General features: G+C 30.6%; 12 protein-coding genes and 1 long non-coding RNA gene across 15 annotated transcripts; 6 read left to right on the top strand and 7 right to left on the bottom strand.

Annotated features, from left to right (window-relative positions):
* Window positions 1–27,925: 27,925 nt before the first annotated feature.
* On the bottom strand, window positions 27,926–33,131 carry LOC129917939 (uncharacterized). Its single transcript, XM_055998187.1, has 5 exons — window positions 33,000–33,131; window positions 32,643–32,914; window positions 32,411–32,576; window positions 28,482–28,787; window positions 27,926–28,409 (listed from the first exon to the last, which is right to left on the bottom strand). Exons 1-5 carry the CDS (start codon window positions 33,099–33,101, stop codon window positions 28,089–28,091), a joined length of 1,167 nt encoding a protein of 388 aa, XP_055854162.1. The 5' UTR covers window positions 33,102–33,131; the 3' UTR covers window positions 27,926–28,088.
* A 4,411-nt stretch (window positions 33,132–37,542) lies between these two features.
* On the bottom strand, window positions 37,543–38,436 carry LOC129910600 (uncharacterized). Its single transcript, XM_055988037.1, has 3 exons — window positions 38,101–38,436; window positions 37,822–38,038; window positions 37,543–37,753 (listed from the first exon to the last, which is right to left on the bottom strand). The coding sequence occupies exons 1-3, from the start codon at window positions 38,434–38,436 to the stop codon at window positions 37,572–37,574; spliced, it is 735 nt and encodes a 244-aa protein (XP_055844012.1). The 3' UTR covers window positions 37,543–37,571.
* LOC129917959 (uncharacterized) lies at window positions 38,419–39,715 on the bottom strand. The gene is made up of 3 exons (XM_055998227.1): window positions 39,557–39,715; window positions 39,232–39,491; window positions 38,419–39,178 (listed from the first exon to the last, which is right to left on the bottom strand). Exons 1-3 carry the CDS (start codon window positions 39,656–39,658, stop codon window positions 38,956–38,958), a joined length of 585 nt encoding a protein of 194 aa, XP_055854202.1. The 5' UTR covers window positions 39,659–39,715; the 3' UTR covers window positions 38,419–38,955.
* Window positions 39,716–41,620: 1,905 nt separating this feature from the next.
* On the bottom strand, window positions 41,621–44,544 carry LOC129917920 (uncharacterized). Its single transcript, XM_055998152.1, has 6 exons — window positions 44,400–44,544; window positions 44,062–44,333; window positions 43,832–43,997; window positions 42,645–42,950; window positions 42,368–42,584; window positions 41,621–42,295 (listed from the first exon to the last, which is right to left on the bottom strand). The coding sequence occupies exons 1-6, from the start codon at window positions 44,499–44,501 to the stop codon at window positions 42,114–42,116; spliced, it is 1,245 nt and encodes a 414-aa protein (XP_055854127.1). The 5' UTR covers window positions 44,502–44,544; the 3' UTR covers window positions 41,621–42,113.
* Window positions 44,545–68,481: 23,937 nt separating this feature from the next.
* LOC129917981 (uncharacterized) lies at window positions 68,482–69,291 on the top strand. Its single transcript, XR_008772907.1, has 2 exons — window positions 68,482–68,692; window positions 68,790–69,291. It is a non-coding gene; the product is annotated as an uncharacterized LOC129917981 (long non-coding RNA).
* Window positions 69,292–69,641: 350 nt separating this feature from the next.
* LOC129917846 (uncharacterized) lies at window positions 69,642–217,967 on the top strand. Of its 2 annotated transcripts, none has more exons than XM_055998040.1 (4): window positions 69,642–69,874; window positions 133,801–134,620; window positions 149,631–151,941; window positions 217,221–217,967. In XM_055998040.1, the coding sequence occupies exons 2-4, from the start codon at window positions 133,845–133,847 to the stop codon at window positions 217,422–217,424; spliced, it is 3,291 nt and encodes a 1,096-aa protein (XP_055854015.1). In that variant the 5' UTR covers window positions 69,642–69,874; window positions 133,801–133,844; the 3' UTR covers window positions 217,425–217,967. The 2 variants fall into 2 exon arrangements, with proteins under 2 accessions (XP_055854015.1, XP_055854008.1); XM_055998033.1 differs by lacking the exon at window positions 69,642–69,874 and adding an exon at window positions 72,786–72,935.
* A 3,329-nt stretch (window positions 217,968–221,296) lies between these two features.
* On the top strand, window positions 221,297–221,946 carry LOC129917969 (cytochrome c oxidase subunit 6A, mitochondrial). Its single transcript, XM_055998237.1, has 2 exons — window positions 221,297–221,462; window positions 221,600–221,946. The coding sequence occupies exons 1-2, from the start codon at window positions 221,369–221,371 to the stop codon at window positions 221,830–221,832; spliced, it is 327 nt and encodes a 108-aa protein (XP_055854212.1). The 5' UTR covers window positions 221,297–221,368; the 3' UTR covers window positions 221,833–221,946.
* Window positions 221,947–226,468: 4,522 nt separating this feature from the next.
* Window positions 226,469–234,828, bottom strand: LOC129917861 (zinc finger protein with KRAB and SCAN domains 8-like). Its single transcript, XM_055998051.1, has 3 exons — window positions 234,441–234,828; window positions 228,845–230,549; window positions 226,469–227,438 (listed from the first exon to the last, which is right to left on the bottom strand). The coding sequence occupies exons 1-3, from the start codon at window positions 234,609–234,611 to the stop codon at window positions 226,555–226,557; spliced, it is 2,760 nt and encodes a 919-aa protein (XP_055854026.1). The 5' UTR covers window positions 234,612–234,828; the 3' UTR covers window positions 226,469–226,554.
* A 6,255-nt stretch (window positions 234,829–241,083) lies between these two features.
* Window positions 241,084–242,408, top strand: LOC129917947 (queuosine salvage protein). Its single transcript, XM_055998200.1, has 3 exons — window positions 241,084–241,264; window positions 241,324–241,570; window positions 241,633–242,408. Exons 1-3 carry the CDS (start codon window positions 241,160–241,162, stop codon window positions 242,406–242,408), a joined length of 1,128 nt encoding a protein of 375 aa, XP_055854175.1. The 5' UTR covers window positions 241,084–241,159.
* Window positions 242,409–243,002: 594 nt separating this feature from the next.
* LOC129917975 (60S ribosomal protein L29) lies at window positions 243,003–243,649 on the bottom strand. The gene is made up of 3 exons (XM_055998247.1): window positions 243,538–243,649; window positions 243,249–243,372; window positions 243,003–243,185 (listed from the first exon to the last, which is right to left on the bottom strand). The coding sequence occupies exons 2-3, from the start codon at window positions 243,348–243,350 to the stop codon at window positions 243,057–243,059; spliced, it is 231 nt and encodes a 76-aa protein (XP_055854222.1). The 5' UTR covers window positions 243,351–243,372; window positions 243,538–243,649; the 3' UTR covers window positions 243,003–243,056.
* Window positions 243,650–245,520: 1,871 nt separating this feature from the next.
* On the top strand, window positions 245,521–251,260 carry LOC129917912 (E3 ubiquitin-protein ligase TRAIP). The gene is made up of 9 exons (XM_055998142.1): window positions 245,521–245,758; window positions 245,813–246,028; window positions 246,087–246,156; window positions 246,210–246,400; window positions 246,460–246,552; window positions 246,608–246,665; window positions 249,690–249,845; window positions 249,910–250,068; window positions 250,706–251,260. Exons 1-9 carry the CDS (start codon window positions 245,643–245,645, stop codon window positions 250,949–250,951), a joined length of 1,305 nt encoding a protein of 434 aa, XP_055854117.1. The 5' UTR covers window positions 245,521–245,642; the 3' UTR covers window positions 250,952–251,260.
* On the bottom strand, window positions 251,010–255,198 carry LOC129917910 (armadillo repeat-containing protein 6 homolog). The gene is made up of 8 exons (XM_055998128.1): window positions 254,887–255,198; window positions 254,693–254,820; window positions 254,462–254,629; window positions 253,897–254,374; window positions 253,693–253,814; window positions 251,776–251,916; window positions 251,556–251,705; window positions 251,010–251,492 (listed from the first exon to the last, which is right to left on the bottom strand). Exons 2-8 carry the CDS (start codon window positions 254,807–254,809, stop codon window positions 251,274–251,276), a joined length of 1,395 nt encoding a protein of 464 aa, XP_055854103.1. The 5' UTR covers window positions 254,810–254,820; window positions 254,887–255,198; the 3' UTR covers window positions 251,010–251,273.
* Window positions 255,199–260,636: 5,438 nt separating this feature from the next.
* LOC129905123 (E3 ubiquitin-protein ligase LRSAM1-like) lies at window positions 260,637–267,204 on the top strand. Of its 2 annotated transcripts, none has more exons than XM_055980513.1 (9): window positions 260,637–261,118; window positions 261,222–261,479; window positions 264,614–264,970; window positions 265,152–265,253; window positions 265,318–265,365; window positions 265,430–265,538; window positions 265,605–265,714; window positions 265,775–266,728; window positions 266,790–267,204. In XM_055980513.1, the coding sequence occupies exons 1-9, from the start codon at window positions 260,981–260,983 to the stop codon at window positions 266,910–266,912; spliced, it is 2,199 nt and encodes a 732-aa protein (XP_055836488.1). In that variant the 5' UTR covers window positions 260,637–260,980; the 3' UTR covers window positions 266,913–267,204. The 2 variants fall into 2 exon arrangements, with proteins under 2 accessions (XP_055836488.1, XP_055836489.1); XM_055980514.1 differs by lacking the exons at window positions 260,637–261,118; window positions 261,222–261,479 and adding exons at window positions 263,463–263,478; window positions 263,554–263,666.
* Window positions 267,205–288,358: the final 21,154 nt, after the last annotated feature.

Consider the following 288,358-nt stretch of genomic DNA (forward strand, 5'->3'; position numbering starts at 1 on the left):
ATATCCGGACTAAATAGCTATAGCCAAAGTTGAAAATTAAATGCTTCACGACTAACCGGCTGTTCTAAACTGAATTGGATTCTCCACGGGGAAACGTTTTTATTCAAAAAGATAAAAATGTATCTCATGCGTTGGCAGGCATTCAGAGTAGATCTTTTTTATCGAGTTTTCCTGTCTCAGAGTGGTGCTCTCTAAGTGAGAGTTGAGAATAATTTTAGGGGTCGAAATACCTACCCATATTGAAGGTAAAACGTGGAAAACTATGACGTCATATAAGACTGGAGAAATCAGATTTTGAGGGAAAGCATTATTATAGGCCAAGAACATCACTTTTGGTCCAAATTGAGAATTCTTTACTAAATGCGCATAATCGAGTTGTTTTGGTGAATATCTCACTAAAAAGGTGAATCCTTGTTGTCTCTAAGATCCTATACGAAGCTTTGACCTACATTATTATGCTCTCATATAAATGGTGGATTTGATGTTGTTTTTGTTATGATTTTCACTCAGAATTTGGTGTGTGTTAGAATGATGACGACATGTTTCGCATTATGAAAGTCTGTTTTGGTAAAAAAAATGTCTGAATTATTGTGAATAATTGATTAGATACACACGATGTCCGAAACACTTGTTGTTGGTTCACTCTGCTGTTTTGAGCACAAAAAAGGTGACACGAAAAATGTGTGACATAAATTGTGTTGAATAATGGTTTGGAGCTTGTAATTAGTTGCATGGAATTAAAACAAATAAAATTAACGACTGTTATGGGAATAGGCTATAAATATGTTATAAGGACTGAATATAAGGTGTATTGGAGTAATTAAGGAGAAGAAAAAATTAGAAAAGTATATGCACAGATGTGTTGCATGTAGTTGTTTTTATATGGGTCGATTAGAAATTAGATATTAGGCTTACAAAATCGATCCACACAATCATACTATGATTATACGAACGAAATTGAGTTCCAAACTGAAATTAAACATCTTTACGAAAACTGGGACTCAATTTCATCTTCATTATGCATTATTATGTGTTTATTCATCACCAAACCGTTATACTCTTTTTGAAAAAAATCACATAAATTGTTTTGTCTATAGGTCACTGTGGCGTATGCGTAACATTTTATTTTTCAAAAGTATCATTGTTTTGAAAAGATCACAGAGAAGGTCTTCCCTTCACTCTATATTTTGTAGCCATTTGGAAAGTATTCGAAAAAGGCATTTTAAAATGCTAATAGCCTAGTAATCTCGTTGATTCAGTGGAGTTTAATCCTATAGATTAGATTTTTGGAAAAGTTATTGGTAGTTGTTTGTTGAAACCAATTATTTTTCAATGTATAGTTACACCTCCTGTCCTCAGAAATTACATTTTACAAAATAGAATGGATTCTTGTTCGAAACATGAGTTTTTAAAGTTTTTTATTTGATTGTTCAATAAAACAGATATAAAATTTCGGAATTGAGTGGTCGCGATTCAAAGTATTTTATTGGGTTTCAGAATGTGTAAATCCTTGAGTAACATCAATCGAAAACGAAATTATAGAGGTACATATTAGGAAAGTTTTCAAAAATATTACTTGCTTATTTATTCAGCATTCAGGTGCCAGTTCTCTTGTTCAGATTTGTCATTTATTTCTTACTTAAATGATGCATGAAAAAAACGACATATAAGAAATCATATCTCCAAAACATATTTAAAAAAATTGGTTCGATATGATTTCGACTTTCGAGGAGTTCTACATATATACTTAAAAAAAACATGTGAAAAATTTATTATAGTTGAATTGAATCGTTAGTTGTGAGAATGGAATAAGTCCATTTTGCAAAAGTGTTGGGAAAACGCAAAAAACTGAATAGAGTCTATTTTACTTTTTTGAGATGCAATAAAATTTTGTTTGTAGCCGGTTCTGGTAGCCAGGTGTTATAAAACGTTGGACTTATTCCGTTCTTGCAACTTATGGTTTGAAATTTCACCCAAAAGCTAAATTTTGAGTGAAATAAACATATAATTTATTTAAAACAAAAGTTTTAATGATAGCAATCGATTAACTATTGATAGAGTTTGAGTAATCAAAGTAAAAAAGTGTTATACATAGTAAAACAAAAATTTTTGTTGTGGTCTATTTTTTATTTGAGTAAAAAAAAAATGGGAAAATAAAGAAAGGTTCGAATGGTCATTCTTCTGTTAATTTTAAATAAAAAAACTTTTTCAGCCCAGAATTTTGAATTCTGTATTTATTAAGAGCAATATACATATATGTGTGGATCAGAATCAAAACCCATTATATCCACTTTTGTTTCTATTATTCAAATACATACGTTGCGCCCAAGTTTCAGTCTCTAATTACATTTTTTGGCATAGAAATCAGACCACAAAGTTAGAGGTTAATTTCAAAACCCATTTTATCCACTTGAGTTTTTGTTTCAAAACCCATTATATCCAAACAATTTTATCCATTATATCCACTCAAAATATTATTTCTAAAATAAATTTGAAATTCAAAAACCATTTTATCCATGGGATGAGATTAGATGGGAATATCGGAAAATTTATATGGATTTTTGAAAAAAAAATTTTCGGCATTTGGGATTGAATTTATTTGTTCAAGAAAGTAGGCGTAGTTAAAAAAAAGGATATAAGGTTTTCTCGTTTTAAATTGAGTTTTTTTTAATGCCATATTTTCTTATTTTGGTCTGAAATTCAGAGGTGATTTTCATAATCCATTCTATCCAAATTTGTTTTGGGTATAACTCTAAAACTAAAACCATCAGATCACGATTTCTGGACTTAAACTGTAGGGAATCTTAATTGAATCAATCCTGCATTTAAAAAAGTACAAAAAAATGTTTCGTTTACGAGATACAAGTTTATCTCGATTTACTCGAAATCAAAAAAAGTGGATAAAATGGGTTTTGATTCTGATTCACACATATGACTATAGCAGCCTGAAAAAAAAAATACCGTTAAAAAAGTAAAAAAACTCTAAAAATCGCTTTTCTTGACTTTTTTTGCCTGTTTTGGTATGGAATTTTAGTTTTCAATTTTTTAAAAACATTTTTCCAATATTAAATTTGATTCTCTACAACAAGTTTTAAAATCAATTTATAAAAATTATGCTTTGTTTACGAGATATATTGAAAAAAAAAAACAAAAAGGGGTCTTTTGCACCCCTATCTTCAATTTCCACCCTCTAATTTAATAGCACTCCGCTGTATTATCTTCTCTTATAAACCATTCAACGTTTTTTGCAATTAAAACCCGTGAACGTCTTAGTTAAGACATAATTAATAGTCTGTAATTCTGGATTTATTCTGTTCTTCAAACTCATACAATTTTTCAGCCCCTGTAACTTCATCAAAAAGTCAATTTCGAAAAATAAGTGGACTTATTCCGTTCTCACAACTGACGATTCAATTTAGCTAAATGTTTTTTGAAATATATGTTTGTAGACGATAAATTTTTCGCAAACCTCAAAGTTTTCAATTTTGAACGGAGAAAATTTTCAATTACATTTTAAACTTGAAAAACCTAGTGCAAGAACCTTAAGTAAATCAACCTCCCCCCCCCCCCCCGCCCCGTACTTATTAGAACTGTGTAAAATTGGTAGCGTTTTTTTTTTTTTCATTTTTTATCATCTTACAGAATGACTGAACTAATAAAAAAAAAGGTTACGCATACACCCCAGTGATCCAATTTAGTAAATAAGACGAAATATAAAACTAGATTATAAAAATATCATATTTGAAGGTGTATAAATTCAGAAACTTTCTTATTCTAGTAGTCCGTGATCTTAAAAAGATAGAATAGAGCAGATTATTGAAAAATAAGCGCACCTGCTATTCAAGAATTTGACAAGTAATTTTATCGTGATTGGTTCCCTGATTAGAATCGATTGGTTGTGCCCAAAAAGTAATTTTTAAATTTGAATACAAACTTGACAAAATTTTGATAAATGAAAAAAAAAATTTTTATTTGACTTTTTTTGGGAAAAATTCCAATCACTTTGAATATTACGAGCCGTTTCTCGAGATATTTGGTTTAAATTGAAAAATTTGTATGGGAGGTACAGTTTCTATAAAAAAAAAAACAAATTTCAGAATTCCTTAAAAATCATCTGTAAAAAATTTGAAGAAAATCCGTCCACCGTTTAGGCTGTGGAAATGTGTACAGATGGACGCACAGACGGACAGACGGAATTGCGAGACCCACTTTTTTAGACAAGGTCTACCTTTAACCCTCTACTGCATATGAAGCCAAATATGGTTTTGTCTGTTTGTATGCACTTTTCTCTTCTCTGTCACAAAAAAATGGTTAAGATTAAATACAATCCTCTTCTTTGTGTTTCTGAGAACCCATACAGATAGTTTTTTCGTGTGTCCGATACAAAATAAAGGTGTATTTTATGATCACAGGTGAGCCGATCAGTCTTGTGCATTGAAATCGAAAGTGTAGAATATATTCATACTTTAAATGTTAATTACTGCCTTGTTTGTAAAGTATAGTGGAATTAAAAATTTATTTTTGATCGATTGTCTAATTGTGTATGCTATGAACCAATTTTTATTGAAAAAAAATTATTGGCCTGGTCTTGGGAGGGCAAAAAGTACGGAAGCCATATTTGGCCTTGTATGCATTAAGGGGTTGTAAATCTACACAATTTGTAAAATTTTTTAGTTGGAAAATTTTGTTTCTTAACATTGTTAATTTGCTTGGAAGCTATGTTTTACTTCAGAAATGGAGCCCCTTTGCTTTTAGAAACATTTTTCTCATGTTAACCCCATTTCCAGCGGCGTAACCACAAAAATTTTAGGGGGAGGGGGGCTCATCTATAATATTTTTCAATCATTTAATTACTTTTTAGTTATTGTAAGATCTGGGAGTGGGTAAAAATGTTGGAGCAAGACATACTTCGACAGTGGAAAAAAAGTGAACCAGAAAAAATATATATAACGGACAAAAACAAATTGCTTTTCTCGGTTCCATGTCTTAAAATGAGCCAAATTTGAATTAATTCTTAACCTTTTGTAATGCAATCTATTTATTTTACTTTGCTTTGTTTTTAAATGATAAATATTTATCTTTTGATATTTTTAATTTTATTTTTTACATAATCTGAATAAACAAAATTAGTAAAATTTCTTACCCCTTAATGCATACGAAGCCAAATTTGGCTTATAAACAAATTTTTTAAACAAATTAATTCAAACAATTTTTTTTATGTAAACCGTTTTGAAACAACCCAAAGAACCCATGTAAAGCATTTTTTAATTTTTTCGTCCGCTAATATTAATTCATGCAGTAGAGGGTTAAGTAAAAAAAAGTTTGTTTTTTATTATTTCCAATGCAACCTTTTATTTTTATGATTTTGGACAATCTTAAGCGATTTTGAAAATGGAAATGTGTAAATAAGATCATTTTAAACAAATAAATAAATTTTGTGTCACAACATGTTACCTACCTTTTTCTATAATAAAATATTTTCTTTAGGTATCATCTAAGAACTCTGATGAATGATTTTTTTTCTGTTGCAAATTCTAATTAATATTTAATAATAAAGCAATGGTTTGCTCTGATTATATTGTCGTTATTAATAACACATCATATCCTTAAATAAATATTTCCTTGAACCTCGAATTCATTTTCACCTCATTTCAATAAAAAAACAAAACCCAACACAGATGTACTATTTATTAAAAGATTCACACCTGTGCTACCAATATGATTTGAATATTAATGCATTTTTATCGATTCTGTGAATCCAAGTTTACTCAAAAGATCCCCTTTTCTAATATTCCTTAGAGATACAAATACGATTTCTAAGTATCTATTCTATATGTGTGTGAAAACGTATTCCATATCTTCAAAAACTTTCCTTTTGCAACTAAAGTAATATACTCCCATCGTAATATCATTTTAACTACAAATGAAAAATCATACATCCTGAGTAGTAGTACCTACTATACACACAACAGGAAAGAACATTAAAAAAACCATAATACCAATATACACAAGATAGGTACACCTTTAGCTCTAAGCAGCAGCAGAAATCTTCGTTGCCGGAATTCCTAAGTGAAATCCAATAAGTACGTAACAAAATCAAATTTCAGGCTTATATCGATAGAGGATATACTCGAGATACCGTAATGTGGAAGAGAGGAGTTTCAAAACTTTCATCAGATATCAATCAGCTTATTTTTAGCGAATCGTTTATACGATTTCCGTTTCGATGACTTTGAGCATCCGAAAGTGCACACACAAAACTGCACACAACACTACTATTGAACTTTCTCTTTTTCCTGTTTGGCAAGAAGAGTTCTCTCAAAGTGAAGATAATAATAAAGAAAAGGATAACGAGTTCAAAATGGATACACCTTTTTGTGTAGAGCAACGAATATCCAGTTTCGACGACGACTTACTCGGGGTTCAAGAATCGAGATATGTCGAAACTTCTTCCACCTACTCAATATGAATGAGATTTTATGTACGTGAACAAAATTGATATCCCGATATCATAATATTCTTCGTTTTTTTTTTTTGTAGTTTCTCATCTAGATTGTGTCCATTCTTCGACGAGTCGGTTTAATCTGAACTTATACTATGAAGGAAAAAAAAAAAACGTTTTACATACGTTTGCGATGACATTTTGCTTCTATAAATCATTCACATGCGGATAAGCACGTGTTTTTCTTTTTCTTTTTTTTTTTTTTGTTGAATTGAAGAATTGGGGGGGGGGGGGGGGAACATTTAGGTATATCATTTCTGGTAGGGAGGCTTTGTTTTGCGACAACCCTTTTCAATTTTCTGTCATGTATCCCTGTGGTATTTCAATGACGTCACAGAGTGTTACTCTACTTCAGTAGATTCAGAGTATAAACGATTTCAGTGATTTACATTCAAAGTTAATATGTGGGGGGTGGTGGTTCGGATTTCCTTTTTTGTTTTTTTTTTCCTTCAGATTGCTAGTCAGTGTGATGGCATAACACAGTTGTGCGTTCACGGTTGTGGAAATTGGTTGAAAAATTACCTCGGATATGGTTGAATATAAATAAGCTTCGTATTATGTATGTGTATTGGCAGCTGAAGCAAAAGGTCACCAACCTTGTCGCAAAGAAGCATCAGCAAAAAAATGTATCGTGTTTTGAATTTATTGCGCAGCCAACTGTATGAAGAGCAATCTCAGTTAAAAGGATGCTATTTGTCTGGATTGGATTGAAAAAAAAAGAACTTAAACTAATTGATAGTTCAGGAAATCCATTATAAAATTGATTTTATTTTTCTACCTTAAATAAGCTATTCGTTTTTGAATGGATAATAAAACACAAATTTAGGGTTGTTTCGAAAAAAATATTATATTATAAAATCAATAACTGCTTAAAGTACTAAGTAAGGGGCTTTTAAGGTACTACGCAGAAGAACAGAACATTTGAAAAAAAAACTCTTTTAATAAATCAATGACCAGAAACTATTTTCAGAATATCCAATAACGAAGACGGATTTGACGTTTTCGCAAGCATTGAAGCCATTTAACTGCTTAGTAAGCCAGAACTTCGTGGAGCAAAGACCAAGGACTAAAAAAAGCCTTGTTCAATGTGAAATTTCATGTCGCTGTTTTATGTGCAAGAGGATTCTGATAACAGTTCAATATTTAGGTTTTGTAATATAGTTTTAAAAAAAAATAAAATGCACGACTGGGTCGCACGAACTTGCTCTTAGAGTTAAAGTTGCTCAAATTTTTAAGACTTTTTATATAGAAATTTAAAAAAAAAAAATTAAATAAAATCTGAAATTAAATTGCCCTCCAAAACAAGTATGCAGTTTTGATTTTTATGTTAACATGCATTTTTAGAAAAAAAATTTTCAAAATCGTTAGAGCCGTTTTTTTTTAAAACTAATTTTTTATAAATAATTTTTTGGAAAAAAAGTTTTAAAATAAAATTGGTATGCCATTTTGTAGAAATCAATAAACAACATCTAAAAACTAAATTTCAAAAAAATTCATTGTCCCGTTTTCCAAAATTTGATTTTTCAAAAAAGAATTTTCAAAATTTTTTTAAAAATCCAAAAATCATTTTTTTTTTTAATTTTATTTTTGGCTTGTATTTAAATTATACAAATGCTTCTTCACAAAAAGTTTCGTTGAAATTGAACAAGCCTTTTCGAAGATAATCGGATTTGAAAAAAAACGGTTCTTTGGCAGGTACCGTTAATAATGGTTTTCAAAAAAAAATTTTTTTCATTGAAAGATAGACCTTAGCTTAAAACTAACACTTGAATTTTTTAAACAAAATCGTTGGATCCGTTTTTGAGATATTTCAATTTTACTAAAATCGTTATATGACAAGTACCGTTATTTTTGGTCCAAAAAAATTAATTCCAAAAACCCCTCTGGAGAGTCGCCAAATAACGCTACATACCAAGTTTGACATTAATCGGTCCATCCGTTTAGGCTGTAGCTCCTTACACAAACAGACAAACAGACAGACTGACAGACAGACAGACAGACAGACAGACGGACTTCCGGGACCCACTTTTTTGGCATTGTCTACCATCGTAATGTCATGGAAAAATGTTATCTCAACTTTTTTTTTTGTACGAATGCATAACTTGATATATAGTACCTATATCGCAAGTAAAAATATATTTTATTTAAGTTTTAATTGTCTTTATAAAACATATTAAATATTTTTTCTTTTCCAAAAATGTGAGTAAATTAATAACACTGGTTTACAAGGGTTTTGTTGCCGAAACAAATATATACTTTTCTGAAGGTTTTTGGTGCGCGGAATCCGAAGTCAGAAACAACTAATCAGCTCCTTTAGAGATATTACCGTTAGAAAATGCTAAAAACGTTTTTTTTTTTTAGTTCTTCGGACCTTTTTCTTTTGTATAAGGAAAATTGTTAGAGCACATTTAGTAACGGTTTCTATAAGAACTAAATCTTTCGATACCTTTTTAAATCTTTTCAATATCGTTTGTATTGCCCGAGATATCTTAAAACGAAGTAAGTGGGTGTGACTTCATATATCATAAAGGAGATAATGACGTTATAAAATTTATAAAATATGCCAAACAACTGAGGATATCTCGGGCAGTAAAAGAGATATCGGAAAGTTTTAAACAGATTTAAAAAGTTGGAAAATAGTTGTTATAAAAACCGTTACTAAATATGCTCCTTATATTAAAGAATAAGGCCCGAAAAACGGGGGCTGATTAATTTTTTTTTTACTTCAGATTCGAGTTTAGCACACCGAAAACCTTCAGAAAAGTATATTTTTGTTTCGGCAACAAAAAAAAAGTTCAATTTTGTTAACCAGTGTAATAAATTGATAAGCAAAAAGTGGAAATCTGTGTACTTCAACTAACAATTTTTCAATATCGATCAGCTACCCCTTCTATAAAAGATAGAAAACTGATAATTCAGCAAAATGATACTAATAGGATGTACTTTTCCCATACAAGCGTGAACTACCTAAGTGCGTGTGCTTGGAAAAAAGTGTAAACGAAAGTGAATGCAGTATCAAACGTAGCAATACTAGATAGACCCAATACCTAAAAGGAATTAAAACTCCCACAGGCTCCAAACTAAGCGGAATTTTTTGTACATGTCCTTCAATCAATTTCATAATAAGTAAGTATCATCCATACCTCTCCATAATCCACGTGCCGGACTTTTTAAGGAATTTGAGCCTTATAATCTTATACCGTCTAAAACTCGAAATGTGTCTCGAAGATCACACCTCTTCTTGAGAGTCCCCGTACTGGCAGGCTAGACTCCTCGTTTTGCCGATTCTGTGGAGAAAGGCGTGAGTTACTGAGTGATGTAATTTCAGTTCTTCAGGTCGACCATTTTCCTGATCACCCCGCTGTCCATCGTTCTGCTGCTTAGCCTCCTCAGATACCGCTTCCATTCCAATATTCGCCTTTTTGTCGAGGACGTACTTCCTTTCCGTGCGTCGTCGCTAGGTGATCGATAGGGGTCAATCCAGCGACTACAACGACGACAGGTTCCGACACTTTTCGGTAAGAACACGTAAAGCTCCACATTTTTGCACTGCCACCATCTGCTTGCGGTTCGTGCTCTTCCATCCAAGAGTTTGCTCGTCGCATGACCTGTTTCAAAGTTCTTTGCGTGATGTTCATGTCTGGTGTCGTAGTCATCGTGTTGATGTCATCAGTGTCGTAGGAGATTTGCTAGAGGTCTTGTTCTTTTCATGAGTCAATAATTATTCCCGTACGGCAAAAGTTGACCTAGAATTTACAATTGCGATTTATTCTTTACTTACCTGCGGTTTACATTACCAAGTACTGATTTACACCGAAAAACTTCGCAACAATGCGAAAATTGACTCGTTTTAAAAGTTAAATTCTTGGGTTATGATTTTTCATCGAAATTTTTAATGGGGCTTCTATCAACACGCTGTCAAATGCCTTCTCAACATCTATATACGATTTGATGTTTGATGTCCTGATGAATCTTCATGAGTAGATAGCATTGTGGAGTATTTGTTCCAAAAGCCGGACAGGATGTCTGGGATGATGTTCTTATTGCTGCAAAAATTCTTGAGCTTCCTGAGTGTTAGCTCTTCCATATAGTCTAAGAGCCGGGAGCAGATTTTTTGCGTGAGAGGTAACCGATTCATATTAATATTAGAATAAGTCCCAGTCATGGTGATGACGAAATTGAACGCTCAAGTAGCACACTGGTGCATAAATTGGTGTAAATTCATTAATTTTGGTGTAAAATTGAGAAATTTGAATAAAATGGTGTATTTATCAAAAAAGATAGTATAAAAATTATACCATCATCTTTTCTGTGCAAAATTTCAACATTCCTTTTAAGATTCCGTTCAAAAAATACGCCGATATTCAATTGTTTTTATAATACACCATTAATGGTGCATAAAATGATTCGATCCTCAAATCAACCGAAACTGTATATATTTTGTACACTCTCTTTGGTGTAGGAAGTACACCCTGTGGACATAAAATTCACCAGACTGCATAAGTGGGAGACGTCATATTTTTCCATGGCCGCCATTTAAATAATGAAGACAGCGATTAATTATTTTACTATCATAGTACTATATCGGCCTAATTATCCCGCATTCTAATTTTTTTTCGATTCGTTTATATTATAATAAGAGAACGCTTCTAAAAAAATGTAAAAACAACAAAAAAATTATTATTTTTGAAAAATTGATTTTTAAAATCGAAAAAAAAAATCATTAATTCATTGAAATTTTTGAGGCGCTCGATTTTTAGACGGGGTAGTGTCTAAAATAAGTAGATGGAATTTGTTTCGTTCTTAAATTAGGCACTCAAATTCATATTTAATCATTAGTTAATTGTATTGTGATAGAGAATAATTTATTTTCATTTATTTCATAAGAAAAAGTGTACATTTTAATTCATCAAACTATTTAAGGTTAAAAAATAAACTTTGGTTCAAATTATAAATCAGAATAATTTAAATGGTGTATTTTATCCATAGATTTATTGTGTATTTTTCAATTTCAAAGGAATAATTTTTCACCAAAAACCAATTCATTTTTTATACCACTAGATCTATTTATATACCAAAATCGGTTTAATTTTTTAACCAGCGTAGTTTATTATATACGAGAAAATGGTATATTTTTTATATTCAAAATGCATATCACGAAAGTGCAAAAAATACCCCAAATATTTTGGTGTATTTTCGACTTTTGTGCTACTTGAGCGTCTGCCAGCATGTTTCTGCGCCTTTGCTGAGAAAAAGTGCATCAAAAGTACATTTTTTCTGAAAATTGATTTGGTGACGGTAACCACCTAGAAATAATTAGATCCTGACGCCCTCGTCGCCCTGATTACAAAAACACCCATGACAGACGTTTTAACCGCGCCCAAACACCCGACAGACGAGACCGAAAACGCGGTTTTTACGCGTTTTTAGGGATTGGGGTAACCACCTGGAAATAATTGGATCCTGACGCCCTCGTCGCCCTGATTACAAAAACACCCATGACAGACGTTTTAACCGCACCCAAACACCCGACAGACGAGACCGAAAACGCGGTTTTTACGCGTTTTTAGGGATTGGGGTAACCACCTGGAAATAATTGGATCCTGACGCCCTCGTCGCCCTGTTTACAAAAATACCCATGACAGACGTTTTAACCGCGCCCAAACACCCGACAGACGAGCCCAAAAACGCTCTGTATGATAGTTGGCGTTTGATTTACTCAGGTCCCGCTGGTGAATCAATTTGAGCTATTTCCGTTACCAATGTCTGTGTGCGTTTAAATTTTTCACGTTTTCTGGAAGATGCTGGTAGCGGTCTTTTGATGTCTTGTTCAGTGCACTTGTGATCGTCATTTCTTAAGCATTCTGCATTATTTTTCCGCTTGATTACCTAATATCTTCCGAAAAATCCCTGAAAGAAAGCGGTTTTACGTGAAACATAGATGTGGTGAAAAAAAAAACACAGGGATTTTCGAGAATTTTGGACCGACTGATGAAAGTGAAATTCTGCATCCAATGAACCTCTCTCATCGTTATTTTTTCACTTTTCACAACATTTTTGCGTAAAGCCTAGTATACAGTTCTTTTCGATAAAAAAAAAATGAGTGGTGAAGAAAAAAAATTTTTCCTGGAAAAAAAATATCTGTGGTGGACAGATGACAGCTGTAAGTTTTTTTCCGCAAAAACAATGAGCTGCACATTGTTTTGCGGGAAAAAAAAAATTGTGGTGAGTATAATTTTTATTTCGACTTTGGTTACAGCTGTGGTGAGTTAAACAATATTTTTTTTCGGAAAAAATCTAAAAAAATTTCTCCCATAAGAAATACATTGGTTTTTTGTTTGCTGGAAGAACTGTATACTAAGCTTAAAAATAAATTTCTGCTCTACTTTAAAAATTTTTCGCAAATGGGCACACAAAAACTATAATAAACTCACATTACCAATATTTAAGGATTTTTTTTGGTAAATCTAAGTAAAAAGTTCTTTTACAAAAAAAAAACAATGCATTTTTATGGGAGAGATATTTTTAGGTTTTTTTCGAAAAAAAATATTTTTTAACTCACCGCAGCTGTTAACCAAAATCGAAAAAAAAAATTTAAACTCACCACGATTATTTTTCTCGCAAAACAATGTGCATCCCATTGTTTTTGCGGAAAAAACTTACGATTGTCATCTGTTCACCACAGACATTTTTGTATTCAAGAAAAAAAAAAATTTTTTTCACCACCTTATTTTTTTTAACAAAAAGAACTGTATACTAGGCTTAACTGAAAACAAATGAAACATTAAAATCAAACAAAAGAACCAAAAATGACTGTTTGCAAAACTGCTTCATGAAGTTCTGTGCTCTTTTTAATGCAAAAAATTGTGCTGCCTTAATAAGTTTGAAAGTGTTCCCTTTAAATACACCTTTTTTCTTAATGAATGCGATTAAATTACAAATTAAATGAAAACGATACATTACGAATATTATTGTTAGCCATTATGACGTATATTTTTTGCACTTTGTCAACTCACTGACCTCATCTTTGTTTCAATATAGATTTCTTTATGTCATCGATAATTGACATTATTTCTCGTATCTGGTTTCTTTTCTTTTTCCAAAAAAAAAAAAAAAAAAAAACACAAAATAATTTTTGTTATTGTTTATGACATTGATATAATATCTCAAATTACCAACAAAGGTCAAGACAAAAAGCCAAAAGGTCATTAAAGAAATTGTGGGTGGTCGGCGGCTGAGGGATCCATAAATTTGGCGCCATCACAAAAATCTTTACACACAATAAACAGCAATAAGGAAATCAAATACAAGTTCACTTATCATTTTTGGCTCTTCCGCTATATTTGTTTTCTGTTGTCGGACAAAAAAAAAAAGGCTCTGCAGAGGAAATCATAGCGCAACAAAAGTATCTCTAATAAGAAGATTAAAATCAGTTCATATGGTTTTGTTGTTTGTTATATATACAAGAAAAAAGAGTTTGCACATACATTTGTTGGAAAGCTTATTGAATTGAAAGAAAAACAAGGAATAGGGAATTTCCATGTAACCACAGCCACATGCAAGCATAAATGGAGCACTGTTTTGTTAAAATTGTCAATATTGGTGATTGTTTTTTTTTTTTATTTAACATCACTCTTGCTTCTGCTTTCAGTACAGCAATTTTAAGAATTGTGAGGCAAAAATTTTAACCGATATTGATGGATTAAAATAAGATGTTAAAACAGTTTATAAAGTTGCCAAACCCAGACCAGATAACTTCAAAAAGAGGAAAAAATCAATTTTCAGTGCCAAAAGTTAGTAAAACCAATAAAATTAAAAAAAAAGAGGTTGTCTGTATAGCCGGTTTACAGACAATGATTTTACGTGATAACGTCGTAAAACAGGTTGTGTGCTTTTGTTTAAAATGAGTCAAATGAAAAGTTTATTTATTTCAAACAATCATAATTTACAAGAAAAAGCTAAAAAATATTACCTTTTTTTCTTTTCTCATTATATTAATTTTTTTTATTTTAAAAGCTTACAAAAAAAATTATGCAATTTAAAAGCCAAGTATTTCTTCTTTAAAATAAAACCATTTTTAAATTTTTACAATGCGCAAAAAATATAAAAATAATTTATTGAAAACAATCATTTTCATCAAAAACAAGCAAAAAAAACATCTATTTTTATCTTCTCACGTCATTAATTCCATTTTTTCAATAACAACCTATACAAAATTTTATACCATCTTAGCTTAAAACATATATATCGATCAGGTCTATGAGACATCTACAAAAAGAGCTAGAATTTTTTGAACTCGATAAAATTTCATTAAAAAAAGCAAAAAAAACATTTATTTTTATGTCCTCACTATTTTATCAATTTTTACTTGCGATATAGGTACTATAGGGCAAGTTTAGGATTCGTAAAAAAAATCGAACTCGAGATAACAATTTTACATGACATTACGATGATGGAGAATGCCAAAAAAGTGGGTCCGGCAATTCTGTCTGTCTGTCTGTCTGTCTGTCTGTCTGTCTGTCTGTCTGTCTGTCTGTCTGTCTGTCTGTCTGTCTGTCTGTCTGTCTGTCTGTCTGTCTGTCTGTCTGTCTGTCTGTCTGTCTGTCTGTCTGTCTGTCTGTCTGTCTGTCTGTCTGTCTGTCTGTCTGTCTGTCTGTCTGTCTGTCTGTCTGTCTGTCTGTCTGTCTGTCTGTCTGTCTGTCTGTCTGTCTGTCTGTCTGTCTGTCTGTCTGTCTGTCTGTCTGTCTGTCTGTCTGTCTGTCTGTCTGTCTGTCTGTCTGTCTGTCTGTCTGTCTGTCTGTCTGTCTGTCTGTCTGTCTGTCTGTCTGTCTGTCTGTCTGTCTGTCTGTCTGTCTGTCTGTCTGTCTGTCTGTCTGTCTGTCTGTCTGTCTGTCTGTCTGTCTGTCTGTCTGTCTGTCTGTCTGTCTGTCTGTCTGTCTGTCTGTCTGTCTGTCTGTCTGTCTGTCTGTCTGTCTGTCTGTCTGTCTGTCTGTCTGTCTGTCTGTCTGTCTGTCTGTCTGTCTGTCTGTCTGTCTGTCTGTCTGTCTGTCTGTCTGTGTGTCTGTCTCTATCTGGAGCTGCAGCCTAAACGAGTGAAGTGATTTTCTTCAAACTTGGTAGTTAGCAGTTTTTGGTGATTCCCTAGAGGGGAAATTGAAATTTTTTTTTATGACCAAAACTAACGGTACCTGCCATATAACGGAAATAGAAAAGGTAATTTTTTTCAAAAACGGCTCTAACGATTTTGATTAAAATTTTTGTGTGTAGTATTACACATAAGGGCCAACTTTTTAAATAAAAAAAATATTTTTTGTACCGTTATTAACGGTACCTGTCATAGAACGTTTTTTTTCGTTTCTGAATATCTCGTACAAAATTAACCCGATTTAAATGAAAATTTTTATACAAACGTGTGTAAGTAAAGATAATATTAAAAATTTAGAAAATTTTCAAAAAACGCATTTTTGGATTTTTAAAAAATATTTCAAAATTTTTTTTTGAAAAATCAATTTTTTGAAAACTTATCAATGAAAAATTTTGAAATTTAGTTTTTATGTGTAAATTAATTATTTCTTCAAAATGGCACACCAACTTTTTTTTTGAAAAATGTTAAAAAAATTTTATATATAAAAAATTATTTTTTTAAAAAACGGCTCCTACAATTTTCAAAATTTTTTTTCTAAAAATACCTTTTTATACGAGAAATAAAATGGCATATTTGTTTTTTTTTTAAGATATTTTAAAACGGTGTTTTATTAATTATAAAAACAGATTTAATTTTTTTATACTACTTATGAAATTTCTTCAAAATATCAAATTTTAAATTTCTTGAATAAAAAGCTTTAACATTATAGTTACTTTAAGCATAAGAGCAAGTACGTGCGACCCCAGTCGTGCAATTTATTTTTAATGACAACCTATACAAAAACTATATCATGTGAAAGCTTATTGTTTATTATTTATTTCACCTTTCATATGACGCTTCAATCATATTCCTGAGATGCCTACAAGAGGAGTAAGAGTTTTTTAAAGTCAACCATGTCGAAATTCTAGATTGAGATTACGGTACTTCCCACACTGGTGACTGTTCATGATCAACAGATCTCCACTGGTGTTTTGAGGTTTTTTGCAAGTTTCTTGTAGTTAGTGTACCGTTATGTGTGATATACCAAATGAAAGGTAATTGTATCAAGATGCTCATAAAAGTTTAATCAAATTTCTATCTACTCTAGATCAAAATTTATAACCTGTTGAATTTGAAATATTTATTTAACCGTTATCTCAAAATTATGTTTACAAAAATGATTGAAATTTTGTACACATATAGTCCTGGTTAATGATAGATCTCATTGCTCCATATACTTTATTTCTCTAACTGTTGAATAAAAAAAAAAATAAAAATCAAAAACGATGAAAACCGGTTAAAAACGGTAAAAAAAACTGTTTTTTAAAAACTTATTTCTTCCGTTATTCAGTCAAAAATCAATCAATCACTTCAATTGCACACCAAGCCAAGCCCTACATGCCCTATAAGTTTGACAACGCTCCGAAAAAATGGTTAAAATCAAAAACTACCCAAAAATACCCCTAAAAAACAAGGTGTTTTTCAAAAATTCATATTTCGAAACGCAGAGTGTTGGAAAAAAATCCGTACTAGACACCTAATTTGTTTTCCCTCATCTTTCACCTGGAACCTTTAGAATTGTCAAAAAAAATTTTCCCTACCCAAAATCATCATTTTGTCATAGCGCCAAAACGTGTACAACGTTGAAACAAAACGTTAAAGCTTAGTTTCAAAAATTTTTAGAATTTTTTCTTAAATGCAGTTATTCTCATCTATCTATAGCAAAAAAAAAATCAACTCTCTACAACTTCGCGTTTGGATTTTAGCCCAAATTTCATCTCTCTGTTTTACCCCTGTTTACCCTATTAAATGACGGAGTTTTTAAAAATCTTTCATTAGGATAGGGCTTTAGGTTATTATCTTTCAAATAAGCTATAGAAGATTTTTGTATCTCTAATAGTTTATTTTAAATTTTTAGTTGAAATTTTTGCCGCACTGGGAAAATGCGAGAGTGTAACGTTAGAAAATGGCGTCACTTTTTTGTGATGGCTGCCATGGTTCATCGATTTATAAGACGTTATCACGTCAAAAGTTAAAAAAATTGATTACTGACCATGCCTTGCAGATATGATTTGCGAATCACTAGACAATTTTGACGAATAAAAGTTATGAAGCCTTTTAGCATTTCGGGACGCAATTCAAGTGATGAGCTTCCAATTTCTTTCTCATTAGAATTGCTTAAGGACATTTCAAGAAATGAAAATCATAAAAAAATAATTGAGAGACACATTTCACATTTTTTGACTTTTGATGGTACGCATAAACCGTGCAAGAGTTAATAAGAGTTTTAAAAATAATATTGGCAAATGATGCTTTATTTTGACTGCATCACGGGGTGAACATTGTAGATTTCTAATCGGAATACCACGACATGAGTGCTTCCCAAATCGCTCAAGTTGAGTCAAACGTTCGACTCGCAAGTCATAATAGGGCTCTTAAGTTTTTACCAAAAAAGATCAGCTTAGCTAATAGAAGCTCAAAGTGTCATAGAAAGGTATAACATTTTAAATAGTTGATTCCTTTCATTATTTTTATTTACAATTTTCGGTGGCATTTTTCGTTCAGCATCATAACTTCTTAATTCATAAATTCGGAAATTAATCTTTATTTTAGAAAAAAAAATGGATTGTTTAACAATTCAAAAAAAAAATTCAGCAGCTAGGAAGATAAGACAAGTCTTTTAAAGAAAGTGAATTGAATACTAGTGATACTAAATTTTGTTCTTCGCTAAAAATAAATGCTAACTTTTTTCCTAAAAGTATTATTAAAAAGTCATATAATTATAAACAAATATTTAAAACAAAACCACTTCTATGGTTCGACACTAGGGTCCAATTTTATGGGTTTCACATTTTCGTTGTTCCCCACTTAAAATCTTGTTATATATGTATTTTGTACAAGCTCAACAAGCTCAAAGGTTTTGCTTGAATGTTGTTCTAGGCTGGTGTCCAAACTTAAAAAAAATTATCTTTTTCAAATTTACTGGTAAAATTAGTTGGGATTTAGTATAATTTTTCATGATATGCCTTTCGTTTTTATAAAAACCGGTAGGTACTTGATATTTCTGACATATTAGTTTTATTTATTTTAACTCGTCTGTTAATTTATTTTTTGCACAAAATAAAAAAAAATAATAAATACAAAATGAGGAACTCGACACGAAAGATAATCTTTTTTATCAAAAAACAAAACCGACTTCCATGGATCAAAACTGGGTTTTATGGTTTTTATAATAGTTCCTATGTCTATAACTGAACGAAATTGAAATTGGACCACATTGCAGCCACCAGCTTTCTAATACAAAAAGAATTATCAAAATTGGTTCACTCAGTCCAAAGTTATGAGGTAACAAACATAAAAATAAAAAACAAAAAAAAAAATACAGGCGAATTGAATACCTCCTCCTTTTTGGAAGTCGGTAAAAAATGAAATTTGTTTCCTGTGTTGTGGAGAACTTGTGAATTAATTATTTTTTACCGAGATTCCAACTCCAAGACATGTCCAATTACGATACCGTCAGATAATAAGAGTTACAAAATCTGATACTTCAAAGCTGATGAGCGCTCTCTTCCCAAGACTTAGGCTAGGCGCACACATGCGATTTTGATCGCGCGATTATTCAGTCGCAAATTAGATGACAAGAATTTCAATGACTGTAGACACAATTTTTAATTTTTTAATCGCGGGAAGCATGTGAAATCCTTGTGATCCATTTTTGCGACTGAATAATCGCGCGACTAAAATCGCATTTGTGCGCCTAGCCTTAAGAGGGCTAAAACTTTCAGCATATGTTGGTATTGATGTGTCTTACAAAATAATAGGTGGGGGAACTAATGATTTATATGGTTTTTTTTTTGCCTTGTAAGGTAAACCACACTAATCGACACCTATAATATTACGGTTTACTCATGGATACCCTAGTCAGAACGCCACCAAATTAAAATGGGATCACACTGCAAATACCAAAGCTATCAAAATCGGTTCACCCAGTCGTTATGAGGTGACAAACATAAAAAAAAAAATAAACAAAATGCAGAGCTCCTCCTTTGTGTAAGTCGAATAAAAATAGTATTTAGTGCCTAAAAAGTTGTCCCTTTTTACAGTGAATTTTGAAAAAAAAAAATCGAAATTTTTAACAATATATTTTCATATATTTTAGTTGACGGTTATAATTTAATCTATTGTAAAATAACATTTGCACCAATGTTTTGAATGATATTTTTATATTTATGACAGCTTAAACACAAAGTGATCAAAACCAAACAACTGTGTTACTTTACTGCAAATCTCACTTTGATTTGTAAAATCATATAATTCAGCTCTCTGATATTTCTATTTGTAACTATAGGAACAACGTAAGTCTCCTACGGAGATAAATCACAGAAAAATTAATTTCAATTAAATATTCTTAATAGTTTATTACCAAAAATCATCTTTAAAACTTTAAATACCACTGCGTTACCAAGATAAACCTTAATGTTACCGTGATTTGTAAGCAATTCGATCCATATTTGGATTTAAAACTTGTAAATAATGTAAATAATGTTAATTTATAACTCAACATAGTTTTTTTGTACTAATTTGTACTTTTTCTTCAAGAAAAATGAAACTCAACCAAAGGGACATTTTTTTAGGCACTAAATAGTATTTTGGCCCACATATTTGTTTTAGATTTGTTCAACAGTCAAAAATTGTTAACTGTCTCTTACTAATTTTAAGTTGCTGATGGCAAATTTACGCTGACTCTTAATATTATTGTCTGTTAAGCAAAATTGTTATAATTCCAAATTTTTAAGGACTTACAACACTTTTGATGTCCGACGATGTCAGCTTGAGTTGAAAATAACTTAAAGTACTGTTGAGCAGAACCTTGATTTGAAAGCAACACCACATTACAGAAATGTCAGAAAAGACATCACATTAGATTTCTATGATCTCCTGAATGAAAGTTTTCCTAAAACAATTTAATGCTTTTTGACAATATTTAAGAGAGAATATATGTGTGGATCAGAATCAAAACCCATTTTATCCACTTTTTTTGATTTCGAGTAAATCGAGAAAAACTTGTATCTCGTAAACGAAACATTTTTTAGTACTTTTTTAAATGCAGGATTGATCCAATTAGGATTCCCTACAGTTTAAGTCCAGAAATCGTGATCTGAGGGTTTTAGTTTTAGAGTTATACCCAAAACAAATATGGATAGAATGGATTTTGAGAATCACTTCTGAATTTCAGACCAAAATAAGAAAATATGGCATTAAAAAAACTCAATTAAAAACGAGAAAACTTGATTTCCTTTTTTTTTTAACTACGCCTACTTTCTTGAACAAATAAATTCAATCCTAAATGCCGAAATTTTTTTTTTTCAAAAATCAGTATAAATTTTCGGATATTCCCATCTAATCTCATCCCATGGATAAAATGGTTTTTGAATTTCAAATTTATTTTAGAAATAATATTTTGAATGGATATAATGGATTTTGATGCGAATAAAATTGTTTGGATATAATGGGTTTTGAAACAAAAACTCAAGTGGATAAAATGGGTTTTGAAATTAACCTCTAACTTTGTGGTCTGATTTCTATGCCAAAAAATGTAATTAGAGACTCAAACTTGGGCGCAACGTATGTATTTGAATAATAGAAACAAAACCTCATACCTAAGTCATTTTTTTTTTTTAAAGTGGATATAATGGGTTTTGATTCTGATCCACAAAATTATTATGTAGGTGAATACTTAGATTCATATAATGAATTTAAAATTGTTATAGACACTTTCTTTCAAAAAATAAGAAACGGTGTAAATTTTAAACTATTTCCGATTGAAAAAATAAACTTGGGTTTAAATTAAAAATAGAAAAAATCTAAGTTTCGGATTTTAATACACCTATGGAGTATATTATATCCCAGTAACCAGACAAATTTGTATACCACTAGCACAACTTATATACCGAAAATCGGTACAAGTTTTGTTCAAGCGGTGTTTATTACATACAAGAACATGGGTTTTATTTACACTGAAACAGAATTAAATGTCTAAAAACTGCACTAAAAAGTAGTGTATTTTTTATATTCAAAATGCATATCACGAAAGTGTAAAATATACACTAAATATTTTTGTGAATTTTTGACTTTTGTGCTACTTGAGTTTGTGACATATGCGGTATTATCTACTAACAATTTTGCTTCTATAATGCTTTACAGAAGCAGCAATTGCATCTGTAAAGCTTTATAGAACCAAAATTGTTTGTCGGGTATAAGAGGCTTTTACAAATGAAGAACAGGAAAAAATGCTTTTAGTTGGACTTGTAGGAAATGAGGACGATACCAAGTGCATACTATATCAACAAACGCATCTATCCGCAGCCTGAGACAGAACCTTCATGGAGGCTCTTATATGATTCGCAGAAGTATGACTTATAATACCTAAGTTAACTGCGTTTGCTAGCAAGTTTTTTTCAACAATAAAATTATAAATTGAAAAGCCAATTTGAGATTCAAAAATATTCATTAACAATAAAATGAGTGGTAGAATAAATTGCTGAATACGGAATTGATACAAAATTATCAATTCCATTCGGCATTTTATTCTCTATTTTACTTTGATCAATATTTTTTGTTTTAATCTCACAAACGTAGTTTAAATGGTAGGTAGGTACTGCTTTCCGCGAAAACTGACCAAAATCAAATTAACCTTTTCAAATCCCGCTAAAGGTACAAAACTAACCCTACTGCATAACTCCTACCTTTATACTACCATACGTCATGCAAAAGTAACCAATTACCACTTTCTGAACAATTAAATTTAATTGTGTTTCTATAACATTATACATATAATATAAACATACATCGTTGAATAGTTGATGAGTAGGTAGGAGTACCAGTGGCGTACGTTGAGTCGCCGGGGCCCCGGGGCAAGGCTAAATTTTGGGGCCCCTTAGATACAAGGAAAAAGTACGTATACGCCATATAGTTTTTTTTGTATGGCTTATTTATTTTAATGTTTTAATATGTTGGTAATGCACTTTGCTATACTAACTAAAAATGTCTACCATAAAAGTAGTATATACTTGTACTAGGGGCCCCCAAAATTAAATATTTAGAGACCCCTAAAATAATTTTTTTTTAGCTTGGAATTGATAGTTCTTGGGGCCTCTGTTCTGAAGTAATATGTACACATTTGATTTTCTATCATGAAACATAGTTTGTTTCGTTTGGGATCCCTGAAAAATTATTTTTGGGACCTCAAAATTAAGTGCTTAGAGGCCCCTAAAATATAATATAATTTTTTTGGAGCCATGAATTAATAGGTATTGGGGCCTCTGTTCTGAAGTAATATTCGAAATGCCACCAATAACAATGTTTTTATCTTGTGCCCTGATGTATTTATGTTGGGGCCCCTGAATTGATATTTAATTTTCCATTTGATTGTTTTGAACCACTGAAGTAATAGCTTAAATAAAATTATAATTTTTCTTTTAAAAAAGCAGTTTATTTTTTTGGGGCCCCTGGGGTAACCTTTTTTTAAATCAATATATATGGTGTGGCTACCAATGCATTATACATTACACTGAATAACATAATTTGTCTCCCTTGTATCCGAGGTGATTCAAATACATTTTAATTTACTTTGTAACTTAATTTATGCTAACAGTTTCCTTCTCCGCATTGTCTCCAGTGGGGGCCCTCGGGTCGGTCGGGGGCCCCAGGGCGCCGCCCCGCTTGCCCCAAGGAAGTGTACGCCCCTGAGGAGTACATATACATATTCCTGAAAAGTATTTCACCGCCGCCGCCGGCTGTGGTTGCGTCGCCTACATTTGCTCCCTTCAGCAAAATGAAAAACCACTTCCGTCCACACAAAAAAATAAAATATATACAAAACTCAAGTAAATACGAATTCCAATGACACGTAGCACGTTTTATAGAAGGTTCACATAGATAGTCATAGTAGGTGTTTAACATTTTTCTGTGGTATTGGTAGAGAAGCAGGACGTGCAATCGTTTGTTCTGTTTCGCTTTACTATTCACTATGTTTATTAGGGTGCTTCTTAAAAATCAATTTTCGAAATTTTAATGGGACACCCTTTCATTTTGTTCTTCCTGCCTTAAATATAAATTGGGTAAAATTTGGTCCAGTTTAAACACATTCTAGGGGTCGCTACCACAATTCAAAGTTTTGAAAAATACACCAAATGTTGTTTTTTTTTCTCAGACAATGTTTAAATTTGTAATCAGAATTAAGTACTTTATATTAAATCTTTAACTGTTTTGAAAGAAATTTTGATAAAAATACAGCGGAATAAAAATGAAGTTTAATTTTGAATATTTTTGAATTTGACATTTTTTTTTTTGTGTTGTTCTGTAGAATAGCTAACTGAGTGATCTTTCTTAATTGAAAAATTCAATGATTTTATCTGATTGTTTTTGAGCCTAATATCTTTATTCGACAGACAGTTAACTGACTGTTTATTAGAAGATTGAAAAATCGGGTCTTAAGCGTACTTTGTATTGTAACAAAAAATTTTTGTTGAAATTGATCTTTTTGTTTTTTACTTAAATCTTTAGTGAATGGTAGCGACCCCTAAATTTGAATATTAAAATCTGAAAAAAATACCATTTACTATGCTTATATGGTAGATCATAATGCAGGGGTGTCTCATTAAAAAATCAAAAAAAAGATTTTTTCGACCATATAAGAAGCACCCTAATGTTTATATTGGAAACATTCAGTTGGTTTATTTGTTATCCTTTTTGTCTGAATTCAGGACAATAGGTACCTTTTTACTGTTTGCTGTTCATGGGGGCAATTATTGTTTTTTTTTTTTTCTTTGCATTTTGTTTGTAAATTCAATATTTTTAATTGGAGGGGGCTATTACTTTTAGCTCAATTATGGGTAATAATAGTAGTAATAATTGTCCTTTGGGATTTTGCGAGCCAAACACGGTGTAATAGCAACATTTGTCCTTTCAATGTTGGTTGGTATTTTTGTTCCATCAGGTCAGGAACGTTATGGTTGAATATTTTTAAATTTTCATTAAACTGTTTAAGAACTTGAGAGGCAGAAAAATAGATGAGAATTAGAAATTGACGTCATCGTTGAGAGAGCGCATGTACGTTTTATTATCCCCTTCAAAGTATGACGCAACATACAATTTTCAATTTGTATTAATGCTATCCTCGTGTAAATATCGATAGAAGGAGAGAGAGAGAGATAGTTCCTACTGAACTTAATGGCTCATCATTAGATTAGAGTAAGGATAAGAGTAATATGTGACGTCATGAAATGAGATTTTTTTTTAATTAATTCAAGTAGGTATTTGAGCTTTAATCTTCTAAATTTATTAAAAAAATATGTTTCGGCTTCATTACTTTGTCTTGTTATGAGAAAGTAGGTACCATATGAGTTGAGATTTTTTTTTATATTTAGCAAGGGCTGAAGTAATTAGGTTATACTTACACTTTTGGTTTATTAAAAAGTTCTTGCATACTCACAGGCTGTAAGGCTAAACAAGGCGAGGTTATTGGGAAATTTTATATTTCACAGCGGGTCATATTACATACATATTTCAAAAAATTATGTGTTGCCCTTCTGTACAGTATAGTTTGGCTGCGCGGCTTAAATTAAGTTAATAAATATTCGAGGAAGTAGGTATGTTTTAATAAGAAATCATCACTCGCAGGCATATAAAAAATATATTAAAACTTCAGGAGGCAAGAAGTGTATAGCTGTCAATCTTCATGAAAATTATTCAAAATAATGAAAAATAATGTACAGTCTTGTTTATAAGTGTCCACAAGTTGTAAGTAACAAGCGCAACAGGTGTGTTCTATTTGTATTAACAAAACGCACAAAATAAGAAGGTGCATACAATTAGGCGTATTTCCTTAGATATTGTGACGTACTTTTGAATAGATGTTTTAAATGAAATGCAATTTCTACCTTCTTGGACACCCCAAGAGGGTTAAAGCTTTTTATCATTTGAAATAGGTATGTATGTATTGAATTATGAGGCCATTTTTTTAGATATTGACTTCAATCAACATTTTTTGATGAGTTTCTTTCAAAAAGGTGTATTCCATTTTACTAGGACCAGGGGTTTACTCGGGACATGCATGTTTTTTTTTTTTTTTTGGTTGTATTTTATTTTTCATGCTATTTCATTATGCTTGTTTTAATAAATCTATCCCGAAAATTGGTTCAAAATACCAATTAATTTCTTCGAAAGCTTGAAGAGTCGTCCGCGTTGCCAATTGAAGTAAGGACAATTCCAGAGAATTTTCTATTTATGCAATAGTTTTGATTATTCTTCTTCTTCTTCTCCATTATCGACGATAGTCATGATCTCGGATGGGGTCACAACTCTCCCACTTTACTGCTTCACACTACGGCTCCGCATGTGGGGTTCGCCGGGTTGACCTCAGAAAACGTCGGCAGGCTTCTCGATTTTGAATTGTTCCATGTCTAAGGCCAACTGAATGCAGTTGTCGTTGCATTTGTCTTCTCCATGAGTTTTTTGGCCTGCCTCTTCTTCGCGATTGCGATATAGTTTTGATTATTATTGATCAAATTTTGATCTTTTTACTTTTTAAATTTCTTCTTTAGACCTATGATTTATTTACACTCCATTAAATTTAAAGTCGGCATTTAAAATGGGAAATTTTAAAATTTGTATGTGATTTGGCAGTTTTTAAATTTTTTATCGCTACTTTATTTATAATAGAGGGAGAATATATTAGGCCTTAATGACCCTTTAAGAATTGCCTACGATAGAATTGCCACGCTTTCTGAATTAAAATCCCGAATTTTAAGTTTGTTCCTATGTAAAAATCATCATCTCTATCATATAACAAAGTTTCAAAATTCAATTGTACCTAATCAGAAGTGATTCATAATGTTTATATTAATTTAAATAAAATGGACCAATACCTACCACTCCTCTCCTGGGTATAAGATCTTAATTTTTCAAATTTTTCTTCTTAAAAAAATTTTCATTCTAGCAAATTTGAAGACCTAGATAAAATTAAATGTCTCCATAATGTTTGATTAAACACGTCTCCTATACGAAAAATTTTAAAAAGTCCAATCACTGTGATACATTTAAAGTTTTTACGATAGCGGGAAGTGCTTAGGGTAATGGTTTTTGTGATTTTTGAAGCTCAATTACACCTAAGAAACTTCTAAGTAGCGGAAGAAGTAGCTCTTCAAATGATATGAATTTACCAAGAAAAAACATTTCTGATATTTTGATATAAAAAACTAATACGATTTTGATAAAAGCGGATTATTAATACTGAGACCTTGAGAAACAAAACCGCATTTTTCTTTTTTTTGTCTTCAAATTAGGTTAACCCCAAAGTGAATGAATGTCATCAAGAATTGTATCTCAATGCAGCAGGTTGAAACGAGCTGTAAATTGCGGGATACTTTCATTCTTCTAAATGTTTCAGATTTGAGTTCTTCGTGGGTTCGTCACCCCAAAAAAACACCTGAAACACTAAAATCCTATTTTCAAAGCAACAAGATTAGGTAATTTTTCAGGCAGTCATTTTGAAAGTAAGTTAGCAACCTTTGGTCTATGGCAACCCTAGTCGACAATGGTTTTATTACTTAATACTAGTCTCATATTAATTTTATATAAATTGGTAGCTACAGCTTTCCATTTTCCAAGATCCTCTTATTTGTATTTCTTGGACCACCCAGAAGCTTTTTTATGTTTTATCGTAAATATGAATTACATATATTCCAATCAAAATCACAAAAAATATCTGTTGAACTTAGAACACTCTTCTTTTTTATTTTCTTTATTAATTTAATGAGCATGTTTATAACTCATCGATAAACAAAACACAAAAAAATGATTTATTATTATCGCAATCGCAAATAATAATGTTTCAGATCGTGAATGAAATTCATAGATACTATAGTTTGCTAACACGTTTTGGAGAGATAAAAGCTTCTGTCTCACTAATTTTAATTTGGTTGGAGAATAAACGTTGCATAACTACAACTAAACTTAAAAGATTTAAGAGTATTTATACACATTTCATCACAATGTTTGGACTGATGTTCTCTTTCACTAGTTTGGTATCAAAAACAGGGTTGGTATAAATGATATTACGTAGTAAATTCAACTTTTAATTTTTTTTTAAACCAAAATCTTTAGGGAGATTAGAAGAACAAAAAGATCTCCTAATAATTCTGAATTTGGTGAGTTTAATTCCATTTTGAGATTTATAGCAAGGTACTGCAAAAAAAAACAGCTTTTCGACTGAATTTTTGATTTAAATCCAAAAAAAAGATATTTGTCTATTTAAATAACAAAAAATCACTTTATTCCAAAAATCCTCTGCATAACATTTTTGGCAAAAGAATTCGTACTTCATTCATATACTCTTCATTATCGTAGGCTCTTCTGCGTGGTTCATTATCGGTCATTAATTCATCGGGATTCATTTCGCCACTATCCATTGCATACCAAATTGGTAAGAATGAGGTAAATAAAAGCATTTCTGAAAAAACCATTAATTTTTACTATGAAATATAAAAAAGTTAAATATAATTTACCCCAATGCCGATGATGCAATATTTCAATAAAGAAATCAGAAATTTTAGGAATATTCCCTTGAAATTTTAATTTTTTCAAAGTTTCAATAAAATTCGAACTATAAAAATGAATTAATTCATCGTAGTGATTTAAACGAACATCTCTGTCAGCTAGCACGTACATTCCATACAATACATCCAATATCGCTGGTCCAAAATATGATATTTGGAAATCAAGCTTTTTTTTAAGTAAAAAAAAAAAAAATTCAAAATAATTATTAAAAAAAATATGGAATTTCAAGAACCTTACCAACATAACATCTTCAAATTTACCAGAAGAACTTTTTTTAAACATCATGTTTTTTCTATGAAAATCTCCATGACATAAAACAAATATACCTTCAGATCCTTTTTGGCGATAGGATTTGCCAGAACTTATACAGCTTTTGATGAGGTCTTTTTTAATTCCTTGCAGTTTTGGAACATACTGCTTAAGATCTTCAACAGTTTGTAATTTATCAATGAAATTTTCTAATCCTGAAGACAAAAATGGCATTTGTTCGACATCTTTAAAATTAAGGAAACTCTCTTCGTAGTTAGTTATTGATGTGTCACCCTTGAAATAAAATTAAAAAAAGAAATTGATTTGAAATTTAATGCAGAGTATGATATTGAATTGAAATATTACAAAAAAGTGCTAAGCAAATGTTCGGGATTTTATAAAACACTAACATATTGGTGATAAGAAGTCAGTGTGCGTATTAATACGGACAGATCCATCCATCATGGTTGAAAGTTCAAATAGGGGTGACAGTATAGAGCCATAACTTACAGATGATTTCAAAAATTGATTAAAAATACAAAATGCTTTAAAATCTTATAAATTTTTTAACAAGTGCAGAGTATAAGTACAAGTCCAAATAAAGAATAATTTTGTATTGATTTGGATCTATTCGAACATTTAGAATTTTTTTAATATTTTTGTCTGAAGCGTGAAAGTGGTGTTAGCCTTTTTTTCATTCTTAGCTGAAAAATTGACTGGAAATTGATTTTTAATCTTTTTCGTACATTTTGATGATAATAATTAATTAGGCATTCTTATCAGTTTTGTTTATTTGCTTACATTGAGAAGTTAATTGAAGTCGAAATTCAAAAGCTTTTTGCCATTTATTTTCTTCAATCTCTTGCTGAAATTTTTTCTTATTATAATCTTCGAATTAAAATATTGAAAACTTCTAATACAAATAAAGTTTTTATTCTATTAAATATCTATTTTAAACCATACATAGTTTTTGCTTCGTTTTGATTTTAAAAAGCATTTTGGCATTTTGTCAAAGATTGTTTCATTTATTTATTAGTACAGTCACCTTGTATATCAGACCGTGCGTTGAAACTGTTAGTTCTGATTTTAACAACAACAAAAAGAGCCCAATTTTTCAATCCTTAGTTATGTTAGCGCTTAAGGAAGTTATTGACAGAAACGATGTATCATATTATTTTAAAGCTTTAAGGCTTGGCCACACCGGAGGGTACGCGGTAGAGGTACAGGTAACGGTACGGGTATTTGTATGGAAAAAATTCCAAACTGACACATCAACGTTCGGGTGTGGAATTTTTTTAATACAAATATCGTTGCCGCTACCCGTACCGCTACCGCGTACCCTCCGGTGTGGCCAAACCTTTAAGCTACACACAAAAGTTGTTGTTTTTTATTCAAAACCTTCAAATTTATATAGTAATTGGATATTTACTCTTATGAAAAACTATAGCTGACGCTTATATCTACTTAAGATAAATCGAGTATGCTGACAACAATGGCGTCCTATCTTGGCTAAGTTAAGAAAGATTTTGGCCTTTGAAGTTTTATAGTTTAAGGGCCAATTTATTGAGCCTCCATTAAATTTTGAAATTTATCGCTTTAGTTAACGGCCTCGTTAAACTATTGTAGCCTTTAAGTATACCTACATCATTAAAAATTCATTTAATTCACTCTTCTTTAGTTAAAGTCCTTACTTTTAATGGAAACTTTAAATTTAAAACTCTGTTAAAAACATCCCAGGGATTTTTTATTTTGTTTGAAAAATAATCTGTCAAAAGCTACAATTTTGTCAAATCAAATAGATTTGAATTGGAAGAAAAACCAAAAAACTATGACCCGTAAGTATTTTGCAGCTGAAAACGCCAGAAAATGCAAGAGATTAACGATATACCAGTGGTAACCAAAGAATGCTACAACCTACAATTGAAACTATGAGAAGAAGAAGGAGTTAAGTGAAATTTTTAATTTTTTCCATCGGTGTCAAATAACAACTTAAATTTAAGTGTTATCGGCATTCATCTCGTGTCATTGGTTTAGAAGTAAGCTTTATATCTCTTCTTCTCATGGCTTCAATTGCAATGTTATGTATGTTATTTATGTATTATGCAGCATCTCAAAAATGATTAGTTTTGAAGTGGAGAATATAATCTAGTAGATCTAGTATTATCTGTGCGAAGTAAATAAGAAATGCATTAATTTCTTTGAATTTTGTTGTGTTTTATGGTACAAATGCATGTGTGTATACCTACAAAAAATTCTAGTCTGGACTTTTTTCATAATTGTGATGTTTTTTTAATAATTCTTTAGCTATTTGACATTTTTCAAATAAAATAATAATTCAAATAAAAAAAATAAATGAAATGACATTTGACACTAATGGAGAGTGAATAAATAGAAATTCTGTTTAAAACCTCCATTAGCTCTAAAAATCCCTCTTAAAAGGTCGAATTTGGTGTTTTAACTAAAACTACTTTTAAATTTAATGCTCAATTAGTTAATGATGCCAGACTTCAAAAAAATCCTTAAAAGAGACTGAAATAAACGAAATTGGTTTTTAATTTTAAAATTCCCTTTTTTAATGGCGATTTAAGTTTAATGGAGAGTCAATAAATTGGGCCTAAGTCAGAAATCAGAAATAAGCCTCATCTCCTCATCATATATTTGGTATTTTTTATTTTTTGTTGAATACATGTTCTAATAGTTCCTTAGAACAGTTCTTCCAAACAAAAACCTATATTTTAAAGTATCTACATATTTCGTTTTATGTATTGCATTTTCAAGCACCGTGAAGGAATTTAAAATGCGCATAATTGCATCCTTAGTTGAGAATCGAATGAGAAAAATTTTTAAACAATTCCTAGCCAATACAAAAACGATTTATTTAGTTATTTATTTATTTATTTAATCCGTTAATTGCCTAACGTTAGAACTTAAAACTATTTATGCACATACAATTTTAATAATAAAATTTTACCTAAAAAATAAATAATAACTATGATATGTTAAAAAAGTTTTCTCTAAATGTTTTGCTTTTGACATTGTCGTTTACAGATGAGATCAAAAAGTAATATTTATTGAAGACTGAAATCAATTGATTTAATGGGCTATTCACACCATAGTTTGTTCTGCTGAAGATCGGACATAAAGGCAATTGTCTTCTTATTCTAGTTTGACTATAGCTGAAATTTAGACGACACAGAGTTGATGGACATATTATTGAACCATTGATTAATTTGAAACGATGATATTTCATAAAAAATGCCTACCTATTTATTTTCGAATTTTCGTTGGGGTAAAATCTTTTAGGTCGTAGGCTCATACGAATCATATATTAGAATCTTAGCTAAAACAAAAATAGTTTTTATGTCCTTCTTAATTTATTTATAGAAGTAAAAACTTAAAATTCAAATGTCAAATCGATACAAAAGTCATTTGTTTTTAATGAGTGTTAAAAAGTTTTAACTGTAAAATACCGAAATCTTGTTAGAAAGTTTTTTGTCTTTGATTTGCTGGAATCTGGAAATAAGTGGCTGACTATATAAATTTGCGCCAATATTAACAACCAAAATACGCTTTTTTTACTATTCCAGAAAAGGTATGACCACCCTAATGTAGCTATACATCTTAATCTATAGATTCATTTCTTATAATTACAAGCATACCATATCTGGCAATTGTAGTGATTTTTTGTTTAATTAACTTAAAAAAAACTTGCTGACACATCCACTCAAACGAGTTTTAGTGGCAAAAATGTAGATATTAATATCAATATTTTTATATCTGCATTTGCATAATAATAATTCGCTTTTTTCAAAGCAAAATTATTTTCAGCTTAAATATAAGGCCAATAATAATTTGAATCATTCATATTCAACATAAGTTGGTTAAATGCACTAATTCAATGTCTAACATAAACTCACCTCTGCAGCTAGTTTATAGCTCACAGCATGCCATTTGGCCAGCTTTAGATATGCCGCTTTAGTTTCTTCCATAGTAATCTTTCTATTTCGTAAGACTTCATATCCTTTTGGACATATATCTTCAAAAACAATTATTTTCCTAGGTTCCAGTGAATGGTACAGTGGTCTATACAAAAACACAAATTAAATTTAATTCATTTTTGTACACAAAATCAATAACCATATAATTTACTCTAATCCCAGTACTGTATCATCATCGATTTTTTTCAATTCAGCATGAAATTTGGGAATTGTCTCCGCATACATTGGTATTTCTGTTTCAAAAATGTGTGACTCTGCTAAGAAATCCTTTTTGAAACCATCAATTTCTGGCATTGTTTTGATGATCAATGATTTTGTATTGCCTTTGGATTTATTTGTGTCATAAGTGACAGCACATCTAAACATAATGCTAGCATAGTGATCACCTTGAGCTGATGCTGGTGACAATTTTATTTCTGTCACCTATTGAAAAAATAACACAGAATAAGTTATTATTTTTTTTTTAATATGTAATAACAAAAATTAATAGTAAAATCTTTATAGTTACAGAAATGTTATCAGTTTTTTCATATTTTTTCAAAACATCTTCAAAGAATTTCTCATCCATCCATTTCGGTGCGTTTAATTCGTCTGCGTTAAATTTTGCCATTTTGATTTTCTATTGTGATCTCACCAAGCACATGCGTCTAAGCAACTGAGAATTTACCCACTGACCAATGAAATTATATAGATAGTTTATTTTATTTGAATTTATTTCAACTATTTTTACCAGGGTTGGTAATATGCTACACTACCAATCTACTTAGAGCCGTTTGCTGAATCGAAACTTTAGCATTTAAGTTCAACATAAATCCTTATATTTATGCACAAGAAAAAGTAGAGAATACATAAAAAACATAAAGGAGAATGGGCATTTTGGACGTTGAGCGGCCATCAATAAAATTGGTATCAAATGAAAGAATTATAACACAGGAAAAACTTTTACTATGGACGTTTCGCTGTATTGCGTTAAGAATGCAAGATAATGCAGTATTAGTATTGTTAATGCATTGTTCAATGTATGAAGGAAAAACTGATTTATATTTTTATATGGAACATAAAATATGATGCTCTGTCATTTTCCCTGAACATGAAGACATTAATCTTGAAAATCCGACCAATAGAACTCATAATATAAGATTTTTAAGACAACCACTTCAGGTTCGAAAAATTTCAAACAATTCAAAGTAACACAAAATTGAACAACGTAACTCTAAAAATAGGCTGGAAATTGTTGTTTTAAAATGCTTATAGTTTGGGTTCTAGTGGTTGGATATTCAAGATAAAGGTCTTCAGACTCTGGGAAAATGACAGAGAATAATATTTTCACTTAAAATACACATTTGAGTTATAAAATTGAGACATATATAAAGTGTTTAATGCAAAAATGCATTTTATCCGTTATTGAAATACGTCACAGGGATAAAACTTCTGCACAATATATGTAAACCTTAATTACATCAAAAAATAGCAATTTCATTCCTGGCCGCGTAACGTCCACGTTTCATACAAACTTGCCCATTCTCCTTTATTAAGTAAGTTTCATTTCAGAAAATGGCTTATGGATTAAATTTATTTTTGTATCGGATATTTTTTTTTGACTTGATAACGTCTTATAAATCGATAAACCATGGCAGCATCTACGAAAAAGTGACGCCATTTTCTCCCGTTGCACCTGAAATTCTTAGCAGTGCACAGTGGGTCACCTCCCATACAAAGTGCGGTCAAAAATATAATGACCATTTTTTTTTTTAATGGAAACACCTGTATTATCATTTTATATGATTTATTATTGCAAAAAAATACATCAAGTCAGTTTTTTAAAATTTTGGTTATTTTCAAGAAAAATAAAAAAAAGGTAAAAATTTTTTTTTTTTTGAAAATATAAAAAAAAAATGGTTAATGCCGGAAATGGACCTGCCTGTCAGTCGAGCACTTTACCCTTACCCTCTAGTTCAGTCTTTTATAAAAATAATAGTGCCAAAAAGGAATTTTTTTAGTTTTACGTTGTAATTTTTTTTTCTCTGTGTATCGTCATTTAAACTCGTATTACTCGAAAAGGGGAAAAAAGGGGAAAAAACGGCGCTATTATTTCGAAAGGTAGGACGGTGTTCTTCATTTGAGAACTTAAATTGTAGAGGGCACTCGAAGGCAAACTAACTAAATCTCTAATTTAATGAAAATTGAGCTAAATAAAAATGGTTAAAATTGCTTCGCTAACGAGCCTCATTACAATTAGCCTTAATGTTATTTAACAATATAATTTATGTTTTTAGAAAGTATTAACCTTCTCGTTTAATATCCATAACAATTTAATACTGTTCACAATTTTTAACACCCGCTATCACTATCGCAAGTTCACACCTTATAACTGCAGCGATTAAAAAACTGTACCTTTTTTTATATACCGACTTTGAATATCTATTAAGAAATGAAAAAAAGGGTAACCGTCAAATTTTTTTAGTTTTGGTTCGATGGGAGATTGTAGAACGTTGTTTAACATTGGATTTTAAAAAATTGACATTTACTTTTTTATTTTTGACCTATGGCGGGACCCACTGTGCAGTGTGGCAAAAATTTCAATTCAAAATTAAAAATAAACTATTGGAGATAAAAAAATTTTCTGTAGCTCATTTGAAAAATAATAATAACCTAAAGTTGAATATTAACGAAGGATTTTTAAAAAACAAAATTACAAAAAAGTAATTATTTTCTAAACGCGACGTTGTAGAAAGTTTGAATTTTTTTGTAATCGATAGATAAATTTATTTAAAAAATAAATTTTTTAATTCTTAAAAATTATAAAACGAAGTTTTAAGTTTTTTTTTTTTTTTTGTAAGAATCGTAAAAATATGACTGAAGTGTCATATAAAAGGTGATATAATAAGATTTGAGATGATATAAAATTTATTTTAGTTTGTCATTTAAAAAAATGGACTTTAAGGTAATTAAAAAAAAAAAAGAAGATTGATTTTCTTCCTTTTTTTGATGAAAACTGATTGTGCTCAAAAAATTTTAGCTCTTTTTGTAGAAGTAGTGCAGACATGGTTGATATGAATATTTTGAGTTGAAACAATAGGCTTTTAGATGGTATAAAATTTATGATAGGTTGTTAGATAAAAAATGGATTTTTGGGTGATTTAATTATTTTTTCACTTTTTTCACAAATTAGTAAATTATTTTAATATTTTAAAAACAAATTATTATAATGAGGAAAGAAACAAAATGGGTAGTTTTTGAGCGTTTTCTTGTTGTTACCTAAATTATGATTGGATTCAAAAAGTTATTCCGTTTTTCTACAAAACATACATAAATAATATGTAAGGTCTTAATCTTAAGCTAAAGTACTTTACTATAAGATATTATCTTACAAATTTTTTTAACAAGAAAGTTGACAAAAAATACTTTTTAAATCATTATTTTTTACACAGAGCACAGAGCCTTTTTTCTTATGACGTTATCACCTAAAATGATAGTCTTTAAAACGACTTTACAGACAACAACTTTAAAGGGGTAATCAATCATACTGGCAAGCCCACATTTTTTTTATTTTTGTCACTATTTAAGCTTTTGTTTGCCATTTTATATGTCGGTGCCAATTATTCTTCAGACAAAATTTAATATAAGATCAATATTTTTCTCCTCAATAAACCTAATCTACACAATGAAGCTATAAGACTTTTTAAGACTTTTAACTGGTTTAAACTTTAGTTTGAATGCGTTTACGGTCGAAAAGAATTTAATAATATCACCAGAATCAGAAATACGTCTACTCAGTAGCTCATATTCGGTTTTGGTATTAAGATGTTAGAACAACAAATTTTTAATATGTTTTTCGGTTTATCTTCCTACGATCCTTTTTGGGGTAGTGTTTTATACTTACGCTTGTATCGTTATTGTATTTCTCTGCTATTTATCAAACGATTTTTATGATCATATCTTTATTAAAATATATGTTAAAAGTTCTAATTTTAATAACTTTAAGGGCCAATTTATTGAGCCTCCATTAAATTTTGAAATTTATCGCTTTAGTTAACGGCCTCGTTAAACTATTGTCGCCTTTAAGTATACATCATTAAAAATTCATTTAATTCACTCTTCTTTAGTTAAAGTCCTTACTTTTAATGGAAACTTTAAATTTAAAACTTTGTTAAAAATATCCTAGGGATTTTTTATTTTGTTTGAAAAATAATCTGTCAAAAGCTACAATTTTGTCAAATCAAATAGATTTGAATTGGAAGAAAAACCAAAAAACTATGACCCGTAAGTATTTTGCAGCTGAAAACGCCAGAAAATGCAAGAGATTAACGATATACCAGTGGTAACCAAAGAATGCTACAACCTACAATTGAAACTATGAGAAGAAGAAGGAGTTAAGTGAAATTTTTAATTTTTTCCATCGGTGTCAAATAACAACTTAAATTTAAGTGTTATCGGCATTCATCTCGTGTCATTGGTTTAGAAGTAAGCTTTATATCTCTTCTTCTCATGGCTTCAATTGCAATGTTATGTATGTTATGTATGTATTATGCAGCATCTCAAAAATGATAAGTTTTGAAGTGGAGAATATAATCTAGTAGATCTTGTATTATCTGTGCGAAGTAGACAAGAAATGCATTAATTTCTTTGAATTTTGTTCTTTTTTATGGTACAAATGCATGTGTGTATACCTACAAAAAATTCTAGTCTGGACTTTTTTCATAATTGTGATGTTTTTTTAATAATTCTTTAGATCATTTGACATTTTTCAAATAAAATAATAATTCAAATAAAAAAAAATAAATGAAATGACATTTGACACTAATGGAGAGCGAATAAATAGAAATTCTGTTTAAAACCTCCATTTGCTCTAAAAATCCCTCTTAAAAGGTCGAATTTGGTGTTTTAACTAAAACTACTTTTAAATTTAATGCTCAATTAGTTAATGATGCCAAACTTCAAAAAAATCCTTAAAAGAGACTGAATTAAACGAAATTGGTTTTTAATTTTAAAATTCCCTTTTTTAATGGCGATTTAAGTTTAATGGAGAGTCAATAAATTGGGCCTAAAACATATTCATCTATTGTTACAATTAAAAAATTTATTCTAAATATCCTCTGTAGAACATGCTTTGCAAGATCGGTTTGAGATCCCTCAAATAATTCAAATTACCATACATTTTCTTTCGTTCTTCATCGGAATCGATAACATCATTCATATTTTCAATTTGTTTATCAAAAAGCGCATACCACATTGGCGCAAAGGAAGCTATTAAAAATAATGCTGAAATATAAATTAAAGACATACAATTACATACATTATAATATAGATGAATTTGTCAATATTCTTACCAAAATGACGATGACGATACAATTCAATATAGAAATCAGAAATGTTTGGTATTTCACCTTCAAATTTTAATTCTTTCAAAGTATCAATAAAATTCGAAGAGTAAAAATACATAATCTCGTCAAAATTATTTATGCATATGGATGGATCACAGAGCATATAAATTCCATACATAACATCCAATATTGCTGGTCCAAATGAACACATTTGAAAATCAAACTGAAATAAAGATTTAAATTTTGGTGATAAAAATAAAAAAAATTAAAAAATTCAATCCTTACAAGCATAACATCTTCAAGTTCTTCATTTTTATTTCGTTTTGTCATAATATTTTTCACATGAAAATCTCCATGATTTAGAACGAATATACCTTTTGGTGATTCGCTTCTATACGATTTGGCTGAAGCAATGCATTTTTTCAAATTATCTTTTTCAACATTTTTAAGATGTGGCACGAATTTCTTGAATTCATCGAGTTTTTCAAGTTTTTCTATAAGAAACTCAATTCCTGTTGTCATAAATGGAGTAGATTCAGCGTCTTTTTTACTAAAAATGTCTTCGCAGTAAGAAGTCAAATCTTTATCACCCTGAAAAAGGAAAAAATACATTTGTCTCATATTACAGTTTATACGAAATCGGTCACTGTGGCGTATACGTATTTTTAAAAATTTTTTTTTTTTATTTAAGGAAATGCTAATTTGATTGCTTAGTAGCGTGTGTTTTTAAGTATCTAAAATCAAATCTTTGAAGTTAAGTCAAACAAATTTCCATAAAATGCGACTGAAGTTTGAGAAGTGTATGAAAATCGATGAGTTTTTGAGCTTTGATCAGTTTAGTTCTTATGAGAAAGAGTTGCAATTGATGTATGTGTACAAATTAATTAATTATGTAAAATTTTGGATTACATATTTTTTTTTTTACATTTTTTCTTATAAAAATGCCTTAACGGATGAGATAGACTTCCCTTCCATAGTTAAAATGTTTTTTTGAACTTTCTATAAACAAAAATTTATCAATTTTTAATGCCAAAGTTATCGTACTCGTGCCGAGTATTGTAAGATTCGACATCAATTATGAAATAATTATCCTAAAAGATTAGCAAATAACAAAATCATCAATAAACTCTATTGTTTTAATTATCTCACCTTCATTAAAATATCGAAAGATAAGATATTTAAATCTAATTTACCTACCTCATTACTAAGCTTATAGCTCACAGCATGCCACTTAGCTAATTTAAGAAAAGCAATTTTCGATTCTTCCATTGTAGCCATTCTATCTTTTATCACTTTATAGCCTTTTAGACAAATGTCTTCTAAAATTAGAATTTTTTGAGGCTCTAATGACCAATATAGGGCTCTATAGAGAAAAATTATTTAATCATTTCCACTCAATATATCTTATTCACTTACTTTGGTCCCAATACAGTATTATCACCAACTTTTCTTAATTCTTCCTCAAATTTGGGTATAGTTTTTGAATACATTCCAATTTCGGTTTCAAAAACAAAACTTTCTTTAAGGAAATCTTGTTTACAACCTTCTTCTTGTGGCATTATTTTGATAATCATGGATTTTGATTGATTTAAATTAAATGCCACCACAGCACGAAACATAACACTTGCAAAATGATCTCCTTTAACAGTTGCTGGTGTTATTTCTACATTTTCTATCTAAAAAAACAAAAACACTTTCAAATTAAACAAAGATTTTCTTTCAAAAATTTAATTGATTTAACCGATATTTTATCTGTGCGTTCACATTTCCTTAAAACATCTTCGAAAAATTGATCATCCATCCAACTGGGAGGATTTAACTCATCACTACTAAATTCTTCCATTTTTAGTACTCGCAACCGACTTAATGAACTAAACGTCAAATAATCACTAAAAGAACTTTGAAACAGAAACTAGTTTATAAGTAAAGAATGACTTATTATCTGTTAAGAGATAAGAGAGATCTCATATTTGAATTAAAGAGAAAAAAGAATGTATAAATTGATGATTATTATTCTTCGCTGAGATAATTTTATTCATTATTTGTGGGGGAATTGTGATTTTATCATAAAACGAAATTGAGGAGTTGCCCCTAAATTCTTTTTTTCCTTGTCTATATTTGTCTATACATACCTCGAGCAATGCACTTTTTCAAACTTAATAATGAAGAGTTTCCGGTGATTCCCTAGAGGGGCAATTAATGTTTTATTTCTGTAAAACCTGTCATAAGAGTGTATCCAAAGTATGAAAAGTCATTTTTTCAAAAATTATTATTTATTGAACTATAGGAATCGATACAAATATTAAGTATAAATAATCAAAAAGTTCAGCAAGACAAATTTTGAATTTTAATTAGTTCACACATTTAAACAAAACTTAAAGCAAATTATTTATTAAAACATTTTGAAAAAATTGAAAAAAAAAATTGGAAATAAGTAGTATAAAAAAATTAAATCTGTTTTTATAATTAATTAAACTCCATTTTAAATTATCTTAAAAAAAAAAACAAATATGCCATTTTATTTCTTGTATAAAAAGACATTTTTAGAAAAAAATTTTCGAAAATTGTAGGAGCCGTTTTTTAAAAAATAATTTTTTATGTATACAAATTTTTTAACATTTTTCAAAAAAAAAGTTGGTATGCCATTTTGAAGAAATAATTAATTTACACATAAAAACTAAATTTCAAAATTTTTCATTGATCCGTTTTCAAAAAATTGATTTTTCAAAAAAAAATTTTGAAATATTTTTTTAAAATCCAAAAATGCGTTTTTTGAAAATTTTCTAAATTCTTAATATTATCTTTACTTACACACGTTTGTATAAAAATTTTCATTTAAATCGGGTTAATGTTGTACGAGATATTCAGAAATGAAAAAAACCGTTCTATGAAAGGTACCATAAATAACGGTACAAAAAATATTTTTTTTATTTTAAAAGTTGGCTCTTATGTGTAGTACTACACACAAAAATTTAAATCAAAATCGTTAGAGCCGTTTTTGAAAAAAATTAACTTTTCTATTTCCGTTATATGGCAAGTACCGTTAGTTTTGGTCATAAAAAAAAAATTTCAATTTCCCCTCTAGGGAATCACCAAAAACTGCTAACTACCAAGTTTGAAGAAAATCACTTCACTCGTTTAGGCTGCAGCTCCAGATAGAGACAGACACACAGACAGACAGACAGACAGACAGACAGACAGACAGAATTGCCGGACCCACTTTTTTGGCATTCTCCATCATCTTAATGTCATGTAAAATTGTTATCTCGAGTTCGATTTTTTTTACGAATCCTAAACTTGCCCTATAGTACCTATATCGCAAGTAATAAAAAAAAAAAATATATGACAGGTAAGGTACCCAGCGTTGTAAAAAATCATTTTTTTAATGCATTTATTTTAAATTAAAAATTCGAAAAAAAAAATATTTATTGCAACTAAAAATATTTTGCATTGAAAAAAAAAAAGATTTTATTGCAAATAAAAAATGTTCCGTATTAAAAAAAAATTTTTTATTTGACATCAATTTTTTTCAAGCAAAATATTTTAATTTGAGATAAAAATTTTATTTACAATGCATATATTTTTCAGTTACAATAAAATTTGTTTTAATGTTAAATATTTTGAGTAGCAATACATTTTTTTCTATGCACATATTTTCAGTTTCAATAAACATTTTTTAATGCAATGTTTTCAGTTGGATAAATATATTTTTTTTAATGCAATTTTTTTATTTGCAATATATTTTTTTTTTTTTAATTTCAAATGCATTTTTTTTTTTGTAATTGATATTTGTTCAACCCTGCAAATAATAAGGCTTTAAAATATACTATTTTTTTTTATTTCAAAAACAGGATCGGTGCGTCCATCTGTACAAGTAGCTACAGCCTAAACGGGTGAACGGATTTTCTTGAAATTCGGTATAGATGTTTTAATCGCAATTTCCAAGGTTGTTTTTTTATTTTTTCGAGTTATTGCAATTTTCTCGAAAACAGCTCTAACGATTTTTATAAAATTTTAGTTTTTAGTTTTTCTCTAAAAATACGGATAATGGAAATATGGTATTTCCTTTTTTTTAAGCTTTTGTTATTAGCACTTTATTAATGGAAACATCCCTAAATATCATACAATTACAACTTAAGGTCATGGATTAATCATAATCCGGAATCTGATTGAAAGCTTGCTTCTTTTCCTTTTCTGTTTTTAAAGATTCTTATGATTTCATCGTAAATAAAAAGTACGCAGTTCATGTTTTATTCTAAATTGTTTCATATATTCATCTCTTGCATTAACTATTGAACTTATTCTAAATATCCTCTGTAAAACATGCTTTGCAAGATTGGTTTGAGATCCCTCAAATAATTTGAATTTCCATACATTTTTTTTCTTTCTTCATCTGAAGCAAGAAGCACATCCATATTTTCTACATGTTTTTCCAAAATTGAATACCACAATGGCATAAAGGAAGATATTAAAAATAGTGCTGAAATATAAAAGAAAAATATATTTGCATTGATTCAGATTTAAGATTCAAGTTTAAATTCAATATTCTTACCAAAATGACGATGACGATACAATTCAATATAAAAATCGGAAATTTTTGGAATTTCACCTTCAAATTTCAATTGTTTAAGAGTATCAATAAAATTCGAACAATAAAAATACATAACTTCGTCAAAGTTATTTATGCATATAGATGGATTACAAAGCATATAAATTCCATACATAAAATCCAATATTGCTGGTGCATATGAAGACATTTGAAAATCAAGCTGAAAAAAAAAACGATATAATTTAAAAGAACAATTAAAAAAAAAATCTTCAATCCTTACAAGCATAACATCTTCAAGTTCTCCATTTTCATTTCGTTTTGTCATAATATTTTTCACATGGAAATCTCCATGATTTAGAACGAATATTCCTTTTGGTGATTCATTTCTGTACGATTTGGCAGAAGCAATGGATTTTTTCAAATTATCCTTTTGAACGTTTTTAAGATCTGGTATAAATTTCTTGAATTCATCAATTGTTTCAAGTTTTTCTCTAAGATACTCAATTCCTGTTAGCATAAATGGAGTTGTATCAGCGTCTTTTTTACTGAAAATGTTTTCACTGTAGGATGTCACATTTTTATCACCCTAAAATAAAAAAAAAAAAATAAATAAACCTGTGTTGCATCACGCAGTTTATATAAACTAGGTCACTGTGGTGTATACGTAACATATTTTCCTAAAATAATGAAAAAAATAATAAAATCTATAAGAACGTAAGTGGCGAACTTTTTTAAATTAAATTTAATTGTATAATCTTAAGTGTTTTCACATTGCTTTTTTTTAATTGAGACGAATTTCTTTTCGAGGTTTGTTAAGTGGCTTTGTTTTCTGAAGTTTAGGGTTTTCAAATGTTAAGTACCTAATATAACCCTTTTTACTATCGTCAAACTATATTTTCCACCGGTTTTTAGTTGTATTTTTAGCGCGGAATCATGCGAGTTGGAAGCCCATTGATGATTCCCTAGACATTCTGATGTTGCGTGTGTAAGTGTGATGATTTTGCAGAACCTTATTCATTTTGAGACTCATTTCAAGCACAAAACTGATAATCAGCAACTTGTTAAACTCCTGCACTTAACTTTTTTTTATTTCCCTATTCTAACGCAACAACTCCACACTTATCTATTCATTTTGTTTTAGAATGAGTGCTTGATTATAGAAATTTTCATACACAGTTGAAGTGGAGTTTTATTGTGTATATATCGTCAATTGAACGCCAGTCACTTAAAAGCACATGGTTTCTCAAGCACTAAGATTACCTTGGCGTATCACCTATCACCGACAATATTTAGTCGCAAACCTTAAAAACTGACTCTGACCAAAAAACCAGTTTGAATTCACTAAAATGAAATTCTTTAATTTAAAGAAACTGTTTTATTGTTTTATTGGGTCAAGTTTTTGAAATAAACGAAAAATAAAGTATTAAAATATCGAAAGATAAGATATTTAAATCCAGTTTTACATACCTCATAACTAAGTTTATAACTCACAGCATGCCACTTAGCTAATTTAAGAAAAGCAATTTTCGATTCTTCCATTGTAGCCATTCTATCTTTTAACACTTTATAGCCTTTTAGACAAATATCTTCTAAAATAAGAATTTTTTGAGGCTCTAATGACCAATATAGGGCTCTATAATGGAAAATAAACAAAACTTAACTCATAATTTAGCTCAATCAATCATTTATGTACTTACTTGGCTGCCAAAACTGTATTGTCACCAACTTTTCTTAATTCTTCCTCCAATTTGGGTATAGTTTTTGAATACATTCCAATTTCGGTTTCAAAAGCAAAACTTTCTTTAAGAAAATCTTGCTTGCATCCTTCTTCTTGTGGCATTATTTTAATAATCATAGATTTAGATTGTGTTTTTGATTGAATTGAATTGAATATCACCACAGCACGAAACATAATACTTGCAAAATGATCACCTTTAGCTGTAGCTGGTGATATTTCAATATTTTCTATCTAAAAACAACAGGAACACTTTTAAATTAAACATATATTTTGTTAGAAAAATTCAATTGAACTAACCGATATTTTATCTGTGCGTTCACATTTCCTTAAAACTTCTTTAAAAAATTGATCATTCATCCAACTGGGAGGATTCAACTCATCACTACTAAATTCTTCCATTTTTAGTACTCCAAACCGACTTAATAAACTAAACGTCAAATAATCACTAAAAAAAACTTTGAAATAGAAAATAATTTATAAGTTAACATTGACTTGTTATCTGTGTTAGAATGATAAGAGAGGTCTCACTTTGGTAATAAAGAGAACTAAAGATAGTCACAATAATTATTTTTATTGTTCTCTGAGAAACATTGTTACTTTATTTGTAAGGGAATTTTAATTTCATCATATTCGTTAACCGGAAAAGTAGAGTAGAGGTAGAAAACAGAATTAATTTCGTTGAAGTCTCAGCTCAAAACCTAACCTGGAGACTTCTCGCATCGGCTAGCAGCACTATCATCTATTTGTAAAAAGTTTTACCAAATATTCATTTAGGTATACAAATTACAAATCTATTTTTTTTTTGTCTAAAGAAAATGCATTTAAAAAAAAATTCCTCTAAATCCATCCTCTGTGACAAAGGTTGCTTAAAGCCTTACAAAATAATAAATGGCATATCCTAAATATTGTGGTTATTTAATCAGTTGAATTTTCCAAAGATGTATGAAAGGTTTTATTTTGTGTCCAACATTACAAACATTTTAACCAGAACTGTACTGAAACTTTTTATATTTGTTGCCTTCTTTTAGGCATATGTACATACATACTTAAAAAGCTTTCAATTTGAAAAGCTTCGTTTTTGTTTGAAACAAAAATTAACCGTTCGAGGTTAAGATATTTTCATCTTCTCATAAATTAATTTATTATATTGGTGGGATTTGCCGATTTGAAAATTTCGAGTTTCGACACATCCAATCCAGTCAAAATAATCTTTAAAAAACGCTGAAACTTGATAAAAACACTTTTATCTTGTATCAGAACAAGAACACAACAGTTGTGTGAAGTGCCCATAAATCTCATACGCGCGTCACAAGTTATTCAAAATACACGAGAACGTCATTTCCGGGAACGCTTTGGCTTTAGGACTTTGAATACAAAATTTGGTTTTAACGACATAGTTCTGTTTTTGTTTTTCGTATTTTTGATCAGAATCCTATCCAAGTATTGCTGAAATATAAACTTTTATCAAAAAAATAACCAAGTAAATAAAAAATAAAAATAATATTTATATTAAAATTTTATGAGAAATTTAATAAAAACTTAAAATATAATTATGTTTTACTTTTTTATTTTTTTAATTTTAGAAATGTTTTGAACTCGAAAATAAGTATATTTTATATTCTAAAATTTCTTTGTTATACAAGAAATTTTAGAAATTTTTGTCAAAAATTAAGAAAATTGTTCTATAGTAGGTACCATTAATAACGGTTCAAAAAATATTGCTTGTACATATTTCAAAAGTACACAGAGAGAAAAAGGACACCTTGAAATAAGATGATGCCCACATCAAATCTCACCCTCTTAAAACAGTAAGATTTCCGTTTAAAATAAGTGAAATCCGCTTAAAATCTTTTAAATTAAAAATAAACTTCAATTCGTTTTTATAAGAATTTTCATCTAAAAAAAGTGACTAAAAATAAAGAGATTCCATATTAATTCAATGTACATACGTCGTAATATTAAAACATTTTCTTAAAAAATATATAGTTTAAAAAAATTAAAAACACGCTTTTATCACGCACTAAAAACTAAAAAACTTTATAAAAGTAAAAGCAACAAAAATGCGCTTTACGCTTTTTGATCTTGTCATTCCCTATAAGTCAATGAAAGTGTTTTAAAGTTTTAAGTGCGTGATAAAAGCGTATTTTTAGTTTTTTTAAACTACATATTTTATTTTTTACTTTTTAGTCTTATTATGATTGAAGGTTGGTTAAATTTGACTTGGGTTGTATTACCCTAAAAAATCTCTCTCTTTCGCTCGTACCTGCAAGGCTAAAATTGATTTGGGATGTTTCGATCCCCCCAATGCCCCTCACTAGGGTCCGGACCACCAAAATATTGTGTTGTCACCCAAACTACATAAAGTTTCAGTTCGATACGATAATTGGAAGTATGTCAAAATTTAGTTCCAAGATTTTATTACATTATCTATTCTTAGTTAGTTAGTTAATTACAAGTGAAGCTAATAAAAGCAAATTAAATAAATTGCACGACTGGGATCGCACGTACTTGCTCTCATGCTTAAAGTAACTATAATGTTAAAGCTTTTTATTCAAGAAATTTAAAATTTGATATTTTGAAGAAATTTCTAGTAGTATAAAAAAATTAAATCGGTTTTTATAATTAATTAAACTCCGTCATACATTATCTTAAAAAAAAAAAACAAATATGCCATTTTATTTCTTGTATAAAAAGATATTTTTAGAAAAAAATTTTCGAAAATTGTAGGAGCCGTTTTTTAAAAAAATAATTTTTTGTATATAAAAATGTTTTAACATTTTTCAAAAAAAAATTGGTATGCCATTTTAAAGAAATAATTAATTTACACATAAAAACTAAATTTCAAAATTTTTCATTGATCCGTTTTCAAAAAATTGATTTTTCAAAAAAAAATTTTGAAATATTTTTTAAAAAACCAAAAATGCGTTTTTTGAAAATTTTCTAAATTCTTAATATTATCTTTACTTACACACTTTTGTATAAAAATTTTCATTTAAATCGGTTTAATTTTGTACGAGATATTCAGAAACGAAAAAAACCGTTCTATGACAGGTACCGTTAATAACGGTACAAAAAATATTTTTTTTATTTAATAAGTTGGCTCTTATGTGCAGTACTACACACAAAAATTTTAATCAAAATCGTTAGAGCCGTTTTTGAAAAAAATTAACTTTTCTATTTCCGTTATATGGCAGGTACCGTTAGTTTTGGTCATAAAAAAAAAAATTTCAATTTCCCCTGTAGGGAATCACCAAAAACTGCTAACTACCAAGTTTGAAGAAAATCACTTCACTCGTTTAGGCTGCAGCTCCAGATAGAGACAGACACACAGACAGACAGACAGAATTGCCGGACCCACTTTTTTTGGCATTCTCCATCATCGTAATGTCATGTAAAATTGTTATCTCGAGTTCGATTTTTTTTACGAATCCTAAACTTGCCCTATAGTACCTATATCGCAAGTAAAAAGGAAACAACTTATTTAAATTAAAAAAATAATCATCAGACCTCAGATTTAATTGCAGTTCACCATACTAATTTCCAACGGTGAGATTGCCTGATAGTTAAGGACTCGTCTAGTGACCAAACAGTTGTAGGAAGAATCCACAGTGGCGTCCAGTTTTTTATTATTTTTTCTATTAAAATGTCTCCACGTAGCAGGTAGCTATCTGGCACAGAGTAATAGGTAGATGATTGCAGAGCCGGCTGATTTCTTTTCAAGAAATTAAGAAGATTTGTACGCTTAAATAAAGACAGAAGTCTTCTTGGAAAAAACAAACATGCGTAAATCCGCTTAGTTTAATACAAAATCCGCTTGTTTTTTAGACGGTCTTTTTTTTTGAGAAAAAAAAAAACAAGTTTTCCATTTTTGTCTATTGCAAGTAGGTACCGTTATTTTTTGCCCTAAAAAATTTCAATTTCTTTTCTAGTAAATTACCCAAAACCTTAAACTGTTCGTTTTAAAGTAAGTCGCTTCAGACAGTAGTTTGGTTTCAGTCAGGGGCGGATCCAGGATTTTTTTCTGGGGGGGGCACAATGGCCGGATTGGCAAAAAAAACAGCAATAACAGTTAGAAATAAAGTGAAGTGCCATACGACTGACTAACAAGCAGAAAATTTTAACGACCCACAGTGGTCTTAAACCTGGCCAAAAATATTAGGCACATTTCCCACATCAAATAGGTACCAAATGACCAAAAAGTTATTCGGAAGGCAAAATTTTCATTTTCTTGTTACAGTAGTAAGCCACTTTAGTGCTAACCCTCTTACTCCTGGATTAGCCGGAAGAAAAAAAAATATAAAAAATCAGAAAATGAACGTACAATTCGGTGCTATATTAAAGTTAGTAATCTATTCTTTATTTCATTTTTTGACTTAAGTTGTTTCACCAAATAGTTTTTGAGAAATTAAGTTTTAAAGATGAAATTTTGAAAAAAAAAATGTTTACGTTTTTTAATTGATTTTGTATAAAATTTTGCAATATTATGGACATAATTATACCATTAGTTAATGACCTAGTAGTTTTTAGTCAAATACTAAAGACTTCATTCTAATAAATATTAAAGTTCCTAAGAATAACAAAAAAAACTGAATCATACTTTTTTTGCCGGGAAACCCAGTTTTGTTTTTTTTTATTTGCATTAACCTTTTGTAACCCAAGGTCGTAAATTTAAAAATTAATAAGTCAATCGATTGGCCTTAATCTTTAATAAAACACGTATTTTTTTAAAATTCAATAAAGTCATTATTTACTTAGTTATTTCGATATTTTTTGAGTAAAAAAAGTTTAATTTATTTTTATATAAAAATGCAAAAATTCAAGCAAAAAACTATCTAATATTAATTTTTAGGCACTTTTCTAAAATCCAAAAATAAAACCCCGTGGGGTTTACTAACAAAAACTATTTTTTTTTTTCTGAATTTCGTAGTTTTTACACAAATTTGCTTATTTTCAAAAAAAGCCCAACTTTCAACATTAACTGTCAATTAAAAACTATTGGTGCTATTTATTAGAAATTTGAAGTATTATTTCGATAAAGCAATACTTAAAGATTATAATATTAGAAGCTTCAAAAGAAAAAAAAAAATTGTTTGTAGAGCTTTTATGCAATCTTTTTCGGTTTGTTACAGAAATGTCACATGGAGCTACAAGGGGTTAAATTGTTTTATATCTCAAGAATATTGTGTTCAAATTGTAGGTCTCTTGGAGCCAAACTGACCAAGTTATGAGTATTTTAATACTTCCCTTAGGAACGTTTTAGTCTTTTAGTCCAGAGTTCAAAACTTTAAATTGTTATCCCCACAACTAATGTTTTCAACGCCGGTACTCCTCATAACTTCAAAACTACTGCACCGATTCTTTTGAAATTTGGAACACTATTTTTTTTTAAATATTTTTAAAGGTATCCCTGGAGAAATTTTCTAAATAAAATAATATTTATAAAAATCTATAAGTAAGGGTCGCTTTTGAGGAGTTTTTTTTTTCAAGGGGTCTTTATTTTCGGGGTGGAAACTTGGGTAAACTTCTGAAATGCAAGTTTGTTCTACATATCCAGCAGTTCTATAATATATAGTTTATGCAATTTTGTGACGTGTTCCGCTATTTTAAAAACACTAATGTTAAAAAAAAAACAACGAAAAAAGTGCAAATTTTTTAACCCCTCTGTATGAAAAAATAGAGTTGCATATACAATTATTTTAATTATATCATTCAATCTCATTCGATGTCCATATCAAAATTTTTCACCAAAATCACTTTGAAAATTCACTTTTTTTTAAATCGAAAAAAAAAATTTGTGTGTACCCAACAAATAGCCGTTTATTTATTTGTGAGGTGGAGCTTTTCATGGGAAAGGGATGCAACAATCAAAAAAATTCGCATTTTCAGCCAGAAATAGACAAGAGTTTCACTCAAGTTCTTTCTGTTAATATTCATATATTTTTAAAACTCTTATAGTTTGATTTCCTTTAAGTATGAACTTTAAGTTCTGGGGGGGGCACGTGCCCCCGTGCCCCCCCCCTGGATCCGCCTATGGTTTCAGTGGACGTGCATTTTTGTCTAAAATTAAAATAAGTTACTTAAAAAAATTTCGAGTCACTTATTCTGATGTTTACCTACTCAAATATTGGGTAAGTACCGAAGTATTTGAAGGTATTGATTTTTTTTTTAATGTTAATATATTGTAAGAATACATTTATAATACCGCCCGTTCCAAAAACTTAGTCACACCTGTTACATTTTGTATTTATTATACATACAAACACAGCTTTCTATAAATTTATATTTATATTAAATCCTTTTAAAAAAAAAAATTACGATATGACTTCAAAAAAAGCACCGAAGTCACACCCGTTACAAAGACGTTACAGGATAGGTTAACAAAATTTAGTATTGAAAATATATAAACAACTAAATACGTTGGGTGGAATAGTACACAAATCAGGAACAAAAAATTTGTCACACCCGTTACAATGGTAATATCCAAATGTGTTTTATCACGAGAAAAAAATAATAACTTCTTAACAACCAAGTTATTTGCTTATTCATAGCAATTTTGAATCTGAAAATTAAAAAAAAAATAAGAAACCATAAAACTACCCATTTACCGTTTTCTATTTAATGTTTTTGTTTCAAAATAATTCTTCACTCAAGGTCGCTCTAAACTATCATAATCGTCTTCAAGGAACTTAATAACTTCAAAACAAAGGTGTTTTATAATTTGTTGTTCGTCTTGTTTTATTGTTTTACACTTTTTATTTTGGATGAGCCCACTAACCTTATGCAGCAGTTAATAACTCCTCGCCTCGACTTCTTTATTGTCCATTGAACATTATTGCAATAGAGGTAGGCTTATACATACTTAATCATCGTGTATACAACCTCCCACCTTGAAGGCCGCTGCTAGTTAATTAATTTAATCGTGTTCTGCCAACCGTCTTTAGATAGTGGTCAGCGCCAAATCTTAGATTGGCCACTTGATATAATAATATTGTATGAGTTGTTAAGCAATAATTTTGATTAAAATCAAAGTTAATTTATTTAAATTTAGCGATTAATTGAAATGTGCAGGTAATAATCATCACTTACTCAAATTCCATTGTCAAAATCAATTGTTATAGACAACAGCAAATATTACTCATTAAATAAAATTGATTTCAATATATTATTGCCATCACTTTAAATAAATCCAAATTGTTCGATAAAAAGTATCTTTTGTTGAAAGTTAAGTATCTTTCCATCCAATTAGTGGTCATATAGATTTAATTTTTATTTTATTCAATAGATTTATGAATAAACTTCATCTTCTCATCGCCTTTTAAATTTGAACTTTTAAAAGGCAGTCGCTAAATTCTTATATAACAAAAGCCATTTGTGTGATATTGTAGTTCCTGCTTCCCTTTCGATTTCACTTATAAAAATGTTTGCGCCTTTCAGTATGGCAACTGACCGAGTTCAAAATTTGCACTTTTTCTTCTTTGCTTTATTTTTAACCATCGCTACCGCCGCCAGCCTTAACTGCCATCGGCTAATTGGGTGTGTCAGAGTGTGCTAGCCAAAATCAATAAAATGGTATTCATGAGAATAAAGCTAATAACATATATCTTTGGGGCGTTGAAGAAATGAAGTGCAAAAAAAAAAATAACATTGTAATTCAAAAATGCCGTATGGATTACAACTTAACAAAAGCCAAAGCTAAATAAAAACATCAACCATCCCAATTTATGGCATAAGCCAAATTGATATGGCAATTTGAAATAAAAGCAAATATTTTACTAAAAAAAAAAAAAAAAAAAAACACAGAATGCTTTAGGAATGGCAATAATTTTCGCCCCCATACTTTTGAATTATAGTTGCATCATTTGTTTTTGTAGGTTTTTATGGTTAAGTAATGGTTGACACAAATAAACAAAATTTTAAGAAATAAATCTAGTTGTTACTATTTTAGTTTTTTTTTTTTGCAAAATTGTATGTTTATAGTAATTCCATCAGTTCTTTAAGGGTACTATCATACAAATTCAACGATTGTGTTATAAATGGAACCGGTTTTGTAGGAATTTTTAATGTGACATTTTTCTTTGCACATGGCATAGTTATGCTGACACACTAACGTAACGTCAGCCGGGGCAGTGCCCCGGACCCCCCAACGTTTAAAATTGTCAACTCAAGTAGCACACTGGTGTATAAATTGGTGTAAATTCATTAATTTTGGTGTAAAATTGAGAAATTTGAATAAAATGGTGTATTTATCAAAAAAGATGGTATAAAAATTATACCATCATCTTTTTTGTGCAAAATTTCAACTTACTTTTAAGATTCCGTGCAAAAAATACGCCGATATTCAATTGTTTTTATAATACACCATTATTGGTGCATACAATTATTCGATTCTCAAATGAACCGAAACGGTATATTTTGTACACTCTCTTTGGTGTAGGAAGTACACCCTGTGGACATAAAATTCACCAGACTGCATAAGTGGGAGACGTCATATTTTTCTATGACCGCCATTTAAATAATGAAAACAGCGATTAATTATTTTACTATAATAGTACTATATCGGCCTAATATCCCGCATTCTTAATTTTTTTCGATTCGTTTATATTAAAATAAGAGAACGCTTCTAAAAAAATGTAAAAACAACAAAAAAAATTATTATTTTTGAAAACCTAATTTTTAAAATCGAAAAAAAAAAAAATCATTAATTCATTGAAATTTTTGAGGCGCTCGATTTTTAGACGGGGTACTGTCTAAAATAAGTAGATGGAATTTGTTTCGTTCTTAAATTAGGCACTCAAATTCATATTTAATCATTAGTTAATTGTATTGTGATAGAGAATAATTTATTTTCATTTTTTCATAAGAAATAGTGTACATTTTAATTCATCTTCTTCTTCCTTTTTCTCGGCGCTGTTATGATCTCGATGTCGAGGGGATCATAACTATCCCACGTAACTGATTCACACTAGTGATCCGCCTGTGGGGTTCGCCGGGTTGACCTCAGAAATCGGCGGCAAGCCTCCCGGTTTTGTATTGTTCCATTTCTAGGGCCAACTGAATGCTGGTGGTTTTGCATTTGCTTGTACCAGGAGTTTTTAGGCCTACCTTTCTTTCTATTTCGTACATTTTAATTCATCAAACTATTTAAGGTTAAAAAATAAACTTTGGTTTAAATTATAAATCAGAATAATTTAAATGGTGTATTTTATCCATAGATTTATTGTGTAGGTATTTTTCAATTTCAAAGGAATAATTTTTCACCAAAAACCAGTTTATTTTTTATACCACTAGCTCTATTTATATACCAAAATAGGTTTAATTTTTTAACCAGCGGAGTTTATTATATACGAGAAAATGGTATATTTTTTATATTCAAAATGCATATCACGAAAGTGCAAAAAATACCCCAAATATTTTGGTGTATTTTAGACTTTTGTGCTAGTTGAGAAGGTTAGAGTATTTGCAATTCTTGAAGCCCTAAAGAACCGTTTTTTATCTCTAAATCCAGATTATAGAGCAATCAACCAAAAAGGTATATTAAACTAATGCAAAAATTCATGACAAATGAGCCAAGATACAAATTCATTAAATTTAAGAATCTTTTTATGAACAAATTCATAAGGGATTGAATGTTTCTTAAAAATAAAGAATTCTATTCATAAACGAATTCGAAGATTTTTGAACAAGATTTAAGAAAAGTTTCTTAAATTTTAAGAAAAATTCATCCAATTTAAGAATAATTTTTTTTTTCTTCTATAATTTAGAACAAAGTTTAAGAAAAGTTTCTTACATTTTAAGATTATTTCTTAAATTTAATGATTTTTTCCATAAATAAACACGTATTAGGTCACGAGAAAATTTGTTTTAATTTCGTTTTTTTTTCTGTTTAACAATACACATTGAAATGTAAAAATAATTTTTCTAAAAACAAAGAAGCCAAAAACTAAGTTAAATCAAAAATTTTGCAAATACGTCTGAAGTTATTTTGTGCTTGCTCTCTAATAGCATAAACATTATTCCAAATATATTATGTGTTGACTTTTGGTGAATTATTTCTCAAACGTCCATATCTCGAGTTGCAGATTTTTACTTTTTTTTTCTTGTATGCGTCACTTAAGGAAATAGCTTTTTGGCCTTTTTTTAAATTCACCTCAGATTTTACCCTACTAAAGTTCCAAATTTCTAAAAATGCTGAATATTAAAAATTTTAAATTTAATTTTCTCAGACCTAATATTTTTTTTTTATCTTTAAGACTTACCATAAATAAGAAGGGTGGTATTGGCGAAAAACTCAAAAACTGAACTTTAAATCGTGGCAATCCTATGCCTTGACAGAATGTTGCCATGGCAACCCATGTGCAAGCTTTTTCTTTAGACACTACCTTTAAAAAAATATAACTCTCAACTGGTTTAACGTTGGGGGTAAATCTTCCTATCGTGAGATCTTCTACTATTAGTACCTGTAAACCTGTAATTCAAAATTTGTCACCATTTATTTTTATATTACCATTCATTTCTGATCTGGCCATAAAATAAACTAAACAGTACTACATTTAATATTATGCTAAGAAATAGAACAACACCAACATGGTTAAATAAATAAATAGTGCAAAAGTACTCTCCCGCATATAATCCAAAAAAGTTTAATTTGAGGTTATTTTAAATTAATCATCGGTCAACCACCAACAGTGACAATTTCAAAATTATCATTTCGAGTATCAAACATCATGAAGTTCCGAGATATACGAGTACAACCGGTGACAAGATTATGCAACTCGCTGTATCTAATTTATTGTTAGCACATGAATTCATATATCTTCACTTTTACAGTGCTGATACAAAAAATGATTAAACTAAAAACACAACAAAACCGCATATTTCATTTAAGAACAACTTGAGTATGAAATCCTGAAAACACACAAAATCCCGAAAACAGAAAAACCCAGAATCCCGAAAACCCAGAATCCCGAAAACCCAGAATCCCAAAAACCCTGAAAACCCAAAGTACCGAAAACTCAGAATCCCGTTTCTGGATTTTGGTTTTTCGGGATTCTGGGTTCTTGATTGACACCTATTCCTAATAAGTTTACAAACAAATAATTTTTGTTTAAGATAAAATTTTTTGCACAGCACCTGTTTAACTCAACAATTATATTAAAGTATACAAATACACAATTAAATAAATGCATTTGGTGTATGATTTCAATAAAATTCTGTGTGTTTAACAAAAATTTTTAATCGATAGCAAACTTATTGGTAAAATGCCACTCTTTTTTTAATTTACTAGAGGATAAAATTATATAATTTTTTTTTTATTATTTTCACCTATCATTTAAGAGAGTTATAATTCAATAAAAATAAATTTAAAAAATATCGCAGAAAAAGAAACAAAAGTAAAGGCGCTAGATTTCGGATTAAACTTGTCGAACCAGAAGATTTGCATACCAATTAAACTGTAAAAGGGAATTCTGCAGCAACAAAATACAGAAAGGTACAACAAAGAAATTCAAAAAATAAATAAATCCTCTTGATATTATTCCTACACCAACTCCAGCAGTAGGTTGTAGGTATATAAAAAACACAAATACAATGTTAGTACTTCTGCATATATGTTAAGAGTTGGATTTTATGAATACCAATGTTATGTATGGATTTAAAATAAAAAACAACGAATGAATTTAAATTCGAATCAATCGAATCGATAATTGGTTTTATTTTATTCTGGATGATACAATGGATGGTTGGTTTATATTGTTGTATGGAATTTTTTTTCGTTTTTTAATTTTATCACACATTGTTGCTGGGATCCGATATTAATGCCTTGAACTCTAGATACAATGTAGGTGGACATTTGGTTTTTAAGTGATTTTTTCCAATCTATATACTTTCATATACCTACTTTCAAACTGTAAGATAAAAATTCATACAAAATTCAAAACACTCCACTAGTATCATTCTATTTATACATAATGATATAATGTAGGTTAGGGTGGGTCAAAAAAATCGAAATTCTTTTTTTTTTGAATTGGTACTCCGAAAAATCGATTGCTAGACCCCTCTAGAATATACACACCAAATATGAGCTCTTTATATTAATGGGAAGGTCCTCCGCTTTGCAATTTTCCATTTTTACATCAAGCTTCTACTAAAAAAAAATAATTTTTTTATTAATTGACTTTTTAGCTAATTTCTTTTCATATTCTTGTAGGAAATTGAACGCTCTACAAAAAAGGCCTTGTACACTTTTTTCGTTTATCTAACCGTTGAATAGATATTTGAGGTCCAAAAATCGAGAAAATCTTTAAAAATTCGTTTTTTGTTCTTAATTTTGTAACAAATTGAAAAATTATAATGATCAAACGCGCAAGACATATTCTTGTTGAAAATTGATTGCTCCACAAAAAAGGTCTTATTAACTTTTTTCATTAATCTAACCATTCTAAAGATATTCGAGGTCAAAGTTAAAAAAAAATATAAAAACATTTTATATTTTTAAAAAATTTCTAATTCACTGAAACTTCATTATTTTCAAATTAACAAGATATATTCTTGTAGGGGCTTAAACGTCCTACAAAAAATTCCTTGGAATGAAATTGATTGCTTTAACCGTTTAGAAGATAATCGTATTCAAATCGCAATGCATACGGGTCATAAGAAAACTATTGAAATCAGTGAGCATTGGTTTGGATACGAATATCTTTTAAACGGTTAAAGCAATCAATTTTATTCCAAGTAATTTTTTGTAGGACGTTTAAGCCCCTACAAGAATATATCTTGTTAATTTGAAAATAATGAAGTTTCAGTGAATTAGAAATTTTTTAAAAATATAAAATGTTTTTATATTTTTTTTTAACTTTGACCTCGAATATCTTTAGAATGGTTAGATTAATGAAAAAAGTTAATAAGACCTTTTTTGTGGAGCGTTCAATTTCCTACAAGAATATGAAAAGAAATTTGCTAAAAAGTCAATTAGTAAAAAATTTTTTTTTTTTTAGTAGAAGCTTGATGTAAAAATGGAAAATTGCAAAGCGGAGGACCTTCCCATTAATATAAAGAGCTCATATTTGGTGTGTATATTCTAGAGGGGTCTAGCAATCGATTTTTCGGAGTACCAAATCAAAAAAAAAATTTTCGATTTTTTTGACCCACCCTAATGTAGGTACTATCGTACTATGAGAATTTTGAATTTTTGAATTTCCTTGTATTATATTTACATATATGAATTTCTTTAAACGATTAGGCCTCTTAGATTTAATTATCTGACCGACCACCTAACAAGATTTTCAAAAAAGAATATTTTTGGATTTAAATACACCTAGTAAACCAAACTATCTAATTCAAAATTGAAAACTCAATTTTTTTTTTGAAAACTGATTGATGATTTATATTAATCTGAAAATTTTTTAATATTTTCAAAATTCCAAAATTGAAAGTTTTGCATAAATATTTTCGTTTAAATCAGCTCAGTTAGTTAGGAAAAATTCAGAAATTAAGAAACCTATTCTTTTACCTATTCTATTATTTCTATTTACTGTCCAAAAAAAATTTTTTTTTTTTAAAGTAAGGCATTTTTTTGCTTTAGCGAATGTGTTTTTCTTTTTAATCAAAATCGTTAGAGCTGTTTTTTAGAAAATCAACTTTTTCCATTTGTTTTGTATCGTTAATTTTAGTCATAAGAAAAAATTTATAGGGAATCTTCCAAATCACATGACTACCAAGATTGAACTTAATTGCTTCAGTGGTTTGACAGGCAGACATAAATTGGGGACTCACTTTTTTCTCATTCCCCACTATATAGTAATGTCATGTCCGATTGTTATCTTTAGTGTCAACGCGTTGACTCGCAAAATTTTGTTGATCACACTGTTTGACACAAAAAGAAAATGAGATTTGAAAAAAGCTCTCATAGAAAAATGAATCGAAATTTTTTTTGACATGGTTGCATTGAAATGTAAATATTTCGAGATATACGCAATGCACTTTTAAGATAAAAGTCTTTAATGAATTTTGATAAGATTGTTGACGAATATAAATGTAAAATTATTAAAGTTTTGTCAAAAATTAGAAAAAAAAAATAAAAAAGTTTCGACATTTGATTTTTTAAAAAATCGAAAAAAATCAATATTGGCACCTTCAAACGCTTATAGCATAGGAATGCCGCAACCAATGTTAACGGTTATGGTCTTTAACGGCCATATTATTCACTAGTTTAAAAAATACATCTGGATGTAAAACTGACATGTGTCAAAAATAAATCCAAATCCAAAATAGTTATCCCAATGAAAATAGTTAAAAAATAGTTAAAAATTACTATTTTTTTCTCTGTGATATAGTGAAAATCATGGATTTGGATTTATTTTTGACATTTCAATTACTTTATATCCAGATGTATTTTTTAAACTAGTGAATAATATGGCCGTAAATGTAGCTTAGAATATACAAATGGTTTTGGTTTTATGTAAAAAAAAAAATTGTACATCCAACATGGATGCAATGGCCATACAGAATTTTTTTTTAAAGAAAACAAAAACGTGAAATGAGAACCCCCCTACCTCCAAATCGATACACCATTAAAAAAATCGACCTACAAGAATTTTTCCGAATCAAACTTTCATCACATTTCAATACAAAAAACAATGCATTTTTTTTCAGCTGCAATAAATATCAGGGGTATTCACGATCCGGTGCAACGAAATGGTGTAAAATTGCTAAATTTTATTTTTCTACTACTACAACTACAAGAAACAAATTTTGCACCATTGTATTTTATTTTTGCAATAGGGTTAGGGTATTGAAAAAGTGTAAAAGTGTAAAAAAAAATTGTAGTCTGTATATTTGGTTATTTTAGTTTAAGAGAATGTTACACTTTTGCACTTTTACAACGATACAAGACCATTTGCATCGAATAGTGAATACCCCTATTATTTCTAATGCAACTTTTTTTATTGGAAATAAATATTTTTTTTAATTTCAAATGCATTTTTTTCATTGATTTTTGTACAACCTTATTGAGGATAGTAACTTTTCAAAAGGGGATAAAATAACTTTTCATTTTTCTCAAATTAAGTATGTATATGCAGTTCTGTTCTCCGCATTCCAAAGCTTATTATTAAGTAAAAAAATTATCCCATAACTCGGGCTGTGAAAACCGGTGAAAACTGAAAATCGTATTCAAAATTACAATTTTGTTTTTGGTTTTTTTTTTTGATTTTCTGAGAAATGACAAAATGTATTTTTATCACCTTTTGAAAAATCACTTATCATTAAATTTTGTCAAGGAGTCAAATAATAATACCTTTTTAAAAGACAGTATAGAAGCCATAGAAATATTCTCAATACAAAATTGGTTTCAGACCATGATGAACCATTCCTAAATGTTTTGTATATCATTTTTTTTCTGACCCCACAAATTTTCACTTTTAAAATTGGTGTTAAACGAAGTTAAGGTAATAACAAACAAAACACATTGAACTTACTTCATTCATTCATAAAACCCGGAACAATCACATATAAAAAAAATTAAATGTACCCACAGTCACTTTAACCTGATAGCTATCATTTTTGTGAACCGCCTTAACCCACAACCTACACGCAAATTTAATAGTTCACTTTATCTCATAAAAAACTTAACGTATTTTTATTCGATTTCACGTAACAACAAAAAAAAGTTTAGTAAACAATAAGAGGTATTAAATTGATTTATAAAAAAATGCATAGTTGAGAAAGTAAAAACGCTGGGTACATTATTTTCTTCCGTTAAAAGTTTATTGTTTGCAATGTATTATAACATACAGATAAATTGAGATTGACATAACAATGTTTTCAAATACTTCATGATTTTATGATTCACTTTACTCTGATGTCAGCGAGATGAAGAAATAAATTCGTTACTTTTTTTAAGGAATGCAGTTTTATAAGATATGTACTTAAAAATATCTTTTCAATTATTGCCCTGCCTTTTAAGCTTTCGTGTATTATTTGCTTCAAAATAGGTTTTCTTAAATCCTATTCCTATTAGGATCTTCAGAATAAAAACATTTAATTGACTTCATTCAGTCTTGAAAGTGTGCTTTATAAAAGTATTTTTTGAAAATTAATTTTTTCCTTTTAAATTTTTCAAGCCCCTTTTTACAATTTGGTTTTTGACTACAGAATAACTAACGTTTTATATTTTTTACCTAAGATAAAAAAAATATCTAGCCAAATCTTTCTGCTTTTATCATCTAAACTTTCAAACAAAGCGTAAAGTGTGTTTACCCAGTTTTAATTTTGTGTCGCGAGCGCTTTATGTTCAGTAATTAAAAACTAATAAAACAACTTTTGTTTTAGTTACATTGGCAACAAAATAAAGAAGTTATATATATCTTGTTTACCAAACAACACAATAGACTACTTTTTCTTCAGTCAGACACAATTTATCTTTAACTGGTAATAAACAAAGAAAAAAAAAATAATTCAAGACAAATACTCAAGTAACACACAAAGCATCTGACCTCTTTTTGCTTCAAAAGATCTAGTATAAGAGCAAAAAAAAAAAAAAAATTATAAATACTCGTATGTCTTATAGTTAAAAAAAAAAATAAATAAACGCACCAACAACAACAAAATACAGATGGTCAAATCCAGATGCAGATTCCAATTCCGAACGTATTACAAAAAATGAAAAAAAAAAAAAAACAAGAAGACTAAAATGTTTACCAAGTTTGCAACTTGCAACCATTAGCGATACTCTTGACTTGGGCGCTTAAGGGGTCCAAACGGGGGATAAGCTCTCAAGAAAGTTGAGGTAGGATTTTTGTTTGTGTTTTTTAGTGTACCTGTTCTGCTCTCTGCGAAAAATGCATACAATACAAAATGCAAAAAAATAAATCAAAAATCGAAAATGAGAATGAATGAAAATGAAAACGAAAATGAAAACGAAAATTTGTCTGCATAAAAGAGTTGCGACCGAAATTTGCAGTATAACTATGTGGTAACTAGTAATACTACCATTTGTCAGCTGCACGTAGCACCTTAATATGTATACAGCTGTTTTGTTTACATGTTCAAAAGATCGCGTGTATTAGCAGTGTAACCGTTGAAAACTTTTAATAGTTGGTGGTGTTTATACAAAAAAGTTTGAGTTTACGAAATGTATAGACAAAAATGTATTCCTTAAGTAAGAGATCAAATATGAAATATCACAGATATTTCAACAACATAGATTTTTCTTTTTAAACATTTGTCAAAAACGGCGCAAGGATATTCATATGAAGACCTTAAAATGCTGCTCATAGAAAAGTGGTATTCTGAGGCACAGCTCATTGTGTACATTCTTTTATTAAACATTTATACCTAATTTAATTACCTTGGTGTCAATATTATTTTATTATATTTCGATTATTTAGTTTTAAAGATCAATTAATAGCCAATAAAAGACAACTTTTCTGATAAGTTTTTTAGTGATAAAACAAATTTATTTTATATCAATAAGAAAAATAGTACGTATACGCCACAGTGGCCATTCCAAATTTTACAAAATAGACACCAACAGCCACCACCAAGGGCATCTTGAAATAAAATCACAAAGAAGAAGATAACCTCAACTATAAATTGGTTCGAATTTTTTTTTTCTATTTGGACCCACTTTTTTGTTTATAGTTGGTTTTTTTCTAAAAATAAACATGATTTTATAAATCAAATAACTGACCCGGCGGACTTCGTTCCGCCATTTCTTGTGTTTATTTCTAACTTTCGACTCTGTAATGAGTCATAATTTCCAATAAAAAAGGGAATCAAAACTTGAAAAAATCCTAAAATGACTTTTAAAATATTCACTTTTAAACTTTTAGCAAAAGTGGCCTATGTTAAAAACGGCAAAAAAATTGGGTCAAAAAAACTTGTTTTTCAAGTTACTCGGTCAAAAATCATTTTAAAAATTAAATTGTACAAGCAAGCGCATGACTAAAGCCTATATTTCCTATAAGTTTGAGATTTTTTGCAGACTTTTAAAAATTCCAAAAAAATAAAAGACTACTGAAAAATGTCTCAAAAATTAGGTTGAAAAAAATCGGTTTTAGACCCCTAATTTTTTTTTAATATCTTTCTCATGGTGTAACTCAAATTTCTGTGCAAAATGTTGCGTACCTTTAATTAGTCTTTTGTCGAACGTCTATGACTGCAAAAAAACCTTCACAACTTGGTTTTGAAATTTGTTTGAATTTTTTCAATACCGTTTTTAACTATTGAATAAATTTGTCTATCATTTAAAAAAAAAAGTCAACTCTTTACGACTTACCGTTTAGCCTCTTTTTTCAATGTCGTGTTACCCCTATTTACCCTAAAAATCTTAAATTTTGTTTGCCTTAAACCTTCTCCTCTTTGATTAAAAAAAAAATTAAGGAAATAAGTCAGTCGGTGTGGCCGGTTAGTGAACGTACACAAAACCAAACTTTAATATATATAATAGATAATATTCATGTATTTCAAGTAAGTTTACACGTGATCAATTTTTTTACTTTAGTACAAGTCTTTGATAGTTATAAAAAAAATCAATCAAAAAAGACATGTAACATTTTAGGGTTCGTAGTGAGCGGCTGATTGCCAGAATCTTAGGAGGCAATTTGGAGCGATGTGGTGGCCTATTACTGAGCGTCATTTGTTTAACCCCTACAAATCCTTAAAATTCGATGAATACCTATCGACTCATACAATGGAGACCTTGGTTCGATTCCTACTGGCATATTTTTTTTTTTATTATTATTCTTATTGAATACTAAATACCGATCGAAATTATATTCTTAATTTACACGAAAGTTTAAATTCATGGTGTAAATCATAGTTTAATATTTTCATTTTTTTTATTTCAAGATAGTTTTTATGTTTATGCTCTAAGCCTTTAACTCGGCTCACCTTTCATGATCTGCAAAAATACACCAAAATATTAGAAATTCGATGCCCTTAAACTTAAACAAATAACTTTCCTAGGAACAGGAAAAAAATAAAAGTATACTATTATATTTGATTTAAAAGTCTGATCAAACATTCAAGGCCGTTTTAACCGTTTTTTTTTTTTCACATACATTTTTCTATATACCTATCTATTCTTTTAATTTTCGTTTGCAATTTAGAATTATTTTCCAAAATATTAACTAAACCTTTCCAAATAAATTCGATCATTTTATATTTTGAATACTATTTCTTAACATAACTTACGCTGGAGAGTTTTTTTAAAGCTTATAATTTTATTTTGAAGGGTATTAAAAATTAATTTTTTTGACCTAGTTTTGACTTAGTTTTTTCAAAAACGGCTTCAACGATTTTGCTAAAAAAAATTCATATCTAGCACAGGAAAGATTGACTTTTTCGTGGAACGAAATATATAGTAGGGGAGCCCGAGATGCTAAATTTGAAGTTACTCGAGCGCCATGGGGACCTATTGGATTGCGAAGATTAGGTTCTAAAACGAAAAAAAGTATATGAAAGTTTTAAATTTAAGTGGGGATAAGAGCTTATAAACACGTTAAGAAAATGTAAAAAAAAACTGCCACATTGAAATACTCGAGCGCGTCAGATATTAATAGGGTATACTCGCATTGACTTTGTGATAACCGATAAATATTAATCTGACGATAAGACAGTGGTGGGTGGCTACAAAAAGCGGTAGAACAAATTTAAAAAAAAAAGTTATTCGAGCGTGTCAGATTTTGAGAGGGTACGTTCAGTGAACTCCTAATAGTGTTCAATTTGAATAACTGACGATTTGGACGTGGTCTACACTTATAAATCATTTTTGAAAATGTAAAAAAATATTGTTAACGTAAGTTACTCGAGCGCGTCTGATTTTTCTACTGTAGGTTTAGCTCGATGTTGGAGTCACCCTAAATTATAATCTGACAATTATGTTAAGGTGTATTGCTAATCTGACAATTTAAAAAAAAATTAGACAGTTTTTGAATAAAACAATATTGTTCGTTTCTTCTGGTTATTACCTACTGGATGTAATACAAAATTTACATTATATACATATTATATACAAAGGTCAATCAATAATAATTTAATATTCATAATAACTGGATTCGTCTTCCAGGTTGGTTTCCACTTGTTCAACTTTGTCGTCATCTCGTGTTTCTGTAAGCAAAAATGGTTATGATACTTACTTGATAATCTTTCTTTCGTATGATATTATATTATTAAAAAGTAAACGTACCTAAAGTCATAAGTTTTGCTCGTCTGGTCTTTAACGAAAGAAAAAATACCCCAAATCTAAGAACATCACGTAATGACCAGACGATCAGAGCTTCTATATTTATTAAAGATGGGGCTTTTGCTATAAAGTTAAGAATGTCACGTTATACCTCGATACAAAAATTTGAGTACCGGACTGGATATTCTCCTATAGTAAATTCCATATAAAACGTCTTTTGGGGCTTTGACACGTTATTTTTTATCCAATTTAATGAATTCTTTAGATTTTTTTAAGTCAATCCGTATCCACATAATAAGTGTAAGTAAATAAGACAAAAAAAATAAAGATATTTCGACAAAAACGTTAAAAACTCAGCAACACGAACCAAAAAATTGTATTTTTTTTTACTGTACGTTCATGCTTTATCGATAATTTTGGCTATATTGCCCCATGAAAACCGTCAGATTATATGTTTTTCGTGTTCCTGATAAAATTCCCTTCAGAATAAAAAAAAAGTTAATCGCGCTCGAGTATTTCGAGGTGACGTTTTTTTTTACAACTTTGTGCCTCTCCCATTTTCTTATGCCACGCTCAAATTGTCAGATTATTGAAATATACACTTTTCTAGATGTGTAGGTTAAGCTACCGTTTCTTAATCTGACGCGCTCGAGTATTTCCGAGGATCGATTTTTTTTTACTAATCTGACGGGCTGCCCACAACGCAGACCACTGTATCAAGCTTTTATATTTGGTAGGAGTACATTACTGAGTACAAGCTTTCTCCCCATATGATTTTCTGACGCGCTCGAGTAACGCGCGAAATCCCTTCCTGGGCTCCCCTACTAATAGGAAGGCTGAATTTTTCAAATCTGAGAGGGGTATTAGAAAAGTCCTGGTTTTCGGGATGCCACCCCCCTGGCGAAATCCACCATTTTGGAAAACGCGAAATGGTTATCAGACCAAAGTTCTTTGAAATTAAATTATCTTTTGAGGTCATGTTGTTTTAATTAATTTGATTTCGTTTTTTTTAAAGATTTTATCATTCCCGACATTAGTTTCATAATTTTTTAAACAGTTAAAGTTATAGACTATCAATTCTCCAATAATTTGTTATTTTGAAAGTCATACGATGTATGAATTGAAAGTTATTGATCTGAAAACTATAGTCTAAGGGCCAATTTATTGAGCCTCCATTAAATTTTGAAATTTATCGTTTTAGTTAACAGCGTTGTTAACTATTGACGCCTTTAAGTATACATCATTAAAAAATTCATTTAATTCACTCTACTTTAGTTAAAGTCTTTACTTTTAATGGAAACTTTAAATTTAAAACTCCATTAAAAATATCCTAGGGATTTTTTAGTTTTTGAAAAATAAAACTGTCAAAAGCAGAAATTTGTCAAATCAAATTTTTTTTAATTTGAAGATATGAAGGAATAAATACCTACTGAATTTGGAGAAGGAAAGAATTATTTACGCAAGATTTCATTTTTTAACAACTGTCAAAAGCAATGATTTTGTCAAATTGAATTTGAAGATTTTAATTATAAACAATATGAAAAAACATAAAAACTAAGGCGCGTAATTATTTTGTAGCTGAAAACGCAAGACGAAATCCCACAGATGAGAGTTGCGATATACAAAAGTGTTCTGAAATGTTTTGAGATGATTATATTATAATGCAGCACCTCAACCCGGATTTGTTTTACTAGTAGTTTTTTTTTTTAAGTGGAGAAGATAAATCTAGTAGATCTAGTTCTATGTATGTATATGTGCCTTTCTGAGCTAAGAAATGCATTTTCTTTGAATCTTGTGTCTATTAAAAATCTAAAATGAAGTGTTGTCTCTCCCCTCTTAATAAAAATTAAAGAATTTCTGGTGAGTTGCAGTCATTTTATATATGCATAACTTATTTATGGAATAAATACATTTACATATGTATGTACGTACAAAAAAAATTCGCTCCTGGACTTTATTCATAATTGTTTTGTTGTTTTAATAATTCTTTAGCTCATTTGACGTTTTTCAAATAAATTAATAAAATTAAACAATAAAGAAATGACATTTGACTCTAATGGAGAGTGAATAAAAAGAAATCCTGTTTAAAACCTCAATTTGCTCTAAAAATCCCTCTTAAAAGGTCGAATTTGGCATTTTAACTAAAAGGGCTTTAAAATTTAATGCTCAATTAATTAATGATGTGAAACTTCAAAAAAATCCTTAAAAGAGACTGAATTAAACGAATTTTGTTTTTTAATTTAAAATTCCCATTTTTAATGGAGATTTAAGTTTAATGGAGAGTCAATAAATTGGGCCTAAGTACAGGAAAGTTAGTAAAAAAAAACAGGCATTTTGTGAAACTACATTAATTTTTTTTTTTTTTTTGTAAAATCAAAATTTCGAAATTTCATTGAATATTTTTTACTTAGGTAATGATAATTTAATAATTACTACAGTTGATATGCCATCTAATATTATTTCACTAAATTTAACCAATATTAATTCAATCTCTTTTTTTCAAAAAATTATTCATAAAAAATTATTTTTTTTAAACTGCTCTAACGATTAAAAAAAAATAATTCAAAAAATGCATCTTATTAAAAGAAATTAAGTTGTATACTTTGGAGAACGAATTTTATGTTTTTCTTAAAAATTTTATCACCATTAAATCAAGAGCAAGTTTGTGCGACCCAGTCCACACTCATGCATTTTATTAAATATTTCTTCGTGAAAATATTGCATAATATTCTTTGAGGTTCATTAGGGTGGGTAAAAAAAAAATAAAAATTCTTTTTTTTTTGATTTTGTAGAATATACACACCAAATATGAGCTCTTTAATGGGAACGTCCTCCGCTTCGCAATTTTCCATTTTTACATCAAGCTTCTACTAAAAAAAATCATTTTTTTATTCATTGACTTTTTAGCAAATTTCTTTACATATTCTTGTAGGAAACCAATTCCCACTGATTTCAATAGTTTTCTTATGACCCGTATGCATTACGATTTGGATACGAATATCTTCTAAACCGCTAAAGCAATCAATTTGATGCCAAGGAATTTTTTGTAGAACGTTTAAGTTCCTACAAAAATATATTTTGCTAATTTGAAAATAATGAATTTTCAGTGTATGGGCAAATTTTGAAAAGTAAAAAATGTTTTTATAATTTTGACCTCGAATATCTTTAGAATGGTTAGATAAATGAAAAAAGTTAACAAGACCTTTTTTGTGGAGCAATTTATTTCCTATAAGAATATGTCTTGCGCGTTTGATTTATTATAATTTGTTCAATTTTTTACCAAATTAAGAACAAAAAACGAATTTTTAAAGATTTTCTCGATTTTTGGTCCTCAAATATCTAACAAACGGTTAGATAAACGAAAAAAGTCTATAGGGCCTTTTTTGTAGAGCGTTCAATTTCCTACAAGAATATGTAAAGAAATTTGCTAAAAAGTCAAATGAATAAAAAAATGATTGTTTTTTTTTAGCTTTTCCCATTAATATAAAGAGCTCATATTTGGTGTGTATATTCTACAGGTGTCTAGTAATCGATTTTTAGGAGTACAAAATAAAAAAAAAAAAAAGAATTTCGATTTTTTTGACCCACCCCCCTTCATTTAGACAAAGTAAATATTTTTAAGAACAAAGTTAACCAAAATTTGTGACGTTATTTAAGAATTTTGTAAATAAAAAGAAATTGTTTTGTGACAAAAAAATTGTTTTTTTTTTATTAGATCTTGAATATGTTGTTATCAAAATCATAAAAGCATTTTTCGGAAAGTATTTGTATTTTTAGAAGTGATATTATATATTATACGTACCAACCGTTATTTTCTGCCTCTAAAAAAGTACAATTGACTGTACTCTTAGTACCAACTCAGATTTGGCAATATCTATAGATTAATTATATTATTTTCCTCGGATTTAAAAAAAAATATTTTTCACACACAAACAAAAATAAATTTGTGTCCACACAACGGCAACACTATCCCATCTTCTCTTTGTTTTATGTCAAAAAGTTTGCAAACTTTTCTGGCTTCTTCGCCTTTGCAGCGAGCAGAACCTGTAAGCCATTTCGAAATAGCTTTTTTTGTTTTTGTTGTTGTTGTTGTTGGTGTAACTTGTGTAAGTTGTCTTCCCAATTTTGACTTGGAAATGCAGACCAAAACAAACTGAGAAAAACCAAACATAAAACCAAAAAAAAAAACAGACAAAACAAAATTTTTTGTTTTCTCTAGATGGGTAGGGGAGTGGGTCGCAAGAGTGGCAGGCAAGCCTCAACACCTCGCACTACGAGTTTCCATGCAGGGGAATCGCAGTTCTTTTTCGTCGGTCGTGTCGGTTAGATCAATTGGTGCGCGCACTCGCGAACGGTTTTAATTTTGTTTGAACAATTTTTCCCATGCAGATGTTCGCAAGAGTGTTAGGTTGTTTTATTTAATTTTTATTTTTCTAATTTTAGGTTTTTTTTTCTCTAGAAATAAAAATCATTCTTTTTTTTAATAATTTTTGGATATTTTCCAGGGCATTGTATAAATTAAACAAACCGATCTCGATCGGCGATCGCTTACGTTATCTCGTTTTTGGGGCCCAAACAAGACGCCTGCAGTGCAAACAAACAAACATCGTGTTCGATAACTTGTTGCAAAAAAATGAACAACAACAAAAATATACAAACACGAAAAAGAGTTAAATTATCGTTTTAAAGAGATAAACAAGAAAAGTGGAGAAAGAAGGAGCGAGAAAAACGGTTCCTTTCAATTTCTTTTGCCCACAAACAAAAGTGAAATTTTTTTTGAACTTGAAAGGGGAACCGAGACGAAAGTGAACGGTGAATACTGAACAAACTCACCATATGGGTGATTTACAGCGATACTATTCCGATTGTATGATTTTATTTCATAATACTTTAATATTTTTTTTTTATTCCAAAAAAATGATAATGTATTTTAATCATTTTGAATATAATTAAAAATTTTAATTAATTCGTGAATAAATTTTTTAATGATGCACAATACTGGCTGATGGTTTTGTCTATTTTTTTGTTATTAAATTGCGAATTTGATTTTTTATGGTAAAAAAGTTAAATTATATATTTTTTGTGTGAACAACAGCAACATTCATATAGATTGGCTTATAAAACCAAACATACAGTGTAATTGGCTGGTTTTTTATTTAATAAAAGACGTGGATTTTTAAATTTATTCCATTATTTTTGTACCGGAAGATAAATCAGTGGAGAATTTGTTATTAAATTAATATATTGTTTGGTTTTTTTTTATTGGCTTAATGTTGCATAATAAATAAAAAAAAAGCAAAAGAAAAGAAAGACTTCTTTAACGAAGTTTACTGGAAAAAAAAATTAAAAAAAAAAAAAAAAACAATTTGTGTGCGGACGGATAGTGTTTGTGTTCAAGTGACAGACCTGTAATTAATTTGGCGGCAAAAGCTAAGAAAGTGCTTACTCACTTAAAGTGATTGAGTGTGATTGATTTTGGGATACATTAGTGTTTGACGACTTTATTTTTTCTTCTATCGACAAATTATTTTATTGGCTGGTTAGTTAACAATCTTTAAAGTTCAACTTGCGGAAAACTCAAATTAATTGGGTAAGTATTATTTTAGATTATGTGAGGTCTCATTTTAATTATTGTGATGTTGGAAGGTAGTTTAAGAGAGCTCATCATTTATTTTTCAATAAATCACCTGCTGGAAAAATGTTGAAATGTCAAGAGATTATGTGGTAATGTGTCTCGGTGATGAGATCTTAGTTTGTACTTGTGCATACCTTTTTTGGAACATTAACTATAGAGTTTCAGATTGGCAATTATTTAACGGAATGGCACAGTTTTTTATTTTATTTTTATAATATAACCCTAGATAGATAACCTTTTTTTCGTTAAAGAAAAAAGAAGTGTGGAAAGTTGGAACCTCATGATGTGTAACTATGGAAATTCATTCAACAAATTTTTGTTTACTACTTTTTTCTTTAATCTTAAGAAGGGATAACCTTTTCAAATTAACTACAATCATATCTTTTGAAATGGTTGGTTTACATAAAATAATATGTGACTCAAACATAACAAAAATCGAATAACAAAAATTAAAAAAAAAAAAACTTATACAAATTAAACCGTAAAACTTGTACAATAAAACTTGATGCCTTTTCTGACCAAAATTGACAACCAAAGATATTTTCTCTATCAAATAGACGTATTAAAAAAGCAAAAGAAAAATAATTAAAATTAATTCAATTAAAAATTAGCATTTCTCATTATGGCAATTTTTTTGTATGCAAAAGTATGCAAAAAAAAAAATTATACCTTCAATAAGCCTTATATTTCTTCTTAACTAAAGTCTAAATGTTTTGTAAAAAGTATAAAAATGATTTCTTGAAATCACAAATTTGTTCACGTAAAAAGCGAATCATACTGTCAATTTTATACATTTAAAAGCTTATTATTTAAGCTTTCAATATTCACCTCAATTATGTTTGTACTACATTTAGAAAAAAACCTGGAATTTTTTGAATGCAATCAATTTTTATCAGAAAAAAATGTTTTTCTTCCATCTCGATTTGGTCAACTTTATTATTTGACAACTTATAATTAATTTTATACCATTGAAAAGCTTATCATTTCACCTTTAAAAATATGCCTCAACCATATCTGTACGACCCTACAAAAAACGTTTTTTTTATATCTTGATTGAATGGAATAAAAAAAACTCTCAACGATGTTAGTTTTATTTACATTAACCTGTAAAATAAAAAAATATAAAAAAATTAACAAAAAATATAGTAAATAAATTAATATATTGATAAGCCAATAAATAAGTAAATCTAACAAACGATTGCAATTATTGACTTAACATCCATTTTATTCTTCAGTTTTAGTTCGATTTTCCAAAATTTAGTTTATACCCACTGTAAAAAAAGATTAAATTTCTAAAAATAAAAAATAAAAACAAAGCAATCAATTGTCAAATAATAATTAATTAAAAATATTATTATAAAAATTAAATATCAAAATCCTATGTATCCTGACCACCCTCCCCAACAAACAATATCCTTCTATAAAGCTTTACATGAGCTACATACATTACCACCTGTAAAGCTTAATACATAGAAGCAAATTTGTTAGTCGGGTCCTCCTGGTCACAATGATATTTTCCTGCGGAAATATATGACCCTTATGTTTGGCTAAAAAAAAAGAAGAAAATATAAGAAAAAATGTGAAGATTTTTAAGAAGCAAGGTTTGACAAATATCTAAGGGCTTATCAGGGCATGTGGCCCATCCCCGATTTGTTCGATGGGCTGCAATGGTTGCGGCATAGTAATTTGTCTCTAAATATTAACAATTTCATAATTTTTAACAATATACATACCATACAAACATACATATTTAAATTAATATTCAGCTTACCAAATTATTGGGCCTCCCAAACCATATCCTTGGACAAGTTTCGCGGCAGGCAATGGTGCCTGTCGCGAAACTTGTTTAAATATTTAATATTATTAAAAACCAATGGTCCATAAGATTTTCCATTTTTCTTTCAATTTTTCATTTTTTTCTATTTGTTAATTTTATTTTTATTTTTTTTATTCTCTTTTTTCTGTCAATGACTTTGAAAATATTCATCAATTTTTAACGTACAACTTTTGACAACAAGTGGATGTGAATTGTAAAATTTTTTCCAAACAAATCAATATACAAAAATTAGTCTTGGGTCTTTTCTAAACAAAATAACGATACATTTTTTTGGTAATCGATTTCGTATGGATGTTTTGATTAAAGAATGGTTGAACTGCCTTAAAGTCAACTGTACAAGAAATATTGGCAACTTGTTAAGAGACATCAAATGCACTTATTGCATTTTACTAGACTTTCGTTGAGTTAAGAGCAAAAGTGCAATGGCGTTGCACCAGAAATGGTAAAAATGCATTTGATTCCCTTTTTTTTTAATGTTCAAAACAGTTGAACGGTAGATCTTTCGTTGAATTAAGAGCAAAAGTGCAATTTTTGGTTCCAATCAAATTTTTTTATTGATAAACAATACATATTTTTTAATTTGTTTTGGGAAGCAAATGCATTGAAATGAAAATGATTTGTTATTTCATTTTCATTTGTAATGATAATGAGATTTGACTTATTCCACTACAAGAATTATATTTGAACAAGTTCTAGATAGTCAAGGAAAGATAGGAATACTTTTGTTTAAATTCCTGAATTTTTATGAGAATGGAATATTAACGAAAAACTGATAAAAATAATGGTATGAAGTAAAACTGGACAGATTTATTTCAGTTCAATTTTTCTTCATTAATAACAATTTCAAGTTTAGCTGCAGCAAAACAAAAATTACTTTAACAAAAAAAAAACTCTAAAAAAAATAAAAACAAATCTAATGTTATAGAGAAGTCTGTCAAATTTAAAACAAAAATAAATTCAAAGCGAAAAATTAAAACAAAAATCCTCGGAAATTATTTTTCAATAATTTATTTTTTTTTCTATTGTACATTTGCGATTACAATAAGAACTGTGCAATTATCAAATTTCGTTTAACAACATACGAACTGGAAAATAAATAGAATATTTATGTTAATTAAAGATTCAAGAATTGCCAGAGAGTTCATTATCAACCCGATGCCAATACTAGTGATTTATAAGGTAAGCTCAGAAAGATTTATTTCCATTGTTAAGATTTTCATAATACATCTTAGGCTTTTGGCTTTCTATTTTTTTTTCCATTTTGTACAAGATATCTTTTCAAAATTTTAACACTTGGATCAATAAATGCCAGGGTTGTATTCCAAATGAATAAAAGTTCTTATCAAATTAGTTTAAATACGTTTAAGGCTAGCTCAAATTTACATTGCAGGGTAATTTCCAATTATGTTTTAAAATCCTTTCTGCATTCAAAGCAACAAGTTGTTTTAAAACAAGTTCAGAATAAATTTTTAAAGACTGCCAGTGTGGTGAGTTTTTTTAATTTTTCTTAAGCTGCTAGTAGGTAAGGCAAGGTTAGGTTAACGTGACTTTCAGCTAATGCACTTAAACTACAAGCTGTTGGAAAGAGCATTATCATTTATTACTACTTGTATAGTCCAACCATAAATTTTCCGTATAATATTTAATTTCTTATTTATTTTTTTTTTTTGTTTTCTTTAATCTTGCTTTAAATTTGCTGCACGAACTCTTGAAGAAAATTAAAGCTCTCTTTAATATATTGAATCCTTTTTAACAGAAAACCTGAAGGTAATTTTGTATTCGATATTGCAAGAAAAAAGTGTACACTATGGCGTATACGTACTTTTTTTTATTTAAACATGGCAATTTCTTATTGAAATATATTTTGATATAGAGTACAGCATATAAAATTACCGATAGTGCATATTACTAAGCCGATCTTCCGGTGAATTTAACATCTTAAATGTAGTCTAACCTGGATAGCACCATCTTTAAGTAAGAAAAAACGTTCGTTTTTGGTAAAAAAGCAGATGAGGGTAATTTATTTAAGAAATGCTATTATAAAATGTATTATTAATATTTTGCTTTAACTGTTTATTATCACCAACTTTCTCTTTCATTATAATTTTGGTCATTTTCAAATAAGTAACTGATAAAGGTACATATTTTTCCTACGAATTGTACACTTCATTTTTCCGTTATTTTTGAACTTTTATTTTAATTTCTGCTCTTCTTGTACTTCACCTTCTTTTATTTTGTTCTTTCAATAAAGAAACAAAAATTATCCAATTTTATTGATTAAAAATTAAAAATAATCAAAAGTAGTTAACAAAACTTATTAACTTTAACGGCTGTTCAACTTGATTTAAGATAAATATTAAGAACCTGATGCTATTACGAGTATTTCTTGGAAAGAATACAAGTTTTTATTTCACATATAAATATTTTGACAAATGAACGATCTTCATTGTTCACCTTGCTCTGCCTTTCACGGTTGTTCTATCTACTAAATAGAATTCATCACACTATTTTTATAATATTTTTTGGATTTTCTATAATTAGAAAATTCTTTTGACTGGTTTTTGTTTGTTTGTTAGTTTTTTTTTTTTTTCATTTTTTTTGACAGTGATGAATTTGTTAAGGCGGATTTCCATTATCATTTTTTAATTAAATAATTTTTTTCGGCATTAAGCTTATAAATATTTAAGCAAATAGTAACAAATTAGTTTTTAAATAAATATATTCTGGTTAGACTGCCCTTTCACTTTTATTTTATAGAATCAAGCCATTTGGAAGAAGACAATTATTAATTTTATGCAAAGCAGTGTAACACGTTTGATTTGTTCTTTTTCATTGTTAAAACCAATTTAAATTATCGAATAAATTAGTTAATTCTTAATATGTCTTAGATTAAACGATTATATTGCTTTAGGTAGTCCGGAAGTCTTCTACAACTGTAATCTTTTTTATATGAGAGGTCGAATTTGGTGTGGTCCACATGCTAGATATGGACATGAACATGGTGGAGCACTTAATTAGCACCTTATTATTAAAATTACTATAAGCTTAAATTTAACTTGTATTTTGCTTATCGATTTTGGTATTTTCCGGCATTAATTCTGCTTATTTTAAATGAGTATGTATATTTACAAAAAATACAAGAATATTCAAAAAGATTAATAAAATTGATAGATTAATAAATTAGAGATTAATAATAATAATGTTTCTCTTGGCACTTGGTCATAATCAAATAGATGAATCTTTTAACTATCCATAACATGTTTTTTGTTTAAACTGTGTTAAGAAGAAAAACTACCGTCGAATTGAAAATAAAAAAAAGTCAGGTGTGCAATTCACACGTAGTAGAAGTGAAACCTTAATGCAAAAAATTTTCTTGCAAAAAAAAAAAATAAAAAATCTACCTATTTTTTATTCTATATCCTTTAAATACATGTTTTTTATATGACAACCTATATTAATATTATATCATCTGAAAGCTTATTGTTTCAGCTCAAAATATTTATATCGTCCATGTCTAAAAAACATCTACAAAAAGAGCTTATTTTTTTTCAAACCTAATCATCAAAAAAGCAAAAAAAAATCAATCTTTTTTCTCTTTTAACACCATTAAATATATTTTTTTAAATGACAACATATACACCGAAAAATAAAATGCACGACTGGGGTCGCACGTACTTGCTCTTGCAGTTCAAAGCACTTTTATGTTAGTCTACTTGTAGATTTTAAAAGCTGGTTCTAAAAAAAAAATTGATATTGAGGAAGAGCCGACATTTAGGGCATGAAAAAAAATTTTTTTTTGTTATTTGACTTTTTTGAGAAAAATAAAAATGCAGTTTTATTGCCACTGCTTTAAATATTACGTATACAAAGTTTAATCAAAATCGTTAGAGCCGTTTTCGAGAAATTCGCAATATCGTATTTTTTTGTATGGGAGGTATACGTTCTAAACGAGATATAAAAAAACAAAAAAAAACCAACTTTCAGAATTCTATAAAAATCATCTGTACCAAATTTGAAGAAAATCCGTCCACCCGTTTAGGCTGTGGAAATGTGTACAGATGGACGCACAACCGCACAGACGCACAGACGCACAGACGCACAGACGCACAGACGTACAGACGCACGGACGGAATTGCGAGACCCACTTTTTTGAAATTCTCCATCATCGTAATGTTGGTTTTGATTAAAACCTCAAATTTTTTTTTCGACACGAAACCAATACTTGCCCTATAGAGCAAGTAAAAAATTTGATAATAACAGCTATCAAATTAACATTTTTCAGTGACAAAAGTCGTCCAACAATTAAAATATCAATTTTGATATTTTATCATATCATTTTGACATTTTTTAATTTCAGGTGGGATAGTGAAAATTTCACATTGACAATTAAAATATCAATGTTGACTAGATTTTACGTTTTAGTTTATTATAATGAAACCTATTTCTTTCCTTTTCATTTTTATTATTTTTATTATTTTAAGAATTTTCTTTCTTTTTTCAAAACATTACTGAAAGGGAATATTCTTTACAAAATAATGGTGATATTATTTTTTCTATTATAGGTGATATAATTGTTTTGTTATTTTCTCCCAAACTATGTGAAGTAAAATCTTAGTGCCGATCAAATTTTCTCAGTAAATCATACATTTTACTTCGAAAAAACACAAAGCGCCTTTAAATTAGTACACATTAAGAATTTTTTATTTAATATTTTTCAATAATTTTAAATGAGAAATTGATATGAAAAAATGATAATAAAATATCAAAAAAAATTTCCAAAATGTGAGATTTAAATATCATCCTGATAATAAAAATGTTGTTTTAACATTTTAAATATCATAAAACACATTTTATAGAGCATTTTTGGCTGATATTTAAAAAATGTTAATATGATATTTAAAAAATGTTAAATTGATATTGGTTTTTTTTTTCGGTGTAGTAAATTTTATATCATCTGAAAGGTTATTTCACCTTTTATATGACGTATAAATCATATTTCTACCATGCCTAGAAAAAAAATAAGAATTTTTTAAAGCCAACTACATATGTCGAAATTTCAAGCTGAGATTACGGTACTTCCTACACTGGTCATAGTCAACAGATCTCCACAGGTGTTTTGAGGTATTTTTCAAGTTTTTCAATTTAAGATTGTGTAACTTGTAGAGCTCGTACAGTTAATTGTGATATATCAAATGAAATGTTATGATCAGCATGCGTATTAAAGTTAAATCAAATTTGTATGTGCACTAGATCAAAAGATATAACGTGTGTAGAAAAAGAACATCTTTTTACCGTTATCTCAGAATTTTGAATATAAAATTAATTGAAATTGTGTACATTTATAAATTACCTATCTACAGTACAAATTTTATTCATCTATCTATATCTTCATCTATAAAACAAAAAAGTTATAACAAGTTGAATGTTCGTGTCGCGTTTTCGTTTCATCTTGTTTCAAATCACTACGATACTAAAGAAGTTTTCAATTCAAAAAAAAAAAAAAAAACAGCAATATAAAGCTGCAACTTACAAGTTATTAATTTCTTTAATAACCCCTGTTTTGTTTTGTAACTTTGGGAATATTTATACTTTTTTGAAAACTGCAATTTTAGTGCATGTTTTTAAATAAAAAACTAGTTTCACACCATACAAATTTTTTTTGGGGTACTGCTCCCAAATACATGTAAGAAATTGAGTTTTTATAAAACTTGGAGCTGTTAATTCATTTGTGGCGAAATGGCGTATAAAATAAAAAATATTTTAATTAACACTGGTGAACAAGGTTTTTGCCACAAGAGCCAAAATATACTTTTCTGAAGGTTTTTGGGGTGCTGAACTCGAATCCGAACTCAGAAAAATGCTATTAGCCTTCGTTCTTGAAATATAACCGTTATAAAATTAAAAATAAAGGTTTTTTTTATAACGGTAATATTTCAAGAACGGAGGCTAATAGAATTTTTCTGATTGCGGATTCAAGTTTATCACCCCAAAAACCTTCAGAAAAATATATTTTGGTTCTTGTGGCAAAAATCTTGTTAATTCATTTGTGACTTAAACTTTAGATAAAGTAAAGTTTGTTTTTGGGTTATTAACTTAAACAATAAAAAAGATATCGGGAAAATTTAAACAGTTTTTGGAAGAAGAAAATAAATTCTCATAGGAACCATTACAAATTTGTTTGTAATACAAATTATCTCACATAAAAATATAGCCTCGAAACCAGTGTAATTAATCATTTCTAATTATATTAGGCAATCTTTTAGTGAAAGAATTGTAAAAAAATAAAAATCACTCATGGGCGGAGGAAGCACAATACTGTTGCAAGATAGGGATTTTTTGAAATTTCACCTAACTGCATTTAATCGAAAACCGTAATGATTTGTGATGAACAAGTTACCAAATTATGAGAGCCTTTAAGTTGGCCTATCAGTATACATATTTCGTTTGAACAATTACTTTTGGGACACCTTGTATGTATCAAGTTATAAATTAAAAACAAAATTTAACTTTTTCCAAATTTGTATATAAAATATTTTAATTTATAAGCAACTTTACCCAGCCGTGCATTTTTATTTGAGATGAATTTTTTCGCAAGTTTTTGAATATATTTAAAATACAATATACTACTAGCTCTTATGGTAAAAAAAATGTTCACAATGTTTTAATTTTTGTATCTAAAAATTGATTAAAGAATAATTCCCTTTGATTTTATTATAAGAAAAATTGAAAAAAACGTGTAAATTTGCTTTTAAAATTAAGAAAACACCATTTTAATTGATTTTGAGCACGAAATGAAGTTATGATTCTTTGTTCTATATTTTATTATATGGGTATCATAACTTCAAAAACCGTTTTTCAATAAAATTAATTTTTTGTATTAGTCTAAGAGCCGGGAGCAGATTTTTTGCGTGAGAGGTAACCGATTCATATTAATATTAGAATAACTCCCAGCCATGGTGATGACGAAAACGAACGTCTGCCAGCATGTGTCTGCGCCTTTGCTGAGAAAAAGTGCATCAAAAGTACATTTTTTCTGAAAATTGATTTAGTGAGGGTAACCACCTGGAAACAATTGGAACCTGACGCCCTCGTCGCCCTGATTACAAAAATACCCATGACAGACGTTTTAACCGCGCCCAAACACCCGACAGACGAGCCCGAAAACGCGTTTTTTTACGCGTTTTTAGGGATTGGGGTAACCACCTAAAAACAATTGGAACCTGACACCCTCGTCGCCCTGATTACAAAAATACCCATGACAGACGTTTTAACCGCGCCCAAACACCCGACAGACGAGCCCAAAAACGCGCATTTTTACGCGTTTTTAGGGATTAGGGTAACCACCTAAAAACAATTGGATCCTGTAGCCCTTGACTCCCTGAATGCAAAAATACCCACGACAGACATTTTATCCGCGCCCAAACACCCGACAGACGAACTCGAAAACGCGATCTTTTACGCGAACGCAAGGGCTTGGGGCAACAACCTTTCCTTTAATTGCCTAGCCAATCTTTTGGCATTAGTAAATGTATGAAATTTAAGCAACATTTTTGAAAAAAATTTTTTGTTCACAAAAATCTTCAATTAAAAAATTTAATCGCGTTTTTGGGTTCGTCTGTCGGGTGTTTGGGCGCGGATAAAACGTCTGTCATAGGTATTTTTGCAATCAGGGAGTCAAGGGCTACAGGATGAGACTAATTTCAAGTGGTTACCCCAAGTCCTTGCTTTTTTATTTCGCGAAAAAGATCGCGATTTATGACTCGTCTGTTGGGGGTTTGGGTGGAGGTAAAACGTCTGTCATGGGTATTTTTGCAATCAGGGAGTCAAGACCAACAGAATGAGACTAATTTCAAATGGTGACCTCAAGTCCTTGGTTTTTTATTTCGCGAAAAAGATCGCGATTTAGAACTCGTCTGTTGGGGGTTTGGGCGCAGCTAAAACGTCTGTCATGGGTATTTTTGTAATCAGAGAGTCAAGACCAACAGAATGAGACTAATTTCAAGTTGTTGCCCCAAGCCCTTGCGTTCGCGTAAAAGATCGCGTTTTCGAGTTCGTCTGTCGGGTGTTTGGGCGCGGATAAAATGTCTGTCGTGGGTATTTTTGCATTCAGGGAGTCAAGGGCTACAGGATCCAATTGTTTTTAGGTGGTTACCCTAATCCCTAAAAACGCGTAAAAATGCGCGTTTTTGGGCTCGTCTGTCGGGTGTTTGGGCGCGGTTAAAACGTCTGTCATGGGTATTTTTGTAATCAGGGCGACGAGGGCGTCAGGTTCCAATTGTTTTTAGGTGGTTACCCCAATCCCTAAAAACTCGTAAAAAAACGCGTTTTCGGGCTCGTCTGTCGGGTGTTTGGGCGCGGTTAAAACGTCTGTCATGGGTATTTTTGTAATCAGGGCGACGAGGGCGTCAGGTTCCAATTGTTTCCAGGTGGTTACCCTCACTAAATCAATTTTCAGAAAAAATGTACTTTTGATGCACTTTTTCTCAGCAAAGGCGCAGACACATGCTGGCAGACGTTCGTTTTCGTCATCACCATGGCTGGGAGTTATTCTAATATTAATATGAATCGGTTACCTCTCACGCAAAAAATCTGCTCCCAGCTCTCGGTCTATACAGGGTGTCCCACAGTCACCGCCCCAAATGAAAACCATGGATTCCTGAGGTCATTTGAAGTCGAAAAACTTAAGAGGTAATTTTCTCGTTTTCGTCCCGTTTTCGAGTTACCACGGTTTTTATGATTTTTGCTCTCTCGTCCTTTAACTGGCCTTATCTTTGCCAAACTAAGTTTGATTTGAAAGATTTTTTTAACAACCAATCAAGAATTTGTTACAGTTTAAGTTTGCCTCAAAACTTTTTTTTCTGCGGACAACCGTTTTTCCACAATTTTGCATCAAACACAATTTTCTTCGTTTTTTAAGTTGTTTTTTACACTTTCATATCATTTAAGTCAAAAAAACACGTTAATGAGTATTAATTTTTTGTCCTTTTTCTTAAAGCCCAGTTTATTTTCATAAAAAAAATAAGTTTTATTTCATAAAAAAGGCTACTGAAAGTAATTAAAAAAAAAAATAAACAAACTGAGTGAATTAAAAAAAAAATAATTTTTAAATAAAAAATTGATTTAAATGAATTAAAAACTTTTCTGAGCTATTGTGATTAAGAAAAGAACAAATAGATAAAGCTCAGAAAAAAATTTAATTTATTTAAATCAATTTTTTATTTAAAAATTATTTTTTTTTTTAATTCACTCAGTTTGTTTATTTTTTTTAATTACTTTCAGTAGCCTTTTTTATGAAATAAAACTTATTTTTTTTTATGAAAATAAACTGGGCTTTAAGAAAAAGGACACAAAATTAATACTCATTAACGTGTTTTTTTGACTTAAATGATATGAAAGTGTAAAAAACAACTTAAAAAACGAAGAAAATTGTGTTTGATGCAAAATTGTGGAAAAACAGTTGTCCTCAGAAAAAAAAGTTTTGAGACAAACTTAAACTGTAATAAATTCTTGATTGGTTGTTAAAAAAATCTTTCAAATCAAACTTAGTTTGGCAAAGATAAGGCCAGTTAAAGGACAAGAGAGCAAAAATCATAAAAACCGTGGTAACTCGAAAACGGGACGAAAACGAGAAAATTACCTCTTAAGTTTTTCGACTTCAAATGACCTCAGGAATCCATGGTTTTCATTTGGGGCGGTGACTGTGGGACACCCTGTATATAAACATTTTGATTTAAAATAAGTAGATACATATGTATGTCGCTCTAAAGAAATTTGTATTCGATACAAAAAATTTTAAGAAAATTCACCGTTTTTTTAAATGATTTTTCCAAAAAAAAATTGAATTTATTAAAAAAAAGCCCAAAAATATTTTTTTTACAAGCTTTGCAAAGTTTTAATATTGCAACTTATATATTACTTCTGTACAATATCATTGATAATTTTTTCCATTTTGCTTATACATATATGGCAGGTACAGTTATTTTTGTCCCAAAAAAACAAATTCAATTTCCTTTCTAATTAATCACCTGAAACCTTTAATAGCAATTTTGAAGAAAATCTTGTAACTTCTTACAATTACTAATACGAAGGTATGAGGCAGCATAGAAAAAACTAGAATCGATTAAAAAAGGATATTGTTTAAAAGGACATTAATTTTAGATAAGAAATATAATTTTTTGTTCTCCCAAATCCATCATAAAGCAAATTTTTTATCAGTCTATACGTTGTTTACGAAATATTTCCACAAATCTTTTTAATACATTTTAGTTTTCCTAAGAATACATATTCCTTATGTGAATTTCAAACACATGAACATTCAATTTTTATGAAACCTATTCAAAATCTATAAGAGAAAAGCGCAACAGCACAAACTTGGCACTTTTTAACTCTATCTCCAAGTGAATTTTTGAAAGTTGGTTTTATTTCATAGCACCAACAAAAAAAGACAAAACTTTTGTAAATTTTCGGGGATAATGCACATACCAGACTAAGGATCCACAGCGAATATGTGAATGTGGGTTATAGCATAATATGATTGCTATCAATTGAATATTTGAAATGTGAAAATTTTTTACTAATGCCTATTTTAGAAAATGTCGCCTATTCAGTTATAAAACTATGAATTTGAAATTCACTTCCCTAGTCTTTATAAGCTTTACGCTGCAATTAATAAATTTGCTTTCTTATGCCTGGAATTTTACGAAACCATTGATTTCAAATAATAAAGAAATACTAACTTAAAAAAGAAATGGTTTCAAAACTAGCATTTTAGATAAAATAATAATTAGATATTTATCTCTGAAAATTTCAAAAATATTTCATCAATCGCTCTGCTCCTTTTGGAAGGCCTCTCTATAAGGGCATTGCAGCAAAATTGCATTTCATCTATAAACGCTCCATCACGACTAAAATTACATACTGGTACCTACCTATCATTCAATGAATTCTGCAGACAAATTGTTATAGTTGTTATATCTTTGCGCAACTCAACAACACTCTGCTTCACTATACAATTTAACAAATTTCAACATTCAAATCCATACAATGCCCTGCAATCTTGCCATCGCAATTGCACTTAACAAAGTGCAATCATGACATATTGGATGGGGTAATGATTATTTTCCGTTTTTTTTTTACATCCAAATGACATTTTGCCTTTCGAAAAGAGTTTTATATCCAACATTATGACCGCTCAAGCTCATACCTTAAACTCATATGTGTGTTTATTTTCATTTTCATTTCTTCGTGTGTCCACTCCTCTCTCTATAATTTTTTTTTTTTTTTTGCCAAATACAAGTTCTCAAGACCGTGCCTCCAAACCAGTATTAGCTATACGCAGCTCGCAGTAATCTAACTCATGTGGACGTCTTTGCGATTGCGATTTTTGTTTTTGTGTCAGCTAAATTAGTTAACGTAATAAAATATATACGACCAAGTTAACCGCTCTTGCGCGAATCATATCAGCGGATACAGATTGAGATCAATCTTAATTTGCCTAAAGCTGTTCTCACTATTTTCAATCAATCACGCATTAATAATCGAGCAGAGATTGTAATTTTGATGCTCAGGGGCTTCTAGATAAATATTTAGATCTTTATTTTACTGATGTGTATTATGATTGTGGACTTTCACTTACATATCCTTGGGCAATTTTATTATGTAGCCAGCCATACAAACAATTGAACTAATTAAACTTCATGAAAGAGAATCTTTAAATAGTTTTGTATTCAATAATGAATAATTTATATCAATTGGAATTTCTTATTGTTGTTGTCTACCTGAGATTCAACAAAGTAATGTACTTGTAATTAATTACGTAAGTTGGATGGTAAATGTCAAATGCCTCACGCAATTGAATTTTGTTCCAATAGCTAAAATGTGTTTTTTTTTTTTAGTAAAACCAAACTAAAATTAATAAAGCGAATGTCATCTTTAATATGTAACTCTTAATCTTACTATACAGCTATCAAAACAAACAGTCTCCATTTTGCAAAAGTAATAAATTTTCAAACTTATTTTGAGATAGCTTTTTCCTATTTGAGAAAAATATCAGTACACCCAAAACAAATTGCTGTAGAAAAGTCAGTGAAATCGACCCGACAACAATATTGTCAGTTTGAGCAAGAAGGGATTGTTAATTTCATTACCAAATCATAAATCAATCAAATTATTGGTTAAAAGTTAATACATAACTGTCTTTTTAATATAAAAATTTGGGTGTAAGTCTACTTTTAATAATCATTTTTAGCAAAAAAACAAAACCGACTTCCATGGATAAAAACTGGATTTTTTTGTTTTTAAAATAGTTCCTATGGCTAATAGTGAACGAAATTGAAACCAATTGACCACACTGCAGCCAGCAGCTTTCCAATACAAAAAGAATTATCAAAATTGGTTCACTCAGTCCAAAGTTATGCGGTAACAAACATAAAAAAAAAAAAAAAAATACAGACGAATTGAATACCTCCTCCTTTTTGGAAGTCGGTAAAAAACTAGAAATATTTTGAATCAATGTTTGGAAGTCTTGTCAACCAACCATAATACTGGGTTAGACGAGATCATCGATTTTAACATTTACTTATGTACATATAATTTGTCACAAATTTCAAAACTTTGATACGGAAAGCCTCTTAATTTTTAGAGAACACGCTATTACCCTTGATTAAACAAAATACATCCTTTAAATCGATAAATACTGAGGAGCAAAATATTTTGTATCAAATTTTTATTCAATTGCTATCGGGATTTTTGACATTTTTGAAGATACTCGCTATATCCTTTACATATTTTATATACTTAAAAAAAATATCTTATCCTTGAATTTATTGCAAAAACACTCACTAACCCTAACACTAATACTATGAAAAAGGAGAACTGAGCAAAAATAATAAAATGCCCGACTGAGTAGTACGAACTTGCTCTTAAAGTTCAAGTTGCTAAAATTTTGTACACTTTTTATATAGTAATTTGGTAAATGTATATATATAAAAACAATTAAAAGGAATAAAACAATATCTGAAAGCCAATTGAGCTCCAAAACAAGTAGATATATAGTTTGATTTGTTTTATAAAGATGCACATATTTAGAAAAAAAAATTAAATCGTTAGATCCGTTTTTTAAAAAAATAATTTTTTATAGATAATTATTTTGGAAAAAAGTCTTAAAATAAAATTGGTATGCCATTTTGTTGAAATCACTTAAAACCGAGATTTCAAAATAATTCATTTTCCCGTTTTCGAAAAATTATTTTTTTCAAAATTTTATTTCTGCTTAATATTAAAATATATTAAAATTATATATGCTTGGGTATAAGAAATTTCGTTGAAATAAAATAAAAAGTTATATGGCAGGTACCGTTACCATTAATAGGTTTTCGAAAAAATACAATTTTTCATCAAAAACTAACATTTCGTCGGTGAAACCAGAAAAGTGTGTAACTCCATTTTAGCTAATTTTATAGGAGAGCAAAAAAACCTCATCGTTTTGCAAGCATTGTTATTAGTTTCCATTTTCTAATTTGTTAATAAAATAAAAACCATTAACTTTAAGGGGATTCCCAGTTTGAGGAACGGTAGATATCAGGTTTAGCTAACAGATGGCATTCAAATCTAATTTTCAGAAAATTTGGAGTTACACACTTTTCTGGTTTCTTCGACGATTTGAATTTTTTTAACAAGATCGTTGGAGCCCTTTGCAAGAAAATTGAGCTTTTCCAAAATTAGTATATGACAGGCAGTGGCGTATTGAGGGGGGGGCTCAGGGGGCTCAAGCCCCCCCCAAGCCTCCAAGACAATATTATTATTTAGCTGATTTCTTCATAATGTACATGATTAACTGAAACTTGTTCGTAAATCTTAGAGATTTAGAGGCAGCTCAGATGTTTGAGCCCCCTCCAAATTCTGAAAGGGCTGTTTGTGTTTGTTTGAGTAAGGGCCTTAGCTGCCGTTGAGGGTTGGGATACATTTTTTTCTGATTTTATTCCAATTCGGAATTCTTCAAATCTTTTTTTTTCGGTATTTTGGCGTCGAATTACATCACCGTTAAATTTTGTAAAACTTCTTATGCAAACTCTAAACACCGTATTTTATCGTCTTCAGTATATTTACTTTTTTTTTAAATAATATTTTTCTCAAAGATAATAGAAATTTTTGGTATCTTAAAATCTTAGTGGTCAACATAACTAATGGGTTCTTTAAGGAAATTCCAGTTTGCGCTTCTTAAAAATAGTTTTCACACTTTCACGTTCTGCATTTCACTTTTTGCGCATTCACTTGCCGATAGTGAAATTAAATGTTCTGCATTTTTTCACTCATTTTGGATTTTATGATCGAAATCAGCTCACTTGGTTTCTGTAAGTGAATTTGGTGCCTTTTTCAATGAATCTGCAATCCTTGGACAAAATTTGTTGTTCATTTATTTATATAATAATAATTTATCACTGCCTCTATGTTTGCACCTCATTCGCTTTACACTTTACCTAATTAATTTTTATTTGAGTATTTACAAATTGCAATAATATCGCCCATGTTCTGCATTTCACTTAGATACATATTTGATATGTCTCGAAAAATGTGTCTACTTATTTTTTCTTTTAAATTCTGCTTTTTTTCATTAAAAATGTAAATAAAATTGCATCCATGCAACAAAATAAAAATAGATGATACTTCAGTTTTGACAGTTCAAAGCATTTACGAAGTGAAATTGAAAAGTGATTTCAATTCACTTTCGGTCGAATTGCGGAAAATAGTAATGAGTATAGCTCAAAAACAAGACGTGATACACTGAACCAAATCCTTACGTAAATACAACGAAAAAATTCGTTGAGCCAACGAAAATTTAATTAATTTTCAGCCGGTGAAAAATTTAATTGGCTCAACGAAATGGCTTTCATACGTTAATGAAGAACTTCATCAATTAACGAAAACTTTCGTATTTTAATGAAATTTTTCATAAAAAATTTTGATCGAGAATTAATGAATTTTTACATCACTTTACGAAATGTTTTCATCAATTAACGTAAAATTTAATTAAAACTTTCGTAAACTAACGAAGTTTTTCATAAATTTTATGAATATTTTAATTAAATTACGAAAAAATATTCGTTAGCTAACGAAACTTTTCGTTATATTAATTATTTTTTTAGTAGATTATTTTTACATTCTTTTCGTAGAATTACGAATTTTTTCGTTAACCTACGAATTTTTTCATTCATTTTTATTTTTATAAATATTTAATTGGACCTGTTAAATCATTGATTCAATAGTCCAAACCAAAAATTGGCGTTTCGACCCGGTGGAGCTCACTTAAGTCAACTGATGAGTCCGACTTATCGTGAGACACCTTGTCAATACGCAAATATTTTTTATGTTCAGCTCAGCTTACATAGATTTTTAAACAAAAACCTAATGTGAACTATATAAAGCAAGATTCAATTTTTAATCATTAAAACAGAAATGCACCCAAGTCTACGTTTTTTTTTTGTAAGGCAACGATTTTTTTCGTTAACTGATGTATTTTTTCATAAGCCAATGTAATATTTCATTAGTAGGTATATGAAGAATTTTCATAAGCTTATGAAGATTTTCGTTAGTTAATGTTGAATTTCATAGGTTAATGAATTTTTTCGTTACTTAATTAAAACTTTAATAAAGTAAGGAAAAAATTCTTATTTTTATTCTTTAAAATGAGTATGAAATTTTTCGTTAATTGATGAATCTTTTCATTGAATTGGATTTTTTGGCACTAAAAAGGGAGAAAAAGTGTATGAAACGTTTTCATTAATTGATGAAGGTTTTCATATTATGAAAAATTACATATTTTCGTTGAGCCAACGAAAGTTTCGTTGGGCCAACGAAAATGTAGTGTATGAAACGATTTTCGTAATTTTACGAAATTTATTATTTTCAGTGTAGGAATAAATACGTAAACAGCTTTGAATTCAGCATATGACAAAGTTCAAACGATATAAAGTGTTTTTTTTTTTTTTAAGATTACTCAACACCTTGCTGTTTGTATAAAATGATTGAGATACAAGAACTTTGAAAAAACACTACTTTGACTGTGAAAGGAAGAGACAGTAGTACGAAGCTGTCGAGAGCAGTAAAATCTAAAATGTAACTTTCAGTACTGCAGCACAGCGCTTTTCTCTCGATCAAAGACGAATAAAAAAAAGAAAAAAAAAATGTTCCTACATTTAGGTACCTTATACAAAATTTTTGAAAAATTTTCCAGCCCCCTCCAAATTTTTTTCTGCATACGCCACTGATGACAGGTACCGTTGTTTTTGGTGCAAAAAAAAATGATTACAAAAATATTCTTTAAAAAAGGCTACATACCAAGTTTGATGTCTTGGCTGCAGATCCTTATACAGACAGACAGACGGACGGACTTCTGGGACCCACTTTTTTGCATTCTCTATCATCGTAATGTCATTGTTTTCTCAACTTTTTTTTTGTACGAGTTGAGTTGAGCCCTGGTTCCGCAAGGGAGATCTTCCTTTGCCACAACCACAAGTTTTGCATCAAGGCATACATAGCCCCTTTAGGACCATTTTATTCACTATTCCTGAACTTTGGAAAAACTCTGAAGTTGGCAAGCTTGGGAGTCAACTCCAACTCGAGATTAGAATACAAATTTGAAAATTTGTTTTATTCACTAATTTTTTTCTTAGATCCTTAGTTTCAAACTAAAAGTTACCCAACTTGCAGTTTTAAAAATATCCTTGGGATATTTGTGACAGGCAATAAAAAAGTTGTCAATTTCGAATATTATTTTGAATGATGTGTCATTCCAATTGAAGTTTGATGTGTTTTTTTTTTAATTAATAGTTTTATATCGTCGTCGGCCCAAAGCCAAAACCGCGAATTTGTTTTTCTCAAAACTACAATTTTGCAGATTCATGGTTTTGGCTTTGCACTGACGATACATAATGTACATATGAAATTTCGAATATGGTGCTATATATGTTTTGTTTAAACCAATTTAATTTCGGAAGAAACACATCAAAGCAATTCAAACTAAATAAATTGCACGACTGGGGTCGCACGTACTTGCTCTTATGCTTAAAGTAACTATAATGTTAAAGCTTTTCATTCAAGAAATTTAAAATTTGATATTTTGAAGAAATTTCATAAGTAGTATAAAAAAATTAAATCTGTTTTTATAATTAATTAAACTCCGTTTTGAATTATCTTAAAAAAAATAAAAAATATGCCATTTTATTTCTTGTATAAAAAGGTATTTTTAGAAAAAAATTTTCGAAAATTGTAGGAGCCGTTTTTTAAAAAAATAATTTTTTATATATAAAAATTTTTTAACATTTTTCAAAAAAAAAGTTGGTATGCCATTTTGAAGAAATAATTAATTTACACATAAAAACTAAATTTCAAAATTTTTCATTGACCCGTTTTCAAAAAATTGATTTTTCAAAAAAAAATTTTGAAATATTTTTAAAAAAAAACAAAAATGCGTTTTTTGAAAATTTTCTAAAATTTTAATATTATCTTTACTTACACACTTTTGTATAAAAATTTTCATTTAAATCGGGTTAATGTTGTACGAGATATTCAGAAACGAAAAAAACCGTTCTATGGCAGGTACCGTTAATAACGGTACAAAAAATATTTTTTTTATTTAAAAAGTTGGCTATTATGTGTAGTACTACACACAAAAATTTTAATCAAAATCGTTAGAGCCGTTTTTGAAAAAAATTAACTTTTCTATTTCTGTTATATGGCAGGTACCGTTAGTTTTGGTCATAAAAAAAAAAATTCAATTTCCCCTCTAGGGAATCACCAAAAACTGCTAACCACCAAGTTTGAAGAAAATCACTTCACTCGTTTAGGCTGCAGCTCCAGATAGAGACAGACAGACAGACAGACAGACAGACAGACAGACAGACAGACAGACAGACAGACAGACAGACAGACAGACAGACAGACAGACAGACAGAATTGCCGGACCCACTTTTTTGGCATTCTCCATCATCGTAATGTCATGTAAAATTGTTATCTCGAGTTCGATTTTTTTTACGAATCCTAAACTTGCCCTATAGTACATATATCGCAAGTAAAAAAAGGAGAATTTCCAAGATCACAAGTAGAAACTTCAAAACAAAAATGTGTGTTTTAAGGAGAAAACAAAAATTTAACATAAAAAACTATTTTTATCACACACATCACTTTTGTATTTATTATAAATTTTTCAAAAAAATATACATATACACAATATATGCGATACAAAGACAAAGACCTTTTTCAACAGAGAAGATGATGGAACTCATGCATCTTCTCTGTTGAAAAAAGTAGATCCATCATGGCTAATTTTTTATCAATTTTTTTGGTAAAAAGTATTTTTTCTTTGACATTTAATAGTCTAAGATCCGGCCATAGGACGACCTACCCTCATCGTTATACCAGTTGAGAGTTATATTTTCTGAAAGCTAGTGTCTTAGGAAATAAATTGCACATGGGTTGCCAAGCGATATCCTGTCAAGGCATAGGGTTGCCAGGCCTTAAAGTTCATTTTTGCAAATTTTTGAAAATGCGACCCTGCTTAAATGGCAAGCCTAAGAGTTATAAAAAAAATATAATGTCATAGGAAATTTAATTTAAAAATTTTAATTTTCAGGATTTTTTAAAATTTGAAGTTTGAGTAGGGTAAACAAAGGTAAATTTAGAAAAAAGGCAAAAATCTATTTTCTAAACAAAACGTGATAGAAATAAAATTGAAATTGGAATCGATAGATATTATAAATATATGAAAGCCACACATACAAATAAAAAATGTAAAAAATCTACAACGCGAGATATAGTCTTTTTAGAGTCATGATACTCCAATTCGATATTTGAGAAATAATTCACCAAAAATCAGAATGAACGATTTTTTAAATAATTTTTATGTGATAAGTTAGGAAAAATAAAATAACTTGACACGTGTCTGTCAAATTTTTAATTTAACTTACCGTTTTTGCGAGGGGATTTTTTGAAAAGGTGCTTATTTTCATATTTCAACATATTAAAGGGAAAAATCCCGTCATGGGACGACCAATCCACCTCATTATACCAGTTGAAAGCTATATTTTCCGAAGGGTAGTGTCTAAAGAAACAGTTTGCACATGGGTTGCCTAGCGATATCCTGTCAAGGCATAGGGTTGCCAGGCCTTAAAGTTTATTTTTGCAAATTTTTCAAAATGCGACCCTGCTTATATGGCAAGCCTAAGAGTTATGAAAAAAATATAATGTCATAGGAAATTTAATTTAAAAATTTTAATTTTCAGGATTTTTAGAAATTTGACATTTTAGAAGGGGAAACTGAGGTAAATTTAAAAAAAGGTCAAAAAGCTATATCCTTAACAAAGAGTGGTAGAAAAAAGATTGATACTGGAATCGATAGATATTGTTAAATTATATAAGTCACACATACAAACCAAAAATGTAAAAAATCTGCTACTCGAGATATTGACGTTTAAAAGTCAAAACCGTGAAATTCGATGTTTGAGAAATAATTCACCAAAAATCAGCGCGAAAGGTATTTGAAATAATGTTTATGTTATTAGAGAGCATAAATAAAATAACTTGACACGTATCTGCCAAATTTTTGATTTGACTTAGTTTTTGGTTCCTGTGTATTTTTGAAGAATTACAGATTTTTAAAATTCAATTCACTGTTTCGGTGTTATTCTTCAAAAATACACAGGAACCAAAAACTAAGTCAAATCAAAAATTTGGCAGATACGTGTCAAGTTATTTTATTTATGCTCTCTAATAACATAAACATTATTTCAAATACCTTTCGCGCTGATTTTTGGTGAATTATTTCTCAAACATCGAATTTCACGGTTTTGACTTTTAAACGTCAATATCTCGAGTAGCAGATTTTTTACATTTTTGGTTTGTATGTGTGACTTATATAATTTAACAATATCTATCGATTCCAGTATCAATCTTTTTTCTACCACTCTTTGTTAAGGATATAGCTTTTTGACCTTTTTTTAAATTTACCTCAGTTTCCCCTTCTAAAATGTCAAATTTCTAAAAATCCTGAAAATTAAAATTTTTAAATTAAATTTCCTATGACATTATATTTTTTTCATAACTCTTAGGCTTGCCATATAAGCAGGGTCGCATTTTGAAAAATTTGCAAAAATAAACTTTAAGGCCTGGCAACCCTATGCCTTGACAGGATATCGCTAGGCAACCCATGTGCAAACTGTTTCTTTAGACACTACCCTTCGGAAAATATAGCTTTCAACTGGTATAATGAGGTGGATTGGTCGTCCCATGACGGGATTTTTCCCTTTAATATGTTGAAATATGAAAATAAGCACCTTTTCAAAAAATCCCCTCGCAAAAACGGTAAGTTAAATTAAAAATTTGACAGACACGTGTCAAGTTATTTTATTTTTCCTAACTTATCACATAAAAATTATTTAAAAAATCGTTCATTCTGATTTTTGGTGAATTTTTTCTCAAATATCGAATTGGAGTATCATGACTTTAAAAAGACTATATCTCGAGTTGTAGATTTTTTACATTTTTTTGTTGTATGTGTGGCTTTTATATTTTTATAATATCTATCGAATCCAATTTCAATTTTATTTCTATCACGTTTTGTTTAGAAAATTGATTTTTGCCCTTTTTCTAAATTCGCCTTTGTTTACCCTACTCAAACTTCAAGTTTTAAAAAATCCTGAAAATTAAAATTTTCAAATTAAATTTCCTGTGACATAATATTTTTTTTACAACTCTTTGGCTTTGGGTATAAGCAGGGTGGCGTATTCAAAAATAATGAAAAATAAACTTTAAGGCCTGGCAACCCTATGCCTTGACAGGATATCGCTAGGCAACCCATGTGCAAACTGTTTCTTTAGACACTACCCTTAGGAAAATATAGCTTTCAACTGGTATAATGAGGTGGATAGGTCGTCCCATGACGGGATTTTTTCCTTTAATATGTTGAAATACGAAAATAAGCTCCTTTTCAAAAAATCCCCTTGCAAAAACGGAAAGTTAAATTAAAAATTTGACAGACACGTGTCAAGTTATTTTATTTTTCCTAACTTATCACATAAAAATTATTTAAAAAATCGTTCATTCTGATTTTTGGTGAATTATTTCTCAAATATCGAATTGGAGTATCATGACTCTAAAAAGACTATATCTCGCGTTGTAGATTTTTTACATTTTTTATTTGTGTGTGTGGCTTTCATATATTTATAATATCTATCGATTCCAATTTCAATTTTATTTCTATCACGTTTTGTTTAGAAAATAGATTTTTGCCTTTTTTCTAAATTTACCTTTGTTTACCCTACTCAAACTTCAAATTTTAAAAAATCCTGAAAATTAAAATTTTTAAATTAAATATCCTATGACATTATATTTTTTTTATAACTCTTAGGCTTGCCATTTAAGCAGGGTCGCATTTTCAAAAATTTGCAAAAATGAACTTTAAGGCCTGGCAACCCTATGCCTTGACAGGATATCGCTTGGCAACCCATGTGCAATTTATTTCCTTAGACACTAGCTTTCAGAAAATATAACTCTCAACTGGTATAACGATGAGGGTAGGTCGTCCTATGGCGGGATCTCCTACTATAAACAAACTTTTGAAAAGAAAACAAAAATAAAAAAAGACATTTAAAGTAAAATCTCAAGTTTGCTCGAAAACTTCTGATATTTTCAGGAGTTGAAAAAAATTAAAGTTGTTAAACTCTAGGTTTGAAAATTGAAAGTTAAAAACTTCAACTTTTAATGAATGAAACCGATTTCTCAAGTTGAAAATAAAAATCCTCGAGTTGTGCTCAACTTCGATTGAATAAAATCGCCCTTAACCTGCTTATAGCAAGCTTGTAAACATCACATGATCTCTGATTACCGAATGCGAAAAGTTTCAGTATAAAGTTTGGTGCCATCCTGCGTCCTCAATAATTGTAGGCCGTTTTTCGCACTCTCATGTCTAATCTCTTATTCGATTTTTCTAACAAATCCTAAACTTGCCCTGAAGTATCTACCATCGCAAGTAAAAAATTTAAGAGTATTAATTTTGTCATACAACATATTTTGTATAGAGCTGCTTTTTTAAAATATCTCAAGGACGACTGATTTCTATGACTTTTAACAATTTGGTCTCAAGAAGGCTCTTCAAACAAGGTTCTGACGTGATTGGAAAAGTAAAATTTTTACCTGTGTAGAACCCACATCTATGGAGTACCACAAGAACAAAACACGGATATAAATGTAGACCTCATTGTATGTTGGTTGTGGATTTATTAAAAAATGGCGTTGTGTACATTATTCCAGGATAATAACCACAATGCAAGTGTAAATTGCAAAATCAAATGTTGGTTCATTGCAAATTAAAATGCAACAACGATACACTTACGAGTACGTAAATTGGCCAGGAATACTATTTTTTCATGGTTGTTTGTAAGATAAACCTAGTGTTTCTTTTTTTCGAAATGCTATTTATAAATTGAATCATTAATAAATAATAAGAATCATGAATAACTATTTCAAGGTCTATATCTGAAACTTTACGTTGCTTATCGTTGTGAAATATTAAAAAAAAAAAAAAAACTCTAATACCCACCCATCCATTGACCGTAACTTAACACATTAATATCTTCCAAATGTGACTCTAAAGTTAATTTTCTTTTAAAACATAAATCCCCCCTAAACAAGAAACATGAACCTCTCATAAAAAATTCAATTGAAATTTGTAATTTACTTCATAAACAAAAAATTATAAATTCCAAAGCGAATAAGAAGCTTAAATTAATATTTGGTGTCCAAGTTGATGACACTGAAAAAATGTCCCTTTTCGTCTGATGTGACTTCTTAAATCATAATTAATCATTTTGACTTGTAATCTCTTCAAGCTATATTATACTCAAAAAGACTAGAAGTAAAATACTTTAATCAATCTCCTCTGGTGTCTTACAATTTTTATGCAAATAATTTTAAGCTAATGACAAGATGAGCGACCAAGAAGCACCAAGATTTCCATACTTCTTCAGGAAGTTAAATGCATGTGGCGCGGCATGCGGCAACATGTAAATGAATTTTTAATATTTTTTTTTTGTATTCATGTTTCCGACTAATGGCAAGTCAGTCAGAGAAGAAGAAGAAGAGTATTCAAATTCAACAAGCCTTGGAATATGATTCTTTTGTCTGTCTTAGATGATGATGATTTCGCATAGTACAAGTTTGTGTCTATGTTTTGTAGTCAGAAATTTTCTTATGATACCGTAATTTCGTAATATTTTTGAATTGGTTCGTCTTCAAGACCCCAAGTGAAAAAAATCACAATTTTTCATTATGATGAGAATACAAATTTCCATATACGAAACTTTGAAGTGGAAGAAGAAAAATCAGAAACAGCCAGCTAAAAAGACGTGGTTCGTTAACCTGAGGGTCAACTCAATGTTGTGTTGACATGAATTTAAAATTCAGTGGCAGGCTTGTGAAACTGAGGGAAATTCATAAGGTGATGATGGTCATGATGATAATTTTTTTTTTCTTTTTTTTTTTCGTTTTTAATTTGCAACTTTTTATGGGTTACCTTTGACATGATATTAATTAGGAATACAACGTGAAAATGCTTTTGCTTTTTGGTTATAATTAAGGTCACTGCGCGTGGTGAGGTTTGATAGGAAAGTCAGATTGATTACTGTCGTCGTTGGAGCTAATGGGTGTTTTTTTTTTCTCGAGGTTGATTTTTACTTTTGATAAAGCTAATTATTATGTATGTGTGTGGATTAATACTGCAATGTAGATTGTATTTAATTCAAAATTAATATAGGTCAAACATAGCCGTAGCTAGGATTTCATTTCGGGGGGGGGGGTAGCTCAGACCAAATAAAAAAAACCTAACTGCAGTCGATTCTTAATCCCACTAAAGCAAATGGTCATTAGAACTGTGTCAAAGCGAAAAACTTTCCAATATATATCCTTTTTAAGTATTTTTTAGGAGAGGAATTCGTAGTTAAAAGTTTTAAATAGCTCTGCTAAATTATAAAAGAAAATTCTTTTGAAGAAACAAATTTTAAACATTGTTAGGCTATATACAAAAAATTATTTCGTACAATTTTATATATAAAACATTGAAAAATGGACTTTTTCTCGCACTGAAATTTTGTAGCAGAAAATTGATAGGTACATTCTATCTACTGAGTTCTAAATGAAATTGACAATACAAAAATTTTTAATAATCCAAGTTATTTGACATGAGCTAATTATACTTCACTTTGAAATTTAACAATAAACTGAAATTGTTTAATCTTATAATTTGAAACAAAAAAAATAACGAAATGTTGTACATGTTGTACTGCACTCTGAATAAATGGATACATTTATTTTCGCTTATATACAGGATTTAAGCTTAACATAGAACAAAAGTGGGTAACAATAGGTCTGTTTAATGAAAAAATCTAGGACAGAACAAAACAGAGCAGCACAAATTTGTAAATACTGTCAGAACAAGAAAGAACAGAAAAGTTCAAATTCGTATTTAGCAAGATTGACATGTTGTTTATATCAGTTGCAAAATTTGTAATTCAAAATAATTTATTGAAATGATTTTTTACTAAAATAAATGATTTACTAGCACTTTTAACATTCCCATTATCTTTTTGTTTTTTTTTTTGTTATTTTTCAAAATCGTTAAGAAATTCGCTTTTAAAAATCTTATTTTCTTTTATTTTTATCACAATCAAACAAACAGCTGACAATTGACACTTTTAACTCACTTGCTCTACCCCAACAATAGGAGCAGAAAAACTTGAACTTTTCTGTGCTGAAAAACTTCATGGAACATAAAATGACAGAATATAGAACAAGTTGGGGTGTGCTTTTTTTCATGAAACACAAAAAATTGTACTTTTTGGATCTTTTCTGTACTTTTCTTTACTTTTCTGTGCGGATCAGATTCATTTAACAGATCTAATAGTTGTGTTCACCGAGGATTTTTCTAAATCAGAACAGGATAGGACAGCACAGTTTCGTGAGAAACGTCAGAACAGTCATTCAAACATCAGTTGTCAAAATAAAAAAATCATATGAATTTTTTGTTTATCGGTTTTCCTTTTTTTTTATATTTTTTTGTGTTTTTACTGCGAAAAAAATAATTAAAAATTGTTTTTATTTATAAAAACCACGAGCACCCGAGAATAATTCGCACAATTAAATCAAAACAAAAAGAAATAAAATGCACGACTGGGGTCGCACGTACTTGCTCTTATGCTTAAAGTTACTCTAATGTTAAAGCTTTTTATTCAAGAAAATTAAGAAAAATTAAGAAATTAAAAAAAAAAATCTGTTTTTATAATTAATTAAATACCGTTTTAAATGATCTTTCACAAAAAACCAAGTATGCCAGTTTACTTCTTGTATAAAAAGGAATTTTTAGAAAAAAAATTTCGAAAATCGTTAGAGCCGTTTTGTAAAAAAATAATTTTTTATATATAAAAATTTTCTAACATTTTTCAAAAAAACAGTTGGTATGCCATTTTGAATAAATAATTTATTTACGCATAAAAACGAATTTTCAAAATTTTTCATAAACCCGTTTTCAAAAAATTGATTTTTCAAAAAAAAATTTTGAAATATTTTTTAAAAATCCAAAAATGAGTTTTTTGAAAATTTTCTAAGATTTTAATATTACCTTTACCTAAATGCTTTTGTATAAAAATTTTCGTTGAAATCGGGTTGGTCTTGAACGAGATATTCATAAATCAAAGAAACCGTTCTATGACATGTACCGTTAATAACGGTAAAAAAAAAATATTTTTTTTATTTCGAAAGTTGGCTGTTATGTCTAATACTATACTCAAAAATTTTAATCAAAATCGTTAGAGCCGTTTTTGAAAAAAATTAACTTTTCTATTTTCGTTATATGACAGGTACCGTTAGTTTTGGTCCTACAAAAAAAATTTCAATTTGTCCTCTAGGGAATCACCCAAAACTGTTAACTACCAAGTTTGAACAAAATCGCTCAAATAGTTTAGGCTGTAGCTCGAGGTACATACAGACAGACAGACAGACAGACAGACAGACAGACAGACAGACAGACAGACAGACAGACAGACAGACAGACAGACTTCTTTTTTGAAAGATCCCTTTCCAAACGGTCCATTAACCAACAAATTTTTGTTTTCGTTTATAAAAACTTCATCGACAGCTTCTTTAACGATACAAAATTGGTAGAGACTTTAAGGGAGATTTTCAGATATTAAATCAAATCACTAAAATACAAAAACAATCCATTTAGTGCTACACATATTAGACTTGTATTTGTTTATTATATATCTTTTGATTTTCTGAAAAAAAAAATTCGGGGGGGGGGGGTTAAACCCCATAACCCCCCCCCCCCCCCCCCCTTAATACGGCTATGAGGTCAAAATAAATATGAAATGATTTTATCCATAATATTCATGACTTTTTAAGAGATTCCAAAGTTCCACCAATTCCATTATATTGGGACCATTTTTTGTTCCTTTCTAAAGAATCAATGAATTGAAAATTACCATTTGACGGATATGGCGAAACAAAAATTCATTTGTTGATAGTATTTATTTTGTTCTTACCTACACATCAGATCTGTATATTTAGATTGAGAGGAATAGAAAAGACATAAGAAACCAAATTTTTGTTCAAATAAGATTATGCACCTACGTTGTTAGAATCAAATGATTGTCAGGTGATGTACCTTTTTTACATGAAAAATGTATCCGTGATTAAAATTTTAACCAAATATGCAAAATAATCGCATCCATGGCTGCATATTGCATCTTGAGCACGTACCTATTCTATCCACTCTGTTTTACCTTTTTGCAATAGGTACACAAATGTTCTAGCTCTAGCTCTTATGTACGTAGGTGGATATTTTTATTTAGGAATACACAAAAGAACAAAAAGAATTGTGTTGCTTAGAATACATTAACTGAATAAGAGTTGTCACACATTGTCAAGATGGCTTACACGCTTGAATTCCTTGCAACTAATAAATGAGCAGACTTTTCCAAACGGATTAAACTTTTCACTTTTTTTTTCAAAAAAAAGCAGTCCCGTTTCCACATTCAAGCGCTTATTTAACAAGCTTAAGTAAAATGAAAACAGAAAATTAATACCGCAAAGCGGGCTCCGAAAACCGGAGAAAACTCAAAATCGTATTACAATTTTGATTTAATTTTTTTTTTTCAATTTCCACAAATGCAAGTGACCTATTCGATTTCAATATAAATTAATAGCAGTGTTTTTTGGTAACTCAGTAAAAAATTTATGCTGTAAACAATACAAAACGAATACTTCTATTTACTATTAATAAACACTTTGTTGTTAATGGAACAAAAATGTATAAGTTTAGAAGAAACATTCTCTTTAAAACAACAAATAAAAAAACTTTTGTTTATCCTAAACAATCATTTTCTGTTTCTGTTAACCGTGCAAAATTTTACCAAGCTAAGTACTAAACTGCGTTACCAAAAAACAACTATAATTTAAGGAAAAAAATTAAATGGGAATAACCTTGATTTAAGGGATAATTTTTCACCGTTTAAACGTCAAAAGCAATTTTCTCACGAATTGACTCCATACATTAAAAAATATTTGAACAGAATGGCAACTCCTAAAATATTAAGATATGCATTTTTAAAAAATTGGAAGCGCATTCTCATCTTTAAAATTCGTATCAAGCAAATTGAATTAAATGTTTTTGAAAAACGTGTCCACAAACTCAGAATTTGAAAAAAAAAGTTTCGACTGAATGAACCCATTTTTAAACAATATTACACAATGGTGTCCCTGAATGAATGTCTGAAAGCGCCTTGTAGTTCTACGGCCCTTAGCAGTGGTCAAGCAATTTTGAGTTTGCTGATTTTAAATCACCGTTTTAGGCTCGCATTTAAAGTTACTGACAATAAGTAATGTTATTTACTTATGAATTTTGTTTGTGCGTTTTCCTATGCGGAATATTTCTTTAAAGATTTGTACCAAATTTTATGTGAGAATATTCAAAACTGCTTGATTATACTGTGTGTCGTTTCTTACAATGCAAGTAGATTTGCTGTAGAGACGACATTTTGTGATATTTTTTTATAAATTCTTTGTCGCAAATTTTCAGTCAGCACTCGTTTAAACGATAAAGCCTACTCTAGTTAGAGCACTCGTTTAGGTTTAAATCCTTGTCTAACTTTTTCTCATTTTTAAACAGTTTAAACTGCTCTTCTAACTAGTGAAGACATGTAACGTAACGTGAGCAAGTTTGTCGTTGAACACACCTAACTTTGACAGAAAAGTAATTCAAAGAAACCCTTATAAAATGAATACAAACAAAATTTAAAAATTTGTAAAATTATTTAAAAGAAAGTTCAAGTGATTTTTATTTCGTGTTTTTATGAAGTATTACTTAAATAAAATTAAAACTAAAAAAAAAAACACTGGCATTGGCTTCAAATGACCAATCGCATATTGGATAAATTATGTGAAGTTTATTTGAAGCATAATTTTTCTTGTATCGTTCCGGACATATTATGTTCATTAATGTGTTCAAATATGAGAAGAATTTATTTAAAAGAATATTTTTTTATTTACTTTTTTTGCTTTTCATTGACGGACATCAACCAAAAAAAAAGCATGCTTACTTTAAACCTAGAAAGCTAACCTTCGTCGATTTGACGAACACCAATTTTATTTTTTCTGTTTTCTCGGAAAAAGGAGCTTTCGATTGCATTCTCAATTCGTGTAATCCGTGTGTAAAAAAGTCCTTTTTTTGCTTTTTCTGTTTAAAAAAAATAACTACTAAACAGGATTTATTTAACTTCGCAGAAATTAGTTATAACTCTTTCTTAATAGCACCGTTAAAAATCACTTCGTCGTTTAAACGATTCGTCGTTTAGACAAATGGTTAGCTTAAACGTCCTACAAAAAAGGTAAGCTTTTTAGGGTTAAAGAGATAAACAAACGCTTTGCTGCTTTTAAAGTTAGCCGACCTGTTTAACGATGAAGTATATACTTTAAGTCGTTCGAAAATATCAAAAACTCGACGATTTACGGTTCTTTATTTTATATTCCAATAGAATTTTGCTATTGGGCTAAGAAGTGATTTGCAATTATCATTAATTTTAAGGTTAACAAAGAAAGAAACTTATATAACAAGAAGAAGTTTCAGCATTTCAATTTCAAAATTTGACAAAAATGTCATAATGAGCTGAAAACCATGCATTTTCTGTGTAATGAATTTACCTTAAAACAAAATACTGATATTATACGTGCACTAAAGCACCTATTGTAATATTACGTAATGAAAAATGTTGCCATTATCTAAAATTACCCATCGCCCTTTTTTTCCTTGCGACTCATTTTCAGACCTTTTTTTGAACTTGTTCAACATTTTGTATGGGAATTTCCCAAAATAAAATTAAAAACAAAACAAAAAAAACTTCCAAATTCTTATTCACTTTCTTCCACCTGTATCTGAATATTTTATGTAGGTACCTACAACAGGTAGACAATGAACTTGATTTACTTTTGTTACTATCACGTCATCGATGGCATTTTTCCGTCATTTTTATTAAACAAAAAATTAAAAAAAAAAAAAAAAACACACCAACACAGAATGCGCTTACGTAACTTAGCGAACAACAACGACAACATCCGTGTCCTATAAAAGTCGGTGCTTCGTCAAAAAAGAAAAGATACAAATCACCTGTAACATTAAAACGAACAAAAAAAATGCAACATAATGCTCTCTCGACTCGACTCACATATACACTCATTTTGTACAGAGTTCAATCGTTTAACTACACAAAAACATACATATACTTTACTTGGCCTGGCTAAATGTGCCAGTGTCAGTGTTGCCATAAAAAGCTACGAAGAAAATAATTTTTTTCTTAAATTTTTTATTTTTAGTTAAAAAAAAAACTTAATTTGAACTTATGGCTTTAAAAAAAATATAAAAAAAGACACACATTTTTTAGCTCAAAATAATGTAGAGAAAAATGTTCAAAAATGGTCTTATGTCACCAAGTCTTGTGAAAGAAAAAAAAAACATTAAACGGAAAATACCTACTACAATGAAAAAAGTATCATGCTACACAGGGAAGGAAATGCTTAATTTAGTAAATTCCTCGGAATTCATTGCATCTGAAATATGCCCTACTTTACCGCTTGGGAAAGACAATGATTCAGTGAAACGATTAACAATTTCTTTCTGACCAAAAAGCTCAAGTAGTCTATAAGCACGTAAACCTTTAAGTACAACAGGTAACGATTCATTTTGTCAGAATGGCAAAATTTATTTCTCACGTTCAGTCGTTTGAATCGAAATACCATAAAACACTCGTAATTACAAGATATACAAAAAAACAAAAAACAACAAAAACTTTCTTCTAATGACAAAAATATGTCAATAAGTCTATATTCCGCCTTCCGTCACTTTTGTACTGCTAGCCTACACCTAATTAGTTTTCTCATATACAAAAATGTAAATCATATCGTAGTCGCATAATTTACATTTTTTGTGCAATAACTTTTAAACAAATATTTGCACGGAACATTTGTTTATCATTGATGAAACCAGGTCAGACCATGCAAACCGCAGAAAGCCGGCTTGAAATATAGCTAGTTGAAGACTGTGATTGACACAAAAGATGCAGTCATTCAAACAAATAGGTAACAAAAAAAATGAGATAATCTGAAACTTGAAGAAGGGAATTTTTGTATCAAGACGAGTTACCTACTTCATTATCATTAACTTCGGAGACGGTAGTGACTCGGTGACTTGTTGTTGTTGATATTTTTTTTTTGCTAATTTATTCACATTCCTGGTTTATTTTTCTCGTTGGAGCATGGTAAGGTGTCTCCGGGGGCCATGAAGTGAAAGCGAAAGTTGCGAAATTGCAAAAAAAAAAACTTAAAGTGATTAGGTTAAAAAAAAAAAATATTTTAAATATTACATAGTGATGCTTGCTTGTTTGATATTGGCCGTTGGACGACTATGGATTCGTTTGATCTTTTAAATAAAATTTACCATGCGATGACCGCGGGAAATATTATTTTTGTTTTTTTTTTTTTTTTTAATAATATTAAGGAAGTAATGTTCGTATTCAATGTTAAGGAAGGTGCGCAGGCTGAAAACTTGAGGCAATTCATCGACACTTGTTTGATTGAAAATTATTTAAATAAATTTATTAATTACCTTAGGTCTGGAATCACCCAGTGCAACTACCGCATTTATTAATGTTATTTTTAACAATCATGAGAAACCACACCTATGTTATGTAGTTCAATGGGTAATATTTGCATTGCAAAACAAATGTAGACTATAAGGGAAAAGTATTTCCTTAAAGTAATTATAGGAGGGTTATATGTGCATCCGCATGAAAGAGAATCCATTCTTCTACAAAAGTTGCACAGAATTACTTAAAAAAGGAGTTAAGAATTCTTAAGCGCTTCTGAAATTTATTTTAAGAGTCATACCAAAAAATTGTACTAATTTGTGCTAGTTGCTACTCTTCTGCAGAAAAATTTGTCGGGAAGAAATTAAACGAAACTTCATACATAGTTCGAGTAAGGATGAGCTTTGACGAATTTCTTTAGGAATATCTCATATTGGATATTTTTTTTGACGTGAAACGTCTTATAAATCGATGAACCATGGCAGCCACCACAAAAAAGTGACGCCATTTTCTAGCGTTACACTCTCGCACTTTCGCAGTGCGGCAAAAAATTTTAATTCAAAATTAAAAATAAAATATTAGAGATACAAAAATCTCCTAAAGCTTATTTGAAAGATAATAATCGAAAGCCTAATCCAAATGAAGGATTTTTAAAAATTCCGTCATTCAATAGGGTAAACAGGGGTAAAACGGAAAGATCAAATTGGGGCTAAAATCTAAACGCGTGGTTGTAGAGAGTTGATTTTTTTTTTGTTATAGATAGAGGAGACTGATTTAAGGATAACTGCATTTAAGAAAAAATTCTAAAAATTCTGGAACTCCGCTATAACGTTTTGTTTGAACGTTGATCAGGTGTTGTGGGTATGACAAAATGTTGATTATGGGTAGGGGAAATTTTTTTTGATAATTCTAAAGGTGCCAGGTGAAAGATGAAGGAAAAAAAAATTACGCGTCTCATACGGATTTTTTTTCCAACACTCTGCGTTTCGAAATATGAATTTTTGAAAAATACCTACTTTTTTAGGGGTATTTTTTGGGTAGTTTTTGATTATTAGGTTTTTTTTTTGAGCGTTCAAATCTCAAATTATATGGGACATGTAGGGCTGATAAATGCGCATACATGTGCAAAAAATTGGAATCGTTAAAAGAGTTTTGACTGAATACGGAGAAAAATAAGTTTTAAAAAAACAGGTTTTTTGGCCGTTTTTAACCGATTTTCATCGTTTTTTATTTTTACCTTTTTTTCTTTAATAGATAGAGGAATATTATATATGGAGTAATGATAGACCATGACTACGACTATATGTGTGCGAAATTTCAATCATCTTCGTGAACACAATTTTGAGATAACGGTAAAATAAAATTTTAGAAGTCAACAGGTTATAACTTTTTACCAAGAGCAGATAGAAATTTGATTAAACATTTATGAGCATCCTGATACAATTACCTTTCAATTGGTATATCACACATAACGCTAGACTAACTACAAGCCAAACAATGTTAAATCAAGAAACTTGCGAAAAACATCATACCACCAGTGGAGATCTGTTGCGCCATGAACAGCCACCAGTGTGGGAAGTACCGTAATCTCAGTCTGGAAATTCCACATGGTTGACTTTAAAACATTCTAACTTCTCTTGTAGGCATCTTTGAAATGAGATTGATACGTCATTTGAAAGGTGAAACAATAAGCTTTCACATGGTATAACATTTTTTATAGGTTGTTAGGGAAAAAATTCATTTAATAGCATGAGAACATAAAAATAAATGTTTTTTTTGCTTTTTTTGATGAAATTTCATCGAGTTTAAAAAATTCTAGCTCTTTTTGTAGATTTCTCATAGACTTGATAGCTAAGACAATAAGCTTTCAGATGGTGTAAAAATTTTTATAGATTGTCAAAAAAAATGGATTTAATAGCGTGAGAAGATAAATTTACATGCTTTCTTTGCTTTTTTTGATGAAAATGATTGTTTTAAATAAATTATTTTAATACTTTTTGCTCATTGTAAAAATTTAAAAATGGTTTTATTATTTAGAAGAAATATTTGGCTTTTTAATATTATAATTTTTTTTGTGAGCTTTTAAAATAAAAAAATTAATATAATGAGAAATGAAAAAAAGTATTTTTTTAGCTTTTTCTTGTAAATTATGATTGTTTGAAATAAATAAACCCTTCAAATGGCTTATTTTAAAAGCACACAACCTGCTTTCTTACGACGCGACGTTATCACGTAATCATCGTCCGTAAACTGGCTTTACAGACAACCTCTTTTTTTAGCTATCACTGTAAAGGGTTTCAATCTTTTGGGGCATTTTGTATACCACAACAGAACAAACAACCAGCAAAAATTAAACGTGATTCTATAATAACTTGAAGTAACTTCATTCCTGGTTCCTTGTGGGAGAGGAGATAATTCATTCCAAGACCAGCGTTACGAGATATTTGTGCGATGTGTATTCATTGACTGATCGTTTTCTTATTTTTAAGGTGCACTTTTAAGAAGTTTTAAGCTTAGTAATATCACGTTGGTCTCAAATCCAGCTTTAACAGAATTGAATTTTTTCAGTGTACTTCAAGATTATCACTGTGAATAAAAAGTACAGCCCTTCGAGCTCAGAAAATAGTATCTGTTGTAAAAGTAATCCATTTTTTTTTTCTATTTACAAACAAATACACATGTTAAGAAGTTGTTAGTTATAGTATAAGTCCGTTTTCTTCCTGAGCTCGTCGATGCACAAATTTTTACCACTTTTGTAACTATTCCAAAAAATATTCTAGTAAATCAGTGTAGTCTTTTTTGTATTAACTCTTCAAAGTAAAAAAAAATAACATTTTAAGGCTCTTATATATGAAGATTTTAATGTTTATGATTCATGAATGACCTCCACTGTTTGCAATATACTAGACCCAGAGCACACAGCAGATTTTGGGAGTTGAGATATAACCGAAAAATGGGTTACATGTATTTGTAGGTATTAGCATCCTGATAAAGAATTCAAAAGTCTAGCAGGTTTATTTAACGGCATGATGAGTTGAAAAATGCATTTTTTCCTATTTTTGTGTCGAGTATATAGCCACTTTAATTCATATAGGGCCAATGGAGGGCGTTACCTTGACTTCAAAAATTTGGTCCCAGACATTTTATTCGCGGCATTCCCCTTGCCGCAGTTTTTGATGTCGAAAGTATAACCAAAAGTATGGTATACCAAAAAATCAGGAAAAATACCACGATTTCAAAAATCTGGGCCCAAGACGTTTTATTCGCAGCATTAACCCTACCAGATGTCATTGAAAACTTGAAATGCATTTTCAGAAAAAAGTTAAGCAAATTTTGTTCCCCTTAAATACAACCATCTAGTGGTAACTCTTAAAAAATCTCTACCTCTTGATAGTAAAAATAATTCCCAGACGTTTTAACCATGGCCTTACCTCCACCAGATATCCTTGAAAAGTCCCGTAATAGCGACTTTTCATACCTGGCTCCAGTAGTCAAATTTTTGAAAATAGCTAATACTAACTAGATATCATAATAAAAAAACACATTAATAATATTTTTGACTGTGAAAAATTTTATTCGATATAAGAAATCTGTCAGAATTTAATTTGTTTGGCATATCATCTATTAAATATTTCCTTAAATATTTAGATTCAAATAAATAGCCTACACAAAATCAAACTTTTGAGTAAAATGTAGTAAAAAGTATTAATGTAATGAGTACACTGAGGGAAAAAATAAATTGAAGTTGAAACGTCGTTGTTTCAAAGTTTTACTACTTCGATTTATGCAACTTTTAGATACGAAACCATCAAAAATTAACCTATTTTCCACGTTGATTTTAAAATGTCCATCTTCAACGCAAAATCATTCCGAATAATAGTTAAATCAATGTGGTATTCATTGATTTCACGTTGTTTTATGGTGGCTTTTCCCTCAGTGTATTTTAATTGATTTGAATTATAAAATTAAATTAAAAAATTAGTTTTGACTTTGTAACTTAAATTCTTTGTTTTTATTATTTTTTTAGACTGGATTAAAGTATTTTAAAAAATTAACTAAATCTGAAAATTTAGTAACATTCCAGCATGAATATTAAATTTCAGTTAAACACAGTATTTCTCTCTTAATTTTATGCGCAGTCAACTATTAAATCATGCTAATTATGATAATTTTAAAATATTATACCAAAACTGATGTTTCAATTTACAAACTCCATGGATGCTGATTTTAAATGAGCTAAAATATCTCAACGATTCAATTAAAAAATAGGTACCTATCCCTTTATTTAATAAGTAGATTTTATTTAATTTCTTGAATGCATTATTTAACTGAATTAAAGACTCGCATGTTCATTTAATTATTTTTCAACTTAATAATGAATGACCAGTGAAAAAACCGACAACTGCAGGATAACGAAAAACACAACCGATCAATCTGGTAGTTAAAAGTATTCTCCTTTATTCAAAATAAATCTACTCTACTCTATAACTATATCTTATCTCTATTTTACAAATACATTTACATCTACTTAAATTATCTTATCACTAGTTTTCTTAGGATTCTAAACTAAAAATAAGTGTACAAATAGATAACGACGCAAGATACGATACATCCCTTTATAACAGCCATATTGCTCACAGATGTGTGTCATAAAACACAATCTCTGAGTAATTACGGTTATGTTTGCAAGGGATCAAAGTTACCTAGAGTCGCTATTTATTTGTTCTTCCAAATTATCTAAAGATAATTGAACATACTCCCGCCATTGGCATCATTGAAAATGTGGCAATTTAATGGTGTTAGGGTTATGCTGATCTTCAGAAACGTCGTCGTTGGAAATTGGTAGAATTATTGTGGTAGGATTCGCTTTTATGACGATGCTGTATGCCGCAAGTGGTGCTTCTGCAAGATATATCAACTGGATACAACGATTTGAGATTGTTCACCAGTATCTTCAAGAGTTGTTTCATCCTATTTTAATTTTACTTCAAGGAGGCACCGTGATGTCTTCATATGCCGTTTTTGCGAGAGTCCTTGACTCCATATGCTAAAAACGGTGTCAGCATTTTCTTCTTTCAGAACTCAATCCGATTGCTAGGATATGCAAGTGCTAACATCTGGTTGCCAATGGTACATCGATCGGGATTTGAATAGTCGATAAATAAGACCCTTGTCATTATTTATATCCAACATTCTTCATCGTCGTTTATTTACCATTTAAACTTGTCATAATATCGATCAAGGGTGATTAAGTCTTTTAAGCAAGTGTGGTATTACTGGAAAATTGGGAGCAAACCAAGGTCATCATCTCTTGAACATTCGTCTTTACTGGATTCGAATTTTATCAGTATGTAAATCCTAGATGATTCTATCAAATACTCCACTGCACTCACTGGTGATATCACATCAGCATACAATTTCACTGAATCAACCATTCAACTCTTGTAGTTATACCAATTCCATAGTCCATAGTAGTTGTTTTTTGGTCCGTCCAATGCTTCCTTCGGTTCGACGGTAAATTTAGGTGTAATTCTAAGATAATGTTATTATATTTCTTCTTATTATAAAACTTAATAAATAATGCCAGTTTACAATTTTTACAATATTTTAATTCAAACAATTTTTTAGTAAAGTCTATAAATTCTTCAATTATTCAAGATATTACAATGAATTAGACCGATTTTTTTTACATTTTGAACCTGTTTGGAACATGAACTTAGGAAACCAAAATACTTATAAATTTTTATAAAAACACGAAATACCTACATGAATTTATTGTTCTTAACATGTACTACATCAATGAAATCATAAACAAGATATTTTTCTTAAACATTATAATATGTTATACAAATTTAAATGTTTTGTTTGACATATTTTAATTTCTTTTTCAAATAACTATACAACTTTTTATAATTAAATTGAATATTATATTGTTCAGTTAATTTATGCTAACAATATTGACTACAATTTATTTCAATTCATAAATGCGAGATATATTTTTCAGTTATAAATATATAACTTGTTTTGTAACCTTCCTAGGAAAAGGACGAGCAATGTACTTGAATTTGTCGAAGTCCCATTGCTTGTCCTTGCGTCTAGTGTGGGATAGAGGCCAATTTAGCCAAAGATATTCTTTGATTCCCTGCCACTTTCCCAGGGCATAGGTATAAATAATTTTTTGAAATGAATTAGTTTCATTTAAATAAAACAACAAAGTGTCATTAATTTTATTAAAATTAAAGATTCCTTTTAAATCTTTTGGAATCAGACTTAACCATCTTGATTTGTGATGGTTCATATTTAAATAATTGCCTTGAGGATGCAAGGTAACTATGAACTTTCCTGTTTCATGTTCAATGCTTCTACACTGCGCTTGGGATCCTGAAAAGTGGAAATGTATATTAATACATGATTTAAAATAAACAATGAACATTCTCTGGAAGCCTGAAATTAAAATAAGTATTTTGAAAGTTAGAAAAACACCTTTAATAAAATTATTAAAACTATTTTGAGGACATACTCGTATTCCTACTTTATTGTTCGATTTATTAGTACAATATTTTCCACGTATAGTAAGCCATCTTATAATTTTAAGATAAAGGAAAGATTTCTTATTTAAAATCACAACAAGCAAATAACGATTATCGTACAACAATAATTTCCATTCCATAATGATTTCCTTGGACATACCAAAATATTGTTTAGAAATCTTGACAGAATACGTAGGAAGATCTTCATTTATTTTCGAATAAAAAAGGTTAGTGTAAGAAAGACCTTTTAAGCAGTATTTCAAAACACCAACTCTTGTAAAATTGGAGATTTCAATGTTTATTTTATGTTTTAAATTTATTTTAAATAAAAATTGAAGGTTTTGATCAATATTATCAAAAAAATACTCTTTAAAAACATCATATTTTGTTTTCAGCATTTTACTGTGTTTATTTTTAAATAATCCCTTGCGTACATTTACTTTTGAAATTGGAACACTTACGATTTTCTTCACTTTTTGTTCCTCGGAATCCTTGAATTCCTTGATCGTACAATTACTCAGGGAATTAATAAATGTTCCTATTAATTTTAGAGTTTGAGTTTCCATTGGAACATTAACTATAAAATCTTGTTCATCAGAACTTAAGCAACTAGAACCTATTTCTACTGCTGATGGGTAAGCAATCCCATCAAGTTCGTTTTCATTATATATCAGATTTAATTCTGAAATTTGTAGATCTTGAGTCTCACTTGGATTACCAAAGATCATACTTTGTTTTGTTTTAGAACAAATCAATAGGGAATCTACCCTTTCGACCTTTTCAATTTCTTCCTTATCGGAATCTTCATAGTTCGAAATCGGTAGAACTTTAATTTCGATTGGATCACTAAGGATCCTGTTTACTTCATTACTGAAAATTGGCGTTTCATTCACCAAAGGACCATCAAGGGTCACATCATGTTCCTCCGCTTTGGAAGATACAAGTTTTTTATTAGTTTGAAGATTCACGTCATGTTGTTCTTCGTAAGAACATGCTTCGCTCGAAAAAAAGTGCTCTGCTTCAAATGACGAATCACTAAGGATAATCTCAGTTTCCGTACTAGGAACCTTTTTTTCTGCATGAAGCAAAGTATTGTGATTGCCATTGCAAATATCACAAGAACCTTCGCCACAACTTTTGCTTAAATGTTTGCCTTTCAAACATTTAAAACAAAGTTTATTTGCGATTAACTTCTTCAACTTTTTCTTGTAGCTCAATTTAATAAATTTGGCACATTGATGAGTGAAATGAAAGGAGTCACATCCCATAGCGCAATTATCGATTGAAGGTAAAGATGCCTTTAAAATAGGCTTTTTTTCTTGATGGGCTTTTAAAACTTGAGATAAGCTATCCTCCAAAGGAACCTTTTTCCTTTGAACTTCTGCAATATTTGAGAGCTTGGTTTGGCGGGTTTCGAAAACAAAACGCTTTTCTTCTGTAGCTTTTTCAGGATTTCTCAAGTCAAAATCATTTTCTACTGACTCTTGAGAAGAACACTCTACAAGGGGTTTCCACAACATACACTCTTCTCGAACATTCGAGAGTTGCGTTTTGGAACCAAACGTAAAGTTTGTATTTTCACACTCTTCATTTGAAGCTGTGTCTGAAGTTTCTATAGAAAGGCAATTGGATGCAAAATTCCCGCTTCTTTTACCAAAGGTACAGTTTCTCAGTAATGGCCCTTGAGGTGCAATTTCCTCTAAAGGAACTAGTTTCCTTTTTTCTTCTCGCATATATGAGAGATATGTATCTGAAATACTTAGGATGTTTCTAAAAGAAGAATAATCCCCAACTGAATTAGTAAGAATTCTTTCGGATTTTTTAATTAAAAATTTGAGGTGTTCTGTTGTCTCATCCTCCGATCCAGTTTCTGACACATATTCATCAGATAACTGTTCGGCGCAATCTCTTGCCCTAAGAAGAGAACTTAAGCCTTCAGTGCCTGTTAGGAAGTCCTCCAAAACTTCCTCAAAGTTTTTAATGGCTCGTTTGAACCTACTAATCACTTTGCTCGACACCTTACTTATTTTTGAAGCCTCATTTAATTTACTCCAAAGGTTCTTACCCGATTGTATATTGTTTCTTACCTTTGCAGCGCAGTTCGTCCTAAGGTATTGCATGTTACCACTGGCTCGTAAGTCTGAGTCGGTTTCCTCAAACAGCCAATCCCAGTGGTCCAGTTGTAGTTTCCATTCAGTTAATTGCTTCCTTCTCTCCTCAAGGCTGGCCTCAAGCATTTCCCTTTTTAAGCTTAAAATATGTTGCCCGATAATATATTGGATTTTTACAAGAGACATATTTTTAATTTATACGCGGAACACTTGGAGAAGAAAGAAACAAAACACAAACTTATAAGGACTTGTTCCTTATTAAACTTCGACTACACGCACTTTAGAACATTTTTTTTTTTTTATTAATATTGTGTGCTCGATAAAACACTAGGGGTCACCATGAAAAAACCGACAACTGCAGGATAACGAAAAACACAACCGATCAATCTGGTGGTAATAAGTATTCTCCTTTATTCAAAATAAATCTACTCTACTCTATAACTATATCTTATCTCTATTTTACAAATACATTTACATCTACTTAAATTATCTTATCACTAGTTTTCTTAGGATTCTAAACTAAAAATAAGTGTACAAATAGATAACGACGCAAGATACGATACATCCCTTTATAACAGCCATATTGCTCACAGATGTGTGTCATAAAACACAATCTCTGAGTAATTACGGTTATGTTTGCAAGGGATCAAAGTTACCTAGCGTCGCTATTTATTTGTTCTTCCAAATTATCTAAAGATAATTGAACAACCAGACTGCAACTTGGATTTGCTTAGTATCACAAATATGTTTTTTTTAAGAAAATTGAGGGTTTGTTGATCCATCCTCGATAATAATATCAAAATTAATTTATTTTTTAGTTGCTATGTTACCAAAAAAGTATGCATTATAACATTTCTGCTCGCAAATAAAAATTATATAATTTGTTTATTTATTATTTATTTAAAACTCAACTCGAGTTCTAAAGACCAACCCGGAACTTCATGAACTTCCAAAATGCATTACTCAGCTTTGACCTGCTGAGTTGCATTCTGGAAGTTGGCTTGACCCACTGAGCGTTGCGTCACATTAAGTGTGACACAAAGTTGCTGTAATTATTTAAGTAGAGCGGGTCAGCTCTGAGTGCAATATGGGGCATAACATTCCTCCCCCTTCCGAAGTTCAGGCCAGGTCTCCAGAACTGGTTAGTTTTTCTTTATTAAGTAAGTACTTAAATCTAACATTTTTTTTTTTTTTTCTAATAATAATAGTTTTCAATTGTTTCATTTTATATTTAAATTATTTTTCAATTATTCAAATTTAAAAAAATGAATGAATACAATAATAAAATTTCTTCTGTTGGTACAAAATATTATATATAATAAAATTTTAAAAAAATGAATGAATACAATAATAAAATTTCTTTTGTTTGGTACAAAATATTATTATGTTATTTTTTACGTATTTATAAAAAGAAGTTAACTATTATTATTATTTTTTAAATAAAAATATTTTTAAATCAAGAAATTAATATTTTTTTTTTTAACAAAATATTAAATAAAGATAAATTTTTTTTTTTTTTTTACAAAATATAATTAGATAAAGAAATTACTACAATTTTTTATACATTTCTTTTTTATTTTTATACTTTTTATATTTCTTGTACATTTTTTTTTATTTTTTAATTATTAGTATATTATTTATTTATTTTTTTTCACAAAATATAATTAATTTATTTATTTTATTTTTTTTTTTATTATTATTAGTTAATTATTATTTATTTATTTCATTTATTTTAACACAAAATATTATTTTTAAATGATAGAGAAATTGATACTTAATTAGTACCTATTTTGTTTGTTGATTTTAATTTTTTTTTTTTTTTTTTTTTTTAATTTGTTTAAGCTCTTACACCCGGGCAGAGGTGATGCTGAAGACTGCTGTACTGTTGTTTGTTTCGGCCAACGGTGTTGCAGGAGCACGTCTCTTTGGTGTTTGGTAAAAATTCACCTCACGGAGTGGTAGACTTGTTAGTGATGGTGTTTTTGTTCAGTTTATACTCCCCTACCGGCTGCGCCAATATGTTGTATCAAATTATAAAGAAAAAGAACCGTCGCGGTTGGTGGTTTAATTAAAACTCAACTCGAGTTCTAAAGACCAACCCGGAACTTCATGAACTTCCAAAATGCATTACTCAGCTTTGACCTGCTGAGTTGCATTCTGGAAGTTGGCTTGACCCACTGAGCGTTGCGTCACATTAAGTGTGACACAAAGTTGCTGTAATTATTTAAGTAGAGCGGGTCAGCTCTGAGTGCAATATGGGGCATAACACATGTTTTCGATTCTTCAATTTCCTTCAAACTGCAAAATACAATGAAAAAAAAATAGTAATCATTTCATCATTTTTTGTTTTGCCAATTTGACAATGATTTATCAAATGAATAATTCATTAAGATTTCTTTGTTTACATAAAACAAAACCAAGAAGAAAAAAATTAAAAATAAAATAATATAATACACAACCTTGCCCTTGATTTAGTCGAATTTATTTATCCAACACTAGACTTCCACTTTTTTAAGCTGTCTCGCTTCACAGTTACATTCAAAAATTCAAAATGCAAAATGCCTCTTTATTTTTTCATCCAAAAACCAGATGATCAGATAGTCTACGATATAGCCGTTAAAAATATGTTAAATTAGGCATCAGTTAGAGGTCATCATAGTTGTTATCGGACATTTCGACTGACACACCAGACGCTGCTGCATGTAATTGACCTTGAGATCGTGTTTTAATGGAAGACGTCATAGTTCATTAGTTTTAAATTGAGATCTTAGTTATATTAGACAATTTCAACTTGAAGAGATTCTAAATCTGCTCAAACTTTCATCTCGTCTTATTTGATAACTTTGATATAATGATGCAGTTATGTTTGTGTGATGCTTTATGTCATGACTGCAGAGCAAATCAATCGTGATTGCTGAGACATGACATAGCTGTGCCAAATTATATAGTTGAATGCATTATTTCCTGAAACTTGAGAATTGGTTGATTCCAATAATTTTCGAAGTCATTTGATTGTTACCGTCACTATTTTACCGTCACCCCTTTCCTCACCATTTCCACAAATCTATGAAATGCAAGTAATGACAAATGCTGCCATAACATGTCATTTCGGTGCATATTTCAATATATAAAAGACTGCCAGACACGGATCACCAGGCACATGAACATAAATCAAAAATGATGTTTCGTTGGAAAATCGTGGGAATAGCAATTAGAAATTCCCTAATGGAGTCTTGTAATTTGATTGTTATTGCATTTTGTTTGCTAAGATTATAAGTAATGCGAAGATAGGGTTGAGGTGAGTCTGAGTGAGTAGGAGTAGGCGTGCAAAAGATGCACGTTTTAAGATATCTCGCTGAAAATCATAAAAAACTACTTCGAATATCAAATTGTATTGCAAAACTTTTAAAAAAGGGAAAACTATGCTGATAAAAAAGAATCATAGCTATTTTCCGGGCTTGATGCTTGGTGATGTTTGTTTTGTTTAAATTCATAGAAAATAATTCTTAGAAACATTCGGAATAGATCAAGATCCTCGGGTCTAAAAATATGTATACATTTAATCGATGCTTAGTAAACTCAAGTTGCAGTTGTTAGTATTCATTACCATGTTGATAAACAATAAAGGTGAATCTTTGTTACAATTGAGTTATAGATAATGCATCCACGAAATATAATAAAGTCTACAATTTGATAATTTCTATTTATTGAATTAAAGTTCAAATGAAAACAAAAATATTTTTCGTTAATAGCCCAGGGTCGATAAATTTTTGAAACCAAAAAAAAATCATAGTAGCATGAAACCCATTGGAAAAGGAGGTGAATATGATAAAAATGAAAGGAAAAATAAATTACGGGTGAGCCGAGTTCGGGAAGTGGGTGGGTTGAGTTTTTAAATGGTAAAAAATTGTATATCTCGATTTCCGGCAAAACTACAAGTCCTATGGAAAAAAGTTTTATGGCAAAGTTGTAGGTTATAAAAAGATCTATAACTTTTGAATCAACAATTTTTTCACATAACCTCAAATTTTAGGTGAAAAATTAAAAAAACCGAGTTATTGATTTTTTATTTTTATCTTTTTCAAAAAAAAAAAAGTTTTTTTCTACGAAATTTGGTGACAACTTACCTTATTACGTCTCAAATACAGTGTAATTTATTTGATTTAAAATATTTATTTTTTCACCCTATTTTGACTAAATATCAAAAAAACACCCTAATTTTCAATCGAAAATTCATGTGTCAAAATATCAACTTTTTTCAAAAAGTCGGTGGGCATTTTACTTCGTTGAAATATCTACTTTCAGATGGTGAAAGAAAAAATTTACATTTGTAGACTATAGTTAATAAACGCAATATGAAATCTTACGTGTTTTCAGTAATTAAAGTGTAAATTTTAATAAATAGGCCAAAATTTTAAATAATGATAAAACATTTTCGAATTCAAGCTTTTTTCATTTTTTGCATTTTCCGAGAAAATGTACTAAGTGTACAAATGTAAATTTTTTCTTTCACCATCTGAAAGTAGATATTTCAACGAACGCTTACCGACTTTTTGAAAAAAGTTGATTTTTTGACACGTGAATTTTGGATTGAAAATTAGCGTGTTTTTTTTTTATATTTAGTCAAAATAAGGTGAAAAAAACAAATATTTCAAATCAAATAAATTACAGTGTATTTGAGACGTAATAAGGTAAGTTGTCACCAAATTTCGTAGAAAAAAACATTTTTTTTTTCAAGTAAATATTGAGGTTATGTGAAAAAATTGTTATAGATCTTTTTATTACCTACAACTTTGCCTTACAACTTTTTTCCATAGGACTTGTAGTTTTGCCGGAAATCGAGATATACAATTTTTTACCATTAAAAACTCAACCCACCCACTTCCCGAACTCGGCTCGCCCGTAATTTATTTTTCCTTTCATTTTTATCATATTCACCTCCTTTTCCAATGGGTTTCATTCTAACATGATTTTTTTTTTACTTTTTAATATTTCTGAAGGCTTCGGCACTGGTCTATAAAGGCTTCATCTGCTTAGAATTTTAACTCATTTAAAAGCTGCATGCATGGGGCTTGTTAAATAAAATATTTTCTGGTTTGGTATATAACTTAAACATTACCATAATTTAGGATGACTTAATATTTTATTTATGCATAAAATTAAGAAAGAAACACTTTGTTTTACGAAAATTCCATATTAATGTTTATTGTTACTAAATTATCTAATTTATTATGAATGTAGTGCACAATTTTATGAAATGTTTATTTCAAAATGCTTGCAGTAAAAAGTAAGATGTTACTGAAAAGAAACTATTTTTAGCTTCAATTTTATATTTCAAAGTAGTTAATTCATTCTCCTTAATATGGAAAGACTATAATTTCACTTTTGTTTTGTAATATCTATTTATCTTAATCAAAAATATTTGCTGTATGTATAAAGAAAAAAACTGCCAAACAGCTCAATAAAAATATCTAATAGATGAATGTCAAACAAATTAATTTCTGACAGATTTTTGTATCTAATAATTTTTAGGAGTCAAAATATTATTAATTTGGCATTATTAAATAAAATATTAATTGTGATATTCGTGATTAATTGCTATTAGCGTTTGTTCGCAAACATTTTTTTTTTTTTAATTAGTAATTATGATTTGAGTACTGGTAATAGGTAAAACAAAATTCCAAAAACGAATGAAAAATTATAAAATATATTTCCATAATTCATTAATCACAGAAATAAATAACTTTATAAAAAATTCTTTAAAACTGTTTAGTAAAATCTATAAGTTTTTTAAAATGATAATAAAATACAATGCATTAAGTCTTAAATCTCTTTCTTGTTTGACATTTTTGTTAAAGAAATATTTAAGCTTATATCCAGAAGATTAAAGACGTAAATGGGCATTTGGATAAAAGGAATAAAGGCTCCTTTGTCCTTATTGATTCTTAAATCTGACAGGGTTCAAAGCACTTGTCTTCAGCACAAGCTAGACAAATTTATTTACATTTTTGGTTTAAAAATTTGTATTTGTGAAATTAAAAAGCATTTGGTGTTCGCTTTTTTGAATGATTGCCTTTCTAGAAATATTTATTACAGTCCAGTTATTTTAGGTTTTATCTGCGGAAAAATTCCTACTGGGCTGAATGTTGATGTTACAGAAAAATGCATAAGGCAATATTTGTAGATAATTTTATGACGAACAATTTTTCTGTAGACCTTTATTGACCTCCGACCAACAGGTCGCAAGATATATCCGAAAAACTTATTTAAGTGGACTTTTGACCTCTATAACTTCTAACGCCGCACAGTGTGACAAATCGCTCATCTAACGGAATTTAATTAAAAAAATCACTTGCAAGAATCTATGCAAAAGTCGGTTTTATGTGAAGCTAATACCTTGTACTAAGTAAGTGTGATTAAATTTTTGGGTGGAGATAATGCAAACAAAAAATAACTGATCTTAAAGTTGGAATTTTAAGTGTTTTTTAAATGTTTTTTTTTTAATTCGTTATTGAAAATTTTGTGCGATTTTTATTAAATATAATACAGGAGCATATCAATTTAAGTAAAACCTCATTTCATATGATGTTCAATACTTTGCCATTTTGCTTAAAATGTGAAAAATCGTGTTTTTTGGGTTAATTTTTACATTAAATGGAGATAATTTAAAATTATTCCGCATTATTCCATTGGGAATCCATATTAATTTTAAAGCTTGATATATAAGCTTTCCTTTTGCATTTTAAGTGGCTGCGCATAGCTGCGACACCCATACATTTTTTTTTTTTTTTTTTTTTTCATTTTTGAACTAGCCTTCCAGAAAAATAACTACTATGGCAAGAATCAAAACAAAATTATAAGGATTGTAATGTTAATTTGAAACTTTGTGTGGATTTTTTTGAAACTAACAGGTGTATTAAATGGTCTTTATTCTTGTTTTCTAAAAATAATTTTCGAAATTTTAAGAAGCAAATTCTTGATGTTTGGGTGTCTTAATCTAAATTTAAATTCCCTGCACCACCAGTGCTAACTTAATACTTACAGGGGTATGGAATTTTTGTTTTTCAGGCACCTAAAGCTTCCAACTAACTCTATGTGTTATATTTCAAAGATCTTTTTTGTGGCACTGTTACTGTCAAAGTTATCGAAAATACCCAAAAAATCTGATAAAAAAGTTGTTCCGTTATGTTTCAATTTTCTCAAAAACTAGAAGGCATAGAAACATATAGTTTTTAGTGATGGAAAAAGAATCAATTGAGACAGTTGGATTTATCAATCAATTTTGTATTGACATCCACAGTCTTTAAAAAAATAGTATTCTATGTGTTTTTTTCCCCAAAATTTTGACTTTGAAATCGATTATTTCAACTAAAATTACTGGGCTATTAGGGAACTATTAATAATCGCTTAAACAGTCTTGCGGAAAATATTTTTTTCCAAATACATAGTTAAATACATATACAATACATACATAGTTGTAAGTTCGTATTTTTAGTAGCTTTTAGAAAACCATTAACACTTAAATAAAATGCACAACTGGGTCGCACAAACTTGCTTTTGTAGTTCCAAGTTTAAAAATATTTTTAAACATGGTAAAAAATAATTTTTTTTTCCAAAATTTGTTTTTGAAATTTTTTTAAATTATAAGCTTCGAAATGAAAAGAAATATATGTCTGTAAATTTCGAATGAATTTGGCTTAGTCTTTGATGAAATGTACGATGTTTACTAAAAAAATACGTCAATTTTTGCAAACAACGGCAACCCTATTTTCCGTCTTATGGCTAGAGTTATAACTATTGAATTTTTTTTAATTTAAAAAATTAACTGTTCCAAAAAATGAAAACCCATTTTTGTAGGAAATATAAGATGCATTAAATTTCGTTAGAGCCATTTTCCAGAAAATTGCAATAACTTTTAAAACCAAAAAACAACCTACCTTGGAAATTAAAAAAAAATAATGTGTTAAGATTCTTAATTATAAAATTTTTTGAAATAAGACTTACTGAACTGAAACAAAATTCCACTTTTGATATTTTATTCTTTTTGTTTTCTTTCGAAATCAATACTTCTAATTTAGTACAAGTCAAAATTGCCACAAAATAGATTTATTTTATTTTCACGCCTCATCGTGAGCCCATAATGTCCTCATCTTTAAACTAATATGTTAATATTAACTAATAAGCAATTTATCTTTTGAAACATAAAAACCAAACAGCTTTTATATACTTTTTCTACCAAAAATTTATACAAATCTATCAAAACAAAGGAAAACAAATATATTGTTTTCGAAATCCTCCTAAATTGCACATGATCATCAATCACCACCTACCAATGAATTCCGTCGCGACGATATGCTAAGGTTGCAGAATTGTGGTATTAAATGGAATGCTTTATGCGCGAGTGTATATGAGAAAAATCTTTGCAATATATTACTTCTTCACCACGACATCATCCAAAAGCAAACTCTATTAAAAGTATAAATATTCAAAAAACAGAAAAAGATAGATTCATCTTTCTATGTGATTATTATATTTCTCATTTATATTAATACTTGACGTTTGCCGCCATTGTCGGATGAGGAAGTATCTGTCTGCTTTTATAGAGAAATCTATACCACGGAAGGGCGGCTATAGTAGATAAATGTATCATATAATAACAATATCTATGGAATTTGAATATCCAACCAAATCATAACATGAAGTTTGTGTGTGAATAAAACAAAGTTTCAGTTCCGTCATATGTCTGAAATTATATTGAATTATATATGAACATACACTTCACATATAGATACTTCTTTCAAAAATCTTAATGACTATATGGAAGTGAATGGCATTTAAAATTTAAAAAAATATTTAGCGTGTTCCATCTAATGGAAAACATTTTTCAACTAAATAAAAATTAAATGTTTATAATTCGTTCGTTTTGAGATTCTTAATAGTCGTGCTAATTTATTCGCTTGTCTGTCGAAGCGATGGGAACCAATTATGTAAAATTCTTTATTTTATTACTTTGTATTAGAATCACAGATTCTTGCATAATTGATAGTAAAATTAGAATGGAACTTAATGATTTTTATTTTTTGTTGAATAAACATTCATGTTAATTTATTTAGTAAAATATACAATAATGTTGTAAATTTTAGTATCATGGATATGACGAAGGTTCAGAAGCACAATTTATAGCTTTTATGATTGGGAATTCCCCATATAAAGGTTTCAATTGAGTTTTTTTGTTATATATTTTGGAGTCGTAAATCTACGAACATATTTACATCAATATTGGTTACATGTGCTGATGTTTAATGACAAAAACCAATTTAATTTGATTTTCACGAGACTTTCAAAAATCGAACAGATTTATTATGGCGACAATTTTGTTCAATATGGTGATCCCACGATTTTTTTTCCTTGTTTCAACTTTCGAATATCAGTGATAACTGATAAGTAATACATTTATTTGAATCATTATGTAAATTCTCTGATATAAACGCAGCTTTGAACATCACGATTTCTTTCTAGATTCATAATATTAATTTAAACAATCTATGTGGTTTTTCTATTCCCAAGCCCAACAATTTTTTTTTTTTTTTTTTCAGAAGGCACAAAAAAAAACAATTCTTTTTTACATTTTTTCTTAATTAACCATTCCAATAAATTTTATAACTTTTTTTCGTAAGTCCACTTTTTTTTTATTACCAACCTCTTAAAAATCAAAAGTTGGAATAACCATAAGCAAATTGAGAAAAAGTGTAAAAAAGACTATTCTTGCACTGAAAAAGAAATCACCACGGTTTTAAAATAACGAATTTTTCTGTTGTGAAAAAAAAATTCTGTATTCTAAAAAATACTGAGCTAAATGGTGATCTATTCTTGCCTCGGCATATCTTGGATAAACGAAGCACAGAGTAAAATCAATGATTTTTACACTCAACAAAAAATATATTTTTTTGTCGTTTTATAGGTGAACAAAATGATTTCCTTAATGCTAGCGAAAAAAAAATATTAGGCTATCGTGGGCAAACTTTAAGCAAAAGAACTACCCAAAAAAAATGTGCATCTATGTTACAAGTTTATTTTCATATAAATTTTTTTTTTTTTCAAAAAATGAATTTTTGGCAGCAAAAAAAAACAAATTTTTATATACAAAATTAATTGAGTAATTCTTAGGCGAGTGCAACTGTGTATTGAGCAGAAGGGAGGATTATTTTTGTTAATATCTTTCAGTATTCTTTTTTATGAAAAGAATATATATATTTTAAGAAAATATACTGGGATTTTATAATAAAAAAAAAGAAAGCAACAATCATAAAAAAAGTTATAACTCGAAAACGGGACGAAAACGAGAAAATAACCGTCTTAGTTTTTCGACTTAAAAGGACCTCAGGAATAAATGATTTTTATTTGGGGCGGTGACTGTGGGACACCCTGTACATCTCAATATAAATTTCCCCGATATGAACAAGCTGGAGAATTTATTAGATTAACGTTTAAGTCAATCATCCGAAAAGTTCAAGGTCTTTTTTAAAACTGAATACAAATTTTATTTCACATGCAGCGTAAGCAGTTAATCGGTAATGTAGGCAAAATAGTCATACTAAACAGACTCAACTTTTGATTGCAAATGAATGGTGGACCAAATAGAAATACTTAAACTCCAAAATTAGCTGTCAGCAATTAGAGCTGCCGAATAGTTCATAAATAATTTTAAATCATTTATGTTTCAAAGAAAATTTTTTCAATATGGTGTGTACAATTATTACTAGCAAAATATTCAAATCTGTAAGTTTTAAGAAAAAAGAATCAATATTTTTAAGCAAACTATAAAGTCATAAGATATTTGTTGAATTGGTTGCAAAAAAAAATCATATTTAACCCTCTGTAGGCACACTTCTTTTTTGTGACGTGATAGCCACACGGGTGCGAATTTGGTTAATACTTTTTCAAGTCGCTAGAACTTTTTTCGGTCACAATATTTTATAGAGAATCAAGTATGAAATTGATGTAGAATATTCCGAGGAATTCGAATATTGTATTCACAATTCCGAACAAAAATATTTTCACCCTTTTAAATAGACTTTTTTGTGACCACTTTTTTGAAAAATCGTAATTTTTTTATTTTTGTTGTTAATCTAAAAAGGTGTATAACAACTGTCTGTTTGTATTCATATAAAAGGCGCCATATAATCAACTTTACTAGAAATGTTTCCACTAAAGTATGTCCTTCATAAAATTAAATTTATTGCAACCATTTACTTTAAAAACATTAACAATTTGAATACATTTTTATTTCTTCCTATACAATAAAAAAAAAAAAAGATTTTACTACATTTGGGTTGGAACTTTTTATTGCTCTTTGAACATATGTTTTGAATTACTATTCAATTAGTTTAAAGGCACTTAAAAGACCTTAGCAGTTTGTATGGAATATTTATCACTTTCAATTATTTTACAGCTAAGTACTGTGTTATAAAAAATGTTAGTAATACCAAAATAAAGTTCGCACAACAGCTCTTTCGTTTATTATTCAATTCAAATTGTTAATTAAGAAAAGGAATAAATTGTGTGATTTATTTTTATATAAATTTGTTAAAAAGTATAAAAATTATCAACCAATGATTTTAACATTTTGGTTATTAGGTAAAAAACCATTCAGGTTCCAATTTAACCATCGACTTTAGTTTTTCTAAACAACAAAGTTCATATCACTAAAACAGAAAGGAAAACAAGGAAATTTATCGAAAAAATATACAAAACCTAAATTTTGCAACATAAAATTGTATTTCTAAAATAAACTTTGCATACCCACATTGTAAAACCATGTTAGAGAATTAAACGTTAAGTAAATAGTAGATTTAATTGTTTGAGTTTACAAGCATCTCGGAAATTGTTTTCAACTAAAAAACCGAAACTTATAAAATATTATTGTATTTCAAAGTTCGTTAACTTCAATTTCATTCATTTATAAAATTACAGACAATCAACATGGTGCCATCCATGTTGACGCCTTCGGATATAAATATTTTAATAACCTTTTCATAAACCTAAACGGAACTTCAAATGCTCTATACCAAAAATCCATTTATCTATTATGCAAACATTTTTTGTTGTTGTTGTAAACAAACATGGAACATCTTCAAATACAAGATAAACTCCCATACATAAGATCTTAGATCATATATCCGTCAAAATATGCCACTTAACAAAAAAAAAAAAGATACTTATCCAATTGAGGATAATCACTTTTGTCTGGCAACAATAATAATTATAATTACCCACGGCTAGTTTAAAATAGAAAAAAAAAAAATCTTCTCCAAAAATCACAGATCTCATCAATTGAGTTGCTCTTACTCGTTAAGTTAAACATCTGTTGAGTTTTTCTTTATTATTTTATGTTTTATTTTTTTTTGTAGATATGTTCGATTTTGTATCTTATTGTTCAATCTCATTTATTTTTAGACATTTCGCAATATAGAGTGTTGTGTATTTGTTAATGGTAGCCCACATTGTGTGCCATGGTCGTTCGTGTCTCTCTAGAATTTCGCATTAGAAACAAACATACAAAACAATGTTAACAAAAATAAAAAAAATCTTACAAAAAAGTATCTATCCACTTAGTGGTGCTGCTGGCAGATGATTAACTTATATCTTTTTTTTTTATTTTATTATTTGTCTTTGATTTTTTTCCGCTGCAATGGTTTCCGCTCAAAAAAAAAATATAAGTAAACATAAATTATAAGTTGCTGCACTTAAATCGTTTGTTTGAGTACCTTCGGTAGCTCATCGTATTATATACAGCTATTGTGTATATCTATTAGGACTGTAAAGCAAGGTTTGCCTAAATAGCAATGTTTGTTAGATGTGGCAATCAATCATTATGCAAAGTTTCATTGTTTAATATTATAAACAAAAAAAAAACAACAAAAATGCACTTGAGTTCTTAAAAAGCAGAAGATTTTTTTTTAAATATTGACATAATTTCCTAATCACCTTCAATGACAAATTCATACTTGTAAGTATATTTAGTAACTGCAACCAACCATAGCTAATTTTAGTGACGAAAAACATTTATTGCAAATGATATTGTTAACATTTGTGTGAAGGTTTCAAGAACTTTTAAGTAATAAAGAGTTTAATGTAAGCTTATTATTTGTTTGTTCTTACAAAATCATAATCATCGTCGTGACTTTTATTCATTCAGACAGTGAAAGGTGAAAAAAAAAACATTTTATGTGTGGTTTTATTATTTGTTAAAAAATAAACTGATTTAAATCTTATTGATATAATTATTTAAATAAACTTAAGTATTTAATGTTTTAGAATTTTGTTTACAAAACATGACACTAATAGCTTTCAATCAAGCTATTATAAAAACAATGAACATTGATTTTAGCAATTACAAAAAAGTAGGTATAATTTGAACTTAAACTTTTATATAGCGAATGGAATCAAGAACAAATGAAATTTAATGTATTTCTAAAGCAAATTTTAGTTATATCGAAATCTTGAAGTTATTTTGAATCCACTTAGACTATCATTTCGTGTATTATAGTACATAAGAATAAACTTTGGACTTTGGGATTGGATTTGGTCTGATTGACACCGCATGCTGCATTTATGGAAATTCAAAGCAGGCCTAGGCCAAGCTCATTACTTCCGTGTATTATAAGTAAAATTTCACCCCACGAAAATCTCTGAACTTCTGCTAAAAGGTGTGTGGTTTGGCAGGAAAACTTCTACCCACATATTGCATTAATCCTTCGTATCGTTTATAAGGATTCAAAAAATATAATTTTTATTTGAAAAGTAGAACCTTATGTTCCACAGTCCTAGTTTTTTTAATCAAAATAGAGCCGTTTTTGAGAAAAAAAAGTTTTCCACTTTGGTCATATGGCAGGTTTTTGATTTTTTTTTTTGCGGTTACTAATCTTTAATTATTAAAAAAAAATAATAATAATTTAAGTATCGCAAATAAAAATCAGAATTTTCATAATAGGTAAATTATTAGGGATCGGATTTCCATTCAAATGCATATTTTTAAGGAACACCTTGGAAGCAGATTTCCTTTAAAATGGCATTCAATCGTAAGTGCATAATATTTAACTTTAAATGCATATTTGCATTTATTTAAATATTTTGGCATTTTTTAAAAACAAGTATACATGTTTTTCGTGCATATTTTCCCAAAAATTTGCAAAAATAAAGAAATTACACACTTTCATTATTTGACCAAAAGTGACTGAACGTCAATTGGAAGAAAGTCAAAAATGTAAACAAAAACAACCAACAGTGTCCAAACTCATAAAAAACTAACTCCAACACGATCAAATGATAAATTGGATTATTTAATCGTTAATTTTCTGCAATTTTATTTATTTTTTAAATTTTTAACTCCGGATTGGTTTCGTGTATAAATTTTCATAAAAGTAACGTAAAATGTTTTTGTAATTTCAAAAAATTCATATTTTATACATAACTTTATGTGGTTTTAAATGCATATTTTCTTTTTTTTCAAGCATATTTTTCTTGTTTAAGTGCAAGAAAATCTTATTCCTCATTTTAAAGACTTGGCTCTTCCCGATTTGAACAGCAAAATATCTATATTTCATATGCAAAATTGACTGCACTTCTTAACATTTTGATGGTTTCCAATTTTATTTTGTTCATTTTTAAATTTTTCTCTGCTTAATGTTTGGAGTAAAATTACACTTTGTATGCACGTACATACTTCATCTGAATTCAATAAAGCTTTTAAGACATTGAATCCTCCGACCAGAATTTGTTACAGAATTATGATGTAATATTTTTTTTGTCTCTATAGCCGTGAAGACATGTTCGATATAAAAACCTTGAACTCTAATTTATTTTTCAGTGCATAACATAGGTAACTAACAGTGATTAGCAAAATATTAAGATAAAAAGAAATACAATCGAAGCTTAATAAGTCTAAGGCTTACTCCTTTCGTTTTTAAGAACAAATTGTCATTCCACTTTCAGCAAAAAAAAATAAATCAACCAAAATATTCATTCCTCTTGAAATAAATTAGAATGGAAGTATCACGTGAATGATTTCAGGGCTAAGCCTATAAAACCATAAACTGATTGCTTCGGTACCTATTATTTTGATTATCACGATCACGATCACGATCTATGTATAACGCACACCGTCTAAGAACTTTGCGTCTGTTGCTACTGTTGCTTCCTTAAACCTATCTAGGAGCGAAATTTTTAGTTAATAATATTTATTATATTGTAGGCACCTTTTTCCCTTATTTTCAATCAAATTTCAGTTTATAAACATACATACATAGGTACAAAAAGGAGTGAAACAAATCATCGACTAATCCTTTAAAGAACAAATTTAGTTTATTGGATATATATACCTTATCTATTTACCTAATCATTAATTCTTGCCTTTCTTTCAGCATAAATGCAATGATATTTTTAAACTCACTTTAATTAGCAACTGTCAATAAATAATGAGCCATTACTCAATTCATATAACAAATTTTTATTTTTATCTTAGAATTTCTATTTCCATTTCTATCAAATACCTAACATGTTTGTAGTTCTACTTCTATTCATATAGCCACAACGTCAATTAATTCAAACCTCTTTGAATAAAACCCATACTTTCAATCGTTCATTGAAACACCTGGATGAATTCATCTTAATTGAGATGCAACATTCATCACACATCTTCCCACGTATGTGTTTATATGCGCCTATGTGCCTGATATAAGCCGATATATCATTCATGAATTCAAATGAATATCAAAATAATCACACAAACACTGCACCACCCCATCTCACCTTTTTTTTTTTGTTGATATACCTACTCGTAATGTTATTCAACCAAACGAATCTATAAAATTTTGTTTTGATAACCTTCTGCAAAACTACCACCTATGCTTTTATAGAAGTATCATGCGTTTGGGTTCTCTAAATATATACAATTTCGCATAATCAAGCATTAGCAAAGCTCAATTAAAATAATATATTGTGAGAATTACACACTCTCGCATCGCACTGAACACCTCAGGCTAGTTCTGTTGTTAATACCCCCCCCCCCCCCCATATTAATTAAGTCTTTTAAGTTGACATACAAAACACAATACGAACGACAAATAACTGTTGTAGGTATATGAACTGGGTACCGACAGGGTTACCTCGCAGAGTTTTCAAAAAGTTTATAATATAAACAAGTGAAGAGAATCCACTGAGAAACAGAGTCCTCTTTAATATACATATGTAATAATATAATCGTTGAATTCCTCCACTTATGAAAGAAATTTTACGTGAGCGAGTCATAATTCTGCTTGTCAAAATTCTTTACGAAAAAATTCTGTAGGGTCAAAATACCACAATTCAAAGACCATAATTCTGTACGTCATTATACTGTAAACACAAAATTATGTACGTCAAAATACTGTATGAACAAAATACTGACTTGCAAAATTCTGTTTGGTAAAGTTCTGTACGGCAAAATACTGTATTTTCAATACAGTATTTTTAAAGAAATTTCCTTTGATAAAAAAACACTAAATATGTCAAAATCAATATACATTTAATTTTTTTTTCAATCCGTTTTAGGTATGCAACGTATTTTAATTCAGATTGTTTTTTAATTAAGTGTAGTTTTGTTTTCTCTCTCTTTTTTTCAGTAGCTCCTAATAAAGTACCTAGATTAATCAGCATTAGAAGCTTGCCTCTTTATTAAGTTGATCTCTTAGAAATTCAAAGTAAACCCTCTTTTAAATATATCTGTATTTCAAAATTCTGTAAAAATGCTGTAAAAAATATCATTTTTATAAAAGTGCGCTCGCACTTTTTTACATTACCAAAACGATATTTCAGTATTTTGGCATACAGTATTTTGAATACAGAATTTTGCAACATACAGAATTTCGACCCCAACCCAAATTTTACATAATAGTTCTATTTGTGGTTGAGTTATCATGAGGGTTGGGGTCGAAATTCTGTATGGGCCAAAATTCGGTTTCCAAAATTCTGTATTCCAAAATTCTGTATTTTAAAATTCTGTAAATTCAAAATTCTGTATTCTAAAATTCTGTAAACACAAAATTCTGGATTTCAAAATTCTGTATTTCCAAAATTCTGTACTCCAAAATTCTGTAAATGATTTACAAAATTTTGGAGTACAGATTTTTGATATTTTCTATGCAGAACCTTGAAGCAGTTTGCGTTCGACAGCTTAAGTTAAGTGTTATGCGTTAATCGTAATATAAAATTAATTCAGAAAAATTGAAAATATTAAATCATTAAAACCTAATAAAGAAAAGGATAAATTGTGTGTCAATGGTTTTATGTTTAATAACGAAGAAAGATCAACTTAAAAAAAAAAACATGGAAAATGAAAATATTTTTTTTAATGAAAAATCTCGGAAAACTTTTCGGAAAATAGGGAACTTAACTCAAATTAGACATACACTTAATAACTCCATTCGAATTTTGTCGAAAAAAATTGAATTTTTTGAGAAAAATGAAGTTCAAGCCAGCAGAACATGAAAATCTCGGAAAATTCATCGGAAAATGGAGCTCTTAATTCAAATTAGTCGAACATTCAATTATTTATGTCCAATTATTTCGAAAAATTGGAATTTTTTGAAAAAAAAACAAATTCAAGTTAATAGAACATGAATTTGTATGGAAATGAAAATATTTTTTTTTAATTGGAAAATCTCGGAATTTTTTTTCAAAAGTTGGGTACTTAACTCAAATTAGTTAAGCACTTAATTATTCAAGATAATTTGAAAAAAAAAATTTTTTTTTCGAAAATCACAGAAAAAAAATTATTTTTGTAAAAAAAATTTTTTGTTTGAATTTTTGTTTGGCACCTAAATATTATAACCCGAATTTTTTACTAACAGTTTAAGGCATTTTCTGCTAATTGCTCTGCTAACTATAAATCGAGTTAGCAGAACATTAAGTTTTTCCAAAAGTAGGGGAGCACTTGATTTAATTTTGGGGTACTTGCTCTGCTTACTTGAGGGACATGTTTTAATGTAGAGATTTAGAATTACAGAATTTTTAAAAGCAGAATATTGGATTTGCAGAATTTTGAAAAACAAAATTTTGGATTTACAGAATTTTGAAATACAGAATAATAGAAAAGCAGAATAATGGCATACAGAACTATGTTCATACAGAATTTTTTCTTCAGATACAGAATTTTGGTCATACAGAATTTTGGAATACAGAATAACGACCCGTTCCCTTATCATGAAATATGATACCTATAACGAAAGTTAATGTTTTTCGGAAGCTGACTTCAATATTCGGGTTTTAAAAATTCTGATTTGTAAACGAAAATTCTGTTATTCAAAAACTCTGCTTTTTTCTATTCTGTCTTTCAAATGCTTTTTGAAATTTAGTTTTTCAAAATCCTGCCAGAATAGGTATATTTGAACAAAAAAAATCAGCTAATTCAGTTTTTTTTCATAGCACATGCGCTTACTATTTTTCTTATTTAATTTTTTCAATATGTATTCTTATTTTTATTTTTTCTTATTTCAAAAAAGAATAAATTTTCTTAAATTTATAATTTATTTATTTCAAAAACTTATCCATTTTAACTACATACTTTTGGAAAATACTTAACAAAAAAAATTTTAGTCTAACTAAGAAACAAACCGACATCTTTCAGGTCGTTCTAAAACAACGAAAATGTTATCATGTTTTGTTGTCTCTTAATTATAAATGCACAAATTTGGAAATTGTAGGGATGAAGATATTTAGCCTTGTTTATTATCTAAATAATAAAATTTATTTCATTCAATTATCTTTAAAAATGTGAAAGTTATACACCGATTTGTAAACGATAACCCGATTTATACTTGGTCCACTTAGCCTCAAAATCTTTTCCTAATATTTTGAAATTGATTTAAACAAAAAAAAATAAATTGCATGACTGGGGTCGCACGTACTTGCTCTTATACTTAAAGTAACTATAATGTTAAAGCTTGTTATACAAGAAATTTAAAATTTGATATTTTGAAGAAATTTCATAAGTAGTATAAAAAAATTAAATCTGTTTTATTAATTAATAAAACTCAGTTTTAAATTATCTTAGCCGTTTTTTAAAAAAATAATTTTTTATGTATAAAATTTTTTTAACATTTTTCAAAAAAAAATTGGTATGCCATTTTGAAGAAATAATTAATTCACACATAAAAACTAAATTCCAAAATTTTTCATTGATCCGTTTAAAAAAAATTGATTTTTCAAAAAAAAAATTTGAAATATTTTTTAAAAAACCAAAAATGCGTTTTTTGAAAATTTTCTAAAATTTTAATATTATCTTTACTTACACACTTTTGTATAAAAATTTTCATTTAAATCGGGTAAATGTTGTACGAGATATTCAGAAACGAAAAAAACCGTTCTATGACAGGTACCGTTAATAACGGTACAAAAAATATTTTTTTTATTTAAAAAGTTGGCTCTTATGTGTAGTACTACACACAAAAATTTTAATCAAAATCGTTAGAGCCGTTTTTGAAAAAAATTAACTTTTCTATTTCCGTTATATGGCAGGTACCGTTAGTTTTGGTCATAAAAAAAAAAATTTCAATTTCATCTCTAGGGAATCACCAAAAACTGCTAACTACCAAGTTTGAAGAAAATCACTTCACTCGTTTAGGCTGCAGCTCCAGATAGAGACAGACAGACAGACAGACAGACAGAATTGCCGGACCCACTTTTTTGGCATTCTCTATCATCGTAATGTCATGTAAAATTGTTATCTCAAGTTCGATTTTTTTTACGAATCCTAAACTTGCCCTATAGTACCTATATCGCAAGTAAAAATGACAAAGTAATTTAGAAATCAAATACGCAGAACATTTTACGAGATGATGATTTTAAAAAATTCTGCAAAAAATTAGAAAAGGATTTGGAAAATGGATTTTGTAAAACAGAATTATGAAAAGCAGGATTTTGAATTCGGCAGGGTTTTGACCCCTTCCTATTTTTGTTTTGTCACTAATTAAATAAAGTTTAATTTTTACTCTCTCATATGAGTTTCCTGAAAAAATCAGAGAACTAAATCAAACAAAAACTTAATGAGACTCGATCTCAATCCTTTATTAATGAATTAAATTAAAGAAATTTGTACATAACTTTGCAGATGGCGGAGTATATGTCAGTCAAAAAGAAAAAAAATATCATCTTATAGGTCTCAAGAAATTGCACATACCAGATTGAGAAAAAAAATGCACTATCAAACAAATGAAAATTAATTAAGTTTTTTTTAAGAAAAAGAATACAAAGTGTACATAAGATAAAGATATGATTTCATAATTCTAACGAGCTAGAACCCCAATATAACGTTCTAACGCAAAAAGTTCTAAATTCGAATTCTAAGGCGTTAGAACTTGTAAAAATGTGAAATTGGAATAAATTTATTTTGCGCTCTACCAAGTTGGTAAAATTCAAAATGGCGGATCGAGCAAAGCACCCTCAGGTTTAAAAATTACAGCTTTCATGTATGACTTAATACACAAGCAATCTTTATAAAGCAAAATAATTGATTGGACACTTTATTATACATACTATCCTTTTTAAAAAGTTTACAACAAGGCAAGAATTTTGAATTCGAAAAAGTGAAAAAGTGGACAGTTCAAATGGGTGAACGTTGCTTGAAATTTACATATTAAAGGTTTGGAAAATCATCTAATACGAAATTTCAACTTTTGAATTTTGAATTTTTTTTTGCGACTAATGAATTTTAAGTTTTAGTTCAGCCAAAAGCTAAAATTTAAAAAGATTGTTAAAAATTTCACTCGACTTTGACAACTTATGGGTTAGGTTAGGTTAAATGGGCTGACAGTTGATGTTGTTACCGTCACACTTAGATCCCTTGTGATACCCTGAAGTATTTATAACCTCATTAAAAAAGTGTAATCCTATGAATCCTATGGTTATGTCTAGCCACTTGGTAGACTTGACAAAGTTTAGTAGGCTGTTGCCTGACAGTTCTGATAGTTCTTCTAATTCATTAAAGAAGTAGTTCCCTAAAAATGTTTTTCTAGTGCGGCAGAGTGCTGTTCGTCCTCATTGCCGCAGCCTCTAGATAGATCATCTGTGCTAAGCCCTATTTTCTTTTTATGGTAGCAAAGTAGGTTATGTCCCGCTAAGACACTGTGTTTACTGTGTAGTAAACCGCAGGTATCACTCTTTTTTGAAAAATATTGTTGAAGATATTTCGTTTTATTTCACATTGTGGGATTCTGATGTTATGGTCTATGAAAGAGGGATCAAGTACTGAGCCTTCCCTTGCAAGCTCATCCGCTTTTTCGTTGCCAAACACATTACTGTGGCCGGGAACCCAGCAGGGTGCAAAGCAAAGAAAACATTTTTTTTTTAATTTGGAAAAAAACTTGACAGGGAGCAAAGAAAACATTTTTTTTTTTAATTTGGAAAAAAACTTGACAGGGAGCAAAGAAAACATTTTTTTTTTAATTTGGAATTTTTTAAGAAAACAGATAAAGTATAGTTTTAGGGTCTTAAAAACATGTTATTACGTTAACACAACTCTGGATCATCGTGTTTTGATGTTGAATCATTAATTAAAATCATTCAGTGAATATAGATATTACGATGTTTCTTCACAAAAGCTTACATTATATTAAAATTTCAAAAATCTTTTTCTGTAAAAGATGGACTCCAAAGCAAAATATTTACCATAGACGTATAATTAAAACAGAGCTAACACATATTGAGTAGTGACAGTATAGCAATTGGTCGAAAAAAAAATCAGAACTAGTTTAACGCAAAAAGTCCTAAAACACAAAGAAAACACAAACGTTAACCCTGACACTTTTCCATTTGAAAACAGTCTCTTTTTAGTTAAAATTGATATGTTTTTATGCACCTCAAGAGTATAAGATTAGTGAAACCCAGCAAAAAAGGAAATATTTTGTTCAAATATTAAAAGTCAGACGTTAAGTCAAAAAGCCTGTATATAATTCCAATGGTAACCCTGACGGGGCGTGTATAGACAAACGTCACACTTCATTGTAACGACTCATGTTAATTATTATGTCACCGGTCTTTATGTTTAACATTTACTTTCATTTTCAGTTTAATAAATCTTAACGCACAAAAGTAACATTATATCCCACCACGTGCCCAGTACATACTAAATAAGTAAGATACAAAATTCGACAACAATTGTAATAATTTTTCTTGTCTTCTTTCATTCCAGATTCCATTGATGCCAATGAATAATTTCTCTTGACAACTAATACAATGCCAACATGCGATAATAAATCTAAGCTGACATCGTCGGGAAATCCCTCAGCAGCCGAACCCGATCATCATGCCTCTGAGGCGGCCAAAGTCAAACGCACCAAAGAGCAAGCCTATTTCAATTCTTATGACTTTGATGCAATAGAAGTGCTTCCATATGATGAAGATGAAGTGGAATGCCCTAAAAAGCAACATCAACACCCTCATGGATGTCATTCAACACATCATCACTACCCCAAGTATTCTGTGGGTGGTGGTTGCGAAGTCTGCCATCATTTATCACAATCGCCTACAGCAGCATCATCATCAGCACTTGGTTCAACACAATCAGGTGTAAGCCATAATTTAAAAAGTCCATCTCATCACCAACAGCCGCAGTCACAGCAGCAATTGAAGTCAAAGAAAAAGAAAGAATCTACATCCAGTCATAGCTCCAGTACTAGCAGTAGTTCCTTTTCGCATCCCAGTAATCCATCGGATGCAAAGAGAACGTATCTGAAGCGAATCGGTGCGTTCTTGACGTCACATTCGATGGGAAAACGATCTTCGATTGAGACCTTGGCGGATATCGAGAAGCAGGCCAAGTGTTGTTCATCATCAAGTCAAGTATCGTTAAATAACAGATCTACAGTGGCAAAGCTGTTTGAAGGCAAAACTATTGTCGACGATGTTGCTGCCGCCGCCACCGCCAGCGGAAGTATCAAGCGAGATCATGTCATAGATGAAGCTGGCAATGGTAATTTTCTCCTCCCGAGGGCCATGCTGAAGTATCAGAAGTAAGTGTTGAATGTAATAAATATCTCTTTTTAAGTTAATAATGCGGGTTGAAGTGAGTGGGAAAAAGGTTATATTTACATGGAAAGACAAAGCCCCATTGGGAATGGGTTTTTGTTAAAGATAGATAGTTGATACAGTTTTTTTTTTTTTTTTGTTTTTGAAAGAGAGCGAAATTTATTGCAAATGATAGAGTTTTGGATTTGAATGCAAATTTTGTTTTAGGGTGAGGCTTGAATTGCATCCTACGGATATTATGAATAATTCATTGACTCTTACAAAGGAATTCACATTGACGACGACACGGTTTCCTGTTTTGGTTGGATTTTTTTAGTTGAGCTCAAATCAACCTACAAAAGATATTAGAGGCACCTCATTTGTATGGTTGAAAAGTTGAATACAAAAAAAAAGATGAATCTGAATTTTTTTGTATTCGAAAAAGGAATTTCATTTACAAACCCGTATATGCTAGTGAATACGCGAAAAAAAATCCTTCTTTAAATTGGAGATTTACCCCATTTGGGAAATTATTGTGCAAAATTGGAGGATTATTTTAGGGTAGCTATGAAATAAGATTTTTAAATGGTCGTTTTAATGAATAGATAAAGAGTTATTAGATTTTGTTTAACAATAGCGAAAAATTTTTTTTTTTTTTTCCTTTAGAATCTTTGATAGCGTTAGATACTAGAAATTTGGTGAATTTTATTTGTATTTTATTCATTAATTTTGTACCATTCGAAGTGTACAAACAAAACTAGCAAATTCACTATGTTTCAAAGTTAAAAACATTATTTAAATTTATTAATCAAGCCATAGTTAAAAATTATTCAAGAAAGAAGTAAAAAATCAGGTAATAAAAAAAAAAAACTAAAAAAGTACTCATACGCCCGAGTGTACCAATTTTATTCTGTTAAACACAAGACTCCAAAAAATAAAAGCGAAACTGATTGAAAATGGTGAGTGGAACGTTTTATTTCAAAATGTTCTATTTTTCAGTTTTTATAAACTGTTCTAGACAAATTATGAAAATTAGTGTGCTCTAGATTGAAAGGTCACCAATTTTGGTTCATGTTTAAGAGTACACATTTGAATAGTGAACATCGATACTTCAGCGTCAGTTTTTAGTTATTTTTTTTTAATTTTTAATTTTGATAAAAAAAATGAATTGATCTACAAAGCTTTTTTACGAATTTTGTGTAAATTTTCCACGTAACATCTTTTTGTTACGCACACCGTATTTTGAATTAGCCCACGTTAATAATTGTTTTAAATGAAGGCACAAATTTAAGCCGACTTGATAAATGTAATCTAGTTTAAATCAAAAATAAGAATTGAGATTTCTATGAACTTCTGATGAATCCACAATGCAACAACGCTTTAAAAATTGGGACACCGTGTTACTCCAGTCAAAGCGTCGGAAAAACGGCCTAACCTTGCGCACAGAGGCACTGTCAGTAGGGGTATATTTGAAAGGCTTAACCCCAATTTCTCACCACCTGATCATTCTTTTTAGCGGAGTTATTGACAAAAATGCATTTTTTGGAATATTTTACTTCGAAGCTAATATCTTTGCTCCAGATTATTGTAGACCAAAAAATAAACATAAATTCTCTTTCTTATAATATTTTCTATCGTTGTATGTAATTTCATCGTATTTGAGTGAGTAAATACAAAATGGCAGCCATTTAAAGTCAAATTCTTGTTGTTAAAAAACACATTTTTGTCATTATTTCGGAAAAAGCTTTTATCATGATTGAAATTTTTCTAACCTATTTTGTAGCCCTATTTATGTCCATAACTCGGCTCCCGTGGGTCTTAGAGAGCTAATTTTTTTTATATGTAGATAATTTAAAGGACTACAACAGTATTTTATTTTATTAGCCAATACTTGCACCGTTTACAAAATAATAAGGCAAGAGTTTGCTAAACAAAAAAACGTCTTTGACTTAATATTAATTATTTTTTATTTGTTTCAACAAAAATAATGTGCACAAAATCGATAGAAAATGTTGTAACGAACAATCAATAGCTTTATTTTTTGTCGTAGGACATTCTGAAGCCGAGTTATTCGACAAAAACGATACTTTTGGGTGTTTTCGCACCGGTTTTGCATGCGTTCATTTATCAATTGCTCTGCCATTTCTTTGGTGATAATGAGCTGATTTTTTTTAGAACTAGAATTTTTGTAAGATTGACAGTAAAACTTCCATTTATTTGTACTTAAAAATCAATGGTTTTGCGAGAAAAAATAAACAGTTTTTAATGATAAAATGCTACATAGAGAAAAAAAGACCCGAATAAAATAGAACAAAAACAATAGGATTTCTCTATGGTTTTCATTCAAAAAGGAAACCTTTATTAAACAATAAGGTATTCTTTATTGTTTTAAAATCTGCATTTGTAGGATTTTGCCAATCGAGCATGCCGGGGATCGAACTGAAGACTTTAAATCATTAGACGCACACCTTATCACCTGAACCAGCCTGCTATACAAATATTGATCGCGATTTTTTGTTTTAGTGCCAAGTTGAGAAAAAAATGAACTTTTCAGTCGAATTTTAAGAAGATTTTATCTCTAAAATAATATGAAATCTATATTGGAAAACCTTCTTAATCGTTTAATTTAATAAGATTTTCTTATAAAGCAGTTTAATAACTCAATCTGTTATTTTTAAGGTGATAATATTTTTATCTGTGTATAAAATGGTTTTTGCGTATAAAACGTCTCACTTTGCTAAAGCGAGAAACCAACAATTTATGGAAGAGATTTAAAATCAATTAAAGAAAAAAAAAGAAAAAAGAACGTATACACCCGGGTGTACCAATTTAATGCTGCAAGATTCCATTAAACCTTGTTGAATTATTTTATAACAGTCGTTCAGAACTAGCAAGCCTTCATCCAGTTCATATAATTGGTATTGATTAAAAGGGTGTTATTTAAAGTTGCCAAATTTTAGAAAGCCAGTAATCCCTTTTCTATAAACCACTACTTACGACCATTGTTTTTTTATTGATTCAAAGCAAATTTAAAACAGTGAATAGTTAACTTATTAATCCACATGCAAATCTCCGACTTTAATTTTACTTTTTCGTACAAGGTTTATTTTTTAATGAACCTATTAAATACCTACTCGTAGCAGTTTGTTAGTGTAAAGACCTCTCATCGCCAATCATCAGCACAATTTATCAAGTCGTCAATAATTTTAGTATTACTATCTACCAAAATAAACTTCTCAAATCACCAATAACAAAGTAGCTTATCCTTCAAAGTTTATCAATTAAACTTTCAAAAGAGATTGCAACTTATCTTCATCTGCAGTTGCAGTTGCAGTATTTTTAATAAGTCTTTATCGATAAACACTCACTTCGTTCGACTAAAAAATTCAAAATTAAAAAAAACAAAACTATTTCATTACGCACTTTTCGCATCGAACAAAAATAATAACAACAAAACAAAATACCAGTTACTCCACTTTTATGACCACAATTACAACAGTTTCCTCTAAATTGCCTTGCAGCAGCTTCTCTTTGCAATTACAATCCTCGCCAACAGTAATTGAGAGGCTATTTCATCACCCGATAAATAAATTGGCCATCTGACATCAGATTACCCGCTGGCAACGATTCTAATACGAATACTACCCATCAAGATGGCTGGCCCAGTAAATAAAGGTGCTCAAGCGCAGTAGCACATAGTGCAGCCGTAGTGTTTTACTATCCGGCCGGTGTGCGGCGTGCGCGATGTGGAGCGGTGGCGACGACGCCGACGACGTACGCAACCAGTCCCTGCGTCTGGTCAACCTTGCATTCTTTTGCAATGCAATGGTGAAATTAATACCATTGCCGGTGTTGTGGACCGCAAAACTGAGCTAAAGGGGCATCGTAGTGCACCAACTGCCAAGTGTGAGAAGGTAGTTTATTCTTCTTCTTTTGCTTTAACTAGTTTGCAGAGCTGTCAACCCCCAATATACATTGTTGCTATTGAGTGTTTGCGTTCATCCACTGTCTTTGTCGTCGTTTTATATCCACATGAAGAAGAGTTTGTTTTTTTTTTCTAGCTTCTAGGTGAAGAATTCCATCTTCAAATATCAAGCCACATAAACTCAGTCAGCAGTGGCTCAAACATTCCCGCTCTACCATAGATTACCATTCCGATGCGAACCGAAATTAACTAAATTTATATGCACGCGTGTTTTTACTTGCCGACTGCATTTCTATAAGGAGGTTAAGGCTTTAGTCGGGCGCCAAACCGGCGTGCATCCGTTGCACTAGTGTCATGAAGGCAGCCATATGCAATACATTCTTTCATATCGGTGCGGTGGCGTCCATCGCCAATGCTATGTTTTTTATTGAAGGTGTTTGTGCGTGTTTTTCGTTTTCGAATCGAATTCGAATGAAATATCTTCATTTTGTGGGAACATGTCAAATGAACACGAAGAAGCCGGTAATCAGTCTGACATTCAACTTTTGGGGGCTCTTTGTTTCTTTTTTGCAAAACTACAACACGAGTATAACCTCTCCAGATCCAACTCTATTGCAATGATTTTGAAACTTTAAACTACACCACCATGTGCTGTCAATAATTTGTCAATTACCATAGTCAATATCAATATCATCATGATGGGTGGTAATGACACAAATCGTGACATTTAACCGGACAGAGTTGTTTAGTGTTTGAAGTTGATGTTCCTACATACATACATTTAAACATCATATCTTGACTGGGGTAAAGTTGATTGTAGCTGAGGCTTCTTGAATCATCTGACAGAGCAATCATTTTCTTGTAATGAGTGTACTTTTGGTGTTGGTGTTGCAAATGCATTCTTCAGATTGCAATTGAGGTCGACTGGTTACCAAAATTTAAGCTGTCAGTTTGATTGAGGTTAATTTGACATTTGGTTAAAAGGTGACTTAAGGTTTTGTATATACGATTTCAAGAGGTTGAGGACGTTTAGGTATTTTACAGAAATAATTAAAGGTAGGTACTTCAAAATCAGATTGTGTTGATAACATTTCTTAAGCGAGGTCTTACTGTTTGTTGTGAAAATGTTTGGTATTTGGTGGGTCAAAAGTTTTATTTCATAACCATCTGTCAGAGGCAAGCTGACTTCTTTTTAGCAAAAAAAACTTTGTACTTCGTTTTCCTTTGGGACTAGATGATTATGAAAGATATATACCACAGTCCCCGGAGGAATGATTCGGTCTCAAGAATTTCGTTCAAAGGTTTAAAAGCTACTTCATGCTGCTATTTGCCGCAGTCGTGTATGAATAAATTAGCTTCAGGACCAAATTTTCTAAAGTTCGCTGCGAATCGACTTTTACAAAAGGTTTGCAAATGCGAAATGCAAGTCTTTGCTTACTGAACTGCTTTCACTGGCAATATGGATGAGCAGAGCATACTTGGGACAGTTGTCCATTCAACTGTCACACTCTTCCAGGTTGGTTATACGTCATCAATGTCAAGATTTGAGCCTTGAATAATTCCTGGCTTTTCAACGGAGGTGTAATATTCGGCCAGAAAGAATGGAAACAATAATTTGATTAATGGTAAAGAGTGTATACCTCTGCCATGTATGTAGTCCACATGTATTAAACAAAAATACATAAAATGTTATAAAATGTTTGATACTTATTATAGTCTAAGAGCCAGCCAGGTAATTGCTTACAGCCCTATTTATAAACTCGTCATAGAGAGTGCATAGCATTATGTACTCTTTATAATGTCTTTAAACAAAAAATTGTGATTTATAATATTTATGCAACGTTTAATAGAGGTTGTATAACCTAAACGCGTTTTCAGGTTGTTTAGAGCCTGAATAAGAATATATTTTGCTCAAATGTCAGTTGAACATCACATCATTGTCACAAAAAAAAAACACAACAATGATTTGTATAATTTTTATTGACGAATTTAGTTTTCCTCTTTCTTTCTTTATTTCATAATCGAAGTGAACAATTTGTAATGAACTAAAATAATAAATAATAAATTGTGTTTTTTAGAGATTTTTCCCTGATATGAATTCTTTACGAGAACTTTTGCCCGCAGTAGCCAAATGTGTGTTTTCATTTTTCATCTTTCTCTTTTTAAGCCTTTTGTTTTTTTTACACAGAAATGATTAATGTATAATATTTTTTAATTGTCAACAAAAAACAAATGAGAAATCGTATTTTCTTTTAGAATTTTTCTTCCTTCAATATGACGAGAACTTTACCTCTACCCGTACCGCTACCGCATACCCTCCAGTGTGGCCAAGCCTTTATTTTGCTTTTTTAGTACTTATTTGGACACAAACCTAGCATAATTATAATGGCTAAGAAAATGTTTTAATAAATAGAAATATATGTAACGTCGCATAGAGGCTACGTAAAACTTTATGCATTGTATAACTATGCAGCCCTTTAGAGCTGTTTAGCGAAATCTAATAAATAAGGCTGTTAGTATTTAGCAATTTATAATCTTCAATGAATTATATGAGAAACCGCTGGTCTTCCTGTCCGTAAGTGTGGCGAACATTTGTAAAATTTGTCATAAAGGTGTACAAAATTACAATTAACTATTGTCATATGCCATATGTTTAAGGACATTCCCAAGTATGTTACTGCAAAAAAAAAATCTAGCCAGCCGCGGCAAAAAGTGTCTGCCAAGCACTTGAATGTGAACAAAACTTAAAATTAAGAAATCGACTTTAATTCAAAAAAAAAATTTCAAGACAACGGCAATACTTACAAAACCAAAAGCTAGCTTTTTTTAAAGGTTAAGAGTTATACTAGTTTTTGATTTTTAAATAAATGTATTTTAATTCATATAATTTTTGAAAAAAAAATTTCAAACACAAAGTTTTGAAAAAAAAAAATTAAAAAAAGTTCAAATAGTTTTTATTTCAAAAAATTTACCTAATTAAGTACTAATTTTGTTTCCAATTCTTAATCTATTATATATATTAAAGTTTGGTTTTGTGTACGTTCGCTAACCGGCCACACCGACTGACTTATTTTCTTAATTGTTTTTTTAAATCAAAGAGGCATAAGAGGAGAAGGTTTAAGGCAAAAAAAAATTTAAGATTTTATAGGGTAAATAGGGGTAACAACACATTGAAACAAGAGGCTATTTCCTAAACGGTAAGTCATAAAGAGTTGACTTTTTTTTAAATGATAGACAAATTTATTCAATAGCTAAAAAAAACCAAGTTGTGAAGGTTTTTTTGCAGTCATAGACCTTCGACAAAAGACTAATTACAGGTACGCAAAATTTTGCACAGAAATTTACACCATGAGAAAGATATTAAAAAAAAATTAGGGGTCGAAAACGGATTTTTTTCATAGGCCCTGTATTTTGAAATAAAAATTTTTGAAAAACAACCTAATTTTTAGGGACATTTTTGAGTAGTCTTTTTTTTTTGAATTTTTTAAAGTCTGCAAAAAATCTCAAACTTATAGGAAATATAGGCTTTAGTCATGCGCAAGCATTTACAAATTTTTAAATTTAAAAATGATTTTTGACTGAATAACGGGAAAAACAAGTTTTTTTGTCCCAAGTTTTTTGGGGGTTTTTAACATAGGCCATAATTTACATGCGCCACTTTTGCTAAAAGTTTAAAAGTGAATATTTTTTAACTTTTCAAGTTTTGATTCCCTTTTTCATTTAAAATGTTAACTAATTATATAGAGTCGAAAATTAAAAATAAAAACAAAAAATGGCGGAACGAAGTCCGCCGGGTCAGCTAGTTCTGTTATATAATTTTAGTCAAACACAGAAAACTAGAAGTCAAAATCTCGTTTAGATATTGAGAAAACTGAAAATTACGAAATCTACTTTTTTCCCCAAAACCAACATTACAGTGTTTTATTTTCAAATTTTCTTCAGGAAACTATCTAAATCTATGAGCTATGTGGAAATTAATTTTCATATCAAAATTAATGTGATATAAAATTTTCTTTCTGTATTAGATTTGAGATAAACTTCACTGACGACTTTAACAATTTCACCGGCACACAAAATAAAAAAAGTGTCATGTACAAGAAACCAGACCTACATATCTTTCTATATGTTTTTGGGCACGCTGAATCCGAATTTCAAGTCCGTTTGGCCCTGTCACCCTCCAGTTTTGAGCTGTGACTGCATTTCGTTTGAATTTGTATGACTTTTATGGAGTTTTTTTGCATTTTTCTCGAAACTGAAAGGTGTTCGGGCAAAACGGACTTGAAATTCGAATTCAGCGGGTCCAAAAACATATGTAAAGTAAAGTAAAAGTAGATATTTCTAGGAATAAGCTCTGAGTTAAACTACGGTGACCATCCATCCCGGTTTACCCGGGACTGTCCCGTATTTGTACAGCTTGTCCCGGGTTTTTATTTAAGAAACCAGAGGCGCCTCTAGGCAAGCTTTAGTTTTTTTAAATGTTCGTCAATTTTATTTAGTTCCAGCTTCTGTTTGTCAGGTTGCTACACTAGGAAAAATGTTTTCGAATAAAGAACAAATATGCAAGAGTAAAGAACCCAGATTAGTTTCAAAACTTTTACGGACATGTAAAAAGCTGTGTTAAAGATCATACAATTTTTAAAATCATTTAAAATAAAATTAAAATGTTAAAAAACAGCTCTCTTGATTTTGATTAAAAAATATTTTTTTAGAAGTTTTTAACAGACATTATTATAAAAACATTTTCTTGATTTCTGATTTCGTAAACGACTTAAATGATTTCAACAAAAACGCTCCCATAAAATCGTTTAGGAAATCTTGATGTATTATAAAAATACGGAAAAATTATGAAAACTCATTTAAAAAAAATTTAAATTTTTTTTGAAAAATCAATTTTTTTCAAAACAGTCCAATGAATTCTTTATCTGTCCCGGGTTTCGCTTCCTGAAATATGGTCACCGTAGGTATATCCGATTATTGAAAAATTGGGCCTTAGAAGAATGTTTTATTTATTTTTAAAAGAAATTTTATAGTTTTTTTACATATCATATAAAATTAAATTATGAGTTAACATTCTTAGCAACTTTAACCATAAGATTTTTTTTTATTTGGAGTATGTATATTATATATAGAATATACACACCAAATATGAGCTCTTAATAATAATTGGAAGGTCCTCCGCTTTGCAATTTTCCATTTTTACCTCAAGCTTCTACTCAAAAAAAAATCATTTTTTTTTAAAATCGACTTTTTAACAAATTTCTTTACATATTCTTGTAGAAAATTGAACGCTCTACAATAAAGGCCTTGTAAACTTTTTTCGTTTATCTAACCGTTTAATAGATATTTGCGGTCCAAAAATCGAGAAAATCTTTAAAAATTCGTTTTTTGTTCTTAATTTTGTAACAAATTGAAAAATTATAATAATCAAACGCGACAGACATATTCTTGTAGGAAATAGATTGTTCCACCAAAAAGGTCTTATTAACTTTTTTCATTAATCTAACCATTCTAAAGATATTCGATGTCAAATTTAAAAAAAAATTATAAAAACATTTTTTACTTTTAAAAATTTTCCAATTCACTGAAAATTCATTATTTTCAAATTAGCACGATATATTCTTGTAGGGGTTTAAACGTTTTGCAAATAATTCCTTCACATCATATTGATTGTTTTAACCGTTTAGAAGATATTGGTATACAAACTAATGCTAACTGATTTCAATAGTTTTCTTATGAGCCGTATGCATTGTGATTTGGATACGAATATCTTCTATACGGTTAAAGCAATCAATTTCATGTCAAGCAATTTTTTGTAGAACGTTTAAGCCCCTTAAAGAATATATCTTGCTAATTTGAACATAATTAATTTTCAGATAAAGGCCTCTTATTTTGATTATTCACTCCTCAAATAATAACTTTTAATATACTCTTAATAGAAAGTAATCGACGAACCGCACTTTCAATTCTTCTTCTTTTATCTAACCTAAAGGTATATTAGACTTTGTAGACTTTATTTTTTTTTTATAAATGTTACATTTTAGGGAATACATACCTGATTCATAATTTAAACTTTTTTTTACATTCTAATCAAGTCAATTTGTTCGCTAGCCAAAGTTGAAGCAATTTGTGTGTTATTTCTAACGCGCGCCACCTTCGTTATAGGCTAGACTTTTAAATTGATTTACTGTCATATGCAGCTGCAATGAGTTGCATCATTATGGAAAACCACCGAAACCACATATTTTTAACGCAACCAAGAAAATAAATTGGTTCTGGTGGTTAACCCACCATAGCAACCAAAACTAAAAAAAATATTTTGTCCCTCTATACAGGGTGTCCCAAAAGTAATGGATCAAACGAAATATGCTGATAGGCCAACTTTAGGGCTCTCAGAATTTGGTAACTTGTTCATCCCAAATCCTTACGGTTTTCGATTTAATGCAGTTTTTGTGAAATTTCGAAAAATCCCGACTTTGCAACAGTATTTTGCTTCCTCCGCTCATAATTGATTTTTCTTTTTTACAATTCTTTCACTTAAACATTGCCTAATAAATAAGAAATAATTAATTAATCAAAATATTTTTCATTTCATACACCATTTTGCTGCAAATTAATTAACAGTTCCATGTTTTATAAAAACTCAATTTCTTTCTTTTATTTCAGAGCAACACCCTGAAAAAAATTTGTATGGTGTAACACTGGTTTATTATTTTGAAAACTTGCCGTGTTATTGCAGTTTTCAAAAATGTATAAAAGTTTCCAAAGTTGAAGTTAGAACTGAAGATATTACAATTTAAAAGCAACAAAACAGGGCTTTTGAGAGAAAAATAACAAAGAAAAATAAACACATTTTCTCGACTGTTGTTTGTTTATTTCTTTTTGAACAAAAGCCTCGAATTTTGTTTGTTATTTTGCTCTGAAAACGTCTGTTTTTTTGCATTCAAATTGTAATATCTTTCGTTATAATTTCAACTTTGGAAATTTTTATTCATTTTTGAAAACTGCAATAACACGGCAAGTTTTCAAAATAATAAACCAGTGTTACACCATACAAATTTTTTTCAGGGTGTTGCTCTGAAATAAAAGAAAGAAATTGAGTTTTTATAAAACATGGAACTGTTAATTAATTTGCAGCAAAATGGCGTATGAAATGAAAAATATTTTGATTAATTAATTATTTCTTATTATTAGGCAATGTTTAAGTGAAAGAATTGTAAAAAACAAAAATCAATTATGAGCGGAGGAAGCAAAATACTGTTTCAAAGTCGGGATTTTTCGAAATTTCACAAAAACTGCATTTAATCGAAAACCGTAAAGATTTGGGATGAACAAGTTACCAAATTCTGAGAGCCCTTAAGTTGGCCTATCAGCATATTTCGTTTGATCCATTACTTTTGGGACACCCTGTATAAAAAAAAATTCAACAACATTTTATATCAGATTTTGCTCCGAATTTATTCATTTGAATTTGACGGAACCGCCATTTTGTTATATAGCCTCATATTCAAAACAAACCATCCAGTTTCAATTTGCCTTATTCCTAGAGACTGCTGCAAAAACCCTGCGGCGGCTGGGCTCTCAGTCTGCACCCACGCTTATTTGTGTGTTTTCCATCCTTGATAAAAATGGAAAATGAAAAATCAAAATAATAAATTGTATATATACTTGTACTTAAAACTAAAAAAAAAAAGAAACAAAAACACAACAAAAATTGAGGTAGGTATCAATTCCGCATGTAAAGAATAAAAAATTATACTTACCATTCAACTATTCTCTGCGGCGGGTTGTGTTTCCAAGCGAAGCTGACTTTCAATTTCAAATATTTACCCAAGCTTGGAGCTTAACGCATGCCTTGCCTTCTTGTCGTTTGCCTCTATTGCCAGTCACTCTATATGCTATAATGTGGCAACTTCTTTAGTCTTGTAGTATGTGGAGCAAAGTAAATTTATCTCTAGAGAAGCAATGATTAAGGTATGTTGAAATGCTTAAGCACCATGCAACCAGTTTTGAAGTGTTGCGCCGATCCTCCGAGCACCACCGCACCAAGCGCCTTAAACTATTCCAAGAGATTTCTGCTTAGAATGGAATATTTTGGCTTTTTTTTTATTGCACTTATATAGTTGCGCCAGGTAAAAATGAATGCAATAAAATCGGAAGGCATAAATAGGAAATGTGCTCGTAAATTGTTGCTGGAGACTGGAGAGTAGGTATATGTGAATTGCAACGATAAAAATAGAAATATAAGATGAATTTATTGGGCGGAGAGGAAGGGAACAAAAATGTTTGTTTTTATAATCGACTGAGTCATTTTGAATGTTTTATAGAAATGCAATTGACATTTAGTTTTTTTTAATTTTTTACATGAGAAATATCAATCAAGTAGGTACAAATTATATCAATGGAAAGTGTTGAATTTATACAAAAAGTCGACCTTGATAATTTGCCTGTATGAGATGATTTCATGGCATTGCTTTACCATGTGATTTACGGTTTGGAAAGAAACGATATTGGTTTGAAATGGTAACTGAGTGTTCTTTCTACCTTTCTGCATCTTCTAAAACCCCAATATGTTATTATGATAATTTCCTTAATTTTCTGATAATATATTTGGATCACACCCTGTTTTATTTTTTTGGTTACGGAGTTGAACGGCGCGAATAGTACTAGTATTTTTTATTCCAAGAAAGCAAGTCAAAGATTGACCAGATCCACCTAGTGCCCAGATCCATCTATGCGCTGAACCCGAATCCGAGGTCCGTTTCGAAATCAAAACTTATCTTTTTGTTCGGTACCTTACCTAAACGTTCAAATTTCTGTATCTGGGTTGAGATTAATTATTTTTGTTCTTACCAATTTCCAAATCGTTTTTCATTAAAAGTACCGTGTTTTGTTTAAAATACATGCTTTCTTAGAATATATTTTTAAAACAGTTTCTAGTTCTTAAAACATGTTGAATTTGGGTTAATGGCGAACAAAATTGAATTTTTTCTACTTAAGGTGTTTAACAAAACCACATGTTTTATACATTGTTGAAAAGGTCTAAAGGATGTTTAGTAAACGTCTTCTTTCCATAAACGAATAAAAAGCTTGTATTTTTTTTTGTAAATGTTTATAAAAAAAATTATAAAATTCATTCTTCAAAGGCTAAAAACAGCATCTTAAATGAATTTGGAGCTCCAAAATAAAAATGCAATTTGTTTTTTTATTAAGATGCATTTCTAAGAAAAAAAAATCAAAATCGTTACAGCGGTTTTTTTTTTACAATTTTTTACTTGTTACATATATACCTACATAAAAACATATTTTCATATATCAATTTCTGCACTCGTAAGAAAAATTTGGTAACATATAAAAATTACTTTACGATGAAACAAAAATGCAAAAAAAGTTCATCCCGCAAATCCGTCTGTCTTTCTGTCTGTATACGAAGCAACAGGCTAAATGAATGGTCTGATAAGGCTGTGAAAAACAGACCGGTTTAAACCGGTTTCAATTTTTTGATTCGGTCAACCGGTTTTTAGGGTTTTTTTGTCCTCGCGGTTTAAACCGGTTTTTCTAAAAAAAAACAGCTGAAAAAAACGTCAACCAAACAAAAAACCAAGTGAGACAAAAAACTGAAAACTTTTATTCCCTCTCTCAACTTACAACACAATTATAAATTTTCATTCATATTCAGCTAAGAAAATTCCTCAAAGCTTCTACTTAGGGTGAGTTAAGAACTCTTCAAACTAAAATCAAACAAATCCAACAACAAAAAAGCTTAGCTTAGGGATTTTCATCGAAAAGTTTTTTTTTGCTGTCAAATTCAAATTTGTTTTTTTTTCATTCCAAAACCAAAACCGGTTTTTTGGCCCGTTTTAACCAAAAGGAAAAAACCGAAAACCAGTTTTTGTACTAACAACCGCCACCCCCATGGTCTGATTAACATCAAATTTGGCAAGTGGCTAACCCCTCAGAGGGGTTTTTGGAATTTTTGGACTAAAAATAACGGTACACCAATTTAGGAAAGCTTTAATTTTATCGAAATCCAACGATTTTGTTAAAAAAATTCAAGTGCTACCTAATATGTATTTAAACAAGATCTATCTTTTTGTTTTTTTTGGTTTTAGGTTTTGATTAGTAATTGCTACAAAATAGTACCTATACCAAGTTTATTTAAAATTTTTGACAAAAAAATATTTTTTTTAAATGGCTCTAACGATTTTGATTGTTTTTTATTGAAGAACGTTTTTTTTATTATTCATATATGTATATTTTCCAATTTTTTTAATAAAAAGTCCTAAAAAGTTTGCGAACTTGAATTCTAAGAGCAAGTTCGTGCGATCCAGTTCTACATTGTATTTATAAATATGTCATTACTTGAAACATTTTTTTTTAAATATAGTTTATTGAATTTGTTATAGTTTATAATGCCATTTTGTAGTATTATCATTATAAATTAATATCTAAAAACGAGATTTTTTAAAAAATCATAAAATTTAAATTCCAAATTTTCATAAAATGCATCTTTATATAATTGCATACATTTTTAGAGATCAAATTAATTGATGAAACAGTTTATTTTTTCTTAGATCAACCAATTTTAAGTTATTTTAAAAATTTTCAACATACATTTTGGTGTATAATTATAGTTAAAGAACTTTTTCTAAAAAATTTCTTTGCTTCGAATTTGTTTGAATTCAATCAAAATGACTTAGGAAATCTGAAGTGGATGGAAATTGCCTGTTTTCTTTTTAAACATCTATTCACACTTACACGCATACTTCAATAATGGCTTAAACTGGTAGTTGAAGTAAATCAAAATACCAAATCAGTTTTTAATTATTTTTTCCTTAACCTTAAAAACTAGTTCTTGGCATCCTAAATACCTAACAACTTCCAACATTCTTGTCAATTTAATCAAGTTTCATTTTTCAAATTTATTCATACCTACATTAAATCCTAATACAACATCTTCGCAACAAGAAGATACTTTCTTTCATTCTGTCGCCAAAAACCACTTTCACACTCGTTTTCAGTTTTTTTTTTTTTTTCTTGCAGCACTACATCTAACAAATATTAAACATTATTTTCTTTTTTTTTATTTTCAGTGTTGCCTTTGGCAATTCAATGCCACTCGCGGTCATCTCTAATCTGGGAGGCTCGTCGACAAGCCTTATGGGTAGTAGTTCTATTAGCGGCCAACCAAACCAAGTCACTAACAGTAGCATAAAATCCAAGTCCAAACCAATTCCCGTGGAATCTTCTATCAGTGCCACAGATACAGCTGTTTCTATTAACAACAACAACAACAACAAACAAAAGCCACAATTAAATCTCATAGCTAGCAAAAGTGCAGCGGAGAATTCCGGTTTCGTTTCATCATCTTCATCAGCGTCGGCATCCTCCTCATCGTTTGCCAAGTCTACATTGACTACCAGCTCATTGTCTGCTGCTGAATCATCGATTATTATTGGCGAAACGAGTGCAAATGTTGATGTCAGTGGAACTGGTATAGCTTCAACTGCAACTGCAGCTTTAGCTTGTGCCCCAGTAGCAGTCGCCTCGAAATCAATCACGAATCCAAATGTTGTTAGTTCAATTACCAGTGATCTTCAGCAAAGCTACAATGAAAAATTAGTTTCATCGTCGTCTTCGTCGTCCACCTCAGCGAATGTTGCTATAATTGGTGTTGGTTCACCCAATGGCAGCAATAGAAGCATCATGACCAAAACGAATACTGGCAGTGGAGATGCTACCATTTCTGCCGGACGCAGCAGTAGTGGAAGAGGCGCTCGTGAGCGAACAAGTTCTCAATCGCATTATTCGACCGACAAAAGCGGTTCATCGGGATACTACAGTTCGAACGTGTGTTCCACGTATTCCGTGGAGGATCACATTTATTGTGAACCAACCATTGATATCCTGGAGGTTAATAAACCTGCCATCACAAAGTCTTCACAATTGGGCCATACAAGCAATCACAGCCATCGGCAAATCATGATCGTTCACAATAGCGATGATGACGACGAGGATCACCATCATCATCACCATCGAAGCCACCTGCAGCAGGATCATCAACGCCACCAGAAGACCATTAATCAGAATCTTCGAATCCTTGAAACTAGTATTGAGAATTTGGATAGGCATCTCAAGAGCTATCCGAAGCTCAGCAACCACGATCGATTGGCTGTTTTCGCCCGAACAAATAATCAACAATTACCAACGCATTTGTATCAGGTTCACAATGGCAATAGTATTGGTTGCGAAGCAGCGAAAACTCGTTATGGACACCTGCCAACTATTATGGAAGGTGGGGGAAATGATTTGGCAGCTTGCTTACAAAAGTCTTGGCAGGATGAAATCGCCGAGGATTCTCTTCTTGATATTGATCTCGATTCGTTTCTTCTGACAAATGAAAGAAACAAAGAAAAGTCAGCTGTCAATGGTATTGACAATCCGACTTTTGACAAATCTGTGATCCTTCACGACGAAGACATGGAAAACCATTACAAATGTGCAAAGTACATAAATTCATGTCCTGAAGACGCATATAGACTAGAGAGTGAAGTTGGTAATTCACTCGATCATTTTTTGAAAAAGTATGATGATCAAATACATTTTCAAAATACCCGGGAACTTCTTGAAGATGTACGTGATAAGATACGTCTTCTATCCGAATCATCAGAGGCGACAATAACAGCAAGAACTGGAGGCAACAACAACAAGAAGAACCTTCCTCATGAACTGGACACCATGATAAAGGCTCTCAAAGGCGAACTTGAATCCTACCTCGAACGAATGAACCACCACAGCGAAATGGAGATACGGCAACTTTGTACCGGTTTGGTTAAGAATCAAAACATTGTTCGGATGAAAAAAGCCTTCGAAAGGCGAAAATCGAACGCTAGCGATTCGGAATTCGACTTTGCCTATGAGGCTATTCGCGACGGTACGGTAATAACGGTGCAGCATACGCAGCAGCACATCGAAACGACTTCGATTCGGTGCTCTAGTGATCCCAATTTCAAAATGAAACGTAGATCGTTGTGCGATGTTTTTCCAAAAACAGACGCCGATTGTTATGCGGGTACATCCACTGCCACTATGATGGCGGGTGGTGGTGTCAATAATAATTGTGGACCGAGTGTTTTGAGTCAATTGAGTTCGGTAATGAATGATAATTCGCCGTCGTCGGTCGGAGCAAGAACGCAATTGCAAAGAAATCTTTCGTTTCACAAGCCGGTCTTGAATAAACTTGACGGAGAAGCCAATGATGATGGAGAGAAGGATTCTGCAGGTGATTGGCATCAAAAGAAACCTAGCAATTGGGAGATGTATTATGGAACAAATAGATTGAATCAAACACTTTTGGGCAAGAGAGGTGTCATAACGAATGGAAATCAAGCGATAATGTCATATGTAAGTCAAAGATTTTATTCAAATTTTATGGCTTTGTAATTGTACTTCCACAAACCCTTTTATTTCATAATGTAAGTTGACTTCCCATCTTTGCAGAAACTACGTCTGATTCGAAACATTTTTTTTTACAACTAATCAAGAATTTATTACAGTTTCAGTTTGCCCAAAACTTTTATTTCTGCGGACAACCATTTCTCCGAATTTTGCATCAAAGCCAATTTTCTTGGTTTTTCAAGTTGTTTTTTTTTACTTTCATATCATTTTATTCAAAAAAAAAAACACGTAAATAAGTATTTTTTTTTTTTGTCACTTATTATTAAAGCCCAGTTTATTTTCTTAACCTTGATTTTTTCTCGAAAATCTGAAAAAAAATAAATTTGTAATACTTTCACCTTAAATAATAACCCTGTTCAATGTGAACTCATATCTGTAAACCAAACTTTATTTCGAGACTTTGGTCAAAAATTATTGGCTTCAGAATGTAAGAAAAAGAAGGAAAAACAAATGTTTGGTTGGAAATATCTCAGCAACCAGACCTCAAAGAAACTTTTGGTTTTCAGTTATGAATAGAGCTTAAGAAGACATCTCTTTTGATGTCTCACTCGATTAATTTGGAGGAAATTTTTAAAAATGCATTTTTTCGGCAAGGGGTTAACCTTGACTTTTTCTCCAAAATCTGAAAAAAATAAATTTGAAATACTTTCACCTTAAATCATAACCCTGTTCAATGTGAACTCATATCTGTAAACCAAACCTTATTTCGAGACTTTGGTCAAAAGTTATCGGCTTCGGAATGTAAGAAAAAGAAGGAAAAACATATATGTTTGCTTGGAAATATCTTAGCAACCCGACTCAGAGGCGTACGTTGAGTTGCCAGGACCCCAGGGCAAGACTAAATTTTCGTGTCCTTAGATATTTGGGGCCTCTTTAATATAGAAAATAGGAAAAAAATAGAAAGCGGTTGTCTGTAAAGTCGGTTTACGTTGATGCTGCAATGGTTCATCGATTTATAAGACGTTATCACGTAAAAAAAGTACGTATACACCCTACTACTTCTTTTTTGGGGGCCCCGATTGTATCATTTTTTGGTGGCTAAGATTATTCAAGTAACATTTTTTGTGGGTCCCTGAGGTACTATTTTTTTTTTTTTTAGATGAAATATTATGTGGTTGGCTACCAATTCACTATGCATTACACTGAAGAATAAAATTTGTCTCTCTTGTGTCCGAACTCCGAACTGATTCATGCCAAATATCTTATCAACTATCATTAAGCTTGATGATTACTCTAAGAATTTTTGCTTTAAATGGAAAATTGTAATTTACCTTTGAATATCCATCTCCGCATATTAAATTTAAATGATATTGGTCATTTAAATGCTTCATTTCTATGCTTCTTAAAACCAACAAAATTTCAACGATATTATAATTTCATCCAACCATCTCGTATGAAAAAGCTTCCATATAATTTAAAAATAGAGTTAAGCTATTTCAAATACCTGTGCAGTAAACTAGACTGTAATAATTCTTCATATCACATTGCTTCATTACCAACAGTTTTCGCTTAAAATAATTCTTCGTTTAATATTCTAAGAAATTTGTAATAGCCCAGTAATTTTAGACATTTTTTAACCCAATCTGCGGAAAAATTCCTACTGGGCTCGATTTTGGTATAGACCTTCGTTACGGCGTTGTTATGAAGATGTGAAAAATCGACATTGATATCGTGTCCGCGTTAAGAGTTATAGGGGTCAAAAGGTCACAAAAACTGGTTTTTCACGATTTTCAGCAAAACGGTAAGTCTTATCAAAAAATTTTCAATGCAAGAATTGTAGACCAGATTATTATATATAAAAAGTGTCATGACACTTTTTTTCCTAAGACCCACCGTTTCTTAGGTATAACGATTCAAAAAGTTGAAGTTTAGTTGTAATCGTCATAATCCTATTCCTGAAAAAAAAACTCCTAACTGAAAAGTTCCTGAAATTTCATTATTTTTTTAGCTTGAATTTCGTTCCTCAACTGTTAAGAATATGGGGAAACCAAAAAAAAAATGGAAATTTTCGCCATTTTTCCGATTGGGGCCCTTCTCCCGAAACCATTTCCCTGGGAATTTTTGTTTAGAATATGTCTAAAAATATACAGGGTGTGCAATAGAGAATGGACAACCCTAAAACGGCTTATAGCTACACTTATGATTGTTCTAAAAACAGATAGAAAAAAGTTCTATCGCAACCAGTTCATAAAATATGGACTTTTTTTCGTTCAGTGTATTTTAAATTTTATCATCTTATGTTTTCGTTCACTACAACCACGAATGAATGAATTTTATTTATTTCTTTTTTTTATAATTTTCTACAATAATTGGATGAGTACATAAACACTTTAAAAATTTCATAGCTATTGCACATTTTCGTAAAAAAAATTTTGAAATCTGTTTTTTGATGCAAAATGTAAAAAAAGTATTTTATGAAAAATTTTAAACACCTGTGGTATTAAATAAATCTATAGAAACCTAGGTGGCCAACTTTCTTAAAAATATTCTCCTTATACCAGAATATTTTTAAGAAAGTTGGCCACCTAGGTTTCTATAGATTTATTTTATACCACAGGTGTTTAAAATTTTTCATAAAATACTTTTTTTACATTTTGCATCAAAAAACAGATTTCAAAATTTTTTTTACGAAAATGTGCAATAGCTATGAAATTTTTAAAGTGTTTATGTACTCATCCAATTATTGTAGAAAATTATAAAAAAAAGAAATAAATAAAATTCATTCATTCGTGGTTGTAGTGAACGAAAACATAAGATGATAAAATTTAAAATACACTGAACGAAAAAAAGTCCATATTTTATGAACTGGTTGCGATAGAACTTTTTTCTATCTGTTTTTAGAACAATCATAAGTGTAGCTATAAGCCGTTTTAGGGTTGTCCATTCTCTATTGCACACCCTGTATATTTTTAGACATATTCTAAACAAAAATTCCCAGGGAAATGGTTTCGGGAGAAGGGCCCCAATCGGAAAAATGGCGAAAATTTCCATTTTTTTTTTTTGGTTTCCCCATATTCTTAACAGTTGAGGAACGAAATTCAAGCTAAAAAAATAATGAAATTTCAGGAACTTTTCAGTTAGGAGTTTTTTTTTCAGGAATAGGATTATGACGATTACAACTAAACTTCAACTTTTTGAATCGTTATACCTAAGAAACGGTGGGTCTTAGGAAAAAAAGTGTCATGACACTTTTTATATATAATAATCTGGTCTACAATTCTTGCATTGAAAATTTTTTGATAAGACTTACCGTTTTGCTGAAAATCGTGAAAAACCAGTTTTTGTGACCTTTTGACCCCTATAACTCTTAACGCGGACACGATATCAATGTCGATTTTTCACATCTTCATAACAACGCCGTAACGAAGGTCTATACCAAAATCGAGCCCAGTAGGAATTTTTCCGCAGATAAAACCTAAAATTACTGGACTATAAGCTCATATTGATAATGAGCTAAAAATAAATCAATAGTTCCATTATTATAGTTCCCATTATATTAAATATTCAGTGGAAATATTCAACTAGAAATAGAACAAAGTTCAGCAACGATTGAACAATTTCAATTAAGTATAGTAAAGTATCTTATTTTCTTTTTTTAATTTTAATTGGCGAATGCATCGATATGGTGTAATGATTTGAATTAGAGTTAAATCAAATACAAAACCAAAAGATATTTGATCAATTTCTTAGTAGGTACCTACTATAAATTGATTTTGGTTTATTTAAGATAAGTTCTAGGTCAGTAATTGATTGCGTTACTAAGTTTGGTTTCTAACTAATTTATATAAAGTAATTTGTGTATGCATTTTAAATAAATATGTAAATCTTATGGCAAGGCCTCTCTTTTTTGAAAATGGAGCCCTAATGTTGGAATTTGTTCATAAGAGATACGCCATTTTAACGTCCCATCTCATTCATTACATCATATTTGTTTATGGCTTGAGAGTCGAGAGTGCTTGTTTACTTGCCGTAAAGGTTTTATAGCCAATTAGAATAGTATTTTAGGATTTTAAAGCCGATGTTAAAAAGACTGATTTCTCTGTAGTTGACGCAGATCAGAGGATCTCTTTTCTTAAAGATCAGGCAGACAATGCTGAACATAGAACCCTATTCGGCAGATGAGTTGGTAATTCGACTTCCTTCACTTGCCCAGTGCAGGAGGACGGAAATGTTGGCCTTCATCATCGATATTATATGTGCAGTGTGCCTTTGGGGCAGAGTTCTCTTCGTCATCAAACTTCAGTTCTAGCTTTACTATGAGAAGCCGGCTAAGGTGGTCCACGCTAGAATGGGAAAAATACAATTTTCCACATCCTATTGGTATCATACTGTTGAATTTTCAGCCTCCTATCTTATATAGAAGGAGGTGCTGATCGATATTGAAGAATTGTATTTTTTTGGAAAAAAGTAAAAAAAATATTTTTTTTTTTTTTCTTTTTTTAAGTTAATATAAGTTATGTTATTGTACAAATTCTGAAAAAAATATCGAAATAATAACACTGGTCGGCAAAAAACAAAAAAAAGTCGATAGCAAGAAGGGGAGAAGGGGGTACATTTGACACTTACAGCCTTATTTATTAGATTTCACTAAACAATAAATTTCTATTTTTAAAACATTTTCTTAGCCATTATAATTATGCTAGGTTTGTGTCCAAATAAGTACTAAAAATGGAAAATTAGTTCGACAAACAACTCCATCTGTCGATAAAATAACTCCATTTGATTCAAAAATAAACAAAAAAAAAATAAACAAAAACGTGAGCGAAAGTTCTCAATGTCATATGTAGAAGAAAATCTCTAAAAAAAACACATTTCATTTGATAACAAATTGTTCACATGTATGAAAATGTAGGCACATAGGAAAAAGATGACTACACTACACACATGAATTTATGTCTCGTAAATTATATCAGGAACAAATCTCCAAATTTCTTATTTTTTGATTTAGTTGACTTCATAGCTCAGGGCAATTAGTCAAAATATGGGCATGAAATCGCATTTTTCGCGGGACAAAATTTTTTTCATGGAATGTGTTCGGGTGGTTGTCCTTATCATAAAAGTCAATTTGTTGGGAAAATTGGAGGTTGGGAACAGCCGCCATCTTGGAAAAGAGATTGGTAGCGTTTTTATTGAATAGCTCCATTGTTATTCATTTTAACAGAAAATGACAAAGGTAGGACTTATTAACAATAAAATTATCTAAACAATGATATACAAAACAATTCCGTGAGTTGATTAAATAAAATTTTATAGTTAGTCAAAGTGCGGGTTTGTATCGCAAGGTTGGGACAAAATGACATTTTTTCATATATCTGACGAACTTTTGATTTGTTTGGATAATTCTTCAAGAATGAATTATAGTACTTATAATTACCTATAAAATGAGCCCACAATCGTTATTGTCACCATCGTATTGTAGAAGTAATCTAACTCCGAAACTCTCCATGTACTAGTCAAAAGTGAGAAAAAAGCTAGTTTTTTGCTAGTAGGCCGAGAAAATTTTGGGAGTAGAGGTATAACCAAAATATAAGTACGCAGTTTTGCTGCCATACTCGTGTTAATGTCGATTTCAAAGGTCTGACAACTCTAATTTTGGGCTTTATACGGGTTTTGGGGGGTTAAATAACGTAAGTTTTCCAGTTAACGTGAATGGGCTAAATTTATACTATTTGAAATTATAAATATACAAGCTGATTCCCTATTATTTTTCCTAAATCTAGACACCCCAATCTTGAGGATGTGACCAATAGAACTCAAGATATAAGCCGTTTATACGATTATGTTTTAGAGGCTTTTTTGTTTCGATTTTTGTTTGTTTATTTGAATTGAAAAGCCTGATATGGTTAGTTAAAAAAGCTTATATCGTGAGTTCTATTAACCCCATAGCCGAGATTAAGGTGTCCAGATTTAGGAAAAATAATAGAGCATCAGCTTGTATATTTATAATTTCAAATAGTACAAATTTAGCCCATTCACGTTAACTGGAAAATTTAAGTTATTTAACCCCCCAAAAACCGTATAAAGCCCAAAATTAGAGTTGTCAGACCTTTGAAATCGACATTAACACGAGTATGGCAGCAAAACTGCGTACTTATATTTTGGTTATACCTCTACTCCCAAAATTTTCTCGGCCTACTAGCAAAAAACTAGCTTTTTTCTCACTTTTGACTAGTACATGGAGAGTTTCGGAGTTAGATTACTTCTACAATACGATGGTTACAATAACGATTGTGGGCTCATTTTATAGGTAATTATAAGTACTATAATTCATTCTTGAAGAATTATCCAAACAAATCAAAAGTTCGTCAGATATATGAAAAAATGTCATTTTGTCCCAACCTTGCGATACAAACCCGCACTTTGACCAACTATAAAATTTTATTTAATCAACTCACGGAATTGTTTTGTATATCATTGTTTAGATAATTTTATTGTTAATAAGTCCTACCTTTGTCATTTTCTGTTAAAATGAATAACAATGGAGCTATTCAATAAAAACGCTACCAATCTCTTTTCCAAGATGGCGGCTGTTCCCAACCTCCAATTTTCCCAACAAATTGACTTTTATGATAAGGACAACCACCCGAACACATTCCATGAAAAAAATTTTGTCCCGCGAAAAATGCGATTTAAATTACTAATTTCCCTGGGCTATCAAGTCAATCAAAAAAATAAATTCTTCAATGAAAAAAAAAAAATATACAGGGTGTCCCACAGTCACCGCCCCAAACGAAAACCATGGATTCCTGAGGTCATTTTAAGTCGAAAAACTTAAGAGGTAATTTTCTCGTTTTCGTCCCATTTTCGAGTTACCACGGTTTTTATGATTTTTGTTCTCTTTTCCCTTATCTAGCTTTATCTTTGCCAAACTACGTTTGATTTGAAAAATTTTTTTTACAACCAATCAAGAATTTATTACAGTTTTAGTTTGTCTCAAAACTTTTTTTTCTGCAGACAACCGTTTTACCACAATTTTGCATCAAACACAATTTTCCTCGTTTTTTAAGTTGTTTTTTACACTTTCATATCATTTAAGTCAAAAAAACACGTTAATGAGTATTAACTTTTTGTGCTTTTTATTAAAGCCCATTTTATTTTCATAAAAAAAAAATAAGTTTTATTTCATAAAAAAGGCTACTGAAAGTAATTAAAAAAAAAATTAACAAACTGAGTGAATTAAAAAAAAAACAATTTTTAAATACAAAACTTATTTAAATGAATTAAAACTTTTTCTGAGCTTTATTTATTTGTTCTTTTCTTAACCACAATAGCTCAGAAAAAGTTTTTAATTCATTTAAATTAATTTTTTATTTAAAAATTATTTTTTTTTAATTCACTCAGATTGTTTATTTTTTTTTTAATTAATTTCAGTAGCCTTTTTTATGAAAAAAAACTAATTTTTTTTTATGAAAATAAACTGGGCTTTAATAAAAAGCACAAAAAGTTAATACTCATTAACGTGCTTTTTTGACTTAAATGATATGAAAGTGTAAAAAACAACTTAAAAAACGAGGAAAATTGTGTTTGATGCAAAATTGTGGAGAAACGGTTGTCCGCAGAAAAAAAAGTTTTGAGACAAACTAAAACTGTAATAAATTCTTGTTTGGTTGTAAAAAAATTTTTCAAATCAAACGTAGTTTGGCAAAGATAAAGCTAGATAAGGGAAAAGAGAACAAAAATCATAAAAACCGTGGTAACTCGAAAACGGGACGAAAACGAGAAAATTACCTCTTGAGTTTTTCGACTTAAAATGACCTCAGGAATCCATGGTTTTCGTTTGGGGCGGTGACTGTGGGACACCCTGTATACAAATATTGATATTTTTTTCTTTCTCTGAAAATTATTTGATGTTCAAATGACATTTAAGCTAAATAAATTCTTATTCAGGCTCTAAACAACCTAAAAACTCGTTTAGCTTATACAACCTTTATTAAACGTTGCATAAATATTATAAATCACAATTTTTTGTTTAAATACATTATAAAGAGTACATAATGCTATCGCTATGTACTCTCTATGATGAATTTATAAATAGGGCTGTTAGTTTTTAAAGGTCTGTATTTTCGAAAACTGTAAATTTTTTCCAATGTTTTGTTTTGTATTCGATTTATTGACTATTCAAGATTATACTAACAGTTAATTTTTTTGTTTTACCATATCGCTGGCTGAGAATTATAGGGTTGTATGTCAACTCACCTTAGTTTTGAGAAAATCGATCTCAAAGTTTTTTAAGGCTGGTTTTTGGATAAAATAGTTGCATAGCAGTAAAGTATTGATGCAATCTTATAAAGGACCCTAAAAAAATCATAAAACCATGAAAAAAAACATTAATTTCACCACAAAAAAGGATTCTATGAGCATTTTTAAAAAATGACATAGAACCTTTTTATGAAAAAATTTGTAAAAAAATTTGAAAAAGGTTCTATGTTCAACATAGAACCTTATAGTTATAAAGAGCTTACATGTAATAAATTCATTTTATATGAAAAAAGTGACTTCATCGTGAAATATGCTTTGATTTAATTTAATTTTATTCAAGTTTTGCACAAAACAGTCAAAATCTATTTTAAATAACAGAACAAAATACCACAAATCACGTTGTTCCATTTATAGAAAACAACAATTCCTACTTTTGTTGAATTAGGTACACAGAAAAAAGACATGCTAAAATCATTTAGAATTTGTATTAAATCAATCGGATTTTTGCATGCTTTTTTGTCAGAAAGACAGTCGTCTTAAAACAATCATCTACGGTACAAAATGTATGCCAAAAAGTTTGTTTAATCTTTTTATTTTAATAAGTACATAAAATTAATGAAAAATCATTTCAATCTTAGCAGGTATCTACACTTAAATTTTCTTAAGAAGAAAATTTTTATTAAAATGAAGTTCACTTTGATTTTAAAAATGTTTAAACAAATTTTACTTATTTTTATTAGAAATCTTATTAATTTAAGAGGATTGGATTTTAGAGGAGTATCATCTTGATTCTAAGTTGCTTATTTGTCTCCATGTATAACGTAAGTAAATTTGCTTCAAGTTAGAAAAAAGTTTAATTCGATGAAACTTTTAATAGAAATAAACTAATATAATTGTAAAGATGAATAACGAAGAGTTCACTACGGTTAGTAGAGTAAAATCTTGACCTTTGAAAAAAAAAATACTGAATTTTCCAAATACCACTAAAAATTAGTTAATTTTTTGTTTTTTACTTGCTCTATAGGGCAAGTATTGGTTTCGTGTCGAAAAAAAAATTTGAGGTTTTAATCAAAACCAACATTGCGATGATGAAGAATTTCAAAAAAGTGGGTCTCGCAATTCCGTCCGTGCGTCTGTACGTCTGTGCGTCTGTGCGTCTGTGCGGTTGTGCGTCCATCTGTACACATTTCCACAGCCTAAACGGGTGGACGGATTTTCTTCAAATTTGGTACAGATGATTTTTATAGAATTCTGAAAGTTGGTTTTTTTTTGTTTTTTTATATCTCGTTTAGAACGTATACCTCCCATACAAAAAAATACTATATTGCGAATTTCTCGAAAACGGCTCTAACGATTTTGATTAAACTTTGTATACCTACGTAATATTTAAAGCAGTGGCAATAAAACAGCATTTTTATTTTTTCATGCCCTAAATGTCGGCTCTTCCTCAATATCAATTTTTTTTTTTAATTTAGAGCCAGCTTTCAAAATCTACAAGTAGACTAACATAAAAGTGCTTTGAACTGCAAGAGCAAGTACGTGCGACCCCAGTCGTGCATTTTATTTTTTTGGGTACTAAGGTGACTTCTTTTATTTAAAGTTAAGGAATCTAAGTGTTTTTCTTTAACTTTTGGTTTATTAATACGAACTATGAAATTCCCAACCTCGATTATGAAAAAAAAGTTTTCAAAAAATCACTTCCAATTCTTGGCACACAAAGAACATTATTTTAATTTAAGTATGATGTAAGAATATCTAGGTTATGAATTATTGCAAAAGTTAAGGTTGGATAGTACAATTTTTTTGGTTTAAAGAATACAGAACGAGATACAAAAATTCTTTGTTGCTAAGCAAAAGCCCGTCCGCTAACTTGATAAACGATGGATTATGGAGCAAAAACGTCGTTTTTGACTGTCGTTTATTGACTATCAAGTTAGCCGACTCCATCCCTGTTGTTCAATACCAGCAAAAACATCAAAAGATCTTTTATTTTTACTTTAGTTAGAAAAAAGATCATTTCCATAAGATTTCAATTTGAAAAATTTGCGTAAAAAAGTTCTATGTAACTTAAATCAATGTATTTTTTCGTTTGAAAAAATCAGTAAAAAGGTTCTATGTTGCAATTTGAATAACATAGAACCTTATTATATTAATACATGTATGTGAAATCATGAAAGTTGTATGTCTTTTTTACCTGTGCCGTCGCCATTAATTTTTTTCTAATTTTTTTTTAAATTTTATCTAAAAGCCGTTGAAATTACGAAAATTTTGGTGTATGAAACTCATTTTTTTTATTTTGTATGAAATACACCCTTATAATTCTCAGCCAGCGATATAACAACATTTAAAAAAATAATGTTTTCTAAAAAAAGTCATTTTGTCAAAAGTGCCCCGGGACCATTTGACTTTAAAAGGGGTACATTTGACAATGGTGGATTAAACCCCACATCGCACAGTGTGGCCAATCACGAATCTAGCTGGACAAAATTAATAACTCGCGTTAAATCGACTTTTTTTCTAAACAGTTTTAAACAAATGAATGTGAATAGATAAAATTCTATAAAAAGAAAGATTTTTTAAAAAGAAATCTATAATTTCTGCAAAAAGTGGGTCAAAATAGTGATGAAGAAAATGCATTTTTATAGTATTTGAACTTATGTTTCCATAAACATATTCTATGATTGGATATACTTAATTATTTTAAAAAACGCTTGAAAAATCTCAATAAATAAAAACTCTATTGCTATTCACGAAAAAAGAGAGGCAGAATAATTAGTTTTTATTAAGAAATAGAACTTTTACACACGTTTTTGACAGGTGACATACATGATTTATTTTCTCAATATCATGCTTTAAATTAAAATTTTAGCAATGATTTTAATTAAATGTTTCACAATCATACAAAATGGCATCACCTTTAAAAATATCTGCAGATAATTTAAAAAGGTAACTCCTTTTTGTGCAATGCAAACTTGAAACATAACAGCCTATTAAAAACAGCTGTGTTTATAATTTCGATGTTTTTCAAGCTAATAATTCTCTGAATTTCTTCGTGACCTTTTTCTGGCCTTTTACACTTGCTTGCTTTTTGCATTGAACTTGTTTAAGATGTTCCGACAGAAAAGCATCATTCATCAATGATAATGCCTCATAAGTTGAAAATTCCAGTGGTTTAGTGGTTCCATAGGATCAGAACTTAATCTTTTATACATTTTGATCCTTCACTCAAAGAAAATTTCGATAAATCCTTATCGGTTTTATTGGAATATGCTTTTTCATTTTTGCGGAGAGCGATTCTACTGATTTTAACTATTTCCTTATGGATAGGTGCACTTAGGAGACTTTTAACCTTCCGTTTGTTATATTTTTCCCGTTTTTTAATTTTTAAAAATTCTTTTCTACTTTTGTTTCTCTATCTACTGTTTTTGTTTATTTAGTTACCACATAATATTGGTCAAGTAAAATGAAATTCGTGTTTAAAGAGCGGTCCAATGTGTCTTCCACCTTTTTTGTCTTTTTTTCGCTTAACTTGAAGCACAAAACTTTTATATATGTTTTTAATTTTTGTTTATCGTCAAAAATGTTCCAAAGATGATACCTGCTCATTAAAAGTTCAAAAAAACTGTCTTTTCGATCTTATTTGGCAGTTTTGACAAATTTTTCGAAAATTTGTTTTTTTGAAAATCATGACTTCATTTTGAAAAGTGAAAAAAGTTGTATGGCGGTCGAGAAAACGCGAGACATGTAACTAGCTAATCTTAATGACAACACTCCACAAAACATTAATTAATTAATTTCAGACCGGAAAAATGCGGAAAAATTAACTTTACCTCTATTTGAAAAACAAAGATATTTTTTTTTTGCACTTCCTAGCCTTCTTACAGAATTTATTTTTTTTTAAATAGTTGCAATGGTAATTAATAAATAAAAATTATAATACTTTACCTCCAAATGTAGATTGACAATAAAAAAAAACAATTACAACAAAAAAAGTACCACAGCGTTTTTAATCGGCAACCAAACTCAAGCGAAAAATAGAATACTTTGTATTATCTCCATCCAACTGTTGACAAGAACCAACTTTCAAGCTTAGCTTACGCTAATCCAAGATGAAAACAAAAAAACAAAACATGAATTACAGTTTCACATTGTATTGAGAAGCTCAACTCATGATTTAAAATCATGTGGCTAAACTTTTTTTTTTCTATTTTGTCCAGTCAGATTGGCGAATTACCACACTGTGCATCGTGTGCATTATATTTTTAAAACTATCAGCGGATCTTGCTCGTCTATTGTTTTATTAGAAAAAAAAAATTTGATTTTAAACAATCTACTAAACAATATAACGAAACAAATAAATCAAAAAATTCATTTTCTAAAAAGAAGAAGAAAAAACAAAAAACCATAAAATATTTCAAAAAATCCCTCCATTTAAATCTTAATCAAAATTTATCGATGTCGATTTATTTTTTAATAATTTATTTAATTTATAGGTAATTCCTCAAAATCAACGTTAAACTGTGCCCCCATTGCAAAAGTCAAAGGTGCCCCGAAGGAGCCTCATAAGTGTTTTTCTTTTTTTTTTTAATAACTAATACTATTTTTTTACAAAGCTGGTTTTAATTTTCTAAACTTTAAGCATAGTGCTATCAAAATATTTGATCACCATTAAAAAAAAACTTTTTTATTAGGTTAAGAAATCGCTTACTTACCGGTGGTCAAAAATTAGATCAGAAATACAGAAAACATGCAAACACGTGGTACTCCGCGAAAAGTTAACGAAATACTGCGAAACTTCACAAAGTTTCTTTAAATCAAACTAAGCTTCTTTCTTCATCCAAACTATTCTTTATAAACGGCGCGATCATACCGAAAAACGCAAAGTCAAATGTGCCCGGGTGTCAAATGTACCCCCGCTTACCCTCCACAGACTTTTTAACTAAAATAAAATATTTGCTGTTCAAACAAATGAAAAAAAAAAAAACTCAAGATTACCTACAAAATCTAAAAATTGAACTAGCAGCCTCGCTTGCGCTTAAGTTAGCGAATTGAAATTACACTATGTTAATGTTATAGATAAATGAAACAAATTTAGCTGGTGGCCCAACCGAAAATCGAAAAAAATATTTTTTGGACCACACTAAATTGCCGACTCTATCATAACAACTTAAAATGCTTTTACCTTCGATCTCCCTGTCAAATTTGGGAAGGATGATTTTGGTATCCTACTTTTGACACTTATTGTACAGTTTTTAAAGCAGTTTATTAATTTTAAGTTTAAATAAATTTTACGAAACTCACCGCGTATTTATAAGAAATATTTAATTTTATTTTTTCACCCGGGCGTTTCGAAGAACTTTCAAACTTCGTAGTCACGTCACGGGACCAGAAGTTGCAAACGATCGCTATGTGAGTAAGTAGTTATAAATTTAGAATGGCCATTTTTGCAAAGTAAAATTTCAAACCTAAAAGACTCAGAATTGACACAACCTAAGGTTCATATTGCTTAAAATTTTCATCACTACAAAGTGTCATGTGAGTCATTCTGTGTTAACCGCCAAAAACTACTACATTATCATTTTTCCTACCACAAAATTGCTTGCAATTTATTATTAAGACCTTTTTCATTTTGGTTGAAAAAATCAATTTCCATCAAGAACTATTATTAAAAAATTTCGATTGTCGAAATTTTCCAAGTGTATAATTTAATTATACTTTATTTTACAAGACCAACAACAACACAAACTTTGACTGGTGATTGGCCTTCTCTTGCAAATTACACAATATACCTACGTGTAAGGTATAGATAGTATGTATATTCGGGACGAGACACTCCTTATCCTCGAGAGTGCAATTATGTTGCAATGGGTTTTTGAGCTTTTAACCATTGCATTTCATTAGTAAACAGCGCTGAAACCGAAATTGTTTTGGTCACTTTGTGCTAAATTCAACAAAACCTATAGCCAACATCACATTGTCGTTTTGTTTCATTTTGACCAAATTGCCAACAGAGTGGGTCATGTGGTTGGTGCTGGCTCTATAGCTAACTGACAATAGTGTGGTTTGATGGTTTTCGCTGGCCCAACCCTTTACAAATCTATTCAATATGTACTTGTACCAGTATACACTAAATGGGGAATGGTTCTTTATCTTTATGACCACATTGCATCGAATAATTGGACCCGATTCGTTGCCAGGGAATATATGGGGTTTCAATTCTGTTATTTAATTCGAATTGATTCCATTTGTTTTTATTCTTTTTGGTTTATTTTATTTTTGTTTGAAATCTTGTGCGGACAATGATTGTAAATTTTGCGACAAGTTGTGTGCCCAGTTTCGCGCTGTCTTGTGGTCATGGTTGATATTCTCTTGAAGCATGAGTTCGACTATTTAGCTTGTTCACTTGGGGTGTTGTGTGGAAAACCGGCTTCTGCGGCTTGCAGTGTTTGTTTGTGTGTGATTTCTTGTCGGTGCGGCACTATACAAGACTGAGTGATCTTGTTACACGATCTAGTTTCAGCTGTTTTAGCATTTTCCAATTCTTCGACCGCTTTTTTTTCTTTTCTTTTGAGGTTATATTAGTGGACCTGCTTAAAGGCTTATACATAGATTGTCTTTGTTGTGGTATTGATGTTGCAGACTCATAGAAACAACTTCTTTTTGACCAAGTTACCATTAGAGTATGAACGGGTTTTATTATTTTGCAACGCTCTTTAAAGGCCTTTAAAGGCTTTATGGAAATGAAAAGGGGCGTAATAAGGTGGTATCTATATTGACCCTATGTTCTTTAAACGTGAGTCAATATGCGCTTGGATGGTTTTATTCTTTTTTTTTGTAACTTTAAAGTGTTACTTGAACTCAGATACCGTTAAATTACATTGGATTATGGTATTGTTTTGAAATTTTCGGTGCCTCCGGTGGTGGTGGTCGGTGGCTTGAATTTAATTTAGTTTGAGGTTAGGTATAACGTAAATAAGTCTTGTATTATAGTGAGCTGTAGGTTTTAATTAAATTTATTAGTGAAGCCTATTGATGTAATAACTTAAAATTGGTGAATATGAGGCTTGACAAAAGTATAGACATTTGTGAGACGGTTAACCTACATTTGTATGGTTTTGTTGTTGTTTTTTTTTTTTTTTTTTGTTACTTCAAGCGTCACGTGAATTTCAGTTAGTTTGGGCTCCAAAAAATCAAAAGAGGTCTTGTGACGACTTACGCACTAACCTGAAGGAAAAAAAAAAAAGAGTTTTTTTTAGGAGACTTCTTACTGCTGGGATATGGTATATGGATATTTTTTTACAGAGTGACTCACGAGAAATGTGCCAAAAGCTAGAGCGTGTAGGTATGGTGGTCTTTTCTACCGCTTCTTCCCGCAAACGGGCGATTATCTAAAATGGAAACAAATCACACTTCGAAATCGATAAAATTCGAACTAATTAATTTTCAAAATTTTATGTAATTTTGTGCTTATTTAGTTTTCAAAATTTAATTCTTATTTATTTTTAAACATTAACTGAAAACAAATGCAAAAAAATCTTGTCGTTTTCGAAAAATTAAAAAAATGATAATAACTTTTTTATGAAGCCCCTTTTGTTGGTAATCTATTTTTTAAATTTTTCGAGTTTTTCAATTGATAACGCCTGAATATGGCGAATGCTTTGATCATCAGACTATCTCACTTTGAAAATAAGTCCTACAAACTGCATAATTAAAGCTTAAGTCGGTCAACTTTAATTTAAAGATGATTACATGTTAATTTTTTTTTCAAAATTGAATACATTGCCCATATTAGGTACATTGTACGTTGCGTTTTTTCACTCAGTGTACCCAAAAACTGTAAAATTCAAGTCATTTTTGACAATGTTCTTTCTTCACTAGATATCTTCTTGATTTGATCAACGATGGAATATGTTTTTATAATTCAAGCGTTGAGAATGAAAAGGGGTTAAGTGGCAATTTCGATTTTTTTTTCAGCAAATAAAGGGGTCAAAATCTAGACAAATTAAATTTTTGGTGGTATTGCCAATTATTTATTATTTAGTGTCTTTAGTTTAGAAGTTAGCGTTAGATAATTTTCCAAATCTCTCTCATTTTCATACAAAACGATCACTATGGCGTATGTGAAACATTTTCTTCTATATGTTTTCCTCATTAAATTGCAAATTAAGTTCACTGTTTTGTAAAATTAAATCTAATTTTACCTTTTGAGAGTCAAGCTCATCTCCTGAAAAAATATGTCTCAAAATTATCAAAAAAAAATATATGTCTCTATGACAGAAGAAGGTTTAATTTTTTTACCTTAATTTTTTACTTGCGATATAGGTACTATATATCAAGTTATGCATTCGTACAAAAAAAAAAAGTTGAGATAACATTTTTCCATAACATTACGATGATAGACAATGCCAAAAAAGTGGGTCCCGGAAGTCCGTCTGTCCGTCTGTCTGTCAGTCTGTCAGTCTGTCAGTCTGTCTGTCTGTCTGTATAAGGAACTAGAGCCTAAACGGATGGACCGATTGACTCCAAACTTGCTATGTAGCAGTTTTTGGAGGCTCTCCAGAGGGGTTTTTGGAATTAATTTTTTTGGACCAAGAATAACGGTACCTGTCATACAAAAATTTCGGAAAAGTTTAATTTCACAAAAACGGCTCCAACGATTTTGTTAAAAAAATTCAAGTGTTAGTTTTTTAACAAGGTCTATCTTTTGAAGAAAAAATTTTTTTTTGAAAATCATTATTAACGGTACCTGCCATAGGACCGCTTTTTTCAAATCGAATTTTCTGCAAAACTACTTATTGTATTTCAACGAAATTTTTTATACAAAAGCATTTATATAATTTAAACATAAGCCAAAAATAAAATTTTGAAAAAAATAATTTTTGGATTTTTAAAAAAATTTTGAAAATTTTTTTTTGAAAAATCAATTTTTTGAAAACGGGACATTGAATTTTTTGAAATTTTGTTTTTAGATGTTGATTAGTGATTTCTACAAAATGGCATACCAATTTTATTTTTAAACTTTTTTTTTAAAAAATTATTTATAAAAAATTAGTTTTTTAAAAAACGGCTCTAACGATTTTGAAAATTTTTTTTCTAAAAATGCACCTTTATATATCAAATAAAACTGCATACTTGTTTTGTGGGGCGATTTGATTTCAGATATTGTTTTATTTTTTTGAAAAATTAATTTTATTTTTTTTTTATTTTTTATTTTTTATATACCAACATTTCCCAAGTTTCTATATAAAAAGTCTTAAAAATTTAAGCAACTTGAACTCTAAGAGCAAGTTCGTGCGACCCAGTCGTGCATTTTATTTAATTTTCTATTTGAATTAAAAACTCTTACAAGTTACAACATTATCTCTTTTAACTTTTTTTAACGTCGGATATTGAAAATAAAGTAGGAGGCCCCAAAAAACGCAGGATCGATTAAAATTAGGTTTGAAATGTATATAAAATTTTTTTCTCGAAAAACCATTCCTCGAACCAGCTATCACAATTCTTAACTTCTAAACATAAAGTGTATGAACAATGCATTTTTTAACTGAGAATGATACCATACAATTGATTTTTCTTTCACGGTACGTTAAGTTAAGGACAGTTTAAACGTTACCTTATGATAGCAAAATGCTTAGTTTAAGTGCATTTTGTGATTAAATGGATCCATTGAAACTTTCATTAATTATAAATTTTGACATACGCTATAGTATAGCAGATCTTTCTATTGTGTTGGGGTCGAAATTCTGTATGGGTTAAAATTCGGATTTCAAAATTCTGTATTCCAAAATTCTGTAAATGATCTTTTATCATTTACAGAATTTTGAAATACAGATCTTTGGTATTTTCTTTGCAGAAAATACTTTGAAGTAAAGTATCTCCCCAATTAATTTGCATATGGCAATGACATACCTTGAATACAAAAATACGAGTAATATTTAGCCAAGAATCTTCATTATGTACATATTTCATCAAATTGTTTTTTTTTTTTGTATTTGTTTTTTTGTAAGGTAAGGGTTTATTTCTATTTTTTTGTAAGGTCTTTTATTGCCATTTGCTGACACAAAATTGTAATATTTAAGTAGAACATAAACTCATATCCCCTAATTTTTCCTCTACGTACACTGTCTTGTGTCACATAAGGTCACATAACAAACGGCTCTTACCTATACACTGTTATACTAAATTTGTTAATTGAATATAAATTGTTCAACAGGCAAGATAAAAATGTATAAGTTTGTAATATACAGAATTCCAAAAAGCAGAATAATGGATTTGTAGAATTTTGAAAACAGAATTCTGAAATACAGAATAAAAGAAAAGTAGAATAATGGAATACAGAATTATGTTCATACAGAATTTTATATTCAAATACAGAATTTTGGTCATACAGAATTTTGGAATGCAGAATAACGACCCGTTCCCCTATCAATTTGCTACTATTTTTAGTTGTCATCCTCACTTAAAAAACTTTGTGAAATTATGAAAAAAAAAAAATTCTAAAAAAATTTGGGATGTTAAAAATCCAAAAATTATTTTTTTTTTTTAATTTATCTTAATTTCAACATCAAAGTTACTGAATAGTTTTTTTACAGAAATTTTCATTCAAATCAGTTGTGTCGATTACAAGAAAGTAAGACATCAAAAAAAAACGGTTCGAGGACTTGAAATAATATCAAATGAAAGAGCACCAAATTTCAAATTTGGCCTTATTTCGTTTTCCAAAACAAAATAGGACCAATTTGGATTTATTTGATATAAAATTTTAAATAAATTTGGGAATATTTTATTTTCAAAATGGAAATCAAGGCGAATTGTTATCCGATTTGACGATCAGATATGGAGACTGAAAAAAATTTTAAGCCATTCCGAAGGGGTCAATTTTGGGGTATCAAAAAATTCGCTCAAATTAATGTTTATCCTTCCGATCATCAGATATGTACACTTATTATACTACTAACATACTACGGAATCACATAATGATGAAGTCGAAATCACTGGTTGCAATTCTTTAAGTGACACATCAACTTTAAAGCGAAAAATTGACAAAACTGATACCGAATCATGTGAAATAAATCCCTCGCCGAAAAAGCCTGCTACTTCGAGTTCTAACTCCGCTACCTTACCACCACCTACTCAATCGATTACGACGCCACTACCTCCATCTACCTTAGCAACATTAATAGAATCAACTATAGTATCTGAAACCTCAGCATCGAAAACAGATCCCATACAAACACCATCAACATCATCTTTACCTAATATAAAACCTTCTTCATCTCATAATACGCGAAAACCAAGTCTTGTCAATCATTCAATTTCACCCATTACTAGTGGATTGAAAGTAGTAGAAGGCCATCGCACATTATTTATATCTAAACTTGACCCAACTACAAATGCCCTCGATATAAAAAATTTTATTTCAAACAAGACAGGTACATCTTCGCTATTCAAAGTTGAGAAGATGATTCATCGAAATTACTCGAAATATGCATCATTTAAGATAAGAGTCCCAGATTCAATTTTCCATCTTCTCAATTCAACATCGCTTTGGCCAACAGGGATAATAATACATGAATTTGAAAACAAACAACATAATACGAAAATCTCATCCCATAACCCTTTTCCAATGAACCGGACAATGCAATATCTTCGAAGAAGCAGCTCCAACAAGTTCTGATTTACTATCAAAACGTCAATGGGCTAAGGACAAAGATCAACACGGTCTACAAAAATATAAACAATCTCCAACACGACATAATTATATTAACAGAAACTTGGCTTAATAACTCTTTCTTGGATACTGAACTCTTCGACTCATCCTACCAAGTTTTTAGACGAGATAGACACCACTTGAATGACTCACTGACAGTTGGTGGTGGAATTCTAGTTGCGGTCAAAAACTGTCTAATAAGTACTTTAGTTGATGCTTTTGATCTCTCTGACGTCGAAATACTATGTATTAAAATCAAAATGGAAATTGGTTACCTTTATATTATCTCTATATACATACCTCCACGATCTACAAGCTGTATCTACGAGAACTGCGTTAATTTAATTGAAAACATTCATGACCAAATGGAACCAAATGACGAGCTCCTAATCGTAGGCGATTTCAATCTTCCGAACCTGAACTGGACAAGATCAACAGATTTCAATAGCTTTTCGCCTATTAACCCAACTTGTACTAACGAGCTCTTTATCATTGATGGTCTAGCTTCTTGTGGTCTTATTCAATTTAATGGGGTTGTTAACCGCTTTAACAAATTACTAGACTTAATATTTTTCTCGGACACAATAAATGCTGACGTAGCTGTAACTCCAGCCGATGTTATACTATTACAAGAAGACCGTCACCATCCAGCCTTAAATATATTACTGAATATAAACATATGCAATATTCCCATCAGTTTAAACGAAAAACTTGAATTCAATTTTAAAAAATGTAATTTTAACGAACTTATTAATTTGCTGTGTAATGTTGACTGGAATCAAATGCTCTCAAATCGAAATATTGATCATATGTGTTTTGAATTTTATAGTTTTTTATTTACTTGTTTTTACGAAACTACACCATTACGAAAGTCTTGCTATTATTCTAAAATTCCACCATGGTTTGACACTAATTTGAAAAACTTGAAAAATAAAAGAAATAAGGCTTGGCTAAAGTTTAGTAAAACCAGAGCGGATGTTGATTACAGAATTTACTCCGAACTTAAATGTATGTTTGCTGACTACTTCAACACCCTTTATTCAGACTATATTTGTAAAATTGAGGAAGAGTTAAAACAGAGCCCAAAAAACTTTTGGAACTTCGTGAAAAGCAAAAGAAATTCTGACGACTACCCTAACTCTATGTCATATAACAACACATCAAGTCATGACTCCAAATTTATTTCGAACATGTTTGCTAGTTTCTTCAAAGATGCTTTTGATGTTCCTTCTTCTTGTCAAACTACCCCTCCATTCTTTCCTTCCCAAAATTTTCCACACCTTAGCTCACTTAATTTTACCATATGTGAAGAATTAATTGTTCGAAATGTCTCAGAACTTGACGACTGTTTTAGCCCTGGCCCTGATGGTGTACCATCATGTGTGTTAAAAAAATGCGTATCGTATTTATCCTATCCTCTTTATGTTTTATTCAACGAATCTCTGAGGTGCTCAATCTTTCCAGTACTATGGAAAAATGCTTTTATAAGTCCAATTCACAAAAAAGGGTCAAAGAACGAAATCACGAATTACAGACCCATTGCCAAACTTTCTGTTATTCCTAAACTATTTGAGTCCATTATCTGTAGCATGTTATCTTTTAACTGCAAGTCAATTATTTGCGACAATCAACATGGCTTCGTCCAAAATAAGTCAACTATTACTAATCTGCTCCATTTTACTTCTTTTTGCCTTGATTCCTTTGAAAACCGGAAGCAAGTAGACTGTGTGTTCACAGACTTTAGTAAAGCCTTCGACAAATTGTGCCACAAGACTTTAGTCCACAAACTAAAGGCCTTAGGATTTAATGACAAATTTTTACTGTGGATTTCGTCATATTTAAAGAATAGAAGTTATACTGTTACTTTCAGAAATGAGCAATCGGACCAATTTCATGTCAACTCTGGTGTTCCACAAGGTAGCCATTTAGGTCCCCTTTTATTTATTTTGTACATAAATGACATAACATCAATTATAAAAAACTCGTCTGTTTTAATTTACGCTGATGACATTAAAATTTTCAAAATTATAAACTCAATTAATGACTGCTCACAGCTTCAAGAAGATCTACATAGATTTAGGGAATGGTGCAATATTAACCGACTTTATTTGAATATAGACAAATGTAAAACTATGTGTTTTTCACGCAAAAAAACAATTATAACTTATAATTATATTTTAGATTCTTCTTCTCTCTGTAAACTTTCCGAGTTCTCTGATTTAGGAGTTATTCTTGACACTAAGTTGACGTTTACTGACCATTATAACTTTATAGTAAAAAAAGCTAATAAGATTCTTGGTTTTATCAAACGATTTTCTCGTGATTTCTGTGATCCCTATGTCCTCAAGCTTCTTTATATTTCTTTTGTTAGACCTGTACTTGAATACGGCTGCGTAATATGGGCTCCTTACTATTCTGTTCATATAAATAGACTTGAAGGTATACAGAGGAGGTTTTTGCGTTTTTGCCTTCGTTTTCTTCCATGGTCCCAAAGATCCATACACCCACCCTATTCTCACAGACTCTTACTTATAAATCTCCCTTCACTTTTACAACATAGAAAATATATTCAGCTTTGTTTTATTGTCAAATTAATCAATGGTTCAATAATATGTCCATCAACTCTGTGTCGTCTAAATTTCAGCTATAGTCAAACTAGCATAAGAAGACAATTGCCTTTATGTCCGATTTTCAGCAGAACAAACTATGGTGTGAATAGCCCATTAAATCAATTGATTTCAGTCTTCAATAAATATTACTTTTTGATCTCATCTGTAAACGACAATGTCAAAAGCAAAACATTTAAAGAAAACTTTTTTAACATATTATAGTTATTATTTATTTTTTAGGTAAAATTTTATTATTAAAATTGTATGTACATAAATAGTTTTAAATTCTAACGTTAGGCTATTAACGGATTAAATAAATAAATAAAAATAAATAAAGAATTATTTGCGTTATTTTATGTCACCAAACGGTTTTATGGCAAGTATCGTTAATAAGGGTCGAATGTTTTGAAAATTCCTTTGCTTCGCAGAAAGTGCTCAATTGCATCAAATACAAGAAATTTTGTTTTTTTTTTTTTATTTTTCTACGAATTAGCAACACTAACAACACTCAAATTTCACATACATAAGATAAATTTCATCAGGGGCTAAATCATAAAGAGAAGAGGAAATACAGCTCATTAATTCTTCCTTTCATTAGGCTTATCTACCATAATCAATGGACCATAAATTCCATAATATAGATAAGTACCAGGAACTCATTTCCTAATATCTACTTTCTGTACAAGATAGTGTTAGATCAAAGCTATAGTAGCCACCACTGCTGTTGTCTATCGTTATCTCTGCATTGCTTCAGGCATCATGATGGTTAGGGTAACACCACCGATCTAAACCATCTAAATAGGTATTTTAAACATAAGCCCTCGATGTATATAGTCGACATCTGAAACACTCGACACGACCATTTGGCACGCTCAGCGTTTTTGTTTGTATATATATATTTTGCCGCATAGCAAAACACGAATGTTGCACAGATCTATCGTGACATAGTAAAACGACATAACAGGCTTGAAGTTGAAGATGTGCATGCAAAAACTTCATTATAACATATTTGTAATTATTATTAAGTTTTACTTGTTGAAGTTGAAAATAAAAAAAATATTCAACATCACCGCAGAAAACTATTTAGTGTTACAATGAGAGATATTGTGCAATATGTTCATGTTGATCGGTCAAGGAAGTCATTTGAAACTATTTGTTTTTTGCTTTTTTTATTTTTGTTATGTGCATATGCCGATGATTACCATATTTGGTTTGGTTCTAAATGTTGGACCATCAAGGGGATTAATTGTTGGCGCACAGCATATGACTTAAAGTATTTGGCATTCACAATCATCGACAATGACGCAGGCATCATCACAAGAGAGTCTCTGCAGTTGGATTAACCTTGGTTGAGATTCGTTGCAAAAGAAAAAAAAAAAGTAATAAACAGAAAAGAAAAACATCTTGACTAACTTGATAGTCATGTCATTCAGAGCGCAGCGATGCAGTTGTTGCATCCTTGACCGCATATCTCTTTTTTCTTATAATGTATAGTCTTCTTGGTTAATACCTTAAAGTTACACCTGATGGTTTTAACTTGTGGTGCCAAAACAAAAATATGTAATACCTATTTGTTTTATTGAAATGAAAATTCACATACTTAACCAAGCTTCGAGTGACTGGCTAGTATAGCTTCATAAGCTGTCTTAAAATTTTGGGGAATTGGTAAAAAAAAATATACTAACAGAAATATCTCTATTGCTTTTCAAAATACATATTTGCTAATTCAACTATGTATTTATGTACTTGTGAATTCGCTTAAATCATTTGTCGAAAAACTACGAAGTCCGAAACGTTAGTTTTGAAAGCATCAACTGCTTTTTCGGGTGGTCAAGTAATGACGACTTTGAGCTGATGTTTGAATATTTGGTTTTGGTTTCTCTTAATTTTTTAAAAGCTTTTCGTAAGCAAATGGTCGTATACCAATCAGAATTTACAGTCTTTTGGCTTTTAAGGGCTACAGTAGCCAAATGACTAGTTTTCTTAAAAAAAAAAACAGACCATCATTTGCTTTGAAGAGCTCTGGAACTTGGATTTTCTTTGAATTGAATTATCCAAACCAAACCGAGGACTGAGTTTTTCTTTCAAATTCAGGGGCATATATTCACGTTTCTTCATATGCTACAGTATTGTACACCGGTTTCGGAAACATCTTCCATGATTTTTTTCCAGCATTTGCCGGAAACATTCAACATGGTTCTTTTTTAAGCATTTCTGTTCAATTTATTCTGGAATCTAAAGCGCATAGCTTTCGAACGAATAAATTTTCGTGACGATTTTCTTCAATCACGTTTCGCACAGCATCCACTTTTTCTGTCACAAAAGCTGTTAAGACCTTCACGGATCTCGTTTTTGATTAGATAACCCAACTCTGAGATTGTAAAAAAAAGTTATAGCACAGAAATTTTTGCGAGATAATCCATTTTTTTTATTGAAATTTTCAAGTTAATTGAAAACAATATTTCCACTTGAACTGAGAGATAAGGTCTTACAAAAATTATATTTAAAAATGTCAAACTTTTCAAGTGATCCCAATATTTATCACTATAAACACTACTTGTTTACTTGAATCCCGAAGCCTACTTCATATCAAAATTTGTGATTTTTTGGGATAGATGATAAAGGTACTGTGTACTGAAAAAGCTTCTGTCACGCTTAAAAAAAAAAAAAGTGAAATTGTTAATAACATAAAAATTATTTGCTCCAATATAAAGAAGTTCCATCAAGTAAAAGCCAACAAAATAAATGAACAAAAAACAGCGTTTTCTTCTGTTTTTCGATCTTTCAACCTTGATGAACACTGGGTTGGACCTTCATGGTTTTAATTAAATATTGTAATTTTTCTTGGGATGGAGTTTGATTTTTCATCGCCATTGTAAAATTTACAGAAATGATTTTTTCAAATCTTCAACATCGTCTGTTACTCCACTACGATGTTCCCTTGTTCGTCTTTGCTGAATTCAGTTACCTCTTGTTAAATCTTTCAAACTTCTTTCTTGCATTCCTCTATACTTTCTTTCTCGTGTTTCTTTTTTCACTGGATCTCTTGGCTATCAACTTCGACGCAGGTCGAAGCGTATGTCCAACAAATTCCTAAACCGTTCTCCTAAGAATATTTTCGTTGGATATTCAAGAACTTTTGCACTGCTTTTGAACTGCTTTTTGACGCTATCAAAAGCTTTCTCGAAGTCAATGAACATTGAAAGCATTGATTATGATACTCAGGGTGTTGAGTTTTTAATACAGGAAACCTCAGCTCGGAATCCTGTTTGCTCACTTTCATGTGTGGCTACCAGGTGTTCTTTTAAGCGTTCCAGAACTATTTTTGCCATTATTTCAGCTATTTATTCAAATCAATTCGAAAAGGTCAAGTGGCATTTTCTCCAAAATGCATTTTAGCCTGGTGTGACTTTGCTGCCATGTTGGATGGTTTATGCGTTATAAGTTATAACAATTTCATATCTAACTAAGTGCTCATTCAAACTTTGTAACTTCATTTACAAATATAAACAATGATAACCACTTCAAAGAAGATCTACCGACATAAAAGATGTTTTATTTGTTACCTAAAACACTTAAAACTATTGATTTCATAAAACGATTTCCATTAAGCAATATAATCGGAATGAAGTATTTTACTATGAAAGACCTACTTGTGTATGTAGACAAATTGTTTTAAATTCCTTATAGAAAATTTGATTCAAATCAAACCAATTATCCCTGTATGCTCGTCGTCTTCTATCTCAGTATAGCAATTTTCGACTGATGATTGTTGAAATGATGAAAATCCAAACGAAAGCATTTATAAACCTATACTTTCAATTCTTCCATTCCACATAAAATATCTTCGGTATGAGCTTCATAAGCTTAATTTTCTTAAAGACATTGCGTGCGTTTAATGTTGCTGAGAGCTGCTGCAGTAGGTAATGTGTGTGCGGATTGAATATTATAGAGTCGACTCTTGGGTAATACTCGTAATTCATCAAGTTTATGTTGTGCGACTAACGTATAACAAGTGGATATATTGCGTAGTGCAAACATAAAGTATTTTTTGAACAATTTTATTTTTTTTAAAAAGCATTTTGCACAATATTTAGTATTAAAATACATTCTTGAAGAAGTTTCTTACAATAATTTAATTAATTTAATGTAGCAATTTTGTATGCTTTGATTTTTATACCAAATGTTCAAAATCTCAATCTGAACATCATAGCGTTGCAGGGTGTGTCACTTTTGTATGGCCGAAAAAAAGTACTCTAATTTTGCAATGTAATAGTGGTCAAAAGTTTTATTAGGGTCTAACGTTTCATAATATGTAAAAAAAATTATAATATCGTTCGTCTTTGGCTCGCTCAAATCGGCTGAAGTTGTTAAGAAAAAAACGATTTTATATGAAAAAATGATTTTTTTTCCTTCGCTTATTTTTCGCAGCTTCTTTGCTAAGTGTTCAATTCCAACATATATAAGCTTAAAAGTTTTTTCTTGGAGTAATCTTTTACGTGAAAGACTACAAATATTTGATATATTTGTTTTTGTATTCAAGCATTTATTTCAAAAATTTCTAAAATTCCAAATTTCTTCGATTTCTTCCTATATTTTGAGCGAGCCAAAGATATTAATTAAAATTACATTACATTACATTTTAAAATTACATTTTAAAATTCCATACTTTAGCATTTTGACACACCCTAGTGCACAGTACACACATACTGGTTAAGTCTTTACTTTACGTTGCACCGACTTTTCAGGCTCTTAGAAAAGCTTAAGTCCTGGGTTTCGGGACGCCCGCAAAATGAAAAACTTAAACTAACTTTCCTGTACTACAGAGACCTGCTATTGCTGGTGTATTTCCTTCGCATCCTGTTGTTGGATATTGGAGAGAAACAGGCCTAAAATACAGACTCATCATTGTGGTTGTCGTTCTTCAGAATAGCGATAATTTTTGCAGGCTGTTGTGGAAACATCATCCCCGACTACAATAGTCTTTTCAGTACGAATTTGCAAATCTTATCACGTCTCACAGATTTCTTGGGAAAGCAAATTTGAAATATGCCTTGAATTTCCTCATCAGGGGCGGTAAATCTTGATTTTTTACTTTCTCTGTAGGGCAAGTATTGGTTTCGTGTACCAAAAAAAATTTGGGGTATTAATCAAGACCAATATTACGATGATGGAAAAGTTTCAAAATTTGGTTTTCTACATGCCGTCCGTGCGTTAGTCTATTCGTCGCATCGGTTTTGATGTTCGTCGATTTGTATGTGCGTCCTTCTCTACAACAAGCTACAACCCCAACGGGTTTTTGAAATTTTGGTAGATCTCATTTTTTTGCTAATTTCCAAGGATCGTTTGCTTTTTTGTTTTTTAATATTTCGCTTAGAACTTGTACCTCCCATACAATTTTGTCGAGTTATTGCATTTTTCTCAGAAACGGCTAATTTTGGTATGAGTTAAGGTGAAGGCTGTTCTAACAATATACCTAAGTCCAGAAAAATGTAAAAAGCAGTTTTCCGTTCCTTTCAATGTCCAATTTGTTTTTCTTCCGAGAAAATATTAAAGACTGTCTTTTTCCCAGAGCTTACAGAGAGTCGACCTTGTAAGACATTATGAGTAGTTTTTGCATAAAAGTGAAGTTTGGTGTTGTTTGACAGCACGAGTCGTTGCGGACTCTCTGCATAATTGAGGAAAGATCGGATAAAAAAAGCATTCAACTTCGGTTCTCAATGAGTTCCTGCATTAGATGATATAATTGGCCTTAAATCGCTGAAAACATTGTTACTTTGACTTTTGTCAGTCCTTAGCTAATCTTCATCTTCAATAGCAATGGTGGACCGGTGATTTTTCTGTCCTTTCTTCGGGATAAAAAAAAAGGTTATGCAATCCTCTGGTCATCAGGTAGGTCCCGATTTCACCACTGTTCTTTCTTGTTGATGTATCTATTTATTGATGTTTGAGTTCTGGTTGCATGCTTCACTTGTAGCATTGAATAATTACAAATAGAAGTGACACCGCAGATTACTCATGCGACTATAAGAGTACCGGAAGATAGATGAACTACAGGTTTGCGCCTCAACTATCATGTATTTTCGAGTTGAGTCTTAACTAATAATTTTTTAAACCTTCATAAAAAATTAATAATTATTATTATACATTTCAAAGAGCTTATATTGATATAAGTTTTCGTATTTTGAAAAGTCATATTAGTCTAGAGAACAAGGACGATGCCTTTTACTCCTACTGGCCTAGGTTCGAATACCGGTAAAATTTGAAATTTTTTTTTTCTTGCGGAGATTTTTTTTTGAGAAATTTATTTAATTTTTATTCTAGTAATGTAAAAAAAAAAAAAAACAATCTCAATTTCCCGTCAGATTCGAACCTGGGCAGGTAAACTTAACAGACATTCACCTTATCCTCTAGGCTATCTCCACTTTTTGAAATAGGAAAACTTTTATCTATATGTATAAGCTGTTTAGGATTTGCTTTTGGATTGTTGGCTTTGCTTTTGGATTGTTGGATTTGCTTTTTTAATTCAACTCACGATACTAGCGACGACAATTTTACAGCGGAAGTTTCCCTGGGTGTCCACTTCTATTTGTAATTATTCAATGCTTGTAGTTCTTCTTTAACATGGTTGGTTTTCCAGGTCCCAGGTTACCGCATTTTCAGCGGCGAAGGCAGTTTTCGATGTCAACCGATTACCGTGAAAAAAAAATATATTTTTTAATTTTTTTTTCGTTGAATAGAACAATTTTGAGTTATCAATTTCGAAGTCCTTCACTGGGTCGACTCGGAAAAAAATCCTGATGATGTCTCGGAATCTCCGTTCAAATAGCTGCAAGGTAGTCAGAGATGTTAGGAATGATTCATCAAATCCAGTTGAACGAAAATTGACTTTTTAGTTTGAGTTTTCAATAGTCTTCTTATTCATTTTCGCTAGAAACCACAAACAACCCAAAGTTATGAAACTCAGCATGGAATTTTGGCTATTTCTCAGTAATTCTTTTGATAACCCTAGAAGGTGCCAATTTGACTATCTTTGAAAATAAAAAGTTGTGGCTTTTTCAACCATTTAATACACTACTGGAAAAAATTAAGGGATCAAAAAAAATTCCAAATTTTTGGGCAAATTTCAACAGGGCGTAACTTCGAAAGAAATATTCGTACAAGAAATCGATAAAGAAGGAAATTGTAGCTCCAAGTGTCTAGTTTTTGGATTAGAACTTTAAAAATTTTTAACCTCTGCGGTTTTTGAGTAATCGTAGAAAAACCAGCAACAAAAAAATTTTCAAAATTTTTTTATTTTTTTTTTTTTTGGTCTACGGGCGTGGAAAAAATTTTTTTAGCTTAACCACTATAAGGATCGGATACTTTGTTCATTTAGCTTTAATTTGGTTTTTTGAAAACCTCGATACGTCCACTTCTCGCCAAAATATCGGTCTTCAAATGGAAAAGGATCCTTTTGTGTTTGATTATCGATATCTCAGCAACCAATGATCGCACAGAAAGTTAAAGGTGGGTTTCAAGAATTTGAATGAATTCTCCTTAACGGCTTTTCCAAAAAAAAAATTTTTTCTAATTTTCACATGAATTTAAAAATGCAACAAAAAAAGGGCTTTTGGTGGTTTTTTGGAAAATCGAGCGCTAGATCGAAAATATTGAGGAAACCACTAATGTCCAGCCAGCCGTTTTTTTGTTTCACTCGATCGAATTTTTGAAAAAATTAAATGAGAAAAAGAAATTGTTTTTCCTAGCTTTTTCACATTCCATATTTTTGCTCCAGAAAAAGCTTAAATTTAAAACAAATAAAAAAATTAAAAAAAAAAAAATAATTTCAAAAAATAAAATTTTTTGAATTTTTTTCTCTTGAAAAGTTTAGAGAAAAAAAAATTTTTTTTTTTTAATTTTTTTTTTTGTTTTAAATTTAAGCTTTTTCTGGAGCAAAAATGTGGAATGTGAAAAAGCTAGGAAAAACAATTTCTTTTTCTCATTAAAAAATGAGAAAAAAATTGAGCTTTTCAGAGCAAAAAACGTGATCCTTTGGCTGGATTAATTTGATTTTTTGTAGGGTTTTTGTGGACATATTGAACTGTAAAAGGCACACTTAACATTAGTGGTTTCCTCAATATTTTCGATCTAGCGCTCGATTTTCCAAAAAACCACCAAAAGCCCTTTTTTTGTTGCATTTTTAAATTCATGTGAAAATAAGAAAAATTTTTTTTTTGGAAAAGCCGTTAAGGAGAATTCATTCAAATTCTTGAAACCCACCTTTAACTTTCTGTGCGATCATTGGTTGCTGAGATATCGATAATCAAACACAAAAGGATCCTTTTCCATTTGAAGACCGATATTTTGGCGAGAAGTGGACGTATCGAGGTGTTCAAAAAACCAAATTAAAGCTAAATGAACAAAGTATCCGATCCTTATAGTGGTTAAGCTAAAAAAATTTTTTCCACGCCCGTAGACCAAAAAAAAAAAAAAAAAAAAATTTTGAAAATTTTTTTGTTGCTGGTTTTTCTACGATTACTCAAAAACCGCAGAGGTTAAAAATTTTTAAAGTTCTAATCCAAAAACTAGACACTTGAAGCTACAATTTCCTTTTTTATCGATTTCTTGTACGACCATTTCTTTCGAAGTTACGGCCTGTTGAAATTTGCCCAAAAATTTGAAATTTTTGAAGTGATAACTTCTTTAGTATCGTAGTGATTTGAAACAAGATGAAACGAAAACGCGACACGACTTCAACTTGTTATAACTTTTTTGTTTTAATAGATAGATGAATGAAATTGGTACTGTAGATAGGTTATTAAATAAATTATAATTGTACAAAATTTCAAATAATTTCATATTCAAAATTCGGAGATAACGGTAAAAAGATGTTCTTTTCCAACACACGTTATATGTTTTGATCTAGAGCACATACAAATTTGATTTAACTTTAATACGCATGCTGATAACATAACCTTTTATTTGATATATCACACATAACGTTAAGTGCTCTACAAGTTACACAATCTTAAATTGAAAAAAAATTTAAAAATAACTCAAAACACCTGTGGAGATCTGTTGGCGATGACCAGCTACTAGTGTAGGAAGTACCGTAATCTCAGTCTGGAAATTCGACATGGTTGACTTTAAAAAATTTAACTTCTCTTGTAGACATCTTTGAAGTAAGATTTATACATCATTATACAAGGTGAAACAATAAGCTTTCACATGGTATACAATTTTTTATAGGTTGTCAAACAAAAAAATTGATTTAATAGCATGAGGACATAAAAATAAATGTTTTTTTGCTTTTTGGATGACACCTGATCGATATATATATTTTGAGCTAAGACAATAAGCTTTCAGATGGTATAACATTTTTTATAGGTTGTTAGGGAAAAAATGCATTTAATAGCGTGAGAAGATAAAATTACGTGTTTTTTCGCTTTTTTTGATGAAAATGATTGTTTTTATTAAATTATTTTTATACTTTTGCGCATTGTAAAAATTTTAGTATGGCTTTATTCTTTAGGAAAATTTTGTAAACTTTTTAATGGTTTAATTTTTTTTTTAATGATTTTTTAAGGTTTCACTTCTACCACGTGTGAATTGCACACATGATTTTTTTTTTTGATCCCTTAATTTTTTCCAGTAGTGTATTTTCATTGGCATGTACATACCTGGAGAAGAAACCTGCCTCAACAATTTTAATTTTGCAAATATTCAATGATTTTTAAAAATGAGTTATCAAATTTATTCAGAATTCAATATTTTATTTATTTAACACCGATTCAATTAGGCGCCTCATTATTTGCATTATTATTAAAAATAAGCTAAATAACTAAATAAAATTCAAAGATTATTTTTTTAATTTATCATATTTCGAAACTTCTAATTCTAAACATGCATAGAAAGGTCAACAAATAAAAAAAAAAAATCTTCTCATAGTCTTGTGCCCCATCAATGATCAAATAATATAGTCAAAAATTTGTGACTGGATCCTATACAACATTCCAAAAATCAAAACATGCTCCACTACAACTATTGTATACCTATCTTAACCAGCTCGTCAGCTGCAAACCAAAAAAAAAAAAAACTGTGAGTAATTTTTATTTTTTTTTTTCGTTCAACTTATAACGAATTTGAACGTCCTTAAAGGTCATTGCTTACACCGGTTTTCATTAATCGACTTTTCTTGTTGTTTTGTTTTGATATTAAAAAGCTGCGAATACTATATACTTTTTTTTGTACGCATGTATGTTATAGGTACCTGCCTTAAACTTATTGCGAAAATATTCGCAATTCGCACTGAAGATGTAAGTAGGTTTTCGTTTGTAGATATAACAGCAGTTTAGTGACACTATACGCAGTGGGCTTACATTGGAATATTTTAAAATAAAAATGAGCTGAAAATTAATTATTTTTTTATAAATGTCGTGAAGAATGGGTTGGGGTCAAAATTCTGCTTTTTAAAATTCTGTTTTTCAAAATTCTGCTTTTCATCTTCTAGCAATATTTGCTGCCTATTTGAGATTACTTACTTACAGTACTTTGTCAATTTTTTGTAATATTCATATTTTTTTGATAAATCAATAAATTTAAAAATATTGAGAAAAGGTTTTTAAAGATCAATATCTTCGAAAAATAATAATTGAACATTATTTAAATAGTCAAATAAAAATTTTATTATTCAAAACATTAAATAAGAAAAGGAATATATACTTTATCACACAACATCGTTTCTATAATAGTTTTCAACGGTATACTCGTATAGATGTGTGTTATAAGAAAGTCAGTACTCTAAGCAGTTTGAAAATTATTTGTGATTGTTAAACAGCAAGCAATTAAGAAAATACCAAGCTAAAAAAGCATTAATGAGGTGTATTCTGGTAAAGTAAACGCATATGCTATGAAAAAAAGCAGAATTAGCAGAATTTTTTTGTTTAAAAAAAATGCTGTCAGAGTTTTGAAAAGCAGGATTTTGAAAGACAGAAAGAAAAAATAACAGAATTTAGAAAAACAGAATTTTCTTGAAAAAAGCAGAATTTTGTAAATACGAATTTTGACCCGCTTCGTGAGGAACACTTTGGAATCAAAATAATTTGTGATCGTTAATACACTTTTAACCCTTTGTTTTTGAAAGTTTTTCACTATTAGTTCTGAATTTCTATCCACTAAAAAACAAATAGAAATAAGATTTTTGCCACGTTTTTGTGTGAAATGTTCCCATGTATGTATGGCTTCAATTGCTAGATAGCAAGCGTGCTTAATGCTGTTGCATGGAAATGGAAACATATGTGTGAAACAACAACAGAAAATATCAATATACCCCTATAGACTATGACTAGGTTTACTTTTTCGCATGGAATTTATTGGGCTAACGTGTTTTTGAACTTTTTTTTTTGTTTGTTTTTGGTTTCTTCAGATACACAGTTCAAGTTATCTTCTTCTTTCAGAAGCTTGAAGTTGCTTTATCTGTAACGGAATTTTAAGGTCATATTGTGGTTTGTTTTCGAAGTTTTAAATTTTTTTTGTATATTTTTTTTTGCATTACAGAAAAATCAAACCGGTCGAAGGGAAAAGGTGTTAACATTTTTCTGGTAGTTAATGGCATAGTTTTGACTTGTTGTTTTTTTTTTTTATTATTATTATTATGCTGGAGTATTGCAAAAAAGGACTTTTAAGGAAAACAGCAATTGCACTGTGGAATGTTGATGGGTTTATTCTCAAAAAAAAAAAAAAAACTGGTACATAACTTGAATTTAAGGCAGAAATTTTCGTGGTGACAGTTGTAATGAAGTTTACCTACTTTTTTTGTTGCTCTTTAAAATATTTTCGATTGACCTTTAAAAGTATAAAAACAAATCTTGATTTTGAAGGCGTTGAATTTTCTTTTTTTTTTTTTGTATGTTGTATGCTTATTTGCATATTTTTTTTTAGAAGAAAGCTTACGCTCATAACCACAGCGAACACAAGGTATTTACCTTTACTGACTACCCTTAAGATTTTTAAACAATGTGTAAACATTAGAAAATTTGGACAGGATTTGAAAAATATACCAATACATACTAATTTTGAATGTCTGTATGTTTGAATAATTGAGAGAACAACATTCTTGAAGTTCGGCTAAGGAATCACGGGTCGTTTGAACGCGACACTACTCGAAGTGTCTTGCACTCCATATGTTTTAATGCAGAAATGTTCCTTGGGGTCTAAATAGTAAGAAAAAAGCTTTTTTAAAATTTTCTATCGAGCTATTCGTTTTTTATGAGCTTAATAAGTTATGAAAAAACGTACTTTTACGTACTTTTTCACACGTTTTTGTTAATAACTCTGTTAATAATAATGGTAGAAACTCAAATAATGACTCTATTTTTAGAAAAAAATCTTATGTTCGTTTGGGTTTCATGGCAAATCGCAAAAAATTTTTGCATTCCTTTAAGTTTTTTGTTTAGTCAAAAATTTTCTTACCCATAAACTTACCAAAAAACTTAAAGGAATGCAAAATTTTTTTGCGATTTGCCATGAAACCCAAACGAACATAAGATTTTTTTTCATAGAGAATATTCACCAAACATGTTGAATTGATTTTAAGATTTCTCGGAGAAGAAAAGCGATATCGAAATGATTTAAACGGATTTTAAAAGAAAAAAATTTAGTTCTTTAAGAAACCGCTACAAATGTAATTATAAAAAATTATCACGCAAGATGACATAACCTCAAAAACTATTAAAAAAGGGTATTTTTGATTTTCTAACGGTAATATCTCAAAAACTTGATGTGATGGAATTTTTTTGACTTTGGATTCGAGTTCAGCATACGAAAAACCATTAGAAAAGTATACCCTGACTTCTATAAAAAAAAACTTTTTGATTAGAGAAATCGAATTGGGCAGAAAAAATGAACGGACTTAGATTCGAATATCTGAAGATCTAAAAATGCCACTAATTTGATTGAAATGCCGTTAAAAAAAGGATATATTTTCTAAAAATAGAGCCATTATTATTATTATTATTATTAATATTATTATTATTCCACGACCCGTGGAATAAGAGTTTCTGTACTGTGCTCCATTAAACTCAAGATTAAATAGAAGTTTAAGAACTATGGATGATTTTTTAAAAGTAAGAAAGTAATTCTCTTCTTAATTGAAAAATTAACACGTATATTGTTAATCTTAAAAGTTTTGATAATTCCTCGAAAAAAGCAGTTCCCCTGAAAAAATGGCACTAAACATTTCAGACTATTCCATGTACATAACAGGCTAAGCCAATGATCAATCAAAACGGTGCAACCGAAAAAATTAACAATCCTTATTGTTTTGTGTTTGTAATAATTAACAGTAAACTGCCAACGAAGCCCCAAACTGGTCTGGTCAGTAGTTCAACTTTTAACGACTTTGATTTGATGCTCTATCCGACTCCATTCAATGAATTTATTGTTTCCTTTATCCTCAAGTGAAATCGTACGGGTGAATTGAATGTACAACACAATTCTTCGTGGCTTTGTTATTCTAATCAGACAACTCCCGAAGGAAGGTGTGTTGAGATCTTGACTAGTTTGAAGCATCGACAAACTATACCATGACTCATGATAAACAGAAAAAAAATTATGCTCTATAGATTTTTGACAGCACGCTGTGACGTCATCGCCATCTTGCTCAGAATCAAGGTCTAACTACAAGGAACAAAAGTACAAATTTTCAAATGTACTTTTTTATAGTTTTTCCTATCATGCAAAAAACTTTGTTTGTGGTCTAAAAAACTATTTGTATTCTATTTTTCTCAAAAAGTGAGAAAAAAATATTTACATCACGTCATCACGTTTTCAAAATGGCGGTTTAGTGTTTACTATAAGCATACCTTGTTTTCATGTGGAAACCGAGCTGTGAAATCACTTTTGCCAGTTTCATGGGAAGAATCTTTTTTCGCACTCGCACAGTGGCAAGTATCCTGAATGATCTTCACATTCACAAATCCGCTGGCTCGGAAAGTATTGCTTCCATCGTTCTCAAGAGGTATTCTCCCACCCTATCGCGCAGCTGTTCCGTTCTACTGGTCTCTTTAGGAGTGGATAGAAAACAGAATTTGTCCAGCTTATTCCTAAAAATGGCAACTTCCAACTATCCAACATTCTTGACAAGGTCATACAAATGTTCATCAAGCTCTCTTCTTTGATGGATTAAAAATTACCGTTCGGACCTCACAATACAAGTCGTAGTAGATATATTCATCTCTCAAACCAACAAATATGATATAAAATCAGTGCTTTTGGAAATAAAATTGTCTCTGACTTTTTCATTTAATTTGAAATAATGACAAAACCACATCATTAACTTTTCGATTTAATTAGCAAGGAAACACATAAAGCAATCCTTGAGATCGTAAATCACAGCCTACGTGTTTTCGTTTTAGGAGCGTGTACAGTACAATCAGCGCCATAGATTGCAATTGACCTGCATTCAACTTTTAATATCCAAACAAACGCAACAGAATCAATTTGTTCTTTTGTATATAGACCCAATGCGGCGCGCTGTTTCTTGCGTGAAACAATGGCCAGATGGATTGAAAATATATTCATTGGCCATCTGCACGTAGGTTTTTTGGTGAAGCCTTTGATGTATTGAATGGAAAAAAGTGTCATTGCCTTTGGCTGGAATTGGTAACAAAACTACGTGACAATGTTAAACAAACAGCAAAACCGCCATCAAGCCGCCAGCAATAAGCCCGAGTCCATCACTAGGAGTTCATTGCATTCAATGTGATGTGATTTGGAAATTTTCCGCCAAGAATGACATCGAGAGGTGAGCCTGAGCAATGTGAGCATTCAAAGAGTGCATGCAAACCTGCTGCGTTGCGTCGTTAATCAATAAGCACCACACTGACTATTATACGTTAGCTTGTTTATAGGAGTACCTACCTTGTAAGTATTGTTACTGATTTTAATCAAAAATGTCTGCATGAATAGTCGTCTCGTAAAGCGTATAATGTAATGTTTGGTTCCACTGTTGAGCTGTTTACATTTTTTTTTTTTTCAAAGACAGGTGGAAATATTTTTTGAGTGACGTAAGATAAGGAGTACATACATATTTGTATTTATCTTGATAAAATAATAATAATAAATATTTATGAAATATGTGTTAGTAAATAAATGGCAAATTTTTTGTTATTTTGATTTCAAACATTTTGGGAAAAAATTATAAAAATCCGTGTTTTCAAAAAAAAAAAAAACTAATTTTTTGGGTAACAAATTTTAAAACATAAAAATAATTGTTTTTTATTCTAAACAAATAATTAATTCACACATTAACACACAAGCCATTTTGAAAAAATTGATTTTTTGTAGATTTGTTTTGGAAAATTTTAATACTACGGCAAGACAAACGCTTCTGAACAAAAATGTTTGTGTAAATAATTAAATAAAAAATTAAATTAAAAAAAAAATAAATCTTTAAGAGTGGCTTCTGAATTAACATTTCAACAAAACACTGACAAATCGTCAGAAGTTTTCGAATCCAGGTAAATCTTCAAAAACAAAATTGACAACATTTACGACTTCTCACACTCCATTGTCTTCCACCTTGATGTCTGATATTTAGTGTGTTCCTCTTTTATGTACTCTTGGCCAACTCTATTAACTCTCCAAATATTCTAACACAGTTAAGAATTTGTTTGGTTAAGTTGCGTAAATGCGCAAAAACAAGCTAAATTTTCGTATATCCTTGTGCTGGTTTTATATGAAAATTTTCATTTCACCTCAAGACTAGGATTTAGTTTTTAAAATTTTGTGTCAATTATTTAGATCCAGCTTGTATTTGTACCTACAGTTGAAAATCTATATGAGGAAAAGTTTTTTTTCAAATAAATTTCAAAACTTTTAAGCACATGTTAAAAGTTTAATAAAGATGATACAATTTCAAAATCTTTAAAAAATAAAATGGCAAAAAAAAACAGCTCTCCCGATTTTGATTAAAAAAAAATTTTTTTCGAAGTTATTAACAGTATCTATTATAAATCCGCTTTCTTGATTTCAAAAACAGCTTAAATGATTTCAACGAAAATCGTTTAAGAAATCATGATATCAAAATAAGGAAAAAATATGAAAACTCATTTTAAAAAAATTAAATTTTTATTATTTTTTTTTTTTTTGTTTTTTTTTTTTTTAATCAATATTTTCAAAACGATCCAAAAGAAATTTGTACCTGTCCTGGGTTTCGCTTCTAGAAATATGGTCATCGTAGCTATAGTCGAAAAATGTTTCAAAAAAAAATACCTTCCAAATTCAAATTCCAAATTCGAACTTTACTCTTAGACTGCGAATCTTTTCATCTTAGTTTTAGTATAATACCATACAAAATATTTTCGAAGAAAGCTAAACACATAGTTAGAATCTAGCAAACCAGAAATTCCCGTTTGAAAAAACAGATTTTGAGGATACTATTTTCCAAGCTTAATTTTACCTGATGTACAATATCCCTGTAATTGTTTTCCAACCCGGGTTCACCTGGAGGATTTCTGTATAATGTATGTATCCCAAAATACCATGACAGTAGTCACAGGAATTGCTAAGAACACAGAAACCCTCTTCCTTTGTCTAAATTGCAAGGATGATATGCTTATATTGTTTTTAACTTTTTATGTATGTATTTTGTAGTGGAAATCTTAAACGATTCTGTTTTGGTAAAATCTCCAATATTTCTTGTCTTTCATCAGTCATCGCTTTGTATTTGAATATTTTCACTATGCCTCGAATTCCACAACGTACTTATTATTTCAAGCTGATCTAGATCATAGAATGACGTCAAACGTTTTATCAAGTTTTCGATAATGGCGTGGCTTTTGTTTCAGATGCTTGAACTTCTTTTCTCTACTCCAGCTGGTATTTCTCCAATAACGTTGGGTCCATGCTTGAGGAAATAGATTCAGATACATTTCAGTCAATGAGGAGTCAAATGCATGGGATATGAAAAAAATTGTGACGTCAGCTAAGTTTCAACGCAGCATTGAAAAGGAGTTTGTTCTGAGATCTGAGTATATGTCTTACTTTTGTATTAATTCGTATGGTGGGTTATCCGCCATTTTGAAAAACGCGTAGGTCCCAATGTCTGGAGAGCGACTTATCGCACAGAAAATTTGCGAACACCTTTCTGATTGGAAATATAATTATCTTTTGTCTCTAGTGCATTAATTTTTTTAATAGGTAATCATTAGATGTGGAAAATAACGGAAATTTTCTGTGCGACAAATCGTTCTCGAGATTAATACGCAAATGCAAAGTGAGGTTTATACTCAGAACAAATCCCTCTTTAATATTTAAATTTCCAAAAATTTCACCGGTAGAAATTCTGAAGTCCACCTAATGGGAAGCGTATTCCAATTTATATCGTAATATTAATAGGTAATAAATATAGAACTTTTGATTTCCATATCCCATAGCAATAATACAACTCAATGTCAACACTTTTGTTCAACTATTTTTCCCTAAATAAATGAAAATTCAGAGTTTGTTTAAAAACAAATAAAAAAAACACCGAACGTTTTAAATAATAAATTTGCATTAATAATTGAATAAGTGTCTCCATGAACTATGTACATGTACAATGGACATAAAAACCCATACCCCTGACACATTTGTTTGCATTCATATTATAGCTTGTAGTTTTAACCCATTCACGTTTTCATATCCCAAAAAAAAATGACTAACAAACCATTTTTAATGAGCCACCTCCTGAAGTTTTTTTTTTTTTTTTTCTATAAATTATGCACATTGAACATTGTACATAATCATCATCATTGCGGCATAATGATTGTTTTGTTTTGCCAAAACTAAATACAAAATTAAATTCGTTCAAATAGAATCACGTATTGACATTGAACTGATTTTTCAATTTCTATATAAATCGAAAACAGAAGCGTTCATTGAAGTATGCCTATATAGTTTTTGCATTGCGAGTTAAATAATAAATTCAAAAAGCGTCTATAGGTAATATACTCTGGTGTATATCGGAGGCGGTATGAGCCACCTTCAATGTGTCAAAAACACTTTGCATTTTATTTTATTGTATTTAAAACGCGCACTGCCAGCAATTGACATTAACCAGATGTCAAGTTAGCGCCTCTATTTAAATATTAATTGCATTCCTAACAACTGAATAATAATTTCTGTTCAATTTTAAATATAGTAAGTAATAAAAATCATATAATATTGAGATAATAATTAATTATAAATGTCAGAGAACTCCCGATTGGGTCTATGACTTAACATAACTTTGTGTCAGTTAAATGTCAATAGACAGTAGTTGTGCACGAGTAGGTAGGTTATTTAAAGTGGATGCAAATTATTTACTCTTGAAAAAAAATGCACAAAGGGTAAGAGACTTTATTGTGTAATATGCAAAAGCACACATCTCAACCATACTTGGGTACCGAAAAAGCTTTACTTTGTCAACATTTTGATTAAATTTCTCCAGAGCATGTGGGCGAAGCGAAGAGCCGAAATCTGTTTGTTATTCAATGGATGAACTTAGGAGTGATTCGCACTATGTAAGCGTGATTCAGATTTATTTATTTTTACTACACCGAGTGCGAAAAACATACTTGCGAAATACATCTAGCTATACTTATATTATGTTTACAGTATAATGCCATTAATCTCGCCTGAAGAGCAACGAATGTTTTTTTTCTGTTGAAGTTTTATTCAATAATGTTGGCAGAGTTAGACTGATGATTTTGTTTACCTTGTGCCGGAACTGGTCAAAATCACGTAATTTTGTCTATTTTTGGCAATTTTTTGTAGCAAATATTATACACATATAGAATATATACCACCTTTTGAGTTTGTTTTAATAGTTTTGGTTGCGGCAGTGATCACTACGATAATTCAACTTCGGACAAATCATTACTGCCAAACAATTAGAGCGGGCGGCCACTGCAGAAACGCTCAACTCATCGAGCTAAAGAAAATTTCAAATGGGAAGTGAAAGAGGGCTATTAGTAGTTACGAAAACCACAGGTCTTCCCGTTCGCATCCTGGCACGATTGGCGTGGTAAAGTGCATTGTGCATCTCATAGAGGTCTAAATTGTAAGTGGAGCAGAACAGAACCGTCTTAATTTTTGACCAAGTGTTACTTTGAGCTTTGTACACCTTGAGGTCAAACTTCAAAACTTCTCTTGGGCTTATGCGCTATGTAGACTCTTACTCCTAGCATATGTAGCTCAAAGATCTTTTTTAATAACGCATACCTATTGTATTTTTGTATTTTTTTTTTTTGTTTATATTTATTAAATTAAAATATAACTTAATATTAAGATTATACATCTTTTAGTTAATTCAGCCTTGTGAATTGGAAAATTATTATACAATTAAATTGACATTATTTTTAAAAAATCAAAATGTAGAAAAAAAAGCAATAATAAAAAGAGAAAGAGAGAGAGAGAGAGAAAATAGAAATGAGAAGAAAGAAGCAATTTTAATTATAATAATCGTTAAGTTAAAACATTGCCAGCGCGAGTAGCAAACAACCATAAGATAGTTTGAACCTTATATTATGTTTCCACCTACGGTAAATCCGAGATTTAGCTAAGTAGATTTAAAATAAATCTCGAGATTTATTTTAAATCTACTTCGCTAAATCTCAGATTCGGGTTTAGCTACCCTTAATCTAAGAATTTTCACCTACTTTTAATCCGAGATTTAGAATAAAACTCGAGATTTATGCTAAATCTACTTAGCTAAATCTCGGATTTAGGGTAGGTGGAAACGTAGTATTAAATCGTAAGGAACTTCATTTAACTACACATATCAATTTTAATGATTTGAGAACATAAAAAAGGTACAATTTTAATGATTTGCAACATAAACTGGTTGAACTTAATAAGTCGTTGAGTACTTATTTAACTTCGTCTGAAATATTTTCAGATTTTCTGTTCTTCTTAATTCGCGTGGAAGCAAATTCCAAACACGAGCCGCGCAAATGAAGAACTGTCGCTCAGATGTAAGACAGATAAATCGAGGAATAGAGATAAGGTTGGTTCTATTTGACAAAAACTGAATATTGGTGAAGAGCCCAGGTGGTTGCTTGTAATGAATGATTTTAAACAACATGGTCAGTGTTTTAAATTTTAAAAGATCGGTGAAATTCATGCCATACAAGCTTTTAATGTAGTTGGAAACATGATCATATCTTTGCAGTCCAAAGACGTAACCAGCAATATTGTTAAACACCAACGTTAAAGTCCGATTAAAACAAACTCCAAAGTTTTTCGCCTTATGAACAAACTTCACGGCAATATTATTCAAGAGCACTGTAGGAAAGTATGTTAAATCAAGAGTCTTCTTAGAGATAACAAAGCACTTCGTTTTCAAGGGGCTAAGGACAAGACCGCACCTATTGGACCATTCCAGAATTGCATTCAAATCTTCGTTAATATTGTATACACAATTTTCAATAAGACCTAGCTCAGTACTTTGGAGATACTGGACATCGTCAGCGAACATATGCACATCTCCATGCCTTATAAGATTAGGAATATCATTTACCTACATAAGCAGAGAATAAAAGTGGTCCTAAAATAGATCCTTGAGGAACGCCTCGAGACAAGGAAAGGAATTCAGAAGCCGTAGTTCCTGATACCACTGCTTGGACCTAAATTCTTTTTCTCATTTGTGGTTAACCTTTTTACAAACATTCTCAAGAAATACTTCTCTTTTATTCTAGAAACCAAATCTTATCCCTTATCCGATAAGATTGCTAATATAAAAAAAAATCTAAGATTTTTCAAATTCAGCTCCTTGTCTCTAAAATTTTTCTACAACACTGCACTGAAGTACTTTCATGGCAAGGAGTTATCGCTGATTGTAAAAATCATTAAAGTAAGATACTTGAGGTTTGGAATTTTGAATAATTTACACCAGATAAAAATCTGAATTGTTTTTATAGACTCTTACTTTTTGTTTTTAGGATCTGCTGAAATGAGTAGGTACTTGGCATTGTTTGGAAACTCTGCGGTTAATCTATGGGTACATTGGATATGAAATAACTGAATAAATATATTCTTGGTGTTAATGATGAAAGTACTCGTTAGTTACTGGGATAAGTGTTTTCTAACCAAATGATTCTGTTGATAACCTTCAAGGTATCAGATCTAGCTTACTATCTTTTTTGAAACTGGATATAGTTTTGGATGATTGATAGAGTTATCGAACATAATGTTGTCATATTGAATCTAAAAACTGCACAAACTGTTGAATTTAAATCAAATACATACATATGTTAATAAATTTGACTATTGACTTACAACTCTCCTTTGTGTTGGTCACTCTCATTAGTTTGCAAGAACAGAAGGGACTTTCAATTTTCTGACGAATATAAACTTCTAAGATGAATGATATGCACTTATTTATGAGCCACGAATGATACACTTGGTGACTTTGTCAATTCCTCTTAAAGGGCAGTACCCCTACCCAAACCATTAAAAAAATGTCAATAAACAAACAGTGCAGTACACAAACCATTGGTAGAATAAAATTTCCAAAAACCAAATTTTAACTCATTTTTGTTTACATACAACATAACCTGATATTTTTACAAAAGCAAAATTTCAACAGAGTTTATATTGATAAAAAGTGGATCGAAAAATCAGTGTCAATAATAGCTAGATCTCCTCAATCTTAATCTCGTAACTTCGATTTTCCTATTAGTGAAAATAATTGTTAATTTGCATGCCTTCATTTAAATATCATTTTCTGCATTAATATTTTTGTTTTTTTTTATTCTGAGCTAGTGTTCAGACTCTAGACTAGAGTAAGTCAAGAACATGAACTTTTTAGTACCTATCTTCTTAACCTCTAACATATCTTACTCTAATAAAACTTTTTAAGTTAAAAAAAAAAGATTATACACAAGTACAAAATATTCTTGAGAAAATGTACTTTGCAGTTATTTAAATCTAATTAAATTTGTTAATTAACTTCCCCCCTTGAGAGGTGACCATTTAAAAATTTGTGTCAAAACAGCTTATAACATTTAAGTGCTAATTTCATACGAGTGTTTGCATTTAAAACAGCTTTAAACCCAATTATGATGGTTTTCATAATTAAGTGTTATTTCGTAGCTTGCTTACGATAAAGTTGTTAGTTCCATTTTTGAAATCCAAAAAAAGTGTCACATAACTTTATTTCATTATTAGCAATGATAAATTAATTATATTGCTTAATAAAGAAGATTGTTTGCTTTGTTTAACACAAACAATTTGAACAACTTTTAGTAGAATTTTCTGAACTTATGACAAACTATTTACAAATCTCAGATATGTGTACATATTTTGTCAATAAATATTTAAGATTAAATTAAGGCTAGGAGCACACATGCGATTTTAGTCGCGCGATTATTCAGTAGCAAAAATGGATCACAAGGATTTCAATGACTGTGAACACACATGCTTCTCGCGATTAAAAATTTGAAAATTGTGTCTACAGTCATTGAAATCCTTGTCATCTAATTTGCGACTGAATAATCGCGCGATCGAAATCGCATGTGTGCGCCTAGCCTTAACAAGTTTAACTTGTTTGAATTTCTAGAATCTCAATTTGCGAAAGAATCTATTATTCTGATTTATGTACAGGGTGTTCGGCTAAGAGGTTTGCTATTTTCATTTTTAGATTACAATTTTAAATACTTTTTTTTGTCAGTTTGATTTAATTTGGCAACATAGAGCCTAAGTGCTCCAACAAAACTCGAAGCCTTTTGCTTTGTAAACATTTTTTAAATATCTTTGTTTTAAACACTCTATGTAACTAACCTCAAAAGTCTAAAAGTGCATCATAGACAAATTATTTAGAAGTGGGTCTTAATTGTCTATGAATAAGATAAGCCTCAGTTTATCTTAGAAGCAAGAAAGTTAAGGCTTATGGAACTATGAAAACTGATGGATTCAAGCCATTTTTTTACTAACAAAATACAAAAATGTATGTTTATTGTTTCACTAACAATAATCAGCTTTGCAGTATTTTTTTGCTTTACGAAGAATAAAGCGATTTTATACAAAAAAGAATGCGATATTAGATATTACGTAGATGTATGCGAGAAATCAAGATACATATAGTTAATAGTTTTATTTCACAAATTCTTTGTGCGACATGTCGCTCTCGAGATATTGAAATTTATACTCAGAAGAAGCCCCTCTTGAATGCTGCATTCAAACTAAGCTGACGTCACAGCTTTTTTCAGATTTTTTCCCATTGACTGAACTACTTTACGAAGCATATTCGCTGCAGCTATGGAAATTTCTTATATGATGGAATTGCAATTGGTTGTACACTAGAGTGGAGCGTTTTTGGACTTTTCTTTCAGATCACAGCGTGCAACTCATGGTTTATGCCTTGTGGTCTTCTGAACATATTCTGAGACTTTTGTTTATGAGCGTTTCGCTGTGAGTTTTATATAGTGTCAGTAAACATCGACCAAAATAAGGCGTCTTAGTAAGGGTACGACAGATCTAACTGATGAGCCCACTGTCGTACCTGGGCGAAACGCTTTATAAATTTGGAGTTGAGGTCACTTGAACTTTAAAATTGAGGTATAATTATTACGCCATTTTGACTTCGAAATAAAAATTTAGCATGGGCAAGAATTTAGCATGGGCAAGAATTATGGAAACACCTAAATGTCAAATATCTAAGATATCGACATAAATTAAATGCAGTTACAAAGGTTAGTGTTTTATATAAAAATTAAATTATTAACGAAGTTTTTAAGTGTAGTATTAGAATTTGAATTTCAATTGAAATGGGTCAGGGGATGTCAAAGTATCATTTTCTTCCATAAGCGACGTTATTATTACAGAAAAGTTCTCAGTTTGAGTGCTCCATAGCTTTTAAAGTTAAAATAGGTTCTTACAAATATAGCAAATACAAACAAGTTGTAAAAGAAATTTGTTCTGGGCGGGATTTTATACAATTTAAAAAATCTGAATTTTTGCGAAAATATGCATTTTTCGGAGCCTTCCCGATTTCGTTTTTTTCCATTGACAACTCAAAATAGGGGATCAGATCTGGTTCTAGAGACCACTCAGCATAAGTTATGAGCAGTAGGTAGTGAAATGAAAAAGATTAAGTCAATTCAGATGGGTTCTAACGCCTTATAAAATATCGATTTTCGTGAAATACGAGCAATCTTCAGAGGCTTCCCGAATTTTATTTTTCCATTGTCGAATAAAAAAAAAATATCAGAATAAGTTCAGAAGACCACAAGGCATAAACCATGAGTTGCACGCAGTGATCTGAAAGAATAGTCCAAAAACGCTCCACTCAATTGTACACACAATATCGCCAAATAGGGGAATCAAGACAACTATGAAGGTGGTTCGCAAGAGTATTTTCGTCGGTCGGTCTATGTTCCGTTTTTTACAGTTAAAAATTTACAAAGCTTAGTTTGTTCGTTGAATCATTCTGGTGGTTGAGTCCAATGTCAACTACCCCACTACATTAAGGGCCCGCTCGCACTAGTTCCGAATTAAGTCACTTTGCATTTCAAGCGACGATACGTTCCCCGAAAAACATATTCAGCCCTATTGTGAGTTTCACGTGAACAAGATTCCACCCGGAAAAATTAAATTTCACTTTTCCTCTATTGTAAGTTTGGGCGACAAGTTGTTCGCGTCCCGAAAACTCCTCGTATCTTGAACTTTTTTTCAGCTTATATTAACTTAGGTTTGGGTGAAAAACAAAAACAGTTTAGTGGAAAATACTAATTTTCTTCCGATGAAACTTGCTAAACTTTTTAAATTCCCAGTGAACAAAAATATTTCGGGCGAAAAGTTGTCCACGTGAAACTCACAACAGGGCTGATTAATAATACAAAAGAATGGTTAGTTAATTTTTTGTAAAAATTTCACTGGCACTTCACGTTTTTGAAATATTTTTTTTTGGGTACAATTGTCGTCGAATTACATCACAGTTAAATTTTTTCTTGAAAAATGCCATATTAAAATGTTCCTAAGGTATTTTTTTTTCTTCAAAATTATTTTTTTTCTCAAAGATACCTATTGAAAGAAGGAATTTATGATACCTATCTCAAAATCTTGACTATTTTTTTTTTTTTTTTAAGTAATGAATGGTTTTTGGAATCGAATTACAGTTTGCGACTTCAGATTTGGATATAAAAAAATATTTTTGACTAAACGCCAAAAAGGCCTCAATTGAAAACTAGTTTTTAAGAATCTATAGCGAAAATAGTGATGCTGATGAGTATAGCTCAAAAACTAGACGTGATACAATAAATCTGTAAACAGTTCAATTCAGCACACTGTAGTCAATTAAAATCACCCACCATGGTTATTGCTACAGACTGTTTTTGTTTTTTTGCAGACCAGTGTAATTTGGCGGGAAAGGGTCGATGTTTGGTTAAAACACGTTGGATAAGGCTTTTAGGTAATCCCTTGATTACCATAGTCATAAAAAAGTGAATCTCTGCTAAGCCATTCGGACCGTGCAGAATTTAAGGATGCTTCTGCACTGGAGTGTTCAGAAGTGTGCTACAGTTCAGGGTAGAGTAAGTATTGGATTATAGTAAAAATTTTGTGAATAAAATAGCACTGATAAAGTTTTAACATATCGTCGACTTCAAGCTATTCAGCGTAGTCAAGACATCTTTTATTTCGGCCTCGATTTGGATTTTGGTTGAGGTTTTTTAAGGAAGATCAAAACCAACAATTAAGCCGTTCCCACTTTTTTCCGACTTTTATATTCAAAAAAGCCCGAAGCACTTTTTGAAAAAAAGTGATATATTTTTTTCATAGAAAATATAGTGCTGAATTTTATGGACTTTTTCGAATGAAGTAGCAAAGCAACAGTTCAAGTAAAACTTTGTATTCATGTAATTCAGTCATGCTCTTAGATTCCAACCAATATTTTTTGGTAAAAAGATATAAATCAATCAAAAATATATAAAACCTTATTAAAAATATCATCGTTTTGATAACACTTCCAACTTTATTTCCATCAATTTCTTTCTTGCTATCAATTTTTTTGTTCGACACACTTTTTCCATTTAATTTACAAATCAATTGCCAAAGTTGTATTTCCTCTAACACAAAACATACAAGTCTTGATAAGGGCACAAAACATTCAACCTACTGCACTCAACAAACAATAACGTCAGTTTCCAAAAGAACCTCCCTAAGGTCTAACATAAATAAATTAACATTCATTTGCACTATTTAATGACAGCGACAAAAACTTTTAAATCAAATACCCAAGGTCATGGCTTGGACAAGTTTTGTGTGGGTCTTTTATATTTCAGGCCAAATTTCATAAGTCTACGTCATCACGAAGACACACCGATACCACTCATAATTATTGAAAGCAAAATGTAAATTTCTTGGGAAACCCATAATCAAAGTTTGGTTGGTTTTGTCAAAGCATACGGTGGTCGGTCCTACGTAAGCTCTACGCGTGCGATATTTTGAGTTTGCCGATCTCGATCGGTGGGCAATGTCATAATCGTGAACCAAGCAAAACTTCGCACCTTTTGTCACAATAATTCCAGTTTTTGCAAATTTTTATTCAAATAAAATCACTGAATTTCTTGATGTTAAAAATTTTGTTTTTCCAAAAATTTGTGAAAAAAAAAATTCAATAGTAGTGTGGTGCACTTTGAGTCCGGTATCGGTTTGTCACGTTCGTATAGCAGCAGTGATGAGTTCAAGTTCAATACCAGTGAGTGATAAATAGAGAAAATTTAATTGCCCCTTTTTTTACGAACGTTATCTAAACAAAGTTGCATAGATAAATTAAATGTGGAAATATTTTGATATAAGATCAATTGATTTGCATAAAAACTGATACAGATAAACTCAGAAATTATATCCATAAGGCAATTGAAAATAAATTAAATAACACTATTTTGTATGAAGAAATGGAATTAATGGTCTGAAGTCTTGCTAATTTTGTTCATTAATTATGCAGTGGTGATGTATTTAAAACCACTTTAAAAGTCAAAGTGTAGTGTTTAGGGTAGAAATACCTATATATAATTAGTTTTCAAATCGGGTTATTTTTTTGAAAAAAATAAATGAATAGTAAATTAAATTTTTAAGTTTTGTCTGATGTTATATGTATGTATGTAGTATACTTCGCGTCACTTGAATAGAAACAACATTTTTTCTTTAGAAAATAGCGATTGGCGCTTTGGTGAGGTAACTTAGTAGATTTTTGGTTTTGCATTTTCAAAGAGGAACTTTTAACAAACAATGTTGTAAAAACAAAAAACCCAAAACAGAAACCGTATGGCTTCTAGTTGCGTTTTTTCGCATTACCTCACAAAAAACAGTGTTTTTTTTGCGTCACTTGAATAGAAACAAGCTCTTAAATTAGATAAAAATGATGAAAAATCCTGGAAAACACTAATTATAGTAAAGCAATATTAAGCTTTGACATTATTTGCACATTATAACCAATTATGGGCTACGAGCTACCAATAGGCACCACAGAAAATGCATAAATAGCAGCTAACATTGGAAATGCACCTGCACTATGCAAAATCGAGAAAGATATTGGAAAATTTGCCAAATTTGGATGAGATAATTTTTAAAATATCGTAAACTAGTGATCAAATCAAAAAATAAGACAGGTGAGACCCAAGTCACGAGCAGAGAAAAAAATAACTTAAAAACTAGCTGCAATTTTCTTCACTTTGCCGCTAAAATCGGTCAAAAACGTGGTGTTAGTGCGAATGAAACGTGTTGGTTTGTTCCATCACGGAAGTTATAAAATGAGCGCATCATTTAAAAAGCCTCAAAATGCAAAATAACAGCATTTTAAGTTCCTCTAAGATAACAAAAAAGTTAACTATTTTATAGTTGCATTCGAACTAAAAAGAAGTGGGGTAAAGAGTGGTTTTTTAAAGGAAAAACATACCAACTCAGATGGACAACTTTAATATTAGTCCTATTTCATTAGTTTATGAAAGAATCTTTTATCGCATCGCCACCAAAGGGCACTAAAATGTGTTACAGTAATACGCTTTGTTTTTATGATGTGCAATAGCAAAATTGAAGCTTCACGCTTCGAAAAAAGATGCAAACTTTTACAAAGAAATAATGGTAGAAGCTCTTGGCAAGTTTAGGAACGTGGAAGAACAACCGTCATAGAGATTGCGCAAGGGTAGTTCCAGAAAAAAACAACGCAATAGAAACAAAACAGATGCATTCCGGATGAAAACGAAAGTTTATTTCACTTATAGAAAATGTCATTTTCTTAATTTGTAAGAAGTTACCAAACACTTTTTTCACTTTCTCCAATTAGGTCCACGATTGTGTACAGTAGAAGTGCATTTTCAATGTTAAGTTCTATTTATGCATTTTCTGTGGTGCCTATTGGTAGCTCGTAGCCCATAATTGGTTATAATGTGCAAATAATGTCAAAGCTTAATGTTGCTTTGCTATAATTAGTGTTTTCCAGGATTTTTCATCATTTTTATCTAATTTAAGAGCTTGTTTCTATTCAAGTGACGCAAAAAAAAACACTTATTTTTGTGAGCTAATGCGAAAAAACGCAACTAGAAGCCATACGGTTTCTGTTTTGGGTTTTTTGTTTTTACAACATTGTTTGTTAAAAGTTCCTCTTTGAAAATGCAAAACCAAAAATCTACTAAGTTACCTCACCAAAGCGCCAATCGCTATTTTCTAAAGAAAAAATGTTGTTTCTATTCAAGTGACGCGAAGTGTATGTACGTATAGTATTCAAATTTTTGTTTAAGTTTACGACATAAATATGCGAAATTGTACTCAAGAATTTGGGAGCAGCAGTATTGACCGGTGGAAAATAAAAAATATAATTTCGTGTTAAGGAAATTAAGAGCGTACCTACGTTAGATATCCTGCAAATATTAGGTCTATTTGAGGTCTTTTTGGACAAAAATATGAAATCTGTCAAATAAGTGTAACCAAATAACACCTTGACAATTGTTTTGTAAACAAATGGTTTCACTGCTTTGTTTTTGAGCTCACATTTTTGCCCGAAAAATTATCTGAAATTTGCAAGAAGTAGAAATTGTTTCTCTATCTCAAAAATACTCTCTTTTGAGTAAAATTAAACACTTTTGAGTACCCAAAGAGGAACTGGGTTACAAATTTTGAAAAAAATTAATAACATTTTTTTTTGGCAGTCGGTACAACAAACTTCGTACTGCTCGCATAAAGTTTTTACAATTTATTTGCTATGGAATGTAGATGGTATGAGCAACGAAAATTTGTGTTTCTCTTATACAATCAGTCCTTAAATTTATACAAAATGACATAAATCTTTAACAAGGTTGTAAGTTAAACCTTTATATTTTTCATGCAAAAAATTCTTTATTCGCATAACTCGTTTTTTAATAAAAATTTTTGAAGTTATACTTCTTACTTCTTTCCCGTCATTTTGATCAGATTACAAAATTTACTTTTCGTGCATCTGCACATCAGTCAAGGTAGGGCCTAAATAAATATATGGATTTGGTAGGAACTTGACAACGATTAGTTTTACGTAATTTTTTAATATCTCCTTTTTAACGCGATGCCTCCCTTATAACGTTTTCCAGGTACTGTAGTTCTCTCGAAAGCGACAATACAAATTCTAATAACGTAAATATGGTAGTGCCGTTTCTTGCGAAAAACTCTAAATGTATCTTTTATTTAATCTAGTATATTTCGTTAAAGACGAAATACAGGCAGATATTTCATATCATTTTGAGCAATAAAATGTATTCAAATTTTCAAAATAATTTTTTTTTACGAGCTATAGCCTAATATTTTCTTTTAGGACCAAAATTAACGGTATTTGGCATTTGACCAAAATGGAAAAGCTTGTTTTTTTTCAAAAACGGCTCTAACGATTTTAATAAAAAAAAAAACTTGTGTGTCTTAGCAAAACAGCTCCGATTTTTTAAACATACAAAATTATTTTTGAACCATTTATTAACGGGCACCGTTAAATGTCATAGGTTAGGTTAGGTTGAACGGGGTGATAATCCGACAAGTCAAATCATCCCACTCAGATCTCGAGTTAGCGTGGGAATTGATCTGGATGGGTAAGGAAAGGATTTATTGGGAATTAGGTGTTGGAATTATCGCGTAAGCGTAGGGTGGTTTGAAGTGGCGGGAAAATTCTGCTATCTTCTGTGATAGAAAAATGCACCCTAAGCTGAAAGGAAGGCTCTACACCGCAGTTGTGCGTCCAGCACTCACATACGGTTCACAATACTGGAAAATGTACAAAAAGTATGAGAGTAAGTTAACGGCAGCTGAGATAAAGATGCTTCGCATGATAGCAGAAGTAACAAAGCTTGATAGAGTTAGAAGTACGAAGATCAGAGGAAGCCTTCATGTTAAAAATACCATCTCCCAAAAAATTGAACACGACCGACTCAGTTGGTATATTGCCATGTTCAAAGGAGAGATCCTGAGAACCCCGTTTAAAAAGCATCGAGATCATAACAGCGCCGAGCAAAGGAAGAAGAAGGTGTTGGAATTGGAAGTTGCCTGTCATAGTCCCGTTTTCTTAATTTCTGACTTTCTCCAAAATGACTTAAACGGTTCAAAAAAAAATTACACAAAAGCGTCGGAGTCCATAAAATTTAAATGTCTTGAAAAATTCAAAACCCTTGAAAAAAGTTGAAAAGTTAATGGTTCCTACAATTTTCAAAAAATAAATAAAAAATCTTTATCATGCTAGAAGTTTAATGGCATACTAAGATTGGAGTTAAAGACCATTTATAAATGTTCTCGTTATTTTAAAAACAATTTTTATTCCGTTTTTAACATTTCTTATTAAATTAATTAGGTCTTAAATAAAATCAATTTTTTCGTTTCATGAATACACAGAGAAAAAATAAGGCAGGGATGACTATGCTTCTGGTATATTTAACTTTATTTCTGGTATATTCAACTTTATTCTGATTAAATATACTAGAAGTAAAGTTATCCCTGGCGTTATGTTTTCTCCGTGTACCTACTATAAAATCATACATACATCCCGACAAACAATTTTGGTTCTATAAAGCTTTACAGATGCAACAGTTGTTTCTGTGAAGCATTATAGAATTGCCATAAGAGCAAGTACATGCTACCCAGACATGCATTCTATTGTGTTTGTAATAACATGTTCTCTTCAATCCAATAAATGCTCGAACTACATTAATATTTTATTTAATGCAAAAAAAAAAGGTTTTTGCAATCGACCGACCTTTAGTCTTTGTACTTTCATCGTGAACGTTAATTGAATTCTTCTGCCTAACATTGGATAGTTGCAATGTCTTTGTGATATAATAGTTTGTAAAATGATCCTTGGAACGAACAGCGTATACGACTGCTGCGCCAGGTACTCTTCATTAAACAGAGTTTTCGTGTTGATTATTTGTGCCCTTGATTATGAAAGTGGACTAAGTCACTTTTTGCATTGTTTAAAGAAAAACTTACATAATAATTTTCTTATAACGATTTAATTATATTTTTTTTATGAAATCACTAGAGGAGTAATAAAGAATTTTATTTACTGCAATTTCCATATTTTTAGGAGTGACTTAGTCCACTTTCATTATTAAGGGCACATTTGGGAAACCCAATCCCAGCATTGGCAGTATTTCTTCTCCCCTGTACACTGGATACTTTACTTATGTTGCAATTTCAAAAATATTGATAGAAGTTAGCAAAAGTTCTCGCAGTTTTTTTGAAACAAAGTTACCCACATCATTTGTTTTAATGATGTTAAAAATTGTATTTTCATAAATAAAATAATACGTATACGCCATAGTGAACACTTTTCAATAAAAATTAAAAAAGACGGCATACAGAAGAAAACATATTAGAAATTTAAATTATATTAATCGTAGATAAGTTTTCTCTGTCCCCTATAAATTGAACACTAAAAAGCTGCACAATATCTCACAACTTAAGAAAAAACTTAAATAATCAGATTTAAAACAACCCCACCATCAAATTAACTTGCATATATTATGCAATGTTACATAATTAATTTCTTTTCACTCTACCTCTCTAGACGCACTCTGCAACCAAGTTAACTAAAGAATGAATATAAAAAAAAAACAACAACAAAGCCTACAATAAAAGCAAATAATAGCAAACTTAAATACACATAATTTCTTCCTTATTACTCTGAGTCTGGTGTGTAATACAGTCATTATGTTATATGAAGAGGTATTTATTTTTTCTTAATTTTGTAAAATATATTCAACACCTCGATGATAATGTTTACTTCAAATATTGCACTTTACTATTATGTCTGAAGCTATAGTAAACGCCCAGACTTAAATAATTATATTGATGTATTCACTTTTTTGTGTTTTTGTTTATATTTCCCTTAATGCCGGTCAGTGGTTTATATAAAAAAATAAAGATATAAAAAAGTTCACTATCAACATTTGTCTTAAAAACAAACATAAAAGTAAAACACATAATGTATACGCAAGAGAGATTATTTGCGCTGAGCAGGCCACTTTAAAGTAAGTAAACAAACACAAAAATGTTGTCTAATGATCTTACCGTCGAATAACACTTTCGGATGAAAAAGAAAAATAGCACAACAATATGAAAAAACGGATAGGTTTATAATGATGGATTAATGAACGTCTTGCAGACAAACCTATATAGATATCCAAAGAAAAGTAGGTAATATAATGTCAGTGAAAAGGAAAGTAAGTTAAAGTTTCAAGGTTGGTTATCTGAGTGTCAAACTAATTACTTATGTTAGTTGCCTTTGGCCTCATGTCTTGTCATATCGATGGAGTTTTACATTCGACATTTGAAACAAAATAAACAGATTAGATAACAACATTTTTTCTTCTCAAATAAAACAAACTTAAATCCTTTTTACTAAATTGTTCTTAATATTTTATTTAAGACATAAGAAACTTTTCTCAGTTTTCAGTTAAGAGCAAGAAGTTGAATTAATTTCATTCTTAAAATTAATAAGAATTATCTGAATACAATTGGTTCAGCCTTTAAGAAAACAAACTCCATTTCCCAAAAAAAAATTTTTATTTTCTCAGAAAAAAGGTAACGCATTATTTGCTTTTTTTGAGAAAAAATAAAAAAGCAGTTTTGATAGAATCACAAACAAAATACTGTACGTAAATTTAATCGGAATCGTTAGACCTGTTTTCAAGAAAATTACAATAGATTTCCTAATGATCCAGTTCAGATCATTGTATTTATTTGCGAAACAATAACAAAACGAAACCCTGCTTTTGTTGAAAATAAATCTAATAAAAACAATGATCTGATCTGGATCACGAGGAAAATAAAACAAAGCTAATATCTCATAAACGTTATATGGGAAGTGTGATGTTTTCTTAGGAGGTATTAAAAGAAAACTAGAAACGGGTCTTAGAAACTACTTAAAAATTATCTGTCCCCAGTTACAAGCAAATCCATCCATGCTCAGACGCACAGCGGCAAATTAGCATTTGCTAATTTTTCTTTCAAACCTACCTGGTTTGGCTGCCCAATATAGGGTATGCTAAAGTATGGAATTTTTAAATGTAATAGCTTTTAAAAGTTGCATTACTTATCAAATTTGTTTGTTAATTGCGCCCTTTGAATACAAAAACAAATATATTAAATATATATCTTTATAAGAAAGAACTTATAAGCTTATATTTGTTTGAATTGAACACTTAGCAAAGAAGCTGAGAAATAATACATATGCGAAGAAAAAAAATCATTTTTTCATATAAAATAGTTTTTTTCCTAACAACTTCAACCGATTTGAGCGAGCCAAAGACGAACTATATTATAATTTTTTTACATATTATTAAACCTTAGACCCTAATAAAACTTTTGACCACTATTACATTGCAAAATTAGGGTATACTTTTTTTCGGCCATACAAAAGTGACACTGCCTACTGCCCAAGGTTAGCCCAAGATTTTTTTTCGCTAGCTCACCCTTAGTTCTAAAATTATAACGGAATTATTTTTTTTTTTTTTTATTTATCAAAAATCACAAAAAATAATTTTTTTTATTCAGTGTAAAAATTTTTGGTTTTGCACTATGGTTCGTTTGCCCAACATTAGCCCAGGATAGTCCAAGTTTTTTTTTTCTTTATTTCACTATTTATACAACAAAACTCTTTTTTTTCATATCAGAAACCGAAAAAATTATGATTTTTTTCCTGTGAAAAAATTGTTAGTTTAAAACCTTGGTTTTTGTTAAGCCAAGGTTAGCCCAGAATAGTCCAACTTTTATTTTCGCTATCCTACGCTTAGTTTAAAACTTATAGAAGAATTAGTTTTTATTCACCACACAAAAAAAAGTACGCATACACCACAGTGACCTTTTTTTAATTTATAATTAGGTAAGAAAATTTAAATCTTATTTTTGCCTCTAATGTTATTTATTTGACTTAAAATTTTTACTTGATTGAATGTAGTCCATATAACATTCCTGTTAAGAAGCTTAAGTTGATTAAAAAGAGAAACCACAACCACAATATAAAAATATTTTTTCAAGTGTAAAAATAATTGTTTTTTTGGTTTGCCATACAAGCACCTAAGAAATCTACATGCTTAGTAAAATCTATCCAAAAATTTTTCAAAAGTAAAAATAAATATAAAGTGGTGTGAAGTGTTTTTTTTTAAGTGAAAACTTCTTTAGTATCGTAGTGATTTGAAACAAGATGAAACGAAAACCCGACACGAACATTTAACTTGTTGTAACTTTTTTGTTTTAATAGATAGATAAATGAAATTTGTACTGATAGGTAATTAAATAAATTATAATTGTACAAAATTTCAATTAATTTCATATTCAAAATTCTGAGATAACGGTACAAAGATGTTCTTTTTCTACACACGTTATATCTTTTGATCTAGTGCACATACAAATTTGATTTAACTTTGATACGCATGCCGATAACATAACCCTTTATTTGATACATCACACATAACGGTACGTGCTCTACAAGTAACACAATCTTAAATTGAAACAATTGAAAAATACCTCAAAACACATGTGGAAATCTGTTGCCGATGACCAGCCACCAGTGTAGGAAGTACCGTAATCTCAGTTTCAAATTTCGACATAGTTGGCTTTAAAAAATTCTTAATTTTTTTTGTAGGCATGGTAGAAATATGATTGATACGTCATATAAAAAGTGAAATAAGCTTTCAGATGATATAAAATTTATCATTGGTTGTAATTTAAAAAAAAAAAATATTTAATGAGAGAAAAAAGATTGATTTTTGTACTTTTTTGATGAAAAAATTGATTGGGTTCAAAAAATTCTAGCTCTTTTTGTAGATGTTGTATAGACATGGTCGATATAACTATTTTAAGCTGAAACAATAAGCTTTCGGGTGATATAAAATTTATTATAGGTGGGTGGATTTAAAGGTGATAGAATAGAAAAGGTAGACTTTTTCGATTTTTCTTTGCAAGAAAAATGATTTTTTAATGTTTCACTTCTACCACGTGTGAATTGCACACATGATTTTTTTTCAGTACACCATTAGAACTTTTTAGACCTTTCTGAACTAACCTTGATAATTCCAACAAATTACATCCCTTTTTTTCGTCAGCCCAGCCTTAGTTCAAAAATTATGACAAAAAAACTTTTTTTAAATTACCGACAAAAGTTATTGTCATAAAAAAAAAAAAAAAATGATATATTTCATTATATATTTTTAATTATTTCATTTATTACCATATTTGTTTTGCTTCTTTTAAATTCAGTTTAAATTAATTTTTGTCCTAGGTATACAAAAAAAAATGATGTAAATTGTTGGAATTTGTTATGATTTCATATTTTTTTTTTAATCATAATACATATAAAGCTTAAATAGTTTTTGTTTTTAGAGAATAAATAGGAAACTTTTCAAAATGTTTTGCTACCTAGTTGAAAAATTCCAAGAAATAGCATAGTAAAAGGTTTAAAAATATGTGTTACTAGTTTGGCATTTTTTTTGAAATAATTGAATTTTGTTCATTAAATATGAGCAGAGCAGTTATACTAAATCCAAGGTTGAACAACTTTTTGAATATAATGCAATTTATTTAATTTTTGATGGACAGTTTTGCCAAGTTTTAACAGTTCATAGCTGAAAAAAAACTTACTAAAGTCGAATCGCGGCTTCCATGCGATTCGGCAGCCTATTTCTCAAAATTGAAACATAATTTCGATGTTGTGAGCAATGGGCAGTATTTCCTTCAAATCTGAAAGATATCTAGCTCATAGTAGATTCATGCGTTCAATACCGCCACTTATATTAAGCAACCAGCGGGTGTAAGAAGTGTATAAACTCTGGATAACCTTTCAAGTTCAAAGTATATAAACAAATTTATGAACTATCGAAGTGTAAACTAAATTCATTTAACAAGTCCTCAATTCTAGCAGTTCAAACACTTTATAAGCAATGAATAATTACTTCACCAGTATAAAAACTCTTTCGCTTGTAATCAGATACGCTATTGTCTTATGACAAATGCAGTCGAGAGATGGGGCAGTGGTTGAGACATTGTACCACTTTAAACTTCATCCTCTCAATTAGTGTTGCTTTAATGCGCCCACCTGTCTAGCTTCATTGTAAAGTTGCATAATACAATCTGCAAGGTAACTTCAGAAATCAATGTGCAGAACCACCAAGAAACGAGAGTGCAAAACTAGAGCCTCAACCCCCATTTTTTGTTTTCATGCATACTCGCTGCTGCCACTATATGTATGTCTCTATTTCAAATTTTGAATGTTTCACTGAATTTAGGCTGGCATACTACTACAATTGTAGTAGTAAGCCCCGCATTACTATCTTCATCCACTGACAACAAGCTGACTAACTATTGTGGGGCATAAATATTTACCACACATTTATACCAGACAATGTGAAAAGTCGAATGACAGACTGTATGGATATATTATGCAACACGATATGGCGGGACTTTGAGTGGTGGTTTTGGTACATTGGATAAGCTAGTATGAATGAGTTTCCTTCTACTCTACACCCGCTGTTGTTGAAGCATTGAAGCAGAACATACCGATAAAAGAAACACACACATGCAATACCAAAAGCCAAAAACTTTACTTTTCTCCTTATCATGGTCCGGAAAAACTCAAATAACTTCTCAAAAGTCATTGATATGCGAAGCAATAATTTTTCGAATTAAAACAAAAAGTTACGTTGTGGAATGCAAGAATTTAAAAAATGATAATTTAGTTAAATGGGGAACGGCTCTCGAAAACAATGCACCAGCATGTGATTTTCGTTAGCCAATAAAATTTAATTTTAAGATTTTGGTCTCGATTTTCGACTTTATAACTATGAGCCGCTTTACAGATGTTAACTAAAACACGTTATTCAAATTATGGCCTTTAAAAGTGAGCATACTTTTTTGTTGCCTACAACTTAATACCTTTTCTCTCTGACTAACAGAAATCGAAATTATTTCAAAGAAGGTACAAATTGGGAAAACGTTTAAGCTCCGTAAAGCCAGAACTGCGACCTTAAAATTTTTGAATCAAACTAATCTAATTTGTTTGTCCACTTTTTGTCCATGTTTGTCAAATCAAAATTTTCGATTGTCTACAAAGAGCAAATTTTGTTCGATAGGAAGTCTGAAAAATGAAATTTGAGCATCGCCAATTATTGCAATCGTTTGTCCACCTCGAGTTCTATGTACATTGTACAGTACATTATACAGTACATTGTACATACCAAATATTATCGTTTTTCCACCTTCCGTTTAGGAAAAATTAATAAAAATAATTTTTTATAGAGACTCTCATACAAAATATGTTTTCTTCAAAAATCCCCAAAATTTTTTTTTTTCAAAAATCAAATGGCCATCGTTTTAGATTTTAGGCATTTTCTCTTCGCGGTTATTAGACATTTTTTTAAGAATTTTAATTTTTCCTTTTGTTTTTTTAAACAAATTTAATCGTTTGTCCAACACCTTGAGAAATGGAAACAAACCAAAAATCATCGTTTGCCCTTTGCCCACCTTATGTTAAGGAGATAATTCCCCACAATAGTTACGCATAGGTACACCAAAATGTACATATGTATGTACTAAAAATTTCAAAGTCCCCTAAAATCTTTAAACATTTTTTTTTTTTTTTTTCAAAAACTCAAACTTCTGCCATTTGTCCACCGGGAGTGGGTCAAAATTCTGACTTCAAAATTCTGGTTTTAAAAATTCTGATTTTTTTTTTATATTCTGTCTTTCAAAATTCTGCTTTTCAAAATTCTGACAGCATTTTTTTAAGAAAAAAATTCTGCTAATTCTGTTTTTTTTTACATAGTGTATGCGTTTACAAAATAAAAATGGGTTGGGGTCGAAATTCTGTATGGGCCAAAATTCGGATTCCAAAATTCTGTATTTCAAAATTCTGTATTTTAAAATTCTGTGAATTCAAAATTCTGTATTTTAAAATTCTGTAAATTCAAAATTCTGTGTTCCAAAATTCTGTAAACAAAAAATTCTGGATTTCAAAATTCTGTATTCCAAAATTCTGTACTCCAAGATTCTGTAAATGATAAAAGAAAAATTGTTTTGATAATGAAAAAAGTGCGCACTTTTTTCATTATCAAAACAATTTTTCTTTTATCATTTACAGAATTTTGGAGTAAAGATTTTTGATATTTTCTATGCAGAACCTTGAAGCAGCTTGCGTTCGACAGCTTAAGTTAAGTGTTATGAGTTAATCGTAATATAAAGTGAATTCAGAAAAAATGGAAAATATTACATTACACCTAATAAAGGAAAGGAAAAATTGTGTGTGGATGGTTATATGTTTAATAGCGAAGAAAGAACAACTTTAAAAAAAAATGGAAAATAGGATACTTAACTCAGATTAGTTATACACTTAATTACTCTATTCGAATTTCGTCAAAAAAAAGTAAATTTTTTGAGAAAAATGTTATTCAAGCCAGCAGAACACGATTTTTTTTGTATGCAAAATAAGATTTTTTTTATGAAAATTTCGGAAAATTCATCGGAAAATGGAGCGCATAATTCAAATTAGTCGAACATTCAATTATTTATGTCCAATTTTTTCGAAAAAGTGGAAATTAAAAAAAAAAAAAACTAATTCAAGTTAGTAGAACATGAATTTAAATGGAAAATATTTTTTTAATGGAAAATCTCGGAAAATTCTTCCGAAAATTGGATACTTAACTCAAATTAGTTAAGCACTTAATTATTCAAGATAATTTGAAAAAAAAATTTTTTTCGAAAATCACAGAAAGAAAATTGTTTTTGTAAAATTTTTTTACTAACAGTTTAAGGCATTTTTCTAGTAATTGCTCTGCTAACTTTAAATCAAGTTAGTAGAACAGTAAGTTTTTCCAAAAGTAGGGGAGCACTTGATTTAATTTTGGGGTACTCAATTAGCACTTAATTAGCACTAAAAGATCCAACAAAACTTATATTCTGCTGACCTTGCTCTGCTTATTTGAGGGACATGTTTTAATGTAGAGACTTAGAATTACAGAACTTCTAAAAGCAGAATAATGGATTTGCAGAATTTTGAAAAACAGAATTTTGGATTTACAGAATTTTGAAATACAGAATAATAGAAAAGAAGAATAATGGAATACAGAATTATGTTCATACAGAATTTTTTCTTCAGATACAGAATTTTGGTCATACAGAATTTTGGAATACAGAATAACGACCCGTTCCCAGTAAAAATCCTTGTCCAATTTTTTGAAAATTAATTTTTATTTGATTAATTAAAAATAATTTCAATTATTACTTTATCGAATATATTTATCATAGAAGAACTTTTCTCAACTGATTTATCAAAAACAAATGAATATTACAAAAATTGACATAGTACTAGTAAGTAAGCAAATTTAGCGAGATGATGATTTTACAAAATTCTGCAAAAAATTAAAAAATTCTACAATTGAATCGGTTATTTCAAAAACTACTAAAGTCCAACAATTTGAATGTTTCAGGAACCAATAAAAATTGTCTCATCCTCAAGAAAACGAAACTCGAATGACTTTTTTAAGCTTAAGCAGAATACGCACCTAGCTTTGAGGAACGATTTTCAGCAAAAAAAAAGTCGATTTAGAAAAAAATGTGACTTAAGTGGTTTTTGCAATGACCGATTCAATTGTAAATATTTAAGTTGTCTAACGTTTAAGTTACTAATTCCTATAAATTGCTCACATTGTATTTGTATCCATATAATACAGTCAAATAAGGTAAAAAAAAGGGGTTTTGATTCTTAATGACAATGGATATAAAAACCTTCATGCAAAATTTTGTTCCGCTACCATAACTTTTAAGGGTTTTTGGGTAGTAAGTTAGCTACTGTTATAATAATATAGGTTGACAGATGAAAAATAGGTATAACTTTTTTCAGAGACGTCAGATTGCTTTGATTTTAGATTGGAATCAGCATTAAAAAATATCTTGAAATCATGTATCAACGGTATGTGTATATAATATCATCGTCTATTTTTGCTAATTATGAAAATCTCCATTTCGCGCTTTGTCCTTCAAAATAGCGACTTGCGGCCATGAGATTTTTCTAGAGTTATGTTATAGAATGCCAAAACAGGCGCAGGGACATACATAAGTCCCCGGGACACAAGTCCCGAATTTTTTTTCGGGACTAGTGTCCCACTTTACTGGGTCATAAGTCCCGAATCCAATTCGGGAATTATGTCCCACCCTACTGAGACAGAAGTCCTGAATTTTTTAGTCGAAAATGGGACATAAGTCCGGAATAAAGTAAAAACTATTTTATATACATATTTTTACTATAAATGTTCATATAGGTACTAAGTAATCCATAAGATTATTTTTTGGTGCCATGAAATACCGCCCAAGTGAAATAAGAAGTCTTTCGAAAATTGGCATAATTTTAATTTTCAAAAGAGAAATAAAGCCATTTTTCAACATTTGACTTTATTTCTCTTTCACGTCAATTTATTTTCAGAAAAAAAAATGTGCCTCGTTTCGGTTTATTAAAGCCAAATAATACCAATATGATTTTTATATCATTCCAACTTTTCAAAGAATAAGTTTTATTTTAAATTTGTCTTACTTCAGTTTGCGAAGGAAAAAAAATAAAGCTCAAACTTCAAAGAGAATATTTTGCCAGTTTAATGTTCGTTCCAAAGATATACTTGTGTTATAACTCGATAAACGCGAAGCGGAAAATTTTTTTCCGATATCGGTTCTATTATTTTGTCAGCTGTAGTCTCTAATTGTCTCTATAGATATATGTATTTACTCAAAAAAAAAATAAGTGGGACATAAGTCCCGAAAAAAATTTTCGGTCTCAGTAAGGTGGGACATAATTCCCGAATTCGATTTGGGACTTATGACCGAGTAAAGTGGGACATTAGTCCCGAAAAAGAAATTCGGGACTTATGTCCCTGCGCCGCCAAAACAAAGGTATTGAGCAGAAAATATTTCTATTAGCACTCACTTCGAGGTTAAACCCTTATTTGACTGGATTAATAGCTTAGGTTCAAATACTTCGCCTTTAAAACTTCAAAATACTTTGATATTGATACCCATCATTACAAATGTCATAGACGCCTAACATATTTTTTTTTTTTGCACCAGTAATCCAATGACCAATTGACTTCTGCAACTAAGTGAAAGTAGTTTAAATGGTTTGAATAAGATAACCAAACATATTAATGACCTTGAAACATGTAAACACAAAATTTTGTTCGATGATCTGATCATAGCCATGCAAAATGAAACTATAAAATTTTGCGTAGGCACACATGGTAAATATCATACAAAATCAGAGCAAAAATGTTGTTTTCCAGAAGAAACACAAAAACAAACCTCAAAGCTGATGATGGTTTATATTCAGGTTCATAAACATGATGTGAGGTGTTTTTGCAGATCGGTAGTAAATGTACATGAGTGGGCTTGTAGGTCATGAAAATCTGAAAATAAGAGAGCTTGAAAGTGATCTTCAGTTGGGAGTTTAAATTGATTTATGGTGTGGGAGCAGGGGCGTACACACCATTGGGGCAAGCGGGGCAGTGCCCCGGGGCCCCCGACACGCCTTAGGGCCCCGAATGGAGATAATGCAGAGAAGGCAACTTTTTATACATGTGTATGTATATTGAAGCAAAAAGATCAGATGTTTTACATGAATCACTTCGAACACAAGAGAGACAAAATATTTCCTTCAGTGTAATGCATAATGAATCGGGGGCCAGCTATATATTTATTTCATCTCAAAAAAATATTACCTCAGGGGCCCCAAACAAATAAATAGCTTTTTTGAGAGAAAAATTATATACCTTAGAGCTTCAAAAAATATTACTTGAATAATCTAAGCGACCAACGAATGTTACATCAGTGACCCAAAAAAAAGAGTAGAGGGTTAACGTACTTTTTTATTTTTTCTTATTTTCTATATCAAATGGGACCCAAATATCAAATGAATGGGCCCCAAAATTTAGTCCTGTCCCGGGGCCCCAGCAAATCAACGTACGCCACTGTGTGGGAGATTACGTTGAGATTTGTGTTGAACTTATAATTTATCGGAAGCAAATTAAGGAAAACCCATTAAATATTTCAAGATGCAAAGTGCATCACCATTTTTGAGATTTAGCCAAGAATATTAATATAAGAAAAAACATCAATAAATTCTTATTTTTTAAATATCCCCTTAATTAATTAAAAAAAAAAACTTAACAAAAAAAAGATTTTTTTATAATTTGTATCTGATAAATTTCTTTCTTTTATTTCAGCCATCATCACGTCCTGAGTCGGATTTCACTCTAGATCTTCCTAGAGCAGAACAATTACGGATTAAAATGGAAAAGGAAAAGAAATTCCGACGAAGATGTCGTTATTTAACGACATTTTTGAGCTTAGTTTTCTTCCTATTAACAGTAATGGTTGTTAGTCTGGTACTAACACGAGGAAAACGAATGTTTGGAAGTATGATCTAAGAAAATCTTAAGAATTATTTGCAATTAAGAATAAAAAGCCTTTAATGTATAATAAAATCCTACATACGAATAATTTTAAATTTTTATTGATATCCATTCTTGGATTATCCTATCTAAACATAAATTAATAATAATTATAAATTGCTTTAGTAAAATTATAATAATTATGTACAACGAATCAGTGCCGTAATAATAATAAAGGGTGTACAGTATAAAGCTGAAAAATTATAGAACAAAAAAAAATCCTGGGATTTCTAGGTTATTGGGGGAAATATTGACACATAAAAGAAAATATAAAAAACATTAACGCACATTTTTTTAGTTAAAAGTTCTTGATTGTAGTTTGCTTTTTTATTAATTTTTTTTTTTTGTTTAGTCGTTTAGTCTTTTCATGTTGCATAATTAATGTGAATATATAAAAAAAACAGTATTGTTAATAAATTATTTTGTGATCTTAGTTTTTAAGTGAATATTCTTTAATTGTATTAGTTATTATTGTAAAATCATTTAAAATATTTGTTTAAGTAAATTGACCGTAACAAATTTGAGAAAATATATACTTTGTAATCAAAAATTTGGTGTGTTTTAATTTAATAATACTTTTTTATTTTATTTGAAGCTATAAAAACGGACAATTGGAACAAAAAGTAAAAATTTCTGTTATCATTTGTCTGTTTTATTTTCATCGTGATGCAGATAAGATCATTGTATTTATTTGCTTTACAACAAAAGCACGATTTCGCTTTGATATTGTTAAACAAATAAATAGAATAGTCTGATCTGGATCACAAGGAAAATAAAACTTGGCTAATATTTTATACTTTCAAAATTACAATACATAAAACAAAGATTATATAATATCTTTTTGACTTAGGTACATCGTACATGTCAAGTTGATTTAAAAAGAATCAAGAATGGATTTAGTTTTGCTATATGGAAGATGTTTCATAAATATATGGAATAAATTCATGTGCGGCCCAAATAATAATCTATCTTCGCCATGTCGCCATGTCGCTTTGTCGCCTTATCGATATGTCGTCCTGCCGCCTTGTCGCCATGTCACCATGTCGCCTTGTACCCATGTCGCCTTGTCGCCATGTCGCACAGTGCGGCGACTAGTGCAAAAAAATCAACAAAAAAAAGAATTTGCCAAAAAATGTGAAGCAAGTATGCCAAATTCAAGGTAATAAGTCTGAATGAATAAATCGACAGTTAATTTATGATAAAGTTCAATTTTCTGTTGTCAGAGATCCTCAGAAGATCAATAAAAAAAAAACAAACAATTAGAGTAAGATTTGTAGTTACCGGTTAAAAGACCATTTATCTACTGAAGAAAAAAGGAACATATAATATTTTTTTTAGCTAGGTTCACATTCAGGAGAGAAAATATAATTATTCTTACTGCATATTTTTTTTCTACATGTAAATTTAAATTTTTTTGAGAGTCCAAATCAAAGCTTCTTTGTTCGTGGTAAGTACTAACTTTGATAAGTCATATATTTTGAGAGGGGTCAGATGGGAAAAAAGCGTTTTTATTTAAAGAAAGAAAACAATTATATCTTTTTAAAAAAGTAAGTTTTGTCTGCAGAAACTTGCGCTTTCTCTTGCAACAAGTGTTTGTTTACGAGTATTTTTTACATAATGTGTTCAGCTAGGGAGCTTTTTGATGTTTGTTTTTCCAACTCAACAGCCCGATTGCGTGGTGTTTTGCAGTTAATGAAGTCAAAACTACATAAATATACAATCAAATTTAGAGCCTGAAAATCAAGAAATCTTAGCAAAACACTTGTTTTTTTATTTTTTTCCCAAATTCCCATACATACTCAACTTTTTTTTTTAAATTTGATTTTTTTCCAACATCTCCATACAATCAACGCACTGTGTGTCGCCTTGTCGCCATGTCGCCCTGTTGCCTTGTCGCCATGAAGCCTCCCAAGGTCCCAAGTAACAATTTAGCTTTCATAAGGGTCAATGCAAGCTATTTTTTGGCTTTCATAACAAGAAGGACAGGTCTTATGCAAATAATTTTGGCGCATTTTACGGAAATTGCGTAGGGCTTTCCTTCACAGGTAATCCACAAGCTAATAGCTTGTGACAAGCAGCTATAAATGGCCTTACGGAGGTCTTCCGGCAGAGGGTTTATCTAATGCACAAACCGTTATATAATAAGGCCTTATAGAGGTTGTTGTAAGTGTTCTAGAAGATGTTGAATTTATGCATAAAAAAAAAGAATTAATTGAATTTTATTCCATTTTTTTTTATTCTCTTTTGATTTTTTCTGTTTTGCATTTTCTACATATTATTTTATTTATTTTAATTTTTTCCTATTATGTTTCTTTTCCTTTTTTGGAAATTCCACTGCTTTTTCTGTTGTTCTGAAATGATGAGAATATTATTTTAATTGAAAAAGAACACATTTTTTTTTATTTTCATCAAGAATCGATCCCACATACCTCTGCATACCAAGCCAGCACCTTACCAGTAGACCATGCTCGAATATTAAAGATGAGTGGAAAATTAGGAGATAATTGAAACCACAAATTTAAATGCAATGTTTTTTTCTAATGCGTTACAAACATTGCATATCTGCAGGATAAAAACTTTGCATACTTACGAGATGAAAACATTGCATACTTACAAGAACCTCTTGGAACAGGTCTTATGAAAGCCTTCTGTCACTTTAAAATAAAAGGCTTCTTTAGAACGTTTTAAACAGGTCTTCCCACTAACAATTTTGCTTCTATAATGCTTTACAGAAGCAACAATTGCATCTGTAAAGCTTTATAGAACCAAAATTGTTTGTCGGGTTATAAAGGTCCTCTTTAACTTATATTTACAAGGCTTCTTCTTAACACTTCTAGATAGCCTTAAGGAGACCTCCTTTCTTTCCAAAATGGTAATACAAACTATAGCTTGTCGAATCGAAAAAAATGGACCTTATGCAAGTAAAATTATTACTTGGGCTTATCGCCATGTCACCTTGTCGCCATGTCACCTTATTGCCTTGTCGCCATGTCCCCTACTAGCAATTTTGCTTCTATAATGCTTTACAGAAGCAACTGTTGCATCTGTAAAGTTTTATAGAACCAAAATTGTTTGTCGGGTCGCCTTGTCGCCGAAACTCGATTTTAATGAGTCTCACATACAAGAGTACACGCACTTTCACACACACTCCTCTGTTTGACATTATATTTTGTCTGACATAAAAACAGATTTAGAAAAAATTTCGTGCACAATTAAGGCTTAACTAGATACACCACTTTTTGAAAAAGTACAAAAGTGAAAATATTTTTTTTCTGGCTAGCGCAATTTTTTTGTGAAAAAGAGTATACAAATTGTTTTTTAGACCAAAAAATAAGCTTTCTGCATCATTAGTTTTAATTTTCCACCCCGAAAAACTACACAAAAATGCATTTGGAAATTTTCACTTTTGTACTTTTTCACTTTTTGAGCCAATGTAGTTATACCTTTACAAAAATAGATTTCATCTTTTATTTGCCAGGAAAAATTTGAGACTTTTACACAAAAATCTTAAAAGCAAAAAAACGACGTAATAAAGGCTTGGCCACACCGGAGGGTATGCGGTAGCGGTACGGGTAGAGGTAACGGTACTTGTATGAAAAAAATTCCAAACTGACATATCAACGTTCAGATGTGGAGTTTTTTTCATACAAATATCGTTACCGCTACCCGTACCTCTACCGCATACCCTCCGGTGTGGCCAAGCCTTTAAGTTTTGCTCATTCACTAAAAGGTATCGTGCTAGTAGATTGATAAAAATTGAGTTTCTCAATTTCACAACATGAGAAAAAACTAGCGCTGCATGTCTTCGTAATTTGACATCCGAGAACTGTCAATTATTTTTTTTTCCGTGACAAGAAAATCAAAATTTTATTTCAGAAAAACTTGTGCCAGGTGAAGATAAAAACACAATTTTCCTGAAAATGGCAGCAGCTCTTATGCACTCAATTCGTCGTCATATTGCTACAACAGCAATTAAGCAACAAGGAACAGCAGCAACCGCTGGAGAACATTCAGGTAATTCTAACAAAAATCTTTTGATTAATTTTCTTCTCCAAAGAAAAAAAAAATCTTTAGGTTAAGAGGTTATGTAATCTAATAAGCTTGCTATTGATTTGAGTAATGATTCTACTAATTTTTTTTTTCATTTTCAGGTGGCTACAAACTATGGAAGCGATTGACCATCTTTGTTGCAATGCCAGCTGTTGGCTTGTGCATGTTGAACGCTTATCTTAAGCACCAGGAACACGCACACCACCCACGTCCAGCATTCGTCAAGTACGAATACTTGGGTATCCGAAACAAGCGTTTCCCATGGGGTGAAGGCAACAAGAGTCTTTTCCACAATCCAAAGGTCAATGCCTTGCCCGATGGTTATGAGACATAGAAAGTTGGGAGCCGTTTGAAAAGTCGATGAGGATAATTTCCAGAAAAAAACACATTTAAGCTAGAGCCATGTAATTATTATCGAAAAGTAAAATACATATGTGTTCTCAGTAAATTTCTGAACTTTTATTTTGTTTATTATTACTTGTTTTGTTTTTCCATTAAATAACTATAAAGAACCAACCTTTAAAACTCTTGATTCTAATCTTGGACCTGTTATGCAAACGGAGTCATTCGTTATCATAATTGCTCATTTCTTTGCGAACTTTTCTTATCGATTTTTCTCCATGTAACAGTATACAAAAACAAAATTATTGCTGGTTTCTACTTTTTTAGTTCAGCGTATTCTGAAGTCATCATAGCGTTGAACAAAAAACAACCTGACGAGCCATCGCTGCCTGCATGGGTTGCAAAAGTCGATACGACTGTACTTTATTAAGTACACAAAAATACACTAACTAAATTTTTATACAGTTTTGCGTTTCCGCTTATATTAATACACAACAACCAAAATTAGCTTTATTTTATAAAAGACCGGGCCAAATATGTTTTATGCATCATAGTCTAAGAGCCGGCAGCATATTTTGGCAGTTTTGATATAACCGAAATTCGAGTGTGCACATATCTAGATAAGCACCACAGTATGTCAACGGAAAAAGTCTGGCAGTGATCTTTTTCAGCTTTTCCTTGCCAGACGCATCCAAAGTGCAGTCAAAAATCAACTTTTGCCGTTTTGCTAGGTATTAACCGAATAAATAATACACCAAAAAATCATAAAAAATCCCCTGATTTCAAAAATGTGGGTACCAGAAGTTTTTTTCAGCTTTCGGCCCGCCAGACCGCTTTGAAGCATTTTGAAATGCATTTTTCTAATAAAAAACCTAATAGCTTATTTTCTGTTGGGTATAACCGTATGATGGTAACAAATTAAAATTCTATGTCTATTCCTGGTTTAGAAAATATAAGTTTAAGCCAGATATTTTTCAGCCTTCCCTCTGCCAGACGCCCTTAAAGGTTTCCCAAACAGGTTTTTCCATACAAAAACACCTAGTTTCTGTTTTTTTTCTTATAAAATTGAAATAATATTTTTTTGTTTAGAGTAACCATATGATGGCCAAATATTAACTTTCTCTGCCTTTTCCTGATTTAGAAAATGTAAGTTTAAGCCAGTTTTGTTTCAGCCTACCCTCTGCCAGACGCCCTAAAAGGTATCTCAATAGTACGGGAAAGTTAGATTTTGCTATATGGGGGTCTGGGAAAAAATCCGAAATGCATTTTGACTTAAGGGATCGAAAGAGTCTAAAACCACATTTTGTACAACCGCACCAAGAGTCATTTTGTTTGTCCCTAAACAAAAAATTGCAATTTTTTGAAGTTTTTTGCCTACAGATCGAAAACGGTCTGTCAAATCGAAAAACCAATATTGTAACAAATGAAGGTAATAAAAAGATCTACAACTTTTACTACGAACAAATTTTTTTAAAAACGCTCAAGTAAAAGAGATATGACAAAAATAAGAAAATCACTTTTTGACGTGTTAAAAAAAACACACTAATGTCGTTTTCGATTGGACGTCCAGAAGCGTCCGGAAACGTTTGGAAGTCTTCTGAAACCGTTTTATTGAATTAAAAATGACAGCAAGAACGCTTCTCAGAAGAGAAATTCTCTTCTCGATTTAAAATCAGAATCAAATCCAGAAGCACTAATACATGAATATTTAAAAGTCAAAATAATCACTCAATCACTAATTTTTTTGGTTTTTCATTCAAAATGTTATTTTTTCTGTAATTAAACAAATAAACGCATTATATACTTACTTAAAATATTCTGCAAATCAACTGTCCCATTTATTAGCTGAATATTACCGTTTTTGAAAATTAATTTGTAATATTTCATTTCAAAGAAAAAAAAATTAATTTATATTTGACATTCAAAATTTTACAGAATAACTAACACAAACACAAAAAACAGAATTGAGTGGAAGTGATACAAACTGTTTTATTGGATTTCAGAATGAGTGAATCCTTGAGTGATTCCAATCGAAAACGACATAACTATTACCTAACTATTATTATAGGTCGTTTCAAATCAAAAGTCCCATGGAAAATTGAGCAAAAATAAAAAAAACTCATTCGCTTAGTGGAAGGAAGCATTTATGAGGCAGCTGAACTTTTTCTAAAATTACGATAAAATAATGAAGAACAGTTCTTGATATCCCTATTTTAATTAATTTATCCGTCTGTGCGGTTCACTGGGTTAGCCTCAGAAAGCAGAGGCAAGTCTCCCGGGCTTGCATCACTCCATATCCGCGAACAATACAAAAAAACATACAACTATTTAGTTATTTATCATTTGAAGGCATTTGGGATAACTTTGCCGAAGATATTATTATAGGACTAGGTGAATATGGACCAGAAATGTCCAGTTTATATGATAGCAATTCATAACTTAAAATTCTATTCACATCTTTTCATTTGTATAATTGGGCAGTAAATATCTTATTTTTATTTTTCAATTATTTTGGAGTCGTAACCATAGAAATCATAAATAAACAAATTCAGATTTTTCGTTTGCTTATTTTTTTCTCTAGCATTTCTTTCATTCAAACAAGCATGATTTGTTGTTATTTTTGAGTTGATTTGTCGCAATGTTCTCAATTTTATTGGAAGGGAGAAAATAAACTCTGAGTCAGGACTTTTGATTTGAAACGACCTATACCATTAGAATGAAAAAAAAAAAATATTTTTGGCATTTAAGGTAGCAAATTTGGCGTTAAATGCGCTCCTGATGATTCGAAGTATTTCTCGAATTGAACGACATGAATACAGAAATGCATTTAAAAATTATTTTTATCTTGAAGCAAATGGTTGCACTCAAGGGTTAAAAACCCAAATACGATACAACTCAAATTTATAATTGGCCTGTATAGTCCAGAATCAATTAATTTTAATAATTTTTATTATTTTAGTTATTTTTTTTTTTCTTCGTTATTATGCCTGGCCAAGGGCATACATTTTCTAGGTGTCTGAATTTAAACAAATTCCCTTAGCCCTGATTTTTCAATGGTCAGTTAGACTATCAGAAGAATAAATGTCAATATAAAAAAAACTTTTATTCCTAGGAATAAGCTCTATCTGAGGTTTATCTGACTATTGAAAAATTGGCCCTTAGAATATTAAAATTCACAGTATATAGTGTCGGTAAACATCGACCAAAATAAGGCGTCTTAGTAAGGGTACGACAGATCTAACTGATGAGCCCACTGTCGTACCTGGGCGAAACGCTTTATAAATTTTTGGAGTTGAGGTCACTTGAACTTATAAATTGAAGTTTAGTTATTCGTTCAGAAAATATTAATCTCTTTATTCATTGTTCTTCAATCAAAGTGGCAAGAATCAAAACGTACAATTCTATACACTTTTTATTTCAATTTCGATACAATGCTGGATTACGATTTTTTATCCCTGCTGCATGGCTAAAAAGGTAAACACCGAATCTAGCTGGATACTGTAGTTTAACTTAAACTGGAAATTGAACTGAATTCATGGTAAAAACGAAACTGTGAAGCTGAAAAAATGTTTTGGAAATGGATTTGGGAAACCATAATAGACGTTTTACCCTAGGTGTGGTTACCCGAATCCCAAATCTCGTCTGTCGGGGGTTCAGGCGTCGATAGAACGGCTTTCATGGCTCTTTTTGTATTCAAGGGGAGAAGAGCGTAAGGATCCAACTTTTTTTAAGTGGTTGCCACTTTTCACAAAAAAAATTTTACTTTTGATGCACTTTAACACCAAAATGGTGAGTTGGGGGACAAGAATTTTAAGTTATTTACATCAATTTCTAATTTTTATAAATAAATAGTTATTTAAAAAAACAGAAGGGGTATTCATGCGGCCGACGGTGTAAGCTCTGGGTAAAACGGTAAAATGATAAACGAACTGAACCATACAAAATGTTGATACATTTACCACCTTCATGAATACCCCTAGTAATTAACCATCCATGTGAGCCGTTTCGTTTATTTTCTAAGAAAAGGACAAGATTAGCTATTTATTTCTTTTTGTTTGGTTTAAAATAAATTTGGATAAACGTGGACGCTCTTTTGTTACCCGGATTCAATGAAGACTACCAGAACTTTAATTCTGAATTTTATAATTGGTGCTTTGATTGGTCAGATGTCGTAAAAGTTTAGGTGGCATTTGATTCTGGTCAATCAGACCCCCTTAAAAATATTTAAGTTCAGGCGCCCTGCGTTGAACTCGGCCCTTATAATTAAATGTTAACAGAAAACCTAGGTAATGGAATACTCTACCTAATGCCAAATTAAAACGATCAGGACGTCTACGCTAAATATTTTTGTTCGTTACTTAAAATGGTGGCTTTTAACTTCCTGATCGTTATCATGTTATTACTTTAAAACTTTATTATCGATTTCCATTTGAAACAAGGATTTTTGTAGAGATCCTAGTGAAAAACAAAAGCGAGTACACACAGCATCAACGCAACATACAATCTACTTTAGTTTTGATCCAAAATTAAATATTTTCTTTGATTTTAACTTACATACATATATAATAAAAATTTCAAAAACAAACTTCTTAAAATAAGTACCTTATCTTTATTTAACTGATTATATAATTTGTTTTGTGTACAATTCTTACACAGATAAAATAGATATATTTTTTAAGTCTGCATTTGGACTTTAAACATCATTTAAAGATGCTCATGCTGAATTCTTTTTAAGAATCATAGTTCCTCCTTTCATTTGAATACGGCCATCGCGTGTCATCTCAGCTACTTGCGCTTTAGACATTGTAATTTTTTTAACTTTTACTTTCTTATCATCAATAACCATTTCAACAAGCTTTTTGTCCTCTTGAGATGCATCAATTTTCTTCACAGCCACTAATGCGGCTGGCTTTTGTGGAGATTTTTTAATTTCCTTAGAGACGGGGCTAGCTTTAACTTGTTGCACTCTAACTTCCGGAGTTGTTTCACTACGTTGACGTAACATTCGTTGATTTGTATTAGGCGACGGCTTAGATACCTTGTTCTGTTGCGATGGATCCTGCTTCACTGCTGCTACTCGTGGAGATGTTTTTCTTGTTGGTGTTTCGGTTTCGACTGGTTTTGGTATCGAACCAGTTACCAATGTTTTGTTTGGTGTTTCTATTTTTTTTACCGAAACCGATTTCGATATGGCTTTTAGAGCTGCTTGAATGGTTGGCTGACGAGTTTTTGGTGTCGTTGAAACTGGCGGCTTAACAACAGCCTTTGGTACTGAAATTATTTTTGCTGCTGGAGTTGCTTGTTGTGGCTTCTTATTTTCCTTTGGCGACGATGAACTAGAACTGGCTGGTGATATTGCATTACCAGACTTTATCGGTACTTTTCGACGAAGTGGTTGTGTTTGTTTCACTGAAACAACTTTTGCTACTTCAGCTGGTTTTCCATAGATTTTCTTTATTTTTGCAGGAGGTTCGCTGTCTTGTTCGCTCATTTCAATTATATTCATAAGTTCTAATGTTTCTTCATCTATAGTTTCGTTTTCTGTGGAAACTAAAGAAGTGTCGATTGATGCTTGGTTATGATTATCAAGTTGATTTTCTGCAAATAAACAAAAAATACATTAAAATTTGTAAATCAATGAAGTTGAACGTTTGAAAAACATTGTTTTTTTTTTTTTTTGATACGGGAATATTTTTCTAAATGTTCCTTAAATGTTTACATAGATGTATTTAGATTTCTTGCTGTTAGTATATATTCATAGATTTCAAGGCTTTTCTGGGTTTTCATTTTATATTGAACATCTTGCTCGAAATCATTACACATTAGTGAGAACATTGAGTAAACTTATTAACTTCCAAAATGTGATTTATCCATAAAAGGCCATCTGAAGCTGAACCATGACAAGTATAGAAGAAATGGTATTCTGAAGACCTCTGAAAGATTTTCTTTGTTGGGTTGGGCGAACAGTAAAATGCGTTTGTTGATGAGCTAAAGTCTTTTAACATTTAGGATAAATCAAATCTGGTTGACAATGGAATATAAACTAGTTTGCAATCTATTTGTCATATTTTAAACTACTGAATTAAAACCAATTTTTTCACTTCGTTAAGGACGAAATACACTTAAAAATTTATGTTAATCGATAAGTAAAAAATATATTTATTATTTATGTATTGCATTCAACCCATTCGTGTCGTAGGAAAAGCATTTGAGGTTTAACTTATTCCCACATGATTTATGATTCACTGAGAAGAATATGTAAATATTATTTTTTTTTAGCACTTGACAAGATGGGGGCCAAAAAATCGATGTACATTGTATATATTCTCAAAATTCTATAGATTTTCCAAAAACTTCATAAAACACTCATGGATTTTAAAAGGAAGGCTTAATAGGTATGACAAATTCAAGTAAAGGCAGAGCTGAATGATTTATTATCATCCATTTACTGTAACAAGAGAGGACAGAACATTTTCTGGAATAATGTATAAACATGTATTTTGTGTATTGAACAAACAATAAATACTTAAGCGGTAGTACGCTTACAAACTTAGTTTAAAAACTTGCCTTCACCACGGGAATTACGAATTAAATATGTCTATATACATTTTTTTAGTAAAAAAATGTGTTTATTGAAGCGAAGACATAATGTGGGATTGCAACATCATCTGATTAGGAAATTACCTTCAAGCATTCTCCCTCTAGATCTAATAGCAGTTCGTTGACTAATAAGTTTCAGAAAATGGAGAGTGGTCTCCACCTTTGTTTAGGCATTGCCGTATTGACCAGACAAGATTTTATTTCCTGTCCTAAATAAATATCATTTTTTCCAAAGTTTTAAGTAGGAATAATGGATAGATAATATTTAATAGGTTTTACATCGTTTGTAGCAAGGAGTTGGAGTGATTTATAGTATCACAGAAGAATTGAGATTGATATGCTTAATATTTCAGAAACAGAAAAGTTAGCAATGAAGCTAACTTCTATTCAAACAATTTACTTACCCCATTCAGCTTCGTCCTTGACAATGACATTTTCCTCAGTTTCTTCTTTTTTCAAAGTATCATCTGGAAATTCTTCATACAGAAACTCTTCAATTACCTCGTCCATTTCTTTAGTTGAGGTTTCGTTTGAATTTGTATCTTGATTTTTTGCATTTTTTTCAGCCAAAGCATTTCTTCTAGTATCCTCATCGTAGGCAACCATCTCATCGGCATGCGAAGCTTTGGTGTGTTCTTCTAATCTTTCATTTGTCATGTAAATAAAATCGCAGAACTCGCAAGCATAGGCTTCACCTTCGGCATGCTGTCTAACATGTTCAGTTACAGTTTCAATATCATCAAATGCATCCTTGCACAGCGGACAAACCATTGTTTGAGCGGCATGCACAGCCGAGTGATAAATCAAGTCATCTCTCGTATTGAATGGTTTCTGACAATCAATGCACTTATATGAACCAGAGCCATTTTTGTGGGAACGCATATGTCTAGTCAAATGATGACTAAGTAGATAGGATTTAGGGCAAAGCTTGCATGGATAAGGACGTTTTCCAGCATGGGCTGTCAAATGTCTAGATAATTTACTTGGGGTTGGGAAGCTTTGGTCGCAATATTGACATTGGAATGGTTGTTGACGACAGTGAACAACTTCGTGACGTTCCAGGCCTTGCTTGAAGGCAAAAGCTTTGTTACAAATCTTACACACAAATGGTCGGTGTTTACGATGCCGTTCAGTGTGCTTCTCCATTTCTTCTTGCGATATAAAAGATTTCTCACAGAACACACATATAAACTTGGGAATATCAGTGTGTGTTTTTTCGTGACGATGTAACAAAGTAGAGCGCGTAAAACCTTTGTTGCATACAACGCATTTATAAGGCTTCTCACCAGTGTGCGTCAAGTTGTGCTTCTGCAAGTCGTATTTGCTGAAGAAACTCTTGTCGCAGAATTCGCAGAAGAAGCTTCTTTCTCGATTATGATTCACCAAATGAATATCAAGTAATTGTTGCAATGGAAAAGAACGTTCACAATGCGGACAAGGGTAAACGTTCGTCTCTAATACTGTGGTTTGTGCTAGAGATTCTTTTATATCAGGCACATCTTGCTCAAGAATCTGAGTGACAATTGAAAGATTGCCATCGTCATCACGTTGTAACACCGGTTTCGTCATTATTGGCTCGATAACTCGTTGAGCCTCTTTATTAAGAATGCGAATGGCCGATTTATTCAATATTTTTACAACCGAAGTTTTGCGGACAGCAGATTTTGCTGAAACTGAAACTGGTGCTTTTTTTGGTGTGTATTCTTCTTCAGCATCTGGTTCATCTATTTCTACATCTGTCTTCTGGGATTGCTGTCTAGTTTGAGTTGATTTTTTGTTCGGAATTTGAGTTTTGATGTTCTCTGGTTTTATGGTTATAGCAGGCGATTGATCTTCTTCCTCTTCGACAATTTCTTTTATAGTTTCTACAACTTCTATGGGTTTGGGAACTTGTAATGCGTTCAGATTTTTTTGAGCAGATTTTTCTTTTTGTAAAAGTTCAGTTGGAATTTTTGGATGGTCCATTGCAGGCGACCATTGTCCAGTAAGAGGATAGTGACGAAGGCATGTATCGGCTTTCTTGCACATTTGCTTAAAGCGATAACAATAGTCGAAAATTAAACGACATTCACTGCATACGTAACCAGGCATACAATCGTTTGAAAAAACCTAAAAATGAAAAAAAAAGTAGGTACTGAAATAAATATTGTTATTTAGTACATGTGCAGTTGAAAAAAAGTATTGGCAAGTATTGGTTTTATTATGATAATTTTTTTGATAATTCTTCGTATCAGGGGTCTATTTCACAGCAAACTTCATTATAAGTTACATCAGCTACATCAACGACTTGTTGTGGCATTTTGGAGTTCTTGAAGTATTTTATAGAACATTTGTACACTATGAAGTGTAGTTGTGTACATAATTTTTAAGATATTTCATAAAAGTTTTCTTCTACATTGAATCAACGTTGACTATTTTACAATTTATGTTACGTTTTTTTCTCTCAGTGTATGTTAAGCTTTTGTGTAGGTTATGCATAAGTAAGTTCATTCATCGTTTACCGAATTTCTGGTAGATACTAGGGCACAATTTTTAACGATTTAGAACAATTTTAAGGCCATTTTAGTAACTTACTAAGTCAAAAAGCAGTTCAACCAGTTCATTCAGTAGTTTTTATTTTATCATCTTACGTTTTCGTGAACCACAACTACGAATTAATTAATTTTATCAATTTCTTTTTTGTTATAATTTTCTACAATAATTGACTCACTGCATAAGCAATTGAATGAATGAATGAATGTTGGGAGGGGGAAGTTCCACTGCGACCTTTAAGTTCTATTGTGCCCCCAAATTAGGCTACAAATTATTACAGCACGGTCTCCAGTTTCGGTACTTTTCAGTACATAAGCAGTTAAAAAAAAAATTAAAAAATAACTGTGCACTTTTTCTTTAAAAAAAATTGAAATTTCTTTTTCGATGCCAATTGTAAAAAAAAAAAAATTTATACAAAAATTAACACATTTCGTAATGGTACAAAGAATATTCTTTATACCATGACCTTTAGTATAAAAAAAATTATAGTACCGCAGTTGGCCAACTATTTTAAATATTTGTGTTGTGTGTCTAAAGGGAATTTTAAAATGGTATTACATAGTTTTTATAGTATCTTCTAGAGCAGTGTTTTTCAAAGTGTGGGTCGCGACCCACTAGTTCTTAAGAGGGTCGCGGCTGCAAGCCAAATATTGATACAAAAAATTAAAATAATGCTAAATCAAAACAAAAGACGAAAAAAATTTCTCAGTGCGACAAATGTGTTTGTACATATGTTTTTTGTAATAAAAGTTGAAATCTTGGATTGAAATGGCGAAGGGCACTAACAACAGCAAAGCTTCGTTTGCCAGCTCAGAATACTATCCATTCTTAACATGCCACCTGTTTTCTTTCAGTTTTACAGACGGTAGATTAGCAAGTTCAACCGAATTATTCAAAAAAGGATTTAAATTCCATCTTAGTTCCATTTTCACTTTCAGAGTCTATTTCTTGAAAGTAACTCAACAGTTTCATCTCCCAATATAATAAACTCTGTACTATGAGAGGAATATGGTAGCTTACAAATATTGATTCTCCCGTTTGAGTTTTCTTTAAGAATCTTTTAACGCAGGGACAAGAATCAAATTTGTTTGTTTGTTTGTTTGGTTTTCCCTTTGACAGTTAACTGTGTGATAAAAAAGATAATTGTGGAGTAAACCAACTTCATCGCATACAATTCTAAACAGTCGACTTTGCAAGGCTTTTTCTTTTAAAAAGTTCACTTCTCTGATCACAGCTTTAAGCATTATTTAATTCTGCAGACAGTAGTTTAAATGCCAGAATTTGTCGATGAAGAAAGCAGTGTGTTCATGAAACTTATTTGCCTGAGGCCTGACACATTGGTCACAAACTTGTTATTTGTATATTTTTTCTATCAAACAAAAAGATAGTCACAGCAAATTTTTCGGGCAATTCGTGACAAATTTTTAAAAAATTCCTGACAATTCATGGTCATTACAATTTATTTTATATTAAATCCAAAAAAAGTATTCAAAGTTACTTTTCTGAAAAAACGAAAACTACTTTTTAAACGGTTTTTATATCCGTTTTTTGAAACCGTTTTTTTTTTTTTGATAATACTTTGTAGAAATCTTCAAAAATTTGTTTTTCAAAAAAAAAAATGAAATTGAAAAAAAAAAATCCGAAATTAAAATGTTTGAAAATTTTTCTTAATTTTTAAATCAAAGTTACTGGTTTTTAGTAAAAAAGTATGAACCAACAAAGTTGTGAGATACTAAGTAAAAAAGGACACATACGCAAAGAACTATGGATTATGTGCCCTTTTTGCTTAGTATCATGATAGAAAATGGATATGTGCCCTTTTTTATTTGCGGGTTTGGGATATTCAAGTTGGAAATCCTTTTTTTTTTATCTCACCCAAAAATAAAGTGCTGCTTAACGTTATCAAATATGCAACAAACTCATTTTTTGATTTTTGGCTCATACGCCCTTTTTTCTTAGCACGGCAGTATAGTGAATAGTGTATGTGTTAAGTTATAAAAATACTAAGTGCAGTATGATTTTGTTTGCAATAAGTTATAAAATTGGTCTTTTAACTAAGTTCTTTTTTGTCTACATATCCGATTGTTAGATTCTTATGGTATTCATGACTCAAAACTATACTAGGTCCGTTCGACACTCAGTTTGAAACTGCCGAATTTAGTAATATTTGGTTATTTTTGGTCAGAGTCTGTTCCCAACTTCAAAAATTGTGTAGAAGAGAGCGCTCACGAGAGAGTAAGAAATTTCCCCACCCTGACAAATTTAATTTAGCCCAAAGAATTTCTTCCGACAGAAATATGAGTTGTAAAATGAAAAGTTGACGTATGTCAAACAAATAAATAAAGAAGAAAACAAATCAAATTGTAGTGATTTTTAAATTGAATCGCGTTTACGTGTTTTTTGCATTTAAAAAGTGTTGATGTTTATCGAATTAAGCATAAAATATGAAATTGTGTTGTTTAATGGTGTTCAACTTGTTCCAGACTTTTTGGCAGTATTTCGTAGTTTTATTTCCTACTGAGAGAATTCTCTCCCAACTCTCATTAATTTGACAGACTTCCTAATTTAGTGCACAAAAAGTCTGGAACAGACCTACTATTTGATTGTATGTTTCTGCATGGGACCATCGATTTATGGAGCTTCAAAAATAAAATTATTATGCGATCTAGTGAATGCAGGTGTCGGTGAATTTGTACCAATAGTTTTTTTGGCCTGCCTCTTCTTTGCAAGTGTGTTGGAGCGTCGTATACCCACAATTGTTTCCTGAACTGGGTTCTCCAGGTTTTTTCTTTAAACGAGGCATTACCAATTAAATCGGTCGAGTTGTGTTTTTTCTATATTTTGAGATGAAGGTTTCAATGGATTTTCTTGATTCTTGTACAATCAAAATTTGTTTCTCCCACTGTTGTGCTCTTCCATTGTCCGTAAACTTCATCTAAGCTCTAACAAATCTGGCCACATGCCGAATTCATCGACCTTTTCTTTTGAGCTCAAATAAAGTATGTAGCTTATTTACTAGTTTCCAAGAGGAACAAGTAAACAAACACAAGTTCCATGGCAAGTAAATTACCTACAACAACAACAAATTGTTTATTTCGTGTAATTCTTTGTGGTAAATGTGCAAATACATTTTTTTTATATTTTAATTTGTTCTTTTATTACAAATAAATGCACTCTCATTGGTTTTACAAAAATATTTACTTCTTCTCATCTGACATTCGAACCAATTGACATTATATTCAGTAGCCTATTTCATTTCGTTTGCCTCTTGTACTAATTTCTTTTTTAACTTTGGCGGCAGCATTGCGTCTTGGACTTTCTACCCAATACAATTATTTATTCAGAAACAAACCATTTGTACATTTTCACCGCTTTTGGAAATATGTAGCATAAACTTGGTATAGTTGTCACCGCATAATAAACAAAACAAATTCACTATTATTTAGGAATTTAAATTAATTACTTTACCTCAATGGAAACACAGGCCATCACCTGAAGAGGCAATGGTGCAGTCTTCACTCGATTTTCCCGGGAACGGGAATAAATGTTTGTTAAATCGGAGGCATTTTGAGTCAAGCAAAAGCGACATATCTTTTTGTCCCTCAATTCACTCTGACGAGTCTCTACTATGTCACCCATTTTTTCTCAATCGCAGATTTGCTTGGATAACAAAGAATCTATCAGTTTGTTGGATGATTTTTAATTGTTTCAATATTTATTAGATAATTAAGAATATAATCAATGCACTTTTATATTTATTTAATTTCTTTATAATTACAGAAAATGAAAATTAACAAAAGTAAATTTCGTCAAACAATTGCGATTATAATGTGCAGAAGAAAAAACTTCACACTGCGGCAAGATGGTGGATGTGGGCTTGGGTATTGAAACTTGGTTTTTGGTAGATAAATTATTTGGTGTGGTGGGTTTATTGTTTTCGAATGTCAAATCATGTTCATATGTAGATGGCACTATAAACAAAAACAAAAGAAATTAATTAAATTTTCATTTAGACAATTATGAAAGCGAGTCAGAACTATAATTTTTAATTATTTTTTTTTTTTAGATAAGAATTCAAAAATAACTTTTCATATATTTTCATGAACTTTAGAAGATTTTTCTGCAGGCTCATGTTTTCATAAGTAGATGTCTCTTTTTTTAGTGAGGTGAAAAATGTATTATTATGTACAAGAACCAATTGAGGAAAATATTGTTTCAGAAATTATAGCATAGTTTTAGGAGAAATATCTTGGCTTACATTTGCTAGTTAAAAAGTTGAATTGGAATTGGTAAAATTAAAATGCTCTACTGGTAGTGAAAATCTATATCAAAAGTCAATTAGGCCGTGTGTGAATTGCGTTAAATAGTTAACACCGTGTAATATGTTTGACACTATTGATGTGAGCAAAAAAATTTCAGCTGTATGAATCATTGTTTAATATTTTTCTCTGCCTCTTTTCTGCCATGAAACTCCTTTTTAATAAAAAAAAGAAAAAAAAAACAAAACAAAACCATCTGCAAAAAAAATTTAACTCAAACCAGTGGTCGAATTACAGCATACGATTACGATCATTCGTTAACGTTTTTACTATTTGTGTCTCTATTTATTTAGTAGAAAAAGATAGGGTGCCGTAATAGGAACGTGTGCCGTAATTCGACCTCAATAGTGTCAAAAATTTTACACGGTGTTAACTATTTAACGCAATTCACACACGGCCTTAGTGAAGAATGAATGAATGAACTTTCATTGTATATATATTTCTATAGTACTATCAACCGAAGAAAATACTTTAGCGAGATCTTTTGGTAAATCTGCATTTCAATTTTCTGCATAAGGTTCAAATATAAAATAAACTAGCGATCCCAGCGGTGGCGACGCAAAACAGAAAAATTCTGCTTCATGAGAATACTATACCCAACTAACAATTTTACTTCCACAAGGTTAGGATCTTTAATTTCTTGCAGCTAATATCTCTACAGGGCTTGTATTTAGTTTGTGAATCGAAAATTCAAACTTCCGAGGCTTAACTTTCGTTAACCGCTTCCTAGAAACCTAGTGCAAGTGGAATTTAAAAATTTCTACAAGCATTAATGAAAACATTTCGTTTAAATTTCAATATGGCCACATGAAATTCCATTGTAGAAGCACAAGAAAGAAAAGCCAATAACTGACTTCTTTTAAATGGCTTTGCAAAAGAAATTGTATTAGAACTGCTTACAAAATCTTTATGAATGCTATGTATTTTTTTTATCCAATTCGAAAATTATTAGACTCAAAAATTACTTAGGTAGGTTTTTTAGTATGGTAGAAGTACCTACAACTTATACAATTGCCTTAAATGCATTTATTATTATAGTTCTATATTACCAAAATTATGTCAATAGTATATGAGTCGTGATATTCATTTAAAAAAAAAAAAATTACGTTGAATTTCAAATAAACCGCAGTTAAACGGTTTTGCCTTTTTAAACAAATATTCCACAAAATAAATGTGTTATAGTTACTCCATTCTAATATTTGAATTAAAAAATTGTTGAATCATTGTTTTTGATTGAAAATTATGTTTAATATCACTTTCAAATATAACGACTTACATAATTTAATTTTTTTTTAATCTCTGTGTGAGAAAAAAAGAAGTTCAATTTCCGGCGCATGCGCGAAAAGCTTTTAGTTTTATATGTTTGCCTTAGCGAAGTTAGGGGATATTTATTTATATTTGTAGAAGTCCTTTAAGTACAAGCAAAACATTGTAAAAAGCATTTAATTTTATAAGTTTGCCTAAGCGAAGTTAGGCTCCCTAATTTTATTTTTAGAAGCCCTGTGAAAGTGAGTACAAGCTAAATTTTTTAAACTCATGAGAATAAGAAATATTTGGATAAGTGCCATTATGGTGACCATTTTTGGTTTTTTTATTCATTGTTATAAAGAAATAAATGAAAAAGTGAATCTTTTCATATCGGTAATTGGTTTAAAATAGTGATATTAAAAATGGTTTACTGACCAATTCGCAGTTCATATTCAAGTAAGTGGAGAAGAAAGGAAAACAAGATTTTAATCTTCTCCACTTATTTAAAAATAAAATAGTGATGGACATTTTAGATTTTTTATCTAAGTTCAAAACAAAGTTAATTCTCTAATTTTTAAGAAAAAGCCAAAAGCCCAAAAAAATTAAAGATTTTTTTTCTGCTTCGGAAAAATGGGGCTTGACGGCATCCGGGTGAAACCTCTAAAGTCTAAAAAAAACCGAATTTTTCAGATATTCCAGAAAAAATTGTTCTTGAGTAACAAGTTATTCTCTTTCATCTTCTCAATAATGACATGGTTTGACAATCAGTATATAATATTATTTAGTCTTTATTAAATAATTTTTTACAAGATAAAAAAAAAACAGAAAATAACCAAAAATAATAACTTTGAAAAAAAAAAACACAAATGGTCACCATATTCTTTAAGATAGTGCAATTCATCTTCTTCTTCTCTATTATCGACGATAGTCATGATCTCGGATAGTCATGATCTCACACTACGGCTCCGCATGTGGGGTTCCCCGATCATCTCTTCTAATTCACAGCTTCGGCCGTTCATACTACCCACGTTCCAACTCGCGACTCTCAATTTTCTTCTAACCTCGTGCATTACTTTGCTAGCCCCCGGAATCCGTATAGCTCTGACCCGATTATTTCTAATCGGTCCAGGATCAGTACCGTGTGTAGCAGCGGTACTGCCTGGTGGGGTAGTGCTGTTCGTGTTAGCAAGTACTTCCATAATGCTCGAAATTTTTCGGAAAATTTCGCGAAACGTTTTTCGCAAATTGTCGACACTGGCATGCTCCTGTTTTTGTAATGTGATCGTCTTTTACTACGCCGGTGATCATCAGTCGCCTAACCCAAGGAATTGCATGCACGCTTAATGGAAAGCTCTTAGATGTTGGTGTGTGTCGCTAGGCTCACCTTGATGTTATTTTGCCTAGATGTGATTTGCTCCTTATAGACCTGTGCTCTGAATATGTCGGAGTAGCTCATATAAGGGGTTCACCAAGTAGTTCGGCCTAACTGGAACTGGTGACGCTACCGTTGATTCTGTAAATGAATTCTTCCGCTACCGTCAATTGTTGGGAGTGCCTTGGTGGGAACACTCCTTCGTTGGGGGGGTAATTAGTAGCAACAGCCTACTCCGCTTCGACCTGTCGACCATGGGAGGCCCTTCTGCGAAAACAAGTTTCGCGATGGCATAGCTCTTAGCTTAGGCTTACCCCCATGGATGGGAAGATAGTGCAATTCATCAGGAAGTTAAATCGAAGCCCTTAGGAAGCTCTGGTTTCAACTAGTCCAAATTTGAAACTCTTTTATTATATACCTGAGTAGCTCGATGGGTAAGGTACCGGACTATCAATCAGGATGTACGTGGTTCAAATCCAGCAAAATGCGTCAAGTAAGTAAGAAGTTTTTTTCTCAATATAATTTGTGTTTTTTAATTTAATTTCAGAAGCAAAACTTGTCTAGATCGAAACCAAAGAAGAAAATGAAAAAATAAAATGTAATAGGTATAAAAAAAAAAAAAAAATAAAATGAAAAAAAAAATATTTTTTTTTTTTTTATTCTATTTGGGATATACCTCGTTTAGACTTTCACAATCCTTCGACAAGTCTACTCAGAGCTTCTAAATAAAAATAAAAGCCTGCAACAATAATACACATTTTCAAATTTCAAATGTTGGTTGTTTCTATAAGGCATTAAAGACATGTTATGAGTCTCTCCAATCAACTTGCATATGACTCTTCTAAGGCCTATCAAGCTTCTCGGGTGGGCCAGATGGGCTTCTCTATGGTCGTATACAAGCAATATTTCTAAAATCGAAACAGCTTCGTTAGACCCTTGTGGAAGTAAAATTGTTAGTTGGGTAGGAATATATATACAATGGAACTTTATTGGGACTTCAAAAAATTACATATACATTGGTGTTTTACATTCGCTTAAGTATAGGTATTTTATTTCGACCGACTTAGAAATTATCTGCTCTAAGGTTATTAATTATTAGGGGTAATTCACGATCCGGTGTAACAAAAAGGTGTAAAAATGCAAAATTTTGTTTTCTACTACTACAACTACAATAGACAAATTTTGCACCATTGTATTTTATTTTTGCAATAGGGTTGGGTATAGCAAAAGTGTAAAAGTGTAAAAAAAATTTAGTCTGTATATTTGGTTGTTTTATTTTAAGAAAATGTTACACTTTTGCACTTTTACAACGATACAAGACCATTTGCATCGAATCGTGAAAACCCCTATTATTTACACTTTAAAGGCTTGGCCACACCGGAGGGTATGCGGTAGCGGTACGGGTAGCGGTAACGATATTTGTATGAAAAAAATTCAACATCTGAACGTTGATATGTCAGTTTGGAATTTTTTTCATACAAGTACCGTTACCTCTACCCGTTCCGCTACCGCATACCCTCCGGTGTAAATGTCCACACCATAAACAAAATTGTCATCGTGCCTTTGAGCAACACGAACTATAAAATTTATCTTTGTTTTGTTAACTAGTTTATTTATATGTTAATACACATATTTAAAGGCTTGGCCACACCGGAGGGTATGCGGTAGAGGTACGGGTAGTGGTAACGATATTTGTATGGAATTTTTTTCATACAAGTACCGTTACCTCTACCCGTTCCGCTACCGCATACCCTCCGGTGTGGCCAAGCCTTAAGGCTTGGCCACACCGGAGGGTATGCGGTAGAGGTACGGGTAGCGGTAACGATATTTGTATGAAAAAAATTCCACATCTGAACGTTGATATGTCAGTCTGGAATTTTTTTCATACAAGTACCGTTACCTCTACCCGTTCCGCTACCGCATACCCTCCGGTGTGGCCAAGCCTTTAAATATGTGTATTAACATACAAATAAACTAGTTAACAAAACAAAGATAAATTTTATAGTTCGTGTTGCTCAAAGGCACGATGACAATTTTGTTTATGGTGTGGACATTTGCACCCAATTGAAGTTAATAAAATTATACCACACTCAGTACTATAAAGTTTATATATACAAGGGACCAGCTGAAATTTATTCAAGAATATTCCTCAGAATTTGTGTGCAGCGTCAGCTGATAAATCACATTTTCGTTTCTTACTGTACCTACATTTTTTATCTGTCTTAGCTTTAAGGCTTGGCCACACCGGAGGGTATGCGGTAGCGGTACGGGTAGAGGTAACGGTACTTGTATGAAAAAAATTTCAAACTGACATATCAACGTTCAGATGTTGAATTTTTTTCATACAAATATCGTTACCTCTACCCGTACCGCTACCGCATACCCTCCGGTGTGGCCAAGCCAAGCCTTTAAGCTTTGGTTTAGGAATTTAACTTACCGATTTCGTCAGACAAACTGTGGTTCAACTTTGATTCCCGACAAACAATTTTGGTTCTATAAAGCTTTACAGATGCAATTGTTGCTTCTGTAAAGCATTACAGAAGCAAAATTGTTAGTAGGGTTCATGCATTAATTTTGTTATTTTAACAGTGCTAAACCTCAGCTTTACCATCGATTTCAGAAGATAGAAGTTGCCGAACTACGGATTAAATATAAGCCCTGTTCCATTGGAGGTGGTAGTTTACTACTAGTAGATATTTTGGTTAATCTAGTACTATATTATCTACTCGATGCTCTTCTTCCCGAGTAGATACGATTTGTATTGAATTCGTTGAAAGTGCGTTCCATTGAAAATCACAAGTAAACTACTATTCGTACTTTGCCACCTTCCAATGGAACAGGGCTATTTGTACAACTGGGCGCAAAGCTTTAAACCCTGACTCCAAAATCTCAACTTAAAAAAGCGCTCTTGCGAGTTGAAAACTTGTCGTGACATTTCATTTTGGGACTAGTTCGAACTGCATAAACAAAAACACAAGTCTTTTTTTTAATTTTGAAATGGTCAAATTCAGAACCGTGAAACTCAGATAGGATACCGAACCCATAACTTCATATTTTATCCTTCATCCGAACCCTGCTAAGAACCCACCAACCGAAAACCAACATATTTCATCCAACATGGTGCGCCGTGTAAATCAAATTCTATAAACTAATCAAACAGACCTCTTTTCAAAGCAATTTTTTGCCGCCCTCCCGGCTCCTGCACCCGAATTTTTAATTATCAACAATCAAAAAACCTATGCAAAAACATGAGTGGCTACTTGGAGAATATTAGTCAATTTGCTAAAATACGCCACGATTGGCTTATGGCAGGTTTAGATAACGAAGATCCAGATTCCAAAATGAGAAAAGATGTAATTTCTCCATTTAAACATTAACTTATTAGGAACCATAGTCAATTCTGTTATTTTAGTATCTTGCAGCCAAACCATTGTCACCTCGAGAATCTGGTGAATTTATTGTACAAAATGCAAAGTACATAAAAGTTCATCAATCAGGAATTGACAAATTAACCGAGATAATAATCAAAGGCATTCAATCAAAAGAAATTGATGTCAGTAACTTCTCACAGCATGAATTGCATCCAAAACCAACTGATAAACATGCTGCCAATTGGATTTTAGTTGTTGACACACTCAACTATTGTTTCTGGACACCCAGTAAGTTTATAGGTTAGATAGGATTGCAAGGAATTCGATTTGTGAAAAATTTGATCTTTCAGCAAACTATACCAAGTACAAAGTAAATGGATACACTGGCTACTTTGCCCTCTGTGCTGCCATCAACCGTGCTATGGAAGAAGGCATTCCCATTACCGATCCACACTACTATTCTAAAATTGACCAAACTACTCTGGAGTATATCCTGAGATCAGACGATGGTGAAACATGTATTCCTCTGCTGAGAAATCGAGTTGATTGTCTACAAGAAGTTGGTAAGATTCTGGTTGCTGTCTATGATGCAAACTTCGAAAAGATGATCAAACTTGCCAAAAAGTCTGCTGAGAAACTCCTCGAATTGATAGTCGGAGAGTTTATCTGCTTCCGAGACACAGCTCATTTTGAAAAAAAATATGTTTCTCTCTACAAAAGGGCTCAAATTTTAGTTGGGGATATCTGGTCTTGTTTTGGCGGGAAGGGACTAGGAGAGTTCCATGACATTGGGAAGATAACAATGTTCGCCGACTACCGTGTGCCTCAGGTACTAGTCCATTTTGGGGCCCTGGAATACACAGACGAACTAATGGAGGTATTGAAGAAGGATACGATTCTTGAGAACGGCGATCGTATGGAAGTTGAAATCAGAGGAGCTTCCATCAACATAGTAGAGCGAGTTAAAGACGCTGTTTTGCTAGATTTGATGAAAAACCACCCGGAGCTTTCCAAAGATAATGTCAATTCGATTCTAATCGACCAATACCTTTGGGATTATAGACGACAACATGCAGAGGAGTTGGAGAATATTCCATTTCATAAAGTCGAAAACATTTATTACTGAAACTGGGGCGACTTTCCATTAGGGTCGCACGCCTAGAGTTGTGATTTTATTTTTTACAGTGAGCTTAGGGTCTCAATAGAATACCTTTAAAATATTAAGGTTAGGAAACACCCCTAAGTATGATTAAAAAATAAATATTTAAATTTTTCATACAAAATGTATGCAAATGACGACCACGAAGAATTTGAAGTTTGAGGCGTATAAAAGTTGAGATGCGTATGGGGGGGCATGCTGCCCCCCTGCAACCCCCCTGCTTGGGCTCACTATAGGATTTGAGCTGGGGACAAGTTTGGGTATGTAAAAAGAACTTCAAAAAAATTTTTTTTTTTCTTCGCGGTCGTCATTTGCATGCATTTGTATGAAAAAATGAACTTTAAAAAATTAATTAAAAATATAAATACACGTTTCCTAACTTTAAAATTGTTATTTTTATTACTTTTAGTCATTAATCTTTCACATAAAATTATTCGCGTATTAAAATTCGTGCGACCCTAAAGGAAAGTTGAGCCCTGAAACTTGCCCAGAAGCTAGAGACTATCTCCCATTTCACAAAGTTATATTCATTCACAACAAATAAAACTTTCTAAACAAAAATATTTTTTCTATAAAAATGGTTTTTTATTCATCGCTTTCTTTAACACGTATAACTTATAGCTTGATTGGCTTTGGTTTGCCGACACGGGAGGCAATACGTTCTTCGCAACGTTTCTTGGATTCTACTCCAGACAGGTTGCCTTTGCGGGAGAACTTTTGGTTTGTCAAGAACTTTTGGTCCATCTGCAATATTAGAAATACGTCATTTCTGGACGTCGGTTTGTCTCGGTTTTAAAGAATACTTACACCCAAGGTAGATTCATGGCGTTTACGGATTGGCCTTTTGATACCGTTGCGGTGAGCCTTGCGGTTTTGGTTGTGATTTGTGTGATTCTTTGACTTGGCCATTTTTTGTTATTCTATCAAAATCCTATTTTTGGAAGAATAAAAAAAAAGAATTGTTGGAAACGATTTAGTCACAATGAAACATGGTTTTATATGATTTCACATTTTGCTTGCAAATTGTTAAAATTATTTGCGATTGAATTGGAATTTAAAGATTAATTTTATTAAATTAGACAAAATATCAACCTACGTTTTTGACAGTTTAGCGGAAAGAGAAAGAAAGAAAAGTTTCGAAAATGACGAACTGTCAAATTTGAAATTAGAGACTTTTTCGAGTATCGATTGTTGTTTAGGGTGCGTTTGGAAAATGACAGAGAAGAAGTCAAATCCATCATTGCCATATGCAAATTATTTGTTTTCTTTTATTTTTGTTTTAAGACCTTGGTTACATTCGACATTTTTTGTGAACCTGTTTTTGTGTAGTACAGATTGTTTGTGATAAAGAGTGATCTGGGCCATTCATAAGTAATGATCGCTGATTCCGAAATCTTAACTTATGGAGTGCTCATATTTTATGAACACTTGAAGAATACTGCTCTAAATTTGGTAAATGGGCTGTGGTAATAATTATGTGAAACAAACCTTAATACTATGTTTCCACCTACGCTAAATCCGAGATTTAGCTAAGTAGATTTAGAATAAATCTCGAGATTTATTTTAAATCTACTTCGCTAAATCTCAGATTTGGGTTCAGCTACCCTAAATCTAAGATTTTCACCTACTTTCAATCCGAGATTTAGAATAAAACTCGAGATTTGTGCTAAATCTACTTAGCTAAATCTCGGATTTAGGGTAGGTGGAAACGTAGTATAAGCCTAGTACGCAGCTGAAGCGAAACGAAATTTTCCATACATAATTTTGCTAACGAAATCTTGAACGAAATTAAATTTGTTTTGTTTTTGCTTTAAACACATACTTTCTGACGTTTTTTCTTGAATTTTTTTATTTTTGTGTTTTGTTTATTTTTATTTTGCTATATGAACGATGGTATTTTTTTGTTAACATGTTCGCTGTTTACTTTGGCTAGTTCAAAATTGTTCCTTTCATTCCACTGCGTACTAGGCTTTATTTTTACCATTTACCAAAATTCAAATGGTAAACTTTACCAAAAAAAATTGTTCGGACAAGTTTTTAATAAAGTTTTCCCATATAAATTTTGACAGGTCGTTTACGACATTCATCATTTTACTAGGTTTAACACGTTTAAGCGGTTTCATGAATACCCCTAAAATTTTAACAGGCTGATATTTAAACCTAATAGCCTGTTTTCACTACAGCCCAAACGAAATAATTTCGTAAATTAGGTCAGTTCAAATCTCAAATTATATTTTTTTTGTACACGATTTAACATTCGAAATGAGATAATCCCGGCAAACAATTTCGGTTCTATAAAGCTTTACAGATGCAATTGTTGCTTCTGTAAAGCATTATAGAAGCAAAATTGTTAGTAAGGATATGCTTAATTATAAAGCCTATAGTACGCTGCTGATGCGAAACGAAAAATTTTCAAGTCTCCAAAGTTGACAACGAAAATGCTAACAAAAAAATCGAGTATTCTGTCAAAGTCAAAATAAAAAAATTCAAAATTATGGCGTTTTCGATTGGCAGTCCGGAAGCGTCCGGAATCATTCTGAAAAAATTTTATTCATACAAAACTGTCAGTTTTGTGTGAATAAAACGCTTTCAGAATGATTCCGGACGCTTCCAGACTTCCAATCGAAAACGCCATTAATTTAAAATCAAGAAAAATCAATAGAAAATAATTTTAAAGCAAAAAATAAATAAATTAAAAGTAAAATAACCGTCAACGCTGTTATTGGATTCAAGTCACTCAAGACCATTTGCATCGAATCGTGAATACTCCTATAGCCCTGTTCCTTTGGGAGGTTGCAAAGTACTACTAGTAGCTTACTAGCGATTTTCAATGGAACGCACTTTCAACGAATTTAATACAAATCGTATCTACTCGGGAAGAAGAGCATGAGTAGATGATAGTACTAGATTAACCAAAACTATAAAATATATTTTTAAGTCTAGGTTGCAAGAAATTTTTTTTGTTTTTATTTTTTTTAAGTGCAACCACTCCCTTGAATAACAAATGTTCGACTTCGAGTATTTTGAATATTCGAGCCTCGATGTCAAAAATTTGATTTGATTTGTTGTTAATTTTTACCGTACTTTGCATTTGCAAAACATGCATTGAACTTGTAATTGCATTTTGGCGGCACTGATATTAAGTTTTTTTGTTTATATTTATTTCTATTCAATTATTTCTGTTGTTTTCTTTATAAAATAATGTTAAATCTCAATTGTGTTATATGTGCAGAGTTATTCACTCATACCGCAGATGTTTATGTTACAAAATGTGGTCATATGTTCCACTATTCCTGTCTTTGCCAATGGCTGGAAAGGTTTGTACAAAACTAATAAAAAAAAGTAGTTAAATTAAATTGCACACTTTTTAGATCAAAAACATGTCCACAGTGTCGAAATAGATGCACTGATGCAAACGTACACCGAGTGTATTTCAATTTGGCCAATTTAGATACGAGTACGGTCGACATTGGATCACTCCAAGAGAAGCTAGACAATGCCGAACTCAAGGTGCAAGTTGCTGAAAAGGATCTTCGCAAAGCTGAGGAGCAAGTTAAAAATCTTAAAGCTACACAAAAGAAATGCATGTAAGTTGAGTTTTAAAATAATCGTATTATTCAAAATTCTGATTGATCCAGAATTTAGGAAGACAATTTCTGGCTTGGAGCAGAAAATCGAGAAAAATGATTTTGTAATTTTGTCATATTCTGAACAGGTAAGAGATTCTTTTTTTGTCCAAGTTGTTTGAAATAATGCATTTGTTGGTAGCTTAAAATGGTTAAACAACAAGCCAACGAAGCTGAATCTTTGCGAAAAGAAGTCAAAAGCTTAAAGGATCAAATCACATTGATGGAAAATGTTTCGTCTATCATAACCTCAACAGCACAAGACGCCGAAAAGCTACTAAAAGAGGAAAGCAATCCAATGACATTAGGGGTTTGGGTTTCAGCATTAAAAAGGTATAAAATGTTTATAATTTTGATTGCTCATAGTTAAAACGAAAATTTCACAAATTTAGGGAACTTCGAACTTGTGAAAGTAGAAAAATGGATTTAAGAAATGCCCTTAAAGTTGTGCAAAATGATTTGCGCAGGGAAATTGATTTGAGAAAGTAAGTTGAAGTATTAGTATCAATTTATTCATCAATAATAATAACTTTGTTCCAGAAAGCGAGAAGAACGTTTGTCACAATTGGAGAGTGAAAACTATAACTTATCTCAAAAGGTATGCCTTAGATTTTTAAGTTCGTCGATTCATGCTTAACATTCTAGTCGTTTCAACCCAATAACGTCCAACAAAAAATTCTGTTATTTTTTATTTCTTTTTGTATTGAACAATTTGACTCTACTTTTCACTCTTCCATCATTTAGATTATTATACAAAAAAAAAAACCAATATATGTAAATTTTCTATATTACTTATATGTACATTATGTAATTTTTTTTTAAACCATACATAAACAATATAAGCCCCGTTCCATTGGAGGTGGTAGTTTACTCATGAGTAGATCTAGTACTACAATTAACACACGATCTTCTACTCGAGGAGATAGGGATGTGTAGTTGTTGTACTAAATTTCTACTCACGAGTAAACTACCACCTCCAATGGAACAGGACTATAGAAGTACTTAAGCCCCTTGAACATGAGAGCAACAAAGGAATAAGCGAATGAACGAAAAAATGAAATTTAATGTATTCCTTAAGTAGTTTTTTTAACAAAAACTTTATTAAACAGAAGCAAGCTAATGATGTTTAATTTTTTCAAAAAAAAAATTACATTTTTATTTCTTAAATAAATAAAATAGGAGAAAACCATTTTTTCGTACGAATAAATTTTAATCCATAACGACCAATCTGTTTTTTCATTTTTTTCTTATTTAAGAAATTACAATGTAATTTTTTTTTTTTTTTTGAAAAAATTAAACCTTGCCTCTGTTTAATAAAGTTTTTTTTAGAAAAATTACTTAAGAAAAACATTAAATTTCAATTGTTCGTTCATTCGCTCATTCGTTGGTCGCTCTCATGTGCAAGGGGCTTTAAAGAAGTACAGTAGGCTGTAATGGGTTAAATTGCAAATCTTTATCAATTACTTTTAGCCTTGTAACTAGTGTAAAAAAAATAGAGCGTACTCTATATGTATGTAAAATCCTGCCTTTGGGTTATAAAAATGACACGGGATTATGTAGTTTATAAAGGCATATTTTCATTACTCGGACGAGACCATTGATTGGTATCCAATTGCTTTCTTAGTTCATAAAAATGGCATTTAGCAAGATTTCTTCTTCATTTGGTCTAATATTGATATCCCGGTGGCGCATTAATTAGGATTTAATTGTGGGGCTTTGGTAAATAAAATGTAAAACATCGTCCCGAGAAACTTCTGTAACAAAATAAAAGACACAGAAACCAATTCTTTCAATGTAACCTTGATTGCCTAGTGCCTGAAAACAAATAGCAGGCCTGCACCAACTAATGTACTACTTAATACATACTCACTTGCCAGGGGCCTATTGAATTTTAGGAAATTAGGTCAAAATAATTTAGAAATACTAAAATTTTAACAAAGTCGTTGATGTAGCTGATGTAGTACGAAAAAGCTCGAAGTAGATAGCGCACTAATTTTAACTAATAATATTAACATTGGTTTACCAATCGCAACGTGAAAACTTATGCTAAAGCAAGAAGCTAAAAAGGCAACAAACGACTAAGCAGTTCCGAATTCAGCTAGATCCAAAACGTTAAAAATTTTGTTGAAGATTGCATATTAGATCCGTAATAGGTGTCTTAACTGGAAACTATCTCATAGGCAGAAACCAGACACGCCGTAGGTCTAAGCGTAGTCTGGAACTACTTCTGCAGAAGTTGTTGATGAAGAAGAAGAAACACATTCTATGCTGATGTTCAGCTCTTTCTCATGATACAAAATTTTTTATATCGACTAGAATCGCGTTTTTCTATATAAACTGACCCACTGCGTTCGCCCGTAGATTACTGATTGGATTCTTTGAATTACATTGTATGAACCCCAGATAAAGTTAAAAAAAATTAGGAGTCCAGTTGTTTTTTTTTTTCGCTTATTAGTGGAGTCAAATTAGCTTTATACCTCGGAATCCATGGAAAGTCGATGCATCTGAAAAACGAGTATAGGGCTGCATTATAATAGGGTCAAATAAGAAAGTTAAAAAAAAAAAATTCACCGCTCTCGATTACAACAGTTTTTATAGACCGTTTACTGTCATTCCGTATGCAAGCGTCAATCGGAATTGCTGTCTCATTTTAGATTTTGATCAAACTTTGTAGGGATGTTCTCTAGGACTGTAGAACGTGAAAATGACAGTATACAAATTAGCTTTTTTAAAATACTCTATACTTTGAACTTAAAATTTTTACATAAGGAGTACAGCCATCGAGTTCATTTTAGATTTATTTTGTTGAAAAATATCTATATTTAATATTTGGTAAGTATAAGCTTCCTACATATAATAGCCAAGGTTCTGGAGCCAGTCAAAAACCATGAAAAATCAGCAAAATGACCAGTTTTTCAAAAACTATTTTTAATTCAGGGATAATTATTACGTAATTTTTTAATATATATTCAAAAATTACTACTCTTAAGCTTTAAAATGGCGTTTCAAACAAAAAGATATCTTTAGTAGACGCAAAGCTATAATAACATAAAAATGACCTTCTGAAAAAATTCGAATGCGGGTACCGGGGAAACCACGCAACTTAAAATTAAATCATAATGGATTTGCTTCCTTACAGTCCTAGAGAACATCCCTACTAAGTTTGATCAAAATCTAAAATGAGACAGCAATTCCGATTGACGCTTGCATACGGAATGACAGTTAACGGTCCATAAAAACTGTTGTAATCGAGAGCGGTGAAATTTTTTTTTTTAACTTTCTTATTTGACCCTTTTATAATGCAGCCCTATACTCGTTTTTTAAATGCATCGACTTTCCCTGGATTCCGAGATTTTACAAATTTTATGTCTAATTTGACTCGACTATATACAAAATTATTAACAAAAAAGGAGCGAAAAATTAAAATGGGTTGTGCAGCGGCTGTTTGGCTGTATTCCTGGTTCTTGGGACTTGAAAATATGTTCTTACTAAGAGCTTTGTACACACGTAAATTATATTGGATTGCCCCAACCAATTGAGAAATAAATAAATGCAATGAATTAATGTTTCATACAAATATTTAAAAAAAAATTACTAAATAAAATTTTTATTTTTGTTTTAGGTAATTCAACTAGAATTTGAAAAAGAAAAGGAAAAAGATAAAGAAAAAACGAACAAATCTCATACCAATGATTCTCCATCAACATCTAATCATTCAAACAACAATAGAGTAGCAAATCTTCAGAAAGAAACCAAGCGGCTAAGTCTTTCACCAACTGTAAATAGAAATCATTTTTATTCCTATCAAAATATAAATAAATAAATTTTCATTACCTTTGCAGGTGGAGTCGAAGAAAATTGAAGATTCTGATTCACCTTATTTCAATATTAAATCTAGTGGAATTCCATTTAGTTTGCTTAGATTAGGTGGACTTAAGGGAGAAAATCGAGAAAATGCTATAAATAAGGAACTTCAATATAATAGCGATTTATCGGAAAAGGTAAGTTTTTTTTTAACATACAACACTGCCCACAGATGTAATACTCATGGTACCTCATGATTTTGCCTCTCTTTCATATTGTGTTGGGCTCTAAAGTCAAAAAACCTGGTGAGCAGTGACTTTGCTTATCTTGCGAAATTCGTGAAGTTTTGATATGATTAGATATTCAACTGAAAAATGTTCGAATTTTAGCTAAGTTCACCGAGGTGCAGTGAAATAATAAGTTGCATTCCTTCTTAAAAACACGTATTACTTTCCCTTCTAGGAATACGCAACAGTAAACATCAGTTGGGGCGTCTAGACTAGAATATTTTTTCAAGTCGTACTTTCCAAATAGAGAATTTTTATCTCTCTTATAAACTCAGTTCCTCATTGATATCAATATTTTTTTGAAAACTCAAAGACAATCTTCATTTATCATTTATTGAAAGACTTTGTCTGAGTTAAACCAGAGTTCATAAAGGCTTTTATAAGGATTAAGTTGCCCAGCATGTCGTCAGTAAAATTGGCGCTAAGAACTTCTATACAATTATTTGGCGTTCAGATGCATTGCAACCTGACCAAATATTTATTAACTTGCTATACCCCCGCCCAATCAGAAAAGAATTTATTTTCTTTTTTTTTTTTTTTTTATTAGTACACAATTTTCAAGAAACCTCGCTTAATGATTCCCCCAAGTGGACTTACTTCTTCATTAAAACCAGGACTAGGCTACGATGGCTTCGGTGGCACTCAAAAAATGATTGACGAAGAAGATAAACAACGAATCATCAACAAAAAAGCAACAACTCAAAGTTTGAGCAATCGATTAAAAGCTGGAAAACTAAGAAAATTTCCCTCAGCTGGATCTGGAGGCATGGACAATTTTCTCAACAAGAGTTAGAGACTAAGCTAAATAATAATTTTTCTCTTGAGGTGATTTAAATGCTTAACGTGGTGTATATTGTGTTAAAATTTATCAATGTATTATTATTTAATAGCATATAAAAATATTACAATAGTATGTTATTTTAAATTAAGTCCCTAAGTTAATTATAATGAGTGTTTAAAATTTTTTGTTTTACTTTGCTCGATTATGTAGTTTCTGGCGTGCTATAAGATTAATTGTTCTTTGACGAATCTAAGCAATTTTAAAATATATTTTATGAATTCTTATCTGTTAGTAAATACTTGACATATTAAAAAAAACAAATTCATGAAAATATTTATTCCTTGGAGATAATTTTTTCTGCTTTGCCGGTGAATTCTTCTTTTAGTTCTACCTTACAGTTCAAATCACGAAGGGCTGCTTTGATGTCTTGACTAACAGATGGATGTTCAGCCATGGCAGCATTAAGGAGATCTTCAGCTCCACATGAAAGGAAGCTATCACATTGATCACGAGATCTTGAAACCATGTTTCTTATAGCCCATGCTCCGTTTCTCTTAAAATTAAAAAGATATGTTTCAAATATGTTTTAAAATCAAGTTTATCCCAAAAGACCCACCTGCACCATTTTATTTTTGGGATGCAAACGAAGAGTCTCGACTATTGTTTCAGCAATACCAGTCTCGAAAAATGCAGTACTATTTTCTTTTACTCTCAATGTTAATGTTGAAATGCATGCTAAGGCAGCCGTCGCAATAGGTTCATTATTCTAGAATGGAATTATAAAAAAAAAGATTTAAATAATGATTTAAGATGAATGAGATTTTTATATTAGTTACCATATTATTTTGCAGCAATTCTTTTATAACTGGTGCGGCACCTTGTTGAATAATATGAACTTTAGTTGTATCATTACCAGCTAAGGCGCGAAGTAATTTTAATCCTTCTCGATTGAGTTTTAAGGCATCTTTGTTTTTACTCTAATGTTAATAAAAGAAATATAGAATACATATGTAACAATACTGAAGTAGGTATTGAATTTTCATATTTCTTGGGGGATTTTTGGTCCCGTCTGTATTGATGATGATTGGAGAAGAAAGGACACAAGGGCATTACCCTAACCAAACGACTAAAGGTGCGATTGAGGTGGCGAGGTCATGTGGAGCGCATGATCCACAATGCTCCAGCCCGGAAAGTTTTCGAAACCAACACAAAGGAAAGGCCCAGTAGAGGAACAACTTGCCTTAGGTGGCGCACGCATATGAAAGAGGAATTCATCATGGGCATTTTTAGGAAATGCAATTAACAACGATTCCTAGCATACATTCAAAAAGAACAAAAATAACTGTGATTAGAATAGCAGTAATATAGGTTAAGATACCCAGCCAGTGTTAAGGATCTATTTATCCACTCTTAGATAAAACAAATTTTTTAATTCGACAGTTTTTGTCAAATTATTGGTGGATGCTGGTGCGGTTGTCGACAGCTTATCAGTACGGTTTTGGAATCCATGCAGAAGAAAGAAAAAAACACTAACGATAGTAGTATAAATGTAGAGTATATAATTTTAGGATTGACGTCCATTAGTCGTGTATAAACGAAAAAAATCAAACTTTGAAGAAATATTTAAAGGAAATACCTTAAAGCTTAACACCTACAAATTTCAAAGTTGCAATTTAGGGCCGGTTATAGCGATCAGGAATAAAAGATGTTTAGTGATGTTTGAATTTGATTTAGAATATAAATGCTACACAAATTGATTATAAATTATTCCTGTTCCACTGCAAACGTTAAATATTTTCGTGTGAATTTAAAACAGAAAAAGTAAAGGGTGGTTCAACTGATAAAAGTTTTCCTGATCGATAATAACGACAATCAGGAAAGAAATTTAATTTCATACTATTTTTTTTTCTGATGTATTTCCTAATCGCTATAACGGAGTGCGCCTTATTACAAGTATTAAACTCTATTTACTAACGATTACTCTGTCACATATAGGTAACACTGCGTATGATCCCGCAGTTCAAGTTGGCAAGAACATGAATTCTTTTATATGGGTAAAGCAATTGCTGTTTTTGAAGCAATTGCACGCGTTTCACAAGTTATGAAAAATGCACAATTTATCAAATTAACTCTCCCAACATCAAGAAATTGGAGTAAAAAATGTAGGCAAGTTTTGAATGAAAATCTCCTGGGTTGGTTTGCTATATTATTCTTCGCATAATGTCCGGTTCAGAGTAAATTAGTGGAAATGAAGGAAGAAGATTCAAAGCCGATTGACCTAGTAAAAAAACAACAATACATCGCCTGAAGTGGCACAGATATTCGATGTGTTTGGACATCGAAATACGTGCCCACAAAATATTCCAACCCATAGCGTAGTTAAAAGCACAGTGATACAGGAATAGTTCTATTAATTGCTGCATTCAAGTACAAACCGACATGTTTAGGACATATTTATAAGGCTTATCTGTATTTATTAATGAAAAGCTGGAATACGTAGAGCGAATGAACATCGAGATTCCATCCCGCGAGATTAACAGGGAAAAACTTCATCTATTCATTTAAAAACACTTAAGATAGGAAGTAAGAGACTGGCTATTAATCTCGGAAACAGCATTACTAGTGCTGTTGAAATACATAACATATTACATTTTTCTTGTGAACTTCTTAAAATACGTATGTACTCGTACATAATTACCTAAATGATAATTTATACATTTTAAAAAAAATATGTAATTTATGTATAATCTTACCATAATATCAAGAACCAATTTAAGGCCACCAGCTTCTTCAATGACAACACAAAATTCATTGCGCACAGCTAAAGTTCCAATAGTTAAAATCATATCGGCCAGTACGGTTATGTCATCAAATTCTACAAATAGCAAAAACAAAAAAACAAAAAGTTAAAACCCATCCGAGTGACTTAAAGCCATGGAGTGAAACACAAGGCAAACCTGATAATCTCTTGCACAGTTCAACGATTACTTCCGCAGCTATTAAGCGTGCATGTTCGTGTGCTTTTCCAAATTCCACACGAATATCATCGTCCAACACCAAATATCTTAGCACTGCACAAACATCTTTCATCACATTCGGATTTTTCACATGCACCAAAGGCTTTAGCAGTTTCATTATGTCTGCATTCATAATGTTCTGCCGATTGGTCTCATGCATTATACATGCCTTTCCAAGCCATTGAAGAGTTAACCTTAGCAATTCATCCTTCGGATTGGTGCTTAACAGCTTCATCACCATGGCTAGAGCTTCGGCATCAAAGAGATCCGGTTGCTTATTAGTCAATGATATTGCTGCACAAACACATTTACTAAGGATTTCTTCATCAGGATTAGATGAAGAAAGTTCTTGTTCGAGTAGGGTGATGATTATATCGTGGGCACCATTTTTTCCAGCCAAAACTCGATGTGGGATTGACTGCAATTGTGAACAAAGAAGTTGATAATGTATGAAACCCACACATTTTAGCAATTAATAAAAAAAAAAAAAAGAAAAGAGACGTACTTTTTTGCATTCATCGTCGAGAACAGTCAAATAATTAAGAAGTTGTTTAGTGTCAGTGGACTTTTCGCCAATGTGAGTTTTCAAATGATCGATAGCCTCGTTTAATATTGGAACACCTGTTTCCTTATTGATGGCCAAATCTTTGATTATGTTGGCCAAATTAATTCCCTTTAGACAATAAAGTCAGTTTTGTTAATAAAAACAAAGTTATTAATAATTTAGTATATTTACCTGAGCTTCAAATTGCTTAATTGTCTCCTCTTTGGCTTCTTCGGGACTCATTGAAAAATCGACAATATTCTCCTTCACCACGTCGTCAAAGGTTTCTTGCGATATTACCTTGGCCATGTGATTGGATTCTATGCAAACAGCAACGAAACGAATCAATTAACAAAATCGAATTGGTTCCACTTGGATAGATTTACCTTTTATGAAAAACTTGACGTTTAAGTTGGTAGTTGGTTGCTAGACGGCTAGTTAAAATAGTGGACTTGTGTTTTTGTAAGTGGGAAGGTTAGTCAGACGCTTTTTCTTTGTCTGCGGTTTTATTTTTTAATTCAAAATAGAAATTGACTTATTTAGGAAATTGAAATTTCATGAAATAGATTATTTTTATGAATTAATGTTTTACAGGTTGGAATATTCAATTTGAATTAATTATTTGTATTTATTTATTTTTTATTTTAAGAATTCTTAAAAAATTATTTTTTTATTAAATTCAAGTGACATCACTTGCCTTGTATAGTAGTGGTAGTAGATCAGCTGTTAGAACAAGAACTGCAAGAAAAACGATAAAAGAAATACCTCGAAGGTTTGTTTGAGTTGAAAATTATTTGGGCTGAAAGTTGAATTGAGTTGAAATGTGCTATCGGAAGTTCGGATACCATTTTTTCGTCCAATTATTCTCTTCGTCCAGTGCTCGTTTTAACCTAGTACGCAGATTGCGATTAACTTTGACTCCCATACAAAATTCTTTCCACATTTTATCCAAGTTCAAAATTTAGCGTAAAATGTTTAGATAGGGAGAAAAATAAGAGATGGAGCATGAATTGGATAATAAACAACCATGAGCGAAAAAGTGATAAGTATACAAATCTCCATTGACTTAATATACAGGGTGTCCCACAGTCACCGCCCCAAATGAAAACCATGAATTCCTGAGGTCATTTTAAGTCGAAAAACTTAAGAGGTAATTTTCTCGTTTTCGTCCCGTTATCGAGTTACCACGGTTTTTATGATTTTTGCTCTCTTTACCTTTAACTGGCCTTATCTTTGCCAAACTACGTTTGATTTGAAAGATTTTTTTACAACCATATCAAGAATTTACTACAGTTTAAGTTTGTCTCAAAACTTTTTTTTTCTGCGGACAACCGTTTCGCCACAATTTTGCATCAAACACAATTTTCTTCGTTTTTTAAGTTGTTTTTTACACTTTCATATCATTTAAGTCAAAAAAACACGTTAATGAGTATTAATTTTTTGTGCTTTTTATTAAAGCTCAGTTTATTTTCATAACAAAAATAAGTTTTGTTTCATAAAAAAGGCTACTGAAAGTAATTAAAAAAAAATAAAAAAACTGAGTGAATTAAAAAAAAAAAATAATTTTTAAATACAAAATTAATTTAAATGAATTAAAACTTTTTCTGAGCTTTATCTATTTGTTCTTTTCTTAACCACAATTGCTCAGAAAAAGTTTTTAATTCATTTAAATTAATTTTTTATTTAAAAATTATTTTTTTTTTGAATTCACTCAGTTTGTTTATTTTTTTATGAAATAAAACTAATTTTTTTATGAAAATAAACTGGGCTTTAATAAAAAGCACAAAAAATTAATACTCATTAACGTGTTTTTTTGACTTAAATGATATGAAAGTGTAAAAAACAACTTAAAAAACGAAGAAAATTGTGTTTGATGCAAAATTGTGACGAAACGGTTGTCCGCAGAAAAAAAGTTCTGAGACAAACTGTAGTAAATTCTTGATTGGTTGTAAAAAAAATCTTTCAAATCAAACGTAGTTTGGCAAAGATAAGGCCAGTTAAAGGACAAGAGAGCAAAAATCATAAAAACCGTGGTAACTCGATAACGGGACGAAAACGAGAAAATTACCTCTTAAGTTTTTCGACTTAAAATGACCTCAGGAATTCATGGTTTTCATTTGGGGCGGTGACTGTGGGACACCCTGTATATAGTAGGTCAATGCAAATCTCCATCAATAGTCCTGTTCCTTTGGGAGGTGGCAAAATACTAGTAGTAGTTTACTAGCGATTTTCAATGGAACGCTACCGACAAACAATTTTGGTTCTATAAAGCTTTACAGATGCAATTGTTGCTTCTGTAAAGCATTATAGAAGCAAAATTGTTAGTAAGGATAGAGCTACTAGATTAACCAAAACATCTACTATTAATGCTGGATTTACATACACGTCTGCATGCAGAAAAGTAAAGGGGAAATACCTGAAATCCGTACGTATGAAGGAGAGGCATTGATGAAGACGAAGATGTTCGTCTTCGCCATAATCTTTCTATAATCTGCATTTGTAAAGATCTCTGCATTTTCATCTACTCTCTCTAATCCAACATCTGTGGATCTTAAATACTGTGTCTGCTTTCAATGCAAATCTGGAAATGCAGACGTATGTAAATCCAACATAAGCGTTAACTACAATGACCTAAAAAGTGAAAAAGTGCACGGAGAAAAATGAATCTAGTATTTTATACTCCATATGACTAGTAAGGAAATTAAAGTAAAAAGCCCTAGATTTTAAGTAAAATTTACCTTACGTATTGAACATTTCTTGGTTCCGTAAAGTAATTTGTACAAGAAAATTATGGTGAACAAAATAAAGTAGTATATACCTTACGAGTAGCAATATTTTCTTTACGTAGAGTAAAATAAACCTTCATCCAAAAAAGTGTATGACTCTTTTCACTTTAAGATTCTAGTAAAACATATTTTACAAATTTAACTATTTTGTGAATAAGTTTTACCTTATACTAAGGTAATAATATTACCTAATTCTAGGAATTTTCCCCTATACATAGTAATAACTCTTAATTGCTGTCATTGAAAAGTCTGCCATTTTGTCTTCCATGTGTTTTGGAAATTTTTTTTTGTCAAAGCTTTTAGGTGTCCGGGTGCGGAATAATTAATAAAGAAATAAAATCTGTGTTTTTCTTTTGGAAGTGAAATGTTTTCATTACTTTTTGTGTTCCTTTATGCGTTGTTATTGGCTCCGTAATTACGGATAGCATATTTTTTTCGTGTTAGAATAATATATAGGTATCCATATGAATTAACATCATTCAATCTAATTAATTCATGAAGAATTAGATAAAAATTGGATCAAATAAAGTCAATTCCATTTTTATTGATGATGATGATATTTACCTAAATAAAATTGTTTGTTTGCACCTTACAAAATTATAATAAACTAGGTAATTTATGTAATTATTGAAAAACATAACAGGGTCATACGTTACTTACTTCTAAATAGCTTTGAGGATTAAGTACGTGTTACCTAGTTATGCTTTTCAATAATTACAAAATTCAACTTTTGTATTTTAATTTTTGTAAGATAAATGCATACAATTTTATTTAGAAAAATGTCATCAATAAAAATGAAATTGACTTTATTTGATCCAATCTGGAACTAAATTATATACCTTCCATAGAGAAGTTCAATTTACTTTAAAAATCAGTATTTTCAGCCTTATAGTAAGGTAAAATATGTACCTAACTTTCTAGTAATTTCTATTAGAAAGTCATACAAAAAAAGGCTTTACTGTAAAGTTAATCCTAAGCTATAAATTTACTAGAAAAGTAAGGTGAATTCCATTTTATTGGGGAGTCATCCCTATTTAAACTTTACATTAAAGTTAAATATACCAGAAATAAGGTAGTTCATACCTTATTTTTTCTCCGTGTGGGAAATTTACGAAAGTAAAAATTTTTTGTTTTTTTTAGGACTATTTGGTTTTGGAAAAAACAACAAAAATTGTTTTTTAAGCACAAAAATAAGCTTTCTGCATCATTTTTAAATTTGTGGTCGGAAAAATTGTCACAAAAATGAGTTTGAGTTTTTGACTTTTTGCAAAAAGTGGCCGTTGTAGTTTAACCTTTAATAGACTACCATCACTACCTCCAAATGCACAAGGTAGACAAAGGACCCACTGATGGATTTATGTGGACATGGGTGATAACATAAAATGATTGGTATCTTGGACGGTCATTTCAAAACCGCTTAAATCCAACAATTTGACTTTTTCAGAAACCAATCATGTTTAATCAAACGAATCTCGAAGGACTTTTTTAAGCTTAATTTAGTATTTCAGTTGTAAGAAACTGAAGTGTTAAATAATGCCCACTTTTCACGAGTCGATTTTAGCCGCACAATTATGTCGATCGATTAGGATTTTTCTATGGGGATGTCACTTTAGTCGCCTGCGACTAACGTTCACACGAGTCGAAAAGCCTCGCCGGACGGCTTTATATTTTATTAGAAACAATGAAAAAACCCGAAAAACTGTTTTGGACTTAAGTTGTTTTAGCAAGGAATAGCATATTTCATTTATCATTTAACCAATATATGTAATCTCATTTATGAATTTTGTAACGGCTTATTACTATTCAAAGTTATTCTTAAAAAAATATTCACTATCCTGTGCAGTAAAAAGGTGTAAAATTGTTGAATTTTGTTTTTCTACCATTACAATTACAACAGTCAAATTTTGCACCATTGTATTTTAATTATTATTGCAATAAGGGTAGGGTATAGCAAAAGTGTTAAAGTGTAAAAATAATGTTTTTTTTAATAAAATTTTACACTTTTGCACTTTTACAAGACCATATTTGCATTGAATCGTGAATACCCCTATTTATTTACATGTCAAATGTAATTATTTTGCATGTTTCATTAGTGGTATTCACGATCCGGTGCAACAAAACTTGTAAAATTGCTAAATTCTATTTTTTTACTAATACAACTACAAAAGATAAATTTTGCACCGTTGTATTTTATTTTTGCAATAGGGTATTGCAAAAGTGTAAAAAAATTAACTTTTGCACTTTTTACAACTATACAAGACTATTTGCATCGAATCAAAATAAAAAAAATCCAAATCAATTTAAAGTCAAAAAAAAAAATCTGAAAATAATTTTTAACACAAGAAATAAATGAATTAAAAGTGAAAAACCGTCAACACTGCTCTTGGAATCAAGAAAACTGCACAAGACAATAAAAAGTAACAAGTAACAAATGAGTGATAACTCTACAATTTTTCGCTAAAACTGCGTACTGAAAAACGAAAAGCGAAACGAGATTTTACGTTGAAGATTTCTCTATCGAATTTTTGTATGGAAAATTTCGTTTCGCTTCAGCTGTGTACTAGGCTTTAAAATGGAACAAATAATTGAATTTTTAAAACAAAAAAAATGTTATGTTATGGTTATGTTTTGTTTTGTAAATTCAATTCGTTCAAAATCAAAACTAACGTTATTTGAATTTTTGAATGATGTGTCAACTGCCAATATCAGTAATGCCAAATAGCAAGTATTTTGTGCTTTCGTTGTTTCTTGTTGTGGCTGCAATGAGACTTGGCACGAAATTTAGAAATAGAGGCATGATGCATCTCTGCGCTGCATGCAGATTTTTCTCCCATAAGAGCCCGTGTTATTTTATTTTGTTGTACGTCTGTTTTCAGGATCACGAATCTTGATCTTGCTTTTCATCAGAATCACGAAATGTAGTTGTTGTAAAACGTGTTAATTAATAATCTATATGGATCATGTGGGATAATAAAAAACGGCTATTATCCCATTTGAGTACACGTAAAAACAAGGGGCGAATTACGGCATACGATTACCAAAATTTTGAAGATTTTACATCTTTTTACATTATGAGACTATCTCAGATAGTTATTTCACGTATTCCTATATACAAGATATAAATAGCTGAGTTTTCTCCTTAGTTCCAATCTTTTTTTGCCAGTTCTTTCTTCTATGTTTTCTGGGTCTTATTCAGAACAGTGAACAAAACAGGAGGTGTGCTCACAAATTAAAATGTGCTACAAAACAAATCCCGAAATATCATCATCCCTCGTGCCATACCTGCTTTGAACTTTACTATCTGTCAAATTTTCATGTCAAAAAGACAAGACTTTTTTTGTCCTAAATTCACTTTTATTTGCTTCTAGTGCGATTACCATTTAGCCCCGGGAAAAAATTACTAAATTAATAAAAATTATAAACAAAAAATAAATAAATAATAAACCCAACAAAAGAATACTAATTATTGAATAGTCGTGCAGTAAATCAAATAAAATTCCAATCCAAAATCCTTGAAATAACACTCGAAAAATTTAAAATCTTTCTTATGCCACCTTTAAAAAATTCTGCTGCGACATAGTTTTTTTTTTGTCGGTTTGTCCTAGTTACAGATTAATTGTCCCATTGTTCCAAGTGCATTCATCTCACAAAGGAAAAAAAAGGAAAAATTAATTTCATTCATAAACTTAAATGTATGGGTTGCCGTTTAACAAAAGATGAAACTAAAACTAATTGTACATCAAACACTTCTGAAACCACCACGCCAGCTCCTACAATGCCGTTGCAGTCAAAAAGTGAATACAAATCTCGCCTTGAGCGTAAAATGTGCCTGGTGAGTAATATAATTTAAACAATTTGATAATTTAGATAATTCATTAATAAACAAAAATTGTAATTATCTCTCATTTCTTTTGAAATAAATGTTTTGCTTTAAGGCAAAAGAAACCCCCGAAGCGGATTTCGATTTGTCCGATTGCAATTTGAAGGAAATTCCCGCAGGTGTGTTTATTTACTGTCGAGTTCTGCGCAAGGAAATATTAAATTTATGCAACAATCAATTGACAACAATAACAAACTGCAATAATAACAGCATTGGTCTGCTGAGCGATTTGCAACTGCTTCGTATACTCAATTTGAAATTTAATCGAATCAAACAACTGCCAGATGAAATTTACAAATTAGAAAACCTCAGGGTGAGTCATTGTTTTTCTATTGTTTTATTGTTTTCCTTGTAGGTACCTAGGACTTTTTTTTTTTTCTTAATTTATTTATTCCTAAATTACATGTTAATATATTTAGTTTATTTTAAGTTTACTCCTATTATTTTTTGTTGATTGAGAAAACTATCATTATATTGCGTCTAGATTCAGTCCCTAGATTATACTTTTTAAATCAAGATATAAAAAAAAAAAATAAATTCTAGGTATAAAAACTGAGTCACAATTTATACTAGTCCTACGAAAAAATAATAGACATACTGAAGTAGATACCCTGAGAGACTATCGAGATTGACCATAACCGGGTATTCACGATGAATCCAAATGGTAACATGTTAGTTAGTTCAGTTTGTCCCCAAGAGATAGAAAAAGAAAAACTCACTACTACATAGGTATATGAATAAAAACTACTACTTTTAGTCAAAAATAAACTTATGATGAGTTCTTGTTGTATTTACTGAGCACTATCTGATATCATCCATACTTTTAGAAAACAAATTTAAGCCTTGCTTAAAAAATAAAAAACAAATAAATTATGTGCCTTTAGTATTACTATGTTATATGGGGAACAACATTCATTTTTGCCCTGCGATAGAGGCTTTGGCGTGGTTAAAAAAGCTGTAAGAAAATACGATCGCGTACATCTGCCGGAAGAATACTATGAAACACTAACCCATTTAAACAAGAAAAATCTTTCTACTGTCACGAAAATGCCCTTTACAAATATAATCGACTTTAAAAACTGATCGCCCAGTTTTTTAAAGAAGACGACCAAGTCCAATAGAGGACAAATTTTTGTGTGTAAAATTATAATCAGTTCAAATATACCTACTAGTGAAACTCCTGGCTATGTCACAACTACCGACTTTATTGGGGGGATTCTCATCTAATATTTTTAAATTACTGAAATCAAAAACAAATCTGAAGTTGCCAACTGCAAGGCCATATCAGGAACCAGTTGCAATGAACGAAAACAAAATTGTAGACATTAAGAAAGTTTTGAAATATGTACATATCTGGAGAAGCCTTAGAGTTTTACTACCACATAACTTCATGGAAAACAACATCAAATGATAATGATATTATTTTTAAGCTCAGTATAATTTATTTATAGTCAATAAACTAATAAAACCAAATTTTAATTGTGTATTTTTTTATATTGAGTGGAAGAACAGTACAAGTCCAATGCTTTTCTTTCGTAATATTTCTTATATCTATAACATTTTTCATTTTTTTTTTTTTATGACTTATACGGTTCTTTCACTCGTCGATTCAATTTTAAATTGCGTTTTTCTCGGAATGAGTCGTGCTGTTTTTTCCTGCGCTGTTTTATATGGATAAAATTTATTTATTTTGAAATCCACTCAACTTTTTTTTTACCCTCGAGACTCGAAATTTCATGGTCTTCTCTTAAAAACATCGTCGTTATGAAGTGAATTGTTGAACTATCTGACTCTAAGTGGCTTGTTGGAAAAAAGATAATATTGCAATATTTTTTTTTACTGTTCTTTTATCGTTAATAGACTTTTTTAAGACAATTTAATTTATTAAAATTTAATCAGGATGACACCTATTTATCCAATAACACTGGTTAAATAGGGTTTTGTTGGCGAATCAAAAATATACTTTTCTGAAGGTTTTTGGTGTGCTGAACGCTTCAGTTCTTTGTCTTATTGTTATTATATATGTACAGCTGTGTTAAAAATAATAGTAGTGCCTGCAACAAATAACATTTGTTATATTTACGGTGCTTCTACGGTTAAAAATTTAATTTTTTTGATGTCAAAGTTTGTAACGGTCAATTATTAATAATTGTATCGTAGTTTTAAAAAGAAAAAGAATGTGCCAAATAATTTGTCATTGACCTTTGGTTGTTCTTTCTTATATTAGACCTGTACAAAATAATAGAGTGAAAGTTATTTTTGAAGAATTTAAAAACGGTTTATAACTTAGAATATTTATTTTCGGTTTAAAAGTAAGTAGTAAGTACTCATATAATTTTAACAATTAAAAAAATAAACGATTTGTTTCGGTTTTAATCAATTTAAAGTGGGAAGAGCAAAACACTGCAGTGTGGAAAAACGGGAACTCATACGAAAGCTGCGTGAAGAAGGGAAAACCTACTTGGAAATTCAAAGTTCATTAGGATGCTCCCCTACAATGGTAGCCAATGCAATAAATTCAACGAAAGACCCAAAAAAAGACCGTAGTAGACGACAGGCGTATTTTCCAGATGATATCGGAAGGATATTGAAACAGGTTTCGAAAGAAGGAAAATAGTTCTATAAGAACTTTTACCATTTTTCTTAACCATTTTTTTGTTTCCTTAATTTCTTTTTTAATTTAAGACATCTGTTCTTCGTTTCCAGAATTGATCTAGAACTTTCCTTTTTGACAGTGAAACAATGCAAAATGAACAAAACTAAAGTAAAAGCAATTTTTTCCAAAATGAAAAAAAACTTAAAAAAAAAATTTATCAAGAGAGTAAAAAGAAACTAACTAACGTAGACTACTAATTAGTCCGTTATGAATTCTAACTAAACCAGTTGGAGCTTTTTTCCTTTGGCGCTTTGATATAAAATTAGTTAATCTGTTAATTAATACGATTGAATCAGGTAATGGTTCAAAATTTGAAGCTTTAAGTACCTTTAAGTATAAGAGAACTTATTGAAAATTTGAATTGTGAGAAAAAAACGACAAGAGATCTTGAGAAAGCGAACACCAAAAACCTGTTTGAAATCGATTCAATAGTTTTTAAAAGTTTTTAAACTTTTTTAAAAGTTAAAATTCTGAAGCTCATAAAGAATGATTAGATGTCTACTTATATATGATTTTTCCTTTGGTCTACCTGGCTTATAAAACATTTAGAAGAAAAAGATTGCGAAATTACAGAATTTGGTTCGCTATAAAATATGTTTACAACATGTGATTTTATAAACCTTTTCATACAAACAATTCTTTATTGACTTAATAATAATTACATACATTTCAAAAGAAACATTTGTAGTAATGTTCTTATAACGTAAAATATCAAGTAAAACATAATTGAAGTGGGTTATTAGAGTATAATTAGATAATACTACATTAAATTGTTATTTTCTTATTTTTAGGAACTTTTAATATCAAACAATCAGCTTGTTAAACTACCGCAATCTATAAATAGTCTCAGATACCTTGAACATCTCGATGTATCGAACAATAATTTACAATCAATTAGTGAGCTCAGCTGTATGCCTAATTTGCAAATATTAAATATAAGCGGAAATATTAGCTTACGTCAGCTCCCAACTACACTGGCAACTTGTGATAAACTATGTGATTTGATATTGGACCAGCAAACTATAGAATGGCCTTCGTTGGATGTTATTTCAGGTGGGACAGAGAATATAATGCGTTTCTTAGCAACGGGCGAACATTCGACCGAAGTTCCAGATGGAAAATCGAACCGTGAAAAGAAGCCAGAAGATGTAAGCAAATATTTTAAGTTTTTAATTCTTTTTAGGAATTTAGCAGTCACATATTTGTTTGACTTCCTCTACGTACTCAAAAATGATTTCACTATTTTAAAGGGTTTCGTTGACCTTAATATCATTTTCATTGAACTCGAAATTTTTGAATTGATCTTTATTCTTAATTATATTTTTCAAGGCCTTAATATCTCAATTCAATAAATTTAATCATAATGAGACACATCGAACCAATCAATCTAAATATCAGCCTATCGATAAGAGCGGTTATGGAAATGAAAATGTAAGATTTAAATATTAAATGTTTAGCAAAGTAGTATAACTATTTACATATTTTCCCTCCACAGGCACTTTTGGAACAAATTCAACGACGCCAACAGCTACAAAAAGAAGAGGTAATTGCACTGAGCAAAACATTATCACGAGCATATGTGAATTAATATTTAACTTTTCTTGTAGATTTTAAAAGCGGTCCTTTTACAACAAAACGAAACTGAGAATTTAGTAAATAAACTACATCAACAAAAAGACAACGAACGCAATGAACTAATAAAAGACATATTAAATGGTACAATATACGATAAGTTAACATAAAGAAGCATGAAAAATATATATTTTTTCATTTAAATTTCAGCTGAAGAAAATGCAAATTTAGTAATAGATAATTTCCTAGCCGCAAAAAACAAAGCTGATAGCCAACTGGTTGAGAAAGAGCTCATCGAAGAGCAACGACTTCTTGAAAACGTAAAAACTTTATTGATTAATTAAAATCTTTTGACTTTATTAAATTCTAATTACTTACAGCTTCATCTTGAACATTCCGAACTTCGTAAACAAGAAATTCTTTCAACTATGATGGAAACCCTACGCGAAGAAGAGACTAAAATTCAATCTTATCAAAATGAACGCGATGTTACATCTTTGAATATCTTAGAGCAAGAGAACGCTACCTCTGCTCAATTGAATGCATTTTATCGTAATTATGAAAAGAATCGCTATGATATTGTAAATAGAATCTGTGAAGATGAAGAACTTCAAAAACAAGCAGTAGTTGCCCTGATGGCACAAAACGATGCTCGATCATGGGGTCTTGTTGAACAGCTGCGTATAGTTGAGGTTCAGTTGGCCAGTATGACTCAATTTGAAATTGAACGTAAGAAATATTTCAACTCTGAGCAAATTAATGAATTGGCCGATAAAAGAATGCGTCTTACATACATTCTAACTGATCTTCTTGACCAACAAGAATCACGACGTGCTAAACTTTGTGACACCCTTAAATCAATGGAAGCCCAAAAGTCCAATGAACAACAAGACTATTGGTTATTGCAGTATCAGAGATTATTAGATTCGCGTCCAATTGAGTTCACATCGAAAACGGCTAATATTGATCCGCTTTTGGGTTATAATTTCCTCGTGAATGGAGTTATTCATTGTTTGCCATTTTTGCAGAAATTACTGCTTAACTATGATGTATTCTTAGAAAAAATCTCCGATGAAGATCTAAGAGAAGCTGGAATTCGAGATGATCGAGAACGTCGATTGATTTTACAATCGATTGAAGAATATATTCGTGAGAGCTATGTTGCCGGATGTAGTGGTGATCGTGAAGCCTCCGCACCGCCTGCTGAGGAAGCAGAAGAAGCAGTTGGAGTTGATGATTTGCCATCGACTTCGAAAGCCAAGGTTCGTGAACATTCTACGGAATCTGATGCAATGGCAAATGCATCGGAATGTGTCATTTGCATGGAGGAATATGTATGTAAACAATTTTTTAATTGATTGTACATGTAATAAACAAACTATTTTTTATTTATAGGTACGTGTTATATTCCTTCCATGTGGCCATATGTGCTGTTGCCTTAATTGTCAGCTTAAAGTTGATATCTGTCCCATGTGTCGGGCTGAAATCGAGCGCAAAGTCAAAGTCGTTCAACCATAGTCATTCTTTATATTTATCTGATAAACAAATTAATGGGTTTCTTCCTCTATTCAACAAGTCTTAGCATTTCTTTATTATTTTACTTTTTACTATTATTCTATAAATGATAAAGCATTTTCCTTGCTGACACAATTTATCGTTAACATAAAAAACGCATAGGAACAAAAACGTAAATAATTCAATTTCTTATACATAACTTGGGTCAGATAAATAAAAATAGATTTTATTTTGGGAATATTATTTTTTACCATGGGCATATAAGAACAAAAATAAAAAAAAAATTTTTTTAATTAAAAAAACCAAGTAACGTTTGAAAAATGTCACGTTTGTACATAAATTAAACTTGTTTAGGCTGATTAGATTACAATGATACGATTTTCAATGTCATCCCACTCTATCTTTGTTAATATACGACAAAAATAATAAAATGTTTTTCATGAAAAAAGACGCATAAACGGGTTAAATAAGAGGGAAAATTAAAACCAGTGGTTGTCTTAAAATAATTGCATTTAAAATTGATAGTTTATGATGATAATCGAGCGTTAGATGTGTTCAAATTGATACAGGATAATGTTGAAGACCTTCATAAATTCCACATACACTTTTATCCATAGCAAAATTTATTTTTGTTTGTTTTCTTTTTCAAATGCCGTTTAGGTTATTTCTTACTTCTTCCAACAGCGGTTCTTACTTAATTCACAACTGTTCATAACCAGCTGTTGGTATTCAATTTGTTTAATAACATAATTATTATTTTTTTTTTTTTCAAACAAAATAGTTAAAAATGATTAACTCTTGGACATCTTTTGATGTACATTTTGCATGTATGCATTTATTCTACAATAATTCTAGATTTTGAGTGTTCTTATTTATTTGACCCAAGTTGTGAAATAACAAATAAAATAAACAAATTTTGTATCTTTAGGATATTTACATATACATAAAAACATAAATATATATCAAAATATATTAAACCGTTTAAATAATATTTAAAAAAGAAATAAACAAACCAACAAACAACGCAATAATTAAAATTTACAATTTATCTAGATGTAAGCACATTTCGTTTAATTAAAAAAAAAAAAACATTCAATGCAATGTGCTGCATAAATTTTTTTATGTATGTATATAATGTCAATAAAAAAAAATATTTATCAATTTTTAAAATTAAATATTTTTTTTGAAATCTTGTGATTTGAATGCCAAAAAAAAAAGAAAAATAAAAAAATGTACTGTTAATGCTTTTTCTCAAATTTTATTTATTTATATTTTTTTTCTTGTAACTGAAGGCTTTACCATATTTGTTGCTTTAAATATCTTGAGCTTTAAAAAATAATTATGCAATCAAACAATAGTTAATTTTTTTAAATATCTATATAATATAAAAGCTTTTGCTATGCAAACATATACTTACATACATTATATATCAAAACTAGATATAGCAAACATGAAAACATAGATTTGTTTTAACGTTGGATAATCCCTAAAATTGGATAGGTTGCGTACTTCACGTTCGAAGACTAAACTCAACGAAACTGAGCAATCCGCAATTATTATGGGTGCGCCATACATTTTGCTTGTTTTTGTATATTTTAAAACGACGGCGTACTAAAATTCCAACTATATTTTAGTTGAGCCTAAACAAGTCGTCCTTCTATATGGGATAAAATTCGTTCCTTATTGAAAATGAAAAAAAAAAAACACATTAAAAAACAAACTTTGTTTGCTGTTAAATTCAATTATTTTGTAAGAATGATTCATGAATAAATAAATAAAAAAAATACAATTTAATAATAAGTTAGGTGTCTTCTAGACACCTCTTCTAGAATCCGAAAAAAAATCAAGTTAAACAAGTTAATTGTTTTTATATAAAAAACGTCGACGGATGGCATCGTTTTCTTTTGGTGAGAGGATTTCCATAAGACGCTGTGTAAATAAAATTTCAGGCGACTACAGAAACGCGTTGGCTTGGGAGGTCCTTAAGATTTAATTGAAAATAAGGATGTTATTCAATTTCATCCAATGAAATTTCTTTTATATAAAAGCATTAAATAAAAACGTTAAAATTTAAATTTGTATTCATGTTTGTTTTGTCTCTTTTTTATTTTCGGTCCGTACATACAATTATTTTATACTAAAGCGTTTTGTCAATTTTAAAAGTTGTAAAATTATACTAAAAAAATCTTATGATATTTATCTTTTAAGAATATATAGAAATATTTATAAACTCTGTTCTATTTGATTTTTATTTATGAATAAATAAAAAAAAATCCTCTAAATACAAATCGGAATATTTCAGTAAGTCAAATTAATTGAATGTGGTGTGCAATGTAAAGTTGTAGTGCCTGACTACCAGCTTAAAAAGATGGTTTTAGGTCCCACGTAAGGCAGTACTCGTAAAATATTCGAAAAAATACGTATACGCCACAGTGTCTTATATTTTTGTAGCATCTCATATTGTATTATATTATTTACCTGTACTACATACCGCATGGATGTATATATGTTCAATACAATAAAATACACAAAACTTGATATGGGAACTAAAATAAAAGACAATATGGTATAGGTAAATTTTTTTTGTGGTTTACTTAATTCAAAATGTTCACGATTTGTAGCTATGTGACATCATAGCATCGTTCCTATTGAAGTATCAAATATCTGCCAAGCTAACATTTTATTTATAAAACAAAATTGATACATTTAAAAGGGTTTATGTATGTCTTTTAGTGATGATGCTTGCTAAAACGAATTTATATTGAAAGTTTAGAACTGTTACCTCCAAGTTTAGGTGCTGAATGTATAGCTATTTCAATTCAAGCGACAAGCCCGATTATTAGACTTCTTTTTATTTGTATTTGTTTCCTCTATGTTCCTTTATGTTTTATTAACTTCTAAAACCCCAGTCATATAAGGGTTCAACGTCGGAATGAATGCCAATGTCTTCGTTTTGGCATTTATAGAATTATTATTATTTTTTTCAGAGGCGTTAAATTTTTTGGAATCAGCATTAAAAAATAATACCTTAAAACCATGTTTTATATGTGCAGTGGATATTCTTTATTGCTAATTTTGAAAATCTCAACCTCGCGATTTGACCCTGAAAATCGCGACTTGCGGACATAGTTATTTCTAGACTTTTGAGGTAAGTTATAGAATGCCAAAACGAAGATATTGAGCAAAAAAAAACTTCTATTATCATTCCTTCCGAAGTTTACCCTTTTTCGCCTTAGTTGACTGTACTGTAGGTGTTTAAACTTGTGCACACCTTCATCAATAACATCGCAATAACATTTTGGTTAAAATGACAAATATCTCTTACTGTCCACTGTGTCTTCCCACTTTTTGGGTTTCTAGTTTACTTTTTTAATTATTCTATGTGCTTCAAAGCCGATTCAATATGGTCTTCCAGCAAGTAGTTTCCAATTTTATGCCTCAAGTTGTTGAAGATCACATTCAACCCTGTCGCTTCATTGCATTAACTATTGCAGTTTTAACGGTAAAGTTATTTTCGATTATGAACAAGAGCTAAAAAGGAACTTCAAATTAAAGAACTTCTTGTGGAAAAGCGACTGTTAACCAATGCTGACGATATTTTTAAAACTAAAAACATATTTCTTAAGTGATTTTTCTTTCTTTTTTTATTTATTAAAAATGAATTTCAATTACATAGTAATATTCAATAATACAACTCCGGCTGCGGAGACTCTTCGGACTATTTTATAAATAAATTACATTTAATATAAAATTTGATTTGTTTACACTACAGTATTTTTCAAGTTAAGGTTTTCTCAGATGTGGTAAATTGACAAATTCTAAAATTTATTTTTGATTATGGTTTGCAATACAGAACAATGTTCTAAAACATGCATTACATCAAATAATGTTTCAGGTAGTACATACTCGACTGTTTTTGCTTTATTTTTTTAGGTGTTATTGAGGTCCAAAGTTGTGTTCAATTCGCAGTCGTACATTATCTGGGTCAACTTTTAGAAATACATCTCAATTTTTCTTCAATATAGCTTGAATTAGTTCATCACAGTAACAACCAAGTTGCGAGTTGCGAGTTGCGTCACTCGTTTTTACAAATTTATATTCAACCATAGAGAGCATGGAGTACTTTGTGAATGTCCCTGTGTTTTTATATGAGAAATAATCATCCATCGCAAGCCACTTGATAACGAACGCCTTCCTTAAATTCTGCACACGCCAACCATTTGCTCTGCTTTATCTTGTTTGCTTAGTATGTTTATGGAAGCACAATATGCTCTGACAACCTTCACTTTCCCGAAAAGCTATTTCTCTTATCGTAACGTAAGACGCACTTGACGTCATCAGCTCTCTTCAGTAGGTTCTAGGTTTTAAATGTAATTCTGTGAGTTCATCAGATTAGTACAGGACCATGATGCAATTTAGGACCCACTAGTAGCTGGTCGTAGAAGAATTTCGTATCCAAGCTTTTTTTATGGATTGGATTACAAGTACATTTCATTTGTATGATGTTCTCCATATGAAGGGTTTCACTCTTGTATGCCTTTTATATAGTCCATATTATATTTTGGGTTTGTCTCGAACTTCTTTTTGAATTACGAAAAGTACTTTATTTCTAAGCACAAAGCTAGAAATTTTAATTTGTGACAGGTTCAGTTTTCCAGGGTTAGCTTTCTTGTAGTGGTGGACGATTAGGCTCCAGTCATGGTTTATATTAGCTTTCTATCCTTTTTTTTTTGGAGATTTAACGAGTTGATTCTGATTTTGGATGTAGTTTCAGGGTTCTTGGGTTTTTTCATAGCTTTGAGCACGGAATACATAATGTTTTTAACTCGGTCACTCATTTTAATATTATTGACTTGATGGATGGCTAGTGCTTCTGCTATGAATACCTAGATGAATATGGACAATTGATCCGTATTTAAGGTACACAACGAACAATGTGCTTTTCGTTGTCTTTGGACTGTTCGTTTAGATCCGAAGTTCCTTCATCCGATTTTAAATCGATTAAAAAACTTGTGATAAGTTGACGGCAGTTACAGTTTTTGGATATCTGAGAGTATTATAAACTATGGGGGATAATATGGAGAAAGGTTGGCCTCCGGTTTTGATGGTCCGCGATGCTTGTTAGAGGATGGTAGCCTTATCTGATGGTATTTATCCTTTTTGAACGGTTTATTCCAGTTCATTGCTTTATTGACAACATAATCGGTTGTCGATGTTTGAAAAAAAAATTGTTTCTCAAATATTTGTACAGCGATTGTATCCGTTTGCTTCTCAAAGCTAAATAGTTCTGCTTCTGTCTTTTGTTTTTGGGTAACCGAAAAAGTGTCCTTGCTTGTAAAAAATCCGTTTCATTATTTGTAAGCTTGATTTAGCACAGTGTCCATATATACATCCCATAATCAATTTAACAAAATTTAACAGTCTAATAGTGTCTTATAGTAAAGGAAGTTTAAATTTATATTACTAAAGGTAAACATTTAAAAATAGTAGTTCCCGCAGCTAGGGATTTCTTATAATCTATACATTGTTGTTTCCAAGAATACAATAGTATTATGGATACTGAATTATCTTAAGTTTATAAGATATTGTATCTCACATAGTAATTACAATAAATAAATGAAATGAAATAAAATAATACAAAAGACTAATCCTAAAATACTTAAATTAATAACATTTTTTTTTTTCATATTATTTACATAATTAAGTTTTGTACTATTTTGTTTTTTTTTTTTGGACTAGTTACATTTACATTTTTGAATTTACAATTTAGCACCTGATATCTTATGACCCGGATTAAGATTATAATTAATTTAATATGAAAATGAGTTTTTAAAATTATAAAAATAATCTAGTCGTTACATTTGGTCCTTCGAGTCTTTTGGTTGAAAAAAAAGAAAACATGAATTAACAATACAAAAATTTAGGTGCGAGGAAAACAAAAGAAAAACAACAATTTTGCAAATTATTAACCGTTATCTTAAAATTTTCTTTGACAATAATCTGTTAATTCTGTGAATGGATATAAACAAAATTTCTTAAAATCTAAATAAATCTAAACTTAAATCTAAATTAAAATAAAATTCCAGCAAAGACGCTAATAGGAGTCCAGCATGCTTTCAACAAGAAGATGGCGGTGGCAGGAACAGCAAACAAAAAAGCAGATTAATTTGATATTTTATCGATTTCTGTAAAATAAATACAAATACATAAATTAGTTTACATGAAATGAAGTAATTATTAATTAAAAATGTTTCAGAATAGGTATTTTAAATACGATATCTAAAGGACTTACCAATTTTTGCAAAGGCCCATCATACCCAGCATTTGTGTATGCTGGTCATTTGGAAATATTAAAGATGATGTGTCAAAGTATGCAATAAAACTATCATGAGTGGAGGATATCCTGGAAGAAAATAAAAGCGAATTAATGATGACATACTCGTCCGATAAAATTTATGAGATTTTCTTACCTTGAGTATTGTGCAAAGCAAGTTGACGCAATGGCAAAATCAGAATTTGGGAGTCCTTAAGTGAGGAGGTTCCGCTACTACTTATTCCATTATCGCTGTTGTATTCGAGGACCAGCATTTCTTAAAATCAATCTGCTGAAGTTTGGCGATCTTCTTCCGCTATTTCACAACGGATTTCAAGCTCTCGTTTACGTCAACATAATCCTTTAGGAAATCGATAAATAGTATTTTTTCAAGTAATTAGCCAGTTAAGAGAAGGCTAGAAGAAACTAGTGTGGTATTGTGACATTGTGGTTCACGTCATCAAAATAAGTTGAAGTGGAAGCGTTCCGCTATTAGGTATTTGCTATCTATCATCGTCATCGCCTTCGTAAATCCAACTTTATAAAATAAATCTGTTGAAGAGTGGCGGCTCGTATTTCGTATACCACCCACATTTCAAGATTACATTCACGTCATCAAAAACCTTAAGGCAATCAATAAACATCATTTTTTTTACGATTTTTCTTTTCGAGGGATCTCTTTATGTAGAATAGTTGTCACAAGCGTGTTCTGATCCTAATCCAAATATTTTACTCTCGATGAATTCTATTTTACGCTTGAAACGAGGGATCTTATATCACCGCAAGAGAATGCTTTCTTTTTTTGGAAAAAGATTTACAAATTTGTGGAAATAGAGTTCCGGGGTCTTGGGGTTGTGGCTATTACGAACGTCGAATATCATCATGGCGACCAAAGCTGGAGCAAAACATCAATGTTTCCAAACTGCTAACTATCCCTTTCCAAGTAATCTTTCAAGCCTGTAGAAAAAAAAAATAAACAGTAGTTGGTGTGTAAAAAAGTAACCAAGGTATGGAAAAGACAAAAGATTTCGTTCATAGTTTTAGTGTTTGCGTACTATGCATAGGCATAATTTTTTAAAATAAAATGTTCTACATATTTTCTGCAAGTCAGCATCAAGATCTTTAGATTTTGAATTTGAATAAGCTTTAATAGTTACCTTAGAGCAGTGTTGCCGTTTGGCCCCTTTAGGGGCCAAATAGCCCCTTTTTTAAGCTCAGGCCCCTTGGCCCCCACTTTTTTAAAAATTAGCAAAATGGCCCCTTTTTATTTATAGCTAAACCTTTTGTTTTAAAAGATGAAAAATTATGGAGAATTATAAAAGATAGAACAGTTGACTTCAATTAGGAACTCAGATCTGGTTTCTGATTTCCAGCATTTAGTCGAATTGAATTCCGAGAAAGTTATTGAGAAATATAAAATGCTTGAAGCTGGATCTGCGGACAGGGTTCTTGAAACATTTTTTGAAATTCATGGCGTAGAAGAATTTTGGCATAATATCGCGGGTTATTTAAAAATGGTTTGGATGAAATTATGTTTGAAAACTCTTCTTAGCACAGCCTCAGCGGAAAGAGTAGTTTTCAGACTGATACTGATAAAAAATAAACTTACGAAAATTTACGAAAATAGATTAATTGTACCTAAACATAGCAATTCCTTGATGACAGCCCTTGATTCAATAAAACCAGGAAAGGATCATGAAAACTGGGTGAACCAAAGTCCAAATTAGTGTATATAGCGGCAACACTGCCTTAGAGGATATAATATATTTTCATTTGATTTCTGTCACCAACGAACGAAGAACGTGTTTATTTGTGTTTTCTGTTAAAAAAAAATGGTGAGATGCTGCAAAATTTGTAGAAGACAAAGCAGCCAATTAATTACCCTTCTCAGGTAAGAAAAACAAAAAAATTATAAGAAAAACATAAATTTCTTTGTAGTTTTCCAGCTTATCCAGAAAAAAAACAATGTGCTTTTTGCAAAATAAAATTCGAGGTGTTGGAATTAAAATTGTTCCCTACAAATGTTAACACAAACAAACCCGAGGAAAGAAAGTTATATTGAGTAAGGAAACAGAACTTCAACATCTGTTTCCTCCTTCTGGCTTCATCTTTTAATACGATTAGACGTTTTCTTAAATTTTTTTGTTCTCGCAAAATAATTTTTCTTCTAATAAAATCTAACAAATTCTTAAACATCTTAAATATTTATTAAACTCTTTTATTTGGAACAGATAACTGAATCTTGGGTGACCTTTTCTAACAGGTTATGGGCCCAATACATGCCCTGAGAAGAAAATTACACTACCGTGAATTTGAGATAATTTATTCTATTAAAAAAAAGCTTTTTTGAAGGCTATGGACTCCATAAAAATAAAAAAAACTTGCAGACAGCGCAGGGTGGAAGATTTGGAGATTCCAAATCGTTGTGGTATTCAAGTCATCGGGGCTCTACGAGTTTGTGACTGGTATTGAAGGAAGACCCTAGCTGAGGGAAGATCAAGCGAACCAAAATGTTAGGGAGGAATCGGAAACCAAAATTAAAATTTGGGAAACCTCAGACCACAAGGCACAGCGCGTCATTGTAACATCAATTGAAGGAAACATAATGCAGTACTGCAGAAATAGGGGAACCTATTTCTGATGCGATGAAAATGACCAAAATCTTAATGTCATTGCCAGCGACAATCGGATTGAGATTGCAAGGGATGTAATTTTCAAATCGGAGATGGAAGATAATCTCACGAAAGAAAAACAAACAGCAGAAAGTTTTTCAGTTAAAGAATCAGCCGTGACTTTTTATATCCCAGATTCAGTTCATTGCGAAAAATCAAAACAGCTCGCTACTGAAGTTGATATTAGTCCTCTACCCATTGCAAATAACCGTATTTCAGACAACGATCCATTTCTTGAAAATTCTCTTGTCATTTCAGATGAAAACACCGAACAAGAAGATATAGAAGAAATTTTCCAGGAATGCACAAATACAAGTGACAACGACACCGATGAACAACAACATGATCGAAGAACCCGGAGAGAAATATATCCTCCAAAAAGGCTCGAGTCATACGAATGCTATGCTGGTTTTTTGGAAGATGATGAACCAAGAAGTTATCAGGAGGCACTTAACTCTCATGTCTCATGATGCTTCAAGCTGGAAGGCTGCTATGGAAGATGAAATTAATTCACTAGCATATAACAACACCTGGGATCTGGTAGAGTTGCCAAAGGAACACAAATTAATTGATGGTAAGTGGCTATATAAAATTTAAAAAAACGCAGGCGGTTCTATAAATCGGTTTAAGGCACGACTAGTTGCTCGCGGGTTCACACAAGTTTGCAGAATAGACTATGAGGAGACTTTTAGCCTTATTGTCAAATTTGATTCAATTCGAATGATTTTGTCGGTTGCAGCAAATGAAGGTCTGATACTTAAGCAATTCGATATAAAGACTGCATTTTTATACGGGGATTTGAAAGAAACAATTTTTATTAAACAACCTATTGGTTTTGGCGATGGTTCAACTCGTGTATGTAAACTTAACAAAAGCCTATACGGACTGAAACAGGCTTCGCGATGTTGGAATACAAAATTTACAGATTTTCTACTAAAATATAATCTTAAAGTAACAAAAGCTGACTCTTGTGTTTTTATCGGTGATTCGAAAATTATAATTGCTATTTATATCGATGATGGGCTAGTTGCTGCCAAAAATGAAAAAGACATTGACAATTTATTAAAACATCTTAAAGAAAACTTCAAAATAAAAGAAAGCTACCTAGATACGTTTCTGGGCCTAGAAGTGAAAAGACATGAAACAGGCTCGATATTTATTCATCAAGAATCTTACATCAAAAAGATTTTATCGCGTTTTGGGATGAACGAATGTTATGCTGTATCTACGCCGGTTGACATTAATGCATCATTAGACATAAACATGCATGGGCAAAACGGTGACTCAGTAAAGTTCCCATATCGCGAAGCTGTAGGGTCGTTAATGTACCTTTCCATTGGAACCCGATCTGACATTTCTTTTGCGGTGGGGTTAGTAAGTCGATACTTGGAAAAGCCTAATATGATCCATGTTACTGCAGTTAAAAGAATTTTTAAATATTTGAATGGCACACAAAAATTTGGACTAACATATCACTCCCATTCTGAAATAATCCTTTCAATTTATAGTGACGCAGATTATGCTGGTGATGAGCAAACTAGGCGATCAACGTCTGGATGTTTGTTTCTTCTTGGTTCAGGAGCAGTTTCATGGAGGTCACAGAGACAAAAGAGTGGCCCTTTCCACGACTGAGGCAGAATTTATTGCTGCTAGTGAAGAAGCAAAGGATTTAATATGGCTGGACCTTTTAAAAGGAAACATTCTACCTGATGCAGTGGGAGATGTGAGCTGTTTATTCATCGACAACCAAAGTGCAATCAGGCTCATTAAAAACCCAGAGCTTCACAAGAGATCAAAACACATCGACGTACGCTATCATTTCGTACGTGAAAAGTATCAAGAAGGTGTATTCAAAATTGAATACGTTCGGAGTGAAAATCAGTTAGCGGATATTCTAACAAAAGGGTTACCAAGAGGCAATTTTCAACGGTTGAGGACTCTCATAGGTGTGTCATCATCTGATGTGGAACAACTTTAGTGGGAGTGTTGGAATTAAAATTGTTCCCTACAAATGTGAACACAAACAAACCTGACGAAAGAAAGTTATATTGAGTAAGGAAACAGAACTTCAACATCTGTTTCCTCCTTCTGGCTTCATCTTTTAATACGATTAGACGTTTTCTTAATTTTTTTTGTTTAATTAATAATATAATTTTTTTTGTAATAAAATCTAACAAATTCTTAAACATCTTAAATATTTATTAAACTCTTTTATTTGGAACAGATAACTGAATCTTGGGTGACCTTTTCTAACACGAGGAATTAAAATTAAATGATAGATTGTGTTCAGTGCACTTTAAAAGCAGAAACACAATCACGCTTTGCCAGACATCGAGATATTTTAAATAAAAACAATTCACGTATTAAAAACAACAATAATTTAATGATGTTGTAGACTGAGTTTTATTGTTTGTTCTGTTTAAAAAACAATTTATTTTGATTGGTTTTGTTTTTATAACTATAGGATTACAGAATAAACAAATTTCTATGCGTTTTTTAAAAACAATAATATCCTTCTTCATTTTTCCACATTTAAATCAAGATAAAGACTTGGCCCAATAATTTTGTAAGTGACTGTGTTTTTTTTTATTTGACAGCAGATTTTATGTTTCAATTAGCTGTTCGAAGTCAAAGTGACAGAAGCGCGCTTTGAGGATTTCTCAACGTAACGCGATGACGCGTCTGGCAAAGCGTGATTGTGTTTCTGCTTTGATTGTGTTTCTGCTTTAATACGTCCGCATTTAAATCTATCCAGTCTTCCAACATTAGTAATAGATTGCATTTGAAACCCGATGCAGTTCCCACAGTTTTTGATATTCCTGAGTTAACTAATTCATTCATTTACAGCACATCCAGGCAAAATTATAAGGAAAGCAATCCCCGTTCTTGTTGTATATGGGATGCTCTGAGCTCAAATATTCCTCAATTCGGATAAATAATTGTTGACTATTTGATGTTATGTATTTGTAAAAATTCATTTTCGTTTATAGATTCCCAATAAATGATCCCGAGACACTAAGAAAATGGATCGCGGTTTGCGGAACTACAAAAAATAATATAAAAGCCAGAAAGTGTGTATGAAGCACTTCAAGAACGATGATTTTAAGCGATTAAATGAAAAACAACGTTTGCTCCTAAATGCAGAGCTGTGTCATCATATGATAAATAGATGTGTAAGAGAATGGAAAACGTTTCTTACGGATTTTTTTAAATACCGTTACGAACGAATAGAAAAACAATTTTTTTTATTCTGTGCTATATTGTAAGTAGTTACCCTTCAATTGGTACAGTCTACAACAAACAGCAAAATAGAATAAATAATTTTGAATTATATGAAAAAAAAAGAAGAAAATAATTTGTTTTTTAAATTAAATTGTATAAAATAAAGTACAATAAACGAAGAAAAACAATTAAGAACAAAATGAAAAGAAAATTAAAATAACGAAATAGTGAAAAAAAACTGAATCCAATCAGTAAAAAATAAATGGAAATTAAAAACATAAAACAAAACCCGATTCAATTTTCCACCCATGAAATAAAAAAAAATACAAAAAAGGCAAATGAAAAAGTGCAAATAAAAATGAAAATTAACTTAAAATACTGAAATATAAAAAAAATAAAAAAAAAAAAAACAAATGAAACAAATACAATAATGAAAAAAAAAACAGTGACACAAAAAGGAACACAAAGACATCTAAATGAAATAAAATTATCAACAATTTCACATCTTTAACTGATAGTATACAAGATATTATATATAATATAATTTCTCTTTATATTATTTTTTTTTAATATAAAAACATATACTTATAATTATAATTTATATAAAAACATATAATTACAAGTGTATTTATTTATCTATGGATTTATTTATCCATTCGATTTTTTATCTACGGAAGGTATGGAATGCTTGTTCTTTTAATCGTCTTGAATTCGGCCACGACCTCAGAGGCTGCCTTTTTTTCAACACTGCCGCTACCCGCCAAAATTTCACCCTCACTGTAATTTATATCACTACTTAACGTCTTATCAATTATTATGTAATTTATTTTTTCTTTTAAACTACTGACCCTTTTCCAACAGATTTAAATAAATACTTTTTTTCTTTTCTCAAAGGAAACACAATATAATCTACGATTTTAGTTAATTTCTTATAACACTCTGTTGCTGGTTAGTGGAGGGGAGAGGAGCGTGGCTCTTCCGCGCACTGCCGGTGTTATTGCAGTGTGGCCTTTTACCCACCCAATCATGAGAATCCTCGGCCATTTTGGATTCTCCCAAACGTTGTCGTTCCAGTGGAAATCAGGTCCTTACCATCGTTGAAAATCGGCTACCATCTGCACCCCTGAAAATTTCTTCAATGAATCATTGTTTCACTTAAGTAAAACAAAAGCAAAACACCAACCAAAAAGTTTCTTTTTTTCCAAAACATGGGCGTCTTTCAAGTTTTATTGTTGTAAGCAATTTGAAGTAAATGGGAAATAATTTGAAACATAATTTAAATTCACAAAAATAAATTAAAGCAAAATTTAACACTAAGAAAAAAAAAGCAAAACGCGACAAAAAAAATGATTCCTTCGAGTCAATGAACAACAACAAAAAAAACTAGGATACCCTTTGCGGTACTAACACTAACTTAACCCTTTTTACCCCTAGGAAAAATAACAAAAAATTTCAGACAACGCGCCGACCCCTGAGGAATGATTTTCTATCACTTACAAAAATTATTTATAGGTATTTAAGAAATTAGAAAATAAGAAAAATATATATAAAAAAAATGTAATTATTTTCAACTTGGACGCCAATAAACAAAATGAATTTTTAATAAATAAAGACAACCACAAACACTTAATTTTAACCGTCCTAATATTTTCGGACGTAGGATGAAATTGGGTGAACTTAGTTCTATTGTTTGTTTTTCTCTTCTTTTGGTTTTAAACGACTTACTGCGACCTTATTTTTTTTTTTTTTTTTGTTTTGGTATGTGAGTGATTGTTTTCTGTACGTTTTCGTTTCAGAGTATCTGCTGGCATCTGTGAACCGACCGGTGCTCAATCAAGCCGGGGGTGCTTCGGTGGACAGTGACTTAAACTCTTATCCCAGATCTGTGCAGAAGTTTCCAAAAATAATTCTGGGCCAAACTCGTTTATCATCAAAAAGAAAGGACGTTTTAAAAAAAAATAATTTAATGTTATTTATGGTGCGGCGGCCCAGTCCTGGAATTATAATCTGGGACCGCCGAAAATCAACCTAGAAAATTATATTTTTTGGTAACCCTTTCAATAAAAAAAAACTAAAAGTTCTAACAAACTCACCACTTTCACACTTATGTGAAATTTAAGTTTGTTCACCACACCAAAAATCAAAGGAAGCGAATTTCCAAAAGAAATATAAATTGTTCTAAGAAAAACAGGCAAAAAAAAAATTATCAAGCAAACACATAACACTTTATTTTAACTTTAAATATACCTAGGTACAAGAACCTTACACTAATTTTAATTCTTTTTGTTTTATTTAAAAAAAAAACTTTTGTTCGATCCGACTTTCACTTTTAACACCCTCATGTAACCATATAAAGTACGAAGTCTGAACAATGGTTGGTCGGTGTCATGTCATCCTTCTTTATCCAAATCAATTTCGGAACTCAACAATCAACATGGTAGGTAATTAATTCTTCATTTGTTTATTATTTTAGGCTTCATTTTATTATTTATCATACTAATAATTATTATTTTGTCTTTTTCAGGTTTTAAGTAATGCTTCCAGCTGGAGTTTTCATCGATGGATGTCGTCACAAGTGGGTAAGTTTGTTTTTCATTTCCTTCTTAGGAAATGTTTACATTATTTTTTTGTTTTTTTTTTTTAACTTTCTAATCTAATCTTTCTTTTTCATTCTAGGTCAAGGGGGCAGTTCAACAGGCGTCCGCAATAACTCGCTGGGATATGCTTCTGCACTTCGCACTATTATAATGGGAATTTCCCTATTGGGCGAAGTGATCACTCGGCGAGACAAATTAAAAATGACTTTTACATCAGATGACGAATTCCGTTGAATATGACATCATCTCATCGTCTCAAAAAATTAGCGCCATCTTTTTTTAAACCTGTCAAGGGCATTGCCAAGATCAATGACCTGCCTGCAGCAGATGGCTGGTCGTTTGTATGTATAGGTAACCCTAACCAACCACTTGGCAGCAAAAAGTATTATCCCTAATATTTCGTACTCTTCAAGTCGTTCAGTTTGAGTCTGTGGAACGAAAGCTCCCTCAAGTCCCAATATGCTCATCTCCCTCACTCTCCATATACCTATCTCTGTTATAAATAAATAGTACCTTTTCATTCATGGCGTCTAATTTTACACAAACAACCCACCCGCTCTGACTTCAAAATCAGTTTTTGCTAAAATTATTATAATTTTCATACGATTTTTGAATAAAATATACGAAAAAATGTGATAAAACAATCCTCACAACAAATCTAATGGAATATAGCCCTCCTGAGTTTCTTCAGGATTTTATTCTTGGTACGTAGCATTGTTTTTTATTTTCCCCCATTACCCTTTCTCCGTTTATTTAATCAAATTACTCTAGAAGCTCATCCTAAAAATCCAGAAAAGGAAGACTGGCCTTGGAGCAATGCAACCACGGCCGAAATGAACCCGTCGGCCTATTTGCTTCAAGTTCAGGTCCCGATAAGGAACTACATATAAATAAGGAAAAGGAACTTTAAATTGTCCTCATCTAAATGGAGTTTCTTCTGCCTCCTCTAGGTAGCCGTAACAAAGTGTAACATTTTCTTAAAATAAAAAAAAAAACAAATATACAGACTACAATTTGTTTACACTTTTGTTATACATACCGTAACCCTATTGCAAAAATAAAATAGAATGGTGCAAAATTTGTCTGTTGTAGTTGTAGCAATAGAAAAACAAAATGATGAGGATTTTAAATCAATATGCGGCGATGATATGTCTGTTATTTTGGACCTTAAGAGAATATTGCAAAACGATGCAAGCACGTTTCAACAAGTTATGATTCGGAAAAGAAACTCTTCAGCAGACGTCTTCTAAAAAATTAGCAGTTAAAAATATCAACAACAAAAATCGTTTTTCACCACTGGCGGATCTGAATGAGGAAGCTGCTGCGCCTGAGGCACCTTCAATCAACAACCAGCAACACACATCACCCTTGAATAAAGAAGATTGGTGCCTATTTTTGCGAGCGATCGAGTGGCAGGAAGGGGAAGGATGTTGAGTCAGTCTACTCCTAGCCACGCGAAGGTGCGGTCGCTGTTCTGTAATCTTAATTTCATCGTCGACTAAACCCAAAAGAAAACTCGGTTCTTTATTTCAGAAGTGGTATCAAAAATCTACGGTCGGCTATCGGCTAACTAAAAAGAAAAAAAAAAAATAATAATACCTAAGTGTATTCTATTTATCCTTGTGCTATTCTTTTTCTCGTAGCTAGAGAATATTAAAAAAAAAAAAAACAAATTAACATCTTTGCATGCGCAGTGAGTTCAACTTCGTCGTGATTTGTTTAAAAATAAAAGAGAGAAGAAAACCGTTTATTGTTTTTTATTTATACACACATACTAACGCGATAGAGTGGGCTCTCCTTGTTTCTTGTGCGAAACGGCGAAATTAAAAGAAAAAAAAAAAAGAGAAACTAACAAAGAAAAAAAAAAAAAAATAAGTGTATTCTATTTATCCTTGTGCTATTCTTTTCTCGTAGCTGGAGAATATTAAAAAAAAAAAAAAAAAAAAAAAAAAACAAATTACCATCTTTGCATGCGCAGTGGGTTCAACTTCGTCGTGATTTGTTTAAAAATAAAAGAGAGAAGAAAACCGTTTATTGTTTTTTTTTATTTATACACACATACTAACGCTATAGAGTGGGCTCTCCCCACAACAAATCTAATGGAATATAGCCCTCATTTTGTTAATCCTCTACCAGGAAGCAACGACCTATCCCCGAGTTTCTTCAGGTTTTTATTCTTGGTACGTAGCATTGTTTTTTATTTTCCCCCAATTACCCTTTCTCCGTCTATTTAATCCAATTACTCTAGCAGCTCATCCTAAAAATCCAGAAAAAGAAGACTGGCCTTGGAGCAATGCAACCACCGCCGAAATGAACCCGTCGCCCTATTTGCTTCAAGTTCAGGTCCCGATAAGGAACTATAAATAAGGATAAGGAACTTTAAATTGTCCTCATCTAAATGGAGTTTCTTCTGCCTCTAGGTAGCCGTAACAAAGTGTAACATTTTCTTAAAATAATAAAAAAAAAAAAAAACAAATATACAGACTACAATTTTTTTTTACACTTTTGTTATACCGTAACCCTATTGCAAAAATAAAATACAATGGTGCAAAATGTGTCTGTTGTAGTTGTAGCAATAGGAAAACAAAATTTAGCAATTTTACACCTTTTTGTTGCACCGGATCGTGAATACCCCTAATGATGAGGATTTTAAATCAATATGCGTAGATGATATGTCTGTTATTTCGGATCTTAAAAGAATATTGCAAAACGATGCAAGCACGTTTCAACAAGTTATGATTCGGAAAAGAAGCTCTTCAGCAGACGTCTTCTAAAAAATTAGCAGTTAAAAATATCAACAACAAAAATCGTTTTCACCACTGGCGGATCTGAATGAGGAAACTGCTGCACCTGAGGCACCTTCAACCAACAACCAGCAACACAAATCACCCTTGTATAAGGAAGGAAGTGCCCTCCTATTTTTGCGAAAGGGGTAAGTTCCAGAAATTTGCTTGAGTTTTTATCAAAAAATTATAAAAATAATCTAAATAATGTAAAGTTTGAAAATAAGTGTTTGGGGAGACTAAAAATATTCGTCAAAGATATTAAATTACATGCGTGAGTTAAGGCAACATACTCCTCTATGTATTAATATTAACATAAATAGATATCATGTACAATGTTATTAAGCTATTCAAATTCTTAAGACAAAGAAAGTAAATAAGCATAAAACAAAATTGTCATGACATATAAAAAATTCACTTTAATTCACTTTGTATAAAATATAAACATCGAGATCAAAGTTATCACAGTCAGGTATTAACCTGACTAGCAATAGTGCAGACACAGCACACGAGCGACGGAATTTGGCGATCGTTCCCCCGAATAATATGAGGCGTGGACATGGAGTGGATATGCATGAGAACTGCATATCAGCAAAATAATAAAAGAAATTGTAAATTAGAATTAAGTTCGCCATTCTGGTTGAAGTATTAAAAGAGTGCGAACGCACAAAATAAATCGTTGTAAAATTAATTGAGTTTGTTTGAGTTTCATTGGGACCAAGTGGTTTGGGTCCCTATAAATTATTTTTTTCAAGATATATCAAGTGAATATCTTAACTTCAAAAATTAAATGTAAATAAAATATTATTTGTCTTTGTCATAAATGCAACATAAGCATAATAGATTTATTGTATCTTTTTCAAATTGTAAACAAATCATATGCTTGCCTTCAGCATCCATAAAATAACATTGTATTGAATTTCGATGCCGTCTGCATCCCTCATAAATTAAACTCTTTAATGATGTACGATAAAATAAACTGTAAATATGCTATGTCAGCTTTGCTTAAATCAAAGAATTTGAAGAAGAAAAAGATACAATTGTAAGTAATTAGGTTTAAGATTTTAAAATTTAGTTCCAAATATACCTCGAAACTGAAAACATCATAGTTGTTCTTTATTAAAAAAGTTTCTTTTCACCAAGACTTTTCATAGAAAAGACATAACAACTCATAGCTTAATAGAAGTGGAACTGTTAACTATTGTTAAATAACCCTAAAAAGGGGAAGAATAGTTTTTTTTTTATAGAAAAGGAAACTTTGATAAGTAAGTAAGCAAATTAAAATAAATCCTCCAAAATTAAGATTAAAAAAAAAAAGAAAAAATAAATAAATAAATCTTCCAAAATTGAGACTTAAAAAAATAAAATAAATTCTCCAAAAGTGAGACTTAAAAAAAAAAAATAAAATATATCCTCCAAAAGTGAGACTTTCAATAACAAAAAAATAAAATAAGAAGTGAAACAAAAAAATATTTTTATGCAAAGAAACATTCTAATACAAAAGTGAAGCTAACTGGCAGCAGCAACCGACGGCAACCACCACCAGCAGCAACCACACCGGCAGCAGGCAAAGCAGCACTCGCCATCGACATACCTTCTATTGTATAATTTCAAAGTAATTATTAAGAAGAAGAAGGGACAAACCTTACTGTTGATATTCTTCTTAACAACTGCTACTTCCAATATAATGGGCTACTCTCCCGCTCTATATATTCCGTTCAGGAAGGGAGAAGTAGCTATATTCGAAAATTACATATATTTAGTGCATACAGTAAATTTGGCAGATTTTTAAATTCTGGCAACTGATATTGAAAAACAAAAGACTTATAACAAGCTTTCGCGGTCATGGGATACCGTCATTAACACCTCACGGTCATCCCAAGTTGAAGTGAAAACACCTTGTGATGTAGGGAGCATTTTGCTCCCAACAACCTTCACAGTAGGAATAGGTGCTCTTGAGACCAACGACCGTTAACCGTTAGAATACATATTTGAATATTTGAAATTTGAAAAATGGTAAAAGGATTTAGTTAGTAAGGCTCAAAACCCAATGTACGATGTTGTGCACTTAGGACCAACCGACCGTTAAACGGTTGAATACATATTTTAAATTTAAAAAAAAGGTCAATGTAAGATCTGCGAACGTGTGTTTTATAAATAAATGAATATATTAGTAAGTGACAAAACCCAGCGTGCGATGTTGTTTATGGATGTTTGTAAAGGATCGATGCGACGCACGGTGTCGTCTTTTGATAGGTTTTGCATTGATGTATCTTCCTAAATAAAAAATATTCTTACCTACGATCCTTTAAACGGTTGAATACATATTTGAATATTTGAATGAAGGATAAATCAACAGAGAATTTTGAATATAAAACTAAATGAAAAAGGTGGAAATTTTTAAAGAAAATCCAATGTAAGAGGTGCAAACGTGTGTTGTATAAATAAAGGATTTTATTAGTAAATAAAAAAAAAAATTCATATTAGGGGAAATGACCAAAATATTCGTCAGTCCATACTATAAAAGCAATAGTTGTCTGAGTTTTTGAATCAGTTTTAGTTCTTCAGTGAATACTTACAACCTACAACCTACAACCAACCAACATGTCAAAATTTAAAAAAAAAATTAAATCTGCTGTGAGTGTACCCAAGGAGGAGCCGTCAGTCTCATCCCGGAAACCATACCATAGTTTATCGAAGATGATCCAGAAGAAGAAGTTCCCAATAACTTCAGCAAAAAGGATACCTACTAAATACGGTCTGCAAATTTTAGTCGAGCTTGACGACTATGTAGTATGTCTAAATTTTTTAATATATTTTGCATTTTCATTTAAAAATTATATATACCTATTATATTATATAATTTTTAGGTTTTTTTGACATCGCGGAGCTACACACGCTCTGCCTGGAGGTCGTGGAGCCTTGGGATCGCTCCTTCGTGATTGATTTCCACGACAAAGAGCATCCAGGACAGTTGCAAAATCAGCAGCAACAACAAGTTTATCAACAACACCAACAGCAGGAACAACAACATCAACAAGAACTACAAGAACAACTTCAACAGCAGCAACATCAACATGAACAGCAACAACACCAACAGAAACTCCGAAGAGGGAGGAAACAAAAGAATGATGTCATTATTGAAGAGGTAGAACATTTTTTGCCTACACTCTTCTTAAATTCACAAAACGAATTACTTAATTCGCAAAAAAAACTTTTTTAAATAAAATAAAAATTAAAAAAAATATTTTTTCCTTTGTTTTTATTTTTGATTTCAGCGAATTAAAATTTTGACTGATTTAAGTACCAAAATTAAGCGGTTTATTTTAAATGGGCGGAAAATTGCTTTTAAAATCAACCCTATTCCAAGTCATGAAGAACCAACTTCATGGATAAGAAAGGCGATTGAAGATATGGTACGATTTGCTGTGAAAGGTCTGAATTAATCCGACAAGGTGGGAATAACGTTTTCTGGTAAAAGTTTTGCTCATGAGCGAGATAGTGGATGGATCAACTACAAAACCTGTTCAGAGCTCAACATGGATGATATTTGGGAAATGATTTCCAAAATATTCCAAAGTAATTCTGATGGCCTAAGCACGGATGATTTTACGTTATCTATAACATCAGTTCAAATGCCATGGAGAAGGAAGACAACCTACCTCCATGTACAATTCTTTCAACGAAGAATGTGCCAATCGTAGAGGAATTATTTGTGTCAAAAATACGGATAATTTCTGCTTGCCTCGAGCTCTGGTTATAGCAAAGGCATACACGGACAAGGAGCACAATTTTGCTAGTATAAGAAGAGATATAGGCAAAATCCAAACTGAGAGAGCGCTTAAGCTTCTGAGCGATACTG

This window comes from Episyrphus balteatus, chromosome 1 (assembly GCF_945859705.1).
Source record: "Episyrphus balteatus chromosome 1, idEpiBalt1.1, whole genome shotgun sequence".
NCBI lineage: Eukaryota > Metazoa > Arthropoda > Insecta > Diptera > Syrphidae > Episyrphus > Episyrphus balteatus.

Coding starts and splice junctions, on each gene's coding strand:
- LOC129917939 (XM_055998187.1), bottom strand. CDS start 33,101: ATGGCAAAATTTAACGCAGACGAATTAAACGCACCGAAATGGATGGAT. Junction 32,915..32,999: donor AAAAAACTGATAACATTTCT/GTAACTATAAAG, acceptor TTTTTTCAATAG/GTGACAGAAATAAAATTGTC. Junction 28,788..32,410: donor GCTATAAACTAGCTGCAGAG/GTGAGTTTATGT, acceptor TTTTATTTCAAG/GGTGACACATCAATAACTAA.
- LOC129910600 (XM_055988037.1), bottom strand. CDS start 38,436: ATGAGACAAATGTATTTTTTCCTTTTTCAGGGTGATAAAGATTTGACT. Junction 38,039..38,100: donor AACTTGAAGATGTTATGCTT/GTAAGGATTGAA, acceptor TCTTTATTTCAG/TTTGATTTTCAAATGTGTTC. Junction 37,754..37,821: donor GTATCGTCATCGTCATTTTG/GTAAGAATATTG, acceptor TTTATATTTCAG/CATTATTTTTAATAGCTTCC.
- LOC129917959 (XM_055998227.1), bottom strand. CDS start 39,658: ATGGAAGAATTTAGTAGTGATGAGTTAAATCCTCCCAGTTGGATGGAT. Junction 39,492..39,556: donor AACGCACAGATAAAATATCG/GTTAAATCAATT, acceptor TTGTTTTTTTAG/ATAGAAAATGTAGAAATAAC. Junction 39,179..39,231: donor AATACTGTATTGGGACCAAA/GTAAGTGAATAA, acceptor TTTTCTCTATAG/AGCCCTATATTGGTCATTAG.
- LOC129917920 (XM_055998152.1), bottom strand. CDS start 44,501: ATGGAAGAATTTAGTAGTGATGAGTTGAATCCTCCCAGTTGGATGAAT. Junction 42,951..43,831: donor GTTATAAACTTAGTTATGAG/GTATGTAAAACT, acceptor TTTTTATTTTAG/GGTGATAAAAATGTGACATC. Junction 42,585..42,644: donor AACTTGAAGATGTTATGCTT/GTAAGGATTGAA, acceptor TTTTTTTTTCAG/CTTGATTTTCAAATGTCTTC.
- LOC129917846 (XM_055998040.1), top strand. CDS start 133,845: ATGCCAACATGCGATAATAAATCTAAGCTGACATCGTCGGGAAATCCC. Junction 134,621..149,630: donor GCCATGCTGAAGTATCAGAA/GTAAGTGTTGAA, acceptor TTTTATTTTCAG/TGTTGCCTTTGGCAATTCAA. Junction 151,942..217,220: donor ATCAAGCGATAATGTCATAT/GTAAGTCAAAGA, acceptor CTTTTATTTCAG/CCATCATCACGTCCTGAGTC.
- LOC129917969 (XM_055998237.1), top strand. CDS start 221,369: ATGGCAGCAGCTCTTATGCACTCAATTCGTCGTCATATTGCTACAACA. Junction 221,463..221,599: donor AACCGCTGGAGAACATTCAG/GTAATTCTAACA, acceptor TTTCATTTTCAG/GTGGCTACAAACTATGGAAG.
- LOC129917861 (XM_055998051.1), bottom strand. CDS start 234,611: ATGGGTGACATAGTAGAGACTCGTCAGAGTGAATTGAGGGACAAAAAG. Junction 230,550..234,440: donor TGGCCTGTGTTTCCATTGAG/GTAAAGTAATTA, acceptor TTTCATTTTTAG/GTTTTTTCAAACGATTGTAT. Junction 227,439..228,844: donor CAAGGACGAAGCTGAATGGG/GTAAGTAAATTG, acceptor GTTTATTTGCAG/AAAATCAACTTGATAATCAT.
- LOC129917947 (XM_055998200.1), top strand. CDS start 241,160: ATGAGTGGCTACTTGGAGAATATTAGTCAATTTGCTAAAATACGCCAC. Junction 241,265..241,323: donor ATTCCAAAATGAGAAAAGAT/GTAATTTCTCCA, acceptor CTGTTATTTTAG/TATCTTGCAGCCAAACCATT. Junction 241,571..241,632: donor CTATTGTTTCTGGACACCCA/GTAAGTTTATAG, acceptor TTGATCTTTCAG/CAAACTATACCAAGTACAAA.
- LOC129917975 (XM_055998247.1), bottom strand. CDS start 243,350: ATGGCCAAGTCAAAGAATCACACAAATCACAACCAAAACCGCAAGGCT. Junction 243,186..243,248: donor GCCATGAATCTACCTTGGGT/GTAAGTATTCTT, acceptor CTAATATTGCAG/ATGGACCAAAAGTTCTTGAC.
- LOC129917912 (XM_055998142.1), top strand. CDS start 245,643: ATGTTAAATCTCAATTGTGTTATATGTGCAGAGTTATTCACTCATACC. Junction 246,401..246,459: donor TGGGTTTCAGCATTAAAAAG/GTATAAAATGTT, acceptor TCACAAATTTAG/GGAACTTCGAACTTGTGAAA. Junction 250,069..250,705: donor ATAGCGATTTATCGGAAAAG/GTAAGTTTTTTT, acceptor TTTTTTTATTAG/TACACAATTTTCAAGAAACC.
- LOC129917910 (XM_055998128.1), bottom strand. CDS start 254,809: ATGGCCAAGGTAATATCGCAAGAAACCTTTGACGACGTGGTGAAGGAG. Junction 251,917..253,692: donor AATTGGTTCTTGATATTATG/GTAAGATTATAC, acceptor TATTAACATTAG/AGTAAAAACAAAGATGCCTT. Junction 251,706..251,775: donor AATTGCTGCAAAATAATATG/GTAACTAATATA, acceptor ATTCCATTCTAG/AATAATGAACCTATTGCGAC.
- LOC129905123 (XM_055980513.1), top strand. CDS start 260,981: ATGGGTTGCCGTTTAACAAAAGATGAAACTAAAACTAATTGTACATCA. Junction 264,971..265,151: donor GTGAAAAGAAGCCAGAAGAT/GTAAGCAAATAT, acceptor ATATTTTTCAAG/GCCTTAATATCTCAATTCAA. Junction 266,729..266,789: donor TCATTTGCATGGAGGAATAT/GTATGTAAACAA, acceptor TTTTATTTATAG/GTACGTGTTATATTCCTTCC.